General features: G+C 34.8%; 18 protein-coding genes, 4 long non-coding RNA genes, 1 other non-coding gene and 3 pseudogenes across 27 annotated transcripts; 12 read left to right on the forward strand and 14 right to left on the reverse strand.

Annotated features, from left to right (window-relative positions):
• Positions 1–61,685: 61,685 nt before the first annotated feature.
• Positions 61,686–62,814, reverse strand: LOC110640221 (dehydration-responsive element-binding protein 1E). Of its 2 annotated transcripts, XM_021791450.2 has the most exons (2): positions 62,276–62,814; positions 61,686–62,185 (listed from the first exon to the last, which is right to left on the reverse strand). In XM_021791450.2, exons 1-2 carry the CDS (start codon positions 62,589–62,591, stop codon positions 61,830–61,832), a joined length of 672 nt encoding a protein of 223 aa, XP_021647142.1. In that variant the 5' UTR covers positions 62,592–62,814; the 3' UTR covers positions 61,686–61,829. The 2 variants fall into 2 exon arrangements, with proteins under 2 accessions (XP_021647142.1, XP_021647141.1); XM_021791449.2 differs by having other exon boundaries at positions 61,686–62,813.
• A 7,696-nt stretch (positions 62,815–70,510) lies between these two features.
• LOC110640219 (ethylene-responsive transcription factor ERF027) lies at positions 70,511–71,847 on the reverse strand. Its single transcript, XM_021791448.2, has one exon. The coding sequence runs from the start codon at positions 71,843–71,845 to the stop codon at positions 71,033–71,035; it is 813 nt and encodes a 270-aa protein (XP_021647140.1). The 5' UTR covers positions 71,846–71,847; the 3' UTR covers positions 70,511–71,032.
• A 2,982-nt stretch (positions 71,848–74,829) lies between these two features.
• Positions 74,830–76,348, reverse strand: LOC131174803 (uncharacterized). The gene is made up of 2 exons (XM_058138776.1): positions 75,783–76,348; positions 74,830–75,191 (listed from the first exon to the last, which is right to left on the reverse strand). Exons 1-2 carry the CDS (start codon positions 75,967–75,969, stop codon positions 74,923–74,925), a joined length of 456 nt encoding a protein of 151 aa, XP_057994759.1. The 5' UTR covers positions 75,970–76,348; the 3' UTR covers positions 74,830–74,922.
• Positions 76,349–85,422: 9,074 nt separating this feature from the next.
• LOC131174781 (uncharacterized) lies at positions 85,423–85,962 on the reverse strand. The gene is made up of 2 exons (XR_009145002.1): positions 85,789–85,962; positions 85,423–85,666 (listed from the first exon to the last, which is right to left on the reverse strand). It is a non-coding gene; the product is annotated as an uncharacterized LOC131174781 (long non-coding RNA).
• Positions 85,963–92,827: 6,865 nt separating this feature from the next.
• On the forward strand, positions 92,828–92,934 carry LOC131175136 (small nucleolar RNA R71). Its single transcript, XR_009145297.1, has one exon. It is a non-coding gene; the product is annotated as a small nucleolar RNA R71 (small nucleolar RNA).
• A 1,934-nt stretch (positions 92,935–94,868) lies between these two features.
• LOC131174537 (uncharacterized) lies at positions 94,869–95,267 on the reverse strand. Its single transcript, XR_009144896.1, has 2 exons — positions 95,236–95,267; positions 94,869–95,113 (listed from the first exon to the last, which is right to left on the reverse strand). It is a non-coding gene; the product is annotated as an uncharacterized LOC131174537 (long non-coding RNA).
• Positions 95,268–97,878: 2,611 nt separating this feature from the next.
• Positions 97,879–99,779, forward strand: LOC110641185 (protein DETOXIFICATION 49). The gene has a single exon (XM_021792819.2). It carries the CDS (start codon positions 98,011–98,013, stop codon positions 99,601–99,603), a length of 1,593 nt encoding a protein of 530 aa, XP_021648511.2. The 5' UTR covers positions 97,879–98,010; the 3' UTR covers positions 99,604–99,779.
• A 6,337-nt stretch (positions 99,780–106,116) lies between these two features.
• LOC110641191 (uncharacterized) lies at positions 106,117–108,431 on the forward strand. The gene is made up of 2 exons (XR_002492251.2): positions 106,117–106,323; positions 107,840–108,431. It is a non-coding gene; the product is annotated as an uncharacterized LOC110641191 (long non-coding RNA).
• Positions 108,130–110,605, reverse strand: LOC110641188 (BAG family molecular chaperone regulator 1). 2 transcript variants are annotated; one of them, XR_002492250.2, is made up of 5 exons: positions 109,868–110,605; positions 109,522–109,778; positions 109,295–109,441; positions 108,595–108,902; positions 108,130–108,431 (listed from the first exon to the last, which is right to left on the reverse strand). XR_002492250.2 is itself a non-coding variant. In XM_021792823.2 (4 exons), the coding sequence occupies exons 1-4, from the start codon at positions 110,106–110,108 to the stop codon at positions 108,651–108,653; spliced, it is 897 nt and encodes a 298-aa protein (XP_021648515.2). In that variant the 5' UTR covers positions 110,109–110,605; the 3' UTR covers positions 108,130–108,650. The 2 variants fall into 2 exon arrangements, 1 of the variants encoding a protein (XP_021648515.2); XM_021792823.2 differs by having other exon boundaries at positions 108,130–108,902.
• Positions 110,606–112,022: 1,417 nt separating this feature from the next.
• LOC110641189 (lysophospholipid acyltransferase 1) lies at positions 112,023–116,108 on the reverse strand. The gene is made up of 8 exons (XM_058137791.1): positions 115,629–116,108; positions 115,110–115,165; positions 114,731–114,951; positions 114,247–114,655; positions 113,592–113,677; positions 112,684–112,747; positions 112,439–112,557; positions 112,023–112,339 (listed from the first exon to the last, which is right to left on the reverse strand). Exons 1-8 carry the CDS (start codon positions 115,928–115,930, stop codon positions 112,199–112,201), a joined length of 1,398 nt encoding a protein of 465 aa, XP_057993774.1. The 5' UTR covers positions 115,931–116,108; the 3' UTR covers positions 112,023–112,198.
• A 15,227-nt stretch (positions 116,109–131,335) lies between these two features.
• LOC110641218 (uncharacterized) lies at positions 131,336–136,744 on the forward strand (annotated as a pseudogene).
• Positions 136,745–138,767: 2,023 nt separating this feature from the next.
• On the forward strand, positions 138,768–144,363 carry LOC110641197 (probable transcriptional regulator SLK3; annotated as a pseudogene).
• Positions 144,364–144,971: 608 nt separating this feature from the next.
• LOC110641219 (F-box protein PP2-A12) lies at positions 144,972–147,130 on the reverse strand. Its single transcript, XM_021792860.2, has 3 exons — positions 146,620–147,130; positions 146,058–146,176; positions 144,972–145,662 (listed from the first exon to the last, which is right to left on the reverse strand). The coding sequence occupies exons 1-3, from the start codon at positions 146,965–146,967 to the stop codon at positions 145,242–145,244; spliced, it is 888 nt and encodes a 295-aa protein (XP_021648552.2). The 5' UTR covers positions 146,968–147,130; the 3' UTR covers positions 144,972–145,241.
• Positions 147,131–154,300: 7,170 nt separating this feature from the next.
• Positions 154,301–161,947, forward strand: LOC110641198 (probable (S)-N-methylcoclaurine 3'-hydroxylase isozyme 2; annotated as a pseudogene).
• A 1,036-nt stretch (positions 161,948–162,983) lies between these two features.
• Positions 162,984–168,844, forward strand: LOC110641192 (uncharacterized). The gene is made up of 2 exons (XR_009144995.1): positions 162,984–164,817; positions 168,561–168,844. It is a non-coding gene; the product is annotated as an uncharacterized LOC110641192 (long non-coding RNA).
• A 928-nt stretch (positions 168,845–169,772) lies between these two features.
• LOC110641202 (uncharacterized) lies at positions 169,773–171,727 on the forward strand. The gene has a single exon (XM_058138483.1). The coding sequence runs from the start codon at positions 169,829–169,831 to the stop codon at positions 171,725–171,727; it is 1,899 nt and encodes a 632-aa protein (XP_057994466.1). The 5' UTR covers positions 169,773–169,828.
• An 11,718-nt stretch (positions 171,728–183,445) lies between these two features.
• Positions 183,446–184,733, reverse strand: LOC110641193 (uncharacterized). Its single transcript, XM_021792826.2, has 2 exons — positions 184,548–184,733; positions 183,446–184,437 (listed from the first exon to the last, which is right to left on the reverse strand). The coding sequence occupies exons 1-2, from the start codon at positions 184,612–184,614 to the stop codon at positions 183,944–183,946; spliced, it is 561 nt and encodes a 186-aa protein (XP_021648518.1). The 5' UTR covers positions 184,615–184,733; the 3' UTR covers positions 183,446–183,943.
• Positions 184,734–185,991: 1,258 nt separating this feature from the next.
• Positions 185,992–187,910, forward strand: LOC110641217 ((S)-N-methylcoclaurine 3'-hydroxylase isozyme 1). The gene is made up of 2 exons (XM_021792859.2): positions 185,992–186,973; positions 187,101–187,910. The coding sequence occupies exons 1-2, from the start codon at positions 186,098–186,100 to the stop codon at positions 187,710–187,712; spliced, it is 1,488 nt and encodes a 495-aa protein (XP_021648551.2). The 5' UTR covers positions 185,992–186,097; the 3' UTR covers positions 187,713–187,910.
• A 463-nt stretch (positions 187,911–188,373) lies between these two features.
• LOC110641220 (scarecrow-like protein 28) lies at positions 188,374–192,086 on the reverse strand. Its single transcript, XM_021792862.2, has one exon. The coding sequence runs from the start codon at positions 190,793–190,795 to the stop codon at positions 188,795–188,797; it is 2,001 nt and encodes a 666-aa protein (XP_021648554.1). The 5' UTR covers positions 190,796–192,086; the 3' UTR covers positions 188,374–188,794.
• A 1,405-nt stretch (positions 192,087–193,491) lies between these two features.
• LOC110641212 (plant UBX domain-containing protein 8) lies at positions 193,492–198,698 on the reverse strand. 2 transcript variants are annotated; one of them, XM_021792852.2, is made up of 10 exons: positions 198,196–198,698; positions 196,954–197,015; positions 196,277–196,832; positions 195,661–195,776; positions 195,256–195,466; positions 194,934–195,134; positions 194,672–194,836; positions 194,233–194,376; positions 194,087–194,143; positions 193,492–193,872 (listed from the first exon to the last, which is right to left on the reverse strand). In XM_021792852.2, exons 1-10 carry the CDS (start codon positions 198,277–198,279, stop codon positions 193,765–193,767), a joined length of 1,704 nt encoding a protein of 567 aa, XP_021648544.2. In that variant the 5' UTR covers positions 198,280–198,698; the 3' UTR covers positions 193,492–193,764. The 2 variants fall into 2 exon arrangements, with proteins under 2 accessions (XP_021648544.2, XP_021648545.2); XM_021792853.2 differs by lacking the exon at positions 196,954–197,015.
• A 495-nt stretch (positions 198,699–199,193) lies between these two features.
• On the forward strand, positions 199,194–208,389 carry LOC110641208 (uncharacterized). Its single transcript, XM_058137873.1, is given in 15 exon segments — positions 199,194–199,426; positions 199,550–199,597; positions 199,718–199,778; positions 200,039–200,071; positions 200,756–200,798; positions 200,800–200,923; positions 201,302–201,378; positions 201,519–201,784; positions 202,553–202,609; positions 202,719–202,887; positions 206,571–206,628; positions 206,712–206,797; positions 206,881–206,937; positions 207,710–207,787; positions 207,917–208,389. Coding segments are annotated over 15 exon segments (1,422 nt in total). The 5' UTR covers positions 199,194–199,257; the 3' UTR covers positions 208,013–208,389.
• Positions 208,390–212,380: 3,991 nt separating this feature from the next.
• LOC110641207 (cytochrome P450 87A3) lies at positions 212,381–215,422 on the forward strand. Its single transcript, XM_021792839.2, has 9 exons — positions 212,381–212,970; positions 213,085–213,406; positions 213,496–213,645; positions 213,814–214,065; positions 214,160–214,249; positions 214,337–214,415; positions 214,506–214,612; positions 214,760–214,887; positions 214,958–215,422. Exons 1-9 carry the CDS (start codon positions 212,777–212,779, stop codon positions 215,064–215,066), a joined length of 1,431 nt encoding a protein of 476 aa, XP_021648531.2. The 5' UTR covers positions 212,381–212,776; the 3' UTR covers positions 215,067–215,422.
• On the reverse strand, positions 215,367–225,983 carry LOC110641206 (protein HAPLESS 2). Of its 2 annotated transcripts, none has more exons than XM_058137920.1 (18): positions 225,372–225,983; positions 225,062–225,148; positions 224,653–224,741; positions 223,959–223,998; positions 223,628–223,685; positions 223,472–223,532; positions 222,668–222,746; positions 222,082–222,216; positions 221,585–221,779; positions 221,367–221,447; positions 221,172–221,272; positions 220,661–220,778; positions 220,421–220,453; positions 220,149–220,242; positions 219,963–220,051; positions 217,693–217,805; positions 216,188–216,288; positions 215,367–216,104 (listed from the first exon to the last, which is right to left on the reverse strand). In XM_058137920.1, exons 1-18 carry the CDS (start codon positions 225,552–225,554, stop codon positions 215,725–215,727), a joined length of 2,037 nt encoding a protein of 678 aa, XP_057993903.1. In that variant the 5' UTR covers positions 225,555–225,983; the 3' UTR covers positions 215,367–215,724. The 2 variants fall into 2 exon arrangements, with proteins under 2 accessions (XP_057993903.1, XP_021648529.2); XM_021792837.2 differs by having other exon boundaries at positions 225,005–225,148; positions 225,372–225,980.
• A 2,853-nt stretch (positions 225,984–228,836) lies between these two features.
• On the forward strand, positions 228,837–232,902 carry LOC110641194 (protein IQ-DOMAIN 22). The gene is made up of 4 exons (XM_021792828.2): positions 228,837–229,433; positions 231,068–231,268; positions 231,837–231,914; positions 231,994–232,902. The coding sequence occupies exons 1-4, from the start codon at positions 228,984–228,986 to the stop codon at positions 232,726–232,728; spliced, it is 1,464 nt and encodes a 487-aa protein (XP_021648520.1). The 5' UTR covers positions 228,837–228,983; the 3' UTR covers positions 232,729–232,902.
• A 978-nt stretch (positions 232,903–233,880) lies between these two features.
• LOC110641195 (RHOMBOID-like protein 2) lies at positions 233,881–237,422 on the reverse strand. The gene is made up of 5 exons (XM_021792829.2): positions 236,968–237,422; positions 235,677–235,840; positions 235,149–235,312; positions 234,440–234,690; positions 233,881–234,220 (listed from the first exon to the last, which is right to left on the reverse strand). The coding sequence occupies exons 1-5, from the start codon at positions 237,234–237,236 to the stop codon at positions 234,109–234,111; spliced, it is 960 nt and encodes a 319-aa protein (XP_021648521.1). The 5' UTR covers positions 237,237–237,422; the 3' UTR covers positions 233,881–234,108.
• A 4,367-nt stretch (positions 237,423–241,789) lies between these two features.
• LOC110641196 (60S ribosomal protein L24) lies at positions 241,790–243,631 on the reverse strand. The gene is made up of 5 exons (XM_021792830.2): positions 243,487–243,631; positions 242,743–242,818; positions 242,515–242,616; positions 242,263–242,411; positions 241,790–242,143 (listed from the first exon to the last, which is right to left on the reverse strand). The coding sequence occupies exons 1-5, from the start codon at positions 243,495–243,497 to the stop codon at positions 241,987–241,989; spliced, it is 495 nt and encodes a 164-aa protein (XP_021648522.1). The 5' UTR covers positions 243,498–243,631; the 3' UTR covers positions 241,790–241,986.
• Between the last annotated feature and the right edge of the window lie 14,881 nt (positions 243,632–258,512).

The raw sequence follows: 258,512 nt of genomic DNA on the forward strand, positions 1-258,512 counted from the left end.
AGATAAAAGAAAGGTGTAAATGAAAATTAGAATAATTGGCTCAAATGTAACAAAGAAATATTACGAATATTAGTAAAAGTGTTGACTAGAATGGTCAGAGGACCAAATCAAAATAATATTGAAGTATAGCAAATTTATTAGGGATGATAAGAGGTGCTAAATCATGACTCGACAGTCAAGTTAAGGAAGAAGATAAGATTGAGGAATAAAATAATTAAAGTTAAGTTGTGGAATGGAAAAAGAAACAAATAGAACAGTAAAAAATGAGTTAAACAAAAGCAAACAAGATGGTGTAAAACGGCACATAGACCTAGATTCGAAATAAAGTTGCCAAGATAATAGTTATGAATCTATGGCCAATAACTAGATAAGTAATTCGAATACGAACACAATGGTCATTTAATAAGGAAACATGAATCAAAATATTAAATAGAACAATAGTAAGAGAAGATTAGTGTTATACACACAAATTAAATGTTGTATTAGATTATTAGAAGTCTTACATAGACTCAAAGAAAAAAAAATTATAAGAGAGAAAAACTAAGTTCTCACTTCATAGGATTATATGAAGTCCTAGAAAGAGTGAATCCATTAGCACCCAGATTTGCTTACCTCTAAAATTGAAATGAATTCAAACTTAACTTATGACAAGAAGCTTATAAGAAACTTGGCACACGAGGTGAGCAATCGATGAGTAAATATTATAGGTTAAAATGCTACGGACCATCATTCAGATTATGAGGCTACATGGAAATGTGAGAGAGACATGAGAAAACGACACATACGGATGATTAAGGACTGACAGTGGGAAAAATTTCGAGGTCAAAATTTCTTTTAAGGTCAAAATTTCTTTTAAAGTTGAAATTTCTTTTAAGGGGGGAGAGAATTGTAACACCCCTATATGCATAGCCCTGTGCAAATCATTATTTTGGCGACCGATATCGGTTTGGGCAATTAAGAGGATTAGAATCATGTTTAAGTCACCTAGAAAAACCCTGAATAAAAATTAATAATGATTACCAAAAGGTTAAATACAGATCAAAAAAATAGAACATAAAAAGTTAAATGAGCCAGGGGTCACAGCGATGGGTGACCGCACCGAGAAGTGATTGCGAAGTCAGTTATAACCCTGTTTTCATATAGGGTATTGTGACACCGCAGGCCTAAGAAAAATTGCGAAGCTAGGGAAAATGTGAAAATCATAGAAAAATGTGGAAAACCAGATCAAATAGTTAAATCAAGGGTCCGGAAATAATATTGAATTATTAGTAAATCGGATCAGACCGGCGAGGGGTAAATTGGTTAATTCACCCCTAGAGGTGACTTATGACCTAACTGTCCAGTAAAATATGAGAAATGAAAATTTTGAAATATGAAATTAAATTAAAGAAGTATGGAAAAACTAAGGAAAAAGAAAAAGAAAAGAAAATTGAATTAATGACATCATCCAAATGACCTCACCCATGACATCATAAATAAAATTTATTTAATTAGAAATTGACTAAGTCAAAAGTGAAGATAAAAATAAAGAAAATTTAAAAGAAATTCTTGTCTTCTCTTTTCACTTGGATGGCTCACCTTCTTCTTCCTCTCTCTCTCTCTCTTTTCTTTTCCTTTCCACCATTGATGAACACTTGAGCTCTTACCAACCTTAATTTTACACCATAAAATCCTTGAATCCCAACACAAAAATTTGATTATAGACTTTGATTAAGAACTTGAGAGCAAAAAGGAGAGGAAAGGTTGAAGTTTTAGAAAGCTTGGAATTGGCTCAATTAAGGTTAGTGTAATTTTTAACTTTTATCTTCTTCTAAACATGAATTTAAGTTGAGTTAAAGTGAAAATTGATAAAAAAATGAAGAAGACATACATGATTAAGTGTCGCAAGGTGTTTTGCGGTAGCCTGGACAAACACTCACTGAAGTGAGAAAGAGTGAGGAGTCGCCACTTTAATTTTGAGGGAAATTAAAGGAAACTATTTGCACAAAAAAAAAAGATAAATTAAAAGCAACCACTTCAAAAACAGAGATTTTAGGTTCGGGGTCCATATACGGGTGGGGAAGGTGTTAGGCACCCTGCCTCGTCCCTCTATGAGGGTAAACAGATTTAATATTATGCTCTTTACAAATTAAAATCGGAAGTTAGGGGGGTTAGAATGATGATGTTAATCCCTTTGATAAAAGGGAATATTTGATTTTTCACTATTTCAGGTTGCCCAGATACATAAGTACATGAGATGACCCTTAGTGAGTTGGTGTTGCGTAGCGGTTTTGGTTTAGAGGGGGTATTTTGCATGTTGTGTTATTTTAGTTTGGATTTGAGAGAATCCGGGTAAAAGCCTCTTCCGATCTCTAGGGGTAGTCTATTTAGAGTTTGAGTGAGGGATCTCGGATAAGAACTCTCCTCCGATCTCCCCATATTTATTAAAATTTTGATTGAGAATCGAATAAGAACTCTCCTCCGATCTATTTATTGAAATCTTGGTTGAGAATCGGATAAGAACTCTCCTCTGATCTCTTTGAATTTTATTAAAATTTTTGATTGAGAATCGGATAAGAACTCTCCTCCGATCTATTTATTGAAATCTTGGTTGAGAATCGGATAAGAACTCTCCTCCGATCTCTTTGAATTTTATTAAAAATTTTTTATTGAGAATCGGATAAGAACTCTCCTCCGATCTATTTATTGAAATCTTGGTTGAGAATCGGATAAGAACTCTCCTCTGATCTATTTATTGAAATCTTGGTTGAGAATCGGATAAGAACTCTCCTCCGATCTCTTTGAATTTTATTAAAATTTTTCATTGAGAATCGAATAAGAACTCTCATCCGATCTCTTTAAATATTTATGAAAATTTTTTATTGAGAATCGGATAAGAACTCTCCTCCGATCTCTTTAAATATTTATGAAAATTTTTGATTGAGAATCGGATAAGAACTCTCCTCCGATCTCTTTTAATATGCAATTTTAGAGTTTTTTATTAAAGGATCTCGGATAAGAACTTTCCTCCGATCTCCTGTTTTTCGTTTAAATGAGGATCGGGTAAGAACTCTCCCCCGACCTCTTGAGATTTAATTGCGATCGTATGTCATAAAGACCTTAGACTAAGGGTTCTGGCATCCAAAGGCGCTGAAAGCCCGAATAAGGCTTCCCTTAACCCATTGGTACCTTACAACTAGGTAGGGGATACTGACTGAATTTTTACCGATCTCCTATGTGATTGCCTTACCGGTACCTTTTGACAGGCAATGTTCGATCTCTTTCGTTTACTAGTCTGGGATCCGATCTTACCTCGATTCCCCACTATACACAGTTATCTTCTGAGCTAGTCTAGTGATTCAACTTCATAATTTTCCTCTAATTTATTATCCAAATGAGAAACTCTCGTGTTAAGATACAGCTACCAACATTTTATCAAACTAACTATACGTCACTCGGGACCAGAATACCTACATTTGAAGATAATAAAGGCTAAAAAAAAATAAATAACATGAACTGATGAACAAAAAGTAAACTCAAGAGAATAACCACCTTCGTGGGGTTCTTTAACATAACATAAACTTGACAAAAATTATGAGCATGAAAACAAAGGAAATAAAAAAATGAGCACTTGATAAGGCAACGGTCTAGACACTCACCTATAGGGAGTTGAATCTATTGAACTAACTATGGAGTCACAAATATAGTAGAGCTGCGTACTAATAGTCTGGGGACTAATGCTTGCCTTGAAATGAAGAGTATCGAGTTAAAATGCAGTCGAGCCGAAATGACAATAACTGGGTTTGAATGAGATCGAGCTTGGAAAATAAAAGTGGATATAAAGACGATGAAGACAAAGCTAAAACTAAGAGAGGGTATTGCAGAAAAATGAACAAACTGAAAATAAAGAGTTTCAGTGTCCAACACTCCTTCAAAGAAAATACTTTAGAAAATTGGTTTCTGAAGTTTTTCTATTTTGAAAGCTTAAAAATAGCAGAGTAGCAAAACTGAATCAATTTTCAGAGCCTTTCCACTATAATCACCACCCTTTTTTTGTTCCCTCTCAACAGTATTGCATGTAGGTATTTATAGGGAACGGGTGCTCCCAATGAAGGGTCAGGATTTCCTCTGAGGGAAATGGAAGGTTTAGATTTTAAAGGACATGATCTGATGTCTGAGAATTGAAGAGAATCAAAATGGACGGCTGAGATCCTATTCAGAATATTTGTCCTTTCTCTTTTCTAATCCAACGGTTCAAAATCTTCATGTCAAGGGAGATCTGACGGTCGGGAATAAAAGACATCGGTCTTGTCGTCTTTTCTTTGATCTAAGGGCTCCGGGCTTGTCCTTACAAGTAAGACCAACGATAGATATCGAGATGTACAGGACTGTCATGACATGTCCTGGCACCTGTCAGTAATGTGGGCGATTCTGCAAATGAGGTGTGCGGTGAAGATTTGATCTCGCCTGTAACGCTTTAACTACCTCGGCTCTGATTATGACGACAGTTATTAAAAGTTGTCTCATCCTATCCTTGCTTTCCGATCTCCCATCCCTTCCGATCTTTCCATCATGACCTTTTTCTGATCTCTCATGTCGGGCCCCTCTCCCGATCTCTCCCATTCCAGCACCTTCTTCTCTATCCGGGCTGATTCAGTCAAAGCATTTATTACTTCAGTTACCGAGGCATCCGCTTCGATTTCCACTAGTAATAAATGCTCAGACCCTCCCTATATATATGCCTTCAACGAGAGATTTCTCCCATATTTCATTCCTTCCTATTTCAATTTCTCTCTTCCTCTGTTCTAGTTTTCCGGTAACATTATGGCCACGGTGACTGCTTTTGATCTTTTTCTGACTACTTTCTTTGCTCCTCGACTGAAAATTTACGACCTTGGTGATCGAAAAATCATGACAACCATATTTGGTGACAGTGAGAGAACCGGACTAATTTACCGATCAAGATAAAAAATATCGATCACACCGATCTCGGGTCGATCTACCGATATAATTGTTGAGCCGATTTCGGGCGAGAAGACTGCTAATTTCTCGCTTAACATTGGTGGCTGCCCCTTGAAGTTCATTTGGCTCCTCACTATATCGGGCATCCCGATTGCAGCTCGGTTCTGGTCGATGACTTTGACGATGACTCCTCATCCTTATAGAGTCAAAGTCACTCCATCTGAGCTATACATCTATCTACCGCCTATGTCTGGCTTTCTGATCAGACACATCTTTTGATTCAGCCACGAGAGTAGGCTTTGACATAGGTTCCTGCTAGGTAGGATGTACTGCCGATCTCTAGAGATCGCCCAAATGATGTAATCTAACCTTTAAAGGTCCTTTATGATGTAATCCGATCTCTTGAGATCGCCCAAATGATGTAATCTGACCTTTTGGAAATGAAATAAAATTTTATTCTAACAATTATCATTTAATTACTGCATTGTTTATTTTCCGATCTCTAATGTGCATATCCGATCTGATTCCTAACTGAATAGCCCTTAACCGATCTGTAATTCTGAACATCTACCTCGATCTTTAACTAGCCGATCTCCCCTTATTTATTTATGGAGTTTCTGGAATGTTCTTGCGACGTGTCAGAAAAGCTGGTGAATTCTTCTAACCGATGCGTCGCTTGGGACACTGTGAGCATTGAATGCTCAGACGAGTATAAATAGGGGAAGGGTCAGCCAGTTGCTCCCTTATGCCATTTTCAGCACCTCGCGAGTGATTCCAAAATTCTCTCGTTTCTTCAAGTTCTTCCGACACCGATCACACTCCGGTAAGGGTTTTGATCTTTCTCTTAATTAAATTTTTCTCTTTTCTTTGAAAATGAGCGGTGCCAAGGATCAGAGAGCGGTGAGCCCCCCTTTCGTTCATGTCTTGTGGTCGTCAGATGAGGTTGAATTGGTTGGACCAAGCGGGCGATCTGAACCTCCTACGACCTCCGTTTCAGCCCGTGGTCAAGCGGTACCCTCAAGACGAACGCATTCCTTAGGGAGAGAAAATCTTCCCGTGGATGAGCTACCGTCAATCCTTTAAGAAACCGATCTGCAGTCGATTAGCCAAGAATACAACCTTCGGACCGATTCATACGAGCTTATCAGATGTCATGGCGATCTCCGAGCTGATCACTTCTTCGAAGAAAATGATATGATCATGATATACGAAGAGCAATTAAAAGCCGGGCTGCGGTTTCCTCTTGATGACTTCTTCAAGGAAGTTCTAAAATTCCACCAAGTATGTATAGCCCAAGTACATCCGAACTCATGGCAGATCCTGGTAGCCTTCAGAGGCCTCTGCCGAGCTAAGGGACTCAGTCCTACAGTGAAGGTGTTCGCTGAGCTACATAGGTTAACTCGTCAAAAGGACGATGAGTACTGGTTCTTTCAGGCGAAACCGCATTGTGGGCTCTTTACCGATCTGCCCTCTTCACTGAAGAATTAGAATAATCATTTCTTTATTCTGAGGAACAAGTTTCCAAATGGTTTTGAGGGTTTCCCACGTAGTTGGCTGCATCTGGGCCCATCACTTCCAAAGCACATTGCCCTGAGTAGGGAAGAAAATGCAATGGTAATGGAGCTAAAAGATCAGGCGGCCACTCAGAAGTTTTCCTGTTTAGATGCGGTGATGTCCGAACTGCACCATTGGATGATGCGGCTGGTTACTGGTGAAGAACGCGGGCTTCAGCTCTCTGACCTCGGCCTCGGTACTTTCTATATCTCTGATCTCTGGGCCTTAGCGAACTCACTGACTTTTCTTTGTGCAGGTATGGCGGGCAGCGAGGCTTCCAAAGAGAGCCGAAAGCGTTAGAGGGAGGTCTCCAAGAAAGTGCGGGAGATGAAGCGTGCCGAGGCCTCACAGATGCCAAGGCACGATCCAGGAGAGATGCAGGGAGCCTCGTGCCGACCTTCGGGACCGCCGATCCCAGAAATAGAAGTGGTTCGGTCTCCTCCTCGACAAGAAGAGCCACCACCACCTCCACCAGTTGCTTCGAGTGCGGAAGGGGGTCCTTCCCAACCTACTTCGAGGACCCTTTCCCGCGGCGCTCTGGTCCTGATTCACTCCCTGGAGAAGAACCAATCTGTACGGGAGAATCTGGGCTTGGCAAAGGTTCTGGGAGATTTCATCTACCTCCAAGAGGATCGGCACCGACTGACCCAGGGCAACATCGACGATCTCCTGTCCCAGACGATGAGCTTGAGCGTGGAGAGCTTAGTGAACTAGCATATCATCAGGGAAAAGGCTCATCATTTGAGGCAGGAGATCCAGAAGGTGGGTCAGGAAGCGGCTTTCGCCCGAGCCCAACTTTCATCCGCCCGGGAATATATAGCTGAAATTGAGGGGCGGATGAAATTCTATGAGGATAAATTGGCCGAGCAGGCTCATGCTCTTGAAGAAGCTCGGGCGCTCCGAGCTGCTGATGTCGCTTGCCTCACTGAAGAGCTTAGAGCGAAAGAAGAAGAGGCAGTGATGAGGGAGGCCGGTGCTTACGTGAACGCCCACGGGGACCTTTTGGCCGAGCTCAAGAAGCGTTATCCTGAGGAGGACTTTTCCTGGATGGTGGACCTGGCTCTCCAAGACGAAGAGGATAGCGAGGAGGAGGCTGAGGGTGATATAGAGGGTGTGCAAAATGTAAGAGGGGTTCTAGATCTGGTCAGTCTAGTTCAGCAGACATGGGTAGTGAGAGGCCCAAGGAGTCTCAGGGACAAACTCAGGGTTGAGGTAAGAAGCAAAGATCCCGATTTGCCCCAAGGAGAGGAGGAGGACAGTCTAGTGCATTAGTGGGTATTTCTCTGGGTTCAGCTACACGAGGATCAGCCCCACCACCAGCTTGTACACATTGTGGCAGACCCCACAGAGGAGATTGCAGATTGTTAATTGGTGGATATTTCAGATGTGGATCTACGGATCACTTCCTGAAGGATTGTCCACAGAGGAATGCTAGTGTACCCACTGCTCCACCCTAGATAGAGAGGTCTGCCCCAGCAGCACAGAGGGGTAGAAGACCTGCAAGGCCTGATACAACTGGTACATCACAGAGGCCTACTGCCGAGATAGTTCAGAGGCAAGAGACTAGAGTAGCACCTCGTGTCTATGCTATGAGAGCTCGAGATGAGCCTGAGCCAGCTGATGTCATAAGGGGTACTTTCTCACTTTATGATCTATTTGTAAGTGCATTAATTGATCCTGGCTTTACACATTCTTATGTGTGCATTGCCCCATCTATTGGTAGAGGGGTGCAAGTAGAGGAGTTAGAAGAGGACATACAAGTTACAAACCCTTTAGGCTATAGTGTCATGGTGAAAAAGGTCTATAAGGGTTGTCCTCTGAGGATACAGAGTTATGAGTTTCCAGCTGACTTGATTGAGCTACCATTCCATGAGTTTGATGTGATATTGGGAATGGATTGGTTATCAGGTCATTAGGCGATGGTAGATTATCGGCTAAAGAGGATGTCAGTACAGACAAAAGATGAGGATGAGATTACAGTTGTGGGTGAAGGAACGGGTTGTCTTTCTACTATCATATTAGCCACAGCAGCCAGAAGAATGATAAGAAAGGGGTGTGAGGCTTTCTTAGCACATGTGGTTGACACCAGGAAGACTAGCCCAAGCATACAGGAGATCCCCACAGTATGTGAATTTCCATATTTGTTTCTGGAATAGTTGCCGGGTTTGCCACCTAATAAAGAAGTAGAGTTTGCTATAGAGGTTATGCCGGGTACTACACCAATCTCCATTGCTCTATATAGGATGGCACCTACAGAACTGAGAGAGTTGAGGGTTCAGTTACAGGAGCTACTATACAAAGGCTTCATACTCCCTAGTGTGTTACCCTGGGGAGCACCGATGCTATTTGTGAAGAAGAAGGACAGTACACTATGGCTTTGTATAGACTACCGGTAGCTGAATAAGGTGACTATGAAAAATAAATACTCTTTACATATGGTAGATGATTTGTTTGATCAGTTGAGGGGAGCTAGAGTATTCTCCAAGATAGATCTCAGATCAGGCTATCATCAGTTGAGAGTGAAGGAGACAAATGTTCCTAAAATTGCTTTCAGGACTCGGTATGGACACTATGAGTTTCTAGTGATGCCATTTAGGCTGACAAATGCACCAGCAGCTTTTATGGACCTAATGAACCGCATCTTTCATCCTACTTAGATCAGTTTGTTATGGTCTTTATAGATGATATCTTGGGGCATTCTAAGAACCAGGAGGAGCATAATGAACACCTGAGAGTAGTACTATAGACATTGCGGGAAAAACAGTTGTATGCCAAGTTGTCCAAGTGTGACTTCTGGTTGGATGAGATATCCTTCCTTGGACACATTGTGTCAGCGGATGGGATCAGGGTAGATCCAAAGAAGATTGAAGCAATAGTTGAATGTAAGCCTCCCAGAAATGTAACAGAAGTCAGAAGCTTTTTGGGGTTAGTTGGATACTACAGGAGATTTGTAAAGGGATTTTCCCTTATAGCAGCTCCACTGACTAAGTTACTACATAAGAATGCAAAGTTTGATTGGAATGATAAATGTCAAACTAGTTTAGAGAGGCTAAAGGCTATGCTTACAGAAGCTCCAGTGTTAACACAGCCAGAGTCAGAGAAAGACCATGTGATCTACAGTGATGCCTCTCACAATGGGCTTGGGTGTGTTCTAATGCAGGAAGGGAAAGTAGTTGCTTATGCTTCCAGACAGCTAAGGCCACATGAAAAGAACTACCCAACTCATGATTTGGAATTAGTTGCAATTATATTTGCATTAAAGATATGGAGGCACTACCTATATGGTGAGAAGTGCTATATCTACACAGATCACAAGAGTCTAAAGTATTTGCCAACCCAGAAGGAACTCAATCTGAGACAGAGGAGATGGATTGAATTCCGTAAAGATTATGACTGTGTGATAGACTATCATCTAGGAAAGGCCAATGTAGTGGCTGGTGCACTGAGCAGAAAGTCCATGATGGCTTTAAGATACTGAATGCTCGGTTATCTTTAGCATAGGATGGGGAAATTTTGGCTGAGTTGCTTGTAAAGCCAAGCTTGTTACAACAAATATAAGAAGCACAGCTAAGGGATGAAAAGTTGCTAACTTTTATGGGTAGAACTCAAGAGGGGAAGGAGACTGACTATGAGTTAAAAGGAGATGGTGCCTATATTATAAAGGCAGGATATGTGTACCAGGAGATAAGGAACTGAAGAAGAATATCTTGAAAGAGGCGCACAGTAGCTTTCATGCTATACACCCAGGAAGTACCAAGATGTACCAAGACCTGAAAACACATTATTGGTGGCCTGGAATGAAGAAAGAGATTGGTGATTTTGTGACCAGATGTTTGACATGCCAGTAAGTTAAGGCTGAGCATCAGGTTCCATCAGGGTTATTGCAACCTATATCCATACCATAGTGGAAATGGGACCGCATCACCATGGATTTTGTCACTGGGTTACCATTGACACAGAGGAAGCATGATATTATATGGGTGATTGTGGATATATTGACCAAGTCAGCTCACTTCCTACCAGTTAGAGCCGACTACTCACTGGAGAGGTTAGCAGAGATTTACATAGATGAGATAGTCTAGCTACATGGAGTGCCAACATCGATCATAGCTGATCGAGACCCAAGATTTACTTCGAGGTTTTGGAAGAGGCTACAAAAATCTTTAGGCACTCAACTGCACTTTAGTACGGGTTTTCATCCACAGACGGATGGACAGTCAGAAAGGGTGATTCAGGTAACCCTTAGAACTTAATGAATTGTTGTGATTGTTAAAGGAATGATAACAATGACCTGACACTAATGACTTGAATGATATGATATGATAGGTATTGGAGGATATGTTAAGAAGCTGCATCATTGATTTTGAAGGAAGTTGGGAGAAGTATCTTCCTTTTGTAGAGTTTGCTTACAACAATAGCTACCAAGCTAGCATAAAAATGGCTCCATATGAAGCATTGTATAGGAGGAGATGCAAGACTCCCATATGTTGGATAGAAATGGGGGAAGAGAAAGTAGTGGGCCTAGATTTGGTGAGGCAGACTGAGGAAAAAGTGAAACTCATCAAAGACAATTTGAAAGCTGCCTCAGACAGACAAAAGTCATATGCCGACCTGAGGAGAAAGGATATAGAGTATGAGGTTGGCGATAAGGTGTTTCTCAAGGTATCACCTTGGAAGAAAGTGCAAAGATTTGGTAAAAAGGGTAAGTTAAGCCCTAGGTTTATTGGTTCATACGATGTCATTGAACATGTAGTTCCAGTAGCCTACCGGCTAGCTTTACCACCTGAGCCGGACAAGATTCACAATGTATTCCATGTGTTGATGCTCAGGAGATACAGATCAGATTCTTCACATGTCATTTCAGTAGAGGAGATAATTGTGCAACCTGATTTGACATATGAAGAAGAACCAGTCAGAATCTTGGCACGAGAAGTGAAAGAACTCAGAAACAAGAGGATCCCCCTAGTGAAAGTCTTGTGGAAACACCACAACACAGAAGAAGTGACATGGGAGAGCGAGAAGACGGTGAGGCAGCAGTTCCCTCAGCTCTTCACATCAGGTAAATTTCGAGGATGAAATTTCTATTTAGAGGGGAAGAATTGCAATGCCCTCACCGTAGGTAGTTTGTACATTTTACTGTTCCGATGACTAATGTCTGTTCGGATAGTTAGAATGTCTGGAACTACACTTAAACTATAGTGAGGAGACATAAACTGATGGAATAAATGTTAAGAAAATATAGAAAAATTTAGAGAAAATAAAATAAAATTTAGAGAATTTATTAATTGGTACAAAAATATAATAATAACCCGATGAGCACCCTGAAGAGTATTTTGGTCATTTCACTCCTAGAGGTGAATTTTAACCAAAATATCAAATTAAAATTTGAGAGAATTAAAATAATTAAAATAAATTAAAATTATAAATTTATGAATTTGAATTAGGAAAAAGAAGAAGAGAAAAGAAAAAGAAAAAAAAGAGAAAAAGGCTTATGAAATTTTAAAAATTAAAGTACAACATATATATATATATATATATATATATATATATATATATATATATATATATATATATATATATATAAGACATAAAAGACAAATCCCACCAACCATCATCTTCTCCACTTCTTCTCTCTCTCACTCTTGGCCGGCACTCTTGGTTCCTCCCTCCACCATTTTTGCTCAAGCTTTGAGCTTGATTCTTCCCTCACTCACTTACCAAAACCTTTAGCCCTCTTTACTAAAAATCATCTCCACCCCATAAGGAAGCTATTGGTAGCCATTAGAAGAAGGGAACTTGAAGTTTGCAGGTTGGGTCACAAAGGTAAGTGCAAGATACCACTCCCTCTCTTCTTTAAATCTTGTAAGAATGATGAGATGAGTGAGTATCACGTGAAAATGAAAAAAAAATGATAAGAAAATGAAATGCCCTAATTTTGGTAGCCATGGAATCCTTGGGGTTTGATGCTTTTAAATGATGAAAATAGGTTCCTTGAGGATTGTTTGATAAGTTGATATGATTAGGAGTTGAATGTGTTGTGTTTGTGCAAATTGGATATTTGAAATTAGGGTTTGTGTACATGGATTGGGGATTTTGTGAAATTATTGGAAATTGACTTGGTTGAGTTGAGATTGTTGCTTATAGAAGTACTATGCATTCCAATTGAAGTAAGAAAGATGGAGGAAATTAAAATTTGGGAGTGCTTATTTTTTGCAGGTTTGGGACTCAATGAGTCCAGCATGAGTTTTGAACCATAACTGAAATTATGTGGCTCCAATTGGTATGAGGCCAATTGAAGGTAAAACTAGACCCAAAATATCCCATTTTTCATGAAGAAACCATGCCTAAATTCTGTCCAAAACTTGACCTAAACACTGCCCAAATCCGGATGACCCTGCACAAAACCCTGAAAATGACTAAATGAACAGTACATATTCATTTGGTCATAACTCCCTCTATACTGGTCCAAATGACCTGAACTTGATACCATTAGAGAGCTTAGATATATGGGTACAATTTTCATGAAGACCACTAAACCCAGAAATGCCAAAAACCAAATCAAATTGCTGGCCCAAGTTGGGTTACAAAACTGCTCAAAATTAGGTTGTCCAGAAACTGCTGGACATAAACTTACCCGACCAGTTTTGGCAAAATGGCCATAACTTGGTCTACAAGAACTCAAATGTAATGAAACAAGTGGTATAATGTCCATAAGACACAGACATACAAAATTAGTATTTTGACCAAAACCCAGAAATCAAGAGAACTAGGTCAAAAAGTTAACAAGTCACTGCATCAAAACCTGGAATCTGACCAAACTTCACTTGACCCCAGAGCAGTCTTTTAGTCATAACTCCCACTAGAAAAATCCAATTTGGATGAGCCATACCTTTCCAGAGACCTAAGAGATAGGGCTACAACTTTTTTTTAGAAACCTTCCTCAAATTATGAATTTAAGAACCTCAAAAACTGACTTGCATTCACTGACCTGAACTGAACTCCTGTTGGTACAGAGTACATGAGTCCAGGTTAGTTAATTGGCCATAAATAATTCCAAAAAACTTGAAAAATTATGATTAAAATTTATAAGTGACCACAAGACATAGGGCAAGAATTTCTATGAAGATCACCATGCCTTAAGGTGACTGCATCATGTTCCATTAATTAGGTAAACTTTAAGTCCAAAAGCTGTCTAGTTAAGGAACTAGAATTTGGAAATGAGTCAGTTATGGTTATCCGACCATAACTTGAGTTCTAAAAATCAAATTGACATGATTATAAAGGGAAAATAAAGATAAGACATAGAGGAACAACCTCCATGAGGGAAGTGTGGCCAAACAGTGGCTACAAACTTATTATATGGATAGGCAAAAGTAAGACACAAAAACTGAAACCAAAGAAGGGTCCATGAGATAAATTATCTTATGGTAGGGAATTTAATCCTAACAAGCCATTAAACACTAAACCACATAAAAGGTGTCACACCTTACCCCTCTGTAAGGCATAACATGATCTCGTAGTATAACTAATGAATTACTGACTCCGTTTATCGATAACTCATTAAATACAATACAAGGGATTTTAAAATAATTTTCTTACTTTTTGAAAGTAGTGAGCATTTCTAGCAGGCATTAAAAACATTTAATTGAAGTTTAAAAGTTATGTAAAATTTTTGTCTATTTTTATTTTTCCACAAATTTTGAAAAAATTTCTGCAAAGCGCCGGCTGTAATTGAGAAAAACAAAAAATTTTCACCTGTAGAAAACACTTCCAATTTATGCACTTCACTAAAACCAACCACCATCATAGCTCAGTTCATCACAATTTTTCTCAAACTCCACAATTCAAGTCAATTTTCAACTCAAATCATTTTCAAAAATAATATTGAATAATTTTATTTACATTTCATTAAAGAAAAAGTGATATACATTCATCAGTCAAATTTTACATCAGAAAATCCAAAATAATATTATTACAAATTTTGTACAATGGCTCAAGACCAATTTATAAAATGTACATACAGTCACATACATCAAAATAAATATGTACAATAAGGGTATAATGCTATACCCGACAAAATCTCAAAGGCAGTACTGTAGTCCTTAGCAGCTCACTCGGCTACTCTACTAGTCTCTCTACCTGCGACAGCAATAAAAATACTGAGTATAATGACTCAGTGGTGCACAACATACTAAAAATACTCCTTTATGCATAATTAAATCACAAATATTCAATTATAATGATGAAGTAAGTAAATAGATGCAAAACACAATTTTAAATTTTAATCAATGCATTTTCGTTTCAGAAGTCACAAAACAAACTTTATAAAAATACACAGTCATATCATGCCATCAATATATTGTTCATCTCAATAGCCAGAGACTTATGAGGCATACCAAGGCTAGCTAACTCAAACTATAGGTACCCATTCAAATTTCTTCCTCTACTGACACACACTTCAACACTTCAGCCAGAGAGGCAATTCAAAACTATTTTCTCCCACTAGTCATGCTAGTGAGGCATTCAAATATATGGTCATGACACTGTGGTTTCAAAACTATCTTAACAATTTTCTAAACATTTATTTGCAATTCATCACATACCACTAAATTTTCCAACAATTTAGGTCAAAAGCATATTGTTCCATTAAATCAAAATTTTCCAATACAAATAAGTCACAATTTATTCATTCAAATAATTTGCCAAAAAAATTTACAGAAAAATTCTATGTTGTGCACAAACCTTGTGCAAGTCGCCTCTAAGCCTTGACTTGATGTTTTCTTCCCTTTCTCCGTATTCTTTTTAACTGAAACACATAATTTATAGTGTTTCAGTATCACAACTTATAATAAATTCAACAATAAATTTACAACTATTTATTTCTAGTCCTAATATGCTTAAATTAACGTTCTTTAAAATTTGTATTTTGGGGTTACTATTCATGTCAAAATATTAACTTTCTTATACTTAATAGGTATGGGAATTTCAATTATACCCACATACCACATTTTGGGTGTCTAATTTGTTGGTTTTGGTTGCCCCTTCCCTTTCTCCTTCAGCCAAAATTCATACTTCGATAATTTGGCGTATAGCTACTTCTCCCTTAAAGTCTGTAATACAATCCGCAGATGTCTATCATGCTCCTTTGCACTCTTCGAATAAACCAATATATCATCAATGAATACCACCACAAACTGATCGAGGTATGGTCTAAAGATAGTGTTCATCAGATCCTTAAATGCAGCTGGAGTTAACCCAACTGGCATGACCAGGAACTCATAATGGCTATATCGAGTTCTAAAGGCAGTTTTAGGGATACCCTGCTCTTGCACCTTTAACTGATAATAACCCGATATCAGGTCAATTTTGGAGAACACAGCTGCACCCCTTAACTGATCAAACAGGTCGTCAATGAGGGGCAATGGGTATCTATTCTTTATTGTCACCTTATTCAACTACTGGTAGTCAATACATAAGCAGAGAGTGCCATCTTTCTTCTTAACAAACAACACTGGCGCTCCTCAAGGTGACACACTAGGGCGAATGAAGCCCTTGTCAAGTAGTTCTTGCAACTGCACCTTCAACTCTTTCAATTCTGCTGTTGCCATTCTATATGGTGTTATGGAGATTGGGTCCACACCAGGCATGACATCAATCTCAAACTGCACCTCTCTTTTAAGAGGTAATCCTAGCAACTCATCAGGGAATACATCTGAAAAGTCACATACTGTAGGGATGTCTCTCAATACTAGACTTTCCACTTGGGTGTCTATCACATGTGCCAAGTATGCTTCACACCCTTTTTTGATCATCTTTTTGGCTAGTGCGGCCAAAATGATGTTTGATGGCAATAACTGTCATTCCCCATGTATTACCACATCACCGTACAGAGGGAGACCAAAAGTGACTGTCTTCAGTCTACAGTCAATCATGGCATGATGCCTGGCTAACCAATCCATGCCCAAGATGATATCATAATCTCTGAAGGGCATTTCAATCAAATCTGACAGAAAAATATGTTCTTGGATCACCAAAGGACAATTTCTATACATTCTGTTGACTCTGACCTCTTGTCCTAACGGACTTGTTACTAGCACCTCAAAATCCATTTTGACACATAGAATAGCAAGGGAACTAACAATGCTAGCACTAACATATGAGTGGGTAGAACCTGAGTGAAACAATACAAATACTTCTTGATCAGAGATAGAGAATGTACCGGCCACAATGTCAAAAGTTTTAGCTTTTTCCCTCTGTCTCATTGTATAGACTCTGGCTGGAGCACCACTTTGTTCTGACTGGTTTACTGTACCCTGACTATCTAAAGTGCTACCCCGACCTTTGCCTTTACCTCTGCTAACTGGTTATGAACTTCTGGTAGCAGAACTCTGAATAGATCCTTCTGTAGTAGTAGGAGGTGGCCCAAATCTATAGGCACTGATACAGTCTTTAGCTAGATGCCCTGTACCCCCGCAGTTAAAACAGGTTTTCGAAGCCCAATAACATATCCCACCATTGGTCTTACCACATGTCTCACGAGGGCGGGGAGGGTGAGAACTCCTAGTCGTCTGCTGACTAGACCAAGGGGGTCGCTGCTCAAAAAATCTACCCCTACCAGACCATCCACCTTTGCTTGATCCCCCAAATTTCTTTCTTTTTCCAGTATTGCCACTAGAACTTTGATCCGCTAACTTTCCACTTTTCTCTTTTTCTGATTTCTCTGTCTTCTCTGCTTTCTCTTTCACTGGTGCCCCTTTTGACTCAATTCTTTCTAACTCAAGTGCTTGAGAGATGAGCTCAGAGAAGTTATTATGTCTGAATCTAACCACTTGCATCCTCAGTGTAGACTTCAAACTGATCTCAAACCTCTTACATCTTTCTCTGCTAGTAGACAGTAGACTTCCTGCATAGTGGCTCAAGCGGGAGAACTCCCTTTCATATTCTACCACTGTTCTGCTTTCTTGTTTCAGACTTAAAAATTCTTGTAGCTTCTGGTCCACATAAGCATCTGAGACATAGTTTTGTCTGAACTCTCTAAGGAAGTCATCCTAGGTTAGCACTGGAGGTTCCAACAAGCTATGGGGGATGGTTTTTCACCAATCATATGCATCCCCTACAGCAGTGACACTGAATACTCGAATTTCAATTCATCCGTGCAGTGCAGTTTCTTAAACACTCTATTCATGCTCTCCAACCGCTGTTCTGCCTCTAAAGGGTCCACTGTACCCTTAAACTTTGTAACCCCATACTTAAGTAGCTTGTCATACTGCCTGGCTGGAGGTGGAGGTTGCACTACAAGTGTCTGAAGTGGAGCTTGAGCAGGTATACTTTCATCCATCTGTTGGAACATCGCAGCCATCTGCTGGGCAAATTTAGCAAGAAACTACAGCATTGGAGGAGCCATAGTGGCTGACCCACTCACATTCTGAAGAGCTGGGGCTTCCCCTTGTGGCTCAACCTCTACTGATTGTTCTACAGAACGATCCCCTTCTTCCATAGTCTATCAGAGGGTATTCTATCTCCTGAACAAATAACACAAGGAGATTTCCCTACGTTAGTTCATATTTATAATGTAATACACTGTATGTATCAAATAAGGACATTAAGTAGTTGTACTTATCAAAGAAGCTATACAAATTCACAAGTCAAAACATACTTTAAAATTTGCTTTGATACTACTAAAACATGTCACACCTTACCCCTCTGTAAGGCATAACATGATCCCGTAGTATACCTAATGAATTACCGACTCCGTCTACCTATAACTCATTAAATACACTATAAGGGATTTTAAAACAATTTTCTTACTTTTTGAAAGTGGTGAGCATTTCTAGCATGCATTAAAAACATTTAATTGAAGTTTAAAAGTTATGTAAAATTTTTGTCCATTTTCATTTTTTCGTAAATTTTAGAAAAATTTCGACAGAGTATCGGCTGTAATTGAGAAAAATAAAAAATTTTCACCTATAGAAAATGTCACGACCCAACCTATGGGCCGGACCGGCACTAGGACCTGGGCCAGCCTAAAGCCCCCGAGGCCCGTAGTAAGCCTTAACTATTCATTAACCCAACTCTAAGGCCCATTTGGGCCCAATATCAAGAAAACAAACGGACAGAGTCCGGCCATAAAATGGACTTTCCAACGGGGAGTTTTCGACTCACCCGACCTGTAAACACAATAAACAATCCATTGGGGAGCTCAGCTCACCCTCCACATACTCATCAACATAATAATAAATGGGAGCTCAGCTCCCTCATCCAATCCATCAAAACAGACTTAAAATATTAAGTTTACAGGTCCAACATGAATATAATATTACAGACCAATTTCAAATAATTACTGCTAACACATGCGGAAATTCTAAGAGTAAATAAAATTACACAATTATCGATAAACAACCTGCGAAGTATAAAGGCAGGTTAACCCAGAATAAAATATCCTCCTGCGGCCTGTAAAAATTTTTGAACAGGAGTGAGCGTTCGACTCAGAGAGTAAAATATCAATCTTAACTATAATCTCTATAACTATCTGAACTAATGCACCCTGTAGAGTGAAATGCAACATAAACAACATTTTCACATCATAGCATCAAAAAGGTAATTTGGAGCACTCACACACCCTGTAGTATCAATCATAACATATGGGGTGATCCCTATCTGACTCTCTTAAATCCAACACAGTGCCGTGAATTACTCAAGCTCGGACTTCCACTTAATAACCAAATCGAGGGTCCCAGCGAATTACTCAAGCCGTGACTACCCCTCGAAGGATCGGGTCCCAGCGAATTACTCAAGCCGTGACTGCCCCGTCCTATCCATAGTCCACACCACATCACACGCACACTGCTCCAAATTACCACAACAACATTCATGGCACATTAACAGTTATGAATGCAACATAATTCGTGCCTAGAGTTTAACTACATAAATATATGCATATAAGTGATGCATGGGCATGCTGAACATATAATAATATCGAAATTACAATTAAAATTAATATTTTACTCACAGACTTGTGATAGTCACCGAGGCGGGCGGAGGAAGAAGGTGTCGGCTCACGACAATTTTATTATAATCATTTAATAAATTTGACTCAATACAAACAAAGAAAAAGACCAATACGTCTAAGTCGTGCGAAAATCGTGAGTCTCCCTATACCTAGGACCTACCCAACTTTGCAAAGGGCTTAAAACACACTTCTATACTCACAATCCATATATCCACAACTCAATCACATCACACACAGCCCCTCCTGGGCCCATCAAATCAATCATCCATCACAATATGTAAAATTTCAATTTAGTCCTTATAATTGACCATTTTTGCAAAAGCGCCCAAATAAGCTCTAAAAATTCTAAAACTTTGCCCGCGGTCCTTAGCAATATTACTAAGCTATTGCAAAAGAATCATAATTTTCTAAGCTACCACGAATATTTTACGGATTTTTAATCCTATTTAAGCACTAGAAAATTACGTAAAAACAAGGTTCGGGTTTACCTTTGCGATTCCGACTTGAGCAGCTTGGGACGTCGACAATGGGGCTAGCCAAAACCTCGGTCCAATTCGAAGACTTTTCCTAGCAGTGCATCGGGCGAATTTCACGAACCGTCAGCTGTCGAATTTCCAATTGAGGATACCTACACGAAGCCCAATAATAATATATAAAATCGAGGGTGTTACATTCTTCCCCTTACAGAAAATTCGTCCTCGAATTTTTACACAAGCGAGAATAAAGCACATGATTATACATTGAGCAGAGATAGGGGTACTTGCTACGCATGTCCCGTTCGACTCAGTGCACTCTTTCCGATCGACTCCTCCACAAAACCTTAACCATAGGGATCTGTTTTGATCTCACTGTCTCACTTGGTAGTCCACTATGGCTACTGTGCTCCTCAAATGTCAAATTCTCTTTTAGCTCTATCACATCATTTGCGATTACATAAGAAGGATCGGGAATGTATTTCTGAGCATGGAGATGTGAAATACAGGATGAGCGTGAGAAAGGTTGGGTGGTAGCTCCAGCCGTGAGCAAAGCTCCAACTCTATCGGTAACCTCAAAAGGTCCAATATCGAGGTGCCAACTTGCCCTTCTTTCCAAATCACATGACTCCCTTCAATGGAGAAACATTCAGAATACATAGTCGCCATTGCAAACTCCACATCCCTCGTGCAGGGTGCATAACTCTTACGCCTCTTGAAAATTTGTTTTGATCGTTCCACGATTAAAGTAACTATCTCTGAAGTGGATTGAAATAGGTCTACATCATGCACCTTCTCTTCCCACATTTTCATCCAACACAGAGGAGACATACACTTTCTTCCATATAGTGCCTCAAAGGGTGGCATCCCTATCTTTGGAGTGATAAGCGTTGTTGTAGGCAAACTCCACCAAAGCTAGTGCTCATCCCATTGACCTCCAAAATCCAAAACACTCATGCGAAGCATGTCTTCCGATGTTTGGATTGTCCTTCAGTTGTCCGTGCATGCGAGGGTGAAAAGCCGTACTGAAGTTCAACTGTGTGCCAAGTGCCTCCTGCAACTTTCTCCAAAACCGAGAAGTGAACTGGGGCCCTCTGTCAGATATTATGGAAGCCGAAACTCCATGATATCTGACTATTTCTCGAATGTAGAGCCGGGCGTACTGTGCCACAGAATATGTAGTCTTCACAGGCAAGAAGTGAGCTGATTTGGTTAGGCGGTCTATAATTACCCATATCGAATCATATTCTCGAGTGGTACGAGGCAACCATCCACAAAATCCATAGAAATCATTTCCCACTTCCATTGCAGGATAGGGAGCTCTTGCAACTTCCCTGACGGTCTCTGGTGTTCAAACTTCACCTTCTGACAAGTCAAGCACTTGGACACAAAGTCTGCTATGCCTCACTTCATGCCATTCCACCAATAGCTATCTCTCACATCATGGTACATCTTGGTGGAACACAGGTGGACATCATGCAGTGTATAGTGTGCCTCTCGCATGATTTCATTTCTGAGATTGTCCACATTGGGCACACATATCCTAGAACCTTGCACTAGGGCGCCATCATTGGCAAATCCAAACTCACCACCTTCACCTTGCTATACTCTTTCTATGATCTTCATTAATTATTGGTCTCTGCGTTGGGAAACTCTAACTCTATCTCGCAAGTCTGGCCTCACTGAAAAATGAGCCAACAAAACCCCCTCATCTAAAAGATCTAGGATTAAACCTTGATCCATCAACTCATGTACTTCCTGAATCAACGGTCTCTTCTCTCACAAATATGCGCCAAACCGCGTAAGATTTTCTCGCTAAAGCATCTGCACTACATTGGCCTTCCTGTGGTGGTACCGATGGTGCAATCATAGTCTTCCAGAAGCTCCATCCATCTCCTATGTCTCAAGTTTAAATCCCTCTGTTGGAAGATGTACTTCAAACTCTTATAGTCGGTGTATATCTCGCACACTTCACCATACAGGTAGTGTCTCCAGATTTTTAGTGCAAAGACTACAGCCGCCATTTCCAAATCATGGGTGGAATAGTTCTGCTCATGCCTCTTCAGCTGCCTTGAAGCATAAGCCACTACTTTTCCATTCCGCATCAAAACACACCTTAGGCCAACTCACAGGCCACAAGACACGGTGTATCCTTCACCGCTCATAGGTAGTGTTAACACAAAGTGGTTAGACACTCCTTATCCTCATTATTATAACCGACTCTATCGAGCTCTCTTCCCGTCCTTTGCATCTTATCCACTTCCCTTTTCCTATTTTTGGTATTGTTGGTATCTTTTCAACTCTTTGTACTTATTCCTTAATTTTAGTCCTATCTCATCCTTACACCTTTTCCTTCAAGATGTCTATCCCATCATCAACTTTAACTTTCTTTTTATTTCTTAGTCTTATCTTGATTACTAGTTCCATTACTTCGGGAATTCTAACCTTACGATTTTCTCCTACCAGCACATTCTTCACCTTTTGTAACACTTATAATTAACCATAGAAAATTCATTTTTGTAACCCCTTTCCCAACTTAACTATCAGAACATTATCATTCCCTACCAGCCTTAGTAGGAAATTGCTCATCCTGGATGGATAGGAGCTTCAGAAACTATAAGTTCCATCTGAACTAACACGGCTGTGGGAAATGTGTGTCATGCCTTAATTCTAAATAAGATACTTCACGTGTTTATTCTCCTTAATATAATCACATATACTGCCCACAACTTTCCAAACTTCAACCTCAAATTACCCATTAGCAATAATTTCATCTATTGAAACTCATCCACAATTAGTATTTCCTCCAGCTCATAGTTTAAAACAGTTGCAAGCCTTAGTAGCTAACTCAATTTAACTCATGTCATTACTCTGTTCGTCCTTTCATACTTAATACTCGGTATGCACTTCTGTCATTCTCATATCAGAAATTATGTATGAATTTGTGCCTACCAAACTCTCAATAACTAGGTCTCCTTGACTCATTTACATTCCTTATATAACCTTCTAAAACCAAAAGCACAAGCTAAACTTGAAAAGAAAGAAAAATATCCTCTTATATTCAACTACGCCAATTGTCCATATAATAACGTTTAACCTATGTTTCTTGGTATTTCTCTTCAAATTTCATCATCTCTTAGCACAATTGTGCTCTACCTATAAGATATCATCTGCATGAACACTTTACCGTACCATTGTCCTTCCTGACATAATATTTTATAATTTATTAACTTTACTTATACTCACCAATGATTCATATCTATCATCGTTTATATTGTGCCATTAACTTTTGTTGATTCCTGAAAGATTTCTCTCACTAATAAATTCTTCCAACACCAATTCCACCCTTATCTATGGTCATTAATTTGATCCTTGAACTTTCTAGTGATTTATAACCACCCAGACTTGTCACTTTTCGTTCTACTCCTACTGTTGTTCTGTCGTTATTGCTTCACTGCAAAGTGATTCGGTTGATCACACTAAAAATGTTTGCCTAACATTCATAACGAACCTCTAACTACCTTCTCACTATCTCAAAAGTCTAACCTAAAGCTTATGTGTCATTATCTATAATTCTTTCCACTCATCATACCTATTTGATCCCTTAGATTGACCTTTATTCAACTTACTACTTACTAACTTCGTTTTCTCTACCTAATTAGGTAGTCCGCAATACCATCGCACACCTTCTAGCATTTACTCATTATTATGTTATTCCATACCTCCATCACTATTCTCACTAATGTGGTCCCATTTTGGGTTTTCCATCCTTGTCATTCACCTTGCCAAGAATAACACTTAGCCTACCCTATATCTTAACTTTGTTCCTTTTATTATGCGCTCTTCAGATTGTCCTTCCGTTTATCTCCTTTGTCTTACCCAAAATAGAACTTAACTATTCTATCCCTGGTTCCATTCTTCTTCCTAACATGACAGCTGGACCTGCAAACTATATCTTTCAGAGTTTCTACCACGTTATCACATGTCTATGCTACTCAGATTTGGTCCTTTGACCACTCTAGCTAGTACTTCCACTAGCATTTAGATTATATTGCATCTGCAATCAATTGTCCAAACTTTCATTCTGCACTTTCTCTATCCATTGGCCTTCTATAATTTATCTTTGCTAATTTATTACTCTTGACACTATTATAATTAGATTATACTATTGTTTTGAACGATATGAAGTTAGAAAGGAACTCAGGAAATTACAGTCATACTTTTTTTTGTATGATTTATATTCTTAGCTTACATAATACCCTTACTACCTCGAGAACTGATTCTGCAGTAATTTTATTTATTTGTTATTATTATTATTATTTTCCATGTTTACTCAACTAGCCAAAACTTAAGATTCCGGGTACCCAAACCCGTCATCCAATTCAAAGGATTTACATCCATCATGATCTGATTATATATGATTCCTATAATGGAACTTGTATCATCTGCAGATACCTGACCAACTACTCTCTACCACACTCTACGGTCCCATCCGCACTATTTGGTTGGTCACTATTATTAGTAATAACTTTCGATCCCTTCTGAAAAGATAGGACTACACCCTAACTTGCTGCATCAAAGGTACTACATTTACCACCTTGCCCAAACCATGTCAAATTAATGACTCTCCTATCATATCATATCTCTGTGAATCATCAATTCATAGTTTCGACCTTCCCTAGGTAGTAGGGTTGCACTTTACACCTTGCTAATACACACAAGGTATTCTATTCTCACTAAGTTCTAAGCAAAACGTCTATCGTTCTGCAAAAACCATCCAAAATTCCATACCAAAGACTAGATGGTCTCACTCTATAGGTATCAACTTTACTTTGCAACTAGTCCAAACCTGCAGTCCGATGGCAACTCTTCTCAGAACTCTAGCTCATGCTAGGTAATCGAGTCACTAACTCTAGTTACCACCCAACCGTGACCTTTCGATATTCTAGCTCTAGACTCTTAACCAGAGTTCCCAACTCCTCTGCGGATATAGAACTGCATTGCGGCATAATTGTACCAAAACAGAAGCCACCCGCAAACACCCTCATTATGGAGCACCACGGGGATGCACGCAGCTCTATACAATAATCTCATGTCGGTACTGTAATCTGCAGCTTACAGAGCAGACATCGAGAACATTGTATAGTTACTACGATACGTCCGGACCGACTAGGCCTCTTAATTTCTTATCTCTCTCGAATCTTCTATTATCATAAACTTATTCTGACGGGGTCATCCACTGATGATCGCGATGGTATCCTCATCCTTATCTAGGGCAACTATACTTTCAAGACTCACGTTTATGTACTCGTGCCTTGCACGAAATGGGCACACCATTTAAACCCATACAGACAGAAACATAGCATTTCTTGGAGTACGTATCCTCATGATGGACCTCACATGTCTACTAACTCTATTTCACATTTCTGTGTACTCCACGAAAATCAAGACACTAACTGAGGTAATCTTATACTTCCCGAGGTATAACGTAGAATCTAGAAACAAAGAATTACAGGAAAAGACGAAACAGAATCCTATACTCCGCATGTGACTCCTAGTAGACTCTTCCCAACACTTAGATAATTTTTCCCTATGAATCTGGAGCCTAAGCTCTGATACCACATTTGTCACGACCCAACCTATGGGCCGGACCGGCACTAGGACCTGGGCCAGCCTAAAGCCCCCGAGGCCCGTAGTAAGCCTTAACTATTCATTAACCCAACTCTAAGGCCCATTTGGGCCCAATATCAAGAAAACAAACGGACAGAGTCCGGCCATAAAATGGACTTTCCAACGGGGAGTTTTCGACTCACCCGACCTGTAAACACAATAAACAATCCATTGGGGAGCTCAGCTCACCCTCCACATACTCATCAACATAATAATAAATGGGAGCTCCCTCATCCAATCCATCAAACAGACTTAAAATATTAAGTTTACAGGTCCAACATGAATATAATATTACAGACCAATTTCAAATAATTACTGCTAACACATGCGAAAATTCTAAGAGTAAATAAAATTACACAATTATCGATAAACAACCTGCGAAGTATAAAGGCAGGTTAACCCAGAATAAAATATCCTCCTGCGGCCTGTAAAAATTTTTGAACAGGAGTGAGCGTTCGACTCAGAGAGTAAAATATCAATCTTAACTATAATCTCTATAACTATCTGAACTAATGCACCCTGTAGAGTGAAATGCAACATAAACAACATTTTCACATCATAGCATCAAAAAGGTAATTTGGAGCACTCACACACCCTGTAGTATCAATCATAACATATGGGAGCTGATCCCCTATACAGCTCTCTTAAATCCAACTCAGTGCCAATTACTCAAGATCGGAATTCCACTTAATAACCAAAACGAGGGTCCAAGCGAATAACTCAAGCCGTTACTACCCCTCGAAGGAACGGTCCCACAATTACTCAAGCCGTGACTACCCCGTCCTATCCATAGTCCACACCACATCACACGCACGCCAACGCACGCACACTGCTCCAAATTACCACAACAACATTCATGGCACATTAACAGTTATGAATGCAACATAATTCGTGCCTAGAGTTTAACTATATAAATATATGCATATAAGTGATGCATGGGCATGCTGAACATATAATAATATCGAAATTACAATTAAAATTAATATTTTACTCACAGACTTGACGATGGTCACTGAGGCGGGCGGAGGAAGAAGGTCGTCGGCTCACCTGACAATTTTATTATAATCATTTAATAAATTTGACTCAATACAAACAAAGAAAAAGACCAATACGTCCTAAGTCGTGCCGAAAATCCGGCAGAGTCTCCCCTATACCTAGGACCTACCCAACCTGCAAAAGGGCTTAAAACACACTTCTATACTCACAATCCATATATCCACAACTCAATCACATCACACAGCCCCTCCTGGGCCCATCAAATCAATCATCCATCACAATATGTAAAATTTCAATTTAGTCCTTATAATTGACCATTTTTGCAAAAACTGCCCAAATAAGCTCTAAAAATTCTAAAACTTTGCCCCGCGGTCCTTAGCAATATTACTAAGCTATTGCAAAAAGAATCATAATTTTCTAAGCTACCACGAATATTTTACGGATTTTTAATCCTATTTAAGCACTAGAAAATTACGTAAAAACAAGGTTCGGGTTTACCTTTGCCGATTCCGACTTCGGGAACGCGCTTGGGACGTCTGACAATGGGGGCTAGCCAAAACCTCGGTCCAATTCGAAGACTTTTCCGGTAACGGGTCTGTCGGGCCGGAATTTCACAGACCCGGTCAACTGTCGAATTTCCGCGAATTGAGGATACCTACACGAAGCCCAATAATAATATATAAAATCAGGGGTGTTACAGAAAACACTTCCAATTTATGTGCTTCACTAAAATCAACCACCATCATAGCTCAATTCATCACAATTTTTCCCAAACTCCACAATTCAAGTCAATTTTCAACTCAAATATTTTCAAAAACAATATTGAATAATTTCATTTACATTTCATTAAAGAAAAAGTTATATACATTCATCAGTCAAATTTTACATCAGAAAATCCAAAATAATATTATTACAAGTTTTGTACAATGGCTCAAGATCAATTTATAAAATGTACACACAGTCACATACATCAAAATAAATATGTACAATAAGGGTATAATGTTATACCCGACAAAATCTCAAAGGCAGTACTGTAGTCCTCAGTAGCTCACTCAGCTGCTCTACTAGTCTCTCTACCTGTGACAATAATAAAAAGCCATCACAAAGTACAATGACTTAGTGGTGCACAACATACTAAAAATACTCCTTTATGTATAATTAAATCACAAATATCCAATTATAATGATGAAGTCAGTAAATAGATGCAAAACACAATTTTAAATTTTAATCAAAGCATTTTCATTTCAGAAGTCACAAAACAAACTTTATAAAAACACACAGTCATATCATGTCACCAATATAGTGTTCATCTCAATAGCCAAAGGCTTAAGAGGTATACCAAGGCTAGCTATCTCAAACTATGGGTACCCATTCAAATTTCTTCCTCTACTGGCACAAACCTCAACACTTCAGCCAGAGAGGGAATTCAAAACTATTTCCTCCCACTAGTCATGCTAATGAGGTATTCAAATATATGGTCATGACACTGTGGTTTCAAAACTATCTTAACAATTTTCTAAACATTTATTTGCAATTCATCACATACCACTAAATTTTCTAACAATTTAGGTCAAAAGCATATTGTTCCATTAAATCAAAATTTTCCAATAAAAATAAGTCGCAATTTACTCATTCAAACAATTTGCCAAAGAAAATTTACAAAAAAATTATATGTTGTGCATAAACCTAGTGCGAGTCTTCTCTAGGCCTTGACTCGATGTTTTCTTTCCTTTCTCCATATTCTTTTTAACTGAAACACACTATTTGCAGTGTTTTAGTATCACAACTTATAATAAATTCAACAATTAATTTACATCTACTTATTTCTAGTCCTAATATACTTAAATTAATGTTCTTTAAAATTTATATTTTGGGGTTACTATTCATTTCAAAATGTTGACTTTCTTATACTTAATAGGTATGGGAATTTCAATTATACCCACATACCACATACCACATTTTGGATGCCTAATTTGTTGGTTTTGGTTGTCCCTTAAATTTCGAGGTCTCCTAAGTGCATTTTTAAATTTTCAGTTTTTGTGCCTTGTTTTACACTGTTCTATTAGTCAAGTTGCTGTAGGAATTTAGCTAAGTGTTCTCCATCAAAGTTGTTCCTTATTGTCTTATCTTTAATTCTCTTTTTGAATCACTCCATTTGGAGTTTTGTAGCCCAAGATATAGTCATTTGAATCAGACTGGCCGGATTGGTATTACCCAGAATTTCTGGGCACCTAATTGGTTTTGGTAGTTTTAGACCTCTAAATTTTGGTGGCAAGATGACTTGGTTATGGGCAGAATTTGGATTGGTGTTCTTCATGAAAGTTGTAGTGCTATGTCATACCTTTCTAATTCCACAAAAATCAGGTCATTTGGACCTGTCTAGCCCAAGTTCTGGCCAAATGAATAAATATTGTTCATTTGGTCATTTTGGTACAGTGGTAGTGCACAACACTCAGGTTTGGCCTAATTGTTTACTATGTTAATGTCATTTTCTAGGCATGGCTTCTTAATAAAAATTGTGTCATTATGTGTCTATTTTCATTCCTAATTGGCCTCACACCAATTGGGTTGGCAGAATTTCAGTTTTGGTCCCTCAAATGGACCTAGGTCAAGCTGCTAGAATGGGAACCCTAACCAATTCGAATTGCAATTTGTTTCTACCAATTCAAACACATCACAAATGGTCCCAATTGACCATTTTTAACCTCAATTAGGGTCAATTGCATCAATTGACCATTTCCTCCAATTTTTCTCCAAATTTCTAAAGCTCAAGAACCCTAAATTTTTACTTGTGTAATTTAATGCAATTAAATTGTATATTCTTGATCTACCTATATAATTCACCTCAATTAATCCTTCAATTCCATCAAATTCAAGAATTTTCAATCCTCCTTAATGCTGGCCAAAATTCCCAATTGGTCCTCCATGATTGTTTTGTTTGCATTTAAGTTAAATTCTAAGTTAATTGAACTAAAAACATAGAAATTCAACAAAAGAATTCAAGTTTGATCACTAACCTCAAACTTTGACTTCCAATTCTCCAATTCCTCCCTTTCCTTCCTTACTTGTCTTGCTCAATCTTCTTCTCAAGTCACCAAAGTAAGGTTTAAGTAGCTAATTTGGGGAAATTGATAGAAATTTGGGGGTTTAAAAGCTTTGACTTAAGCTTTAATGGAGGTAAAAGAAAAATTTGAGAGAGAGGAAGAGGAGGTAATGGCAAGGCTTGGGAAAAATGAAGAAGATGACATTTTTTTTTTTTGTGTATTTAAATTGCTTTTTGACTTGGTCAATTATTTGAGGAAATTAATTTTAATTGTGACATTATATGTGATGTCATTTGTGTGATGTAATAAAGCCATTTTTTAATCTTTTTCTTTTCCCTAAATTTTCCAATAGTTCTTTAATTTAATTATCTATTCCGAAATTTTCATTTCTCCGATTTTATTGGACAGTTAGGTCAGGAGTCACCTCTAGGGGGTGAATTGACCAATTTGCCCTTCATCAGTTTGACCCGGTTTGCAAGTAATTTAATATTTCTTTTGGATCCCTGACCTAATTACTTGACCTACTTATTAGTTCTTTTCTGTGGTTTTCTCTTTTCCACTAGATTCGCAATAGTCCTTAGGACAGTAGCGTCATATTTTCCGATTCAAAAGTAGGGTTAGGATTGACCTCGCAGTCATTTTCCGGTAAGGTCACCCATCGCTGTAACCCCCAGCTCATTTAACCTTTTATGCTTTGTTTTTCTTATTTCTACTTGACTTTCTGGTAATTACTATTTATTTTCATTCAAGGCTTTTCTAAGTGTCTTAGATGTGGTTCTAATCCCCTTAATTATTCAGACCGACACCGATCACCGGAACAGTATAATATACCAGGCTATGCATATAAGGGTATTATAAAAGGGGTATGTGGGACCTATTTTTCCACTATAAAGTGACATGAACATTACAAATAAATAAGTAACAATGTTAATTACCCATATTATACCTAGACTTATTTATTTAATTTGGATCAATTGGTATACTAATTAGGGACTACAGATAGCAGTACTGCCCATAAGAATAATCATTAACAGACAAAATCTGTCTGACATGATTATTCTACAGGCTTTATGCCTGCCCGTTGGTCATTGTGCCTAATATTATATCAGGCTTAAATGCCTACCCGCAGGCTTCATGCTTGACATGACCGATGTGTACTGGATAGACATATGGCTGTCTAACTAGTATACTCCCGTGTATCCAGTTTTTATAATTTGTTATAGGTTTCTTGGGCACTAATAATGATTAATTAAGACTGAATACACAATAAGTAAATAGAAAAAATCTCAATAATTTTAATTGTTTCCAAAGTGAAATGAAAATGCAAAAAACCTAGAAAATTATAAATTGCCATATAAAATTATTATTTCAATTGTTTAGTTAATGTTATTATAAATTATGCACCACTATGCGTTATGCTTAGTGCGTTAGTTTTCCATCGCGTAGGTATTAGAGACCAGTCCAAGCAGTCACAGCAGTAGCACTAGTAGTGCCCTGACAGAGCTCTGACCAGATCTGCCACCGTCCAGAGTCACCTCAGTCTTTTGTGTTTTATTGGTAGGGCTCATGTATGTCTAAATTTTTCTCTTTTTTTCATTGTACATAAACACATGATGTATTTCATTTTGGATTGTAATTAAACTTTGAGATTGTAATGTAAACTTATAAATTATTGTCTATGAATTTCTATATGAATGCAATAGATGATACCTTTTGGAGATCTCATAAATAATTGTGAATGATATGATATAATAGAATATGATATGGAAATGTGTGAAATGAAAATGAACATGTTAACAAATGATTAGTGGAACCCGCCAGATGTTAACAAAACAGAGGAGGCTCTGTCCGGGTCTCCATAAAAACAAGTTATACAAAAAAAAAAAATTCCACATAAGGAATAGCTGTTTTAAATGATATTCAAATTTACAATGGATATGATAAGACAAGATAGGGTGCTCCAGCACCGAATGTGATATTTCTTGCTCGGCTATACAGTAGACGGATAAGGGGCGTCACAAGTAGATAGTTTGGAAATAATCAATAGCAATAGCCTGTAACACCCTCCCGGTAGCAACTCCGTACATTCTACTGTTTCGGTGACCAGTGTCGGTCCGGACAGCTAGAACGTCTGAAAAAATATTTAAACTAAAGTGAGGATCCAAAATTAACTCAAATATTAATAAGAAAAATTTAGGAAAAATTTTAGAAATAAAATATAACCAAGTTAAATGAGCCGGTGCCCTAACGATGGGTAACCTAGTGAGAAGTTGCGGTTCTCGCAACTAGGAGCCCTAGACCCAGGGAAAATAATTTTTGGGACTCCAGAGAAGGATCATTGAGGTTCTTATGGCATTAGAATGCCAAGGAAATGCTTAGAAAAAAATTTTCAATCGGTACAAACAATTTTGGCCCGGTAAGCCAAATGGAGGGCATTTTGGTCATTTCGTCTTCAGAGATGATTTTTGACCAACTTGTCCATTTATGCAAGTGAATTATATGACATAAAATATGAACAAATATTAATGAAAATTTATTTAAAAATGAATAAGTAATGAAAGAAAAGAAAATGGAAATAATGGGATTTATTACCTCATGCTAATGTAAGCATGAGGTAATTAAAAATGCTATGGCCAATCAAAATTAAGCAAGATAATTAAAATTCAATAAAAAGGGATAATTGAGGCAGAATTCTAGAAACCCAAACAGCCCTCTCTCTTCTTCTTCAAGCCGCCCCACACCCCTTTCCTCATTCCACCATTAACAACCTTCCAACCTCCATTTTTCTTAGCTTTCTCCCACTAAAAAACCCTAATTACCAACACAAAAATTCATTCTATCATCTTGGTGATTCTTGTGGGAGCAAAAAGAAAAGGAAACCAAGACTTTGAGCAAGTGGGAAATTCACTCCATTAGAGGTTAGTGACATAAACCTTGAATTTCACTTAAATTTCATGTTTAAGAACTATAAATGGGTGTAAATGACAAAGAAATTTGATGAAACACCATTGGTATGCTAACCCTAAATTTTGGCAGCCATGGTTAGGGTAATATGGTGATGATTTTTGGAGAGCTAACATGCTAGTATGGCTGCCCTTAATGTGTATCTTATAAGTGAATTGATAAATGCAATGATAATGCATGATTTTGAAATGTTGAGTTAGGGTTTGGGTTGAAGAATGAGACTTTGATCTTGTGATGATGGGAGTAGGTTTTAATGGTCAATTAGTGACCATTTGGTTTGGTTTGAATAAAAAATGAAGTGAATTGGGTTGTGGGATTTGAGGTTGGAGTGGCTGCCTTGTGTGACCTGCAGGTTTGGATGTGAGTCCATCCTGTTTGGACAGCCATAACTTGAATTGTAGAGGTTCATTTGGTGTTTAGCCAATTGGACATGAAACTAGACACAAAATGGCACAACTTTGGTGAAGAAACCATGCCCATAAGACCAAAATAAGTGGACCAAAACCTTACTCCAATCTGGGTGACCTGCAATCTACCTAGGCAAAATGACCAAATGAACAGTATTTGGTCATTTGGCCATAACTCAATGTAGCAAGGTCCAATTGACCTGAAATTTTACCAGAAACAAGTTGAGATATATATCAACAACTTTCATGAAGAAACCTGACCCAAATTATGACCATAACCTAGTCAAATTGCCAACCAAACTTGAGTTACCAAATCTGGCAGAAACAATTTTACCCAGAATTTTGGAATCTGTCCAATCCGGCCAGTTATGGTTTTTAGGCCATAACTTAAGCTAAAAAACTCCAAATGGAGTAATTCAAAAAAGGAAATTAAACTAGACAAAATAAGGAACAACTTTTATGTTGATCATTTTTCCAAATTCCCACTGCAAAGGTGACTAATAGAACAGTAAACCCAAAGCTTGAAAACTGAAAATTCTGTCCAATTCACTTTAAGCTTAGAGATGGTATTGGCAACCAATACCAAAAAGTTTAAAATGCAAAATGTGGTATGTTAATGATATTTAAACTAATTTACCTATTGTCAATGCAAAAGTCAACATTTTGATTGACTAATGAAATGAATAGTAGTGTCGACACCATATTTTGGCCGATCCCCAGAATCAATAAACATTGAAACCGATCCCTAGCACTAAATTTTCCTTTGCCAGCCAACTACATTTCCGACCTCTCTTTGCCATATTACCGATCTCTCTTCTCAGAGAATTGAATCAATGCTAAGCCCTCGTATCATCTAAAGTCTTGCCAAGTCACTCACCGATCTCCCAAGCTAATTGTCAAATTTCCTGACCGGTCGATTACATTCCCGATCTCTCCTGTCAAACAAAATTGAATCAATACTAGATCTTTATGTCACTGGTCTTATTGCCGATCTCTCATTTTAAGTTTAGGAATAATTAAGATTCCAATCCGATGTAATGATGATCTTGATTTTAAGTGGGTTCACCAAATTTCCAATTTTAATCAAGTCCCGATTAACGTTGATTCCCTATCGATCTCGTGCTCATTATGTTTTCCGATCTCTCACACTTAGGTTAATAATCATCTTTAGTTATTTCAACATACTCAGACAATCAAGTGTTTAATAATTTAGAAATTTTCCGATCATAACCATTCATCGAACAAAAAAGGGCATTCCACTTCATTTCATTTCAAAAAATTTGTACAAGTCATTCGGCTGGGGGATCACCCCCAGCCTGATCTACATTTTGCTCATTTTCTCTCTCACCCTCGGCCTCCTCTTCGCTTTCCTCCTCGCCTTCGGGAGCCAGGTCGGCCATCCAAGAGAAGTCCTCCCCTGGGTAACGCTTCTGGAGCTCGGCCAAGAGATCCTTGTGAGCGTTCACATAGGCACCGGCTATTCCTGTCACCATCTCTTCATCTTTTGCCTTAAGCTCCTCAGCAAGATGAGCGACCTGAGCAGCTTCGTTGGCCCGGAGTGCCTGGACTTCTCTAAGAGCATGATCCCTTTCAGCCAGAACATGAGTCTGTTCGGCCATCTTATCCTCATAGTACTTCATCCGCCCCTCAATTTGAGATATGTAATCCCGAGCGGATGAGAGATGGGATCGGAGGGATGCCACCTCTTGATTCTTCTTCTCGACCTCCTTACCCAGCCGGTGCGCCTTTTCCCGGACTATGTGCTGGTTCACCAAGCACTCTACATTCAGACTCATGGATCGGGTTAGGATGTCGTCAAGATTGTCCGGAGACAGTCTGTCCCGATCCTCCCGAAGGCAGATGGAAGACCGCAAAACTTTGGCAAAATCGGGGTTCTCCCGAACGGTCCGGTTGTTCTCTAGGGAAGCAATCAGTACTTGGGCGCCACGAGAAGGGGGCCTCGTAGGAGGTCGAGAACGACCCCCTTCTGTGCTTGAAGCAACTGGAGGAGGTGGAGGCGACTCTTCCTGTTGAGGAGGAGATCGGACAGCTTCAGTGATCGGCGGCCCCAAAGGTCGGGGCGGGCCTCCTTGCGTCTCCCCTGGTTCATGGTGGGGAGTTTGAAGTAGGGCCGAACGCTTCATCTCCTTTATTTTCTGGGAAATCTCTCTCTCCTTCTTCCGCTTCCTGGAACCTTCACCACCCGCCATACCTACACAAAAAAGAGGTCAGTGAGATCGCTAAGGTTCAAAGATTTGAGAAATAGAAAATACCGATGCCAAGATCAGAGAGCTGAAGCCCGCGCTTTTCACCCGTGATCAACTCCATCGTCCAATGATGCAGCTCGGCAGTCACCGCATCTAAACAGGAGTACTTTTGAGTGGCAGCTTGATTCTTCAGCTCCATCACTATTAGGCTTTCCTCCTTATTCAGGGTAATACGCTTCGGAATCAAGGGCCCCTGGTGCCACCAGCTACGGGGGAAGTCCTCGAAGCAGGTCGGATTTTTGCTCCTCAGAATGAAGAAGCGGTTCTTCCAATTCTTAAGGGAGGAGGGCAGATCGGTGAAGAGCCCACAATGAGGCTTCGCCTGAAAGAACCAGTGCTCGCCGTCCTTTTCGTGAGTCGGCTGTCTTGATTCGGCGAACACCTTAGCCGTAGGTCTGATTCCCTTAGCTCGGCACAGGCCTCGGAAGGCTACCAAGATCCGCCACGAGTTAGGATGAATTTGGGTGATGCACACTCGGTGGAATTTTAGGACCTCCTTGAAGAAGTCGTCCAGAGGGAACCGAAGACCGGCCTTTAACTGTTCCTCGTATACCATCACCATGTCATTCTCTTCAAAGGAGTGATCGGCTCGGTGATCGCCGTGACACCGGATAAGTTCATATGAATCGGGCTCTATGTTGTACTCCTGGCTAAACGACTGCAGATCGGATTCTTGCAAGATCGACGGCAGCTCGTCCATAGGAAGATTCTCCCTCCCCGAAGGAGGTGCATGCCTTGATGGTGCGATCCGCCCCCGAGCTGGAACGGAGACCCTAAGAGGTTCTGGTTGTGCGCTCGGCCCGACCACCTCTTCTTCATCAGACGACCATGAAACATGGACGGAAGGTGGGCTTGCCGCTCTCTGACCTTCGGCGCCGCTCATTTTTAAGGAAAACAAAGAACTTAAAGCTAAAAGAAGGATTAAAACCCTTACCGGAGCTTGAACGGAGTCGGAAGAACTTGAAAAATCGAGAGAGTTTTGGAATTGCTTGCGAGAGACAGAAAATGGCATAAAGTAAGAAACTGGCTAACCCCTATCCCTATTTATACTCGTTCGAGCATTTAATGCTCACGATGTCCCAGGCAATGCATCGGTTAACGGGATTCGCCAGCTGTTCTGACACGTCTCTCAAATTCCATAAAGAGATCGGCTAATTAGAGATCGGCATATTAAGATAAATGTTTCGAATTGCGGATCAGTTAAGGGTTGTTCAGTTGGGAACCAGATCGGATAAACACATCAGAGATCGGAAAATAATCAATGCAATAATAACAAGATGAGAATTGACTTTTATTTCCAAGAGATCGGATTACATCATTTGGGCGATCTCTAGGGATCGGAATAATAGAGATCGGAAGATGGGAGATTAGCATGAGAGATCGGAATAGGAGCGTAGGAAGGATCGGAAGGCAAAAAGAATAAGACAAATCCCAAATAACCGTCGTCAGAATCAGAGCCGAGGTAGTTAAAGCGTGGCAGACGAGATCTCCACCGCACGCCTAAGAATCGCCCACAATGTTGCAGTGCGGGGTATGTCATGTGATCCTGTACATCCCAATCTCCACCGTTGATTTCACTTGTAAGGACGAACCCGGAGCCCTTGGATCAAGAGAGGAGACGACAAGACCAGCGCCTTTCGCTCTTAGCCCTCAGATCGCTTCGGACAAGAGGATTTGAGACCGTCAGATTGAAAGAAGAAAAGGACAAATATTCTGAAGAATAATCTCAGCCGTTCATTCTGGTTCTCTTTAATTCTCAAGCATCCAATCATGTCCTTCAAAATCTTGACCCTCCATCTCCCTCAAAATAAATCCTGACCCTTCATGGGGAGCACCCGATTCCTATAAATACCTGCATGAAAAACTGTTCAGGGGACGGGCAAAAAAAGAGAGGTAGTTATTATAGCGGAAGAACTCTGAAACTTCATTCAGTTTGTTACTCTGCTACTTAGAAGTGTTGATTAGAAAGACTTTTGAAACTAGTTTTCTAAAGTGTTTTCTTGAAAAGGATTCTGAATACTGGAACTCTACATTTTCAGTTTGTTCATTATCTGGTCACACTCTCACTTTCAGCCCTTTATCATCTCTGTTTTCATTCCCATTGTCCAAGCTCAACTTCATTCCACTCGGTTTTTATCTTAATCTGATTGCATTTTAGCTAAGCATCCTTCAGTTCACGACGAACATCAGCCCTCAGGCTAATCAATCCGCTGTCTTATCACTATTTGTCACCCCGTAGTTATTTCAATAGATTTGGCTCCTTACAGGTAAGAGCTCATATTGCTGTTTTATTAACTGTTTACGTTTACTTTTCGCACTTTCTTTGTTCTTCTTACGTATGCAATTTTCTCCAAGTTCATTTTGTGCAAAAGAACCCCAAAGAATGCTACTCTCGAGTTATCTCTTTAGTGATCAGTCCATCATTTTATTAATCTTCGTCATTTCTGAATGCAAGCTTTCTAGCTCCTAGTAGCGTGTAAGTGGTTGGGTAAAACGTAGGTAACTGCAACTTAAGGGCCTCTTTTAAAAGAGAGAGCCTGAATAACACGTCAGGAAAATAGCCAAACTATTAGGCTGACGTAAACGTCAATTCGGCAAGATGCCATAAAGTGGAATAAAACCAAAGTAAACGAAACAGAATAGATCGGACATTATTAGGTATTGGTAAGATGACTACATGGAAGGTCGGTAAATCAAGTCTAGTATCCCCCATTTAGTCACAAGGTATCAAGAAGCCTTATCCCCAGCATCTTTGAATGCCAGAATCCTTAGCTCTAGGCTCTTATGACATGTAGCTGAAATTAAAATTCGGGAGATTGGAAAAGTCCCTTTCAGGCTCCTTTTAATCTAAAGAGATCGGAGGAGAGTTCTTATCCGGTCTCAACTCAAAATTTTAATAAATATTAAATAGAGATCGAAGGAGAGTTCTTATCCGGTCTCAGCTCAAAATTTTAATAAATATTAAATAGAGATCGGAGGAGAGTTCTTATCCGGTCTCAGCTCAAAATTTTAAATAGAGATCGGAGGAGAGTTCTTATCCGGTCTCAAATCAAAATTTTAAAATAAATACTTAACAGAGATCGGAGGAGAGTTCTTATCTGGTCTCAACTCAAAATTTAAAATAAACACTTAATAGAGATCGGAAGAGAGTTCTTATCCGGTCTCAACTCAAAATTTAAAATAAATACTTAACAGAGATCGGAGGAGAGTTCTTATCCGGTCTCAACTCAAAATTTAAAATAAACACTTAATAGAGATCGGAAGAGAGTTCTTATCCGGTCTCAACTCAAAATTTAAAATAAATACTTAATAGAGATCGGAAGAGAGTTCTTATCCGGTCTCAACTCAAAATTTTAATAAATATTAAATAGAGATCGGAGGAGAGTTCTTATCCGGTCTCAACTCAGAATTTTAATAAATATTAAAGAGTTCGGAGTAGAGTTCTTATTCTTAAATTAAATAAAATATTCCTTTCAAATAAAATTAACATACAACAGTAACTCACTAAGGTTGTCTCATTTACTTATGTATCTGGGTGATCCAAATTTAGTGAAAAATCAAACGTTCCTTTAGTCAAAAGGATTAACATGTCTATTCAAGCCCTCCTAACTAATGCAAAATTAAATCTACTTACCCTTATTAAGGGACGAGGTGGGGTGCCTAACACCTTCCCCACCCGTTTACGGACCCCGAACCTAGAATCTCTGTCTTGAAGTGGTTTCATTTTAATCTATTTTCACAAATGGTTTTCTTTAATTCCCCTCAAAATTAAAGTGGCGACTCCTCACTCTTACCCACTTCGGTGAGGGTTCGTTCAGGCGACCGCAAAACCCCTTGCGACAGCTTGGCGACTCCACTGGGGACTTCATATCTGAATTTAACCCCGGCCTAGAGGTCTAAAAAGTAGATTTAATTTTCCAATCAAATTATAGTTAGGTGGGCTCACCCGGCGATAGTTTACATGTTAATTTTTGTTTATTCCTACTAACTGTTCCTCTTGTTTTGCTTGTTTTGCTTGTTTTGTCCCCCTACAGTGCTCTTCGTTTCAAAAAAAAGGAAAAAGGAAAAATGGAAAGAATAAAATCCCCCTGAATTGAGAAGAGGTAAAGGTGTCCCTTCACACACTGAACACTCACACGATGTCCTCACACACTTCGGCCCTATACCCGGGCTTTCTTACCCTTTTAGGAAAGTAGGAGGGGGTCATGTAGCGGTACCCGTGGGTTTTACCCCGTTAGTATTCGTGAAGGCTTCTGCTCAGATTGAAACTCGTTCTATCCACTGTGATACTCATGGAATTTTCCCGATAATATCATGGTTATAGAATGGGGCTCTCTTTATTCTGATGAGGGGCAATTTGGGAACCTGTGGCTTTTAAAAAATTAGACCTTGAGCTAAAACTATCACAATAGCTGAAAGCCGTAGTAAGCTACCTTATAAGATAGAACTATCCGGTTAGGTAGCACTCATCCGGTATCAGGAGTCTCCCTATGCTAGGACAAAAAGGGGCATACTTACTCTTACCCCGTTCTGCTTTATTTTCCTACTTTGATAGGAAATCTTGAATTCTACTGAAACACCTACACATTTTCCTACTTTGATAAATGTGTATGTGTCACCCTGCCAACAGTATAATTCAAAATTACCCAAATTTATCTTGCTAACGAGTTTTTCCACAGGCATCATCAAACCAAGAGTCTGTGAAAAGGATAAGGCATCATTTTTATCATGGCATCCTCGAGTCAGTCGGCAGAAGAAGTTCAGAATGCTAAACTTTGGTCCGAATCAACTCATACTCCAATACCCTCGCAAAATAATGTTTCCAAGGCACATACTAGTTCACTACCCTCATGGGATCTGAATAAAATTGAAGTCATAATGAACAGCCTCGAGGGTCTGTCTAATGGATGGAGGTCGTTTCCCGATCATGTCAAGCCACGATTTGAAAGGAAATACGGGAAAATTGCAACCCTAATGCGAGTCAAGGTCCAAATCCCGGCATTAAGGCCATGCTGTCAGTTTGGAATCCTAAGTATGGGGTATTCTCTTTCAATGACATTGATACAGTTCCCACTATGGAAGAATATCAGGCATTACTAGAGATTCCTTACTCAACACAGAATCGGATCTACCTACACCTTGAGCATAGGCAGACCTGGAAACGATTAACACATTTGTTGGGTATTCCTTCGGAGGAGGCAAAGTCAAAAGAAACGGTCAAAGGAAACACGCATGGATGGTATTGGACCTATCTCGAAAAGCGGTTAAATCAATTCCTCCAAGAGAAACAGTGGGATCAAGCTTGATGCTTTTCGCATTGGGAATCTATGGCCTGATTTTGTTCCCGGGACCATTAGGAATCATAACCTGCAGCACGGTGGAAGTATTCTGGGCGGTAGAAAGGCAGGAGATCAATCCGATACCGACAATTCTTGCGGAGACCTTATTAACCCTTACCTACTGCAGACAACAGGGTAAAGGGTCCATCAAGTGTTGTTCTCAATTGTTATATCTCTGGATTATCAGTCACATATGCCTTGTGGAGACAAAGGGATTGACTTGGTACCTTGACCAGCCTCCCATCGAGAAGATGACCCGGTTAATAATCAGTTCGAAGAATGAACAGCAGTGGCGGGAACAGATTTTGAGTTTCAATAGCCATGATTATTGTTGGAGGAAGCTGTGGGCGTCAGGCCAATCCGTTTTGATCAGCACGGGAGGTAATCAGTCAATGTCCCTGATCGGAGTAACCGGATACACAAGTTACACTCCGGCCTTGGCGATGAGGCAGTTTGGCTCAACACAGTCCAGAATCGACATTGAAGAATATCACCAAGGTCATTTCTACCATGAGCTCAAGGAAGAGGAAGGGTTGAAAATGGCTCGCAAGTCTTGGGAGAACATCACTCTGGTGGAGAGATCGCCTAAAGGCCCAAGCGCCTCAGGCGATTATCTTAAATGGAGAGCTGACAGGGACTAAGAATACTCAACTACAGAATTCGAAGACAGCGATCCACGCCGAGATGTCCTATTAGAAGAAGCTGATGATCACCTGGTTAACTCGCTACAAAAGGCAAATACCGAGAACTCGCAACTGCAAGAACAAATAAGACAGTTGGAGGACAAACAGCAGATTCTCAAGAGGAAAGTAAGAAGGCTCAGGGAAGAGGCAAGGGCCAAAAAGATGGGTTTTGAAGAGCAAGAGATACGATGGGAAAAGGAAAAAAGCTCTCTCCACGCTGTAATGAAAGAAGTAGAAACACAGAATAATAAGCTTCAGGAAAAAACGAAATACCAAGAGATACTCATTGAAGAGTATAAACAGGAAAAAAAAAGAAGAAGCTCGAATTAAAAGAACAGACACTACTCATCAACGATATCTTGAAGGAATGTGCTAAGGAAAGGAAAGAGAAAGAAAGACAAGCTGCTCTATATCAAGAGCTGAAAGAGAATGTTGACCAGCTGGAGAGAACAATAGCACAGGGAAAGCAAGAACTCTCACCTGAATCTGAGTATGCTCTGAAAGCATTCGATCCTGCCAAACAAGAAGAAAGGTTATATGAGTATCTCAGAAAATGTCATCTCATTATAAAAAACCTCCCAGAGCCTAGGCCGATGTAAAGAACACGGTGTACAAATTATTCAGTTAATGAAATGATTTTTGGACCATTGTTTAGCAAATTTGTGAATGAATAATATGACTCCCGTAGGAACTCCCTCGCTAGGGTTATATGAAAAATTGAATGCGCTATATGGACAGGTATCATAAACGCGCATTCAATCTAGTCTTTCACAGTCAGACTATTGAACGATGCCATGATAAAAGTGATGCAGTTATCCTTCAACAGATTTCATTTCTGGCCCTCAAATGCCACCGTATCCTTCGTCCACATCAGGACCCTATTTAATTTTGATCAAAATTCACTAAAAATTTCTTTTTTTGACTCCCTACAGAAAAACAACATTGCTTCGAACAAGGCAAGTCTGACCAAGCACGCGATTCGACCCCAGCGAGTGTACTTAACAAGATCTCGAACAAGAAAACTAATGGAAGACCAGGAACAAGTACAGAACCTACAGGGGCAAGTGTCTGAACTAAAAGACCAGGTTTCAGAACTTATGAAGCTGATGAGGGAGATGTCCCAAAATAAGCCAGCTTCAGACCTTAACCTACCATTACCTCCCCCACCTCCTACAACGGTTGATTCTCACTACGCTTCAACCTCTTTCACTTTCCAGCCATCAATCCCGGATCCGACGGTCACTGTCAATCCGGTTCCACTAAATAATGAACCTCCTTTCTCTTATTATCCAGCCATCCCGAATGCCGAACCATCCCTTTCGGTCCCGAACCCTCCAATTCACTCTGCCCCTCATTTCCCAGTTGGGGGAGTACCTCACACAATAGGAGGAGAAAGTAAGATGAGAGAAAATGAGAAGCTGTCCACTCTGGAAGAGAGATTGAGAGCTATAGAGGGCTTGAATATGTATGGCTCAGTTGATGTGGCATCACTAAGATTAGTACCGGATGTGGTGGTGCCGCCCAAATTCAAGGTCCCCGATTTTGACAAGTATACTGGGAATTCGGACCCTCGAATTCATTTGGCCACCTATATTGCCAAGATGTCCTCTATGACAGATGATGACAGACTGTTAATTCACTTCTTTCACGAGAGCCTCTGGAGCGACCACGAGGTGGTGCTGCGTTGATTAGACAGGAAGCATCGCGCTCTGGAAGGATTTAGCCGAGGCCTTTTTGAAGCAGTATAAATTTAGCTGTGATGTGGCCCCCATAAGGAGGGATCTTCAAAATCTGGTGCAGAAAGACCGAGAAAGCTTCAAGGAGTATGCTCAGAGATGGAGAGAAAAGGCGGCAGAAGTACATCCCCCGGTGACCGATAATGAGCTATGCTCTCTATTTATCGAGACTTTGAAGGCTCCCTACTTCAACTTGATGATTGGAAACACTTCCAACAGCTTCTCTGACATCATCCAGGCGGGTGAGAGAATTGAGGCCAACTTAAGAATGGGACGGTTGCAGGAGTTGGCTGAGAACCCTGCGAAAAAGACTGCCAGCTTTGGCAAGAAGAAGGAGGGTGATGTGCATTCCGTCACCCGTCAAAACAATTATTCCCCATTCCCTCAAAACAATTATCGGCCATATCCTCCCCCTCATGGCCAAACAGTCACCAACATTCTACCTCCTTTCCCTAATTATCCACACCCACGCCCACAATACCCTTCACCTACAAATTACCAACTAAGACCATCTCTTCCTCCTGCTTAACCAAGACCACCACAAAACAACCCAAGACCCCCAAGAAACCCTGATCCACCTCTTCCCCTCCCACTCAGTGAAATATATCGATACCTCGTCGGTATAAACCAAATCGTACCAGTTCCCCTAGACCCGATCCAGCCGCCATACCCTAGGTGGTATGATGCCACTGCCCGTTGTGAGTACCATGGAGGGGCACAAGGGCATTCAACTGACAACTGCGGTGCACTCAGGGGGAGAGTGCATGCTTTAATCCGAAACGGGTGGCTGAAAATTGAGGGAAATGGTTCCCTCCCCAATGTTACCTCAAACCCACTGCCTAACCATAATGCGGGCAGTGGTGTAAATATGATAGAGCCTGATGGAGAGAGGTTGGCACCAGAGGTAGATGAGCTCATCCCTCATTTTGAGGGGATTTTTTCCATGGCAGTAAGAGAAGGCTACCTTTGCCCCCAGATATCAGGGTCGGGAAGAGATACGGGATGTCCTTACCATGGAGGGGCAGCTGACCATGAGCTGCGAGATTGTGAGGGATTCAAACAAGAGGTCCAAAACTTGTTATCCCTCAAAGTTCTGAGATGCCAGACAAAGTCAAAGATGGAAGGGGGAGTGAACACCACTAGATTCAGCCAAACTGCTTCTATCTCCAAACCCAGAATCACCTTCTCACCCCCAGTAGCCTCACCGCCAGTAACAGTTATCCGAACTCCGCCCCAGTTCCCTGTCACCAATACTCATGCTGTCCCTTGGAACTATAATTTCCAAGTTTTCACTCAGGGAGCGTCAAGCAGTACATCCGCTCCTAATCTTACCTCACCTCCGGCACCACCAAAACCATGTTTTGCTCCTCACGAGCATTTCAGAATGACTTATGCTGGACCTACCAACAACATTACTCCCCAAACCAGTCCTCAGGCCGTTATCGCCACAAAGCCCTCTCCACCTGAGCAAGAAATCGAGTTTATAACTCGAAGTGGGAGGTGTTACGGGAATGAAGAAAGAGAAAAAAGGAAAGGGAAAGTAAAAATGGGAGAGTCATCAAGAAATACAGAAGAGGAGGTTGAGAAAGCAGGGGAAACAGACCCTGCTAAACATAAAGAAGAGGAAGAACTACTGCTCCAAATAATGAAAAAAAGTGAGTATGATGTAGTGGAGCAGTTGAGGAAGACACCTGCCCGAATTTCACTGTTATCACTGATCCTGAGCTCAGAAGTCCACCGACAAGCCTTGCAGAGAATCCTGGATCAGGCCTTTGTAAACCCCGACATCACAGCGGGGCAGTTTGAGAAGATAGTAGAACAAATCCAGGCATCCAGCTTTGTAGCCTTTTCTGAAGAGGAAATAGACCCTGCAGGCTTAAGGCACAATAAAGCTCTGCATGTAACTATGAAATGTAAAGGTTGTATAGTGGCCAAGGTCCTCATCGATAACGGATCAGCCCTCAATGTACTGCCTAGCGCTACCTTAGCCAGGCTGCCGGTTGACTAATCTGATATACGTCAGAGTGCTATGGTGGTGAGAGCCTTCGACGGTACAAGGAGAGAAGTGCTGGGAGACATTGATTTGCCAATCCAAGTCGATGCATGTACTTTCAACGTCACGTTTCAGGTGATGAACATTGAGCCGGCCTACACTATGTTGTTGGGGAGGCCGTGGATCCATTCTTCGAATGCTGTTCCTTCAACTTTGCACCAGAAAATAAAATACATTAAGGACGGCAAAATCGTCACTGTAAGGGGTGAAGAAGCCATATTGGTCACCAAACTGCAATCACTTCCTTATGTGGAAGCGGCTGAGGAGTCGTTGGAAAGCTCTTTCCAGGCCCTCGAATTACAAGATACCGAGAAGGAGGGGGCTATGGCTATGGTGGCCAAAGTAATGTCAAGAAATGGGTATCAAGAGGGAAAAGGCCTAGGCACTGCCTTGCAAGGGATCGTGGAGCCAATACCAGCTATCCAGAAAATAGGCCGTTGCGGATTGGGTTATGAGGAAGATGCTCTCATGGATGGGCGATTTTGGATGAGAAACAGACTTCGAGATCAGAGATTCGACCAGAAAATCGGGAGAATGAAAGTAGTCCCGAAAATTACGGATGTATTCACTAAACCAGTCATTGACAATCCGGCAGATGTGGAAGAATCACCTGATGACCCATCCATCGATGTCATTCACCTAGATTCCTTCTTTGAAGCTCTGGTCTCGCCAGTGACTGAGGGGCAAGAACTAGACAACTGGACGGCAGAGGACATCCCTGTACTTAATTTCGAGTAAAGTACCTTTGGTTATCTACACTTGATCATTTTGTCCATGGTGACAAGTGTAATACTGTAAATGGACCTTTTTCTTATGGCATAAATGTTAATGAATTAATAGCGCATTTTAAATCGAATTCTTTCCTTTTGAATTTCATCCTTATAATATGTTCCATTTTTATTCATTCAGGACCATTCATCAATTAACACCTAATAATCCAATAGACTCAGAAATTCCTCTGGTTAATTTTGAAATCCCCATAACTGCCATTACTTCAAGTGATTCTGAGGAAGACCTTACAGAAGAAAGCAATGAAAAGGATGAACCCTCCCTAGTGCCTTGTGGAGACAAAACGCACACCATAAATTTAGGCACAGAAGAAATAAAAAGGGAACTTAAGGTAGTGGAGAGTGAAGAATTGGAAGATATGATCAGTCTGCTTAAAGAATTCCTCGACGTATTTTCCTGGAGCTATGATGATATGGTGGGTTTGGATCCTCAGATAGTGACACACAAAATTCCCCTGATTCCGGGGACAGTTCCGGTAAAGCAGAAGTTAAGAAGAATGAACCCCGACACACTGCTCAAAGTTCGGGATGAAGTCAAGAAAGCGATGTAACTGGGTTCTGAAGTGGTCAAATACCCCCAATGGGTGGCTAACGTCGTCCCGGTAATGAAGAAGGACGGGAGAGTTAGGGTGTGCGTTGACTACAGGGATCTTAATAAAGCAAGCTTGAAAGACGATTTCCCTCTCCCCCACATTGAGGTGTTAGTAGACAATGCTGTGGGATTAGGCAGGTGTTCATGTATTGATGGGGCATCAGGGTACAATCAGATCCCGATGGACGAGGAAGACAAGGATAAGACTGCTTTCATCACTCAATGGGGAGTGTTTTGCTATCGGGTCATGCCTTTCGGGTTGAAGAATGCTGGTGCTACCTACCAGCGCGCAATGGTCACATTATTCCACGATATGATGCATAAAGAGGTGGAAGTGTATGTGGATGATATGATCATTAAATCCAGAGGAAAAGAAAGCCACGTACAGGTGATGAGGAGGGTATTCGAAAGGCTTAGGAAATACCAGTTGAAACTGAACCCTGCCAAATGCATATTCGGAGCTAGATCGGGAAAGTTGTTGGGATTCATAGTAAGCGAGAGGGGAATAGAGGTTGATCCAGACAAGGTTCGAGCTATTCAAGAAATGCCATCCCCAAAAACAGAAAGGGAGGTGCGCAGTTTCCTGGGAAAGTTGAACTACATTTCGAGATTTATTTCTAATCTCACTGCCAAAGCTGAGCCTATTTTCAGACTACTCCGAAAGAATAATTCCACCCAATGGGATTCAGTTTGCCAGGAGGCTTTTGAGAAAATTAAGCAATACTTGACCAGCCCACCAGTATTGGTTCCACCCGTGGCAGGGAGGCCTCTTATCCTGTATATGGCGGTCCAACAGAACTCGATGGGGTGCGTTTTGGGACAACATGATGATACCGGCCGAAAGGAGAGGGCTATTTATTACTTGAGCAAGAAGTTCAATGATTGTGAGTCAAGGTACTCTTTCTTAGAAAAGACTTGCTGCGCATTAGCTTGGACAGCAAATAGACTCAAACACTACATGCTGAATCACAAGACATGGCTCATCTCCAGGATGGATCCTATCAAATATGTATTCGAAAGCCCATTCGTGCCAGGAAGGATAGCTAAATGGCAGGTCATACTCTCCCAATATGACATAGTCTATGTGACCCGGAAGGCAGTGAAAGGTAGCGTGATCGCTGACCTCCTAGCAGAAAATCCTATCCAGGATTATGAAGCTCTGGATTTTGAGTTCCCTGATGAGCATATTAATGAAGTAGACTGCGAAGAAGAGGGGCCAGCCGATGTATGGGAAATGTATTTCGACGGAGCTGTCAATTTGTCCGGTAATGGAATTGGAGCTGTACTGATATCCCCAGATGGAAAGCACTTCCTGATAGCCATTAAGTTGAGATTTGACTGCACCAACAACGTCGCAGAATATGAAGCTTGTGTGAGGGGTCTACAGGCTGCAATCAAAATGAAAATCAGGAAGTTGGAAGTATATGGAGACTCAGCCCTGATTATATACCAAGTCAAGGGAGAATGGCAAACCAAGGATTCCAAGCTAATCCCATATCAGAAGTACTTACTGAAGCTGATTAAGAAATTCGAAGAGATCTCTTTCACTCATCTTAGTAGAGACAAGAATCAATTTGCTGATGCCTTAGCTACTCTAGCTGTTATGGCCCAAATGGAAGAAGGGCAGACGACTCAAGCATTGAGGATTAAAGCAAGGGATGAGCCAGCTTACTGCTTCATGATTGAAGAAGAGCCCGATGGTAAGCCTTGGTATCATGACATCCTGGCCTATTGCAGAACCAGAGAATTCCCTTTGGGAGCAAGCAAAAACGAAAAGAGGATGCTTCGGAGATTAGCATTGGGATACTTCCCCAGTGGTGAAACCCTATATAAGAGAGGGTCCAACGGTGAACTATTGAGATGTGTGGATGCAAAAGAAGCGAAGAAGATCCTTTTTGAGACTCATGAGGGAAATTGTGCAACCCATGCCAATGGGCACATGATGGCTAAGCAAATCATGCGACGGGGGTATTTTTGGATCACAATGGAAAAAGATTGCATCGAGTATTTCCGAAAATGCCATAAGTGTCAAATCTATGCCGATCCGATAAATGTGCCACCTCACAAGTTGTTCAACCTCGTCTCACCATGGCCTTTCGCAATGTGGGGCATCGATGTGATTGGTCCCATCAATCCCAAGGCATCTAATGGGCACAGATTCATCCTTGTGGCCATCGACTATTTCTCCAAGTGAGTCGAGGCGACATCCTGTGCGCACATCACACAGAATACGTTTCTCAGATTTCTCAGAAGCAATATTATCTGCCGGCATGGCCTCCCTAATGAAATCGTCACCGATAACGCTAAGAATCTGAATGGTCCGAGGATTCAGAAATTGTGTGATCAATACAAAATCCGACACCTCAATTCCTCCCCATACCGTCCCCAGATGAATGGAGCGGTGGAAGCTGTAAACAAAAACCTCAAGAGGATAATCCGGAAAATGACGGTCACGTATAGGGATTGGAAGAACCTCAACCGGGGCAACTCCATACTCACTGGTTTTCGGGATGGAAGCGGTATCACCTATTGAAGTTGAAATCCCTTCCCTAAGAATTCTGAAGGAATCAGGGATTGATGAGTCAGAATGGATCCAGTCAAGGTTGGATCAGTTAAACTTGCTAGATGAGAAAAGGTTAGCGGCAGCATGTCATGGGCAGTTATACCAGATGAGGATGGATAGAGCATTTGATAAAAGCATTCACCCACGCGAATTCCAACCCGGGGACCTAGTTCTGAACAAAGTGCTGCCAAATCAAAACGATCCCCGGGGCAAATGGTCACCAACCTACGAGGGACCCTATGTGGTTAAAAAGGCATTTTCTGGAGGAGCCTTGATCTTGACCCACATGGACGGTGAAGAGTTTCCGAAACCTATGAATGCTGACACCGTCAGGAAATACTATGCCTAAAAAAAAAAAAAAAAGAAATTCTGAAAGGGCGCTCCTAGCAAAATGTGTGAAAGAAGGCGAAAACCCCGAAGGGGCGCTTTCTATAAAACGAGTGAAGGATGAAAACCCGAAGGGGCATCCTGAAAAAGTGAGTCATCCAAAAAAAAAAAAAAATCTAGGGGTGAAAACCCGAAAGGGCATCCCGAGAACAAAAAGGGAGAAATAAGGAACCGGGGGGGGGGGGGGGTGCATGAAACCAGGATGAAGAGGAAACTGTCACGGCATGAGGCTTCAGAGAACTTGAAATGATGGCATTTAAGGGATTTCAAAATCAGCCACAGGGAATATGTGAGATCTATCCTTGTACCCTTCTTCTTTGAAACTTCTTCTTTGTTTATATTAAACCATAATAAAATCACACTTCATTCCCCATGTTTCTATCTTTCCCTTATATTTATCTTTCTGCAATCTCGTTATTTAATGCGCTATTTAAATCAGTTAAAATTTTTGCCATAAGATTAAGATTTGACAATTGATAACCTCACGTACTTTACTATGAGATTTGCAGGGAATGACCTAAAAAAAAAAAACTAGAGGTGAAAACCCGGAAGGGCACTTCTAGTCATATAGACGAAGGGGAAGTAAAAACCCGCGAGGGTGCTTTTCGGGAGAAAATCTGAAAAACAGAAATGGGGCATTTGAAGAAACGAGGCCATAGGTCAAGTCTTGCAACTCGTCCTCCATTCGTCATTGGTCTTCGGGATTCTGTTAAGTACACTTCATTGGGGAAGAACTTCTTGTGTCCGGATTAAGCTTGCTTTGTAAGTGCAATTTAAATTTCCTATCATCAACCTCTGGTTCCTTGATATAAGTTGATTTTAATTTCCTGCAATTTACATTTCCTGTTATCAACCTCTGGTTCCTTGATCTAAGTTGATTTTAATTTCCTGCAATTTAAATTTCCTGCCATCAACCTCTGGTTCCTTGATCTAAGTTGATTTTAATTTCCAGCAATTTAAATTTCCTGTTATCAACCTCTAGTTCCTTGATCTAAGTTGATTTCATGCAATTTAAATTTCCTGTTATCAACCTCTGGTTCCTTGATCTAAGTTGATTTTAATTTCCTGCAATTTAAATTTCTTGTTATCAACCTCTGGTTCCTTGATCTAAGTTGATTTTAATTTCCTGCAATTTACATTTCCTGTTATCAACCTCTGGTTCCTTGATCTAAGTTGATTTTAATTTCCTGCAATTTACATTTCCTGTTATCAACCTCTGGTTCCTTGATCTAAGTTGATTTTAATTTCCTGCAATTTACATTTCCTGTTATCAACCTCTGGTTCCTTGATCTAAGTTGATTTTAATTTCCTGTTATCAACCTCTGGTTCCTTGATCTAAGTTGATTTTAATTTCCTGCAATTTAAATTTCCTGCTATCAACCTCTGGTTCCTTGATCTAAGTTGATTTTAATTTCCCGCAATTTACATTTCCTGTTATCAACCTCTGGTTCCTTGATCTAAGTTGATTTTAATTTCCTGCAATTTAAATTTCCTGCTATCAACCTCTGGTTCCTTGATCTAAGTTGATTTTAATTTCCTGCAATTTAAATTTCCTGCTATCAACCTCTGGTTCCTTGATCTAAGTTGATTTTAATTTCCTGCAATTTACATTTCCTGTTATCAACCTCTGGTTCCTTGATCTAAGTTGATTTTAAATTTCCTGCTATCAACCTCTGGTTCCTTGATCTAAGTTGATTTTAAATTTCCTGTTATCAACCTCTGGTTCCTTGATCTAAGTTAATTTTAATTTCCCGCAATTTAAATTTCCTGTTATCAACCTCAGGTTCCTTGATCTAAGTTGATTTTAATTTCCCGCTATCAACCTCTGGTTCCTTGATCTAAGTTGATTTTAATTTCCTGCAATTTAAATTTCCTGTTATCAACCTCTGGTTCCTTGATCTAAGTTGATTTTAATTTCCTGCAATTTAAATTTCCTGCTATCAACCTCTGGTTCCTTGATCTAAGTTGATTTTAATTTCCCGCAATTTAAATTTCCTGCTATCAACCTCTGGTTCCTTGATCTAAGTTGATTTTAAATTTCCTGTTATCAACCTCTGGTTCCTTGATCTAAGTTGATTTTAATTTCCTGCAATTTACTTTTCAGTTATCAACCTCTGGTCCCTTGATCCAAGTTTATTTTAATTTAACTTCTGATGCTGATCCCTAGGTCACTGACTTAGGTATGCTTTAGTTTCGGACACCTAATCGTCCAAAATACGGGTCTAAATCTTTACATAATTCCTACACGGGAAATTTTTCCCTTAATAGAAATTATGTAAAGAGGGGCAGCTGTCGACACCATATTTTGGCCGATCCCCAGAATCAATAAACATTGAAACCGATCCCTAGCACTAAATTTTCCTTTGCCAGCTAACTACATTTCCGACCTCTCTTTGCCATATTACCGATCTCTCTTCACAGAGAATTGAATCAATGCTAAGCCCTCGTATCATCTAAAGTCTTGCCAAGTCACTCACCGATCTCCCAAGCTAATTGTCAAATTTCCTGACCGGTCGATTACATTCCCGATCTCTCCTGTCAAACAAAATTGAATCAATACTAGATCTTTATGTCACTGGTCTTATTGCCGATCTCTCATTTTAAGTTTAGGAATAATTAAGATTCCAATCCGATGTAATGATGATCTTGATTTTAAGTGGGTTCACCAAATTTCCAATTTTAATCAAGTCCCGATTAACGTTGATTCCCTATCGATCTCGTGCTCATTATGTTTTCCGATCTCTCACACTTAGGTTAATAATCATCTTCAGTTATTTCAACATACTCAGACAATCAAGTGTTTAATAATTTAGAAATTTTCCGATCATAACCATTCATCGAACAAAAAGGGCATTCCACTTCATTTCATTTCAAAAAATTTGTACAAGTCATTCGGCTGGGGGATCACCCCCAGCCTGATCTACATTTTGCTCATTTTCTCTCTCACCCTCGGCCTCCTCTTCGCTTTCCTCCTCGCCTTCGGGAGCCAGGTCGGCCATCCAAGAGAAGTCCTCCTCTGGGTAACGCTTCTGGAGCTCGGCCAAGAGATCCTTGTGAGCGTTCACATAGGCACCGGCTATTCCTGTCACCATCTCTTCATCTTTTGCCTTAAGCTCCTCAGCAAGATGAGCGACCTGAGCAGCTTCGTTGGCCCGGAGTGCCTGGACTTCTCTAAGAGCATGATCCCTTTCAGCCAGAACATGAGTCTGTTCGGCCATCTTATCCTCATAGTACTTCATCCGCCCCTCAATTTGAGATATGTAATCCCGAGCGAATGAGAGTTGGGATCGGAGGGATGCCACCTCTTGACTCTTCTTCTCGACCTCCTTACCCAGGCGGTGCGCCTTTTCCCGGACTATGTGCTGGTTCACCAAGCACTCTACATTCAGACTCATGGATCGGGTTAGGATGTCGTCAAGATTGTCCGGAGACAGTCTGTCCCGATCCTCCCGAAGGCAGATGGAAGACCCCAAAACTTTGGCAAAATAAGGGTTCTCCCGAACGGTCCGGTTGTTCTCTAGAGAAGCAATCAGTACTTGGGCGCCACGAGAAGGGGGCCTCGTAGGAGGTTGAGAACGACCCCCTTCTGTGCTTGGAGCAACTGGAGGAGGTGGAGGCGGCTCTTCCTGTTGAGGAGGAGATCGGACAGCTTCAGTGATCGGCGGCCCCGAAGGTCGGGGCGGGCCTCCTTGCGTCTCCCCAGGTTCATGGCCGGGTGTTTGAAGTAGGGCCGAACGCTTCATCTCCTTTATTTTCCGGGAAATCTCTCTCTCCTTCTTCCGCTTCCTGGAACCTTCACCACCCGCCATACCTACACAAAAAAGAGGTCAGTGAGATCGCTAAGGTCCAAAGATCTGAGAAATAGAAAATACCGATGCCAAGATCAGAGAGCTGAAGCCCGCGCTTTTCGCCCGTGATCAACTCCATCGTCCAATGATGCAGCTCGACAGTCACCGCATCTAAACAGGAGTACTTTTGAGTGGCAGCTTGATTCTTCAGCTCCATCACTATTAGGCTTTCCTCCTTGTTTAGGGTAATACGCTTCGGAATCAAGGGCCCCTGGTGCCACCAGCTACGGGGGAAGTCCTCGAAGCAGGTCGGATTTTTGCTCCTCAGAATGAAGAAGCGGTTCTTCCAATTCTTAAGGGAGGAGGGCAGATCGGTGAAGAGCCCGCAATGAGGCTTCACCTGAAAGAACCAATGCTCGTCGTCCTTTCTGAGTCGGCTGTCGATTCGGCGAACACCTTAGCCGTAGGTCTGATTCCCTTAGCTCGGCACAGGCCTCGGAATGCTACCAAGATCCGCCACGAGTTAGGATGAATTTGGGCGATGCACACTCGGTGGAATTTTAGGACCTCCTTGAAGAAGTCGTCCAGAGGGAATCGAAGACCGGCCTTTAACTGTTCCTCGTATACCATCACCATGTCATTCTCTTCAAAGGAGTGATCGGCTCAGTGATCGCCGTGACACCGGATAAGTTCATATGAATCGGGCTCTATGTTGTACTCCTGGCTAAGCATCGCAGATCGGATTCTTGCAAGATCGACGGCAGCTCGTCCATAGGAAGATTCTCCCTCCCCGAAGGAGGTGCATGCCTTGATGGTGCGATCCGCCCCCGAGCTGGAACGGAGACCCTAAGAGGTTCTGGTTGTGCGCTCGGCCCGACCACCTCTTCTTCATCAGATGACCATGAAACATGGACGGAAGGTGGGCTTGCCGCTCTCTGACCTTTGGCGCCGCTCATTTTTAAGGAAAACAAAGAACTTAAAGCTAAAAGAAGGATTAAAACCCTTACCGGAGCTTGAACGGAGTCGGAAGAACTTGAAAAATCGGGAGAGTTTTGGAATTGCTTGCGAGAGACAGAAAATGGCATAAAGTAAGAAACTAGCTAACCCCTACCCCTATTTATACTCGTTCGAGCATTTAATGCTCACGATGTCCCAGGCAATGCATCGGTTAATGGGATTCGCCAGCTGTTCTGACACGTCTCTCAAATTCCATAAAGAGATCGGCTAATTAGAGATCGGCATATTAAGATAAATGTTTCGAATTGCGGATCAGTTAAGGGTTGTTCAGTTGGGAACCAGATCGGATAAACACATCAGAGATCGGAAAATAATCAATGCAATAATAATAAGATGAGAATTGACTTTTATTTCCAAGAGATCGGATTACATCATTTGGGCGATCTCTAGGGATCGGAATAATAGAGATCGGAAGATGGGAGATTAGCATGAGAGATCGGAATAGGAGCGTGGGAAGGATCGGAAGGCAAAAAGAATAAGACAAATCCCAAATAACCGTCGTCAGAATCAGAGCCGAGGTAGTTAAAGCGTGGCAGACGAGATCTCCACCGCACGCCTAAGAATCGCCACTTAATCTTGTAGTGCCGTGGTATGTCATGACAGTCCTGTACATCCCAATCTCCACCGTTGATTTCACTTGTAAGGACGAACCCGGAGCCCTTGGATCAAGAGAGGAGACGACAAGACCAGCGCCTTTCGCTCTTAGCCCTCAGATCGCTCCGGACAAGAGGATTTGAGACCGTCAGATTGAAAGAAGAAAAGGACAAATATTCTGAAGAATAATCTCAGCCGTTCATTCTGGTTCTCTTTAATTCTCAAGCATCCGATCATGTCCTTCAAAATCTTGACCCTCCATCTCCCTCAAAATAAATCCTGACCCTTCATGGGGAGCACCCGATTCCTATAAATACCTGCATGAAAAACTGTTCAAGGGACGGGCAAAAAAAGAGAGGTAGTTATTATAGCGGAAGAACTCTGAAACTTCATTCAGTTTGTTACTCTGCTACTTAGAAGTGTTGATTAGAAAGACTTTTGAAACTAGTTTCCTAAAGTGTTTTCTTGAAAAAGATTCTGAATACTGGAACTCTACATTTTCAGTTTGTTCATTATCTGGTCACACTCTCACTTTCAGCCCTTTATCATCTCTGTTTTCATTCCCATTGTCCAAGCTCAACTTCATTCCACTCGGTTTTTATCTTAATCTGATTGCATTTTAGCTAAGCATCCTTCGGTTCACGACGAACATCAGCCTTCAGGCTAATCAATCCGCTGTCTTATCACTATTTGTCATCCCGTAGTTATTTCAATAGATTTGGCTCCTTACAGGTAAGAGCTCATATTACTGTTTTATTAACTGTTTACGTTTACTTTTCGCACTTTCTTTGTTCTTCTTACGTATGCAATTTTCTCCAAGTTCATTTTGTGCAAAAGAACCCCAAAGAATGCTACTCTCGAGTTATCTCTTTAGTGATCAGTCCATCATTTAATTAATCTTCGTCATTTCTGAATGCAAGCTTTCTAGCTCCTAGTAGCGTGTAAGTGGTTGGGTAAAACGTAGGTAACTGCAACTTAAGGGCCTCTTTTAAAAGAGAGAGCCTGAATAACACGTCAGGAAAATAGCCAAACTATTAGGCTGACGTAAACGGCAATTCGGCAAGATGCCATAAAGTGGAATAAAACCAAAGTAAACGAAACAGAATAGATCGGACATTAATAGGTATTGGTAAGATGACTACATGGAAGGTCGGTAAATCAAGTCTAGTATCCCCCATTTAGTCACAAGGTATCAAGAAGCCTTATCCCCAGCATCTTTGAATGCCAGAATCCTTAGCTCTAGGCTCTTATGACATGTAGCTGAAATTAAAATTCGGGAGATTGGAAAAGTCCCTTTCAGGCTCCTTTTAATCTAAAAGAGATCGGAGGAGAGTTCTTATCCGGTCTCAACTCAAAATTTTAATAAATATTAAATAGAGATCGGAGGAGAGTTCTTATCCGGTCTCAGCTCAAAATTTTAATAAATATTAAATAGAGATCGGAGGAGAGTTCTTATCCAGTCTCAGCTCAAAATTTTAAATAGAGATCGGAGGAGAGTTCTTATCCGGTCTCAAATCAAAATTTTAAAATAAATACTTAACAGAGATCGGATGAGAGTTATTATCCGGTCTCAACTCAAAATTTAAAATAAACACTTAATAGAGATCGGAAAAGAGTTCTTATCCGGTCTCAACTCAAAATTTAAAATAAATACTTAACAGAGATCGGAGGAGAGTTCTTATCCGGTCTCAACTCAAAATTTAAAATAAACACTTAATAGAGATCGGAAGAGAGTTCTTATCCGGTCTCAACTCAAAATTTAAAATAAATACTTAATAGAGATCGGAAGAGAGTTCTTATCCGGTCTCAACTCAAAATTTTAATAAATATTAAATAGAGATCGGAGGAGAGTTCTTATCCGGTCTCAACTCAGAATTTTAATAAATATTAAAGAGTTCGGAGTAGAGTTCTTATTCTTAAATTAAATAAAATATTCCTTTCAAATAAAATTAACATACAACAGTAACTCACTAAGGTTGTCTCATTTACTTATGTATCTGGGTGATCCAAATTTAGTGAAAAATCAAACGTTCCTTTAGTCAAAAGGATTAACATGTCTATTCAAGCCCTCCTAACTAATGCAAAATTAAATCTACTTACCCTTATTAAGGGACGAGGTGGGGTGCCTAACACCTTCCCCACCCGTTTACGGACCTCGAACCTAGAATCTCTGTCTTGAAGTGGTTTCATTTCAATCTATTTTCACAAATGGTTTTCTTTAATTCCCCTCAAAATTAAAGTGGCGACTCCTCACTCTTACCCACTTCGGTGAGGGTTCGTTCAGGCGACCGCAAAACCCCTTGCGACAAGTAATTATAAAAATTTCAATTTCAAAGAATTACACAAATTAAAAGTGTTAAATGCCCTAGTAGGCCTAACATGATTGGTTTGGATAGGTTGGCATGCCAATAGGATTCTGTTAGCAGTACTGCATATGGCTTCATGCCATCCTGTTTTTCATGGCTTTCCATGCCATTCCGGGACATAATAGTCTTTGGCTATGATATTAAGTTGTTATACTCGGGTTTAATCCCCGATAATTATTACAACTTATTAGCTGTTCTGTTGCACACCGGGAGACACAATGTGATCGATGGTGTGATGGTCCGAGGTACTTAGTACCCAGTACCAGTATACCCATTTATCCAGTCCAGTCAACTAGTATAGGTTACTCGAGCAGTGTTAATAAATCTTACCAAACTTTAATCGAATAATATTGCAATAAATATTTGAAATTTAGTCCACCCAAAAATGTAAATATACATTTTGCACACATGTTTTATTTTATTTTATTTTATTTTATTTTAGTTTATTTTATATTGTCACCACTAAGCAGAATTGCTTAGCGCGTCGCTTTTGCCACACGCATGTACTGGAGATATAGCTGGGGAGTCCAGCAGGCCTCATACAGGGTGAGCCTTCATATCTGCACTCAGAGTTCAGAGTCACCTCACATTGCAGTGCATTTGGTAGGACATTAGGCCACTTTGATATTCTGATATTTTGATATTTTGTATTTTGTAACCTTCTGTAATGTATATTATAAATTCATGTAATTAAGCTTTTGATGTAAGTATCTATGAAATATGTTCAGTAATAAATTGAGTCTTTTTCATTGAGTTGACTGTGGTTTGAATTTAATTGAATTTTGAGATACTGAAGTGAATTGAAAAATTGTTGAGAATATACTGGAGGTTGATTGAGAATAAGGTGATGATATTATTGGAAGTGTTTTTAACAGGTTCAGAAGAACTATTTTTCCAATTTATAGCCGGCACTCTACCGGATTTTCTATAAAATTTGCGGAGTAATTTAGATTTATCAAAAATTATAAATAAATGAATTAAAAGGGGATTAATTGAAATTGAAACATGAATTGGTGTTCCGACACTCTGAGTGGCATAACTTGCTCGGCTACACTGTAGACGGCTAAGGGGTGTCACATAGCCTATATGTCCTCTAACCTGTGCTTTCAGTTCCCAATATTGTCTTGTAAACCAGAGATGGTGTTCTTCCTTCTCCTCTGAATAACTATTGAATGGAAAAAAACTGAATTTCGATCCCCAACTTTAAGCCAGTGCTGTCTAGCCTTTTGAGCTCAATATAATTCCTCATTCTTGATCTCTTTAACCAGTTGATACTCAATTTGTCTCTCCCTCTCCCCATTCCAGTCTGACATATTCCGTTTTGCCTCCTCTAATTGTCCTTTCAACTCGTTAATTTTGTGAGCAGAATTGTGATTGACCTTCCTACTTCATTCAATTAGAGTGAACCTGCATTGTCTCAATTTCTATTGAGTGTTTCGCATGCTATCTGTGTTCACCCTATTCCTCCATGATGCAGAAATTAAGTCCTCCACTTCCTGTAATTTTGTCCTTCTAGCATCAAAGTAAAAGTTCCTTTTTCGTTTGCTAATTTTTGGTGTTGGAATTAACAAAATTAGTCGATGGTCTGACCCTCAATCATCCAAATGCAAGACATTGGATAGAGGAAAAGAAGCCAACCAACTAAGACTCGATCAATTCTTTCCTGCACATTTTGTTGCCCATCTCTCCTATTATTCTAAGTCATCATTAGCCCAATGAAGCCTAAATTCACAACTTTCATATTTTGGACAAAGCGGTGAAACAATTCCTTTTTAGTTCAAGAATTTTTCTCTCCACCTTTTTTCTCATTCATGTACAGGAAGGCATTAAAATCCCCCATCAAACTAAAGTGAGCTGTAAGTTGAGTCTTATAATTAACTAAAAAATCAAATTGAGCCTGCATAGTATCAATATCACAATAGATATAAAGCAATAAAAGATCCCATTTCATTTGCAATTTAACATCATAAATTCATACATGGATGAAGAAGGCATCAGATAAAATGAGTTCCACATCACAATGATCCTCCCAAGCTAAACATAGCCCACCCGAAGTACCTCTAGTATCCACAAAAAAGAAATTACACATCCCACACTTCCTTAACTGTTTCTTGATAAAAGATTCTTTATTCTTGGTTTCCATTAAGAACACCAAGGTGGGGGAATGGAATTTATAAATTCCTTTTAGATTATGGATTGTCAGGGGTTCCCCACACCCTTACAATTCCAACTCAAAACACTCATTTATCTGGTTGGGCCCATTTATGGCTGGCAACCTCCACCAATTCATCATCAGCTTCATTCATACATGCCTTCTTTGATTCTGGTTGAGCTCCCTCATTATTCCTGCTTTGTTTATCTAGCAAAATTGATGCTCCATCGTGAACTTTTTATGCTGGTTCCTGTGTAGTAATAGAGATATCCTCAATTGTTACTACGAAGTGTTGAGCGCAAGCAAGACGCTTTCATTTTGCCTTAGAATTAGCTTTGACTATTGTTTTGGTTGTAAAAGCATCATTGTCAAGGTTTAGGATGGTATGGGCATCATTTCCATCTAGAATATGTTCCAAGTCTGTTGAAGATGTGGCCTTAAACAAGTGCACTGCAAGATGGACCATTGTATCGAATGGAACCCATTCCTCAAACTCAATTCCTCGCTGTGGAATAGAAATTGTAGGCTTTGCAGTAATTGGGTCAGGGATTGGGTTTCCTTGTTGTTGGGTTGGGTTTGTGATATTAGGCAGAGAGGGTAAGGATGTTGGGCTTGTCGTAAAAGTTTGAGATGATAAATGGGATGGCCTTCCTGTATTTTCATTTCTTGGTCTAGGCAAAGAAATTGTATTTTTTAAAAGTCCCAAGGTAGGAGGATTCTCGTTATCTTCTAGTTGGGAGGAGTGAGAATTAGGGTTAAGATTTTTCAAATCAATGAGTGCTCCTTGTTGGAATCGGTGAGTGAGAAAGGGAAATTTCTAAAAAAGATCTTTTATATTAATATTTTCCATATCTTTAGGGAAAGATATTCATTGAGCTTCTATGGCAATTCATTTTCAGGAAATAAATATGCTATTGTGGGTTTAGAAGTTGAGGGTTTGTGGAAATGGAAATTTTCATATTCATGCTGAAAATGGAAATTTTCGGCATTTGGTGGTTCCTTCTCTGTTACTCTCCCATCATCACTTCGCCGAACATGGGAAGAAGGAATTATGGATTTTTCCAGTGGATTGTGAGGTTTTGCGGTTTGGTTGGTGCTTGTTTTACATATTGGTGTTTCAACCTGGATGTAAAGGGGACAATCAGGTCTTATGGCTGGTGGCTCAAGCAGGAGACAAGAGTTTTTGGTCGTATTGGCTTGCTGTCGTTGAATTTCATGTGGTAGGCCTTGCCTGTGGCCAAAGGAGTTACCAGGGGTGGATGATGTCCCTCTACTGCTCCAACGCACTTGTTGTGGAGCTGACAACGTTTCTTGGCTCAGTTTCTTCTTCGAATTGTGAAACAGAGGCACTTTTAGCCAAGGCCCAAACATTGATTTTGTTGTTCCCGATTGTTCTTGCTCTGCACCAACTTCTATGTTCTTATTCTGCACCAGCTTCTATGTTCTTGTTTTGCACCAGCTTTCATGTTCTTGCAGTCCCTTCCAATATGACCAATCAGTCTGCAGCTGTAGCATACATCAGGCAATTTCTCATATTTCAGCTGTATCGAATCTATTGTATCATCCATTTTGCTGTTATAAAACCCTGGTTTGATGGGCAGGTTTAGCGGTATTTCTGCTCTGATTCTCAAAAGCATACTGTAACCTATTGCTCTATCTCGAGTTAAATCCACTTCAAGATATTTGCAAAACAAATCATTTTCGCATTTTATGGGTTCATTTGATTGGGAGACAGCCCATGGGCTTGAATCCAAATCGGGGTAGTGTTGAAGCTGAGTTAATTAAAAGGAACATCAGGAGGCCAGTCCTGTATAGCTAACAATTGATTATGCACACACCAAGGCCTATTACGAAGAACTTGCTGGGCAACCACCTCATGGTGAGAAAAATGTTGGGTTTTTTAGGACTGATTTGAAAGTACTGCTTTCAGGGTAGACACACTGAATGTTCTTTACGAGCAGAGTTTGGCCACCAACATTCTTTTGTGCAGGTTTGTATTGATTGGTCAGAGGATGTGAGTTGCAGAACTCTGTCATTGCAGTTAAGGTTGATGGCTTTGTCAATAAGATCAAAAATATTTGCTTCATAGTCAGACATGATGGAGGTTGTTAGTAGGAGTAATAGTGAGCCGAATGAGTAAATGGGAGAGGGAAGGGAACAAAAGTTAAGTCAGTGATGGTGGGGGTATTGGTGGTTAAATAGGCCCTACAATCTTTAGGAACTAGCTTCAGAGAAAAAGGGTGGGAACCCCAGCGCGGATATGCGTGAAAGTCGATTGAATAAAAAAAAAAAAATCAAATGATTCTATTTAATACTCACAATCAAATGATTCTGTTTAATACTCACCATCAACATGGAAAAGTTTTCCTACATACACTAATGTTTACACGTGGGCCAATTATAATTAGTGAAAAAAAAAAAGAGCAAATCGAGGCTAACTAACATATCAAATTGAAAAACTCCATAAAGAAACATCAATGTCAGCAGGTTCCGAGTCATCCCAGTTCAAGCTATCATCCCCCACGTAATGCAGTGGCGAAAGTAGAAGCCCTTTTGCCATATCTTCAAGCAACCCCGGCATGTCAAATACAGCTTCTTCATCTACACACGTGACGCTGTCGTGCTTCTGAACGGTACTTGAAACTTCACCGGCATCCTCCACTCCAGGATTTGGTGGTGAATTTTGCATTGTTACTTCACCACCAAATTCTTGAAGCCGAAACATCTCTGCAGCTTGATATGCAGCCTTCCTAATATCCTTGGCCTCCTTGGAAACGGGCATCGGCAACCTCCAAGCTGAGTCTGCAAAGTTAAGGCAAGCAGATTTTCCTCTAAGCGCCAATGCTGCAACGTCATGAGCTCTGGCAGCCATTTCAGGAGTAGGATACGTACCTAGCCATATACGCGACTTTTTATTTAGCTCCCGTAGCTCACAAACCCACCTGTCTTTTTTCCTCTTCCTGACACCTCTGAAAATGGGGTGGCGAGTCTCCTTGAATATTATGCGCCCAGCTCGCTTCTTGGGATAGCTTGTTGCTAGCATCACATCCTCGTCTGAGTGAGCAGGGCGGCTGGGGGCGGAGCTACTGGCGTCTGATAGCGAAGAGGGTTCATTTTTATCCGCAGAAAAAGAGGTTGATCGAAGTGGATAGGGATCATAGAATTGGGTAAACAAGTTTAGTTTCTGTTGACTTGAAGGTGATTGCATTTGAGATTGAGGAGTGGGTCAAGGATTAGTTTTACTAAAGGGAAGTTGGTTGAGTTCGTCTTTTTATAAACAAGATATGGATTTTGGGAGCCAAGTGGACATGGAGACGGAGGAAAGTACAGAAAATGGTTTCAGACTGGGTGAGGACGACTACCGTTCACACTGACACCAGGAAAGCATCCAAGCAAAGAGGCAGCGGGAGGGAGAGTTTGGCATTTTGAGTTGATTGTTTTTCACTTTGAATAGCCACTTGGTGTCCAGCTTTGCTATACGTGGTAGTTATGTGTTTACCACGTGTGATTTGGGGGGTTTCTCAGTGTCCTAGCCTGGTCTCTTGAAGACCAGCAAACACGTCTGTCACTTCATAGGCTGATCTGTCGGCCCCTGACTGGACTTCCTGCTTGCCTTCCAGATTCTTATCTTTCTCTTTCCGGCACCATTCACAATCAGCCCACGCCTGATTTAATATACTTTTAAAAGGATTAATTATTAAAATAATACAACTTAAAAAACTATTTATAAATATAATATGAATGTGAAATTATTTATAAAATAATATTTACTTATAAAAAGTTATTTGAAATAGTAATTTTAAGTGATGCCTTGTTGTATCAAAATGTCACATTGACATTTTCTATAGTAATGTCACATTATTTTAGAAAATATAAAAATTATTTAAAAAAATATTAAGTAATATCACATCATATTAAATAGTATAAAAATTACTCAATAAAATACTATTTAAAATGATATTTTCTTAAATATTTATTCAAGTATATTTAAAATTTAAAAATGTGTGAAATTTAAAAAATTTATTATTTGCCTATTATATTATCTACTTTACAATCTAATTTAATTTTTTATAAATTTATTATTGGCAACGGTCTCTCTACCTATTAATAAAAATGTCAATATCATAAATGAAAATAATATTTTTTATTTTATTATTAACATAAATTGAATTTTTTAATTATTTTAGAAAAAAAATTTAATTAGAATTTATTTTGTTAAGTTTATTAATTTAATAATTATTTATCATATTAAATAAACATGAAAATTGCTATTTCTTAAAATGAAAATTAAAAAATAAAAGGAAAAATTCCAAATAAATTTATTTTATGTAAATTTAGTGATCTTAAATTATATTTTAGTAATAAAAATACTAGTTATATTTAAAAAATACTGGGAAATATTTTTGTAAGAAATCCACTACGTAAAAATTATATAAAAAAAATACTAGGTATATATATATATATATATATATATTAAAAGTCTAAATTTTAACATAACTAAATTTTAGAAAATATTTAGAATTATTCCTTTCATTTTTTAATTTTTATTTTAAGAAATAAAAAATATTTTCAAATTTAATTACGACAATTTTAAATTAATAAATATAACACAACAAAGTTTTAATTAAAAAATTTTCTTAAATAATTAAAAAATCAATTTATATTAATAATAAAATAAAAATTATTATTTTCATTTATATTACTGACATTTTTATTAATAGCAAGAGAAGTGATTGCTATAGTAAATTTATTAAAAAAAATTAAATTAAATTATAAAGTAGATAATATAGAATTCTAAGTAAATTGGGATAAATATTTTAGAAAAATATCATTTTAAATAGTATTTTTTGAATAATTTATATATTATTTAATGTGATGTGATATCGTTTCAGAAAATATTATTTTCAATAGCGTTTTCTTAATTAATTTTTATATTTTAATGTGATATAACACTGCTTCATAAAATTCTATTTTAAATAGTCTTTTTTTTATATTTTAACGTGATGTGATATCATTTAAAATTTTTTTTTAAATAGTATTTTTTTAAGTAAATATTATTTTGATAAATAGTTTTAGAATCAAACTATATTTATAAATTTTTTTTCTAAATTACATTATGTTAAAAATTAATCCCCTTTAAAACCACTCAAAATTTAATTTAAAACCAATCATATATATTCTTTTAGATTTTTTATAATAAAACTTATTTAACTTTTTAAAAATATAGTATTTTTTTTCTCTAACTTCAATATTAAAATGGAAATATAGTATTTATAATTATCTTTCTATTGCATAGAAAAATATTTTAATAATTAAATATTATGAAGGTTTATTTTGCACGTGATAAACATGAATCACGCTAGAATGGAATCGGAAAGGAATTGCGGCCTTGAATGTGGGCTGGGCTGTAATTGTAACATATTTATGCTCAAAGCCCCAGTTTCTGAGTAATGAAAGCCAGGCTCTAGAAGGCCCCAATCAAGTATGTTGTTTTGGCCCTCCATCCCATGAGATTAAAACTTTATTTTCTTTTTCTCCCACCATATTAAATACACATATATATAAGAAATAATAAAAAATTATAATTGAGTTGCAATAAAAATATGAAAATCTATTTTGCATTAACCTATATAATTAAGCATACTTTCTAGATTGGAAGGGAAAGTGCATCTAAATTCATACTTCATCCAAATTAAAAGCCAATAACTATTTAGTCCATAATATTATGTTAAAATATCACTAATTAAGGGTTATTCTAGGAGCTTATTGTAGAGCTTTTGCATCATTCACCTACAAGTTAATGGGATTCGAATTTGAGTTCGAGATGGGTGTATTAAGAATTGAATCTTCAACTCCAGAGTCCCTTTTTCATGGGCGATCATTAAATCATTGATTTAATATATTACACTCGTTTTCACTTTTGTTAGTAGAGAAATTAAGAGATTAATTATTACTATAATAGTAAAATTCGAAGCAAATTTTAAATCCAACTTTTATATATTGAGAATACATAGGGTGATGCGGTCCATTAGTAATCTCTATCAGCCAGACTGTAATAGATGAAGTAGCTGGAAATATACAAATACGAATACTGATCAATAGCCGCCCAGCCGCAAACTATGACCATTTGACAAAGCCATTTGCAGTGCCGCAATCTGCATAGTATCATCCATACATCTCCCTTGGTATCATTATTTTTTATTATTTTGGATTTTTTTTTTTAAATGCGAGATAGGACAATAATGTGTTTAATATGATTATGATTGATGCCAAAATTAAAATAACACTCCTATATCGAAGAAAAAGAAAAAAAAAACTCATGCAATACCTAATTCCAACAACTACTTGGGATTTATAATTAACCAATCTTTATGTTATTTCTGGCATGCCATCATACATGTAGATGATTTTCCATCATTAAATATAGATGATTTTCCAGAAATAGATTTTATTTCTATCAAAGTTTTCAATATATTGTTAAAGAAAATATGCCTTTAGAGGTAACTTGGAAATTTTAGATATGTCATTGTATGTTCATAGAGCTGAGTAGCCCTAATTAACTGAGTCATTGCATATTTCAAAATGCAAAATTACATGGGGAAATTAGCATTTAGCAATGATGAAAACAGAAATTCACATTTCATGCCTTAGTTCTAGTCTTGGGGACCAAGAAAGTGGAATAATTAAAGTTAAAAGTTTAACTCCAATGAAATGATAGTATGTAAATAATAATAACAATAGAAGAAAAGAACACATGAGGATAATCATCAAATAAGGGAGGGAGAAGAAATAATAATAATAATAATAATAATAATAATAATAATAATAATAATAATAATAATAATAATAATAATAATAATAAATCATCGAAATGGAGGAACCTGCAAGTTCTCAAGAAATTTTTACAAAAAAGAAAATGCTAAATCCTTTAAAAGGAAAAGATAAATTCAAATTTATCAACAAAATTTGATTAAAAATAAATATAAATTTATTTCATAATAATATAAATATGAAGATTATTAAACGAAATATGAAAAAAATATATATATATAAAGAGAAGGGATAACCACGTAAAAAATATTCACCAAGGTAATGTCAAAAAGAAAGAACTTACAAGTAAAAGAAGGAGAGAGAGGAGGGAGAAACCAATTAAAATTTAAGTTAGGAATTAACTCCAATGTGTGATGATACACAAATAAAGAATCATCATGTAACTAACAAACCAAAAGAATATAATCAATGGGGAGACACATCTTTGGGGGACCAATTGCTGCTGAGTTCAAGAAACCCCCCCTATTAATTGTTTCGGGAGGGGGCGCTGTCAGAAGAAGACTGGGAGAACAAGACCGAGAACAGGATGATCAATCGAAGAAAGCTTTTCTTCAAACAAGCAATACCGATGAAAAGAAGAAATGGCAATATATATATATATATATGATTTGTGTGAACCACATTGGATGCTTGTCGTACCCGCCTCTTCAAAGATGATTTGAGAAACCCACATTCACCCAGCCGTACGGATCAACAAAGGACAACGATAAATCCCAATTATGTATTATTTTTTATCTTCAGAGAGCCTTTTTTTTTTTTTTTTTAACCTTCTCAAAATATATAGTGCTGGTGGTTGTGTGTGTTTCCACATTACCCGAAGAGGGAAAGTGGATTGATTAATGTTAAAATAATATCTCTTTTCCTATAGTAACCATCCCTTCATCAGTCATCTTTTGAATATATATATATATAAAAGATGCCAAAAGATATGGTTTCTGCCTATAAGTTGTGTATGTAGTTCCTTTATACCATGCAGTCTTTGTTTAACTTACAGTTTACAATACTTTTCAGAAGGGAAAAGGGCAAAAAAGAAGCAATAGTTCAGTCCAAGAAAGTACTATTGATAATTAATTTCATATTATAAACATATATATGTAAAATATTATAAGACTCCCAATAGACAAATAATTAATTAAATAATTAATGCACCGGATATTCATAATTTCCAAATTTACTCATAATTATTTTTCACTGTACCTCATGAAATAACTTTATCATCATTTCTTTGTTTGTTTTCTTCTTTTTTTTTTTGAATTAATTTTTAATCTTTCTTTAAAAAGTTTTCATGTTTTAGTAGCGTAAGCTATTTCTTTTCCTAAGTAATGGACCTGCACATGGCTATAATTATCATGAATTTTTCTTTTATTTTTTACTTAAAATTACTGTCCATGTTTATATGCTTAAACTTGATATATTGAATATTTATTCAAATAAAATCAATACTTTAAAATTTAATTATTTGTGAGCTTTATTTTAATTGTTATATATTAATTATAAATAATATGCAGATGTGAAAAACTGAAAATTACAAGAGAAAAATATATTTGAAATAATAAACTTTTATTAATAAAAATCTGTATGATATATTCCATAGAATTTTTTTTTTAAAAAAAAATTTAATCAGCATTGTCAAAGGGGGAAAAATAAAGGAACTGTTCACCGGTAATGTCACCCATTTATTTTCTTTAACTGATTTTCTTTTTATTTTTGTTGTGATACCAAAATAAAAATAAAAATAAAACATTTTCTTTATGATCTTATAGTTGCTTACAAAAAAATATATATCTTATAGGATAATATATTTTCCTTATTATCAATGTTTTTGCTTAGGTCCTATTTGATAATATTAATTATTTTAATAGCTATTATTTATCTTACTAGCTATTAATTATTAGATATTAATTATTAGTGTTTAATTGTTTATATAGAAATTTAAAGCAAAAGTGTTTAGTAAAAATAGTAGTATTATTTTGTTGACTTAATTAAAACATTAATATAAAAATAATGTAAATAAGAAAGGTAATATTTTAATTATAGTCAAAATATCAAACGATATTTTAAAAGCTATTATCGAATAAGGTTTTAATAATAATAGACACTAAAAAACATTAACCATGTATTATCAACATTAATAATATATTTTAATAAAAAATAATAAATATCTAAATTCCATAAGAAGTCTAATCTAATTAGGAAACTCAAATTATAAATTTAAAAGTTATGGAAATTCTAAATAAAAATTAGGAATTTAATAATTATAAGGAAATTAATACAAATATATAAAAGATTTTTAATTAATTAGATAATATATAAGAGTACATATAATTTCTTCAATAATTTTTATATATATTATAAATAAGTTATAAAAATTATTATAGGTTAAACATGATTGATATTAAGCTGCCTTTTTTAAGTAGTCGACTAAAACGTATTAAAAATATCTATCTTTTGCTTTCCATCCAACGACTAAATGGATGCAACTTGATAATTGCTGTTACATTGCATTAGATGGGTCTATATTAATATAGGCACATTTTTGGTTTGTGGGTATGAGAGAAGGAGAGAGAAAGACGCACCAACAACCAAGGAAAGTGAAGGAAGGAAAGGATTGTCGGCCATGGAAATATTTTGAGCAGAAAGCCATAGTCAAACATTTTGCTCATTGGCTGCCTTCCATTTAATTAATTATTTTATGTATCTCTCACAACGTACCCTTTTCTCTTTTCGATTTCCTTCATGAATATATATTTTGAAAAAGCTAACCAACAAGACTTATCTACTGCTAGCTTTACTTTTCTCAACTTGTGAAGCCACCCCTTTGTATTTGCTTGGCCGACTCTAAACACGCTTTTAATTCATCCTTTTTCTAATTAATTTATTCATTATAATTAGGTTCGAATCTTCACTTCTCCAATTATTTTAATATATATATATTTGAAATTAATCAATAATTTAAATAAATTAAACATAAACAAAATCAAGAATGAAAAAAAAAAGATAATATTGTTAAAGAAAAGGAGAACTGTTGATTGATCAATGAGACACCTTTAACTATTATGGTTTGAGAATTATATGTAGATTAGTTAGATGCAGAGAATGGGTGCATATTCTAAGATTTTGAAGGGATCTTCTTTGCACGATCATTCATAGAGGAGTCAACATTTCACAGTTGCTCCCAAAATGGATTGAGGGGTATATTTGAAGAGGGTCCACCAGATATGAGTAGAGATGTTTGTCCCCTTCAATTGCAGGGAAAGTCCATGTGGGCCCTCATGTTAGAGCACTCAAAATCTCTTCTCATGTGTTAATTAAAGTTGGATTGGTTTGAATTCCAATTCCTGTAATTAATAAATGTGTCCAAAATTCTAAGTTTTTATTCCATGATTTTAATCATTAATCATGATAAAATTTATATTTAAAAATTATTAATGAAATCGATATTTATAACATAATTTTGTAATTACTGTACTATTAATATTTGATTAATATAATTCTATATTTATATTGGTCAATTGTAAAATTTATAATTTATTTTATTATTTTTCAAATAAAATATATAAAGAAAGTTATAATTTAATTGATAAAAATCCCATTAGATAAGTTATTTTTAGAATTTCTTTAATGGCAGAATGTTTTCTACTTTGATTAACAAAATAATATTTATTTTATTTTATTTTGCTTACTCGAAATCCATTCTTTTGACACTAATGATTTGTTATGTTTCTTTCTTTCTTTGTTTCAAAGGGAAATTACTTTGTTTCAATCTTTCATCAAATAGATGTTGACACTCTCTTGATACAAGAGGACCCACAGTTTTGACTGACAATATTAATATTGAAACTCCAAAAGCATGTAAATTTTATGTATTCCCTTGTGACACACATCATTAAACTTAACAAAAACACCTTCCTTATATCCACTTTTGCTTAATTTTATTTAGTAGAAGATGTTTGAAACTTCTTACAACTTTTTATTTATTAATTTTTAAAAAATGTTATCTTTTTTTCACCGGATGAATGATACTAGATCCAGTTACTATGAATTCAAAATATAATTACGTTGAACTCATATATTTAATAGATAAATTCTACTATACATCTTGTGTCATAGGGGTCTAGACAAGAAAAAACTCTACAATATTTGTTTATGAAATATTTATAAATAAATTTTCATATTCAGTATCTTATGAATTAGTAATTATAGATTTTGTTTTAAAATTGTAATCATATTAGTTTACAATATTTTCAAATTGACACAAACTTTTGAGTTTGCCTATCACTAAACAAAAAATTGCTGTTCTTCAAGAGCTTCAATTGAGGACACATGGCAGAAAGCGTAATCGATGGCTTGCATGTGGTCCATTCTCATTTCTCATAATACAGAAAACAAGGAAAATGGAAAAAGAGTAAACAAGAAATGGGGAGAAAATTATCGCATCATCTCAAAGAAAAACAGGCTAAAATATAATACTACAGAAGCAAGACTATATTGTACATGCCATAGATCACCACAATTAACAGGAAATGCAAGCCCTAAAGTCTCTCTCTATGAACAATCAGATTTAAAAACTCTGCGTGTTGGGAATCACTGTTCAATAAATCTTTTTTGATCGTGTCTTGCACTTCCCCTTGAACTCTTCTTTTATTTTCGCAGTTTTGTACTCGATCAATGACAGGCCCATGGTGCAAGGAAAAAGGTCAATAAATACAGCCATGTCCTTCTCTATGTTGTTATATCCATCAGAATCATGTTATTTATCGATATCCATTCATGGAATTTAAAGATTAAGGAGATAGCATTATATAAATCTAATATATATTAAAAATAGCTCCACAGACTCTCTCCATCGGAAGTTCCCGGAGAATCATCGGAAGAGGTTATTCTTGGCGGCGAAAGCAGCATTCCTTCAGCCATGTCTACCAGCAAATTTGGCATACCAAACAGTGCTTCCTCATCAACAAATTGTTCACCTGCTGTGAAATTGGCATTAAGGGTATCATCATCTCTAGGCAGCTGGGCTAATGCTTGATTCATTTCAGCCTTTTTAAATGCAGCAGCAGCAGCTGCTGCATTACGTATATCAGTGGAAGATGATGAAGCAGGAACAGGATAGGACCCAACAGAACCAGGGAAATTTAAAACAGCATCTCCACCTTTTAGGGCTAAAGCCGCAACATCGTAGGCAGCAGCTGCCATCTCTGGGGTTGGGTAGGTGCCAAGCCAAATACGAGTGGTTTTGCGAGGCTCCCGGATTTCAGACACCCATTTGCCGCTCCGGCTGCGTATTCCCCGATATACGGGGTGCCTTTTGGATGCAGCAGAAGTGGTGGCCATGGCCACGGTGTTAGGGTTGGAGGGTTGAGGTTTTGGGGAAGGGGTTTCACATGGGGTTGTAGGGATAGAGTGTGACAGTAAAGGGTCAAGTGGTTGCGGTGTAGGGAGAGAACTAGGGTCAAAAGGTGATGGTAATGGTGGCTGAGCTGAGTTTATTTGGGGCACATAGAAGGGCATGTTTGGGTCAGCCATATATAATAGGGGGAGAGGTACTGAGTAGGGTTGTGAAAGAAAAAGACCCAAGACTAAAAGAAGATGTTGAGAAAGATTAAGGTAGGTAAGGACACAAGGCAACATATATACAAGTGTGATTTTGTGTCTGAAAAAGATGAATGCGTGGGGATTTCGCGGGGAAGTCGACTCAAAATCCTTGCTATAATTAGTTGTTATTATTAGGGTTTTGGAGTTTCCCATTAACGTTTTGTTTTGACTGGAAACTGGAAAATGATACCTCTTTTTCCTTTTGATACATTACATATAGTGGACGCACACGTTGATGGAGGCTCAATCTCGCTAGCTAGCACTTAGCTGGTATCTATCTACCCCTATTTCCCTCGTGCTTCTGTACTGCCAAATTAGCCGATCTTTCTCAGCGCTTCACTTTTTACATTTTATTTTATTTTTTCTTTTTTGTTATTTGTAATATATTGGTATATATTTGAGTTTAAATTTTACCCAATTAAAGAGATAAATCAATTAATGAAATATGCCATATATGAAAATTTATCATCTGACCATATAGCAAACTAATCTAATATTCTTATTATTACTTGCCATTTTAGAGTCTACTCTTAATTTCTAACGAAAGTTGACAAATATCTGTGTAAGCAACCCATTTTGAAATTTGTAAAGGGTTTTACATTCAAACTTCTGCCATTCCAGTGATCAACTTTCAAAATATATAAAGAAAAACTCTTGGGTGTGAAAAGGGGGAATTATCATCATTTTATAATTCATTTAAATTTTGATTAAAAAAAAATCAATTGTCCTTGTTTGGAATTTAATAAAAGCCAATACCAGTTGAAAATTTTATAAGTTAGAAAAAAATTTAATTTAATTAGGATGACTCTGTACTTGCAATTTAATGAATTCATGATGTGGTGGTGATCATTCAAATCTCTGCTTTCCCGTCCCTTGACCTATAAGCAATTTCAAGGACTTGGAGAGATTTGGGTCAATTCATAGCTCTCCCCACCTCCCCTTTTTGTAGCTACTATACTCTTGAACCTGAATATAACCATTGCAAATAAGAGACCTCACTTCATTTTTCATGATGAAATAATTGACGTGACAAGTGAGACATGTCTTAGTAGGTCATGCTCAAACTTTCGTACCATCCCTTGTTTAGCTGTGGACATGAAAATAAAAATGGAATAAAGTAGTGATGTTTCACAAATTAAAGACATGCATTTTTCATCATCAGATCATTCTGATATCATTGGGGAATGGATTTATGGATGTCCTTATGTTGATTGTCCATTGGGCATGGGCATATGATTTTATAAATATAGTGATTGAAATTCAATGAAATCCTTTTTCTTTTTTTTTTTAATAAAGAGATCGAAGGAGTGGAGCCTGAACTTAGGTCTGATAAGTAATTAATATATCTTTAGCTATTAAATTAAGAAAGTATTTGACTTAACTTATAAAAATTAGCTTATAAACACCTAATACTTATTAGTTAATTTGAGCCTATAAACATTTAAAATTTTAAACAGTTACATATTTGATTAAATTGATTATAAGTAACTGATAAATAATTAATGTGTTTAGTTAAAAATAGTTATAAGTACATTTATTATTAAAATGACTAAAAAAAGATATTAAATTAGATTTAAGATTAAATTTTAAAAATGAAATAAGGATAGTATAGTAAAATACTTGATCAAAAAAGTTTATAAGCAACAAAATAAGAAGTTGAATTCTTAACCTATTTTTTTATTTTGATTATAAGCTCAACTCACAAGTTTAAAATTTATTATAAATAAATAAATTAATTAACCTATTTTTAAAACTTATAAACTAATTTAATTAACTTATAAGTTAAAATAAACACTCTTTAAAATAGATTAGGTAAATGAAACTTTCTTTCTTTCTAATTAATTTTCGTTTTCCTTTGTATTATCTCATATGGGATATATTTATTGTTAGACATTAACTTTTCATAAGAGATAGTGGCATATAATCTCACATGTTCTTGTGTGGCAAAGAAGAATAATATGTTTATTATATCGTAGATTCTTTTGGGTTCCATGCTAATGTTTTCATTTTTCTAAAATAAAAAGTGCAAGAATGCCAAGAGCAATAGCAAGCAAAAGCAAAGATATGCTTCTCTAGTAGAGTCTTGTTAATGTTTTTATTCTAGTAAATTTATTGTGGACTATAAAAGTGTATAAATTATAAAAAAATAAAATAAATATATAAAATATTAATATTTACGTGATTTATCTTTTATATTTACTATTTAACAACTTTATATATCATAAAATGTGTCTTCAATTACATGGACTAGAGCCTCTTATCATTGAATAAAAATTTTTTACTATTTAATTTCAAAGGACAAAGCAACTCCTCAATAATTGACAAAATACCTCTTTATATATAATGAACAATAACCTCAATTATTGAGTTAAAATCTAAATAATTTTTCTATTGTTCTCTTATTTATAATATTAATTTTCTTAATTAACTAAAAATTCTAATCAATTTAAAAATAATATTAAAATAAAAATTTTACTTTATATAACACTCTAATTAGAAAAAAGGTCTCTATCCAAATCCCCCTCAAAAATCTAATAAAACCTGAAACCTCTTGTTTTGTTAGGTTAAGGGATATAAAACCCTTGGACTATATTAGGCCGACAAAGACAGGTGGAAGGCCATGAACCAGCCATTAAGGAAAAAATCCCTTTCTCTGAGTCACATGTTTCATCTGTTTAATCTGGAGTTGAGCCCATTATATTCACTGAGAATCCTGAAACCGACTGCCCGATTGGCCTTTTGGGACATTTCATGCCATACGTGATCTTTCACTTTCATGTTTCGATTTGAGGTTTTTCTGAACTTTTCTATGTATCTAACACTTTTTTCCCAACACCATCATTTCACTGTGTTTCGTTGCCAGGACTGCTTGCTTGTGAGAAGTTTATTTAGATTCAAGGTTGAATCCTTCTCTGGATTAATTTAATTTTAAAATATAGTTATTTATATTCTATGAATAAACAATTCAATTTAGTTTTTTTAATAAAATCTGCAGACATTTTCTTTTAGAAAAAAATCCGACAGTTTATAAATTTTTTAATAAATAAAAATTTAACATTCATAGCCAAAATTTAGATAAATAAATAAATAAATCTTTGAGATATCTGAGAAGATCAAGAAACCAAAGAATCCACTAATACCATATGTAGTAGCACGCAGGAGGTAGTCAGGTAGATACTCGAGTGATGGGCACAGAGATGCAGCTGGAGACATATCCGAGAAGACTGCTGGGGGCCAAAAGGCTTATCTTTGTTCTCCTTCCATTGTTTCAAGAACCCAATCAAGAAGCTTGCTCCTTCCTTATTATTGGCTTCTGTGCATGTGTGATCAACCATCAAACAATTGCTCCTGCTGTTATAGAAAGAAAGAAGCTGCGCTTGTCCTGCACAAGAAAATGTCGAATGTTTCCCCAAATTAAAAATCCCATTACATTATAAGACTTCATGGTCATTCCTCGTTGCTCTCTCCCTCTCCCCGAAAGTGACCCACTTTGGTTCAAGAACAAATTAAAATTATGACGAAATAAACTCTTATTATCTAAAAATGAATTTTTTTCATAAATATTAAATTAAATTGAATCCAGAACATTGTAATTTAAATAGAAAATTAATTTTAGCCTGGATTATGGAACATTCCTAATATATATGGTTATGATACATTAGAAATTTCCAAAGGAAAAGAATTCATTAGAATTTAATTTCATAAATTCCCGCATTCAAATAGGTATCTAATTTGACCAATAAGACTGCTGGTGCTTGTAGAGAACAAAATGATAAATAATTCTTAGTTTATGCATTCAAACATCATCTCAGACTTGGTTAATGTCATGATAAGAATAGAACACTCGCTATAATTTACTATAAAGTTTAATTTACAAGTTAACATAATTAAACCAATTGATTTACATAAATTTGAACTTAAAATTTTAGATGAAAATTTAAAAAAAAAAAAAAGAAAAGAAAAGAGAGAGTACTTGATGAGAACCCAAGAGCCAGTTTGTTGCTAGTTTTAGTCTGAGGTAGGCGCAGCAGCTGAGCTGTCCAGGAGGGAAGCTCTGCAAAGAGGACAAGCGGCCCAAGAGTGAAGCCACGTATCAACACATTCGCCATTGAAATAATGGAGGCACTGAGGCAATACCTTAAGTTTATCACCATTTTCATATGCAGCAAGACATAGACTGCACTCAGTTTCCACTACAGCACCACCAGTCTGCAATCGTGGATGAATCATAGAATATGGTTGGTAATGCTTGGATGCTGGTGGGTTGGAGGCCTTGAGGCTGAGGAGGAGATGTGCTTGTGGATAGTGTATTGGAGGGCAAGTGGCGGTGTAGGAACCGGTGGTAGATCCATTCGGTGAAGAAGAAGAAGAGGGCGAGGAGGAAGCCTGCAGCGATGACGATAATTATATAAAGGTTAAGGCTGCTATTGATTGTAAAATTCTTTTCATTTAAGCCGCGGGATTCCCATTGGAAATTTTGTGGTTTTGTTGACATTTAGGTATGAAAGGAGCTGAGTTTATAGTGGTTGAGATGAGAGAGGGTTCTTTTTTCTTATTACTATTTGCGTCCAAGAAAGACACAAAGCAAGCTTATTATGAACCAGTATATTCTCTACAGATGCTTCAAAAATTTCTACATTGTAACGCTGAATGAGGAAAAAATTATGCAGAGCTTGCGTTTTTATATGCACGTCAAGCGAAGCAAGCAAATTACTGTTTAAGGTGCAAAGATTGTGCAAAGCTAAAACTGTAAAACTGTAGCGTTGTGACTGAATGCATGAACCAGAATTCACAATAGCTGCACTCTCAAAATTAGACATCAGCTATGCTGCAATTCACCGAACTGCAGTTAATAAGCTACTCATCGCACACAATGGAATTATAAGCAAAACAGTCCCAGAGGGATTTTTTCCAAGCCTCTTGTGATTGCCCTCCACACCTTATAGAGACTGGGGTAATCAGAATCATCTCTTTGACAGCACATTCGAATTAAAGATGTTGACATCTATGACAATTAATTGAGTTGTGCATCATGCTGCCCTGTCCAAGCACACACACACATTCATGTAGGTTGCAATCCAAAACAGAACTTTTCTACCCACAAGTAAGACCTCCTTTTTTTCTATCTTTATACATAATATTGCCCAGCAAATATTACCTTTAGCACAGAATTACATCTTGATGTTTTGTTTCCCTTGTCAAAGGGATTGCCTGACTGAAGCAACATAAGAACACAAGAAATAAGTCCAAACTTCATTTTTTTTTTCCTTATCCGTGTCAGAGCAACTGGGACTTGGACAAAAGAATGAACAAAGGGAAAAAATTTTGTAACAAAAAAAAAAAAAGGGAGAGATATGAGTTGGGGCAATGAAATGTTTATTGGAGAAAAAGTTTCCTGGATACATGAGTGGGTTTCACAACTGCAATAAAGCCCTCATGGGTTGATACTCTGATAATCTTTCCTTGTTAGAGATCTTCTACTTGATAGGCTGAGAGATGTGTACTGAATGTCTGCATCAATGAACGAAAAAGTTTCCATCAACCAACATTTCTACATATCTAGAATAGCAATTAGCAAAGATATTTTATTCACAACAACAGCACCTTGCAGAAAAGCGCCTTGATGATGACACTGTCTACCAAGCAAGCAAGACAAATTTGCAATAACACCACAAGATTTTTTTTCAACAGACTAGCAATACAAACAGAGAGTATAAACCTCAAACATGCATTATTCAACAAGAAAAATAGATAATGGGTTAGAGATTTCCAAAATAGCCGATTCACAATGAAAAGCACTCTTCTAAATTAGAAAAAAAAAAGGTTGGGGTTGGGGTTGTGGGGGGGGGGGGGGGGGGGGGGTGTGTGGGGGTGGGGGGTGGTGGGGTTGGTGGGGAAGAAGGGAAAGTCAAGATGCTACAAAGTTTGGCCTCTATGTCCTCAGCACAAGTTGATGGTTCACTGTTTCTTGCATCTTGGCTGTACAAATAAGCATTGTGAACTTATTTCTCTTCAAGCTTTCTTATTAACAGCCTTAATGGCTGTTTTAAAATCATTATTTGTAGATTTCTTTGGAAACCTCCAATACCGTCCATCCCCAGGTGAGGCAACAACAACTTCAATTGAACTTTCCCTAGTTCTAGAAATTTTCATTGTGATTCATAATCAACAATTAGACAAATTCCTTGAAAACTTTAGGCCAAGGTTCACTACAATATATATCCATAATTAAATATAGAAGCCACATAAAATAAGATAGGTGTAGCCTAGGTAATAGAAGAACTTACAAATTAATTACAAGCTGCGAATCAAACCAGCATGGAGAATCTGAGAGAAATAGGGCCAATACGTATCCTCTTCATAGCATTTGCAATCTTTGACGAATCTCGATTGAACAGTGGCATTACGAGACAGACTCTTCAAGCATTGGCGGTAACCGTATGATTAGCACTGGAATCGTGATTCGAGTAGAGAGTCTCTCTTCCTCCGCCACTATTCGCTTCACTAAGAAATTTACATTGCTGCTTGTAGTCAACCCAAATGGTTAAAATCGTTGACAGGAAAGGGAACGTAGACGTGAAGAAAATTTTGTAAAGGGAACGAAGACATAAACATCAAACCACAGGTTTGGTTGCAGAAAGAGAGGAGTGAAGAGTGAAAGCCATCACTCGGATTCTGTTCTCTGAAAACTATGCAAGTTTTAGGATAATATTATTTATATACCTTTGAAAAATGTAATTTCAAAAATTTATTTTCTCAATTTAATTTTATTATAATTAAATACATTACGTTTAATTTTTAATTAATTTATTTAAAAAATATATATTTTCCAACACAGTTATAATAATAATATTAAATAAACTCTTTATATATAAATAATAAAATTCATAAATATTTATAATAAAAAAATTTGAATAAAAAAATCCACTTATCAACTAAATCATATTAATTGGAGAGGATATTGGATAATTTTTTTAAATTATTTTTTCTTTAATTTTTCTACTTGAAAAGCTCTAAAACTTATTTGTGAACTTTTATCTACTATTAAAGTTGAATAGAAACTCATAAAGAAATCTTTAGGATGAAGTCCGTGCAGCTGCTGCTTTAATTTTCATTTATTTATTTATTATTATTGTTATTATTTTTTAAATAAAACAATAATGTCTTAGTAAAAATACCTTTATAACATGTTATCCAATGTTTTAAGAGAGTCTCCAAATTCTTATATCCTATGTTATATTCTGATTATATATTTTTATTAAATTTTTTTATTTAACATTCTTAAATCATATATGGAGTCTACGAGTGAATATTCCAGTCCAACTTCTTTGTCAAAATTTTCCTATTATTAATTTAAAATTAATAAAATATATAATTATAAAAAATAATTAATATTAATAATTATTATTTAAAAATATAATTTTTTTAATTACAATATTTGTATAACTATTGAAATTTTGACCCTTTAACATTTAATCCTACGCTCGCCATTCTAAATGAAATTCCAATCTTTATTAAAAAAACAAAAAAAAAAGGAGGTGCGATTAGGTGATTAAATAAAGAGATTCTGAGTTAAAATTATGGACTCAAATTGACTCCATATGGGTCTGCTCTTAAGTAAATTGTGCAGATCAAAGCCCAATCAAAGTTTGATACCAATGCCAGAAAATTCCTAGTTTCCTTGTCACTAATCTACTCATTCTTGGCGATGCAATTTAGACTTGTCAACAAAAAATTTCCCTGTCATGGCCCATAACCAGTCCAAATTGATTGCTCAGCTGGCATCCTGCATCCTTTTTTTTTTTTAAACAATTTTGGTACTTACAATTTATTTTATACAATCCAAAAAAAAAAAAAAGACCAAGAGAAATGAGAGCATGAAACTCCACACTTGATGATGATTTTCTTTCCATTCTCTCCATCTGAAAATCTATATATCTTCCTCTATATATATCACTTTCCCTTGCTACTTCTATTACTCTTTATATTTTCGCAAAAGCCTATCAATCAATAATAACAATTAAGCAATAACTTTTGTGTTTATATTTTGCTACTTAAGTTTTTTTTTTTTTTTTTTAAATTCAAAAATAATAATAATGAAAATATTGAATTTTGTAGAACACTTTGTCACTGTATGGCCGAATTGACTGAAACTGGATGCATTCCTTTATCAGGTAGATTCAGTTAACTTCATTCTTTAGGCAGTCGTCTTTCTTTCCATTAATCCCCAAGTCGGTGATGTTATTAAAATTCCACTGATTAAGCTGTTAACAATTTGCAATTGAAATTTCAAAAACCGGCTGAAATGAATATTATAGATAATCAATAACACAGACACTTGTCCTTATTTTCTGTGGTCAAGCCGATATATTTCATTAAATTGTAGACTATTATAAGTTGACTAGACTAAGTAATTACAATGTGCTGGAATATTCAGGTACTGTTTCAACACTAATTCTTGCTTCAAAAGTGGGGGAAGAAATTTCCATTCACGTCCTTTTCTCAATCATCCTCATCATGATATCAAGAATTTATGGTTGTTTTTACTATTAATTGTATTTAAGTGTTCACATTCTATTGGCTTCCTATCTTATTTACGTTTAAATATCAACTTAATAATGCTGATCAACTACTTAACAATGAAAATTTATTCTCCTAGATTTTTCTTCTGCACGTTTTCATGATGGCCTACTTCTGTTTTGGTTGTTTTTAAAATATAAAAAAAAAATAAATAAATTTCGCATATATATGAGAAAAATATATATATAATTATACTTTAAAAAGCAATTAATAATTTTTCATACATATTATGAACATAATCTAATAACAGAACTAATTAAAATAAAAAAAAGGTAAAATTACAATTTACTGTTATGTGATTTAGCGCTAGAGTCTTGAGGTTAAGTTTAGGATAAAAAAGTATTTTAAGTTTTAGCTATGTTAATGAAGAGAAAAAATTATCTACGTGCAATAAAAAGAGTTAAGGTAAATAATAATTTAATCCCTAAAGTTTAATAAAATCTATATATATTAGTTATTGTATTTTTAAAACTCATCTATTTTGTCATGAATATTTAAATAAACCTACATATTAGTCACTCCATCCAATTTTTCTCTAATTTATCACTAATTATATAAAAAATACCAAAATAATATTATAAATATATAATTTTATAATAAAATTGTCCCCATTTTATAATATGTATTTTTAATTATAATATCATTATTTTATTTTATCAATATTTTAAGTATATTATATATTTGAACTATAAGGATTAATATATATATATATATATATATATATATATAGGTTTCATTAAATCTTATGAGATAAATTGTAATTTACTTTAATGACCTTAGGCAATTTTTCCTTTTTCTAATAGAGAGCAATCTTAAGGTATCTTTTTGCCAAAAAGTTAACTTTATAATCTTACTTGAAAAATGTACAAAATCACAAGGTATTTTTTTTATAATTTTCGTGCGAAAACACTTTTATTATTACCAAATAAGAATACGTGACTTTGCGATGGTAAGTTTGCGGTGTTGTGGTTCTTGCAGTAGAAAAAGTGAAAAATTATAAAAGATTACATCATACACGATCTTAGTAAGAAACACTAAAAATATCATAAAAGAGAAAATTACATAAATTCAGATGATAATACTTTAATTTGAGGGAACCGTGTAGTAACAATTAATATACTCGATTAATAGAATTATTTTTTATTCAATGAATATGATCAATTACTGATTAAACAAAAACTATTAACTAGTAGTTTTCTAGCAATTAAGTGTGTTTGACTAGTACAAAAAAAATTCTCTCTACTTTTAAATATTTTTAAAATATAAAAAAATTATACCCATATACGTCTGAAAGCATTCAATCATTTTTTCTTTTAAAAAAAAAAGCGTTTCGTAATTAATGGGTTTAATTTAATATGATAAATTTAAATAATATATAATTGAGTTAGAGGTGTATTCATAATAATAATATATATGATGATTTCGAATTTAAATTTTTGTATTTGTTCATCTAAATAAAATTATTTATAAATTTTTATGCATATTTTTCAGACAGAATGTTATTCCATATTAGTTTGCGATAAGGTATTTAAGTTATACATAAGGTTTGCAAAAATTTTCTCCTCTTGAACTAGTTTTGGCTTCCGATCCACTAAACAGTATTATCTACTTTGGCCCATTAGAGCTTAGTGCTTTGTCATTTGAACTCCTTGTTTGATCCAGATTAAAAGGCTTGTCACTTATATGGACCTTTACTTTTCTCTCTCTTTTCGATGTGGGACCGGTTCAATCCTGTACCCCATTTGGACAAAGTCACTAGCGAGCCCCTTGCTTAAGCCGAGATCCTTCCCCTTTCCATACGAGATGTTACAGGCCCACCAGCTTTTGTCCCCGAACCACACCGTACTGCGAAAGGTCGACTCTGATACCATATATAACGCCTCTTCCGGCCTACTGGATAGTGTTGTCCGCTTTGACTCACTGGACCTCATGGTTTTGTCTCTTAGACCCCTTATTTGAGACCCAAAAGCGCGTTACAGGTTAGAAGGCTTGTCACTTATATGGACCTTCACTTTCCCCTCCCTTTCTTATGTGAGCCTCGGTTCATTCCTGTCCTCCATTTAGACAAGGTCACTATTGAGCCCCTTGCTCAAGCCAAGGTTCTTCCCCTCTCCGCACGGGATGTTATAATTTTGCTTATATGTTGGACCACCCGTAAATATTTTTGCTAACAAAAATAATGTGTTTGAGCTATATATAAGGTTTGAGCAAACCTACTCCTTTAAATTAGCTTAAAGCTATCTAGAGTAGTTAAACAAAACTAGAGAAAACCTATACGAAATTGATGCTTGAGTTCCTTAAAATTGTGCAACGCGTTTACAAGTCACATAGAGCGTAAATGCATTGAACCCACTGTTAATGTTTTGGAATGATCGAAGCTGGTAGCTAATTAGCTCTAGTTTTAATTATTTAATTTCTACTTGTTTTCTCCCTCACGTTGTTGAATTTCTGATAGGGATAGAGTTGACGGACAAGACGATGGAGAAGACAACAAGGATTAGTCACACATGCACCGAGAGAGATTCGCCATTGGCATGCCTCAGCTATAGCTAGCTGGCCACCGTCCAATTGATGTATATATGGTGCTGGGACCATAGTGAAGGAGAGAATATATTAGTATTATATTTATTTAATTATATATAAATGAAAAGCTAATTAATATGGGTTATTTCTTTTTTATGTAATTATATATTAAAAAGGATAAGGTTATTTTCTTTTAAAATTTTCCATCATGGAGCCGACCCAGCACCAAGACAAAAAAATTTTTGGTGTGGGAGGTTAATTAAAACCCTAGCCCCATTATCAACAGCATTTCTAATTTATTAATCTCTTGGGATTTGATAACATTTTAAATACTTTTAGACCTAAACCAACCCATGTTGTTAGCATTTTAAATTTAATTAGTTCATGTTTTGGATTTATCTTTTCTTACTTACAATTACCTGCCCTCCTAAACAGCTACCATAAGGCTACCAATTAGGATTTTTATATAAATTTTGACATTATTATGCAGAAAATTATTATTTACTTTCTATGGATGTGTATCATCACTTGTATTGATATAAGTCTTATTGTTTATAATTTATTATAAAAAAATTCAAATTTTTATAAATGTTGGATATATTATTTTTTAATACACTCAAATATTTTAAAATTTATTCTGTTACCTATCTTAATCATAGTTAGTCATCCACCATGGTAAAAAATAGAATCTATTGAAAGATGTGAAAGGGGGTAAAGTTTTAGATAGGAGTTTGCCATTTATTAAGTTGGTGAAAGTTTTTAATTTTATATATAATATAAAAGAGTTATTAAAGAAGGAGATTAGGTTCATTGTATAAATATAAATTAATATTACACATGTATATAGATTTTTTTTTATTAGTACTTAAAGGATTTATAAATCAAATTTCTTTTAGAACTCCCAAATACCAATGGCATGGAGAATTGTGATTTTGACTTAATGGCATATGTTATTACAATTTAGGTTAAATATTCATTTTTTATATGTAAAATCCCTTATATTAATTATTACAACTATTTTTTTAAATAAAACAAAGTTCATTAAATAATTTTTTTATGTAATAAATTTAACTTTTGATTATAAAACAAATGGTAAAATATATATAGACACAACTATTGTAACGATCGGGCTCCAACTACTAGAGGAATTGTCCGCTTTGGCCATAAGCCTCACGGTTTTGTTCCATAGGTAGAATGGAGAACTTCCCAGGAAGTCACCCATCCTAAGATTTCTCTCAAGCGAGCACGCTTAACCCTGGAGTTCTTCCAACTCTTCAGGCCATTCCACTAAAAGGAACCTCTTGATACGGTGTCCGCAAGTGCACGGGTCACAGTAGTATAGTTTTAAAAATTGATATCGATTCCACAGGGAATTGTGCTTAAATTGGAAATAAAAGTATAAGCAAATTAGAATGACAAAAATTAAAAGATATTAAAAATAAAATCTAAAAATTAAAATTAAGACAAAAATTAAAGATGTAAAATGAAATTTGGAATTAAAATTGGTATTTGAGGAATTAAAACTAGATCAATCAATTAACTAAAATTAATTAAACTAGATTACCCAAAAAAATTAATTTGAAATATCTATTTATGAAATTGAGAGAAATTAAATCTAAATTCAATAAAAATAAAAATAAAGTGATTATAGAAATTGGATTTAAATTGGATTTAAATTTAAATTGCTATTTATGAGGTTTGGAGGATTTATATCTAATTTCAATGAAAAATAAATTGATTCTAGAGATTGGATTTTCAATATTGTTTGCATGTGGTTTTTCCCTAATTTAGCCAAACACATGAGAATTGCAATTTTGAGGGAAATCAATTCTTAAATTTTTGAAACCTTTTTCAAGCATCTCAAAATTGGTTTTCATTAAATCAAACCCTGTTTTCACGGTATTTCAAATCTAACAAAAACCCAATTAATGCTCTAATTGATTTTTGGAAAGTTCCCCTTAATCTTCTTAGCTTATTTCTAACACCAAGAAAATAAAGTTTATTGCAAGATTATCCATCCCCAATATTCACTTTTCAGTCCATCTATTAAGGATTAAAACTTAACTTAATGAGGGCCCATTCATCAAGCAAGGAAATAAGCACACAAGCAATAAATCAAAATATAACAATCTTCATTTAAATGGCTAAATCAGTTCAAAACCACAAAACAAATCAATATTTACAAACCCATCTCTAGAATCTCAATCAACTACTCACAAATCATTGTTTAAAGACAAACCCAAATGAAGAAATGAAGAAATAATGGAAATGTAAGCTAAAAGGGTAGAAAAACCAGAAATTTGCAGCAGGATCTCTGCAGAAAAGTGCGTAAACTTGATCCTTCTTTCTTTGGAAGAAGATCTGAAGATGCTCCTCCCTTTCCCTCTTTCTATCTTTCTAAAAATGCCTCCCTTGCTCTCTTTCTATCTTTCTAAAAATGCCTCCCTTGCTCTCTATGCTCTCTATATCCCAAGAAAGTGATAAAATGGGTCTTTATATAGGCTAAGGGATTGTTCTAGAATGGGTAAAAGGGGGAAGGATCTAGAAAAAGTGAGGTAAAAAGGCTGGAGTAACGGAAATGCCACGTCAAAAAATTTTCCAGTAAAAACGACATAAGCCGAGTCAGTTGTGTCGCGGGTTGTGTCGCTCTCGGCCATTTTTTTTTCTCAACTTCAAAATTTTTTTGCAATTCGATTTTAATCTCCTCCAAATGGCTACTCTGATCAAAATACATCAAATTTCTCCAGATTTAACCTACAAAACAAATAAATTCTAAAAATTAAACTAAGAAATGTGAAAATTGTAAAATTGACTAAATATATACTAATATCTAAAATAATAGCTATGAATAAGGGTAAATTATGTGCAAAAATTACTCCTAAATGATGATATAAAATGCATGCATCAAATTCCCCCATACTCAAACTCTTGCTTGTCCTCAAGCAAAATTTCATTAAAACTCATTTGGAAGGGAATAGAATCAGTCTTTGAAAACACAAAATTCACTAATCCAAACCACCAACTTACCTCTAGCCACCAACATTCCAAATTCCCACCAAAGAAAAGCACAAAGAATGAAGCAAGCACTCTCAACTATTACAGAATAGCTAAGAATTAACCAATCAACCCAAGCAACAAATACCAACCAACTACAAGAGTCAATTGTGCCAAAACAAACCTAAATGAAATAGATAGCCAATGTGTCTCAAATAGATGGTGAGTAATGTATGGAAGATTATATTGCCAAACCCATATGCAAGCATAAAAGATCTAACTCTACTAATGTAACAAGCATTTTTCAAAGAATCATTAGGTCTTTTTAAGGGTTGTAATGGGGTCTAATAGGGTAAAATTGTGGTTAACAAAGAAAGGGAATAAGGTAAACAAAATATGAGAATAATATTAATCATGAAACTCAAAGTGCATCCAATATTTTTTTTTTTTTTTTTTATATCAAGAGGAAAGAAATTCACAATGAATCTCAAGTGCTATCACAATGATTATACAAAGGGACTATTTTTTTATGCTTATTTTATTTTATTTTATTTTGATTTTGTATGTGTCCCTATTTCATGTCACACCCAAAATTACCTTTGGGATATTTTGGTGACCTTTTCAACTTTTGACAATTACTCTAGCACTTTTCAAGATGTTTCAATCCTCCGAGATTTTTTTTTTTTTTTATTATTATTATTTTATTATTATTATTATTATTTTTATATCATTATCATTTTTTTATGCACTTAATTGCTAAAATACTATTCTCATAGATAGGTGGTAGTGTTTAGGTTTAATGGCTAGGTAAATGATTTGGGTTCCAAAGAAATTAGGAGATTAAGGTTCAAGGGGGTTTGCAAGGGTTAAAATGAAATTGAGGTAGGTTAAGGCTAAATGTGAGGTTTAAAATATGAAGGAATGCCTAAATCATATTCTTATCAAATGCAAGTTAAAAATTTCGCTTTGAAAGATCTAAGATGCTTGTTCTAGGAATGGTGAGACGACAATGACCATTTTCTTCCTTAAAGGCTTATCCAGACACTCAAAACTCAAAATAACTAACTAGCACTGCATACCTAAATTGATATATTAATTTTCAGCTATTAAGTAAGAGAAAGAATAATGCTTAAGACTTTGTACCCAGCTGGAACTTTCATTCCACTAACCATCTAAAGGCAAAATTTGGATTGCTTGAATAAGTGGCTTATGGAATTCAAAGACTGGTTTAAAAATTCAAAAATTTTAAATGAGTGAATGATATGCATGAGTGTAAATGTATAGTCAACCTAATTGCAACTAAGTATGCGTAACTAAGTATATGAGGCTATATGCAAGTGTATATACGTAGTAATGAATGTGTCACTATATGCAAATGAAAAAGGAAAAATAATTTTTGCAAAAAATTTACCCTCTCCCCCATACTCAGAATGAACATTGTCCTCAATGTTAGAAGAGTGCATGGAATGGGATAATGTGCAGAAAATGGGTAGATCATATGTGCATAAAGAATTATTACCCTGTTGCATAAGCGATAGCACAACTTGTGTTTAAAGTGACACAATTTGAGATGAGAATTGTTACCTCATTGAAGTGCAACAATTTAATTAGATAAAATTTGGACAATTTCTTGCACTCATTGCAAAAGAAGCGATTGCAATGGAATCCATTAATTAAATCGATTAATCTCAAAAATTTGGAATAGGGAAGTTAAGCTCAAAAATATAGCCATCAAGTGTAAATCCGAAGTAGCACATAAAAGCAAGTGAGCAATGTACTAAAAATATAAAAGAAAAATGTATTTTATGAGGAACTAAAAAAAACTGAATAAGTAAATGGTTCAAGTAAAATAAAAACAACACAAGCAAAATAAGTTCAAAATATGAAGTAATTAAGCAATGAAATTAAAGACATGAAATGTTTTTTTTTTTTTTTTTTTTTTTTTTTATATGCTCATTTGCTTGCAATGCATTGTATCCCATCTGCACAAGGAAATTAGAACAATGTTAAACTCTGAATAAGGAGTATATAAAAAAAAAAACTTAAAACAAATGAAAGAAAAATTGGGAGTTATGCACAAAAATGCTAAGTTTAGGTCTTTAGCTTGACCATACTTACTCAAAATTTCATGGAGAATGAGAAAGATAGCAAGTTGCTATTTTCTCAATTGGCTCACCGGCTAAATAATGCCTCAACCTTTGTCCATTTACCTTGAAATTACCAGATTTTTCACCAAAAATTTCCACAGCACCATGAGGTAAAACTTTCACAATTTTGAATGGACCTGACCACCTTGATTTTAATTTTCCTGGAAAAAATTTTAACCTTGAATTGAATAAGAGAACCAAATCTCCTTCTTTTAAGTCCTTTTTCTTGATATGCTTATCATGCCATTTTTTAGTTCTTTCTTTATAGATCCTAGCATTTTCATAAGCATCAAGTCTCAATTCTTCTAATTCATCAAGTTGCAAAAGTCTTTTATGTCCAAAGACTTGCAAATCAAAATTGATTGCTCTAATGGCCCAATAAGCTTTGTGTTCTAATTCTACGGGCAAATGGCATGATTTCCCAAAAACTAACCTATAAGGTGTAGTTCCTATGGGGTTTTAAATGCTGTTCTATATGCCCAAAGAGTGTCATCTAATTTAAGGGACCAATCTTTTCTGGACTTATTGTGATTTTCTTCAAGATTTGCTTGATTTCTCTATTTGTGATTTCTACTTGGCCATTTGTTTGAGGGTGATATGGTGTGGCAATCCTATGCTTTACCCCATATTTTCTCATTAATTTTTCAAATTGGTGGTTGCAAAAATGGCTACCACCATCACCGATTATGGCACGTGGGGCACCAAACACAGTCAAAACAAATTTTTTCGAAATTTTACCACAACTTTTGCATCATTGGTAGGTGTAGCTATAGCTTCTACCCATTTAGATACATAGTCCACCCCTACCAAGATATATTTATTCCCATATGAAGATGGAAATGGCCCCATGAAATCAATTCCCCACACATCAAATAATTCAACTTCTAATATGGACTGTTGGGGCATCTCATCTCTCTTGGAAATGTTGCCTACCCTTTGGCACCTATCACACTTGCTTACAAAGTCTCTCACATGTTTAAACATTTTATGCCAATAGAAACCTGATGTCAAGACTTTTCAACAGTTTTGAGACACTAAAATGACCACCATATTCGGAGGAATGACAATGGTAAATAACATCATGCATTTCTTCCTCTGGTATACATCTTCTAATTATTCCATCATTGCATCTCCTAAACAAAAGCGGTTCTTCCCAAGAATAAAATTTAACATCATGCAAGAATCTTTTCTTTTGCTGCCAAGATAAATCAGTGGCAAGACACCACAAGACAAGAAATTCACAATATCGAGAAACCATGGAAGTGCGAATTCAACACATACAAGCTCATTCATGAAAAATTCATCAATTGGCACAATTTCATCATCTTTATTTTCGCTTTTATCCTAGAAAGGTGATCAGCCACCACATTCTCAACACCCTTTTTATCTCTTATTTCCAAATCAAATTCTTGAAGTAATAAAATCCATCTAATCAACCTAGATTTAGCTTCTTTATTGCTCATTAAGTACTTTATTGCTTTTTGATCTGTGAAAACAATTAGAATTTAGTTGACGCAATAAGAACGAAATTTCTTGTGTGCAAAGACGACCGCACGGAACTCCTTTTCAGTTGTGGCTTAATTGACTTGGTCTTCATCAAGGGTTTGGCTTGCAAAGTAAATGGCATAAGGTTTTCTATCTTTTATTGGCCAAGGACGGCTCAACAAAGAAACTCACTTGCATCACACATAATTTGAATGGCAAAGTCCAATCGGGGTTGCATGATAGGAGTCATTGTTAATGCCGTCTTTAACCTGCAAAAGCAACCATACTATCTTGATTTAAATAAAATTTAACATCATGTTTCAAAACATTTGTTAAGTGTTTAGCAAGTTTAGAAAAATCCTGAATAAATCGTAGGTAAAACCCAAAGATGTCCAAGGAAACTCCACTCCTTTGTGATGGTTGGAGGGCATTTTTCAATAATTTCTATTTTGGCTCTATCCACTTCAATTCCCTTTTTGAGATTAAATGCCCTAAAACGATTCCCTCTTGGACCATAAAGTGGCATTTCTCCCAATTCAACACCAAATCATTATCGGACATCTCTGCAAGATTTTAGACAAATTAGTCAAGCATGAATCAAAATTAGTTCCATATCTTTGAAAAGTCATCCATGAAGACCTCCATAATTTCTTCAATAAAATCAGAAAAAATAGCCATCATGCACCTTTGAAATGTGCCAGGCGCATTACACAATCCGAATGGCATCTTTCGATATGCAAAGGTGCCATAGGGACATGTAAAGGTAGTTTTTCTTGGTCATCGGGATGTATTGGAATTTGAAAGAAACCAGAATATCCATCTAAGTAACAAAAGAATGAATGCTTGGCTAATCTCTCTAACATTTGATCCATAAAAGGAAGAGGAAAATGGTCTTTTCTTGTGACATTGTTCAACTTCCTATAGTCTATGCACATTCTCCAACTGTACTTGATTCTAGTGGGTATCAATTCATTATTTTCATTTTTAACAACTGTCACCCCACCTTTCTTTGGTACAACATGCACAGGACTAACCCACTCCTTTATCGTAAATAGGGTAAATAATTCCAGACTAGTAATTTTAGGATTTCCTTTTTCACAACATCCTTCATTGTAGGATTCAATCTTCTTTGATGTTCAATGGAAGGTTTACTATTTGGCTCAAGGAAAATCCTATGCATACAAACGTTGGACTAATTCCTTTATATCATCAATTGCATAACCCAAAACTCTTCTATATTCTCTCAATACTCTCAACAATTTGTCATTCTCAATATTAGTCAAACATGCATTAATTATAACAGATATGTTTCATTGGGTCCAAGAAAAGCATACCTGAGGTTGGAAGGAAGAGGTTTAAGATCTACCTTTGGGGCATCCTCTACCTTTAATGATGGTGGTTTGATCTCCAAATTTTGCACTCCTTCAAGTTGAAAAATTGTGGCTTCAGGATGTGGTGGAGAGCTTTCCAAGTATTGCGCAAAAATAGCCATGTTATCATCATCAATGCTCCCACCATGGACTAAGCAATTTTCAAGTGGGTCTTGTGGATAGCTTTTTCTGAAATGCTCTTGAACAATCTCATCAATAATGTCTACCCGCAAACAAGACTCAACTTCTTCATGTTTTCTTTTCATGGCTGGATTGATGTTGAATATCATTTGATCATCTCCCACTCTAAGTGTCAATTGCTCACCCTTTACATCAATTAATGCACCAGCTGTTGCCAAAAAGGGTCTTCCCAATAAGATAGGAACTTTTGTGTCTTCTTCCATATCCAAAATGACAAAGTCCACCGGAATGTAAAATTTTCCAACCTTGATAGGCACATTTTCAAGAATGCCTTCCGGATACTTAATTGAACGGTCAGCCAATGAGAGATACATGTTTGTGGGCTTCAACTCTCCCATATTCAATTTTTCATATATTGAAAGAGGCATTAGGCTGACACTAGCTCCAAGGTCACATAAGGCATTTGCCACACGATTATCACCAATATGACAAGGAATGGAAAACACACCGGATCTTTGAGTTTGGGAGGTAACTTACGGATTATAGCACTGCATTGCTCTCCCAAATTGATGGTGTCATAATCTTCTAGCCTTCTCTTGTTGGAAAGAATCTCCTTCAAAAACTTGGCATAACTCGGCATTTGGGATAGTGCCTCAGTGAATGGCACATTGATATACAATTTTTTTAGCACTTCAAGGAACTTGCCAAATTGCTTGTCTAGTTTGTGCTTGATGAATCTTTGAGGGTAGGGAAGGGTGGGTTTGTAAGGTTCAGGTGGGATGTATGGTTTCTCTCCCTCATCTTGCTCACTTTTGCTTTCTTCTTCTTTTTCATTTTTCTTGCTCTCAACTGAATTTTCTTCTTTTGTGCTTTCTTTTTCTTCTCTCTTGTTTTCACTCTCTTGACCTACTTTCTTACCACTTCTCAAGGTCACCAACTTACATTGTTCATGAGGGTTTTGTGGTTGGCTAGGTAGTTTCCCATAGGAATTGCTTCCTGATGAGCTTGCTTGTTGCGCCAATTGAGTCTCCAACATGCGGTTGTGGACTTGTAATTGATCCATGGTTTGTCTCATGTGTTGCATTTCTTCCTCCAATTTGCTATTCATCTTGCTTTGTTCAGCAAAAAATTTCTCCATCATGTTCTCCAAGGATGGCTTCGGTTCATGGGATGGAAGGGATTGTTGTGCTCTTGCTTGATATCCAGGTGGTGGCTGCCTTGTGGGCTGAAATTGAGGCTGAAATTGAGGCTTGTTCTGCTGCATAAACTGCTGGTTATGAGCATAATTTGAGCTTTGGCCTTGTTGAGCAAAAGTTGCTTGTGGTCTCCATGTTGAGTTGTTCATATTAGAATAAGAATTTCCCATAGGTTTTTGTTGATAACCTCCTGCATAAGCAGCTTGCTCTTGCAAATAATCATCACCATAAGAAGAATAATTAACTCCACAACTTTGAGTTCCATTTGTGAAGGCAACTTGTTGCATAGTTGTAGGAGTTGAGGTTGTTGCCTTTGTGCAAAAATCACTAAGAAGCTGAGTCAACTGATCAAATTTTGCATTCATGTAGTTAACTGAGCCAAGTTCATAGATCCCAGCTTTCTTTGGCTCAAGTGCTCTAGGATTTCCCCATAAATGGGTATTATGAGCAATCTTCTCTAATAGATCATAGCATTCTTCACTTGTCATTCTCATGAAATCTCCTCCTGCTTGTGAATCAATTGTGTTTCTTATGGCTGGAGTAACTCTGGTGTAGAAATTCTGAACAATCATCCATTTGGGTATTTCATGATGAGGACATTGCCTTTCAAGCTCCTTAAATCTCATCCAAGATTCATACAAAGTTTCATCATCTCTTGGTTTAAAAGCTACCATCAAATTCCTCAAATGAGTAGTTTTCCCTGTGGGAAAAATTGAGATAGAAAAGCTTGAGATAAATTGCTCCCAAGTAGCTATAATAGCTTGTGGGAGTGAGTCATACCACTCCAATGCTGAATCCCGAAGAGAAAATGGAAATAATGTGAGCCGAATAACTTCATCAGAAACTCCAGGTTGTCTTTGTGTACCACATATCATCAAAAATTTCTTCAAATGAGAATGAGGATTTTCAAGTGGGCTACCTCCAAATTGTGAATTCAACCATTTGAATAAGACCGATTTTAATTCAAATTGATTAGCTCCAATAATAGGTGCATTATCTCTCACATCAGTACATCTAGGAAAAGCATAGTCTAACATGGATCTTCTTTGAGGATCATTTTGATTAACCACAGACATTTTGCCGTTTTGCTCATTTGCTCCATTGTTTCCACCAATAGCTCTATTTTGATTCTCCATATTTTCTATTGTCTCCTCTTGCTCAAATATTTGTTGTTCTTCTTTTCGCTTCTTTTCTTCTCTTGTACTCCTTTTTGTTGGCTCGAGAATTTTTCAATTTCAGGTTGAACAACAATTCAAGATCACTTGTGCTTTTCGATCGTCTCATAAACAAGAAAAGTACCTGAAAAACACAAGGAACAATAGTGAAAATAAAAGAAAATAAAAATTCTAATTAGCTTAAAACAATTAAAATCCAACTTAAAAACAAACAATTCCCCGGCAACGGCGCCAAAAACTTGATACGGTGTCCGCAAGTGCACGGGTCACAGTAGTATAGTTTTAAAAATTGATATCGATCCCACAGGGAATTGTGCTTAAATTGGAAATAAAAGTATAAGCAAATTAGAATGACAAAAATTAAAAGATATTAAAAATAAAATCTAAAAATTAAAATTAAGACAAAAATTAAAGATGTAAAATGAAATTTGGAATTAAAATTGGTATTTGAGGAATTAAAACTAGATCAATCAATTAACTAAAATTAATTAAACTAGATTACCCAAAAAATTAATTTGAAATATCTATTTATGAAATTGAGAGAAATTAAATCTAAATTCAATAAAAATAAAAATAAAGTGATTATAGAAATTGGATTTAAATTGGATTTAAATTTAAATTGCTATTTATGAGGTTTGGAGGATTTATATCTAATTTCAATGAAAAATAAATTGATTCTAGAGATTGGATTTTCAATATTGTTTGCATGTGATTTTTCCCTAATTTAGCCAAACACATGAGAATTGCAATTTTGAGGGAAATCAATTCTTAAATTTTTGAAACCTTTTTCAAGCATCTCAAAATTGGTTTTCATTAAATCAAACCCTGTTTTCACGGTATTTCAAATCTAACAAAAACCCAATTAATGCTCTAATTGATTTTTGGAAAGTTCCCCTTAATCTTCTTAGCTTATTTCTAACACCAAGAAAATAAAGTTTATTGCAAGATTATCCATCCCCAATATTCACTTTTCAGTCCATCTATTAAGGATTAAAACTTAACTTAATGAGGGCCCATTCATCAAGCAAGGAAATAAGCACACAAGCAATAAATCAAAATATAACAATCTTCATTTAAATGGCTAAATCAGTTCAAAACCACAAAACAAATCAATATTTACAAACCCATCTCTAGAATCTCAATCAACTACTCACAAATCATTGTTTAAAGACAAACCCAAATGAAGAAATGAAGAAATAATGGAAATGTAAGCTAAAAGGGTAGAAAAACCCGAGAAATTTGCAGTGGGATCTCTGCAGAAAAGTGCGAAACTTGATCCTTCTTCTTTGGAAGAAGATGCAGAAGATGCTCCTCCCTTTCCCTCTTTCTATCTTTCTAAAAATGCCTCCCTTGCTCTCTTTCTATCTTTCTAAAAATGCCTCCCTTGCTCTCTATGCTCTCTATATCCCAAGAAAGTGATAAAATGGGTCTTTATATAGGCTAAGGGATTGTTCTAGAATGGGTAAAAGGGGGAAGGATCTAGAAAAAGTGAGGTAAAAAGGCTGGAGTAACGGAAATGCCACGTCAAAAAATTTTCCAGTAAAAACGACATAAGCCGAGTCAGTTGTGTCGCGGGTTGTGTCGCTCTCGGCCATTTTTTTTCTCAACTTCAAAATTTTTTTTTGCAATTCGATTTTAATCTCCTCCAAATGGCTACTCTGATCAAAATACATCAAATTTCTCCAGATTTAACCTACAAAACAAATAAATTCCAAAAATTAAACTAAGAAATGTGAAAATTGTAAAATTGACTAAATATATACTAATATCTAAAATAATAGCTATGAATAAGGGTAAATTATGTGCAAAAATTACTCCTAAATGATGATATAAAATGCATGCATCACCTCTAATGATTAGTTCCCCTATTTTATAAATCATTACTTTTTGAATCCAAGACCATCTCCGTGCTTTGCCAATGTGGGATTTGCCTAAGGGACCATTTGAGCGCCTCTAGTGATTAGTTCCCTCATTTTATATATTATTACTTTTTGAACCCAAGACCATCTCCGTGTTTTGCCGATGTGGAATTTGCCTAGTCCCTTAAGTAAATTCCACATCGGCAAAGCATGGAGATGGTCTTGGGTTGAAAAAATAATGATATATAAAATGAGGGAACTAATCACTAGAGGCGCCTTTTGGTGGAATGGCCTGGAGAGTTGGAAGAACTTCAGGATTAAGCGTACTCGCTTGAGAGAAATCTTAGGATGGGTGACCTCATGGGAAGTTCTCCATTCCACCTATGGGACAAAACCGTGAGGCTTATGGCCAAAGCGGACAATTCCTCTAGTGGTTGGAGCACAACCGTTACAATTGGTATCAGAGCCGCTCGCGTGTCTTCTTGGGCGATGGTGGGGCAAACCTCAGCGAAGACGCTGAGTCCCGAAAGGGGGAGAGAAAGGTCCCTTAGGCAAATCCTACATCGATAAAGCACGGAGATGATCTTGGGTTCAAAAAGTAATGATTTATAAAATGGGGGAACTAAACATTAGAGGCGCCTTTTGGTAGAATGGCTTGGAGAGTTGGAAGAACTCTAGGGTTAAGCGTGCTCGCTTGAGAGAAATCTTAGGATGGGTGACCTCCTGGGAAGTTCTCCATTCGACCTATGGGACAAAACTGTGAGGCTTATGGACAAAGCAGATAATTCCTCTAGTGGTTAGAGCCCGACCGTTACAACTATCTCTCTCTATATATAGGATAAGTACAAAGAAGTAAAAAAATGCTATCCTATTCTATTTTATTTCTCTTTTTTGGATTTTTTTGTTATTTTTTTTCATGAATTCTTAAATTTATTTTTGTTTAGAACATATTTAATTTTTTTTCTTTAGATTTATGTCTGTTAAGAATAAATTTGAGATTTTCTTCAGTATTTAGATCTTGTTTTGATCATTACTGAAATTTTATTTTCTATTTTTTTTACAGTATTTGAATAACCTATTTGGTAATTAAAAACACAACATGGATCATTTATTTATTTTAATTGGAGATTTTAAATCTTCAAATATAAATAATGATATTCTATCAATGGAGTATGATAATACAGCCTGTGAAAGTTCGGAATGTAACAAGTTTCAAAAAAATAATATTATAAAAAAAAAATTTATCATCTAAAATTAAAAAAAAAATCAATTACTATTTGAAAGATTATTCTACTCTACATGAATTATCTTTAAATAGAAAATTTTAGTCATTTATATTTATATTTTTTTCTTATAAGAAAATAATGTTGTACTTATTTTATAATTCTTATTAATAATTTATTAAATTTTTATATATAAACAAGTTGAAAAAATAAATAAAAAGTTTGGTAAAATATATTAAAATTATATAATATTTCAGAAGTACATAAAAATAGTTTTCTTTTTTTTGAGAAAAATGTAAATTCACTTTATATTATAGAAAATATATGAGAAATATTGAATAGAAGCTCCAATTCAAGAATGGTCAACTCTCATAATCCGTCCAAACATTTGTTTTTGTTTCCGTTGAGGAAACCCTCTTCTTTAATACTCACAATAAATTACAATTTAAGCAGTTACTATTTACCATTAATTTTCGACAACTTGTAACTTCAAATGGGTCCATGCTTTGTTTAGAAGCACAAGTGAAGTGAGCAAGGAAAGGAAAGAAAAATAAAGAGAAAATAATAATAATTTTATTATAATTATAATAATTTTATATAAAAAAATAATTACACTAAATAAATTCTCTTTAAACAGAGACATCTGCCATTTTATGTCTCCCTGTTGTTAGGATTAAGATAAAAATAAAAAAATTAAGATGTTATAATCAAATAATATAGAAAAATATGAATAAAATTAAATAAAAGTACAGATTAAAATAAAATTAAAAATATTGAAAGGTCAAATAATATATTTTTTTAATTTTTAAGAGGATTATTAAAATTTATGGATAAATTTATAATTTTGTAAATTTTATTGTCTATTTAACATTGTATTTGAATGATTAAAATTAATTTTTTTTAAAAAAAAATATTATTTTAGATATTATTAAAAAAAAATAATGTGAATGAAAAGTTATTTTATTATTTTAATATTTTTATAATTAAAATTTATTAAATTTAATTTTAAATTATTTTTATTATTTTTTAATTAATATATTTAAAAATATAAATTATTAACAGTAATTACAACAGTAATGCTGCGTAAGTTTTTAGAGGGGCTACAAAGATCACGAGTATCTCTTAATAATTTATATTCTTTAATTAGATAAGAGATAATGTAAAATGAGATTTTTAAAGTAAATGTTTTTTTAAAGTAAAGTTTTTAATTATTTAAAAAAGTTTTAAAGTATTTGAAGTTTAAAATAAAAGTCTTGTCAACCCATTCATTTAATAATAAAAAATAAAAAATAAAAATTTTTAAAAATATCTAAAAATTTTGTTTTTAAAAACTAAGATTCTTTTAAATATAATTCCAAAGTTTTAAAACTTTAAAAAAACCTTCGTTACTGTATAACAGATTGCCATCCATTTAAACCTCACTCACCCCGTTCTTTCAAACCCCAAAAACCCACATCTCCCTCCTCTTCTCTCTCGCTCCCTCCCTCTCTCTGAAGATTTTCATAACTATGTGCCAGAAATCTTCGCCTCCTGATTCTTGCAAAAGCCATTTAGAACCATCAACCAAAATAGACATACCTGACGTGCTAGCTCCTTTGGTCCCCGAGAATCCAACATGTCACCAACAGAAGCAAAATCCAGAAAAGACCCTTCTTTCTCCAGCAATTAATGAAGCAAAATGCATAGCCAATATTGCTCTTCCCATGATATTAACTGGTCTTCTACTCTATTCTCGCTCCATGATCTCCATGCTCTTTCTTGGCCGCCTGGGGGAGCTTGCCTTAGCCGGTGGTTCTCTGGCGATTGGTTTTGCAAACATCACCGGTTATTCTATTCTCTCTGGCCTTGCAATGGGAATGGAACCAATCTGCGGCCAAGCTTTTGGTGCCAAAAGATACAAACTTCTTGGCCTCACCATGCAGAGAACAATTCTTTTGCTTATCTTGATTTCATTTCCTATAGCCTTTTCATGGTTCAACATGAAAAAGATTCTTCTCTTTTGTGGCCAAGAAGATGATATAGCCACAGAAGCACAAACATACATTCTTTATTCTCTCCCTGACCTAATCTTGCAATCCCTTTTACACCCTTTGCGTATCTACCTTAGAACTCAATCAATTACTCTGCCTCTAACATACTGTGCAGCTATATCCATTCTTTGCCATATACCCATTAACTATTTTCTCGTGTCTGTACTCAATCTCGGAATCAAAGGTGTTGCACTAAGTGGGATTTGGACCAACTTTAATCTCGTAACTTCACTGATCATCTACGTTATCCTCTCTGGCATGCACAAGAAAACATGGGGTGGGATTTCATTGGAGTGCTTAAGAGGGTGGAAATCTTTATTGAATTTGGCAATTCCAAGTTGCATCTCGGTTTGCCTTGAATGGTGGTGGTATGAGATTATGATTTTGCTATGCGGGCTGTTATTGAATCCAAGAGCAACAGTTGCTTCGATGGGAATATTGATTCAAACCACGGCTTTGATATACATTTTCCCATCTTCTTTAAGCTTTGGCGTGTCAACCAGAGTTGGCAATGAATTGGGTGCCAATAATCCCCAAAATGCGAAGCGTGCTGCTATAACTGGTCTGTCTTCAAGCTTCGCCTTGGGATTTTCCGCATTGTTTTTCGCGGTAATGGTGAGGAAGGTTTGGGCCAACATGTTCACAGAAGATGCAGAGATTATTGCATTGACCTCAATGGTTTTGCCTATAATCGGGCTTTGTGAGCTTGGAAATTGCCCGCAAACGACAGGTTGCGGTGTTCTGAGGGGAACAGCCAGGCCTAAAATGGGCGCAAATATTAACTTGGGATGTTTTTATCTTGTGGGTATGCCCGTTGCTATTTGGTTAAGTTTCTATGCTGGCTTTGATTTTAAAGGACTTTGGCTTGGTCTCTTGGCCGCCCAAGGCTCATGCGTGGTGACCATGATGTTCGTTTTGTCTCGCACCGATTGGGAACGGCAAGCCCTCAGGGCTAAGGAGCTCACAAGAAATGTCAACAGTGCTGATGACATTGAAGAAGAGGATGGGACATTAAAGGATGAACATGATAAAAGCCAATCATCCAGCCATGACAATGATTCATTAGCTTGATTCATCACCAATTCTAACCATCCATATTTTTTTTATAGATTAATTCAATCACACGCTTGTATCAAATTCATATTTTCATTCAAATCCACAAATCACATATAGAGAGAGTTGTTAATTTTTTTAAAATCTGTAAAGGAATTGAATTAATTGAATTTTAGGGATATCCTTTTGTTTCATTTGTTTAATTTCTCTTATAATATATTTATAATATTAAAAATTATTCAATTACTTTTGAATTTTTGATAAATTAAATTTAATTTTAATATTATTTTTAATTAATATATTGAACACAACAATATTAAATATATCTAACATATGTGACCAATTACAGAAGACTCCACAAAGAGTCGACAAGGATATTCGAACGAGCTTCACGAGCATAACGCTTGCGCGTGGGATACAGAACTAGGCATTTGACTGGTCAGTTTTTGCAACTGCCGACTCCGTAAATGACCATCTTTCTCCGAGTCACCATTTGGATCGGATCACGGGCGACCCATTCATTTTTTTTATTTTTTTATTTTTTACAATTTGTATATATACAAATGCTTACTTGTTGGACTGGTCATCGAATGAAACCTTGTTGATAATTTCCCAACTTGTTCGTTTCAATTTTCTCTTCATTTTCGTGTAATTAAATACAAACCCACTCTACTTTTATATTAAAAATATTTAATTAAATAATAAAAAAATCATAATTCCAATTATGAGTCTCTAATCATTTTAATTATATCGCTAATATATAATTAAATTTTTTTAAAAAAATAATAATAATTTTCAAAAAGTGATATTTTAATTTGAAAAAAAATGAATGGTTTGACAAATCTCAGTACACTTAACCTAGCCAGATGGCTGTCCGCCCGTGTTTCCAAAGAGAAAACATCAATTGGGTTGACTAGTTGGAGATTAATGTTGCAAAAATGGCTGCTTAATTAATTCTTTATTAATTGTCAAAATCGCATCATAAACCAACTTCTGGAGAGACTTGTAGTTACCCACATCAAATCCTAGCTTTTACATATCTTAATTTCTCATGAAAATTCTTTATCTTTCTAGAATTAGAGTAAACTAGCTAGAGACCTTTTTTATATACAAAAATTATATAAACCTTGATTTTTCTATTTATAAAAATTAAAGTCTACTATTTAATTTTAATTAATATTGATCCTGAATAATTATTTTAAAGACATATATCATATTTAATCGGCGGTCGTCCTATATATATATGTTGATTAAGTAGTAATTAATTATGTGAATGGACAAGGCAGCAATCTCTGCCGGCTCACCCACTCCTCTTCTTTTAATTATCTTGCATAATAATTGTATAAATAAGACTACCTTGATGAAGTTAATTACAATTTAGAGCAATTTGAATAGCACGGGATGACTACAGAATATCATATATTAATAATTAATAAATATTATTTTCATCTACTTTTATTTACTTATTTATTAAGATTTTTCACTGTAATTAAAAAAAATAATTAAATTATTTTAAATTATAATAATATTCTTTATATTTTGACTAAACTATCTTTTATTTTAACTAATTAAGAGAGAAAGATGAAAGTAATAAGATGAGTTATAAAAAAATAATACTATTATAAAAAATTTAAATTTATATAAAAATAAATTTAATAATCATTAGGTTAAATATTTGTATCTAGATTTATATATTTATTATATATAATTTGATTAATTTTACATAAATTTTAATATAAATATTTAATTTAATAATTATTAAATTCATTCTCATGCGAAATCAAATTTATATTAAATACACTCATAAAAGAATTATAAAAATATTAATAAAAATAAAAATAAAATTAAAAAAATTAATTTAAAAAAAAATAACTTTTAAAAAGTCATAGATAAAGGTAGAAAAAAATAATAATAAATAATAAATAGGATTAAAAAGCAGACCAATGCATAATTACTATTAAATCCTCATTGGATACTGAAATGTTAGCGCCTGAAAAAACACAAGGAATTAGCTAGGAATAGAATGGGACAGCTGGCTGCTTTTTTCCATTATAAATTTAGACCACTTCAAAGCCATCACTCATCAATTTATTCTATTTACTCTTCTGGAAAAATAAATTAATATATAAAATAGTAATTAATCTTCTTTTCTAATTAAAAAAAATAAATTATACATATATACACATTAAATAATTTAAATATTAATATTTTTAGGATATAGTCGTGATGGCCATTAATATATTAATAAAATAGAGAAATTCAACCAAAATTATTTTAAATATGTTTTCTCCCCTCCACGAACTCTTTTCAACTACCAAAATTATTATTTATTAATTTTTTTTTAAGACGCACGTAGTGCAATAAAAATTGAACTTGAATTCTTTATTAATCAAATTCAAATCTTTATATCATAAGACGTTTACATAGAGGTCGGAGGCCCATGCAGCTTTGTATGAAGGCATACGTAGATACTGCCAAAACTATATACACGTGTATAAAAAGAACAGAATTCAACTCATCATTTTGTCAAATATATTTTTAATATATAAACATAAAGACATAAGCTCTAGATTATTAAATTTATTTTTATATAAATTTAAGCTTTTTACAATCCCACTTTATTTATAAATTAAAATTATATCGGTTAAATTCATTAATTACTTGGTTAGATGGAAAACCAATGATTTCATTTTTTAATTACAAAAATAAAATCAATGTATTAAACTCATAAAAAAGTCAATAAATTATTAAAAAAACTTAAAATTAAGATATTTTTATTAATTAATGTTCAACATTAAATATTAATCCGCCAAATTAAATATAAACATATCATTGAAAATAAGCTAAAGAAAAAAAAATTATTTTTCACATTAATAGATATAGATGTATCTAAATTTCTCCATCTTCCAAATAATAATTCATTTTTCTAAGTCTATCTTTGATTTGGTCGGTTAACCGGAGATTTTTTCAAACAAAAATTCTGATTTCAAACTCAAAATTGAAAGCACACCAAATAAGCTAGGCCCTATTTATTTATATTTTTTTATTGTGATAAAATATATAGTGTTATAAAATAATTTATGGATAACATATAATAATAAAAAATAGACTTATAAATCGATTAAACCTACTTATAAGTAAAAAGTCGTAAATAAATTAGAATTTTATTTTGCTTAATAAGTTAAAAAAAATTATATAAAATAAGTAATAAGTAAGGATATAACACTTATAAATTAAATACCTTACTTATGACCTACCTACTTATTTTAATATTATTCTTTAATTAATTAAAAGACTTTATTATTATAATAATTTTTTAAAATATTAATATTATTATCACTTAAACCATTATAATACTTAATTATATACATTTTTTAGTAATTTTAATAAATTAAATTACTTTTAAATTCATTTTAATTAAATATTTAGACTACTTAAAAATTATTTTTAATTAATTTTATAAAAAAATTAATTACTTATTTAATTTTACTCATAATAATTAAAAAATATACTTTAAATTAAAAATTAAAAGTAATCAAATCAAATACCCTCTATCTTTTTCATCAACTGCAGGCTATGTATATAGTTGAGTACGAAATTGCAATTTTTATCTTTAATTGTTCTGAGAAACACAAATTGCAACTCAATCTTGCTTAATTATGTCTCTCTTTTTTTCCATGAAAATGGAAGATATTAAAATTGCCCATTTGTAAAAATTGAAAATTGCATTATTAAATTGTTCTACTTGGCAATATAAATTTTGACTAGTGTTAATTAACAGCTAATCAATCAGAAGTAATGGTCAAATTTATAATACAAGGCTGGTTAAAACGACTATTACATTTATAGATAAGCTGTTGCAAAAACGGCTGTTCAGTTGTCAAAAAGCGCCAACTCCCAGGATGCTTGGAGGCTGGAGGAATAAATGTCGGCTGCATGGGGTTCTCTTGCCATCTGTTTTCACTAATCACTCGTAGTGAAGGAATACGTAAATCGATTCGTTGAGATATATATAACGTACGTTTTGATTTCTTTTTAAAATAAAAAGTTTGCATCATTGTGTCGCGCTAATGATGTTGTCTGGTAAACTAAAAATGTCAGAAATATTTTAGAAATATTAAAAATATTAATAAAATATTAAAAATTAATTAATATGTGTTTTTTCTTTTTATATTGATATTGACACACATGATTTTTCATTATTTTATGTTCAATTATGTTGTCCACAGATATCAATTTTAAATTACAATAAAAATAAATTAAAAGAAGTCCTTCATATGATTTTGCTTATAAATAATGCCTTAATTGCTTGTATTGTCCATCTTGATACATTTTTCTGATTTAATTCTTCTTTTTTTTTTTAAGCATGCTTGAATCAGCGCATTGACAGCCTTATTCTTTAATACAATACTTAAATTAAAGTTAAAAGTGATTTTTTTTTTTTGGGGAGGTGGGTGGGTGGGTTAGTAGATAAGTATTAATTAACCTTTGATTACACGAAAGGAGATTCGAATAATCCTTTATGTTCCTAAATCTTGACCACTTCATTCATGATCTATGACTTTACTATTTGCCATATATATCTAGACTTTAAGACATGAAAACGGGGCAGAATTCATCCTCAAACCATACCCTCTAGTTTTAGATTAACATTGATCATCTCTTCTATTATTAGGGGGCATTTGATATAAGATTAATAAAAGGTAATTATTACTCTTATAATTTTTATGTCTTATTAATACTATTTGAATACTTAAAAATATTAAGTTAACTTTTTATTTCGTTAATATTTATCCTATAAAAATAGATTTAATTTTGTTTTTTATATGTCTCAAATTATATGTTATTTTTCTTTTTAAAATAATAATTTATTTATTAACTTATTAATATATCATTATTTAATTTGCATTAAAAAATAAAATTTATTAGTTTCAAGAATAATTTAGTAACATGAAAATTTTAATTTTTAATAGAACAATATGAGTAGAGGGTATGTTAAAAAAATAAATAAATAAAATTTATTGTTTTAACTATATTAACTACATTTTCTTAATCTATGTAAAAATAGAAACAAGTCCATCTTTATGAGAATGAGGGAATATAATTTTATTTTATTTTTTTAAGAAAAAAGTTTAAATCCACTTTTCCTACATATATGGCAATTCTATAATTCATCATCAAACCATACCCTCTACAAGTTTAGGCCATATGCATGAATTGTGTAAGAAATTTGTATTGGACTATGAAACAGCATAAGATATAACGTGCACATATAAACAATGAAATTAAAAGAATAATGATGAAGTGAACACATTTCATAGGATAAGCCGAAATTTTTTAATTTTATGATTTCAAGTAATTAGTCATAATTAAATCATTTTAACCAACTTATTGACCATTCTAATTATAATTAAATCAACACAAGAAAGCTGCTCAAATGCTCCTCCAAAGACTTTGTAGTTCGCAAACCACGTTGAGTAATTAGATAATAGATAGCAATAAGAAATTTGCTGAACTAATTAAAAGTTTTCAAATATTAATTTTTTATATTACGAAGATAAATATTTAATTTGGGCTCATATAGATAAGATGTTAATTACTTTTATAGCCCACAAACAATAGCAAAATTAATGCATAAGTTTATAATTAATCAATTTATTAATTTACTTATAAAGAAAATATTTTTTAAAAAAAATTACAGCAGAATTTTATTGCTTCCCCCAAAAAACAAAAGTGATCACAAAGTGAATCCTGAGATATCAAAATTAACTCATGGTTTATATACAAAGAGGAAAGTTAAGAACAGAGCGGAGGGTGGGTCTCCTTGTCTTGGGACCTTTGACAATCAAGTTATCAACTAAATATAAAAAATTAAAAATTTGTTATAAAACAAAAATAAATATAAAGCAATTCAGATAGAAAAGAAGGTATACTTTGAGTTCCTCGATATGCTGAGAGAGTTTCCTCTTACAGTAGAATTTACCTCCCCCTCTTTAGGTTGTGTGGAGGGGTGTTTATACTTACTCAGAGGTGTGGTTATGAAGATAAGTGGCGTCTAATTATTAAAATTATTTTAAAATTAAAATTCTATATATCTTAATTATAAAAACTTTAAAATAATTAAATTCTCTTTTACTTTTTTTTTTCTTTTTTTTTTATTTAGTGTAAAACAAATCAACTCTCGGCAAAGAGCCAAGGCCCAAGACCCCGCGGCGTACACAACACAACATTACCGACGGTACCGGCTTATTTTGATAATTGGGCCAAAATTAGCCCAGAAAGTTATGGGAAAAAATATCATAAAGTTTAACCTATAACCCATTTGTAAAATCTTTGATGATTATGCTCAACGTAAGATCAATGCAAAAACTAATAAAAATAAATCTAAAATTCAGAGAAAATATATGGAATTAATCTGGTTGGTCCTGGAATTAGCTCAATCTATCTTCTTAATCTAAGCAGCCAATAGAAAGAGGAAGATCTATTCTAGTATGGAAACATCATCAAAATTGTTTTGCATTTTCACTAACTACAAAACCCACCATTGAATTCCATTGTCTTGTATGGCATAAACTTGAGAGAGTGGGTATTGCCTTCCTGGCTGATTGGTCCCAGATGATGTGATTTGCTTCCTTGGAGCTATGCAAATGTCTTTAGCATAAAGTGAGCCCATGAATCCTTAGAGCTCCATATTTCATTGGCATCACCATTTCTACAGAGAGCAGGACACTTTTAACGGTACTATCTCGGGCTTTTTTTTTAAGAGTTTCAGAATGTTACTTTCCCAGGAGAAAACAAAACTGTTAGTGGGTCTGATTTCTTGTACATAGTACTCAACATTCCATATATCTAACTTTCTTGATTATCATTTATCACTAGTCTTTTATGCAAGGGTTTTGGAAGATTGGAAAAAGATAGACAAAAGAAAGTATGGCTCAAAATTTTCTGTTTGGAGAATTTTGTCATGCTACTTAAAGGCAAGAGGAAAATGTTAAAAAAGTTGATGAAATTGATTAGGTTTAGGTTTTAGATAATCAATTCTTGCCATGCCTCCCTATTTCATGCATCTCTGTTTGCCTATTTACAATTTTTTAAGACCCTGTTCCACTAACCTTATTATTAATCTCATTTTCTCTCCAATGAATTAGACCTGATAGGAAAATTCCTACCCACACCAGGGTGTTTATACAATTTTAACTAATATGATATTTGTACATTGATTGGCTATAGGAAGTCTTACCAATAGCCAAATCACACCATATATCAACATCAAAATTTAACATGGTTCGAAAGTGTTTCTAGAAAAAGGAAACTAGCCACTTTCTTGGATTAGCAGTGAACATTCTCATTTCTAGTGCAGTCTAATTGGTTGATTTTCTGTATAAATGAAAACAAATCAATCTCATGGGAAAAGTAAATCTTTGCTTCCATCAAGACATATGACAAAGCTATCAAATAGATTTTGGGAATAAGGAAAAATGAAAGAAAGAAAAAGAAGGAATGGATAAGCATGGTCCCATGCTTGTTTCTTTACTCCAAAGCTAATGAACAACAGTTGTGTCTGACACATATATGGGTTTGAGAACCTTCAGCTGCTAAGTGCTAACACTTTTTAGACATCACATGCAAAAATCCCAATCAGAGAGAGAGAGAGAAAATTATTAAAAATATTTTTTTCTAATTAATCAAAATGATATATAGAAAAAAAAAATCACGTTGATCTAGTTAGTAATACTCTATCAATGTTCTAATTAGATTGAGAGTTTAAATTTTACAATTGTATTTCTTAAAGAGATTTACAAACTTCACTGTAATTTCTGTTAGTAGCTTGTCCTTCTTCTAGACTGAGGAGTCTCTCACTTGGACATTTGACTGCGAAAATAAATAAATAAAGGGATTTAACTGAGAAACAGAATATGCCAAATCCTCTTAGACTTCCCAAACACTACACGTTAGGGCATACTAATAACAACTGGATGGCATTATATATAAGGATAATTATAGTTTAAACTCATTGATTAAAGTTTTCATAATCATATAATTGCATGACATTGATTTTTTGACTAACATATAATCAAGAATTACCCCTTCAAGTTCCTGGTAAAATTAAAATCAAGATATTCTCTACTACACTACACAATTTATATTTTTTAGCAAGGATTTACCATTGGATTACAAGCTCAATTTCTGCAATCACATGATCTTTGTTTAGCAGGCCATATTAAACTTATGTTTTTTTTTTTTTTATTAGCAGACCAATTTCCAGAGCATGGTGGCTTATCAAATGATTAACCACTATTCCAACAACGCATCCTGCCTCCAAAGTCAAACCTACCTTTCTATCATTTTGGCATTATGATTATTATTATTATTATTATTCTCCTTGTCTTTTTTATTATTTTTTAATGTCCTGAGGAGGAAGAAGGAATCTTTATGATCAAAATCGGGAATAATTTACTACTACACTGTATTACTACTGCATATATAATAATGATAATGTAATTACAGGCAATAAAAGATCAGAAAGTAGAATTGATTGGGGAATGGTACCAACAGAGGAAAATTATTTATTTCATAATCAAATGCCAATGAATTATAGCATATGAAGTATGAACTCAAGATGAGTTGGTCTGTGGTCCCATGCAATACACAGAGTCAACAGTGATAGGATAGCTGCTGCAACAAATTCTTCAATACATGCCCACAATCCCCAAATTATAACTGCTACTTAATATATCTGTAAAATACTGAGGTACACATTGAAATAATTAAAAAAAAAAAAAAAAACCTCCCCCATTACTGCCCACCATCTGCTGTTATTATATACAATTTGCAAATAGCCATTTCTGCCATCAAAAGAAAAAGAAAAAAATTAAGATGCACATTTGCAGGACTGAACATGAACCAAAAGAAAAGAAAAACCCTTATAAATCTAACAAATAAAAGAATGAGTCAAGGAACCAGAGTGACAGATAGCATCATCAAACTAAGAATTTTAGAATGACTTACTGAAAGAACTAGCAGATCCAATCTATAGAATTGAAAATAAGCATTGGCTCCACTTCTTAATCAAAAGTTTCCCAATTTGTTGTGATCACAAACGACTCAGAATGCCTCAATAATTGCTGCTGTATTGGCAACTCCACAGTCGTATTCTTCTGCCTTGGCCTGACAGGTTGCTTCTGCATTGGTGTTGGCATCTTCCCACTTGAATTCTCTTGTTGTTGCATTGCGATTTTGTCCTCATTGCTATTATCTTTGGAGTTTTGCAACTTCAACATATCCAGAGTTTCAATGTACTTTTGAACTTTCCTTTCCTTCAAGATTGAACAGGACAAGAAAAAGAAAGGTTAATGACTGAACTTTTAACATTATCATGAAATTTAAATGACATTTTTACTCTAATTATACGTCCATGTGAGTATGACTTTCTCATACAAAAACTAATAAATGACTCTTTTTTTTCGATGTAACTTTATTGGAGGAGGTGACCAACAAATTGGCATCTTAAGGGTTCATATTTGATTAGTTACTCAAAATTGGTATAAATCTTAAGGACTGATAAAATTGGTATAGATTTAGAATTGAAGAAAATGATTTAAAGAATTTTTTGTCATTACGCCAAAAAGAAGATAAGGAATGGGATTGAAACTGAGCCGATGTGACACTAATGCTTAAACAAATTGACTAATTGAAAGTTCCATAGTACCTGCATTCCTTTTTGCAGCTTCAAGTCTCCCTCAGCAGCAATTCCATCCAATGCTACTAATATATTCATCAATATTTCTGTCAAATTATCTGCATCTATCTCTGCAACTTTCTCACCTCCAGATGCTGTTGCTTCCAAGGCTTTCACCTATCAAATTTAGATGGAAAGAAATAAGAAACTCCAGTTTCAGTTCTCACTAGAGGCAACTATGAACATTTTCAAGTTACCTTTGTTTGGAGCTCGTCAACTTCCAAGCTGATTTGCTGCAGGGACTTTGAAGCCTTCTCTATCTTGGCAGATTTAAGCATCTCAAGGCACCGCCTTTCCCTGCTTGTAATGTCTTCAATTAACACAATTTTTGATCCATCTTTCACACCTGCATTGTCTAAATATGCTTTGGAATCTCTCTCCTTCTTTTTGTATATCAGCTTCTGATCCTGTGGGTGCACTCCAGTTTGTTCTGCTAGGATCTTCTTCAATTCCCCTGCAACCCAAAATTCCAACTCTTGTCAATATATCTCATTCTCAAATCTCCATCCAAACAATGAATTGGAGTTTTAAGGATTTTATTACCAAAGCTTGCTTGAGAACTAACACAGATTTGGTGACTCAAAGAACCATATTTGACCCTGACTTTAATACTAGAAATTGGAACAGAATTCTGATTGGGATCAGAATTCCTCTTTTGCACTAGCATTCCTCCAGGCCTAATCTCCAAGTCTTCAACATTCACATTGGCTCTGCCATTAAGAGCTCTCTTATTCGCTGGCATAAACACCCCTTTCATCTTTGACTTCATTGGATCCATCTTCATATATTCTTGATCTTGTAAGACCCAAAAATTATTAGAACAAGAGGAAATGCCAGCGGACGCAGAGTTTTTTTTTTTTTTTTTCTTTTCCAATTCTTGGAGGAAACCCAGAAGAGAAGAAAGAACCTTAGATCTCTCAAAAGTTCAGTGGTATAAAGAGACCCAGTAAAGAACCATTGATAGCGAGTAATATTTGAATTTTGGTAGAACAAAAACAAGAAAGCATTTTAGTGGAAGCCTCGTTCATGGAGCCATGGAAGCAAACAGGCAGTATCTTTTTTAGGGAAAAAAATGGCGACCGTGACAAAAATGATCAAGAACAAGACCAAATCTTTTTGAACGAAAGAGCAGTACTAAACAAGAAAACGTGTAAGAGAGAGAAAGAGAGAAAGAGAGGGGTCTTCTCAAGAAGGCAATGAGGAAATAAGGGGAAAGGGAAATGAAAAAGAAAGTAAAGAAAATGAATGGCCAGCGAAGGAAGTGTGAGAAGGGAAGAATCTATCTCATATGTAAATTAGTTACGTGAAGGAGAGATGGAGGTAGACAATTGTCTTAATCAGCTGATTGCAATAAAATAATAATAATAATAATAATTAGAAAAATAAAAAATAGGAAAAACAGTAAATCATTTTTTTTTCTAGTAATTTAATGGTCAAACATGCAGAAGGTCAAGAAAGATTACTAAACATGGATAATTTACGATAAGAACCATGGGTTAATATTTGAATGTAGGGATTAAATCATAATACGATACTGTTTCAACCCCTAAACGACAATAGAAAATCATTAGTTTTCTACGCAGTGTTTGGTCTGCTGCCTTAATTTAATTCTTTTAGGGCCAGTAAAAATCCAATCAGCTTCACAGTTGTAATATGATATTTAAGTCAAAGTCCAAAAATAAAAAAGAAAAAATATATATATTTTTAAAAAAAGAGGACCAATGCTTTTCTCAAACTGGAGAGCAACAATCTAAAGAAAGTCCGGAAAAATCTGCAGCCAGTTGGCATCTGTCTGTTTGCCTACTTGTTTTTTGTTTTGGTAGGTGTAAAGTTGGGATAGAAAAAGGACACAATTCCACACAAGCTCTTTAACAAATTTGTGAAAAAATGCTAACTATTATATTCCATGTCCACAAATATTCCACGAATGATGTAAGATTGTGAAAGACTAACCCCTCATAAGCACGCTTAGATTATAGGGCAAGTAACGAGAATAGTTCACATCAACGCAAAATTATAATGATTTTGCATATTAATTTTTATGTTTCATGTTCATACACACTCCGCAAACGTGGGATCCCAAACAACAGCTTAATTGTTTGGTTAGAGCTTGAGCAACACTGCTTTCTCATTGTTACATGCTAAAGAGTAATCCAACAGAATAGTCCAGTTGAAACCATCTCCTATATTCCCTATGTAATTGCTTTTCACGTTTATTAGTTTTTGTGTAATTGTAAAATGCAATTAGCATCCACATAGAAGAAGTGCATGCGAGCTTCAGTAATAGGGGTCCATTTACTTTTGGAACTCTTATCATTACCTTACATCCTGTGGCCATCTCAAGCCTTTTGTCAATTCAGGTACTAATCCAAAGGGAGTCGATGCGGAGATCATTTGCTAAGACCAACAGATTCAAAAGCAAGACTTGAAATATTTCTAACACGCAAGGAAGTCATACAAACATTACCTATTTAATGGTCATACTACAACAGCTATATGTACGTGTGACCTGTCGTAATCAACTTATTTCTGGCCAGGTTTGTGTTTTGATAGAAAATAATTGCTGAAATTTCCCCACAATCTATTCCACCATGAGGCCTGGAATTTCTGCAAGGCAATCTTCCGGCCGAGATTAGTGTTTCTAATTGGGGTGTGTGCGTGCTCTGCCCAACCTATGATTGCAAACAATCTCAAAGGATTGCTAATTGAAAGGGTAAAACTTGAAATTTAAGTTGAAATTTGGCAGTCGTAACAATTTCCAAGAGAAGGAAAAAAACCAAGAAATGTTACAAATGAACAGCTGATGTAGATATCTGCGGTTCTCCTGATCCCATTTCAAGAACTGGAACGAAAAGAGAGGTAGCAATTTCTACCTCACTGGTCCTTCTGAGCTTTGGACCTGGCAGGCCTTGCTGGTTTAATTATGTAGCCAAGAAGGATCATTGTTATGGGCAGAATGGTGCCAATGAAATACACACTGCCATATGCAGCAATTGTTTCATTCAAGCTTAATACCTGCGTTGCACAACAAGAGGAACATTAGAGAGCTAAAGAAAATGATATATCAATCTACTTTCTAAACAGTTCGATTAAGTGAGAAGAGGCAGAGCTAACCATGAAACCAACAGAGGAGTAATTAAGAACCAAAACTGTGTAAGCAAAATTCACGAACACTAGCATCTTCTTGATTAGAGCCATTTTCGGAGGTATAGCTTGTTGCCATCTGTATATGACTGCTCAGAGTTGGGGGGAGGGGAGATGTTAGCCAGCTCTCCCAATTTTATTTGGAGTTAAATCGCCTAAACAGTAAGAAATAAAGTAAAATTTAAGGAAGGGGACGGGGAACATCTGGTCAATACCTCTTGAACCAGAAATCATCAATGCTGACTGGACAAAGAATATGATGTATCCAGGATACAATCCCTGTGATTTGTTGAAAAAAGTTAAGAGACAGGAAAATTCAAATGACTTGAAGAGAATAATATAAATGCAGCAAGTCTTCATATCATGGAAATGTCAACTTGACAGGAAACCTATATGGTAAGGCAAAGCAGCAAGACTTCATGAAATGGATAGGTATTGCTGGGAAGATAATTAGAGATTACCAGGAAACTTGAGTAGGTGAATGAGTAAAGTAAAATACTGTTTTAGAAGCCGAAATATTGAACACTAGGATAGATAATATTGCTAACCAGAGGTCAGAGCTCCATTCAAATGTTGAAAATATAACGTAAAAAAGAGCATTTCAATCCCCTATAGATAAAAAAGATGACTTGGAATTGATAACACTAAATAATCATTCTCTCTCTCTCTCTCTTTTTTTTTTTTATTACAACAGCAATTGACATGCAAAAATTGCAAAGAACATTAGTCAGGACTCAGAAAAGTTGAATTACAGGCCAATAACTATGGCATCTCCAGCGGTTACAGTTGAAGTATCATAATTCTCAATAAATAGCTAGCTAAAAAAAAAAAAATAAAGTTAAGATCAATGTTAATGGTGTAAAACTTCAGGAAAGAATGGGAGGTGGGGGGAGGGGGTTCAACATGAAACCTAGAAATCATACATGCCTATTACTGAAATAATTTGCCAGGATAACATTCATGCACGGTTATTAGTGAACCACTGTATAAACATATTTCCCAAGTAAGCTTGACAGAAGACTACATGCTTTGGCAATTGTATTATAGAATCTAAACCAAGATATGAAATAAACAAGAGATGATAGAAGCAAATACAGAACAAAATAAATGATTGAGTACTCACATGCCAAACAGCACTGGTGGTCTGAGTGGCCAACAACTGAAAGAAACCTGGCTTTTTACCCTTCTGGATAAGTCTTTCATAAACGTCTACAACAATGCAAATATTAGATAAAAGTTAGTGCATTACATTCCCACTCGTTGCTTCAAGATTGCACTGCATAATCATACACAAATAAGATGCTCATAGGAAAATGAAGTAACCATGGTTCATCATCTTAGAGAGCTACAAGTAGTCAAGACTAACGTCATTCCTTTACAGAAATTGCTTTCACTCACTAACTATGCAATAACGTAAATGTCTCTAGGTTTCATCATCCCAATGATTAACAACCAATCAAAGCAAATGACCCAATGAAAACATGAAATAATAATAATAATAATAATAATAATAATAATAATAATAATAATAATAATAAATAAATAAATAAATAAATAAGAAAGATCAATGCCAAATGTATTTTACATGTGACAGATTGTAATTCAGATTCACAATTTCACATGTCCAATTATATAGCTTAGTTGGATTTTCTCACCATAGGAAAAGGTTAAATAAAGTTATGGCTGCATGCTTTTAACATATATGTCTATCCTACTAATAAAAATGAGCTGATAGGAAGAAAGAACAGCTTGAGATTTGAAAAAGCTGATAGACTTGCAATGGCGAAGCCATGTGCTGACTTGTATGTTCCACACAAGTGGCAGCTCAACTGAACTCTTTGCAAACTCAACACCTAGAATATCAACATTTTTAGCACGATCCCATCGTGTCTTTGGGGAAGAAGTATCTGTCCAACCACTAAAACCCAGGCCAGAGATAATAATAGAGGCCTCAGAAATTGACCAGATGAAATAGTATTTCCAACGTGCTGTGAAGCCGGACATATACTGGTAACTCAACCGTTTCCAGAAGCCCCATTCTTGGTACACAGGATCAGTGAACTGGGACAAGGGAAAGTGGGGCACCAAGTATAGATACAGGGCCATGCAAAAAGCAGCTTGAATAAGAGCTCGAATTGTTGCACCATATGGTGATGGAGAGGGTCCTCCCTCTGTATGAGCCCATATCTGCAAAGTTAAAATAACATAGTTGAGAACATTTGAGTCTACCCATAGCAGCAGAAGCAAACACAATAAACCTACCCCCTTCCTTTCAGTCCACTCAAGATAGTCCTTCACTTCATAAACAGGACCAGCAAAGTGGCTACCACAGCAGAGGCAGTAACCAAAGTACTCAATCAATGAGGGCAATTTAATCAGCCGGTTTTTCTTCTGAGACTCCTGTAGTTCCTTCTCATCTAACAATCCATCATTGTAATTTATTGCGCACGATATGACTTTCAGCGTTAACACCATTAAGGCCCCTAAATATTAAAGAAACAACTTGAATGATGCAATAGAGAATGGTTTTCACAAATTATAGAGATTCCTACTGTAATCATTCTATTCTAATAGTGTTATCACTCTTTCAACTTGTTAGGAGGAACACAGGGAAATTACAAAGGCTATAAATTGTGCTTACCAGTGGCATCAATTCCTCCTTCCTTCCACGCATCTCCACTCATGTAATAAACATGGCTACAATCACATTTCAAGAATAATGATTTATTTTGTTATATTTAATTAACATGTCCAAATAGTGTTTAGAATATAATTAGCAAGATCAGTAAAAAAATAAATAAAATTGAAAATTATAATCCATAGTCGAACTAACAATTTATCCTCCCCAAGGATATGAACTCAAAAATCCTAATCAACAGGAAACTTAAATTTCAGTTTTTCTTTTTCTTTGATTTTCGATTCTACTTGCATTTACCCCCCAGAAACCTTAAAATAAAACTTTTGCCAAAAAAAAAAAAATCTAATAAACAAACGAGCAAGCTTCTTGGAGCAATTTAACATATAGACTTAATCAAGCGACAATCACCACATTAAACCAATGAAAAAACTTTAAACTTTAGTAAATCAACTCCTTTAATTCAAAACATAAAACATAACCAATTGGTTCAATAAAAAAAGATGAATCGAATTAAAAACATACCACCCAATGAGGTAACCAAATCCCAGAATGAACGTAAGGATTCCACAGTAGGGGCGAAACAGAAGCATGGAAGCGTAACCCAACAACATGGGCACCAAAAAATGAAGATTTGAATAAAACCCGAATGAGAGATACGAAAGAAAAGCCCCAGACAAGGCCGCGAATAGGTGCTTTCCGAGTTTACCAGGGACGAGTCGATGGATGAAACTCACTGGAATCGTCACCACGAAGCAGAGCAGGAACCGCAGCACAGGGATAGATACCCCGATCACCGCGGACATGGATTCCATGTCTAAACCCATATTCAATTCGTGTGCTGCGGTGCGTCCACTTTGGATCGTACAGGCGAGTGAACTTGACTGGGTGCTTCTCTGGACTCACCCAGTTAACAACCAGTTTAAGCAGGCTGCTCTCCTGGGAAGGCAGAAAACAAACCAAAAGGGAGTTAAAAGTTTCTGAGATTTGTGCTTTTCCCAACTATCTTCGCCTTGTGAAATTACTGAATTACCCTTAAAAACTGTTTGACCTTACCCGGGAGGTGATTCTGTGTATTGATGCTTATGCAGGCTTTTGCCGCGTGCACTACAAGGTTGGACCCTCTTCCCAAATCGTGCTCTAAAAAGGTCAAAATGAAGGACGGAAAGATAGAATATATGTGGTTTTGATCACAGATGATAAACTGCAGAGATTTTATATGTGGGAGGCGATTGTTGGAAGATCACGCCCTATTAAGTGAGGCGGTTATTACACATTGCTGCCCTGCCTTGAAATGATCGAAGCAAACATTACCGCGTTGTCAGAATCGGATCTCGGACGGTGTAATTTGAGGAAATTGAGCGCAATCGATAATTTACGGTATTTTCAAAGCAATGCTCTTCTACAGTTCGAACGAAGGAAAACCTTAATTTAAATTCAGTCAATATTGGTCCTTTGAATTTCGTATTGATTGTAAATGATATGTGTAAGTGATTATATGATTTAATATATCTTAATAATTTTGTTAATGATAAATTTATAATTAATTATAATTTTTTTTAAAATAGTAATAAGTAAATATGTTAATTAATATATTATTTTTAAAATTAAAAATTATTTAACATATATTAATAAAAAAATAAATAAAATAAAATAAAAGAGACATATGCCATGTGATAATTTTTTTTGTATTATTATTAAAATTCTTATATTTTAAATATAAAACATGTTTTGTGTTTAAATTTATAAATAATTTTTTAGAGAATAATTATTTAAATATATTAATATAAATTTTTTAAAAAATAATTCATCCTTTTTTCCAATTTAATAGAAAAATTAATAAAAATGATTTTTGGATATATATATAATATAATGATTAGAGTTTTAAATGTGTGGAATTGTAAACTTAAACATTTTAAGATTCTAAAAAGATTAAAAAAATAGATAATTATTATTATTTTATATGACATAAGATTTTAGTATTTTAGTGTTGAAATTTAAAAATATTTATGTTAAAGTTTATATTTAATATAAGAAAGGAGACTTTTTATTTCTTTTAAAAGGTTTTACTTTAAAAATTAATATAAAATATATTTTTTAAATAAAATATTTTTAAAACATTATAAACTATACTAAAATTCTAATTTATACTTTAAATAAAATTAATATTTTGAATAAAATTCAAATAAATAAATAACCTAGTAATAAATAAAAAATTTTAAATTTAAGGACCAATATAATTTTAAATATATATGGCCACATTAATTTATTTTCATAATGTTGGGGGTTAATTTAATTTAAAAATGTATAATTATATTAAAATTTTTTTTTATATTATTTTTTCTTAATAAACCTAGGGTATCATAGCCCCTTTGCTTCCTCCCTCCATCTTTACATCTTAGAGTAGATTGATAAATTATTTTTCTATCCAATGCTTCAATAAACTTTTTTCTAAGGCAAACTCTTAAAAACTCATCTATAAGCTTATTAAACTATTTGACAAAAAATAACTTATTAATATACTTCATAATGTAATAAATATCCATTAAAATATTATAAATTAAGTATGCATGATTACTAATGAGAATTACTTGTACTAAAAAATGTTCATACATTTAATGGAAGCTTTAATGAAGTCTTGTCAACCTAAGCAGTCCTTATTCATGTTATACACATACATATATATCATAGAACATCATATTAATATTTGTTGACACCATATTTTGGCCGATCACCGAAGTCAATGAACTTTGAAAATTGACTCCAACTGACATTCTTCAGTTACAAGTGACTCGATCGGGAAATAAACCGATCCTGCATCTAGTCAAATGCTTTCCGATCTCTCGACAAAGGAGATCACACCAATATCAAGTCTCTATGCCGTCTAATCTCATTTCCGATCTCTCGTCAAAGGTGATCAAACCAATATCAGGTCTCCGTGCCATCCAGTCTTATTTCCGATCTCTCATTCACAAATATTGTGGAAAAATCATTTAATAAAGTTAAGGTTTTAGTCCGACTCAATGGTGTTTCTGATCTTAAGTATTCAAATCAAGTTTCCAATTTTAATGATCTAAAGTTCTATCCGGTGTTTAGTCTCAGCTTAGGCCGATCTCATGGTTACAGTGTTCTTCCGACCTCTTATACTTAGATTAATAATCGCTTTTAAGTTTGATGTCCTAATACGTTCAAACAATCAAGCACTCATACAATTTGGATACTTTCCGATCTCATCAAGAAATTGAACAAAAGGGATTTCATTTCATCTCAAAATAAAGGTTACAAGTCATTCGGCTGGGGGTGACAGCCTGTTCTACATTGACATTTCGCTCAGTCTCCCTCTCTCTCTCGGTTTCCTCCTCGCTCTCCTCTTCGTCTCTAGGAGCAAGATCCACCATTCAGGAAAAGTCTTCCCCAGGATAACGCCTCTCGAGCTCGGCTAGAAGATCGCTGTGTGCATTCACATAAGCACCAGCTTCCCTCGTTACAGTCTCTTCTTCCTTCGCTTTGAGCTCCTCAGTAAGGTGGGTGACGTCGGCAGTTCGGAGTGACCGAGCTTTCCCAAGTTCACGAGCCTGCTCGGCCAGCTTATCCTTGTAGGATTTCATCTGACCTTCGATTTCAGCAATGTAGTCTTGGGCGGATAAAAGTTGAGCTCGGGCGGAAGCCATGTCCTGGACCACTTTCAGAATCTCCTGCCTCAGAAGATGAGCCTTTTCCCTGATTATGTGCTGATTCACCAGGCTCTCTACGCTCAAACTCATTGTCTGAGCCAGGAGATCGTCAATGCTACTCGAGGTCAGCCTGTTCTGGCCCTCCTGGAGGCATATGGTAGCATCCACAACTTTGGCCAAGCCTGAATTCTCCCGAATGGATCGGTTCTTCTCCAGAGAATGAATGAGGACTTGGGCATCGCGAGAAAGGGTCCTCACAGTAGGTTAGGAAGACCCCCCTTCAGCACTCGAAGGAACAGGTGGAGGTGGTGGCTCTTTTTATCAAGGGGGAGAAGGAGCTACCTCTACTTCTGGGATCGGTTGTACCGAAGGTCGGGACGAGTCTCCCGGCAATTCTCCCGAATCCCGCCTTAGCGTTTGTGACGCCGCGGCGATCTTCATTTCTCGTACCTTCCGGGAGACTTCTCTTTTCTGCTTGCGGCTCTCCTTTGCGCCTTTGCCTCCAGCCATTTCTGCACAGAAAAATAGTTAGTGAGATTACCTAAATCAGGAGACTAAAGATTCAGGTTCTACCGGTCTCGGGTCCGAGGTTAGAGAGCTATAGTTCATAGTCTTCATTGGCGATCATCCGCATTAGCCACCATCTCAGTTCGGCCATAACAGCGTATAAGCACGAATACTTGTGAGTGGCCGCCTGATCCTTTAATTCCATTACCATGGCACCCTCGTCCCTACTCAGGGCGATCTTCTTTGGAATTGATGGGCCTAGATACTGCCAGCTACATGGGAAACCTTCAAAATCGTTCGGAATCTTGCTCCTCAACATAAAGAAGTGATTCTTCCAATTCTTCAGTGAAGAGGGGAGATCGGTAAAAAGCCCACAATGCGGTTTGGCTTGGAAGAACCAATACTCGTCGTCCTTTTGATGAGTAAGTCTATGCAGCTCGACAAAAACCTTCGCTGTAGGCTCGAGCTTCTTGGCTTGGCATAAGCCTCTAAAAGCCACCAGAATTCGCCATGAGTTCAGATGTACTTGGGCTGTACATATGTGGTGGAGCTTCAGAACGTCCTTGTAGAAGTTGTCAAGAGGAAACCGGAGCCCGGCTTTTAATTGCTCTTTATATATCATGATCGCATCATTTTCTTCAAAGAAGTGATCAGCTCAGATATCGTCATGGCATCTGATAAGCTCGTACGAGTCGGTCCAAAGGTTGTACTCTTGACTAATCAATTGCAGATCGGTTTCTTAGAGGACTGACGGTAACTCATCTACGGGAAGATTTTCTCTCCCAGAGAAAGGTGTTCGTCTTGATTGTACCGCTTGATCGTGGGCTGAAGCAGAGGTCATAGGAGGCTCAGGTCGCCCACTCGGCCTGACCACCTCAACTTCGTCCGACGTCCAAGAAATATGGACGGAAGGGGGGGCTCGCAGCTCTCTGACCCTCGGCACCGCTTATTTTCAAAGAAATAAAAGAAGTTTAACTAAGAGAAGGATTAAAACCCTTACCGGAATGTGATCGGTGCCGGAAAAACTTGAAGAAACAAGAGAAATTTTGAAGTTGCTAGCAAAGTACTGAAAGTGACATAAGAGAGCAACTGACTAACCCTCCCCCTATTTATATTTGTTTAAGCATTTAATGCTCATGAAGTCCCAAGCGGTGCTTCGGTTAGCGGAATCGACCCGCTTTCTTGACACGTCGCGAGAAGGTTCCAGAAACATAATAAATAAAATAAAATGAGATCAGTTAGCTAAGGCTGTCAGATTAGGGCAAATGTTCAGAGTCACAGATTGGCTAAGGATGATTTAGTTAGGGACCAGATCGGATATGCACATCAGAGATCGGAAATTAACCAATGCAATAATTAAATAATGACCTTCAAATAAAATTTCATTTCATTTTCAAAAGGTCAGATTATATCATTTGGGTGATCCCAAGAGATTGGATTACACCATTGAGAGAACCTTCAAAGATCAAATTTCATCGTTTGGGTGATCTCAAATCGAAGAGTTCGGGGAGAGGGGCCCGATATGAGAGATCCGAAAAGGGTCATAATAGAGAGATCGGAAGAAATGAGAGATCGGAAAGCACGAAGAGGATGAGATGACTTCTAATAACTCTCTACATAATCAGAGCCGAGGTAGTTAAAGCGTTGCAGGCATGATCAAATCTTCACCACATGCCTCATTTGTAGAATCGCCCACCTTTCTGACAGATGACAGTTATGACAGTTCTGTACATCACAATACCCACCATTGATTATACTTGCAAGGACGAACTCAGAGCCCTTGGATCAAAAACAGACGATAGGTCCAGCGCCTTTTATTCCCAGCCCTCGGATCCATCTTGTAAGGCAGGATCCTGAGCCATTGGATTAGGAAGAGAAAGGATGGATATTCTGGATAGGATCCCAGTCGTCCGTTTTGATTCTCTTTAATTTTCAGACATCAGATTATGTCCTTTTAAATCCAAAGCTTCCGTCTCCCCAAGGGGAGATCCTGACCCTTCATTAGTAGTACCCGTTCCCTATAAATACCTGCATGCAATACTGTAGAAGCAACGGACAAATAAAGGGTGGTGGTGATTATAGTGGAAAGGCTCTGAAATTTAATTCAGTCTTGCTGCATTACCATTCTAAGCTTGCATGAAAATTGAGAAACTTCAGAAACTAGTTTTCTCCAGTATCTCCATTGATAGAGAGTTTTCGAACCCTAAAATCCTTCATTTTCAGTTTGTTCATCACTTTACTACACCATTTTCGTTCAGTTACGTCTTCATCACCCCAACATTAACACATTATTCTTTTAGCTTGATCTCATTCTGACCCAGTTTCCGTCGCTTCGGTTCAACAGCTTTTTAACCTGGCTTTTGCAAGCTCGAAGTAAGTATTGGTCCTTGTATCACCAGCTTTCAACTCAACAATATTTGTGATATTCAGAGTCAGTTTGATAGCCTCGACCTCACACAGATAAGTATCCAGACTGTTACCTTGTAGAACGCTCGTGTTTTACTCTCTCTGTTTTTATTCTCAAAATTTTCATTAAGCTCAGTTATACTAAAAATCCCCACGTAGATCCTTCAGGCCAATAGTTATTCTCTTGAGTTTACTTTTTCTATTCATCAGTTCACGTTATTTATTTGTTCTTAGTTTTTACTTCCTTCGAACATAGGCGTTCTGGTTACGGGTAACTTGTAGGCAATTTAGTAAAATGTTGGTAGCAGTATCTTAATGTGAAAGTCTCTTTAAATAAATAAAATAACTAAAGAATGAAAAGGGAATCTGAGGAAAAGTTATGAGGTCGGGCTACTAAACAAGTCTAGAAAATAACATAATAGAGCGGGAACCGAAATAAGGTTGGACCCCAGATTAATAACCGAGAGAGATCGGATGTAGCCAGCCAAAGAGTTCGGACAAGGTAGTCATATACGAGATCGGTGAAAAGTTCGGTCTTATGTCACGAACACTTTAAGAGGTCGGGAGAGAGTTCTTACCTGATCCTCATTCAAACAAAACACGGAGATCAGAGGAGAGTTCTTATCCGAGATCCTTCATTAAAATTTTAAGCCGAACACTTTAAGAGGTCGGGGGAGAGTTCTTACCTGATCCTCATTTAAACAAAACACGGAGATCGAAGGAGAGTTCTTATCCGAGATCCTTCATTAAAACTTTAAGCCGAATACTTTAAGAGGTCGGGGGAGAGTTCTTACCTGATCCTCATTCAAACAAAACACGGAGATCAGAGGAGAGTTCTTATCCGAGATCCTCCATTTAAAATTTTGAACCAAAGAGGTCGGGGGAGAGTTCTTACCTGATCCTCATTCAAACAAAACACGGAGATCGGAGGAGAGTTCTTATCCGAGATCCTTCATCAAATTTTAAACCAAACACCCTAAGAGATAGGGGAAGAGTTCTTACCTGATTCTCGCCTAAATTAAAACAGGGAGATTGGAGGAGAGTTCTTATATGAAATCTCCCACTCAAAACTCTTAATAAAATATATCTAGAGATCGGGAGAAGTTCCCTGCCCGAGCTCTCTTAACAAAATTCAAACTAAATGATATGACCCCAATACGCAAGATAATTTCACTCAAACACTTATTCACTAAAGGGCCATCTCACGAACTTGTGTTCTTGGGTAACCCAAGATAAGTGAAAAATCAAATATTCCTTATTTTTGCACAAAGGATTAACATCATCACTATCCCAACCCCCTAATTACCCTTTTAATTTACGAAAGTGCATAACACTAAATCTGTTTACCCTCATTGAGGGACGAGGCGGGGTGCCTAACACCTTTCCCACCCGTATATGGACCCCGAACCTAAAATCTATGTTTTCGAAGTGGTTACTTTTAATTTATTTTCGCGAATGATTTTCTTTAATTTCCCTCAAAATTAAAGTGGCGACTCCTCACTTTTCCCACTTCAGTGAAGAGCTTTCGTCCAGGCGACCGCAAAATATCTTACGACAATATTTAACTCAAATAAAGAGATTTTTAAAAATAATTTAGTATTTTTATGTTATAGTATGTTAACATAATATAATTATATTAAAATATTCATAATAATATATAAATTATTAATTCACATTTTTTAGTGTTTGGACACTCAAAAAATAGTCAACAAATAATAATTTTCTGATTAAAAAAATGAAATCATTTTAAAGAAAATGATTTTATATTTTTTAAAAAATAAATTATTTTTTAAATTTTGATAATCTTATTAAAATATTAAAATACTTATATATGTATAAAATATATTATACCATTAGTATAATATTGTATATGATAATGAAAAATATTTTTTTATGAAAAATAATTTTTATAAAAAATAATTTTTATATAAATTATATTTCACAAAATAAATAGAGTCTCAAATTTATTTATTTTTATCATTGAAACAATTATTAATATAATTTAAAGTTAAATAATATTAAAACTTCATTTAAAGTTAAATTTAATATAAAATAATTTAATATTTTTATTACTTTTTTAAAGTTTTTAAAATATTTTTTTAACTTTCTAAATTTTAATTTATGGAATTAAGTAATTCATGTATCATGTGCTATATAATGATAAAATTACCATAAATATAATTTATTTTTATAAAACTATAATTTAAAGAAAATTGCAATGTTATGATGTGTTCTCGCTTGATGGGGCTTATGAACCCACAAATAATGCTTTTACGTTTTTCACTAGTAAATGATAAGAAAAACTAACACTATGCTTGGAAAATTTTTTAGAATAGAAGTAAAATAAAGGCTAAAAAATAAAGAATATATATTTTATATTTATTTATTTATTTATTATTTTTACTTAGATGAATAAAAAATAAAAAAAATTATTTCCTCTTGTTTGAAAATAAAAAAATAAAAAAAAATAAAATTATGATAAATATATAATTTTATTCTACATACTTGAAAAACTTAAATTAAAAGTGTAATGTGTGGTACACTTTTCTATCAACTCTTCTCATTTTCCATCTGATTTAGAGAGCAAATAATATATCAAAATAAATATTATTTTATCAATAATAAGAAATTGGGTTTGCAACCTTTACGCAATGGTGGATATCAATTGTTGAGAAATTTTGTGGCGTTTCTTTTGTGTCAAACTCATTAGCAATCACCTGTTGGATTATTTAGAAAGATTGGAACAAGGCTACTTTTGAGCATTGTCAATTAAATCCTTAAGAATCATCTCTTCGTATTCATGCTAACCTCTCTTAATTGGATTAAGCCCTATCTCTCAAGATCCCTTCAATCCCTGGAATCTTTCCTCCTTCTTCTATAGTTTCTTGGATTCCCTCACCCCAAGGAGTTTTGAAATTCAACTTTGATGTTGCTTGGAAGGATAATTGTTAGGTTGCTTCTATTGTAGTAATGGTTACAAATTTCAACAGTGAGATCATTGATGGTGTAGCAAAGAAACTTATTCAGGCTAGCCCTTTAGTCTGATAATATAATACCCCTAATTTTTAAATAATTATTTTATATATAAATATAAATATTTTAGTGTAACCCCTGGTGTTAGACTAAAATACATGTCTAAGGTGTAAGAAGAGTCTCGTTAGGGGTTCACATGTGGAGTATAGAATCCTATTTTGTGTTCTTCTGTAACTCCTTATTTCTAACTTCTGTGTTATACCTTGGGTAATATAAGAGTATTTCAGTTAGTGTCTTAGTATTTGTGAAGTACGTAGAGATGTAAAATAGAATTAGCAGGCATGTTGAGATCTGCCATGAGGATACGTACTCCAAGAAATGCTATGTTTCTGTCAATACGGGTTTAAGTGGCGTGCCTCTTTGGTATAAGACATGAGGACATAAAGGTGATTTTTAGTAATATAGCTACCCAAAGTGAGAGTGAGAGTACCACTACTGGCAGTCATTGGTGGATAGCCTAGTCATAGTAAGTTCAGGCTATCAGTGGATTCAAGAGATATAAGAGATCAAATGATCTAGTATGTCGGGACGCACCGTAGTAACTAGACAATATTCTCGATATTTGTGTTGTAAGCTATAGATTACAGTACCGACATAGGATTATTGTGTAGAGCTATGTGCTTCCTTGTGGTGCACCATGATTAGGGTGTTTGTAAACAACCTCTGTTTTTGTACGGTTATGTCAAGACAAAGTTTTATTTCTGTAGAGGAGTTAAGAAAACTCTTAGTTAGGGTTTAAGACCCTAGAGATTGAACACCAAAGGTCGCAGTTGGGTGATAACTAGAGTCAGTGACTCAGTTATCCTACTTTGAGCGCAGAGTTAGAGCATAAGTGGCACAAGACTAGAGGTTTTAGAATGATTACAATGTAATGGTGACACCTACTTGGTGGGATCATCTGGTCTCTGGTATGAGATCGTTGGCAGTGTTGGCATTATAGTGGATGTATTGCCTAAAGTTTAATGAAGATAGCACCTCTTTCGCGTGACATTAAAGCATAAGTACGACTCTACTCTCTAAAGGAGATTAACGGTTATGAATAATATTTGTAGCCTGCGAAATGACATTCTAGGAATGTTGACAATATAAAAAGAGAGCAGACAGCTTTATATAGTTGTGGTAATGGGGTTGAGGTAGTACCTCTCTTGTAGTCAGTTATACTGTAGAGTATGGTAATATTTTTTTGAGGAGAGACAAAAGAGTACTACTAATATAATGATCTATAGAATGATGTCCTAAATGGGATTGGGGAGTGTGGCAGAGAACAGTTGGCCAGGGTATATTGGATAGGGTATAAATTTCATTATAGGAACCATAGGTGATTAGATTTTGATGGATGAAAATCATGTGAATTGAATGACAGGTTATGATGTTCAGTATCTTAAGTTTTGACTAATTGAGTGGTCGAAGGACCAATTCTGAGTATTGTAAAGGTGAAGATGACCTAGTAGAGATACTAAAGGTATAGTTACCTAGCATAACTGTCAGGTCAAGAAGAATGAAGCTAAGGAATAAAGTAATCAAGGGTTCATTTTGGATTAGGATAAAAGAGATGAATTAAAGAGCAAACCAAGTAGCCAAGAATAGGACAAGACTAGGGAGATCAAAGAGAGGTATGAAGCACATCAAGTGCTATCATGAGCAAGGTAAATAGGATGAACTGAAAGGCAATATTAGAAAACCTAGAACGAGGGTACATGAGTGAGGACAGCTGTCAAGATATAGAATACAAAAGTGTAGAACTTAGAGTAGGTCATGGTTCAGGAGTGTCAAGAGCTAAAACATGGGGTTCAGAGTTGCAAGATATGGATCAAACTCTGTTTATTCTTGTTTCCAAGATATGGATCAAACTAAAGTTATTTTATTTTATTATTATTTGATATTTTTCTTTTATATTTTGGGTATGTAGGAGATTCGAATATTCAATCTGTCAGTTGAAACTATCTTTCTTTTATTGAATATAACTATTGTCTTGGAGGTTTCAGGTGACTGGTAATTATAGTACATGGCACCGTTTTAGTCCCTTTTAAAATTTCTCAGCATTAAATTTGTTATTAAATGAAATTTTAAATCAATATTTTAACAATTATTTTACATGTGACTTTCTAGAGTTTTATTTTTATTGAATTTTATTCCGATTTTGATTAAATAATTAATTTTATCAATTATCTCTGCATTAGAGCCATTAGTATTCCGGGAACAGGCCCTTAATGTCTTTATATTGATTGATATCTGACTATAAATTTATCGATGTGTTGTACTAAATTTATTTGAGATTGATTTGATCTTATTGACTCTAAAAAATTATTGAAATAAACTATTGGAATCACACTATCAGTTATTATTTGCTATTTGAATTTTTTTTTTGTTGATTTTGATTGATTTGTATAAATTGATTTTCTATTTTGAATTGGTACATGTGTCAAGTATCTGTTTTTGTTATCTGGTCCCATCATATGGACTATCATAGTATTAGGTTGCATTGTTGAGTCATGCATCATTGCAATTTATGGTTTGCATTAGTATCATATGCATTGATATCTGTAAAAGAGGAGGAAGGTATCTAATATCTGGTAGTGCGCTTACCATCTGGCCTTTGATAATGTGGGGTATCATCACCCTGGTGTATTGTATAAAAAAAAATTTATTGAATAAATTTCTTTTATATATATGTTTTATGAAATTATTTTATTAATGATTTTGATAGCATGAGCATAATTTTATTGAATAGAAAATTTATTATGAAATTAATCAAGCGTCTGCCTGTTCTTATTCCGTTATGTGCTATAATTATCATTCACTGAGCATTAGCTCAAACCACATTTTCTCTGTCTGTTATCTGTTTCAAATCAGTAGAATTCTGCAGCTGATCCAAATATTCAATCCATTTTCTAGAGAGGGACAATCTTTGATTTGTTCTCATGGTATGCCCAAATTTATGTTTTCTCGAGCTAATAATTAGTTTAGTTTATTGAACAGTTTAAGTTTTTATTTTAAATCTGTAGAGACTCCGTAGTTTACTTATGGATCTCTATGATGTTTATTCAATATTTTGTTTATTTGGATTTTATCTATTTTTTAGGATTAGTGAGTGATAATATATTTATTCAAGATACTTTGATAAGGCTTGCATGATTTAAGAATACTTAAATTATGCGCTGATCACGACACAAAATTTTGAGTCGTGAAAATTGAGTACTGAAGATGTCAGAAAAAGACTGAAGAGTGGTTTGAGGTACGAGTTTTGCTATGAAATGATGAAAATAGCTAGGACACTACAACAGACAAAAGAGCTATGCAGATCCTAAGTAAAAAGGATTTAGAGTTTGCAATTGGCGATTATGTATTCCTTAAGGTCTCTCCGATGAAGGGAGTTATGAGATTTAGGAAGAAGGCCAAGCTCTCATCCCGATACATAGGGCCAGCTTGCATCTCGATACACAGAGTCTTTTAAGATTACTGATAGAGTTGGAGCAGAGGCTTATCGATTGGAGTTACCACCAAGCTTTTCTCACGTCCACCCAGTATTCCACATTTCCATGCTTAGGAAGTACATACTTGATCCTTCCCATGTGTTACAACCCGATACAATGGAGTTGAAGGAAAACCTAACCTTCGAGGAGCAGCCAGTATCTATAGTGGACTTTCAGATGAGGTAGCTAAGGTCAAAATAGATCCCTATGGTTAAAGTTTTGTGGAGGAGCCAATCGGTAGAAGAGTGTACTTGGGAGTCAGAGCAGGACATGCGTAACAAGTACTCGTACTTGTCCATTGTGTAATCTTGTAATTCTTTATTATGCCTTGTGTAAAATTCAAAGACAAATTTTCTGCAAGGGGAGGAGAATGTAACACACCTAATTTTTAAATAATTATTTTATATGTAAATATAAATATTTTAGTCTAATCCCTGGTGTTGTAGGCTTTGAGTAGGTATGTTCATTTCATGACAATTAGATCGTCGCCCGGATCTACAATTCGGGCTGAGTAGATAAACTGTGAGAATCACTTCGGAACTGAATCAAAGTTATAGGCTGCCCCACCATTTTCAGACGTCCCGGATGCGTTCTAAGTGTCAAAATTAACATAGGTAAACCCGAACTCTGAGTTTCTTCAATTTTATAGTGCTAGGTTTAGATTAAAAATTCATAAAATATTCGTAGGTAGTTAGAAAATTATAATTCCTTTTGTATTAGCTTAGTAATATTGCTAAGGACCACAGGGCAAATTTTAGAATTTTTAGAGCTCCTTTGGGTGATTTTGGCAAAAGGGTTAGTTGTAGGGACTAAATGGTAATTTTTCAAATTATGTTTGTTGACTGATTGGATAAGCCCAGGAGGGGTCATGTGATGTGATTGAGTTGTGATTGTGAGACTTGTGGATATATAAGTATATTTTGAGTCATTTTATAGATTGGGTAGGTCTTCGGTATAGGGAGAAATCTGTTGGATTTTCGACACAACTTAAAGTGTCTTTGGTTCTTTTAAGCTTGTATTGAGTCAATTATATTAAACAATTGTAATGTAATTATCAGGTGAGCCGGGACAGCCTTTCCCCTCCGCCCAACCACCACAATGACCTCGGTTCACGTCTGTGAGTAAAATATTAATTTTAATTATAATTTCAATATTATTATATGTTCAGGTATGCCCATGCATCACTTATAAATACATATCTATGTAGTAAACATTAGACATTTTTTATATTGCATTCTTAACTGATAAAATACTATGGATGTCGTTTTATGGTAATTTGGAGTAGTGTGCGTATGTTGGTGTGCGTGTGGTATTGGATATGGATCGAACGAGTAGACACAACTGGAGCTTGACTCGCTGGGACCCGATCCTTTTATGAATAAGTCAAGGTAGGCACGGCTCGAGATAATCTCGCTGGCCCTCGCATTTGGTCTATTAAGTAAAAGTCTGGCTTGAGATGTACTCGCTGGCAAAGGTTGGATTAAGAGAGCTGTATAGGGGATTAGCTCCCATATACGTACTGTTTTAATATTATATGGGTGTGTAAGTGCTCCAAATTACCCTTTTTATTATTTACGATGTGATTTGTATGAAAACTATGAAAGTGTTGCATTCCACTCTTTAGGATGCATTAGTTTTAGATAGCTATAGAAATTGTACTTAAAATCGATATTTTACTTTCTGAGTCGAACGCTCACTTCTATTCACCTATTTTTTCAGGATACATGAGGTCATTTATTGAGTGTAACTTGCTCTCTTTTTCACAGGTCTACTATCGGTATTTAATTGTATTTGTTCTTTTATTCTGTTGTAGAACTCTGCATGTATTATTATTATTAATGATGTATTCATTTTGATCTGTTATGTATGAATTAACTAGAATTGTAAGCATGATATATGAGTATGCATGGATCACTATTGGGTTGAATGAGGGAGCTGAGCTCTCATTTGAATTAGTATTGTTATGAGTATGTGGAGGGTAAGCTGAGCTCCCCAAATTATTATATATATTGTGTTTACGGGTCTGATGAGTCAAAAACTCCCCGTTGGATGGTCCATGTTATGGCTGGACTCTGTCTAGTTGATTTCTTGAAATTGGGCTCAATATGGGCCTTAGGATTGGATTAAGGAATAACTATGCTTACTATGGGCCTCGGGGGCTTTAGGCTGGCTCAGGTCCTAGTGCCGATTTGGGCCATAGGTTGGGTCGTGATAGATAAGCTCAGGATCTTTTAGAAGTAGTTTTGATGGCAAAGAACATGAGTGCTATCTCAATCATCTTTGAATCAGATTCAGGGTTACTTATTTCAGCTCTATTTGATCCTCTGTTCTCAAATTAGCATATTCAAGCTTTAGTTATGGCAATCAAAAGTATTATCTCTTATTTTAGAGAAGTACAGTTCTCATTGATTAAAAGGTAAACTAACAAAAAAGCGGATTGTGTTGTAAAACTTTTGTTTAAGAATTCATTGCCTTGTAATTAGGATTTGTAATTTGCCGTAAGAACTTTGCTCTATTCTATTCTGTCTATTGATGCCCTTGTGGCTAGTTAATGCAAAGGATTTGCTTTAAAAAAAAAAAAGAACATAAAGATTATTTTACATTCTCTTTTTATTTTCTTTTCTCAAGAAAAGTGTCACTCTCATATTGTATTTAGGGACATGGGCATAAGATCTGTTACAGTAAATGTTAACTAATTAATTATTAATTTGATTAGAAAATATTTAGAGTTATAAAATTGTTTTAATATATGAACTTGAATGGTTTTTATGATTATTTTATTTTAAATATAGTAAAATTTAATATTTAATTTTTTTAAAAAGTCACTTTATTAAAATAATAATATATATTTTTAAAATATACAATATATAATATTTGTATAGATTGATATAATAAAATATTAAAATTTGATATATTTACTTTTAATAATAAAAATATAGTAATAATATTGATTTAAAAAATAATATTTTATTATAATGTCTATAAGAATAATATATGTTTAAATTTTTTAAAATTTTGAGAAGGCTTTTCAGTTGCGCTTAATTGGACCTAAACCCCTCTGTTTGCAAGCTTTGAACTCATTCTTGTATCACCGAGCCTTGTTTTCCAGGTTGATCATTGAATCTCGTTGTTTTTCATTGGGTTAATTTGTTTTTTTTTTTTTGATGGTATAAGACTCGATTTCGTGTATGAGAACATGTTACTATTGAGTGAATACAATAAATTTATGTTAAAAAAGAAGAGTGAATACCATAAATAAGTATTTTAATTGCTTTCAATCAAGGTCGAAATGCAGAAATCCAATAAAGAGATTGCCGTTTCAAGTAATAACCAGGTTGTGGAAAGCGAAGAAGAGATTGAATCATCGTTTTCTTCTTCAGAGGAAGATGTGGGTGCTTTACAAATGTCCTAAAGGTCGTTACTTTTTTCAATTAATTTAGTTTCCTTTATTTATTTTTTTTTCTTTGATGAGCAGGGGAGCGAGATAGAGAGAGAAATTGCAGATGCTAAGTTTGAGGAGCTGCAAAAGGCAAGGTCTGATGGGTCATGTTCCGTTTATCAAAAGCCCAAGCAAGATATAAAGTCTGGTAGAGCTAACAAAAATATGTACTTTTACAAGTTCGTGATCAAAATCCGTCTGTTTGTACGCCTTCTAATTTTGATTCGATATTGATTTGCTTGGCTTGTCATTGGTGATGTTGCAGTTGGTCATTGTGGTGTCCATGTTTATGTGTGTGTGTGTGTATGTAGGCCAATGGAGGTTAGTTGCAAGAAGCCTGTGAGTCTGTTTCGAGAGGTTGTTCAAGCTCCTAAAGAGGTATTCTTGTTCTTTTCCTTTCTCAGTATTATTATAGGGAGGTTATAGGAAGTCTGAACAGAACGAAAGGATGGGTCAAGGAATGAATGCATTTGTAGGGGGTGGAAGTTGTATCCAAGATAAACTGAAAGAGGCTCAATAAAGATGGTATGGGCATGTCCACACTAAAGCAGTAAATGCACTTTCAGAAAAGGTCGAACATCGAAACTTGTTAAGAGGGAAGATGGAAGAAGATAATAGGTTAGAATGATGCTGTTTGATTTAACGGATGGATAACAACTAGATTGGGAATGAAGCTAATTTGAATTGTTTATTTAGAAGCAGATAAGCATAGCAATACAATTGCACTTTTGGTGCTTATTTATATTCATAGTTTCAAACTTTATTATTGAACTTTGTGTTTTGGATTATTATTCTCCCTAGTATGATTATCGTTTGTTTTCATTATGGTAGTTTCAGCTCATTTACATGATACTGCATGATTGAAGTTTGGGTTGTTTCCCTTTGAAAATGTGAAGTTTCAAATTTTGTAGCAGAAATGATGGAATCAGTTTAGTAGCAGCTTGCTTTTATTGTTTAGTTAATTACGCTGGACATTTGATGTGCATAGATGGTTATTTTTATCGACAGGTGGTATGTGATCCCTGCTTTGTCTTTGTGTGGTAGACTTGATATTGATGGGTAAGCCATATTTGTCAGTATCTGTTATTCAAGAAGCACAATTTTTTTGGTTTTATGGTTTGCTAAGCTTCAATTACTGCTTTGCCTATTAAATGAGAAAGAAGAAAAGATAAAAACAAATGGTGAGTGGGTGGATGAATGTTGAATGAGAGGATACTTAAAGTTCGGAAAGGTGTTTCTTCAATTGATTTGTATAGGTCTACAATTAAGTCTATGCTTCTCATGTAAAAATACATTATTTGATGTTTGCTTTATATTGTCAACAGTGTATGTTTGTCTTCTTTGAGATTGATAATGAAGCGATTTTGGGGTTGGTTGCTTCCATTAATTCACTAATCCCTATGCCTTTCCTTTCCAATTATCTGTTGAGAAAAAAGATCTTACCATGTTAATGTTATTGATTTGTACATCCCTTTTGCTTTTGTAGCTGTTCTTAATTGTTAGGAATGTTATACATGTGCTAGTATCAATAGGGAATTGAGTTGTAATTTTGGGATATCAATCAAATAATTCAAGAATTCTCTAAATTATCTTTCTATCTTCCACTTTCTCTCCCTCAGTCTCTCTGTTTCCCTCCTTCTCCTCCTTCCTCTTTCTTCTATTTTCTTCCTCCTCTCTGTTTCTTCCCCTTTCTTCTATTTTCTTCCCCCATTTCCTCTATTTTGGCCTAGTCACAACAACTGGTATTAGAGCTCAATGATTCTGAGGACCTGACTGTTATTTCTTTAGCAAAACTGGTGAAGAAGAAACATGTGATGGAAAATTCCAAGCTTCTAAGTCCTGAACGAATGCAATCTTGGGAGCAGAAAATTCATGACTTGAGCTAAGAAATGCATGCAACCTTCGAGATGGACCTAGAATGTAAGTGAGAATTGAATAAAAAAATGGATCAAATCTTGGAATTACTAGCTCAAGAGTTGGGTCTTGCCATTGCCACTGAGAAAGAAGGGTGCACAAGTCTAGGTTGTTCCAATCTTGAAGAAGAAGATTGCAATTCTCAGGGCGGTGATGAATGATGATATAGTCGTCGTCTACAAAGAAGGTTCTGGGAAAATTGTTTGCTTCAATCTTGAAGAAGAAGACAAGGATTGTGATGGCAAAGAAGATCAAGTTCTTGCCCTCAAATTGAATTCTTCTTTTAGGGGGTTCACAAAAGGAATGAAATCTTCAATTCAGGATGGTGATAATATAATTGCTGCAATTCAATCTTCTGAAATTCTTGAGGATGACCATGGAGTGTTGATGGATAAATTTGATTTTATTCCAAGGAACTTTATATCAGAATTTTTTTCTTGTTGCTGTGGTTGTTCTTGAGGAAAAAATGAAGCAGTGGAGGGAAGAAATTGGGTGTGGAGGCATCAGTCTTATAGCGGTTGTGATATGGAATTGCAATTAATAATCATGTGATCCTTAAAGAAGAGAGGTTTGAAATGTGGAGAAGACAAAGGAAGAAGATGAATCTTTATCAGAAGAGGACCTCTATCATGAAGGTGTTTCTTGAAATTACTATGCAAAGATTCAGCAATTATGGAAGCAAGAAAAAAGAGGACAGCGATGGACAGTGCACAATTGATTGAGGAGCTGTTTCTTTTCATCCTTGGGGACAAGGATGATCTTCATGGGGAGGGTAATTGCTAGGATTGCTATAAATGTGCTAGTATAAATAGAGAATTGAATTGTGATTTTGGGATGCCAATCAAATAATTCAAGAATTCTCCAAAGTCTCTCTCTATCCTTCTCTCTTTCTCTCCTTCTTCTTCTCCTCCTCCTTCCCCTTTCTTCTATTTTCTTCCCCTTTTCCTCTATTTTCTGTTTGGTTGTGGCCTATTCACAACATAAATTTATTGGAATTCATGGACTATTATCCATAACACTTCATCACGCTATAGTTTTTTCAAGCTTCTATTTAATTGAATTTTGTAACTAGGAATGTTCTTCCCTTAGGCCTTAGCCATGGAGTACATTAACCAAAGGATACTAATTCTGTTTGTCTGGGAATCAGTTAAATATTAGATGGTTCTCAGCTAGTTGATTCTTGTTCTTCAGCATTCTGATTGTTTTTGTATATTGTAGTCGTGTTGTCATTAAAGCTGACAACTCTTGAATTTATTGCTAACTGATATGTTTCTAATTTAATTGGGGTATCAAGAAAAATTGTGTTATTTGTACAATTCCCTCTCTCTCATGGATGTGTAAATAATAGTCACTAATGGATTTTGTAGGTTTAGGAAAAGGTACAATTTTCTATTTGAGAACAACCTTCCTACTGAAAGAGAGGTAACTTTCATAAACTCATTGAGGGCAAATACATTCTTAGTTTCTTGTATTTGTGTTTTTTTTTTTCCTCATACAAATTTACATTTTGGATGTAAAGGAATTAAAGAAGCAACTGAAGAAATCTAATGACCCGAAAGTTATTGATCAATTGAAGAACCGTATATCTTGGATTGTAAGTACTTATGTTTGGTTAAAATTGGATGAAATGTTACTCCAAAACTGATCATATGCCTGACTTGATTACTTATTTGTTTAACCTTGTTTTATCTCTTCCAATCATGTCTTAACAGGATAAACAATTAAAGTTTGAGTCAACAAAACAAACTGATGCTTCAATGCTGGCTGAGCACAAGAAGAAAGAGAGAGAAGCAGCAAAGCAAGGCAAACAGCCATTTTATTTGTAGAAATGTAACGCACTCTTTATCTCTGTGTGCGCGCGCGCGCGCGCGCTATTGTCTCTCTTTTTTGCTATCAGAAAGCAACTTCCAGACGACTTTCCTGAAGTTGCTGATCTCTTAGACTTGTTTTGGCTGTAAAAAGGAAATTGAACCTTGAGCATGCATGTATGCTCTTATCACGTTGATAATGGTGGTTTGCCATTATGAATCAAGGAGCTGAGGCCACTGCATTTGAATTACTTTTGCCATCCATTGAAAGGTAAAGCATGTTTAGTGAAAAAAGCATGGCAAAGTAGTGCTTTGAATATTTTGAATAGAACTGCACTTTAACAATGTTGATACTTGATAGCATGGCTAGTGTTGATGGATCTTCATGTTGTTCTGTGCGGGGACAATAATTACGGCAAGAATGGAAAGTGAGATTTCTACTGAAATAATTGTAGTTAGAAGAATAAATATAAACCCTAGAAGTTGTTGGTCAGGGTCTTTGGCTTTGTATTGCTGCTGGTCGTGATATGCGGACAACTTGAAGTTATTGTCAGAAGCAGTAATCCTTCTTGATAGTTCAAGCCTAATTCAAGTCAAATCATCTGTCTGTTTGTCCCCTTATTTTATTATCATTTTTAGTCTATCCAAGTATTTGCTTAAATGAACGAATAGACAGGTCATTCAGATAGATAGTACATGAATGCTGACTAGCTTGTTCTTTGCAGCTGAAATACGGAAGCAAAGGCTAATCAAGAAATTCTCCAAACTTAAGGTATGTGTTACATGCGAAAAGGATAATAGAGCAATTTGAAAATGTTACCTCTGAAAGTCCATTTAATCAACTACACGGTTTCGCTAACAATTGCATCTTATAAAATGATTTAGGAATCTGGCTGGCTTGAATCTTTCATTGAGGAAAGGAGGAGGAAGGATGCTTCAAAGGACCACAGATACATTCCATACCGCAGGTCCAGTAAAACTGGGGAACAAAGCTGGTGTTTGGTGGTCAACGGAAAGCATAGTTGTTATTCCTTATTCTTTGCCATGGTGGTTTGGATATGCAATCTATGTGCGTTTGGTTGGTTTAAAGAAACCAGAGTACATGACGCATCTGGGTGTCATGGTGCCTTTACTTTTGAGAATTCTGATATGGAAAAAAAAAGAACAAAAAAATATATTTTTGTAGCAGTGGTTTCTGTTAGGCTTAATGTTGATATGACAGGAATTGATTCCACTGATTCTATTTGAGTTAATTACTTGAGAAAGTCCACAGGGAAGATTTGCAATTGAACAAGGAAAAAGAAACTATATTTTTGTAGTTATATTACTTGAAGAACTGAACATGATGGATTTATTCCATCTTAATTGAGTTGTTAATTACTTGATACCTTGTTGCTTTATGTCTAATTGCAAAAGGAATTATACCTGATAAGGATTATCCTGACAATTATTTCTAGCCACAACCATTTATTTCAGTATTTGTAATTGTTCCCTTGCTTTCTGTTCCAGCTTTGTGTTCATGTTCAAATATTAAAGCTATAAAAATTAATTACAAAACTTATTCAAAGTTTAAGCCTTTTTAGTTATCTCTAAATTTTTAGTGTGGTGCTAAATATGTTGGAATTTGCTAAAATGACAGAGGAAAATAAACACAGAGGAAAAAAGGACAAAGCTTATATTTTTTTAATAGCTTTTATTATTTACAAATATTAATTCGGATTTGGTTGAGCACAAGTCCTCTCTCACGAGAAAATGAGGCCTATATTCCATAATTTATGGATATTTTTTTTTGAATTGGGAAAAATTAAAAATTTTTGGGTATACTGAAGCATCTCATAATTTTTCGGATTTAGAAATTCATCCTCAATTCTGACAGAGAGGTGTATTTGGCGTGCCCTTGTTAACACGTGTCACTCCACACACCGACGCACCGGTCATCTGTCTTCGGCAATCGGCACCAGCCGGTCACCACTCTCTCTCACTTGGTTGGTGCCACTTGCCAGTGTTGCATTGCTTCTTCCCGCTCCGTGCATATCTTGCCCCAAAAATGCGAAAAAGAGACTCCTCGCCATGGCGGTCGTGTGCAACCATTAGTAGCAGAGACCCTATTCTAATAACACCTTCAAAATCAAAATTCAGGTTTAATTTTAAAGTTTCGTACTTTGTGCCGTTTTCATTCCCCCTCTCTTTGGTCCTTTTTTTTTCCTGGGTACTACTTTGATCTTTGAAGTATTTTCTAGGAGACGTTTAAACAAAAGACCCACCAACATTTCTTTTTTTCGTTTTGCTTTTGTTGTTTTTTAAGAAAATGACCGTTTGGTTGCTTAGAAAATGTGGGAAAAGGGGATGTTTTAAAAAAGAAAAAAAGACTAAAGCTTTGAAATTTGGAATATTTCATTTAGTAGAGGCAGTGATAAATTTAAACAATTGTCCTTAAATAAATTTATATAATTATAAAATTTTTAAAATTTTTAAATTATAAAATTTATCTCTTTTAATTAATATTTTTTTATGTAACGTTTTATTAATATTTTTTATATAAAATATAAAATTATTTTATTTATATATAAAAAATTATTCTATTTATAAAAAATAAGATAATTCAATTTATATATAATTTAAGAAAAAAATATTAATTAAATTATATATTAAAATTATATAAAAATAATATTATTATTAGATAACAATTATCAAAATTTATGGATAGAAGCAGTATTCTAACTACTGAGAGTAGCGTGCATGGCTATTTTTATAAATGTAAAATTTTGTCTAGCTTTTGGAAGCCCAAAAGAGAAGGAGAAGAGGGGAAAGATTAAAGGGAGAGGCAGTTTCCTTAGAAATGAGTTTGTTTCTTTTGCATTTGTGAGCAAAATTTATTTTCTTCCGCTATAAACTACTCTGACCCTAGTGGAGATTTCTTTGTCGAGTTTCATTGTTGGAGTTTTCGTCTACTTTTGTGTATGATTATGCATATTACTGCTCTGCTTCTGATTTTTCCTCCTTCCACTCTTCTTTTCCCTTATATTCATTGTTGTGTTATAAACGTGTGATGTAGTGCTGTATTCAATTCCGCAATGGTAAATATGATATTGGATGAATTGCATGCTTGAAAATTGTATTTGTCCCATTTAATTCAAATGCTATCGTTAGATTATTATTCAGTCTAATATTTTGATATTATTATATGGATGTTTGCTTACACTTCATTGTGATTTATCTGTTATCAATTTATCATTCTTTGTTTCTGTTTCAACTTTGATCACGGAGGGTTGCAAACTTGCAATGTTTATTTATGTAGTTTTCTTTTCTTTTCTGGGATTAAAGTAATAGGTATTTTTTTTAATAGATAACTGGAGCCATGATATATTTTGTGAACTTAATAATGCTTAAAGTTAGAATTCTAATGTAAAATGGTTCAATTCCTCTTAGGTAGAATTCATTCAGATTTGAGCAACTTAGTTCTCTCTCTTTTCGAGTGCTTTTACACATTCATATTTTCGTTGTGTAAGCATGAAGAGCAACTGTCTGTGTGCTTCTTGGATATTGTCTGTGGGCTATTTTTGTTTTTGAGTGGTTATCAGTAAATTCCATTGAGACTTTATTTTTTTAACTTGGAAGCTTCAAGGGAGATGGCTTTTGAGGCCTTCATTGATTCCGAATGTCCTTTTGCATTCTGCTCCATGACATCAACTCAGGCGACTGGAGACTTGGCGCGGTCAAATTCTGATAATGTACAACATAAAGACGAGCAGTTCAATGCTGTCTAGGTTCTCTCTTTGGTGCCTCCTTGGAAAATATTCTAGGTATTGCAGCTAAGATTCCACACTCAAATGTGGATGTGGCCTCTGCCAGCACTAGTCCAACTGCTTTAAATGGTTTTACCAATTTGAGATTGAGAATTAGGGATAGTTCTTCACTTACTGGGGACAACTCAGCGGTTCCAAAATGTCCTGATATGCATAGAAGAGCCAATGCGGACATAGATCACATTAATTTACCAGCATTACCCCTGTTTTCTTCGCATAATTCAAGCATTCCAGGATCCTCCACTAATTGTGATTTATCCATAGCACAACTAGACTCCCATTCAGGCAGAAACCATTCACAATCGTGGAAGAAGAAACGCCAGCAAAGATGTCTCAATACCAAATCTCAGTCAGGATTGCTAAAGAGACAGAATTCACTCCTTAATACTGACAAACAGGTACTTTCTACTTCAAATGAGATGAATCAGATTAGACATTAAACATGATGCTGTTATACACCAGCATAACATTCAGCAACAACTGCCTAGTGGAGACTATGGGCAATTGCAAAGTCATTCTCCAGCACTAGTTGCATTGGTTCAGCAGCATACATTAGAAAATCAAAAGCAGCAAAAATTTTTACAGTCAGTTCCCGAGTTACGAGGAGTTGACTTGAAGAAGCAGAGGCAACAACAAATGAGGGAATACCTCCAACAGTTGGCAGATCAGCAAGTACATTGTATGCACCCTTTCAATGGTAATGTATGTTCACGCCAGCTGACACAGTACATGTATCATTTGCAGCATCGACAACCTGTGAGTCTCTATTTGATTGAAAATGTATTTATTCTCAATGTTATATCCCATTCAACTATGATTAGTACTTTTAGATGTCAAAGTTTCATGCATCAGGTCTCTTCATGTATGCATTATATCTATTTTAATGGCAAGCTTCCTCTAAATTCTGTAGTGAAGTGATACATCTTGAAGATGATCTAACTCTTTTTTCTTCTTACTATTTGGTCTTGTAGGACAATAGTATTGCTTACTGGAGGGAGTTTGTGGCAGACTATTATGATTCTTGTGCCAAGAAAAGGTGGTGTTTTTCTCTGTGTGATAGTGCTACACTTCATGCCAACAGTGTCTCCCCTCAGGCAGCCATGGTCAGTTTTATGCTGCCAATTTATTTCTCTCACCACAGTAGAATTGGTCTTTAAGATATATGTTTATCTTCTTCATGCATCAGTTAAATTTTAATCGTGCACTTAACAAACTGATGAGCATACACATATTCTCTTTTCATACATTGCCTATATGAGCTGATTCTGTATCATTGCATCTTTTGCTTCTTATTCCATTTGTTCTCCTTTCAATTTTCTTAGCTTGAATTTTTTCCCTTCTCATCTTTCAGGGCACATGGCAGTGTGAGTCATGCAGCACTAAATCTGGAAGGGGGTTTGGTAAGCAAATTAGCCACCCATGTGCGTTTCTTATTCAGCTGAAATGTGGCCATTATCTTTAAACTCCTTGTTATTTTTAACTTCCTTTTCTCACTTGGTGGCATTGAAGTTCTTTCTATCCTTTTCTTCTTGGCAGAGGCAACTTTCGAAATGCTTCCTAGGCTTAAAAAAATACAGTTTGAAAGTGGTATTATTGATAAACTTTTATTTCTTGAACGGCCACGTGAGTGCAGACTCTTTTCTGGGTTAATGATGTTGGAATTTGGTGAGGCAGTTCATGAAACTGTTTTTCACCAATTTCGTGTTGTTCGTGAGGGCAAACTCCGTATTATCATCACTCGTGGTTTGAAGGTGAGCTGTAGATTTTGCATATGGCATACTATATATAACGTGTTGGCATTCAAAATTTCACACATCTGGCATGTATTTCAGATACAATCTTGGGAATTTTGCTCAACTGACCATGAAGAACTGCTGCCTCGAAGTTTAATTGCATCGCAGGTACTTTGGGTGATCTAGTATCTGAAACAGTATGTGGACGCATTCTGGTCCTTACATATAGTTATTTGATTTGGTATCATACTTATTTTCATGATATATGTCGTTTTGTTTGCAGGTTAATGAGTTTGTTCATGCTGCACAAAACTGTCAGACAACCATTGATGGCAATGGATCAGATATCACCACAAGATCTAGAAGAAAATTGCAATATGTGAGAATTAATGGGCTCTATTTACAGTAATTGTATGAGTTGGTCCATCAAGCAGTCATATATGCAATTGCAAAGTGTTAAATAATTTATCTGTACTAGTTTGTGTGCCACACATGTTCATCTGTTATAGGCAATACAATAGAAGATAATATGATAACTGAAAAAATGCCGAGTGGACTGGTTTACAATTGGTGATTTGGTTCGCCTCAATTATGTTCTGATGTTTTAGTTAAATTTGAAACTAATTTCCAGCATCTATGTAGTATCTATTATCTACTAAATGAAGCTGGCTCTTGATGATCTATTTCATAGGTTATTGTCAGCTTGATGCAAGCTTGAAAACAATTTGGATCTCCAGCTGGTCGGAGAGTTGGGGTTCTCAAAGAGATACATCCGGTTCTTGCAGGTGTATGGAAACATTTGGCTTGTTTTGAACTGTGAACTGTTATCTGAATACCAGAGAGATCTTATGTATTAGTCGTTATGATCTAACAGATAGCGGATGTTTTCAATAGTATGGAAGACCTAATGACTTTCAGCTGGGAGACTAAGATTGGACCAATTGGTAAGAATGTTACTGTTGATTAGTTTTCATGCATGCATGTCATTCTCTCATGGTTATAACTGATCAAGGTACGTAATGTTGGCAGGTTTAAAAATGATTTATTGCTGCTGCTATACTACACACACTTCCACTAACATCCTTAAAATAGATCGCAATATGACTGTTAAAAGCCTCAATGTAAAGCAATGAAAAAGCCCAAGGGGGCATTTTAATAGTTCATACTCAGCTCAGAGGTCATGGGTCCAAATGTCATTGGGATTAGGGGCAGGGAAGGGGGTTTGTGGGAGGGAGTTTGTGTAACCTAGGGCTTAATAGACCTACTGATGAATCCAAAAAGGTAAAAACAGAGGGGAAAAAGATGCAAAACGAGGAGGAGCTTTCATCTCGGGGAAAGGAAAGATGCCTGACTATCTGTTGATATATTACTTGATCTGTGTGGTGCAAACGCTTGGATTTGTACAACAATGTTATTTTCATCTTAAACAGGTGAAAAAACCTTGAGATTTGCTGCTTTAAACATCAAAATGGTCTGTTTCTCTTCTGAACTCTTTAATTGTTAAAGTAGTCACCAATTCACTCTGGAAATTTATCTCTGATGTCAATGCTTGCTTGTAGAGAGCTTGAAGAGTTATTCCCAAAAACTTTCTGATGTGAACCTTCAAGTAATTGGTAACTTGAAAACCCACATTCAAGAATTAAATGAACAATATGGAAAGCACCAAATCAAGATGTATGAATTTGAATCTTTGAACCAGCACAATCAGATTGTTGTGTAATTCAAAGAAAATATCAGAAATGGGATTCTTGACCTAATTCATATGGAGAATGAATAAACCAAGAATATTATGCACATTAAACCTTGCAAGATAGAATCTCAGCAAGTTAATGAGCTTCACAAGAACAAAGGCAACAGCCAATTTACTCACTAAAGGAGCAGAAACAATCTCTCATTAATATTCAAAGTGTGTCCTCCACTCTCTCATTACACTTGTATTTATAGCCTCTTGGCTTCAAAACTAAAGACAAAAATATCCCTACTTTAGTAACAGCTGTAAGGAGCTTTAAGTCCAAACAAAAATTAATCTATCAAAAGACTAAAAACTCCTTACAAAAAGTAAATTTAATGCAGCAGCAAATAAGGGCATTTAAGTCCAAAAGAGAAGTGGTTATAACAGATGGAATATTCCTTGAAAAAGGTGCCAGCAGATACATGTACATGGGTTGGATCTGGTGCATGCATGTCCACAGGTTATTCCATGTAATCTAATGCTCCACGTGACACCTGGTCACTTCTAAGCATAAGTTTCACCAAATTTAATCCTTTATATTTTTCTTCATGCCATTCCAGCTTATAATCCTTGCTCCTTATGATTTCACAAATTAAATTCTGAAGTGATTTAGCTCTAGCTCTAGTAATTGGACCTTGGATGAAATCCTTTGTTGTGGATGTAGCTTGATTCTCATCACTTTCTGCCACCAAATTCCAGAAAGATGAATTTCAAGATAAGGAGAAGCTTGAGATTTCACAAGGTATGCCTACTGGCACTGTGTTCTTATCTTCTTCTAGTGCTCTTAGCAGCAATGAAAATTATAACTCAAACATGAGCAAGGATGGGCTTTTGACTACCTCTGAAAAGGCAGCATTGGCACATCTTGGTGATTACTGCAAATTGCTGAGACAGACATCAATTAACTCAAATGTCAGCAAATCAGGGGAATCTTCTTATTTATACAAGAGAGTGAACCACAGCCAACCATTTCAAGTTCCCAACTCTATGAAAGCAACCAGAACATACAAGACCATATGATTCAAAGATTGCTCCAGATGGTTAGTAACAGCAGAGCAGTGAATTGGGCTGACAAGGAATCTGTTGATCATATCATCAATGATGTACTTGCTGGCTTGCCAACAAATGCCAATGACACAGGTTCCTTTGGGAATGTGGTGACTTTTGAGAACAGCACATCAATTGAAACAATTTCAGAAAATGCTTTTAAGTGGCACTGTGACAAGGAACAGTGGCGTTAAGGCTGCCTCTTTTCAAGAATCCTAGTTTTAACAAGATGGATCCACCTTTGCAAAAAAGGTATAGATTGCCTGAGGTTCAGAATACGTTTCACGGCTTATATGAAAACTAGTTTTCCAACGGAATTCATGGTCGAACTGCAGGTCATAATTGGAAGGCTGACCTGACCATGACATTTTGATTTGGGAATTTGCTTTTGGGGATTAATGCTTAATTGAGCTGAATATTTTTGGACAGTATCCTAACATAAGGGAAAAGAGCTGTACAGAAGATATCAAGGAGCCATTTTGACAAATATTTTCATTTTGTCATTTTGATCATATTGTCATGATTTTGGTACTATTAACACGATTGAAGGATTTCAAAGCTGTAATATATTGCTATTGCTCTTGCTTTCTAGGGAAAGAGCATATAGTGCAAAACAAATGTAAAGCAATATGCCTGCAGACATAGTACCACTTGACATGTTAAATGTACAATTCAACATCTCGGATTATCATCTCTAGGCTTCAGTTCTCCACATAAATTGATTTTAGATTATTGTGTTAACTACCAGGGTATTTCTGTTTCTCAATCAGATAAAATTACAGTTAAGACTTCGAAAGTATCACAATTGGAAATGACAAGCTGCAAAACCATAATTTCTAAGTTGTCTTGTGCATTGGAGCGAGTGAAAAACTTTCAGTACAAGAACACCATACGCATCGTTGATGAACTTGCTGGATTTATGGCAGTTTAGTACGAGTCATTACAGAATACAAAGTTAGATTCGCAATGCATTTTTCCTCCTTTCTTGGGCTTAGATACACTCTAACTTAGATTTAATTTATTATAAATAATAAGATATATAGTAAAATTTATTTATTAAAAAAATAAAATTTAAATATTTATATTTTAAAATGTCTTAAATAAAGAATTCTTGCCGGCTGTCAGGCCACAGAAAGTGAGAACCGTGCATGCAGCATCATGCAGAACAAAACTGACAGTTGGACACAGCAATTGGAATGCTTTCTCGCCACAAATCGGTGGACCATAGACGGAGAGAGGCAGAGCGCCATTTATTTGATTTGGTATTTTTCTATCATTTCATCAGTATTCTATTCATTTAATCACATTCAAAGATTCTAATAAAATCAACTGCTAGCTCTACAGTAATTTTTACAAAACATAATAGTTCTATGAATTGTAAGCAGCTCTGGCAAGAGAAAAGAAGAAAACACTTCTCAAGAAGCAAAAAATGGCAATATTCACACTGCCTAAATACAAGAGATACAAGGCCTGGAAATGAAACTACTAACTCAGACTCTGTTCTCTCCCGAAGATCCTCTACCTCACTACAACGTAGAATATCCTATGTATAAGGTTACATGCAGATCAAAAATGCTTTAACCTTTCTTTAATTTTAGATGGGTATACTACCACGGAGTCCAAACAAAGACCACCTTTGGGGTGTGTGCAATCGATCTGGATCATAGAGAATTTAAGATTCATAGATGGATTGGAACTGTCGACGACAAAGTCCCCAACATGGTAGAGATTCCATTTCCCAGGATCACGTAAAAAACACTGGGAAGAGGCATACTGACCATCAGAAGTCCATAGCTGAAATCTCACAGGTTTTATGTCCCAACCATGGACGTGCTCCGTGTTGCAGATTCGGCGACCAAATCTCTTGGCAGCCCTGCCTAATTGCAGCCTGAAGAATATGCTATAGGTCCCTGCTGGAAGTGGGAACTCAAACTGCCCATCAACCTCAAACCACCATATTTGCTGAAGATATGCAACAGTGTCGAATCTGCAGGCAAAGAAAGGCACTCAAGATCAATTCCAATACTAATTTAACTTTCTGCATCAATGAATCCACTTCAGAGTTTGTAGAGAAACAAATTGCAGTTTGAATTACGATAAGATCAAGTTTGCAAAATCAAGAACCAACTACAACAAAGTTCACAGATTCTGAATTCCTGCAAACACCATTTACTGAAAATAAAAATTCATAGAATCTACATGAACATGGAAAAAAGGAAAGAAAGAGGACAAAGGACCTAATTCGAAGGATTTCGACAAGAAAATGCCCCGATCAGCTTGAACTTGATCAGCCAATCTAACAAATAAATAATGAAAAATCTAGCTATCTTCCAAATTCATTTTCCAAAAATATGTACAAGAGATTGTTTCTGTAAAACTCACCTAGATTCTTCGGTTGGAATATTATTCCAATATCTTCTATCATCGATCCCAGTTATTGCTAACCCCTTGGAAGAAATGGATAAGCAAACACCACCAGTAGTCTTATCTAGCCATGCTTTCTGCACAATAATCAAAATCTTTACTGACCAGAATTTGACTCTTGTTTCTCTACTAGGCCATCATTTTCTAAGTTATTGGGAACTTCAAACTTCAGCCAAAAGGTAAGAGCTTTCCACTCTTTATCTAAGACATAACTTTAAATTTGTTTTCTTTCTGAGAATTTTCTCATTAAACAAACAGAAAGTTAGAGAAGTGTCAACAGAAATAAAAGAAAAACTGGGCGATTAAAATTATTAAAAAAAAAAACCCTTAACTGAACCAAAATATTAAGGCCCGGTTCAACTTGGTGGCTTTTTTTTTTTTTTTAATTTCCTCTTTTTCATTTTTAAAGTACTTGTTCTTCAAAAAGAAAAAAATTGACCAAAGACCCATAAACTCCATTATCCTTCACCTTCTAACCATCCAAACAAAACAACAGGCAAAAATACCAAGGAACGCATACCTTGGTACCACCGTCAAAAGTGTTAGCTCTACACAACCTGGCGTAAATCTCTCTCCTACTAATCTTTCTAGGCAGATCATCACCAAAAACTCTCTGAATAAGACGAACATAATTCATAGGTAATTTAGATTCCCATAAAAAATCAGCCCAAGAAGCTCCACGAAATGCTCTGTTCAACCTTGCTAATTTGCATATCTCTGGTGGGTCTAAATAAGCAAGAATCAGAGCAACACAACCTTCTGGTAAGTCCCCAAGAGTAGGTTTTGGCGTTGGTGATTGAGACGATAAAGAACCATAAAGAGATAAAGCGTTCGGGTCTGTGAATACTGAAGAAAGATTAGCCCCCATGAACACAAGCAGAATAAGAAACAAAGAGGCTAACTAGAAAGTTCTACAAGATTTAATGGAGAAAGAAGAAAGAAGTGGCAAATAGGAAAGCAGAGGGTATTTGTAGAGAGACGCGTACACCTTTTGGAAGAGAAAAGATTGTTTTGTCTGTTTCAATATTGGTTTTGGTTGTGCCTTTTCTTGAATTTTTTGGAGAAAGAAAAAACAGAGTTGTTTGATTTTGACTGCAGAACAGAGAAGTTAATGATGTATAAAATTAAGATTAAATTAACAAATACTTAATAATTTATCCTTAATAAATCACTATTGTTTTACACCCCAGACAAGAGGTGATCACGGTTCGATTTTAAATTAAAATTGAATCAAAATTGATTTGGTCAAAATAAGATTAAAATTGGTTAAAATTGAAATTAGTTTTGAATTGGATCGAAATCGTCTTTATGTGATTTGATTCAAATTCATATTTTTTAAGAATCATGAATCGGTGATTTCGAATCTAATTGAATGACGATTTCGAATCGAATTAAACCAGTGATTTAAATATAAAAAAATTCAATAAATATATTACGTCACTCTTAATTCATTTATATATATCATTAATTCTCTACACAATTATTCTCTACACTTTCTTCAATTCTTAATATTTTTTTAATTTTTCTCAAATTCTCTAAATAATTATTTTATACACTCATTTTAATTTTCAATACTCTCTTAATTTTCTTACTTTATTATTTTATATACTTATTAAAATTTTTAATATTATCTTAATTACTTTGTTATTACTTTAAATCCTCAATAAATTTTCAATACCCTCTATTTTAATTTTTTTTTCTCTTTTATAATTTTTAATTATCAATTATTATATAATTTAAAAAAAAAAGCAAGTAATAGAACTAGAAATTTTTATTCCACTAAATCCTAAAGGGATATATAGGTAAAATTAAGTTCATACACCTTTTATTAATTTTTTTTAAAAAAATTAATTTCATCTCTAGTTTTTTAATTAGGGTCAAGTTTTTATTTATTAATTTTTTTTAAAAAAATAAATTATTTTCTTTTTTTTTCTTATTTTATTTTAATTGAAAGATTTTTAAGAAAAATTAAAATATTTTTACAAATATAACTTAAATTTTGAATTAATAAAATTTTTTTCTAATTTTTTTTTATCTAAGCTACCCTTAAACCATCCCTAAACCGCGTCCAAACTGTTCTCAAAACTATTTTGAACCGTTATTTTTCGAACTGCCATTCAAATCGTTTTAAACCGAAACTCAAACCGAAATCAGTGATTCAGAAAATTGTCTTTTAAATTATCTTCTGATGGTTTGATTCAAATTCATGATTTTATTAAATCTAAACCGATGATTCAGAAATCATAATCAACGGTTACTGAACCGTGATCACCCTTGCCTCAGTCTGTGAATTGCTAGGTTGGGATGAAATTTAAATCAAAAAAATTAAAACAAAAACAAAAACAATTATTTAAAAAATAACTAATCACAGTTACCATTGCGTATAAACTAATTTCTTATTTTTCTTTTTACAATAATCTCGGATATTCAATCAAAGAATGACGTAAAGGACGGAAAGAAAATGAAATAGGAAAATGACCAGCTGGGAAAGGACCCATCCTTAAAAAATCTTTGGTGGACGATAATTGACATCAAGAAATTCAATTTTCAAAAAAAAAAAATCAATAAATTCCATGGCTTGGCTAGTTGGCTTGACAACCTCCAGTTTGGACCGACTCCAGCATTTTCACTCTGCCCTGGATTCAATTTTAAATTAAATTAAATCATTCAATTTTAAAGAATAAAAAAACCTATGTCAAAAATCTAATTAAATATTTTAAATTAAATACTTAAAAAACGAGTACCAATCAAAATAGGTACAATCTGCAAAAGTGTACGGTCATGTCAATAATTTTTTAAATATTTTAGTTAAAAATATTTTTAAAATAATATTAAATCTAACAAATTATAATAATTAATTAATTTTTTATAATATTTAATTAATGTTTACTCAGCTAACATGTCAACCACATATCGTGTTTATGCCAACATTGAGACATGTGTCAAATACAATAAGCAATAATGAATAATAGATGAGGTTAAATGTGAGTTTATCAAAAATTAATTGTTTAATTATGATTTTGCAAGTTGCAAATTAAAGTAGTATTAGTTTATTTTGCAAGGAGAAAGGACCACAACAAAGGTTAATCCAAAGGGTCTTTCAACTTGATCATAATCTCAATCATCATTAGATTAACAAATAGGTTAGTTTCATATATCATCATTTAAATAATTAAATTGAGAAAATGCATATTCAATATATAATTATATATTATTTATATTTAAAAGAGAATTTCTCATATTTATTTCTATAATTTTCTATTCAATTGATCGATTCTTCATGGACACATGTTACTTCCAATCTTCAATGAGCAGTCAATATTTAAAAATCTTCAGGATTTGACATTTCAAAAGAAATACAAAGGACAAGATCAATTTCATACCATGAGATGTTTAGCTCATCTATTGAATAATTAATAGATATTTCTATTTAATAGATATTTTTAATAATTAATAAATATTTAAATAAATATAATAGAGTATTTAATTAGTTTAAAAAAATAAAATTAATGAATAATTAATATGGTACTTATTAACTGTAGTTTATATTACTTTTATTTTTATAATTATTTCTCATCAATTAATCGATAACTGATTTAATTTAATTTTTTATTTTAATCATATTATTATTTTTTATTTGATAAAAAAATTAATATTATTAATATTTTATATTTATAATTTTAATATTTTAATTACCTCATTTTAAATTTATTAAAATATTTTTTTATTAATAATATAAAAATATTTATTTATATTTAAAAACTTAAAATTAATTATAAATTTTTTCTTTATCAATAATAATAATAATTACTTTATTATTTTATCTATATTTTTTATGTTATTTAATTATCTTTTAAAAAAATTTAATTATTTTCTTATTTCAATAATAAAATAAATAATATAATATAATAGATTAATAATTATATATTTATTTTAATAATATAATAAATAATATAATATATTTAATTTAATAATAAAATAAATAATCTAATATAATATAATAAATTTATAATTTTATATTTTTTTAATAATAAAATAAATTATATAATATATACTCTTATTAGTCATCCCACACATTAACAGAACAACTAAATATAATTTTATCAAATACTTATCATAAATCAGCTATCAACTAACAGTAACACCTATTAGGTTATTAGCTGTATTTAACAATTAAATCAAATAAAATCAAAAAGGTTCTAGTCTTTCTACATTTATATTTCAAAGATTAATAGCTCAATAATGCTTGAAAGTTTTTAACAAGTAATAATTTTAATTATAGTATATTAATAACTGGAAAAAAAACCCTGAAATTCAAGGGGTAAAGAATTAATTTATATATGGTTTTGTTAAGTTGTAGAATTTGCATGGCAGCCCATGTATAATTAAATGAGAGAATCAGTGGAAGTGTGTGGTTCAAATCTTCCAAGCACATGCAACGTAATCATGTAAACAGCCTAGAGAAAACCATAGGCTAATGCAAATTTTATACTGCGCCCAATTTGCTTTCGGCTAATAATTAAGACGATAAAAAATGTCGACAACAGACCATGTACGTGGCCAGAGGTGGTTGGCAAGGCATCAAATCACAGCACTATGACTATTTTAATGTATAGCTTCATTGCAGAGGAAGTTGGTGACGATGGATTAGACTTATCGCTGGAGAAATAAAAGAATTCAAGAGAGAAATTACTCAACTTTCTTGACCATGCTTGATTCAGGAACCATCAGTTGCCCAAGAAATTCAAGTTGCATATCAAATTATGGTTATTTATAGCATAGCAAATCACCATCTTTTAACAATCAAGAGTCTAATCCTTGTTTTGAATTTATGCTAGACATTGCTTGAACACTCTGTAATCCCTCTCCAGGTTTTATTTGCTTTGAATTCTTGAATTAACTGGGCATATTGACATATGTCTGAATTAAGTAGAATTCTGCAGATTTCAGCTACGTAATTTTTGTGCCCCAATTAATAGTACCCTTCAAATATCTAATTAAGAAAATAGCAGGGGAATCTATTTTCTGTCTGACGAAGTGGGAGGTTTTAGTACTCTTTGTTCGGAAACATGGAAAATAAGGAGAGAAAATACAAGAAGAAAGTTATTTTTCATGTTTAGAAGGTGAAAGGAAAAGGACAGGGAAAAAAAAAGTGCTCGGAAAAATCTTTGCTTATTTTTCTCTTGTATGAAAAAAAAAAAAAAAAATAAATAAAAAAAATATATATATATATATATTCTCCCTATTTCTTCTTCCACTCAGCAACAATAAAATTTAAACCTTCGTTTTTTTTATTCTTTATTATTTGCACACTAAAAAAATAATATTAGAAAATATTTTTTTAATCACAAAAAAAATTAAATTATTTTTAAAAAAATTTCATCCTTACCAAAAAAATATAAAAACACTCATATAAATATATATCATTGATTTAACATTATAATTAAAAATATTTTAATAAAAAATATTTTTTAAAAATAATTATTAAAAAATATTTTTCATATATAAATTATTTTTCACAAAAAAAAATGAAGTCTAAGTTATTAATCCAATAATATACTATAAGATTTTACATATGCATCTAATCAAACTAAATGGAAAATATCTTAAGCACAATGTGAACAACGGTTAGGTTTTATAGGACCCATGAACAGGAGACCCCCATGAACAGCATTTGATATACCAAATCAAGGAAGTCACTGTCAAGAAATATTGGGAAATTAAAGGCAGAGATGACCATCCCACTGAAACTTTATCCATATTGAACGCAAATATACCACAAAGTGCATTCATTACCTGAACTAAACAATCGCGAGTACTTTCTTCTCAGATAATAAAAAATGTAATCTAAGTAAAATGAAAGGTGTGGCTAGGTAGATTTCCATTTCTTGTTCTTGATAGCAATATTAATAAGAAGAAAAACCCCCCTTGGCTAAAGCAAGCGCCTCCAAAACTCTCATGAGAATGACAACCATGATGGCCATCTCTAGGGAAGTTGATAATGCAAAACGATCAATCTTGAATATTGATGCAGACGTTAGCGGCAAAAATGAAGGAATAGATAGATAGGCCATGGATAACAGCTAGCAATTTGTCCTTTCCATGCAAAGCATATTGCAGACCAGGTAAAGCGGATCATTGGCTGCGAGACCATCAGACCACGATCTGTATTGGGTTTTTTACACTCGGCAATTGAAGGCCCGTGAGCATTGAGGCCTTGACGCTTAGGCAATGCCCAAAAACCCAATCCAGCCAGCCTAGTCCATTCACTATTTCACATCACCCAACTTAACTATTAACGAGCTGGGTTTGAGCCCAAAAGCTGAACCTCCTATTCAATACCAACTTCACCATCTGATTCCATTTATAATAAATGATCAAATAGATTCGTAATTGTTCCAACAAATATTAGAGTTTGGACTACTAATTATATCTCAAATTAGTAATTACAGATGATCAATAAATTTCCTTAGAGTTGGTGCTAATTTAGCTTTAGGCATTAAATATTAGTGATTCTTCTGGCACTCCTGCTACTGCTTTAAGTAAAAGAGATGGAATTTGAACTTGCGGATAGAAATTTAAAGGCATTTTTAATAATGTATATTAATTAATCAGTGATTGAGGGAAATCTCTTCCATCTGCTCTTGTATCTACTAATGGGAAATGATCAAGAGATTAACTTAATTCACAATAAATTTACATTGGTGGGATATTAATATTATTTTGTACATAAAAATTAAATTATTTTATTATAATATTTTTTAAACTATCTTCAAGATACAATGTAGAGGTTTAGAATTTAAATTTCAAATTGTTTCTGTTATATTTATTGTAGTTATAGGTTTTAATATAAATTATTAATTTTAATATAAATATATTATAGGTTTCAATATATATCTAATTATTTTTTATGCACATTAAAATAAACTTATTTCTCTCTATTCTATTAAAAAAATATCTGCTCATGTAAAATAAATTTAGAAAAAAGTTAATGTAAATTAGAAAATGATTTTAAAATAAAAATAATATATTTTTATTTAAATGTGTTAATTAATATTAAAATATATTACTTTATTTAATAATAGAAATATCAAAATATTTTTAATTATATTTTTAATGTAAAAATAATTTAGTCTAATTAGAAGTTTTATTTTAATTAATAACAATTTGTCTCCATATTTATATATTTTTTTTATATATAACAATATAATATAATATATGAAAATATTATGCATATATATAAGTTATTAAAATAATAATGGCATAAATAGAATTTTACAAATGATATAGGCTTATTTATAAATAGTATAATATTTAATGATTAATTTGTAAAATATATGGATAATTTTATAATTAATAAAAAATTTTAAAGATTTTAAAGTAATTAATTTATATTTTAATGATCTAAATTTAAAATTTTTTATTTTAATGAGACTCAAATTTAAAAAATACAGAGAATAAATGATTAATAAAATAAAATTTTAATGATTAAATTATTAAAAAAATAAATTTTAAGAATTAAATTATTTTCAGAATAAAAATAAATATAAAAATATTTTAATAATTTTTCTCAAAATTATACGCAACTTAATGGAATTCTTTCTAGATTAAGTTTTAAGTTTTGTTAAATTTCAGACATTAAATTATTTAATTTTAAAAATATAAAAATTAAATTATAAATTTTTATCAAATTTTAATTAATCCCTGAGAGTAGCATATGGATTGCATGGCCATCCACGAAAAGGTTGCTCTATCTACCATAATAATTGTCCCTTTTATTAAAATAATTTTCATCCGTTTTATCTTTGTGTTAAAAAACATTAAATATATAATGCCCACCAATAAAAATTGGTAACTCAACAAATACATTAAAACAACTATAAAAATTGAAGTAGGCTTGTGAAGCTTCTGTTGTCTCTTGAAGGGAAAAAAATATATATATATATCAATAATACAAAGTTTATTTAATAAATAAAAATGGCAGTATATCTTGCAATAAGAAAGTTAAAAAAAAAAAAATCGATTTAGATATACATGAAAAGTAATTGATAAAATAGATTTATCTTATCAGTTGTCTTTCCAATATTCGTAGGACCTGTTAATCAATAATAGTAAAGCATTCTCAATGTAATTCTTGTCGAATAATTATTCTTATAAGCAAAGTTGATAGGATCAACTTGCTATTACAATGCAGTCTTAAATCATCACCTATAAATTAGTTGCTAATAAACCCACAACACCAATTCTATATGCTATATATTGCAAATTAAAAATCTCTCTGGTTCTTAAAATCATGGCTCCGACTGATTCAGCAGAAGGAAGCAATCTTTTGTTTCCGATAATCCTTCTCCTGCCTCTTTTGCTTCTCATCCTCAAGTACTTCATCCCCACCACTTCCTCCAGGTCCATTTTCATGGCCAATCTTCTTCAGCTGGGAAATAAGCCTCACATCACTCTAACGCAGTTAGCTAAAACCTAAGGTCCTCTCTTCTCAAAGAGACTTGGACCCCGACTTGTCGTGGTAGGATCATCACTGGAAGCTGCCATTGAAATTCTCAGGACTCATGATCGTGTTTTATCAGGGTGATCCGCTCCTCACGCGTCTCCTCCCAAGAGCATGAATCTTAACGATTTATCATTTGGGTGGATAGTTGAGTGCAATGACCAATGGAAATATTTACGCACGATGTGCAGAACAGAGCTTTTCTTGGGTAAAGCTTTGGAGTCTCAAGCAGATGCTAGAAAGTAAATGGTTTGTGGATGTGGTTAGGTTTATCATTAAAATGGAAGGGAAGGTGGTGAAAATTAGACAGGTAGCTTTTGCAGCTAATTTGAATATACTTGGCAATGTTATATTATCAAGAGATATTGTAAACTTCGAGCATGAAAGTGCGTAAGGGGAAATTTGTAAGCCATTATGGGAAATGATGGAGGTGGGTACAACCCTCAATGTGTCCGTCCTCTTCCCAATATTAGCTGGACTTGACCTACAAGGCATTCAAAGAAAGAGGAGAATGGTCTAAGAGTCTCTGCAAGTTATGAGAAGATATCATCATTGAAAGGACAGAGAGGAACACAAGTGATGCTCCAATCCAAAGAGATTTCCTTGATGTTTTGATCAACAATGATGTCAGAAATTTTATTTAGGGAACCATTTTAAATAAATACATATGTTTCATTGTAAAAATAAAAATAATAAAAAATTAATTAACAAGCTTTTCAAAGAATAATAAAAATACATATGTTTCTTCTTATAAAGATTAAAATCACAATCTTTCTAAAAAATTGATAAAAATTTCTATTTTTGATATTGATAAATTTGTTATCAGTTTAAAATTTTTTAGCATTAATCATTTCTTTCAATTACCTCAACTTTAATATAAGAAAAAAAAATTATAGAGAATTTTGCATAAAACTAAATATCCATATCTCAAAATTTTTTACCAGCACATTAAATTTTATTATTAAAGAAAATTCACCAAACTCAATAGAATATTACAATGATTAAATAAGAAAGAGAGAAAAAATATACTAAAATTGATCTTTCGTTATTAATTTACCAAGAAATCTAAGTACTAAATTGAAATTTCTAACTTTGTTGTTCTAGAATATATTTGGTAGAATAATAGTTTTAAAAATCTACGACATTGTAAATTCTCATTGATTTTTAGTGCAGATTTTTTAAAAGTTTTTAAGCTAAAACTCTAAACACATCATTTATCTAAAGAGAAATAAGTTGAATTTTCTTCTATGGGGGAAACTATTAAACTTATTAATAATTAGTGAAATTCACACTTACGTACTCAGATTTTAAGAATTAAAATAAATTTATCTCATTCTTAAAAAATATAAAATTTAATCTTTTTATTACATTTTAATTCCTCACTTATGTTAAATAACTTTTATTGCCTATTTTTTTAGATAAAATAACATTTTAGTATCTTATTTTTTATTTTTTTAGAAATTAAAAATTAATTTTACATGAAAATTCAAGGACTAAAATGTTATTTAAAGCAAAATCATAAAGATTAATTATATAATATTTTAATTATATAATTAGATTGTTATAAAATTAAAAATTGAGTACTACATTTCTTAAAAAATATATATATATAAATGTTAATTTTATTAAAAATAAGGGAGCTTAAGGTAATTTAGCTTTTATTTTTGTTTAAAAAACTATTATACCCTTAATATTTTTCAAAATCTCAGAGGCCTAAGGCCTCGTTGGCCACTTAGTGACTCCGTCCCTGATTCAAGCAATGCTCAAATCAATATGCTGATCCGGGTTTGAAATTTATAAATTAGTATCCCGTCAACTAGCAAGTTCATAGAAATTTTATGCACTAGATAATTAAAATTTTATCTTTTTCTAAAAAATGTAAATACTTTTCTTTATTATATCTAATTCAATCTGTTAATTATGCATATTAATTGACATTTTCATTTAATCATTGAAATTTATGTTTGTTCACATAAAACACAAGCAGGATATCATAAGGGCTGGAACAGATTCAAGTAGTTCAACAATTGAGTGGATGATGGTAGAGCTAATAAAGAATCCAAAATACCTGAAGAAGGTTCAAGAAGAAATCGAAAGAGAAACAAATCAGGACACCATAAAGGAATCCCATCTGCCTCACTTAACATTTCTTCAGGCATGTTTCAAGGAAACACTAAGGCTGCATCCTCCAGCACCGCTTCTCATTTCTCATCGCGCGGTTGAAACATGTCAAGTAATGAACTACATGATTCCAAAGAATGCAGAAATGTTGGTAAATTTCTGGGCAATTGGAAGAGACCCCAACATCTGGGAGGACCTTTTAGTCTTCAAGGCAGAGTGGTTTCTGAACTCGAGCTTGGATTACAAAGGGAATGATTTTGAATATACACCTTTCAGTTCTGGAAGGAGAATCTATCGTGGCTTACTAATGGCTGCAAAGCATGTTCCTTTAGTTGTTGGTTCCATGGTCCAATCCTTTGACTGGTCTTTACCAAATGGTGAGAATGCACAAATGAACTATACGATTCCAAAAAATGCACTACTCTAGGTAAACTTCTGGCCAATTGGAAGAGATCCCAAAACAGGTAGGATCATGTGGTCTTCATGCAGAGCCGTTCTGAACTCAAGATTGTATTTCAAAGGGAGGGGTTTTGAATATAACCTTTCAGCTCTGGAAGGAGGTTTTGCCCTGGCTTACCAATGGGCTTGTTAGAAGAAAGAATACAAGTAATGAAGAAAAGGATTGTGTATTTGTCTGTGTCTTATTTACAGAGATATTACATCTATTTATACATGAGAATATGAGTTAATTTAGACAAGAATAATAATTGCTGTAATTATGCTACACAAATCTCCTATAATCATGCTAATTGCTGTAATTATGCTAATACCCCCCCCTCAAACTCAAGGTGGTAGCACAGGTGCCAACTTGAGTTTGCTTAAGAGATCCTGAAAGTGAACGGGAGGATGCGTTTTGGTGAATATATCAGCGGTTTGGCTGACGGAGGAGACAGGAATCAAATATATGGTGCCATGAGTAACATGATGACGTAAAAAATGACAATCAATTTCGATGTGTTTGGTATGCTCATGAAATACATCATTATGAGAAATCTGTATGGCACTTCTATTATCGCAATGAAGCATTGTAGCAGAAGAATGAGTGACACCCAAATCAGTTAATAACCACCGTAATCAAAGTAATTCAGATGTAGCATCAACAAGAGCACGATATTCAGATTCTGTGCTAGAATGTGCAACAACAGTTTGCTTTTTGCTACGCTAAGAGATAAGAGAATTACCCAAAAAGAAACAATAACCAGTTGTAAAGCGACGATCTGTCAGATCATCAGCCCAATCAGTATCAGAGTAGCCAGATAATACTAGGGAGGACGTAGCAGAAAAGTGTAAACCATGAAAAAGAGTGCCTTTGATATAACGAAGGATTCGAAGTACTGCAGAGAAATGAGTTGAGCGAGGAGCAGACATAAATCAAGCTAACGGATGAACAAAGATATGAAATATCAGGTCGAGTAACTGTGAGATAAACAAGACTCTCGACAAGCTGTCGATATAAAGTAGGATCATCAAGAAGAGTGCCATCAAGAGGTGTAAGTTTGCAATTGAGCTCCAATGGGGTTGATACTATTTTGCTATCAGTGATGCCTGCTCGAGAAAGTAAGTCGGATGCATACTTGGCTTGAGATAGATAATAGCCATCAGAATTTTGAGAAACTTCAAGACCCAAAAAATAGCTGAGAGAACCCAGGTCTTTCATTTTAAAATACTGATTGAGATAATGTTGTAACTCTGAAATACCAAATGATTCATCTCTTATTATTATCATATCATCAACACAAAGCAACAGAAGAACAATACTACTGTCAGTTCGACGAGTGAATAATGTATAATCATGTGGACTAGAGAGAAAACCAAGTTGAGCAAGAGTGGAATTAAATTTGGCAAACCAGGCCTTGGGAGCTTGTTTTAATCCATATAAGGCTCACCGAAGTTTGCAAACGTTATGAGGAGAATGATAACCAGGAGGAGGATGCATATAAACCTCTTCTGTTAAATCACCATGAAGAAAAACATTCTTGGCATCCATCTAGAAAAGTTTCAATTTACGAACTGCAGCAATAGCTAAGAGACTGTGAATAGATGTTAATCGGGCCACTGGAGCAAAAGTTTCTTCATAGTCGATACCATACTCTTGAGTGTACCCTTTGGCTACTAAGCGAGCTTTGTAGCGTTCAATAGTTCCATCAGAACGGGTCTTGATTTTGTAAATCCATTTGCAACCAATAGAGGTATTGTTTGGTGGAATATCAACTAAATCCCAAGTATAAGTTTTCTCTAAAGCCTGAAGTTCGTCAGTCATAGCTTGCTGCCAAAGAGGGTCAGTACTTGCCTCACGATAAGAACGAGGCTCATGAAGGGTTGCAATAGTAGAGTAACAGTGAAAATCAGAAAGATAATGAGGAGTTTATCTTACACGGGTAGAACGACGAAAAGTAGTGCTAGGAGGAGATGCAGGCGCAGGTACTGGATCAACAACTGGTGCAGATTCAACAGGGGCAGGTGTAGTTGGGCTAATATTGAGCACATCACAATCATCTGGATCAGGACTTGGAAACAGCTCTTTGGAGGAGTCAGTGAAAAATAGAGAGTCAGTATTGACAGAGTGATGAAATTTGAAAAGAGAAGAGAACATAGTATTGTCCCAAAGGTAACATGACGAGAGATGCGTAACTTATTAGAAACAGGATCCCAACAACGATACCCTTTGTGTTCAATGCCATAACCAAGAAAACAACATAGACGAGCACAGAGTTCTAATTTAGTATGTTCATGAGGTTGTAAAAGGACAAAAGAAACACATCCAAAAGGTTTAAGGATGGAATAGTCAGGAGGTTGTCCAAACAACTTTTCAAAAGGAGATAAATTATGAAGAACCAAGGTAGGAAGACAGTTAATAATATAAACAGCATGAAGAGCTGCTTCTCTCCAAAATTTTTCTGGACATGAGGCAGAAAGAGCTGCTTCGGCTCGCCCATTCTGTTGAGACGTGTGAGAACAAGAACGTTGAATAATGGTGCCTTGTTGACTAAGAAACTGAAGTAAAAAAGAATCCCAATATTCCATGGCATTGTCTGTTCGGAGAATTTTAATGTCACAAGAGAACTAAGTTTTAATCATTTTTGCAAATGTGATGTAAATTTGTGATAACTCAGATCGATGTTTCAAAAAATATATCCAAGTAAACCGAGAATAATCATCAATAAATATCACAAAATAACGAAAACCATTTATTGAAGAAATAGGAGAAGGATCCCAAATGTCAGAATGAATTAAACCAAAAGGAGTGTCTGAAGTAGTATTATTATGAGAAAAAGATAATGCAGGTTGTTTTGCAAGCTGACAGTTTAAACAATTAAATGACTCAAACTTAGTAGATCCTAATAATCCACGAGAAATTAAAGGTTGAATTTTACTGGCAGAAGCATGACCAAGACGAAGATGCCATTAGTGAATGGAGGAATTAGGGATTGTAGCTACAGACACAAATCTTTGAGGAAGATGTAAAGATGCAAGCTCAAATAATCGACCCACTCTACGACCCTCCCCAAGAATCTGTCCCGTTTGTGGATCCTGTACCTGGACACCATGGGGAGAAAAAATAATATTTAGTCCTTTTTCACACAACTGACCAATAAAAATAAGATTGAGTGTCAAATTAGGGATATAATAGGTGTCAGGGAGATGAAGATTTGAGGTAGACACATGATCAGTATGTGTAATGTTCATTTTAGTACCATTTACAGTATGGATTGGTGGTAAGGAAGATACAGGTTTTGCAGAAGACAAGAATTTAAGATTAGTGGTTATATGATTACAACATGCAGAGTAAAAAAGCCAATAAGAATTACCTAGAGTGGCAGACATGGCAGCAGGAGAATTAGAAGAGATAACCTATTTGAATAGTGCCTCAAGATCAATCATGGTGATTGCAGTAGAATCCTCAGTAGCAGCAACAGCAGTGATAGAGGAAGATCCAGGCTTTGAGACATTCTTGAATTTAGAATACCCTCCTTTTGGTCTTGGAGGGCGTGTGGGACAATGTTCAAGAATATGACCATAACCATGACAATATCTGCATTCTATAGTAGGACAATATGCAAAAACATGATCAATTTGATTAAAATTCTTACAAAGTTGATTGCTAGATTTCTGATGTGAGGATCGAGTAGTTGTAAGAGCAGTTTCAAATTGAGGAGTTTTATCCAAACTGAGATAAGTCTCTTCAAAAATAATCTCTTGAATAACAGTATCCAATGATGGGAGTGGATTTCGATGTAGCAGGGACACTCGAACGGCCTCATATTCTGATCAAAGAGCCATTAGAACTCGAATGATATGAAGATGATCTTCACTGATTTTGGCCTGAGATATTTGATTTCAAATGGGTTGGACCTGGGCAAGAAAATCATTCACAGATTGACCTGCTTCTTGTTTCAGATTATGAAGAGTAGTCCACAACTGATAATAGTGGGCAAGTCCAGTGGTCTGATATCGATTAGCAAAAAAATCCCAGATTTCTTTTGCAGAGCTATAATTAGCAAATTGGATGTGGATGGACGAGACAGAGGTATTGCGAAACTAGGTGATGATCTGATGATTTTTACTATCCCAATCCTCAAGACGATCAGCAAATTTTGTATCAGTTTCATCGTTCTCTCTTGCCTACGTAGTGATATCTCTGGTAACAATACGCCAAAGTTTGCGACCTATCAAAAAACTTTTCATTCCTTGAACCCAAAGATTATAGTTGGAATCAGTCAGAACTGTTGCAATAGGTTTTGAAATATCAGATTTCTCCATTGATAACAAGATGAGGAGAACAAAAAAATAGTATAATAATAGGAATGAAAGAATGAACCTGAACAGGTTGTAGAGAAAGAAGAGAGACCACAGAAACTAGAAATAAAAGCTTTACGGCTCTGATACCATGTTAGAAGAAAAAATACAAGTAATGAAGGAAATGATTGTGTATTTGTCTGTATCTTATTTACAGAGATATTACATCTATTTATACATGAGAATATGAGCTAATTTAGATAAGAATAATAATTGCTGTAATTATGCTATAAAAATCTCATATAATCATGCTAATTGCTATAATTATGCTACATAAATATTATATAATCATGTTAATTACTATAATTATGCTAACAGTGCTACAAAGCATGTTTCACCAATTGTTGCTTCATTAATCCATTTCTTCGACTGGTCTCTACCAAATGGTGAGAATCCATCCAGCCGACGTCGAAATTCAAATGAATGAGTTTATGGTTAAATTTTGATGAAGTAACAACCTCTATTTCTCATTTCTAAAGCTAAAAGGCGACCCATACATATGAAATGGTTCCAGGACTCCCAAAGCATGCCTCAGTCTCAGGGTTGGTGATTTCAATGTTACTGTTTCTTCGGTCCATCCCTGTGTTATTTATTTAAAATGGTGACTTGAATAACTATTAACGGCAATCTATAACACCCACCCCGCTTGTTTCACAAAATGGAATTGCTATTCCATGATTATATATATATATATATATATATATATATATATATATATATATATATGTTTTTTTATCATTTTATTTATTTTTGAACTTGCCAATATGATTGGAATTCCCAGAAAATGCCATATGGGCTTGTCACTTTGCAGTAGAAAAAAGTTTTGGGCCTTGAAATAAAAAGCGCCAGGAGTTTTATCTGGGCCAACTCAATTCAAGACATCTTGCTAACACGTTCAAACATAAGGTTGCAATTTGTCAGATGTTCTGTTGAAGGGAAGATTAAGAAAAACAACTCATTATAAAAATGCAGACTTTAAACAAAATAGAACGTTGAATCCTACAAATCTTTTAACTACCCTATCCATTACTAGGAATCAGATTTTAACGACATTAATGTAATTTCATGGCTAGAACTAAAAATTGTGGCAGAAAACAAAAGTGGCATATGCAGAATTATCAGCATTCAATCATTAGTTCCCGTCGATAAGTCGGATATGAATTCTGAACCTTCAACCAGCCAATGTTGCACTTTTCATGAAATGGCTTAATGTTTAATTTTATGGAAAAGTTTAATTTGATACAATTTTTATTTTTTATTTAAATTTAATTTAATTTAAAAATAAGAAAATTAAAAAAATTAAACTTTTAATTTTAATTTAAATCATAAATCATAAAATTATCCTAAAAGTAAGAAATTTAAACTTCTTAATTTTTATTTAAATTAATAAATTAAGAAATTTACTATATATATATTTTAATTTTAAAGTAAATTAATCTTAAATAAAAAAATACCAGATTAAGCTTTCCAGACCTTTTGCCTTCCATGAAATATATGAGCTCTGTCATTTTTGTGAGTGCAACCCAGCTACCAGAAAATCCTTCCGAATAAATCACATAATCGCCCGATAATTTATCACCATCATCGCTCTTCTGCTCAAAAAACCTCTGCTTCTTCAACTTGTTTAGTGCGGAACTTGATACACCTCTGGGAACCATCTTACCAGAGAATCAAGAGGTTAATTAATTTATTCTTCTAGAAGCCTTTTTCTGTTAGTCAGTTCAGCTAGTAGTTTTAGCAAGCGCTTAGTAAGCCGATTTGTTAGTTTAGCTTATTAACTAATTCTGTTTCTTCCCGCCTTCATTCTTTTGTATATAAACAAGCTCATTAGTTCATATCAATTCAAGATTCAGTTTTATCCATTCATTTCATTTTGTAATAAACCACTTGTTGGTGCTCTTCGTCTATTAACATCGTCAGATTAATGGGATCTTCATCAATCAAGTCTTCATGCGTAAGCCCCATGTCGGCCACCACAAGAAACCCAAGTAAGGTTGCTTATTGGTTATGAAAACAATGAAGCAAGAAATGAGATAAGCCAAGAAATCGCGTAGTAGGTCATCAAGATTGAAGAAAGAGAAAAGGTCATCAAGATGGCTTTTGCAGGGTGGCTGATCAAATAGGTGATGATAAGAATGAATCTGGAAGAGGAAAGAGGAGGTTGGAGCAGTTGGGTTGGCTTGAATCTCGATCAGGTCTCCTTCAAGGTTTCTGAGCAATTCTCTGTAATTGAAGTGGAAGCGAAGCTCGAGAAAGTAAATGGGTGGCTGCATGGGATGTGGAAACATACTTGTAGAATTTAGGTTGACGTCAATTCTTCTGGCAGGCATCTTGAAAGCTCATTGTCACTGAAACCCACCGAGTATTGGGAGAACAGATGATCGATGCATTTTCTTGCTTATGGGGGTTTATAGATAGGTGTGGTTAGGGTCTGAAATTGAACTTTTTCATTGTTTTCCTGCCCTTACCAGGAAAAGAAGGATATGGTATCTCTCGTGTCCTTGCTGCTAGGATGTCCGTTGGTTTCATAATCCATCTGGTATATGGAGTTTCCGACATGTCTTAGTAAGGATCACTTGTGGTCTAATCGGACGGACGCCAATAGTGGCCCAATATATAAGCAGAAAATTTAATATAAACTTCATTATACCCTCGCCTTATTGCTCGGTGTCCTCCAGGAGACGGTTCTTGCTTTGACATCCCAACAGCTGCGACAAATTGGGGTTTCGGGCCGTAAAGCCAGTTAGTTATATTCATGATCTTGCAAGAAAGTATCACAATGGGATCTTGTCCGATTCCGCAATTGTAAATATGGATGATAAGTCCCTTAGACTATGCTTACTGCAGTTAACGGCATTGGCCCTTGGTCGGTGCACATGTGTGATTTTTTGGCTGCATAGACCGGAGGTGTTGCCCATTAACGATCTTGGGGTGCGCAAAGTGGTGATGTTGCTGTACAATTTGGAAGCGTTGCCCCTTCCGTCGCAGATGGATGAATTGTGCGACAAATGGAGGCCTTGCAGGTCAGTGGCGTCTTGGTATCTTTGGAGATATGTGGAGGCAAACGGTCGCCTTCAAGTGCAAGTGCTGCGATTTAGAGACCCAGCACGCGTTTTCAAGTGATTTGGAACGCAAATGTCTTGCGTTTTAGAGCGTGCGATCTGGATCGTGGATTCCAGGGGGTTAGGAGAATCTGGCAACTGGTGCTAGTATGAAACAGCAACTGCAGGAGGAACAGCGGCACCAGCTGCAACCTCAACTTTTCGACCAATTAATAGCATTATCAACCTCGGGGATGTATGATGTGACTTATCCGCAAGTATACGGGTCGTCTCAAGTAATAAAGTGATGAATCAAGTATCATTTCCACGAGGATTTGCTGTTTGATTACTAAACTATGAATGAAGCGATTATTTGGGCTAATGATTAATGAATAAATGGTAAATGTAAATGAGGAAGGTAAATTGATTAATCCAATTGAAATGGGTAAAGAGTAAATAAATAAATTCTAATTCTAGTTCGCAATTAAACTAAAATTAACAATGGGTAATTTAAGCAAAAGTCTAATTATGGTAAAAGTGATTCCAGAGTTGGGGGTTTATGCATAAATTAGTTGGGATTTGTCTTGGGCATTCCAATTTTTAGGGAAAAATAGAGTTTGAAGGAAATTGATAAATCCTTTTGATATCTTTTTCAAACAAATCAAAGTGTATTCTAAAATAACCAAACCTACTTTCGTATGTATTTGATTACTTGAAAACCCATTAAGTTTTGTAACCAATAATTAATTCCTCTTAAAGTCCTAATTTATTTCTAAATCTAGGTGATTTTAAGTTCCAATCCATGATTACCCATCAATGACTTTCACCTTTCGTTCCTTCAATCAAAGATTAACACAATACCCAATGGGTACCAACATTAGGCAAGTAAATCAAGCACACAAGGAAGGAATCAAAACTCATATTCATATAAAATAAGGAAATACCCAGTCCAAATCCACAAATTAATCTAAAACATATTTCCCAACTCTGAAATCTAAAGAAATTACTCACTCATGATGGTATTTACAAGAAATATTGATGGAAAAGTAAAGGAAAACATGATAAGAGGATTGAAATAGAAAAACCCAGGTGGAAGAATCAAGGTCTCTGATTTCTGGAGCTCCAAACTCGTGCAGCAGCTCCTCTTCCTAGAGAGAATGGCGTCTTTTTTCCCTCTTTCTATATAATTTTCTTTCCTTCTTGTTTTTCCTCCCCTTCCTCTTGTGGCAAAAATAAGGAAATGATCAATTTATATGGTCCCTAAAAGTTGCCCTAAAAGTAAATAAAAGACAAGGAGTTGATAAGAAATGAGGTGTAAAATTATCCAAGTCAAGAAGACTATTCACGTTAGGCGATGCTTAGGGTTCGCTTAACCCTAGCGCCTTTTAGCAGATTTCAGCTTCTGGTCGCACTGTCTGCTTAAGGTTAAGCAGACCTTCAGCAAATCTCGGCAGACTTAGAGTAAAATGGATTTTTACCCTAAGCATGATCTTAAGCAAAGCCTCAAGCAAATTTCGGCTGGTTTGCTTTTTCAAGGTTTGATTTCTTTAACTTTCCTCCATGCTTAAAGAAATCCAAATTTCTTCAAATCACTTCCTATTGCACTCATTGATCTTCGATTTGCCACAAAATCCTATCAAAAACAACAAAATTACAAAAATCACATATAAAGTATTTAAATTTAACAAATAAGCTAAAATAAAGCTAAAAACATAAAATATACTAAAATATAAGGGCAAAATGGATGCAAAACTACCCTAAAATGCCTATATGAAATGAGTGTAACAATGTATAATCTTCAATCTTCTCCCTTTCGTTCCTAGTTTGTTCCACGCCATTTATTTTCTTTTCTCTTTGGCCTTCATTGTTTTATACTCTCGCTTTTCATCCTAAGTTGTTCATTTTCATTTGGTTTAAGTACCGTACAGTTTTCTACTTTAAACTTTCTCGTGCTTTTTCTGATTTATGGTTGCTTGTTTTTAGTATAGTTTCACTATAATTAGCCAGGGTGGTTAAACCTTGCGAGATTTTCTGTGCTTGTAGAGCGTGATTTTAGTTTTGAAGTTTTGTTAATTGCTGAGGTGGGCGTAGTGATTGTATTGTTCAAAGTTATCTTAGTGAAACCTAGGAATAAGGGAATTGTGCCCACAAGGACATTGGTTTTGAAGTGCAACCATTGTTCTTTAGGAAAAGTTAACAGTCTGTATCCCACAAATAACTTCTGTGCTCCATCATGAAATTATTTATGTAGGAAGCTCTCTTCTTGTTTCCAGAGTTTATCAACGCATTATTCACATTTGTGCTTCCCATTTCAAAACAGCATAGCTTCTTGTTCCACGTGAAAACAATAGCTGAAGCCTTTATGATGCGAAATGCACACGGTGCTTGATATTAATTATGAGAAGGAAGCCAGCTCTCATGTTGGGAAAGAGCAGAAGAACATGATAAACAAATAAGGCTACTCTTTGCTTTTGAAGAAAAGAAGATAAAGATTTAGGATATGGATATGTGGGACTCATGTCTCAGTGTTTACACTTTACATAGAAACAAAAGGAGAACTTTTAGCCCTTAAAAGGGTTCATTATCCATTTAGAGAAGCCATATTATTTGGGTATGCATAGTTAACATGTATTGAACTGTGGCATTGAGCATATGATATTTGTCAATGGCCATAAGGCCATGCTACATATACAGGAAGGAAAGAAACGCTTTCAAGACTGAGACTTTACTTTTCCTAGGAGCATTTCAGATTACCATTTTACCATGAGAATTCTCTGTTTTCGAACTTTTAGATCTTCCACTTTAGTCTCCAATGCATTGAAAAAACTTATCTAGATAGTATGCCTTTGTCAAGTGATGGATAGCCTATTCTATATGCCTAGTTATTTGTTGAGTTTAAAGCAAGTGGGGATGCATGTGTAGGACATCTTTTTTTGATGTGGAAATCGTCCTTTTGGAAGTGATTCTTTGAGCTGAGTAGTTAGGCATAGTTATAATGGTAGTTGCATGGTTTTAATTGATTAACAATTAGGACTTTGGTGTGAGAAATAAGAACTTTGAAATAGTGATGACTGAGAGGTATAATAACACAGAAATAGGAGGAAGGTAATTATTTATGTAGGCTAAAGAAGAAAAAGGATCGACTGTTAGAAATAAAAGATAGAATAGGCATAGTAGCTGGCCATAGTTTCTCAAAACACTCTCCGAAGACCGTATTATTCTCCTAATTGCATTATATACATCCTTTATGCTTTAACCTGCAACAGGATGTTGGCAATCCTTAATAGGCAAGTGTACTAGCACCTAGATTTTGGAATCAAGATTCTCGGTCAAGACTTTGATTTCTTTCTCAATAGGTCAATCCATTTCAAGTTGTGTATTGCTTACTTTTCAGTCTAGTATGTTCTCCTTATAAATTTTAACTATTGCTAAAATTATGTTCTTTCGTGATGTAACTTTTGTGGTATTTTATTTCCTATTCTATTCTTTTGTTTTATTTTCTGTGATTTTCAAAAAAATAAATCAGTATTTGATATAGTTCTTTGAAGTTATTTCTTTTGCTATGTGCTTCCATGATTAAATTGAGTACAGGCCTTGTTCATTCTCCCCCCTCCACCCTCCCCATCCAAAAAAAGGGGGAAGAACTTCTCAACGCATTTTTAGTAAATTGATTAAATGAGGATTGAAATTTTTACCACATGTTGGGCCCACTCTGCACTGGTAATAAGCTGCTAATTGTATGTGAATGACATCTTGAGCTACCTTATGTCCTCTTTTCCTCTTAGCATATAAGGAGCATGGCATTGATATGACTTCAATTTGCTTAGTAGTACCCCATGATGAACACAATCTCAAATGAGGTTATGATACATAAGATATGCATTATGATATAGAAAGAATCTAAATTGCGCAGAACTTTTTTGGAGTAACTTATACATGTCTGCATAATGTTTTTATAACATTTTTCCCCATTTCCTGCCATAGTGTCATTTGATCCAGGGCCTCTGCTTGGGGACAATGTTTGGGACTTGGGACAGTTAGTTGATAATCTCTATCAAGCAATCATTTCAGAAGTGCTTACAGAGCAGTGCAAAGAAGTTACTGGTTACTCATGGTAGGCTTGGACATTCGAAAAGTTAAAGAGAGGTGTATTTTATCTAGTAAACATGCTTCAAAATAAGACTACAATTGTTGATGTTCTGTTGTCTTTGTCAAGAGACTGTTTTGTTATCAAACTCTTACAGGAGAATATAGAGTTAAAAGAGTATCACCGTTTGCCTTTATTGTGGTTTGGGTTTTTGAGTTCTGCATTACAATTTGAAACTTTATCAGGCTTCTACTGTGATAAGCAATAGAATTAGCTGCTGTAATCAGTGGATAAATGAAAATGAACAGTGGGGGGACTATGTTCTGCACTGGGGGACACCATCACACAGATCAGTTTGCATGGGTGAATGTCATGCTCTAACAAGTAATAATAAAACCTTTGAGGGACAGATTGAAGAAAGTAAAAATTGGGAAGAGATAAAAGAATAGAAAGAAGCCGTCTTTGGCTGTGTGGGAGCAATAACTTAAACGTGGGGATGCTCAGCTGCTATTCCCAGTTGCTTCACTGTCCTTAGCAGAAGTGCTGGGATGCTTTTGATCCAAACAAGCCGCCTGGCTCAAAATTTTTTAAATCATTCAATGCTTGAACCAGCTTCAGTTATACTGGACTAGCAGAAGAAGAGAGCTTTTCAAATAATTAAGGGGCCTTAGGGGTTATTGCCCCGCCGAATCGGATCAACGTAGATACCTCGCTATACAGTAATCTGAAGCAATCTCCATACAACATATCTGGGATCTCTCTTGTGATTTAGTTAATTAAATTTAATATTTGTTGGTACCATGAAATTCTTGTTTTCAACCAATCATTCGGGGTCATTTTTAACATATCAAATGAGTTGCTTTATAGCATATAGGAAAAAGCGAAGAGCCTAAGAAAATCTTGGACGGCTGAAGAAATTGATGGAAATTTGTTATCACATCGCCGCATGGAATATTACAAAACATAGTATATCAAACAGAAGCGAAAGGGGCATTATTTTTCCCCTTTTTTTTTTCTACCAATGAGCTCAGCTTTGGATTAGAGTCGGATATTCTACTCGAATATCTCTTTATTCTCGTATCTTCTTCTTGTTTTCTACAATATTGTCTATTAACCTTTCTTATATCCTTATTATAAAATGACCTAAAAATGTTGTTACTAATCAAAGGACACCCACAACATGAACTGCGAGAATTATGATCCTTCTTTCCCTGACCAGCCAATAGTCGACCTCTATCTCCCAGTTTGGGCTAGCCTACCGGCCTTCTTGTCTAAGCCAGCCTTCATCTGGGCTGAAGATGGAAATGGTGGTGTAACCAAGGGTTCAGTTCTTACTTATGCCCAACTCGATGAATCAGTTCAGTTAATTTCCGCCAACTTAATTAAGCTATTGCTAAGAGGTGATGCTGTTATCATTTTATGCCCACCTGGTCTTGAACTCGTTGAGGTCATCTTTGGGTGTCAAAGAGCTGGCCTTTTGAGCGTACCTATCTTTCCACCTCACTCTGCTTTCACCAATGAAAACTATCACCACCTTATTAGAGTCCTCTCCCAAACAAAGCCCAAAGTTGCCATAGCTAACCAGGATTATATTGCAAATGTTCAACGATACATCTCCTCATCCTCCAGTAATCAGAAGCTTAGTGAGTTGCTGCAAAAGCTTAGTTGGATTTCTACTTGTGATCTCAAAGATAAGAAGGCAAGTTCAAGTATGGGGTCTTCTTCGTATAATGGTTGTGGCCCAAATGAAGTCTACCTGATTCAATACACTTCAGGTGCTACTGGGATTCCAAAACCAGTACTGGTGACCGCCGGATCAGCAGCTCACAACGTAAGAGTAGCGAGGAAAGCTTACGACCTCCATCCAAACAGTGTTATAGTCTCTTGGTTGCCTCAGTACCATGATTGTGGCCTTCAGTTTTTATTGCTTACCGTTATATCTGGGGCTACATGTGTGCTAACTTCACCTGGAGCATTTGTTACCAGGCCTAGGCTATGGCTGGAGCTGATCTCAGAGTTCGAAGCTACCTGCACTCCAGTTCCATCCTTCACATTGCCACTTGTTGTCAAGCGCGGAGGGGTTCAAAAGGGAACTCGACCCATAAATCTATGGAGTTTGAAAAACTTAATCATCATTAATGAACCGATTTACAAGGCATCAGTTGAAGAGTTTATTTATGTGTTTAAGCATTTTGGGTTTGACCCATCATGCATTTCTCCATCTTACGGTTTGGCAGAGAACTGCACCTTTGTTTCAACAGCCTGGAGAAGCAATAGCAACTTTGATAGTCTTCCATCTCACAACAAGCTCTTACCGAGTGCGAGACTCACTTCTCAACATGAACAAGATGAAGAGGACATGGACATTATAGTCGTAAACGAAGACACGCATGAACCAGTTGCGGATGGCTTCGAAGGTGAGATTTGGGTCTCATCGCCAAGCAATTGTTCTGGTTACCTTGGATACCCATCTTTAACTCGCGAGATATTCCAAGCGAGACTCAGGAATACGGTGAGCAGATGTTTTGTCCGCACGGGCGACAGAGGAATCGTCGAAGGAGAAGCAAGGTTTCTATACGTGACAGGTCGATGTTCAGATGTTATCAGGCTCCCAAATGGCAAAGATAAACACCCTCACTACATAGAAACAACAGCTTATAATGGTTATAAAGAATTTCTAAGAGGAGGTTGCCTCGCTGCATTCGAGATATCAAACACAGTAGCTCTCGTTGCAGAGACACAAAGAAGTGAAAAAGACGTTAACGTTTTGAGGCAAATATGTGAAGGAATAAGGAAAGCTGTTTTGGAGGAAGAGAGAGTTGAAATTGGGATGGTTGTTCTCGTAAAGAGTGGAAGCGTTCCAAAGACAACTTCAGGGAAAATTCAAAGATGGGCAACTAAACAAAAGCTTGTCGCAGGCAAAATGGATATAGTTATGGAGGTGCTATTTCAAAATAATGATAATAATAATGTTAGCTTTTTCTCTTCGTCTGAGCCATTAGTCAAAGCAAATAAGAGTATAGATGAAGAAGGAAGAAGATCCGCGATAACTCGTCCCTCTCTGCATTCTCTTTTGTGAAAGCAAATTCTTGTACTTAGTTTTTGTATTGTTGTCCCTCCTGCAAAACGACTTTAATACGATCTCGTTGATACTCGACTCGCTGCAATCTTTATTAGAATAATCGGTATTGTTATAATGTATAAATTTTGTTTATTACCTAATATTAACCGATTAAAATTAAAATTTGAAGAGTTTGACAATTTCATCATAATTAATTTTTTTTTTTCATATTTTATCCATAACATAAATTTTATAATAAAACAACATATTTTAATTTGATATATATTATTTTTTCATATCATAATTATGTTTATTTTAAATAGGTGTGCCTGTATAACAGATACCTTAAACCAACTTTTAAAGCTTAATTGGCTCCTTAAGCAAGTCAATAAATTCATTTAATAATTATAATTTTTGGTATATTTTTCACATTATAATGTGATTCAATATAATTAGAATCAGAAATCGTACTAATATAAGAAATTTCAAAATAATTATCAATATATATATATTTTTTGAAAAATAAATATAATCTTTATTATGTGTGTAATATGAGAGCAAAACAAAAACATGCACATATACACACATATTTCAATGATTAAAATGTCTTCAATTATTGATGTAATAACACATATGAATAATGTCAAATTTGGATTTTAAATTATTAATACAAGTCGTCTTTAGAACTTGTTAGGTCTCGATTTAAAGTTTCAGTTAGACCCAAATGTAAATAAAATAAATAATTAAAGATCTCAAAGTAGTTACACTGATAGTTAATTAGTGAATGAAATCCATGAGTAACTAAAAACCTTGAAAAAGAAATCAAATGCAAGAACAGTTAATGAAGATGAACAGTTACAGGAAGAAAATAAGCAAGTACTAGTGCAAAAGACATGGAAATAGAGGGACAAATGTGGCCATCGATTGCATCAGAGAAAGGTAAGACATTGCTTGGGGGCAAGCGTGGTGTTGCGGAAATCCCTACATAAGCCCTTGGGCCATGCTTTTAGATTACAAGACAACCCTACCCTCCTCCCTTCACTGTGTGGACCGATCCACATATATTCAATTAATTTTCTTTACTCTTCACCATACCCTATTATTTTTGCAGTATATCGTTTTTTTAGTAAATTAAATTATAGATTTATCTCTATTATTTAAAAATATAATAATTTAATCTTTAAAATTATATTCTGTTAATAGAAAGAAACCCTCCATCTAATTTAAACTAAAATTGGCATTAATCAAAATACAATATCATAATGTCAAACAAAAATTAAAATTTTAATTTAAAAATGTCCATAAAGGAGCCATGCCGTAGCCATCTGTTGATTGTCACCTACCCCATGGCCCATCCACCATCGTTTGATGCAATTCATCGCCTCATGAGCCACCCTCCTATATAAACTCTTGAGCACTCCAATACTACTCACAACCGGTCACTGTCAGTCGTTCATGAGAATCGAAGTCGTTTGTGTGTAAAAACTTGAGTTTTCTCATTTTAGTTCATTCTTCTGCCTTGATTTTTTTTTTTTTTTTGACAATAACACAATAGCTCTCAATTCTTTCATCCATCTAGTTAACATTTAATTTCTTTGTTGGATTTCGCTGTGTGGTTTGATTTTTGCAATATAATCTTGTTCTTGCATTCTTTGTGATTTTTGTGATATCACTTGTTATTTGCATTTTTGTGAACATCGTGATTTTCTTAAAAGAAGGGAGAAATAAAGAAGATAGTAATAAATACAAAGAGAGAATAAGAGAGAGTAGATAGGGAAGAGAGAGAGAGGGGGAGGAGACAATGAACGAGGAGGAGGAGAGATTAGAGAGAGTGGAGCGGAAGGAGGGAGAGTTGGGATGGTTCTAACATTGATGTTTGGAGAGATTTTTGGGTAAATAGAGAAAATAATTTTACCTAGATACTCCTCTTATAGATGATTTGGAAGACTTTAAGGTGTTAGTTTGATTAATGATGATGGGTCTAGTTGGAATATGGATTTCTTAGCTAAACTGTTTCTTCCAAGTGATGCTGTTGATATTAAGAAATTTGAGAGAAAAGGAAAACGAATTTTATTTTTCTTCAACTACTCAATTACATAATGATCCTACATACATATATATACAATATGAGTTAGCTACTGTAACTGAATCTGTACTACCATAACTGATTTCGTACACGTGACTTATCAATTTAAAACTCTGACTTTGGCACCATCTTTGACTTTGCCTCTTTTATTGTCATTGCTTCTTTGATCAGCTAATAGATATTGCCCGAATTCCTCTTAGTATGTCTAGGCGGGAGGACATTAGAATATGGCAATTCATCAAATTGGGCATGACATTTTTAATTTAATTCATCTCTCCTTTTTATTCTTGGTGATTGGAAAAGTTGTGGACACTTCAAGTTCTACCTAAAATTAAAAATTGTATTCGGAAAGCCTTAAAGGGGTATCCTTCCCACAAAGACAAACTTTGCGAAACGAAGGAGTTGATATTGTTTCCAGTTGTGCAGTTTGTGGCAATGAGGAGAATGACTTGCAAGTATTTCTTCATTGTCCTCTTGCGCATGAGTGTTGGATATGGCTTGGTTTGTCCCTAGGGGTTCAACCATACTTTGCTTTTGGTAATTCACTTGGTTATCTTTTTAGCGTGTAGGATGGGGAAGCAATGGGGAGTGTCTGCGCAATTCTTTGGAATATGTGGTACCATTAGAATTTATTTGTTTTGTAAGGAAAGGAAATTATTGCTCAGGAGATAGTCTTTTCGGCGTTTAAGTATCTTAGGGAGTGGCAGCAAGCTCACACCCAACATTTGGAGGTCTAGCAAGTTGTTCGGACATAGTTATTAAATTCCTATCGAATTAACCAGTTGAATATTTAAATCAGTTCGAATTTGTAATTGAACTAAACAAGGAAGTAACTCGGCATAATCCGATGGACTCGAAGGTTGAACCGGTGTGCCCCGGCCAATTTAATTATTCAAGAAAATCTTTCTTTTTTTTATTTTTTTTTTAATTTTTGATATAAAAAATTAAACTGAAAACATCATAAAAGTCTTCAAAATCAAAATCAATTGAGCTACCTTAGTAGCTATGTCACGACTCAACCTTTATGCTGGACCGGCACTAGGACCTGGGCAAGCCTAAAGCCCCGTGGCCCGTAGTAAACCTAACTGTTCCTTAACCCAATCTTAATGCCCATATTAAGCCTAATTTCAAGAAATCAACCGGATAAAATCTGGCCATAACATAGACCATCAACGGAGAGTTTTTTACTCATCCGATCTGTAAGCACAATATATATAACAATTTGGAGAGCTCAACTCACTCTCCCCATACTCATAACAATACTATTTCAAATGGGAGCTTAGCTCCCTCATTCAATCCAATAATCATCTATGCATACTCATATATCATGCTTACAATTCCAATTAATACATACATAACAGATCCAAATGAATACATCACTAATAATAATAATACATGCGGAGTTTAGAACAAAATAAAAGGACAAAATACAATTAAATGCCGATAATAGACTTGCGAAGAAGTGTAACACCCCTATTTGTATAACCTGATACATTTTACTGTTCCGGTGACCGGTGTCGGTCCGGACAGTTAAGGGGATTAGAACCTCGTTTAAGACACCTAAATAAGCCCTGAATGCAAATAATTATTAATTGCCAATTAGTTAAGTATAAATAAGAAAAACAGAACACAAGAAGTTAAATGAGCCGGGAGTCACAGTGAGCGAGGTCAGTCTAAACTCAAATTTTGAACCGTAAAATGTAACGCTGCGATCCTTAGGACTATTGCGAACACAGTGGAAAAGAGAAAATCACATAAAAGAATTGTTAAGCAAGTTAAATAATTAGGTCAGGGATCCGAAAGAAATATCAAATAATTTGCAAACCGGATTGAACCAGCGAGGGGCAATTTGGTCAATTCACCCCTAAAGCTGATTCCTTACCTAACTGTCAAATAAAATCGGAGAAAAGAAAATTTCGGGATCAAGAATTAAATTAAAGAACTAATGGAAAAATAAATGAAAAAGAAATGAAAAATCCAAAAATCAAAAAGTTTATGACATCATGCATGACATAAGCATGATGTAATAAACCTAATATTTAAAATTTGAATTTTTGGGGATAATTATGTATTAATAAGTTAAAAATTCAAAAGAAAAAAAAAAGAATTGTCTTTTTCTTCTAAAAAAAAAAAACCCTCTCTCTCTCTCTCTTGCTTTCTCCCTCAACCACCATTAACAACCAAAGCCTCAAGCTTCCAAATACTTGATTTCCACCATAAATCTTAGTAAAAAGCCTAGAAACCTTCTAAGTGCCATTGGTAGAGAAGATTTGAAGTGGAAGAAAGAGGAAAGAAGTGGAGTTTAAGAAGTTAGAAAAGCTCTAATTGAGGTAAGTGATTGAATTTGAAAATTTTAGTTTAATTATTGTGTATGTAGCTCACTTAACTTAGAAATTGTGTAAAATCAAACAAAAACGATTGTTGAGGGACCAAACATGAAATTCATCCAGCTAGGGGTTAGGATTTGATATGAATGAGTTTGATAGTTTTGAATGGTTATTTGAAGTGAATTAAGTGTATAAATCATGAATATACACTTTAAATTTGCATTGGAGTTGAAATGTATGTAACTAGGGTTTGGAGATCGTGAAAAATTGAAGAAAAATTTGAGAATTGGCTAAATGATGTTATTAACCTTATTTGAGTTGAGAAATGGTCAATTGTGACCATTTGTGATATGTATGAATTGTTGGAACCAAGTTTCAATTAGGATTGGTGAAGGTCAATCTGTAAGTAGCTTGACCTAGGTCCATTTCAAGAACCAAAACTGAAAATTTACTAATCCAATTGGTGTGAGGCCAATTGAGAATGAAACTAGACACAAAATGGCACATTTTACATTTAGGAATCATGCACAGAAAGTGACCATAACTTAGTGAATAATTTGGCCAAATTCGGATTGGGCAAACTGCCCTGTACAAAAATGACTAAATGAACAGTAGTTACGTAAAAGACCATAACTTGGTCTAGGAAGGTCCAAATGACCTGAATTTTATACCGAAAGAAAGCTGAGACAGAGTCCTACAACTTTTATGGAGAAAACAAACCCAAAATTTGACCATAAGCTATCCAAAAACTTACCTGCAATCAACACACAAAAATGGCCAATATCCAGAAATTGCCCAGAATTCTGGGTAACACCAAATCCGGCCAGCCATGTTCAAATGGCCATAACTAGGGCTACAAAACTCCAAATGGAGTTATTCAAAAAGGGAAATAAAGTTAAGACAATAAGGAACAACTTCTATGAAGAAAACTTAGCCAAATTACTACAACAACATGACCAATGGAATAGTGCAAAACATGACACTAAAATTGAAAATTTGAAATTTGTGCCTAAAAGACTTAAGATTTGAGAAAACAACCAAAACCAACAAATTAAGTAACCAAAATGTAGTATGTGGGTGAAATTAGAATTCCCATACCTATTAAGCATTCGAAAGTCAACAAATTGACTTGAATAGTATCGTGAATAGTAATTCCGAAATACAAATTTTAAAGAACGTCAAGTTAAGCATATTAAAGTTAAATATAAATAGATTTGAAATTATTTTTGGACTTATGATAATTTATGGTACTGAAACACTGTAAAATTGTGTGTTTCAGTTGAAAAGAATACCGGAAAAGAACCCGAAGCATCGAGTCAAGGCCAAGAGGCGACTCGCTTAAGGTTTGTGCACAACATTAATATTCTTTAAAATTCATTTGCAAAGTGCAAGAAATGAATTACTTATATTGCAAAATGTGTATTATACTTTTGACTTAAATTATTGAAAGTTTACTTGTATGTGTTTGAAATGGCCATAAATATTTAGTAAATTATTAAAATAGTTTTGAAACCACAGTGTCATGACCATATATTTGAATACCTCACTAGCATGACTAGTGGGAAGAAATAGTTTCGAATTTTGATTCCCTTTCTGGCTGAAGTGTTGAGGTGTATGCCAGTAAAAGAAGAAATTGAATGGGTACTCATAGTTTGAGCTAGCTAGCCTTGTGATTTCTCATAAGCCTTCGGCTATTGAGATGAATATGTTTCGAATGGCATGATATAACTGTGTGTTTTTATGAAATTGATTTGAGAATTCCTAAATGAAATTGTTAGACTAAAAGTTTATAAATCATGTTTTGCATATGTCTTTCATTTTCAGCAATGTGTTTGAATAAGTGTAATTTAAATTATGCATAAATATTATTTTAGTATGTTGTGCACCACTGAATCATAGTACTCAGCGATGGCTGTTATTGCTGTCGCAAATATAGAGACTAGAGGAGCAGCAGAATGAGCTGCTGAGGATATTGAAGCTACACCCCTGAAGTTCTATCGGTTATATTTTATACTCTGATTGTAATATTTATTTTGATGTATGTACATGTATAAACTGGTCATGAGCAGTTGTATAGAGTTTGTAATAATAATATTTTAGATTTGTTAATGTAAAGTTTGGTTGATGAATGTAAATTGTTTTTACCTTAATGAAAAATTAATAGAATTATTGAGTGTTATTTTTTATGACAATTGAATTGAGAAATGATATTGAATTGTGTTGAGGTAGTAGTGAGTTTGATGAAAAAGAATTATTGGAAGTGTTTTTACAGGTATTTGAAAAACTGTTTTATTAAAATACAGATGTTACTCTGCCAAAATTTTTCTAAAATTTGCGAACAAATAAAAATGGATAAAAATTTTAACTAGTTTTAAACTCTAATTAAATGTTTTTAATACCTATTAAAAAATGCTCACCACTTCTAAAAAGTAAGAAAATTATTTTTAAAATTCCTTGTACGGTACTTAATGAGTTATCGATAAGTGAAATTCAGTAGTTCATTAGGTATTTTACGGGATCATGTTATGCCTTATAGAGGGATAAGGTGTGACAAGAAGAGAGCAGGTTAAACTCAATAAAGAGCCTCCTGTATCCTGAAAAAATAGGTGAACATGAATGAGTGTTCGACTCAGAGAGTAAAAAATTGATTTTAAGTACAATTTCTATAGCTATCTAAAGTTAATGCGTCCTAAGGAGTGAAATGCAACACTTTCATAGTTTTCATACAAATCACATCATATACAACAAAAAGGTAATTTGGAGCACTCACACACCCATATAATATTCTAATAGTACATATATGGGAGCTAATCCCCTATACAACTCTCTTAATCCAACCTCTGCCAACGAGATCTCAAGCCAGACTTTCTTTGAATAGTCCAAATGTAGGGGCCAACGAGATCATCTCGAGTCGTGCCTACCCCGACTTATCCATAAAAGGATCGGGTCCCAGCGAGTCAAGCTCCAGTCGTGTCTACTTGTCCTGTCCATATCCAATATCACACACTATACGCATGCCAACACACGCACACTGCTCTAAATTACCATAAAACAACATCCATAGCATTTCATCAATTGAAGATGTAATATAAAACGTGTCTAGTATTTAACTACATAAATATATATTTATAAGTAATGCATGGGCATGCCTAAACATATAATAATATTAAAATTATAATTCAAATCAATATTTTACTCACAGAATTAAACCGAGGTACATTACAATTATTTAATATAATTAACTCAATACAAGCTTAAAAAGAACCAAAAGACACTCTAAGTTATATCGAAAATCCGACAGAGTTCCCCCTATACTTATGATCTACCCATCCTGCAAAAGAGCTTAAAATACATTTCTATATCCACAAGTCACACAATCATATCTCAATCACATCACATGGCCCCTCTTGGGCCCATCCAATAGTCAACCATCACAATTTTAAAAATTTATAATTTAGTCCCTACAACTAATACTTTTTGCAAAAACTATCCAAATGAGTTCTAAAAAATTTAAAATTTTGCTCCGTGGTCATTAGCAATATTACTAAGCCAATACAAAAGGAATTATAATTTTCTAACTACTCATGAATATTTTATGAATTTTTAATAGGGTTTGGGCTTACCTACGCTAATTCTGATATTGTAAACATATTCAGGACATCTGAAAAAAGTGGGATAGCCTATAATCTTGACCCTGTTCTGAAGTACCTTCGGCCGTCTGTCTGTCTGACCAAAAAATACAGACCCGACCTACAGTCAAATTTTCGCAAATCGAATGTATCTACGTGAAGCCCATAACATGAGGGTTAGTATATAGTTTTTATGGAATTTATTAAGCTCATTTAATTTTTAGAAAAACACTGCGAAGTTTAGTGGGACCCACCGAAAAATGGTGTCGAAAAATTTTGAAATGGATATTGCCACGAAACTCTCATAGAGGGGAGCACTCTAGTACTCTTAGATTTTTCTGAGGTTCACGGTTTGCTAGAAATCTAGCCCAAAAATCAAAATGGGCTAAAACTTTCCTGACCAAAAATTGGACAAACCGCTTGATGGATTTTTGTGTTCTTGGTGTCTATAGAAAACTCTTAAGGTGTAAATAGATTTTGAGATAAGACCTGGTCCAATTGGTGGCTGGATCGGCCGGAATCGGCCTTGAAAGTTGAAACGATGCACTCGCGTGGGGGGTGCTTTGGCGAGATTTTCCAGACAGCTGGGGCCTTGGCCGGCGGCGGGGAGGCATCTTGGAGATGCGCCTGCGACCAGAGAAGGCTAGGGTGGTGGCTGGCCTGCGAGGGGAGGAGGGAGGAGAGAGAAAAAGGAGAGGAAAGGGAGGAGGTTGAGCTGGCGAGGGAGAGGGGAGAAGAAAAAGAAGAAAGCCAGTCCGATTCAGAATATCCAAAATTGAATTTTTATTTTACTTTGAGACAAAAAATGAGATCTAAAAATTCTGAAAAAATTTCAGAAAACTCAAAAAAATTTATAAAGTCTAAATATATTTTTAGTTTTGCTACATGGTCTTTAAATTAATTTGTAAAAATTAACAAAGTTTATTGATAAATCAAATTTGATTTCTAAAATTCGAAAAATTTTAAATAATTTTTTAAAATTTTAATAAAGTAAAAAATAAATATTTATCCATAAAATAAATAATTTAAAAATTAGGGGTGTTACAAGCTATATGTTTTATATTTTAATATATTTTTTTTAATATATACTTAATATTTTATAAATCTTAAAAAGAAAATTATACATTTATAAAAAATTTTATGCATTATATTACTTAATTACTCTTATATAAAATTTAAAAGTACTATTAAAATTTATTAAATATAACTTAATAAATGTTAAAGTTTTGTTTTAAATAATTAAAATTTAATTAATTATATTATTTATATTAATAAAAATTATATTTAATTAATTTTTAATAACTTACTAATTAAATTATTAATCCACAAATTAAATTACTGACTCATCTACTGATTCTTATGCTAGGTCAATTTCTGAACCAAGTTTATTAACACTGGTATAGCGGGTGAATTGCTCCAATTGGTGTAAGTTGTCTTTGGGTCACTTCAAGTGCAACTTGGACGCCATCATCTTAAGAAAAGTTGTCAAGACGTCATTTAGTGCTCTCATACGGGACTCCAGTGGATCCTTTGTTTAGGGTATTTCAGGTTTTCATGTTTCGGCCTGTCCTCCAAATATGGTTGAAGAGCTCGGCCTTGGAGATGTTCTTATTTGGCTAGGCAATAATAACTTGAAAGCTGTGGATATTAAAATGGATTCAAAAGTAGTTATTGATGCTGTTATTTTTTGGAAGAAGATTTTTTTTTTTTTTAAATTTGGGTATATTGTTTACAACTGTAAATATCTTTTATTATAAATGTCTAATTGAACTAATATGAAAACATAAATCATTTTAGAGTTTATTTCATTCACAATTATTAAATTATAACCATCAAAATAATACGTTAGCATATATAATGCATAGCTCAAGGTACGCAATAATGGCCTAAAATATTTGTCTTTTTTTTTTAATCTTGATTACAGGATTTACACAATCAGAATAACTCTCTCGACTAATGAGCAGTGAATGATTTTTAATTAAAAATTAAATTAAATTGATTTAATTCAATTTTATAATTTTTAATTCAATTTTGATTTGATAACTGTGCTGCCGTTTTAGCTTTTGATATATGTATAAAGCCTTCCCTTGCTTGGCTCAATCCCTCCGGTGACACTATAGTCTTATTTGACATTAAGTTTAAGGGAACTTGAAATTATTTTTTTTAATAAAAATATTATTTTAAATACTGTTAAAAAAAATAATTTAAAAAAATATATTTTATTATTTCAATAATTTCATTACTGAAATTGATTTATTTTAATTTTTAATTATTTTTTAATATTTTTTAATTAATATATTTAAAAAAGTAATTTTATCAGATAAACCACCGTTTCCCTTTTTTATGGGAGACCTCCGTCTCGCTATCGATGCTGCCGTTTCTCTCTCGCTCTCTTCTTGGTCCTAGCTTCGCAGTCTTCTTTGCGTTGTTTCTTTTTTCTGGATCTGTAATGTGGGTTCCTTTTTGTGGATCTGTAAATAAGCTGGGTTATTTTTTCTGGAACTGTAAAAAGGCTATTCTTTTTCTTGATCTGTAAACAAATTCTCTTTTCTGTTAGTTTCTTTTTCTGGATTCAATGGTGGTGTTAATTTTGCTATTGCATTTTAATTTTGTTGATGCCTGATGGGAATTGACTTTTTTTTGCCTTGGTTATGTTAGTCTGGATTTTGGAGACTGTCATTTGGCTTCAGTAAACCAATGAAAAAAACCAACCCAAATGAATATTTTCGGTTCAGATGCATTCGAATTTTCTTTTATCTCAGTTCGGTTTGGTCTATAAAACCGACAGATTGCACACCCCAGTTTTTGCTTTTGCGTCTCTAAAGGATTGTATTTTATATATGAAAGCTCAAAATAGTCCAACTGGAATACTGGATTAATTTGGGATTGAATTGCACTGAAGTTGCAAGACAGGCCAACCTGATTCTTTGAATTGGAGATTACAGTGTCATGCTATAAATCTATACCTGCGTCGTTTCGCCCAAACCTACTCCCTATAGATCAGTACTTGGCCAATTTCAGGAGTTCAATTTACATCCCAAATGCAATATAACTAGTTGGTACATACCCCTCATTGGGTCGCTCATATATATTTATCCAACTTAGCATTCCTTCCTCTTGCGTTAAAATACAGAGTTCCCTAAACCACTTATCCATTGCTAAAACCAAATTAATTATGGCTTCAATTGGGAAACAAGCCCCATGTAGCTCTATCCCATTTTGCTCAGATCTTTGGGCTACTAAGACTTGGAACTCAACTTCATGCCCGAGTTTTCTACCAATAAGGAGTGATCCATTCTTAAATCCTATTCAAGTCTGAAATCCAGTACCAAGTCTGAAATCCTATTTAAGGAGTGACCCAGATTTCAAATCCAGTAATTTACTGCTATGAATTTTGTTCTGAGTAGTGCCTTCTACTAACTTCAATTCTGGCGACTTTTCTAAACCATAAGGATTATGCAAGTCCATACTGAATTAATAAATCTCATACAAAATCAAACATAGCATTAGGAAGAGAATACTAAACACAAATCAAATAAATCATTTCATACATGAGTTTTCAATTCTCAAGTACATAAGCTCTAATAACTTTCCAACAAATAAAATGACCAATGTAATGACAGTAATAATCAATTCATAAAGAATCAAAGAATAATAAACATAAAATTGAAATCTGGACTGCAAAGCACTGAAATAAGTATGAAACTACTGTACTTCATACAACTGGTTCTCGCACTATCTTATCTGCAACAAAATAATGAAAGCATAATGCTTTTGCTAACTACAGAATAATTAGTGTTTCCGAGTGCAAAGCATAGAGTGAAATTTGATGGTAAGTATGAAGGAAAAAAAATATCCTATAACCCTTGTAAACTACCCATTACTAGGAATCAGATTTTGATGAAGTTAATGTAATTTCATGGCTACAATTGACAACTGTGGCAGAAAATATAATTGGCATCTATAAATTGTAGAATCAGCAGCATTCAGTCCTCAAGTTCCAGTCGACAAGTCGGGCATGAATTCTGAATCTTCAACCATCGAGTGATGTACCGTTCATGAAATACATGAGTGCACGTCATCTCTGTGAGTGCGACCCGGTTACCAAATAATCCCTCCAAACAAATCACACAAACGCCCGATAATTCATCACCATCACCGCTGCCCTGCTTTTCAAAAGAGCTCTGCTTCTTCAACTGTTTAGTGCGGAACTCGATGCACCTCTGGGAACCACTTCTTGGTGCTTTTCGTCCATTAATATCGTCAGATCAATGGGATCTTCATCAATCAAGTCTTGATGAGTAATCCCCACATCGGTCACCACATGAAACCCCAAGAAAGGTTGCTTATTGGCTATGAAAACGAGGAAGCTTGCAATGCGATAAGCCAAGAAATCGTGTAGTGGGTCATCAAGATTGAAGAAAGAGAAAAGGCCATCAAGATGGCTTTTGTAGGGTGGCTGATCAAATAGGTGATCATAAGAACGAATCTGGAAGAGGAAAGAGGAGGTTGGAGCAGTTGGGTAGGCTTGAATCTCGATCAGGTCGCCTTCAAGGTTTCTGAGCAATTCTCTGTAATTGAAATGGAAGCGAAGCTCGAGAAAGTAAATCGGTGGCTGCATGGGATTTAGCAACATGCTTGTAGAATTTAGGTTGACATCAATTCTTCTGGTGAAACTCACAGTCACTGAAACCCACCGAGTATTGAGAGAATAAATTATCAATGCATGCTTATGGGGTTTATATATAGGCGTGATTAGGATCTGAATTAACTTTTTCATGGTTTCCTACCCTTACCAGGAAAGGACGGATATGGCATCTCGTTTCCTTGCCGCAGTGGATATCTGTTGGTTTCATAATCCATCTGGGATTCGGAGTAGCAAAGATCACTTGTAGTCTGATCGGACGGAGGAGGAAGAGGCCAAGATTGGCTTAATATATAAGCAGAAAATTTAATATAATAAGAAGAAAACAATAAATCTAAGCAGCAATTAAAAAAAAAATACAAATTTGCATAATTATATTGGGAAGGAAACAGTTGAATAAAAAAAGACATTGCAATATTTTGAAAAGTAACCAATATGAAAACATAAATCATTTTAGAGTTTATTTCATATGGAATTATTAAATTTATTATTAATTTCAATAGAATCCTTAAATTCAAATTATATCAATAAATAAAGTCACTATTATTGGGAAAAAAAAACCAAATTAGAGTAATTTTTTTGTATTTTTTTTAAATACTGATGAAATAAAAAGATTCTATATTGATACACCTTTAAAGAGTGAGGAGATTAATAATTCAAATCTAAACGATATTATTATTATTATTATTATTTTCAGTATATAATACATGAATTGAAAAATCTTGTAATGAAAATTCTATGGAAGCTTTGTGAAGGGTATGATGTTTTAGTTATTTCTTGATAGATATTAAGATTGAATTACGTATACATGGATTGGTAATGTTGCAACAGAGTAGTACTGTCTGCTACGACATAGCTAAAGCAGTCCTTTCGATTTTTGTCGTAAAAAGAATGCAACACCCTCCTCCATCATTATCTTACCAAATACCAATCACTTTTCCTGCTAAACCTTTACATTCCATTCTCTTTTGGTGATAAAGATGCCATAATATAATCACGAAAATGACCAACCCAATTCAACATTTCCTTGATAATAGCCAATATTCCATATTAATCTTTTCTATGTATTCTCAAGTCACTTTCATATCTCCAAGAAAAAGAAATCTTGCTTGTTTAAAACTGATGGAAAAAAGGCTTTATTTTCAAGTTAACTAATGAAATTGACAATAAATTTGCACGTTTAGTTGCTCACCAAAGAACCATCAAAATAATACATTAGCATAGATAATGCATAGCTCAAGGTAGGCAATAATGGCCTAAATATTTGTCCTTTTTTCTTTTTAAATCTTCATCAAGTATTTACACAATCAGAATATCTTTTTCTCTACTAATGAAATCTAAAACCTTCTTTTCACACAAACTTTTTTGCGTTTGTAAAGGATTGTATTTATATATGAAAGCTCTAATAGTCCAACTGGATTGAATTTCATTGAAGTTGTAAGACAGGCCAACCTGATTCATTGAATTGGAGATTACAGTGTCATGCTATATGTCCATACCTGCGTCGTTTAGCCTAAACCTACTCCTATAGATCAGCACTTGTTGGCCAATTTCAGAAGTTCAATTTACATCCCAAATGCAATATATAACTAGTTGGTACATACCACTCATTGGGTGGCCAATAAGAAACCTCTATATATTTATCCAACTTAGCATTCCTTCCTCTTGAACCACTTATCCATTGCTAAAACCAAATCAATTATGGCTACCGAAGGAAGCAACCTTTTCTTTCCCGTAATCCTTCTTCTGCCTCTTTTATGTCTAATCCTCAAGCACTTGAAACCATCAACTCCACCAATACCTCCGGGTCCATTCTCATGGCCAATCTTAGGCAACATTCTCCAATTGGGAAACAGGCCCCATGTAGTTCTAACCCAATTTGCTCAGATATATGGGCCACTCTTCTCACTAAGACTTGGGACCCAACTTGTAGTTGTAGGATCCTCACAGGCAGCTGCCATGGAAATTCTCAAGACCCATGATAGAATTTTATCAGGAAGATATGTTCCTCACATGGCACCAACTAAGAGTCCGGAACTTAACAAGCTATCACTTGGATGGATCGCCGAATGCAATGATAGGTGGAAGTATTTACGTACCATATGCAAAACTAAGCTTTTCTCATCCAAAGCATTAGAGTCACAAGCTTGTAAAAGAGAAGAAAAGGTCATGGATATGGTTGGTTTTATCAAGAAAATGGAAAGGAAGAAGGTGAAAATTAGAGATGTGGCCATGGCCACTGTTTTTAACACGTTGAGTAGAATATTGGTATCAAGAGATCTTATGAGCTTGGATCAAGAAAATGCAGATGGAGAAATGAATTCACTTCTAGAAAGAATACTAGAGTTGGCTTCTACTCCAAATATATCCGATTTCTATCCAATATTGGCTATATTTGATTTGCAAGGTTTGCAAAAGAAAATTATGGGATTGCATGAGAGGTATTTTAGCATTTGTGAAGCCATAGTCGAAGAAAGAAGGCAAGGCAAACGAGGAGATGCTTCAAGAAAAAGAGACTTTCTTGACACTCTCATCGACAATGGTTCCAGAAATGATCAAATCAATGTGCTGCTTGTGGTTTGCTCTCTCTCTCTCTCTCTCTCTCTCTCTCTCTCCCCACCTACATTCAAGTTGTACATCTGATCCCACCAGCTGATTCTATAGGTATTTTCAACATAGTAACATTTGGTTGTGAAATTTTCAGGAGCTCTTATCTGCTGGCACTGACACTAGTAGCACAACGATTGAGTGGACAATGGCAGAACTGATAAAGAACCCAAAATGCATGAAGAAGGTGCTAGAGGAAATCGCAATGAAAGTAACCCAAGATATAGTATTAAAAGAATCCCATATACCACAGCTAACATATCTTCAAGCTTGTGTTAAAGAAACCCTGAGATTGCACCCTACAGGGCCATTTCTTCTTCCTCACCGTGCCATTGATACATGCCAAGTGATGAATCATACTATTCCAAAGAACACACAAGTGCTAGTAAATATTTGGGCAATCGGACGAGACCCCAAGTATTGGGAAGATCCTTTAGTTTTTAAGCCAGAGAGATTTATTAACTCGAACTTGGATTTTAAAGGTAATGACTTTGAGTTTATACCGTTTGGCTCAGGAAGGAGGATCTGCCCCGGTCTACCCATGGCTATAAAGCAGGTTCCATTGATAGTTGCTTCCTTGATCCATTTCTTTGATTGGTCTCTCCCGGATGGAAAGGATACCACTGACTTAGACATGACTGAGAAATATGGTTTAACATTGAGGATGCAACAACCCCTACTTCTCATTCCTAAAGTTAAAAGAGTTTAGGAAAGAGAAAGGGAGAGATGAGCCCACACAATCTCCTTAGCTTGGGTGCTATTTTCCTCATTGTTTTGTAATCTTTATTTTAATGTGTCTGTCAATTTTATGCCACACCTCCCACCTTAATCCCCACTTGAAGCAGAATAATATAATTGAGAAAACACAAGGGTATGCAATCACATCACTCAGCCATCATTATTATTATTATTATTGTTTTTATCATAATCACAAGTTGCATAATTTCTCTTGCAAATTTTATAAGCTTTTTCAATATGCATTCGTGGCTATATTCCAATACCAAGTCTGAAATCCAGTAATTCACTGCTATAAATTTTCTTCTTAGTGCCTTGCACTTCAATTCTGGCAACTTCTCTAAACCAAAAAGGAGATTATGCAAGTACGAGTTACTCTGGGTAATCCATTTTAACTCTGTTTTTTCTCTGGACCAGACCTGTTGTTAAATAACTCCAAAATGAGACCTATGACACAGTTATGAGATTTCCACCTCTTACTTGCATGAGATTGTTATGAAAGCCCTTTAAGATATTCAAGTGTGAAAAAAATTAGCTCATTGAGGTCTCCGAACGCGCATGGGAAAGCAAGTCCATACTAAATTAGTAAATCTCATATAAAATCAAACATTGCAAAAGTAAGAGAAAATCATTACTAAACACAAATCAAATAAATCATTTCATACACGAGTTTTCAATTCTCAAGTACATAAGCTCTAATAACTTTCCAACAAATAAAATGAACAATGTAATGGCAGTGGTACAAAGAATTTCATCAATCAATACATAATAATACATAAAGAATCAAAGAATAATAAACATAAAACTGCCCCAAATTCTATGGACTGAAACCTAGAAATCTGGTCTGCAAAGAACTGAAATAAGTATGAAACTGCTGTACTTCATACAAATGGTTCTCGCACTATCTTATCTGCAACAAAAGAATGAAAGTATAATGCTTTTGCTACCTACAAAGAATTTAGTGTCCCTTTCTGTGTGCAAGAATGGAATAAAATTTGATGGTATGTATGAAGAAAAAGAAACCTCCAGCAATCAACTTGGCTGAGAAAAAGAGAATCAACTTGGCTGAGAAAAAGAGGATGAGCTTCCCACAACATCTAGAGGCGCCCACGCAGAGATTGTATAGAGAGGCTGATCCAACCAACTTAGAGTAAGTGCTGCTCTATCCTGTCTTTGTTTAACCCTATAATCCTCACAAGAGTACATCTTCAACAACATTTGGCTTTGCAGCACTTCCCTCTCACTAACTCCCATGCACCGGAGTCCGCCTTGCTCCATCAACTTTATCCACTTCTCAAAACTCTCATGCCTTTCAAGCCTATCACTTCCTTCACAAGCAACTATATTCCTAATTTCCCGAGCAAACATCTCCTCTATTTTGATCCTAACTGGGCTGTCTAATGGAACGCTAGAATTAATAGAGTCAAATATTGCAGAGTAGTACTTCAAAGAATTGCACACTCTTGCTTCCAAATTAGGGGCGTTGTGTTCTGCTTCTTGCTCTGCCATAAGGATTATTGAGGGGTTTGTGCTTCTAATAAGTCCCAAGAAATCCCTTAATGCTCCTCCATTTCCATCATAAAGTGTCTTGTGCATTTGGAAAATACAATTTATAACAACACACTCCCCCTCCTTCACATGGAGCATCCACAGCCTCACGTCTTCTAACCTATCCACAACTGGATGGAACTCAAAATGCAGGTTTAATGCTTCGGCAAATCCAGCAAGCCTATCACCCGTCTCATTCAGTTCTTGCTTGGACTCGCCTATGCCTGTGATTCTAACATGGCTAGGAGGATTAGTCCTAGACGCCAGGCTTTGAAGCAAACTAGGCCATTGAAGCCCTTGCTTTATGTCGAAGTCTATAATGTGAACTCTGTCTTTCCCCTCAAAAGCTCTCAGCAATATCTCATTTGCTGTGAAATGAATAAACTTGGGAATTGGGCTCACCTGATTCAAAAGCCTCAATGCTGTTCCAGAATCATCATCAACTCGATCAAACTCTCGGGGAGTGGTGAAGTGAAATACATGAGGCCAAAGCCTTGTAACTCTAAGAGCTAAAGCCTCAGTATAGTAAGCACTAAGGCGGCTAAAAGCTGTTCCTTTTGGAGAAGCAAGATCCCCCAATTTAGCTATACAATGGTTGATCAATGCCATATTTTTGGACCCAATTGCTTCAACACATGCTGTAAGGAAGCTAACCAGCTCAAATGCTTGATACTCCTGGTGATTCTCCTCTGCGGCTTCCGCCGTGGTGCCTTCTTGTGGATGAGGATTCCTAGAGCCATTACCTACTTCATGCTCCACAACTTTCTCGCTTAGCCTAAGGCCCAAAACATGACTCTCTGATGATGGACTTGAGCCCGAGGCTTCTTTTGCCGGCCTTTGGCTACTCTCTCCCTCTTTCTCGCCTAGGTCAGTGATCTCAGTTACAACAGAGCCCAACCATGGATTTTTGGACAATGGACAAGGTGGCGAAATCACCTCGCCAGGCACAAAACAGACCCTTTCCTCATCTCCTGAGCATGTCAAAGAGAAAGGAGCTTGTGGAGGGTTTAGGGCTCTAGGTACTTCAAAACCTGATTGAAACCAAAAGTTGCCGCTTCCCAACTGGCCTAAAGTCAAAGTATCTCCACCTTCATGAACATCACCGGATTTTCCATTATCATTGCTACCCCTTTTTCTCTTAGCCCTGTTAGTACAAGAGTCATCAAGTGAACCCTGCTCTGCAAGCCTCTTCAAGCTCTTACCCTTCTCCCAAAATTCATCTTTCTCTGATTGAGTGCTTGTTGCTAATGGTGGGAGCCTGATATTCCGCTTGAGAGAGCAACTGCTGGTCTTGGACTCAAGTGATTTATCAACAGATAGACCAACACCGACAGGCCTAATGGGCTGTGGCCGCGACGATTCTGTACGAGAGAAAGTACATGGCAAGTCCAATCTCTGTGTGCTCATTGAAGGTAACTGGAAATGGCAAGCTTGAAACTGTGCAGGTGACTCACTCCTTAATCTATGCCTAGGTGACAGCAATGTGGAACTAGAACACCCAGCCAACATCCTCTACAACCTTACAAATTTTCCACTGTCTGATTTTTTTGTGTGATTCACCCACCCTATTCTCTTCTATTTTTGTCCCTCTCTCTCTTTGATTCTATGACAAATTTTGAACTATGAAACAAATGGTTTATTGAGTTTATAGATTCTGCGTTCAGATAAAAACTTTGGATGTGTATATTTAAAAACAGAGATCAAGAGAGACAGACTAATGTGAGTGTGTGAATTTCTTTTAAGCAAGCAATTAAAAAGAATAGAAATCCGATGAATAAAAACAAACAAAAAAAAAAAATCAAAACGAAAAGGTTTCTGTCAATATAAGTGTTTCTATATAACAATGTAAGTATGCAATCAATAAACAACAAAAAGAATATGAAAAAAAAAATCCCTCAGCCCCAAAGAATGAAAGAATTTTAAGATTAATGAATCAAACACTTACGAGAAAACAATCATCGGATTCCAAAACCTTCAAAACAAACTCATTGGAAAAAGCTTTGAACTCTATCAACAACGCAATTCATTTGTGGAATAGGAATGCAAAAACATACTTGCTCAATTTGGTTTCTGAAATCAACAGAAATCTTTGGTTCCACATTAACATTTGAAGTTTGCAGCAACTCCATGATGGCTGAAACGAAACCAAAAGCAAAAGCCAGAAGCCCCAGGATGCATGAACAAGTGATTAAAGGAGAGACACAGTTCTCATCCCTGGCTACCCAAAGAAACCAAAAACCAGTAAAGGATTGTGTTTTTATATACCAAGGTTCTTGCTTCTCTCTCTTTCTCTCTCCCGCTAGCTATCCCTCTCTCCCACTCTACTCCTTCCTACAACTACTATACTGCTACTTCTGGTATAACTTCCATTGCCGTCTCGATATCATTGCTTTTCTAAATTCTGTAGACCTGTTCGGTTTTACCCAGCACTCGAAAAAAAAAAATGATGACTGAAAAAGGTCGTTCGAGAAGACTGGGGAAACTGAGTGTGTGGGCCGTGGGATTGGGATCAGACGGTGGAGAAAGCAAAGTCCAAGTGACCGTTGAGGATGTCGGTGAAATATGACCGTTGGGGAGTTGGTGTCCGGACGGGTGTGCATGTACATGGGGTATTTTTATCCTTTTACTTCTCTTTAGTGAATCACATGATGTGCACATGCCTGCCGCCCGATGAAACCAGAAACCCGTTCACTTGACCGTTGGATTTTAATAATACAGCGTTACCTCTTTTCTTTTGGTTTTATCAGTTAACTTCCTTAACCTCCAGCTAAATAATGAAAATTTTTAAGACACGTGGCGCACAACTAGCCGCATTATGACCTAATTATGCACTAACTAATCAACTGAACTTTGACTAGATAGTTCAACTATGACTGGCTGGGCCCTCTCGCCTCTGCGTGTTCTATTGTTGTTCAACCACGTCACACAAGAAAAGGCGAAATTATATTATAAAAATTCTTATACACACACATGTGTGTGTATATATATATATATATATATATATATATAATCAATAGAAAATTAATAAATTATTATTTTAAAGAGGTTCCACCGTGATTTTGTGTATACTCACTCAAAGAGTAGGTAAGATTTACTTATGATTGGCATTCCTATATTGAATGACATTAATAAAAATTGTGGGTCTTGTAAATATGAAAGTGAATTTAATGAAAAATCCTACCTAGCAGTTTGAACCATATATTTGGCTTTTAGACTTGTTTTTCCACGTCTTCTTTCTACATAGAATGACACTCACTGTAAAATCTCTCGAAAGAAAGGGCTCTATGGCGATTATGGTAGAACTATATCCGTCTCTTTCCGTTTGTCCCTCGTTCCCGCATGTTGTATTACTCGAATACAAATAACACATTCCCACTCAGGGCAAGGGAAAATGGCAGATAACAAAATATCAAGTCTTTATGTAATAGATAAATGAACAAGCTTCCAGCAAATTTAATGAAAAAAAAAAAAAGTTCTTTTACTGTTAAAATTTTTTTACCTGGTTAACAGACGGCCATTACCGAAAGAAATAGTTTCAAAACAGCACATGCACAAACTTGTAACGAAAGGTGAAACAATCATGGTATACCATACTTGTCAAAGTGGAAAAACCATTTAAAGAGGATTATAAGTTGCCAAAGTGGTAAGAAAGTGGATATTGCCTTACTTGCACGGCAGTTGAACTGGATACCAATAGGCAGAATTCCTTACTAGGAACGGTAAAATTGGGAATAATTTATCCCCGCGTAACTGGAACGTACAGATTCCAATCTGAATTCCTTACTTAAGAGACAGAATGACAAGTCTCAATCCTAGCACCATCATATCATTCCACTACGCAGACAGGGTAGTATCATGCCCAACCAAACCCAAAGTACCCGTCTAGTTCTAGCCAGCATGATACATTCCCCTAAAATGTTGTTGCACTGGTTCAGTTTTTGACTTGCATCTTAGTTAGAGCTACTGAACAACTAAAAGGTTCAGGTCGTCCATTTTTCAAATAATGATACCTGGTGTCATAGTGATTTCTATCCCAGGTCTCAACATATTCCTATCATAAGATTAAGAGGAATAGTGCATAACCCATATCCACCGACTCCCAGGCTCTAAAATCACTTACATTCATAAGCAATCAAAGCCACAAACACAGCCACAATTCCACACTTTAAAAACACAGCCCTTCAATCCATATCAAGAACTGAAGGTTTATCCAATACCTTAATATCATAAATTACTAAATATGTACAACTGCATTACTCATGAACGATTAAACACCTGATGAAACAAATTCCAACCATAATTGTAATGCCCTTTCAGTAGGACTGGATGTTTTTCATCTACCCCAATTTCATGCAATTTGTCCAAACAGTACCAACCCAAATAACCCCCTCCCCTCAATTTGACGTATCACTTCATATTTTAGTAAATTAAATCTGCAAATGCGTAATTTTCTACAATTTATAAAATGTTTGTCATTTCTAGATCAACTCCAGAAACAAGGCCTCTTGTTTGCTGGTCAGGCCAAGTTCATTCAGTGTCAGTGCACTTTCTCCATCACTGAAAGCACGCCTTGGGTATGGTCTTACCTGTTCAAGTAACAACAAAAAGGCAGAATGTTTTAGCTCTATTTTCTATTATCTCATGCATTTTTTCATTAATTCATGTACACAAACAAAATTTTATCACTAACAACAAATCAAAGATAAATCCAGAGATTTAAACAGTTCCTTTTTTTTTTTAATGAAAGATTCACAACAGTTACAAATACAGGATCGTAGAAAAGCATAGATGAACAATTACCAGTCTGTAAGTGCCAGGCTTGACCACTCTGCCAATATCTATGAAGTCAAAAAGAGACTGCAAAACAAACCACAATTGGCTTTGAGAAACAAAGTGCAAGCATGGGTACAAGTACTGAACCAAGTTGCATTCTTTACAGAACTTACCCGTAAGTTATCAGATTTGAGAAATCGGCGACCACGCCGCATACCATCAGGCATCCGCACCAAAAGTGTCACAGCATTCTCATCATTGGATGCTGGTTCCTGAGGCAGAGAAGCTTCTTTTGCTGCCAACTGTCTTTCAAATTCCTGATACGGTAGGAAGAATCACACAACCAGCTATAAAAAACTACTATACATTAACCCATAAATGCTATTCCCCTGCACTCTAGCCAGATGCGTCCAGGATTACAATGGCTATAGAACAGCCATAGGCAAACCAAAAACATGAAATAAAGGGAAATAATAAGACGAGGATTAATTAGCATCAAAAACTTCTTTTGCAGCAAAACAATGACATACTACAAATTCAAAATAAGTAAAATTTAGGTCATCATCTCCATGTAATCCAGGTTTAAAATGAGATAAAATATATAAATATTACCTGCTCTTCCTCCAATTTCCTGCGAGATTCTTCCTCTTTTTGCTTTTCTTCTTCAAGAGCAGCTTTTCTAGCAGCGTCTTCTTGCAAACGACGAGCTTCAGCTTCCTCCATGGCCTTCATCTCCTTTTCTCTGTCAGCCGCCAGTGATGCAAGATACTCATCATCCTGCATTAACCAGAGAGGTTATTATGTCATCACACCATCACTGATGGTTGATACGAACTTGAATCTTTATTTTCTGGTTAGGACCCCAAAATTAAACCTGCTGTTCACGGATCAACCGCTGAGCTTGCAAGGATGGTGATGGAGGACGAGGCATTGGCCGTGAATAAGGGCCTTCACTCTGCATGAACTGATGAGGTTCATATCCATAGCGATATCCAGTCCCTTCAGGAATTCCACCAAACATTGCAGCCTCAAGCATTACGGCTTCATCATGCTCCTCAGAAGAGATGCCTCCCCACTTCAATTTGGTAAAGAATAAAGCTAAAAATATTAGTTTGCTTATAGAACATCCAACCAAGTATTTTGATTTTTGGAACTCCAATTGAGTAATTTTAAAGGGAATTTAAATACAAAGAAACCTCATCAGAATGGAAGGCATTTCCATTGTGCTGGGAATGATTGCTTATATTATTCTGTCCAGGACTAGATGGTGGACTAGCCTCAATAACTCCAACTTCTCTTGCAGATTCAATAGAGCCAGAAGATGTACGTCTTGATCTATGCGTAACAAGAGGCTGCTCATCCACATCTTCAGATTCCTCACGAATAGATAACCTTCCTGTCCTCGACCTAAATTGCATTAAAAGAAATTTGTCAAATTTATCACTCCCAATAGTAAGGAACTTATCCTTGAAACATAGTTCTATCATACATCATTAGGATCATCCTGGCACAAGAATGCCACAACACATGGTCACAGCAACAGATTCACATCGTACATCTTTCAGCAGTAACCAGAAAGATAAATATATACACATATATACCTTCCATTTGAGGTCACTACTGTCCCCAACTCTACCTCATCTGGCTTTGAAGCTCCCATTTCGGATGCTCCAATTTTTCCCCTCTGCTCTCGCAATGCTTTCTCTTGCTCGGCAGCCTGCACTCATTTCATGTTAAATGGGACCAAGAGATGCCCACATGTAAAACACATCATAAAAGACCAGCAAACCTTCATTTTTGGTGGGATGGGCATAAAGATTATTTTATTAAGGAATGCAATACACTCTCCAGCAAGTAAAATGGTGCTTAGTGCACAATGCTTCCCACATTGCAGCCTCTAAGGAGATCTAATGTGCACAATCTTCTCCTTGCACTGCAAGGAGGTTGTTTCTAAACCTATAACCTCCACTTCACAATAGAGCAACCTGCACCAGGCCTCCCCTTTTAAGCCTCAAAAAAAAAAAAAAAAGAAAGGGAATAAAATACCTCCAAGGACAATAACACTTCCGTGGATCATTCAATAGGTGTATCATGTTTAAGATCATAAAATCATAAGGCACACACTTCCATAGAATACAAAGAGGAAGACAACCCAAAATACTACATGTTATATTCTCATGAATTGTGCATACCAAAATATTTGTTTGGTTAGCTCACCTTAGCCTCCTGTTTTGAAGCCTCTATAGCAGCCTGAATCATTTCTTCTTCAATGTCATTGTTGTAGTCAGGCAACTTATTGAGTTCAGGGGCACTCGGTCGACTATGATTCTCAAGACTACTACCACTAGAAATATCACGTCTTCGCTCTGTAAGTTGTGCAGCCCTTCCGGTTTGATCAGCTGGAATATTATTATCATCTTCATCATCAACTATGACAGTCCCACGAATATCTGGGCCTGGTGCATGTCCAGTTCCAGTTAAATCCTCAATGATAGGGGCATGACCAGAATGGCTAGATGCATCACTAACGTCCTTGACCTCTATAGGTATCTCTCTCCTCTCTCTTAGGTGTGAAACAAATGGTGCACGGTTCATAAAGTCAGAACCACCATCAAATAGACTTGTATTAAAGTTTGGATCAAGAAGTGAAAATGGGTTCATTGTACTAGCCTCAGATATAAGTGACACAGGATTTCTCCCAGGTGGAACTTCAACTGGATCATCAATATCCATGAGATCATCTTGAGGAGCAACAACAGGGGTTTCATGCGCACTGGACATGCAAAAGACAAATGCAAACATCACTTTTTGAATCTTGTTAGAAGAAATGGTATCTAATATTGAAAAGGAAAAGGACAAAAAGAAATGGCATATAAGCTGGTAAAACCACTAACGTGCTTCTATCTCCTTCACTGAAATGTGCATTGACAGCTGCATTGAGATCACCATTATACTCCTATTGCAGGCAAGAAAATTTTATTAAAAAGGACAGGAAGTAACTCATTTAAGCAATTGAAAGTAGAAGCTTGATCCAAAATACTAACCAACTAAAAATCATAATCCTTGGATCTTAAACCGCATACACAAAACAAGTCCAAAAACTAGTATTCACTTTTGTAAGCAACCACAAGAGATTGAACTATGATAACGAGAATAAAATAACATAGACACAGGTTAGTACTTGCAGATAGATAAGGCAATAAATAGTTGCAAAATAAGGCACAGTACACATGGACTAAAGGGGTGAATTTAAGATGGAACTCTGTAACATCAGCAATATATTCACCATAACCTTTTTTAACTACCTATGTGTAAACATAATTTCTAGAATAATCAATACACTGTTTGGTTAACAGTTTCAGCTATTCTAGAACTCAAAGCATTCCACCAATTTAGAAGGACAACGAGATACAATTGGGAACCAATACAATGAACCAATTTTAGAACAAACCTAGTCACCAACCAGGAAAGACAGAGAGAGAGAGAGACTACATTTAGCAAGAACCAAAATCTATAAAGGAAAACCCATTTCTGTGCCAATGAGAAGGATGATGCTTAATTATACAAAAAAAAAAAGTAATAAATAGTAAGCAAACTACACCTCTAGAAAACACCCAAGTCATACAAAACCCCTAAACTAGGTGCAATCCTCTAATTATACCCCAGTAACGTTCTTTACGTCCACTCAATTAAGCACATCTTCATTTCATCCACGGATTGTGGGCAACTCCTTGAAAATAAGGATCATCTAAATTTCTACAAGCCATTACAAATTTCAACCAACAACCTGCATCAGCTCCATCAAAAAGTTCCAACCATAATTGGAATTAATAGTAACAATAATAATCGGAAATCAGGTAAGACTAACAATCAAATTAGAACCAATAAAAAATGTCAACCATACATTTAGTTGCTCAAGCTAGATTCCCTCGGACAATCAGCAAACAACAATCAATAATGCTAATGCAATACAAAACCCTAATTAAACACCGAATTACACAATCCAGTATCAATCAATGCACAAACAAATACTAACATTACCAAAACGAATTCGCTAGAATAATCAAAATCCCTCGATAAAAGGAAAAAGAAAATTAACAAAGGCGATCATCATAATTTAAGAGAAATAATAATACCTCAAGCTTTTGAGCGGCGACAGCTTCTGTGGCGCCTGTGATGCTCATAAATGTGTCAATTGCTTCTTGATTAGGCCTAGCCATTTGTAAAGAGAATTGATAGAGCTAATGGTAATAATGATAACAATAATAGTAATCAATTGTAGCTATTGAAAAGCTGCTGCAAGGACTCGGGAGTTTTGAGAGAGTTTCTTTAATGGGAAGAAAATAGATAGATATTTTGGGGTGGACTGGAATCTGATTAGAAGCTTTATACAGGGTATTGTGGGAAAAGGCAGTACGTTTTATTTGGTAAGGGATTAGTCATACGTATTTGGCGAAGACGCTGAGTTTCTCCAATATTCCACTCTTCCATGGCCTGTTATCCTTGGATTGGAGAAGATGTTGGGCTCACAACCAAGCAAACCTGACTTGCTGGGTAAGGTAAGGCTCCGTTTGGGTTTAAGTGGCTGTAATGACAATAATAATCTTATTAAACAAACTCTAAGCAAATATTTTTTTTATAATTAATAGGCTATATAATGAATGTAGTTATTTTTTTTTATCATAAAAATAAATAATATTATAATAATTTGTATTCAAAATTTTCTCATTTTTTTCATTTTAAAAATGTAAAAAATTGAGACTGCAGAATTTTTATTTATTTAAATAAACTTAATTTAAAAGGATTAATTTATTCTGATGGCATGCAATAATAATGATTTCAGGAATGACATAATTTATTTGATTTATTGCATTTAACACTTTATTAATATGTAAAATGAAATATTTATTTTATAATTATGTAATAGTTATTATTTACTTACGTGTACAAATTTAAAATAACAAAAAAAAAATCTGAAAATGGAGTTATTAATACTGTTACAATTGTTTGGGCCTCCTGCCCAGCCTAAAACAGGGCATCAGAAAATTGGGCTACATCGGCCCAACAGTACGAAGGAATTCAAGTGAAGCAATTGAAATGGCGTCGTTTTTGACAGTACCTACGCTTATCAAATCCCGTGTCGCGTCGTGTCTGGTCTATGGTGTCTGTTTCCATTCCAGAGCTTCGGCAGCCCAAAAATGCAGACGAGGGAGGAAAGCAAGCACCAGAGAAAGATAAAGAGGGGAGGATTTTGGAGATGGGTGATAGCCTCAGTATTCTTCAGGCTTATTCTCATTTATTTCCCTCATAATCTCTTTTTGTCCTTTCGACCAGAAGTCTCCACTCCTGTCACCAGCCTCCGTCGCTGTACCCCTCTCTCTCTCTCTCTCTCATACATTTCTCTCTTCTTACCTGTGTGAAGCTTTCAAGATGAATTTTAATCTATAATGATTATTATTTTCTTCTGATTTTCTTTGTTTGTTGCTGCAGTGGCTGAGGGTTACTGGTTGAAGCAAGCCTCTATGTCTCCGTATGCAGGTTTGAGTTTAATTTGAGTTACACTTTCGCTTCAGTTATTTGAATTTGTGTTTTTCTTTTTCATGGCTGATGGTTTATTTATTGATCTAAGAAGTGAGTCATAAGCTTTTTGGCTTGTAGGATCTATGTATCACGGTTCTCCATTGTTACCCTCGGTACTTGGGTCACTCACTGTTAAAAGGTACTGCTTGGCATTGTGATCTTTAATTCAGTAACTTGATGATCTATTAATTTTTTTTTTTTTGTTAATCTTATTTCTAGTTTGTTAATCTTATTTCTAGTTTGTTAATCTTATTTCTAGTTTCTTTAAGTTTGATACATAATGTATTATGTTGGCTAGATTTTTTTTCAGGAAAAAAAAAAAAAAAAAAACTGATATCAATCGATGCCTGGAAAAGCTGTTTGTAACTTTGGTTCATTGTGTTTTATTTGATGGTGCAGAATTGAAGGGCACCCGGATCATGTGTTTTGCAGGTAAGGTGATTTTTGAGTTTCATAGCTATTGGAAATTGTTTATTGTTTAAAGTAGCAGTGGTTGAAAAGTGCTATCTTAACAGTTTGAGATATCTATGTGGTTAAGTAAGTCTCTTGCGACAACAAATCAGCCACAAGCTCTGTTCACATTTCATAATGTTAAATGAAGCTTTGAGCTGATTGTTTGGAAGGGCAGTATGTGTGTTTAATCTGCGTATTATACTTGATTCTAGCAGCTTATGCATATGTTCATAGCTCATAGCTGTCTTCCTTATCTAACTTTTACCAATCATTTAGTCAGGCAGTTGATATCAACACATCCTTGGATACAGTTTGCTTTTTGTCATTGCAGATATTGTGAGCAATAGGAGATATTCCAACCAGTTAGCAATAGGAATTACATGCAAAATTGATAGAAAGGGACCTTAAAAGAGTAATCATATATAAAACTAAAATATAAGAAGTTCAAAAGCAATGAAAGAAACAGGTTAAGAGACCTTGATATTGTAGCATGCTTAAGAGGATCGTCACCTCATTATACATTTCTGTATTATGTAGATTGAGGGCTTTTGACATCTTTTTCCTTTGATGAGAAAGTTAATTTTGGATGCCCATTTTTTATGCATTATTTGTGGAATTATATTTAGAAGCAAATCGTCTCTTCCTCTCTCCTCTAATTCACAGGCTTATGAAGTGCAATATTGATGTTGCCTCCAGATATACTTGCTTCAGGAGATTTTGCTGCTCTTGTGTACTTTTGGAATCCATTCACAATAGTTGCGTGTGTGGGTTTATCAACATCCCCAATGGAAAATTTGTTCATCATACTGACAATTTATGGGGCCTGTACACGTGAGTAGCCAACATTCTTTGCCTAGTGTTTGAGAAATTTATTGTATTTTCGATAATTACAGTGATCTTTGCTCCAACTTTTGGTGAAAAATTTCAACTTCAGGTTATTTCATATTTATATTTCACACTGATTATAGTCTCTTAAGCACTTTCTTTCCATCCTAATTAACCTAAATTACCTCGGTGAATTGCCTCCAACGTTTTGTGATGATTTATGAGTGTTTGCAATAAGCATGATATCATATCAGGCATTCTACGTTTTTGCACCCCTTGCCACTTGGGATTAGTTTCAGTTGATTGTGGATGGATGAGGGTCTTTCCCCTTTTGTAACTTGCATTTTATTCTTTATTGAATATTGTTCTTTTAATGCATCACAGGAGTAGTTCCTCTAGCAGCTCTTGGATGGGCTATGGCAAGTCATTTGTCTCTTTATCCAGCAATTCTAATTATTCCGGTAATGCCACTTGTCTACTTATTTTGTTTGTCTTCATATTGAATTTCTTGCCTCAAAATGTATGAAAAATGTTTCTCTGTAGTTGTTTGTTGCTGTCAATCACTATTTAGATAATTAGTTATCATTCAATTTTGTCCCAGGTGATTCTTTTATTGGGATATGGTCTAGATGCTCCTCCTCGGAAGTTGTTCCTGCAGAAGGGATTTTATAAAATTGGAGACAACAGCTCAAGCAATATACATTGTGAACAAGAGAAAATGATCAACCAATCAAAGCCACGCATTATTTTTTCATGGAGACCAGTCATGCTTTTCTTTTTCTGGACAACTCTGTGGTCACTCTATTTGTTGGTTCTATGTGGCATGTCTGTCAAGCAGTATAGTAGCCTGTGGGAGATGTTTCAAAGGTATCAATTGAATATTCTATGCTTCTGTTTTTCTGACACTCACCATGTATAACAACTTTCAATGATGCTTCTGATGCTATTTTTTTGTCATATTATTTAATCATTATTAGGATTATGACATATGAGCTGTCAGGAGGTCATTTGTAGAAAACCTTGTGAAAATAGTAGGTTGATTATGGTAGAAGCTGGTAACTGTATTCATTTCTCTAAAAAGCTAAGCATTTAATGTGGTCGAGGAAGATTGCTAAGAAATTTGTTCTATTTCCATATTTTATTCACATGAAAAAGCTATCAATATTAAGATTATCCATGGAAGAGTGTACAATTGTGCACAAGGGTTATGCACACAAAGTACATGTTTCTTAAACGAATTCTATGTCCTGAAAAATTGAACCCTATGGATTGGTGGATGTTTGGTAGCGTATTAGGATACTGAGATCATATTCTTCTTTAGGTTTAGAAAGTCATTTGCTATGGGAATTTCTTGCTATGATACCGTCATCCTCTCTAAAACAAATTTTGTATTTTTAGAATTAATTTGTAAAAATTATCTTCGTCTTTCTCTCTCTCCATTTCTTTTCCTTCTACTTTCCTTTAATTTGGTACTAGCAGCTTGACTCAAAATTTGTTAAGAATGTTTTATGTGGTTAATATTTTATGTCAAAAACCATCAGGTGGTTTGTGCAAACTTCAAATCTCCAATGTAGTTTATACTATAATCACGTGAACTCTCTTGATGGTTCTTGTATATCTGACTCCATTTTGCAGAACGTATGGTTTCATTCTTATTGTGGAAGATATGTCACCAGATATAGCTGTTCTATGGTGAGCTCAAATATATCATTGTTATTTGTAGAATGAAGACATGAAGTAATTTGAACCTATGGGTTTTGCACTTAGACAGCCATCTGTTTGACTTTGTTTTCTTTTGCAGGTATTTCTTTGCTGAAGTTTTTGATTTCTTCAGAAATTTCTTTTTGATAGTTTTTCATATGAATATTTTATTTATGATATTGCCATTAGCCATAAGGCCAAGCCACTGGCCCTGCTTCTTCGCTTTTGTCTACATTGCTATCTCATCAATGCTTAAATCGTATCCATCAGTAAGTTCTTTGTTGTTGCATGGATATTCCATCTTTTTTTTTGTCTTAAAACTGTCCTTTTATTGGGAGCAAAGTGCGTCTTTTCATCACATACTATGGATCATTTGCATTAGATGATTTTCGTATGCATTTCTGTATGATATTAAGAGATTGGCATAATATAGATTCCCAACTACTTGCCTAAAATTTTTTATGTTTTAGGTCTGTTTAATCTTGATGTTTGGCAGATATTGCCTATTGATTTTGATTGTAGCATACTATGTCTTCTTCCTTCTGGGGGATACTATGAGTAGGGGTGGCCACGGTTCGGTTTTGAATCGGAACCGGTTCGGTCAAAACCAGAACCGGCTTTGAACCGGACCGAAACCGTCCTTCTGCGGTTTGGTTCAGGTTCATATTATCTGCGAACCGGACCGAAACCGTCCTTCTGCGGTTTGGTTCAGGTTCATATTATCTGCGGTTCTGAACCGGATTGAACCGACGATTTCAAACCAGATTAAAATGGTGATTTAAATATAAAAAAATTCAATAAATATGTTACCTCACTCCTAATTCATTTATATATATCATTAATTCTCTATACAATTATTCTCTGCATTTTCTTCAATTCTTAATATTTTTTCAATTTTTCTCAAATTTTCTAAATAATTATTTTCTACACTCATTTTAATTTCCAATACTCTCTCAATTTTCCTACTTTATTATTTTATATACTTATTGAAATTTTTAATATTATCTCAATTACTTTATTATTACTTTAAATCCTCAATAAAATTTTCAATACCCTCTATTTTAATTTTTTCTCTCTTTTATACTTTTTAATTATCAATTATTATATAATTTTTAAAAAAATGCAAGTAATAGAACTAGAAATTTTTATTCCTCTAAATTCTAAAGGGATATTTAGACAAAATTAAGTTCAAACACTTTTTGCTAATTTTTTTAAAAAAAATTAATTTTATCTCTAGTTTTTTAATCAGGTTCTAGTCTTTATTTATTAAATTTTTCTTAAAGATAAATTATTTTCTTTCTTTTTTTTTCTTATTTTATTTTGATTGAAAGATTTCTAAGAAAAATTAAAATATTTTTACAAATATAACTTAAATTTTTAATAAATAAAATTTTTCTTTAATTTTTTTTGTCTAAGCTACCCTTAAACCATCTCTAAACCACTTCCAAACTGTCTTGAACCGTTCTTTTTCGAATCGCCCCTCAAACCGTTTTAAACAGGGCTCAAACCGGAACCGACGATTTAGAAACCGTCTTCTAAACCGTCCCCTGGCAGTTTGGTTCAGGTTCATGATTTCATTGAATCTAAATCGGCGGTTCCTGAACCGTGGCCACCCCTAACTATGAGGTTGATTTAGGATCTGTTTACTTTTTCTGCCATAGTTACTGTTGATGGAGGAGAGAAAGGAAATGTTAAGATCTCAATCAAGTTAGGTGCATTAAGGATAAAGAAGGAAAAGTGTTGGTGAAAGATGAGGACATTAAAGAAAGATGGAGAAATTATTTTAATGATCTCTTTAATAATAGTGAAAATGGTAATAGCGTGAATATAGATTATAGAACAATAGAAAAGAATGTGAATTATACTAGAAGGATTAAATCTTCAGAAGTAAAGGAAGCACTTAAGAGAATGAAAGTGGGTAAAGCCTGTGGACCCGATGAAATACCAATTGAAATGTGGAAGTATTTGGGAGATATGGGAGTGGCATGGTTAACTAAATTATTTAATAAGATTCTAAACTCAAAGAAAATGCCTGATGAATGGAGGAAGAGTATTTTAGTACCTATTTTTAAAAATAAGGGAGACATACAGAGTTGCTCAAACTATAGGGGAATTAAACTCATGAGCCATACTATGAAGTTGTGGGAGAGAGTTGTGGAGCATCGACTACGTCATGATACTTCTATCTCTCTCAATCAATTTGATTTTATGCCCGGTCGTTCAACTATGGAAGCGATCTTTCTCATTAGAAGCTTGATAGAGAAATATAGAAATGTGAAGAAAGATCTACACATGGTTTTTATTGATTTGGAGAAGGCTTATGATAGTGTTCCAAGAGAGGTCTTATTGAATGTGTTAGAACAAAAGAGGGTATCTATTAAGTACATACAAGTATTGAAAGATATGTATGAAGGAGCAACTACTATTGTGCACACAGTGGGAGGGGACACGAGATTTTCCGATCTCAATTGGATTACACCAAGGATCAGCCATAAGCCCTTACCTTTTTACATTAGTTTTAGATGAACTGACGAAACATATACAAGAGAGTATTCCTTGGTGCATGATGTTTGCGGATGATATTGTTCTGATAAATGAGACACGAGAAGAAGTCAATAGAAAGCTAGAACTTTGGAGAATTACTCTAGAGTCAAAGGGTATTAAGTTAAGTAGAACGAAGACAGAATACATGCATTGCAAGTTCAGTGAAGGCCAAATTGGTGATAGGGAAGAAGTTAGTTTGAATTGAGTGGTACTGTCCCAAAGTAATCACTTTAAATATCCAGGCTCAGTCCTTCAAGTAGATGGGGGATGTGAGGAGGATGTTAGTCATAGGATAAAAGCCGGATGGTTGAAGTGGAGACGTACCACGGGAGTTTTATGTGATTGTAAGATTCCCAATAAATTGAAAGGAAAATTTTACCGTACAGCCATACGACCGGCTATGTTATATGGTAGTGAGTGTTGGGCACTGAAAGAGTCGTATGCATCTAAGATAAGAGTTGCAGAGATGAGAATGTTAAGGTGGATGAGTGGCCATACTAGACTAGATAAAGTCCATAATGAGAGTATTAGAGAAAAGGTAGGAGTGGTGCCAATTGAAGATAAGTTGAGAGAAGGTAGATTGAGGTGGTTTGGTCATGTGAAGCGTAGACATACGAAGGCTCCAGTTAGACAAGTAGAGCACATTAGGTTAGAGGATAGAAAGAAAAAAATGGGTAGACCTAAATTGACTTGGAGGAGAGTAGTACAACGTGACCTAGAAGCATTACATATTTCTGAGAATTTAACCCAAAATCGTTCAGAGTGGAGAAAGCGAATCCATATAGCCGATCTCAAATTTTTGGGATAAAGGCTTAGTTGAGTCAAGTTGAGTTGAGTTGAGTTACTGTTGATAAAAGCACCATCTTGAATATGTTGATTAAAGTATTTAAAACATCTATATTTGGTCAAAATACTTTATATCAAATATATCAACATATCAAAATTTTGTTGTTTTTGGTGGGGAGCTTGACAGCTAAATAGTCACTTTTATCATGGTGCCCTTTTGCAAATTACATTTCCAGGAATTTTGCTTTGGATTTCCTTTTACATACATGACTCTATTCTATTGTCATACGTATTTCATGGTTTTGGCTTTTCGAATACCCAAACTGTGGACTTTAATGAGGTCTAATTGACATAATTCTTTGCGCTTGCATCACGTGCTGTGTATCTTTTTTTTTTTATATATATTTTTCTTTGGACTATTAACTTGATTATAAGCTTCCAGAAAGCGCAAATCTCAGTGGCTAAAATTTTCTATTCATGTGGAGTGATTATGTTCTAATAATCACCCCATTGACCATGACAACAAATGAATTTTCTTGGGATTTCTACTTTGTTCTGCGATCCTTATGAATTTATATTTTTGAACTTAATCGGTACTGTATTTTGGTTCAATTTTGACTAGGTTGGAGATTCAGCTCTATACTTAGGTTTACTGGTTTTGTTTCTTGATGAATTAGCAGGTAAGTGGGTATGTTCTTTACTGTTGTTGATGAATTTGGACTTGATCTGGCATTTTATGCTGTTTACATGGTATACCTTGCAGATATGCAGTTCTCTTTCTTCATCTTTTGTGGATATGTTGGGGTTTCCCTTCTTAGCCCTGTGATGCACAACCTATGGATTTGGAGGGTATGCCTCCCTACAAAACAAATCATATCAGCCAAACTAGTAACTTAATTTCTATATCATGGCTTATTTATTCAAATTTGCAGGGCACTGGCAATGCAAACTTCTACTTTGCAACTGCAATCGCTTATGCTTGCTTGCAGGTATTTTTTATACTGTTTGTGACATGGTCATTGTCATTTGAGGGTATTTGATGATTCTTTATAAAGGTTATAGTGACTAAAAAAGTAATGGTCATTGTTATTTGAGGGTATTTGATGATTCTTTATAAAGTTTATATTGACTATAAAGGTAACTTTCACTTGGTTCATAAGTATCGTTGAACATGGATTCATGATGGAGATAATCATTTTTGTGATTCTTACACCCTCAAGTTTGATTTTGTTGGCATGGTGCCCACCAGTGTTTTACTGAGTTCCACCAATTGTTCTACCAAATTTCTGAATCTTAATTGAACTTCAGCAAACCAAATTATCCAATGATATAAGTTAATAATTGATTTATTTCTTAAAAATGCCCGAGAAAATTTCATAAGTAAATATCTTTAAGAGTCATTTGATTTTTCTATTGTAAGTTATGCATGGTAACCTCAAGTTTGTTCTCTGATCTAAACTATTAAAAATAGTTATGCTTCTAGTTAAAAAATTGTGGCAATGTCAATCTAACAAGATAGCATCTAGATATTTGCTAAATCCAAGTTTCAAAGATTCGCTTAGCTCAGCTCAAAAGTTTTTATAGTGGTAACCTTTAAGAGTCGGTTGATTTTTCTATTGTAAGTTATGCATGGTAACCTCAAGTTTGTTCTCTGATCTAAACTATTAAAAATAGTTATGCTTCTAGTTAAAAATTTGTGGCAATGTCAATCTAACAAGATAGCATCTAGATATTTGCTAAATCCAATTTTCTTGGTTTTAGATATATACAAAGATTCGCTTAGCTCAGCTCAAAAGTTTTTATAATGGAACAAAGATTTGCTTAGGACTTGAAATCTTGGTGAGGCATGTGAATGATTTTGATTCACTAGTCAGTTGATGCATCTTTAGAATGTTCTTACTTCTTTAATCCACATACTAATCTTTGTTTTCTTCTCCTTTCATTATTTTTTAAATATTATTTTTGCAGATTATTTTGGTGGTTGAGAGTGTTAGTGCCATGCTTAACCATGACAGGAAGCTAAGAAAGCTATCTGTCGCAAATCTTCTAGATGGGAAATCTTAATCACTTACTGAAACCTGGATACTTTTCTTCTGATGTGGCATGTCTTGGCCCTTGAATGTTCAAACCCCAAGAAAACTTTGCTGGTAAGGAGATTTTCTTTTGTTTCATCCTGTTGCACATATTCTGGAGAGGCTTGGTTTTGGATGAGAAGATAAACACGCTGCATTGAACAACATATATTGGAAGTCATTTTATTTTTTTAATGAGTTTTCTAATTACAGCCTGTTGTAGTTTCTGTTGTACACCGAGACAGGATTTGTTGTATGCATCTGTAATATGCTGAACTCTGTTGAAATACATTGTAATTTGTCAAGTTTTGGCCGAGTAATTATTTAGTGAAAAGGGACATCCTCCTCTAATGGCCTTGTGGCATCCAACTCCTAGTGCCTATTATAAGAGAGCATCCTAGTCACTGCTTATGTCATTCCAGCCTTTGATCTTGATTGGTCAGTCTCACATGCTAACTGTTTGATATCGGTTGGTGGGTCATGCGGGACCCAACCCCACTAATTTAACCAAATAATTCACTTTTTGAATTAATTTCTCTCAATCATGCTTTGAAACTAACTAGCAGTATCGCATGGGAGCGTAATGATATGATATCCTCTGTTTTTTAAACCCACCAACTCTTGCCTTATTACGAGTCAATTAATACACTAATCCTGATTAAGTCACACCTAATCACCTTATAGGTGGTTGTTTGTTCAAGTACTTGATTAATCATGCCTAATCACCAAATGAGGAGAGTCAACTTGAATCTCAGTTGTAGAATTAACAAAATTTTGTGCATGAGAAAATTCTCTGTAAATCTCATAGTGAAAATCAACATGTAAATGGCAGTCGATGAGAATGGTAATTTCTCGTAAATGCATGATTCCATAGTAATCAGACTAATTTATACGAATAATTTGCTTACAGGCATGTCTTTTTTGACCCTTCAACCTGCTTTGGAATTTGAATGGAATGAAGCTGGCGCAGCCCACTCTAACCCTACTTGCAGAAGGGTCATGTCATGTCATGTGCCCTTCAAAGTGCAATTGAAACAAGAAGAATAATTTACCTGCATGGGATTGATTGAGTTGCAAGCAAGGTTTTGTAATTACCAAAGCTACCAAGGTCTTTTTTTCTAGATCATCATAAATTTATAATATAGCCATAGCCCTAGGTCATGGATGACCACATATATATCTTGCTTAAAAAGCTCAATGTTATTTTATTATAATATCCGCTAGTGATTTTTAAATTAAATATTAATATTAATATTTTTATATTTATTATTTAATTATATATTTCCTCTTTATTTTTATCTACTATATTAAAATTTTTCTTTTATTTAAAGTTATTTATCATATTTAAAATGATACTACTGGTTAAGCACCAAATGAGGAAAAAATTGAATGTTTTTGTCATTACCAATGTTGGTGTCTCCATGTCAGCAGACCATTTTGGGCTCAATTGTTGATACACACGCAGCTAACAATGGCGTTCTCACCCTCCAAAAAATCACAAATATTATTACCATATAAAAACAAATACTTATGGGTATATAACAGATTAAGGGCCCATTCATTTATACATCATTTATTTAATTTTTTTTTAATTATTTAAAACTCGAGAGAAGGGAGAGATAACTTTGTTTACAATTTATTTTTAAAAAAAAATGAAATAGAAAACTTAAAGCTAAAGGTCAACGGTCAACCGATATAACTTTAGAAAACAGGACAAAATCTTTTTGCAATATTTAACGGGAAACGTTAATCAGGCTTTCTTCGACTAATTGACCCATTAAACAGCCAGGCTTAGAATGAAACATCACAATTACCAAGTACAATTATGGCTCTTTTCGGTACTTAATGAGCTAATTAGATTATTAGGATATTCCTTTGAAATGGGAGTGTCTTGGTGGTGATGCAATTCTTGATGACTTCTCCTTTTTATTTATGATTATTTTATGTGTTTATTATTAGATTAAACATTATTAATTTCTTTAATTTCCTGATAATGACACTTAAAGTTACAAATACAAAGAGCACAAAGAAATGAATATAAAAACCAACATCTTTTGTTTATATATAATACGTAGTAGATCCAGCTATAGGATCCTTGTAGGGTATTTCAAATCATCAATCAAGAATATTTAATCTGTGATTCAGGCAAATTCTATCTTGAATTGCAATTTACTTAAAGATTTTGTTTATGAAAAGCCTGTAATTATATTACATTCTCCACATATGTGAAATAAAATAGCAGAATATGATATCTCAAATTCGTGTTTCAATTAGACTTAAATAAAATTTGAAAAAAAAAAAAAGATTTTGTCGTTTGGCTCTTACAACTGTTTATTTTAAGTGGTTTGGAAAAGTTGTCGGAGTTCTTTTTCTTACTTGAACTGTAATTTAATAAAAGCTAGCATTCCCTATGCGCACGTCACAGACAAGAAGAACAACTTTCTCCTTAATCCTCTCTTCCTCGTGAAACTCAACACCTGCGGTAATAACTATTATCATCATCAATCTCTGTATTAACCTTTTTTTTAAAAAAAAATTAATTAAATTTCTACTGCTAATTAACATGAAGATGCACATTCTTCTCAAATTCCTTGTGGCTCTGTATACATGCTTAATGCTCTTACACTTCGAGAAAATGCATTCAATAGTCTAAAGTCTAAAGTACAATATGCCGGCAGGCAATGCCCTGGTGATCTAGATCAGCAGTAAACACACAGCTAGCTAGATCATGGTGGAGACACTCAGCCGACCTCCAACACTTGTCAAGCATACAAATATGCAACAACTAATCAACCAATTAACTCCTGTTGGATGATTTTTTTAAAGTCAAATATGGTATTCTTGCACTGTTATCATTAGAAAAGGGTATCAAATGGATGTATGTAGATCTCCCTGATGGGGACCCTTCACTAGTGAATTTCCATCGTCAGATTTGTGATGACTTTGGACAATGAAGACAGGTAGGACCCTCTAGACTCTTATCTCCCACCAAGGAGAGAGAGAGAGAGAGAGAGAGAGAGAAATAGTTAAGAAATTCCCATATTATTAGAAAAATGTTACTTTAGGAGAATAGAGAACAGAAACTTGACTTCCTAGAAACACATATTATATACTGTATTATTATAATTAATTCCAAAAGCCAGAGTTTAACTGAGCTGTCAGTGTTATGCACCCCATCAAGGAGACCCTGTCCAAGCTCATGCCTAGCAGTTAAACAAGGTGTCTTTCACTATGAGCTTTTTCTGCATTCAACAGATCCTAAGCTTACAAAAAAATCACAGAAAAAAAAAAAAAAGGTTCTGGACCTGTCTAGATAGCAAAGTGCAAGAATTTTTCATACTAATCAGAATGGGGTGTAACCAAAGCTGTTCAGTGTCACTATCTCTCTCTATATTAGATGAAATTTGAATAAAAGAGGCTTTTAAACAGTGCACTTCAGAAACTACATGCAAGCTCAGAATGGCATCAACTTTACAGCTTTATTGCAGAGTGTACATGTTATATCTGCACACAGAATGTGAAAGGAATCTTATAAAAAGAAAAGTTCTATAAGCCTTGTCTAAATTTCATTCTCTTAGGTCCTTGCCTTTGAAGTTTCGTACAACATTATTGTGACACAATGATAAAATTTTAATAACCCAATTGCACATAATGGAGGCTCATAACATTTCACAGTAACCTACCTACAATGTAGTAGTGGTTGCATGGAGTCCGTGGCTCAATGGGGGATTAGTGGGGCGGTGCTCTATGTGTCCATATTGGCTAACCTGATCATCTAGCATAGCTTACCTACTTTCAAAAATTATTTCAGGAGATGAGAACAAAAACATGCACAGTGGTTGCATGAATATCTGGAACTCTCCATGGGGAAATCACTAGTGATGTATGCATTAAGACCAAGAGTTGCATTAACATTAAGAATGGTATAATTTCATGATTACAGCTAAAGAAGATCTAAGATCTATCCAACTCCTACAAACAGAAGTTAAAAGAAAAAGAATAATAAAAAAAATAAAAAATAAAAAATAAAACAACATGTGAGGGATCATTCCTAACATAAACACAAAACATAGATATGGAGTATTTAGCGTAGATATTGGGAAGATTAGAACAAGTTCATGAAAATATTAGATTTTCGTATTTAATGACGTATTGAAAGATTGGTTTCAGACACATTGTTAGGTTGGATAGATCCTCTGAAACTCTATACTCACAAGCATGTCCATAAAAAAGGAACCTCGTGCTTCTTCAGTTTTGTTTTACATGAACTCCTAAACTTGATTAAAAAATATATATATTTATTTATATATAACTGCAGAGTGCTAGGGAAGAGAGAAAGGAAACATCTGGTAACCTTCATAGGGTTATAAGCCTAAGCATATCAATAAAAACCGTTGACATGTAGGATCGCATATAAGTGATCTAGAAGAATAATTTTAAGCTATTCTATTCTATGTTCAACTACTATTTTGAGCAACTTAACAAAAACTACAGGAGCAGCAATAATACTATATTCTTGGCTAGTTCTAACTTCTGACCACCATCCTATATATGGTCTTCTAATGGATTCTGATCAGATACATGCCAGCACTTACTTCTTCCTGTCTATTCCTCCCACGTTTCCCACCTCAAACTCTTCTCATTTCTGGTAACCTAACCTGTTCCCATTTCCATTTTCTGCTTATAACATATCAGCATATTCTAATTAATCCTTCAAGATCGATCTTCTCTGCATTCACATTTATATTGGAGCAAGATGTGGGCTTTGTGTTTTGGAGCTTTGGTTATTATAAGTTTCACATATTGGGTTTACCGCTGGAGAAATCCCAGATGCAATGGGAAACTCCCCCCTGGTTCAATGGGATTGCCACTCCTTGGCGAGACGATTCAGTTCTTTGCTCCCAACCCTTCTTCTGATATTCCTCCCTTTGTCAAAGAGAGGATGAAAAGGTAAAAATCTTGCAATCTCGTCAACTTGTTCAACAACTATTGGCATCATCATTAACATCCTCCCTCACCTTCTTCTTCTTGATTATCATCTAAAGTTTCTCCTGTTACTTTCAGATACGGGCCAATATTCCGGACTAATTTGGTTGGAAGGCCAGTTGTAGTATCAACAGACCCAGATCTCAATTACTTCATCTTTCAACAAGAAGGACAGCTGTTTCAGAGCTGGTATCCAGATACTTTCACGGAAATCTTTGGACGACAAAATGTGGGTTCATTACATGGGTTCATGTACAAGTACCTCAAGAATATGGTGCTAAATCTCTTTGGTCCTGAAAGCCTCAAGAAAATGCTCCCTGAAATTCAACAGGCAGCATCTAGCAGATTAGAACTATGGTCCCGTCAGGACACCGTAGAATTGAAAGAAGCTACCGCTAGTGTAATCTCAGACTGAACATTCTTCTTCTCATCAAAAATTTTGTTACATTATTTCTTAGCCTGAGTCTCATAGTAATTTGACATTTACAGATGATATTTGATCTGACTGCAAAGAAGCTGATAAGTTATGATCAAGAGAATTCCTCGGAGAACCTCAGGGATAACTTCGTTGCATTCATGCAAGGCTTAATCTCCTTCCCTTTGGAAGTGCCTGGAACGGCATATCACAAATGTTTACAGGTAAACCCAAGTTGGTCAATAGCAGTCATGTAAAAACCATCTTTTTCTTTTTCAATCTTGAACATCGCTTGCACCTAGCTGCACTGATTCAATTCCACAAATGGAAGCTACACACTTCTCTAAAGGCATTGTCCAATTTTTGGACTTGATTTTTCTATTTGTTCTCAGGGTAGGAGAAAGGCAATGAAAATGTTAAAAAACCTGCTACATGAAAGAAGAGCAAATCCGAGAAAGCACCAAAGTGATTTTTTTGACTTCGTACTTGAAGAACTTAAGAAAGAGGGATCGATCCTCACAGAGGAAATTGCTCTGGATTTGATGTTTGTGCTATTATTTGCTAGCTTTGAAACAACTTCCTTGGCTATAACTATGGCCATCAAATTTCTCTCAGACCATCCACTGGTGCTGAAGCAATTAACGGTCTGTAAGAATATTTTAATATGATGATAAAGATCAATGAATATCTTCACAGCCTATTTCGTTCCCAAACCTCACAGATTTTTCAACTTTCCAGGAAGAGCACGAAGCAATTTTGAAAAATCGGGAAAATGCCGACTCTGGCATTTCTTGGAAAGAATACAAATCAATGACATTTACCTTTCAGGTGGGTCAAGTGTTATGCAACCAGTTCAATATCATATCGGTAGCTTTTTTTTTTTTCTCATTACAAACTGACAATATCAATTTGCAGTTCATCAATGAAACTGTTAGACTGGCAAACATTGTTCCAGTAATCTTCAGAAAAGTGCTCAGAGAAATCCAGTTTAAGGGTATGTAGTAACAATTGAAGAAACCAGGTTTCAAAAATAGTAAATCAAATGTCACAAGTAAATTCAATATAACATGAATTGGTATTGCAGGATATACCATTCCGGCTGGTTGGGCAGTAATGGTCTGTCCCCCTGCGGTACACTTGAACCACAAAAAATATGAAGACCCACTTGCTTTCAATCCATGGAGATGGGAGGTGATTATAGTTAAAAATCTTCTTTTGTTTAATCACCTGCAAATATTTCACTGCTAAAATGAATTGATCTGAAATGGTAATTTAATGTACGCGTTTAACCTCTGTAATTGTTCTCTCAAATTGTGCTAAAACAATGGTGGCATACAGGGTCCGGAAATAAATGGGGCATCAAAACATTTTATGGCTTTTGGTGGCGGCATGAGATTTTGTGTAGGAACAGATTTTACCAAGGTGCAGATGGCTGTATTTCTCCATTGCTTGGTCACAAAGTACAGGTAATAGCATACTGCAAAGTGGGGTGTCTGTGTGGGTTTGTGCATCCCTTTTAACAACTTCAACTTTCAGGTGGCAGGCAATCAAAGGAGGAAATATCGTCCGGACTCCTGGTTTACAATTTCCAAATGGTTATCACGTTAAGATCATGGAGAAACAGACAAGATTCATTTCTACATGATCATAGCATAAAGTGAGGGAGCAATTCATACATATGGCTGGAGGGAGAAGAACTAAGATTACTGCTTGGCGTCTTACCACCGATGTTCGCTATCCGCAAGCTGCAAAAGGGAGAAATGATTAATGCAACATTTGAAAAGTCAGAAACGAAGATAGCATTTAAGCAGAGACCAAGTTACAGTTTTGATCAGAATCTCACACGCAGCTTTTGGACTTTCATTGCCAACTTATCTCATCATGTAAATGCAGTAGAAAGTTTTTTTTTTATATAAAAAAAATAAATAAAAAAGAATCAGAGGCATACGCACATCCAATATACACATTTATCACAATGAAAATTTAAACGTAACAATTAGTGTAATGTTTCAGTTGCATCCTTCCTGTTTACATCAAAGAATTGTCAAACAGTCTCTCTCTCTTAGAGAGAAGAAAACGGGGATAAACTTCTACAGTAAACATGAACCATCTAAAGAATTGTCAAACAGCCTCTTTCTCCAAGAGAGAAGAAAACAGGGATAAACTTCTACAGTAAACATGACCCGTCTAAAGCAACTGATAATACCATGATACCCTATAGTCCTGTTCTCTCTGCTCAGACAGCAGCTTAATCTCGGAATCATACAACAGGCTATCTTTGTAATTGGTAATAGCATCTTGATTCACCATGACTGCTCATCTAAATGATCCTTGTATGGTCTTTTTCCTTTAAAGTCTTGCTGCTTGATTCTTGATTTCCTACAACTCCTGCGCTTACTGTTGTCCTTATGAACATGGTGAAGATAATGATCGATATCCCTTCTTGAATGGTTATGCCCATGCTCTTGACGAGTGCTTCTTCGCTTATGTTGAGCATCATGCTTGTGGTGCCTTGCTCTAAACTCATGGTATTTATTCACATGAATGTGATGATGGTGAATATCAGTATCATGCCTTGGCATATGTCTACTTCTCTGCTTATCCACCCAAACATGATCTTCCCACCAGTCATAAAGAGGATCAAATAGTCCTTTCTGATGTAAAAGCCACAGTAGCACTAGCACTGCCAACCAAAGTGCACAGTATTTTGTAATTGTCATCACCATATCCAATCACATTTTGAACTAAAAAAGAAAAAGCCTTTACCTATTGGGAAAATAGCCAAAAGTAGACCAAACATCACCATCCAACTCAAACATATATATTGTATGTGGCAACTGAAATCAAAGAAACTAATGCATTTCCTTCTGCATACCAAAAGAACCACATATATAATTATCAAGCAGTAGCAATATCTAATAAACAAGAAATAAACCTGATTTCATAAACATGTAAAGATAAAACCATTTTATTAATTAAAAATTGCACTTATTATACAGAGCATGAAAGTTCGGAAATGGATTCAGACAAAGGCACAGAAACCTAGTAGCTTTATCTTGATTGAAACCTGTACTAATGTATCACTACCACATTTGTTACCATATCCCATGTTGCTGGCAGATTTACAAGAGCAATATCTTGAATATGATGCAGGAAAAACGACATGACAATCATCCTAACAAGTGCTCAACTTGATAGTTTCTCAAAATGGATGTGGCTCAAGATTTTATAAGAATATGTTATCATTCACTATGTATCGATGACATTTAAAATTTTATTTTACCATTGGTCTCTCTCTCTCCCCCCTTCAATCCCTCTTTTCCATCTTTATCTTTGCACCATACCATGAATTTAGAATGCTTTGGTACCAATATTGAAATTTTACCATGATATTAGCAATCTACATTGTAGACTTGAATAGGACAGAAAACAGAATGATACACTCTCTCCACAGTGCCTGCAAGGTGCCCTACCTGTCAGCCCATAACATTATTGATCCAAGAAATCAATTCAACCTGATCCTACACATTTTTACACTATAAAGAGCATTCATTTCCCGTTATCCAGGGAATTATAAGAAGCCTATCTAAGGCCATATCCTCTTTAAAAAAAAAAAAACATGTAATTGAAGAAAATTAGCCTATTCCACAAAGCGTAATCTAAAATAAGTTGAAATTTTCAACATTTGAATTGATATGTAATTTTTAAATTGCAGCATGCTTATATTTAATGACCTAACACAAATGTAAAGGCCCGTAGATGTCCATCTCATTTCATGCAATGTGTTTCCCCAAGACACAAGCTCGTTTACACATTAAACAAGTTTAAAATCTCTAATATTTTTCTTTGATATAAAAATCAGTAAATTGGTCCTGTTTGACTGGCAGGTTTCGTCTGAGAAACAAAGGCAGGTAATAAATTCTCAAAGACCACTGGGTCAAGAGTTTAGCATGTAAAAAAAAGTTTTGTTTCGTTCTGATATAAGCCGAATCATTTGGAAGAACAATCCTTTAATATGTTTTACCACAAGCATCCAAGGGAACAACATGAATGCATATGATAAATTTAAGATATATACGTGCAAATAGAGTTGAAAACAATGAAAAGAATTGAGATACGCGAGTATGACAGAAGTTGAGTCAAGACATGCCCTTATGACTAGGGAACAAAAAGGTGCCTAACACATCCACATTTCAGAAAGGAACAACAATAAATCAGGTTCAGAAAAATCCATCACCCCTATCAATATCAACTACAACTACAAGAAGTACCTGCAAGTTTTTCCAGTGATGAAATCCACCAAAGCTTCCCACAATTTCATCCCAATGCTTTCAATAGATTCAAAGAAACCATTTACACCAGTCTTTGGCTGAAGGGGAGTAATCTACAATATATTTATGATTCAAGTGTTTATTCAATGATTATTTCAGAAAAAAAAAAGTTTTTTATTCAATGATAATGATCAGCTGCCATAATTATAAGCAAATGCAAAGAGCATCAAGTTATCTAGAAGGACAAAAATCATATACCATACTAGATTAGCATACAATAGTATTTGCACGATACAACAATTTATAAATGCAAAATAGTTATGTAAGATGCACTAACTACTACCAATTTCTATGCATTTTAAAGAAAAAATTGCACATACCTGTTCACTTTACATATATTTCACAATCTGAAGAAATTAAAAACAGACCTTGCCAGCCTCTAAATATGTGAATTTGGATCCTTGATAATTCTCTACAAATGCCAATGCACACATAATAGGGATGTAGGGCTTAATTTTCTTCTCTTGGAACAAATAGCCTCAGCATTTTTTATATAAGAACTTCCAACAGTGTATGTCAAATAGAAGAAGGAATATATGTACACCAGATGGTAAGATGCCCATCTGATGCCTTCAGCAGCATAATATAAAACATAATTCAAGTAGTTACGTAGTTTATGCCCCTATCTGATAAATATTAAATATCTTTCCCTCTTAAAACCATTTTCTTCTTTCACTGTCGTTCTTTAGGAGGAAGCTATGTTACTTGGACTTGAGTACGGTTGTCAGAAATGGATACGCATCCAAGTGTCAGAGTTGTAAACTATTGTGACAAAGTAGTTAAATAGAGAAATCATACAATAGTTTCATGTTAATTTTTATTATAAAATTTTCAAATTATAATTAGTACAATTGAATATTCTTCAATTTTCATTGGTACTAATTCAATGGCAGCAATAAAACTTTTGTGTCAAAATAACAATTTAAAATCCCTAAAAATCTTAATTAGGTATAATAGCAATAGTATAGGACAAGAACAGGATGACAGCATGAATTTTCAAGTACAGAAAGTATAAAAAAGAAAAGAAACCCAGTTGGGTGGGGAAAGAGAAGAGCAGAAAGAATAAAGAAGAAAAATAAAAAGTAAAATAACTGCATCGACTGGGAAGCAGAGCAGTAAGCCAGGTCAGATCTTCTTCTTTCAATCTGTTTCGTCTGGGTCTGCTTCGTAGCCACTCTCTTCATCTTGTCTCTGCATGCCCAACGTGATGGATATGTGTCGGACACATATCCCGCGTTGTGCGGACACGGGCCGACATGTGTATGGCAAGGTAATTGAAGAGTTGTATCAGAGGGAGGAAGGTAGATATAACACTCATACTCATTGACGATAAAATGTCAGATGGTTAGAGCATATCTAGACCAGAACTGTAGGAGGGGAGTGAAAGAAGATTGTTTTGACTGTAGAGTTAAATATGGACAGATTTAATGAAGAAAAGAAAGAGCATTTGATAAAATAATATATGGAGGAAGAAAAGAAAACTGAATCTGAATTCTTTGTCCTACACATGAAAAAATACAGCTTACATCTCCTTATATAGGAGTATTTTGATGTTGATTTGGTACCACTTATTATAATTAAGCACAAACAAACCTCATCCTTACACGCATAATAATACAAATAATTGAAGACACGCATGATGAATGCTAATAATGCTCACTGGAAGTGATAAACTCGATAACCTTTATGAAGAAAAATCTCATCATCTCAACAACCAGTAAGTGCACCAGTATACAGGATTGAGCATGTCTAAGTTGTAGGGGTGAAGAAGAAGAGCGGTAGCTATTTTTACATTTTCTATGATCCGTTCTCTTTAGCAGGAAGGTAGAGGTGGCACTTTGTGAAGACAAACTGAGATGGTTTGGGCAAATCTAACATAGACCAGTAGGTGCATTGGTGTAGAAGGTTAAGCATATCGATGACTTGGTTCAAAGAGATGATGTTCAAAGAGATGATGAATGGTTAAGTAGAGCATTATAACTTTCTAAAAATGTAGCTCTCAATCAAGTCTAATGGAGTAAAAAAAATCCATATAAAGAAAACCAACTAGATTAAATTGAAGCTTAGTTTAGTTATTATGATCAGTTTCCTATCCTTTTACCAATTCACAAAAAATAAATAAATAAATAATAATAATAATAATTCACATAAAACTTCCCATCTCAAGAGGATGAGGATGCAAGATAAACAACTTGGTAACTACCCCAAACCTGTGGTCCATTGTCAAGGATGGTAGCTGTAGTAGAAAATTGGCACTCAGCTCTATCAACTTCATGAAAATTAGAGTCCTTCAGTATAGCTGCACTAAAACACAATGATTGAGACTTCATAGTCTCTGCCACCTTAATTATCATAAGAACAAAAAAGCTGTAGTAAAGTCCCTCTACTAACTTTACCTGCACACACATATTTTGCAGCTTGATCAGTGGTTGGGTAGAGTTTAAATGACCGAGTTGCAAGTTCATTTGGTTTCATAATGAAGAATTGTTCCTGCAACCATTGAAAATTCAAACAGTATTCCTTACAAGCACTTAATCATGTCACAGTAAAAAGAAGCACATACACAATAATGCAAAAAAAAGTGTCTCTGTGCTCAAGCTTCCTGCATTGCAGACTTTGGATAGGTTCAGAAACAATAGTAAATATATTTGGAACAAGAAAACAGTACCTCCATAAGGGAGACACCTCTTGAGCAGTCAAACTGCAAGATGAAGAAATTTATCCATTACATTTCATTACAAGTTGAAGTGGCAACCAAATAACATAATGAAAATTGTAATCATGATTTTTCCATAACTTTGATTACATTATGCCACCCATGTCTTAGATTCCTTATGCCTCAAAATGTGGCATATTTTAAGCAATATAGCATCATAACAGAATATAACAAGGTAAAGTTTAAGAACACCGTTAAGCTGTATGATGCTTCCACTTTCCCAGTATTCTCTGTTGTGATTGTAGCAACCCCAAATTGAGTAAGGGCTTCAAATGTGGGGATAGTAACATTTAAGATTTTCCCAGGGCTCCTATAAAAGAATGGAAGCTTTCACAATCTATTTACAATAAATAAAGCCTAAAAAATATAGATTTGTACGCAACCACAGAGACAAGCATATGTATTGCCAACACCAAACAAAAGTTTGAAATCACAATAAATGCATGATGAGAGTTCCAGAAATTCACTCCCCAATCTTTTCTAGCAGCCTTCAACAAAGGTCACTCATGTGATACAGTGTTTAGATGGATGAAGTGCATCAGGAAAAATTAAAAAACAACAGCCCATTCTTTCACAAATAAGATTAAGTGTCAAAATTTGCATAGATGGAAGCTTATTATCAATTGTTCAAAGACCATGCCTTTGCAAAACATTATAACAAGATCAGTCACTTGTAGTAGCAGTAATAATTAGGTATGAATACCTTTGGTAGACATATTCTATGTCATCAGCACTAAGTTCTATCAGAAGATTTGTATTAAGAACTTCAGTGATGCCTATGGAGAATGAATGAGTCCCTGCATGCTGCATTCAAAAAAAAAAAACATATATATATATTTAATAAAACTCAGAAAATGGGCAATTATCGAAGTCAAACATATAATTACTGAAACATAACTGGATGCTGGTTTATCCTTTCAAACCTTCCTTCCACACCATATAGTGGTATTTGCTTCCTATTAATTCGGTTCTGATCAGCCTGCATGCATAAGACTTGTCTTCTCAGTTCAACTCAACACTGTAAGAAAGCTGCATAAATAAAGGAAACTAGGAATAGAAGAGGTTACTATGAAGAAAACAGACTACAGAGACTACCGCTCAATTCAGAATACTTACATCTCGGTAATTCCATAACTGATTATGCAAACAACTCCAAAATGGTGAAGAACAGAAGTTTGGTTGTCCATTGAAAGCCTCATAACCAACTCCAATTTTGTTGCATTCAAAGCCATCTAAGGTAAACCTGACTCTCTCAAGCAGCATCCACATTGAAAAGTTCCTTCCAAGATCATGTGGTTGACCAGGCTCATCCTTCCAAGATATAAAGATAACTCTCACCATTATCATATTACTGGATATGCAACTATATCAAGAAGCACATGGCAAAACAGTGGAACAAGCACTCTTTTTTATATAGGAGGATATGACAAAGTTTCTAAGTTTCTAACCATACCATTACCATTGTGCTACAGCAAACCTGGTATCAAACTATAACTTTCCAAGAGAAACATAATGAAAGAGAAATGGCATGCACAATGAATTTGGTCTCAAATTTCAGCTTCTTCCCCTTAAGGAAGTGCAAAATTTTAATTATATCAGTGAAGGAAGCATACCTGCCTTGGAATGACAAGGTAGAAATCTTCAAAAGAAGGAAGACTAGAGTATCCAACAAAATCTCCAATAAGACTAGCCCTTAGAAAATTATCCTTAGATGTCACAGTTCTATTTTCAGGGCCCACTATCACTTCCTGCAAGCAAAAAGAAAAGGTAGGAAGATCTTTGATTAGTGAATCTATCTTCCAGTACAATAGCCACATGCAATAACTTAAAGAAAGCAATAAGAACTTATTATCAGAAACTGGTGGAAGGGGTTAGGGATAGACAGAGAAAAGGATGAGCTTTTGGGAAAACATAATAAATAAAGAAGGAGCAGCATTTTCTCTACTATCAGATACACAGCCCAGCCAGAAAAGGCTTTCTTTCAGTGTCAAGTTACAACCCCTAAATTACACGTAAATCAGATCAGGAATGGATATAATTATGTCCATGGCAATTGATCGGAAGGGAAAAAAGCACAAATCTGTTCCCATGAGAAACCTTAGGACAGCATTGAAGCCTAAATTGGGCGCTGCAATAAATTGAAACGTAAATCCTAGGCATTAAACAAATGAAAGTAAAAGATCTACAGAAATAACATACCGAAACTTTAGATCCTGACTTCACCTCAATTTGAACACTAAATCCAATTGATCTCTGTCCAATACCAAAAACATGGAACCTAAGTGAATAATAAATGTTAGTTTTGGCATGGTCCAAGAGTGGCAAAAATTAAACTCAAATCAACTCAGACTTAATCACAGACTAGTTGCCATTACTATATGAATCACTTTCCTCCACTCCATCCAGTTTAAGACTACATCTTCATAAAGATCTAAACTTCTAAAGTCACTATATCTGTTTTCACTACTTCCCCCACATTAACCTAGGTTCATCCCTTGCTTTGTTTTTCTCCTGCAACTTCAATATACTAAACCTTCTGTACCAAGGCATTTGCTGGTCTGTCGTGTGAACTTTATCACATCTCATCATATGGAGGAAAAAGTTTCTTTGGAAGTTAAAGAAAATTAAAGCTTTTTATTTATCCAAAATTATATAATTGTCAAAAGTCAAAATGAAAGCATTCAGAGGCAGAAGTTAACCAGGAAGCATATAACCATAAACATTACTTGTAAGCAGTAACCTAATATGTTAAAAATTCATGGCAATGCAGGATCATCCCAAAGCTTCCTGGAACCTCCATCGATGATCATAGAGCTAGATCATTCCAAACTCTCTACAATTCAGATACAGGCTTCTCTCATCAAGTATGTTATCTATCCACTAAATGCCCATGAAAATTAAAAATAAAAATCAACTAATAAAAACACATCATCACAAGTCATTTTAGGGATTTTTTAGTAAAGCAGAACCAAAAGAAAAACCAGTATAGCATAAAGGCCATACCAATCACCTGGAAATCTGACACAGTGCGCAGTATTGGCCTTGCCTTTCATCAATTTGTCAACTAAGAGAAACAAAGTTAATAATCAATCAAAACAAACTGTAATCTTCATCTCACATTGTAAATTTGAGATGCTGGACATTGTTAAAATCACTTACAAAAGTTTCCACATGATGAAGGTACTCGCCGTTGGGGCCCACAAGGACAACAGGTTGGCTAAAAAAAAAAGATGCAAGAATAATAGAAGACATAAATTAACAATAACAACAACAACAACAACAATAATAAAAGAAACATAAAGAACTATACACAATAGCACAAGAAGTATAAAATATCATCAATATTGTAAATAGAGTTTTATGCACAGACTATTTATTTTATTTTAAGTAAAATTTTATATATAAACTGTCCTACAAGTGGGTACCAACACTACACATACATAAATCGAAACAAGGATGCAAATGAAATTCAAGAAGTTGAAAATACCACCTCAGAATGCTCAATAATGTGACCATTCTTATCTCGCAACCTACAAAGGAGTTACAATGAGACAATTTAATTGAGTTCAGACATCATATACTTACAGAAGAATGAAATCTAAATCTGAACTTCTAATACTCCTTAAAAAAAAAACCTTTCAAATCAACAAATTATATAATAAAGAAGAAAAAATAAATAAATATATAGAGGATAGCCTGCACCAACTATTCTCATATCAAATCCCCTGACAGCCTCATTCTAAAACATAAAGCTCATCTTGGATGAAGAATAATTGGGGAAGTTTACAGCCCAGATAAGCGTTTCCAGTAATTTTTTACTGTCACCAACGAAACATTTACCCAATAGCAAATTAAAAAAAAAAATGTCGTGCACATATTGCATCAATCATCACTAACATAAGAGAAACTGGTATTTGAGAAGAAGACATATATTGCATCAATCATCACTAACATAAGAGAAACTGGTATTTGAGAAGAAGACGATGAAAAAAAAAAAAAAACACTGTTTACATTGCATATTTGGCAATGCCACTGATTGATACGTAAAGCATGTTTCAATTACCAAGATCTAAAACTCAAACCAAATGCCATATAATCTAATACCAAACTAGCAATTACTTACTAATTATGAATCACGAACAGAATGTGAAACTTTAAAACAATAGCAATTAGAAAGTGCTTGCCTCTCGCATATCTTCACGATATCTCCGCCAGCATCCGGCTCACATTTACGTGTCTTAACATAGTATTCTTCCGGTTTATAAGCAACGTCCTGAATGTCGGTTCATAAACAATATGATAGGTCAATCTAGTGTGCACTCAACACAAACGGAAGAGATATAGACCTCAGTCAATCAAATTGTCATGCGCAGTCAGAAATTTATGTCCTAAAATGCAAATTTTGTGTTTCCGCATCAAATTATTATCCTCTGACTGCAATCTTCACACCAGTAAAATATCACTTTTTACACCTTTACATGCTTGCGTCGAAAAGATTAAAAATTTCAATCATGAGTAACCAAGATAGTATCGTACACGTATATATAGTAGCTCATACAGGACATATGCAGCAGATTTATTGACGGTTATCACCGGTGGTATTCGCAGTGTTTGCATGTTGCTGGTCGAATTCTCCTCCACCTCCACTATCTCCGCCACAATCGACGCCTCTCCCCCACTCTACAACGGAAAAAATCAATAAGTTGATTTTTCTTTTTTTCCAAAAAAAAAAAAAGAAAAAAGAGCGAGATAGAGAGAACAAGCAACCGACAAGACTAAGCACTTCATAAAACAAGGAAAAAAAAATAAATTCCTTAATTTTTCATTGAGTGGGCAATTAATCATCATTACATTTATATTCAGGCAAAAAATAAGATGGAAAATAAGTGAAGTAGAAACTTACAGAACCGCTGGGAACGGCCAAGTTGAGGACGATTTTGGTAGTGCAATTGAGAGTATCGGAATCGGAGCCCTTCTCGCACCTTTCAAGCCTCGATTTCGATAGAATCTCTACTCCTATAACAGTTCCTATGCTAAAGTAACCCACCAAGCAACACAAAATTAACACTATCGTTTGCCCCTCCATTTTTGTTTTTCCTGGCGAGTTCTTTTTTTCTAATGAAGGCCAAGTTTTTTTTTTTCTTCATTTTTGAGCATCGTAAGAGATGGGAATAAAGAGAACAATTTCGGCGAGGTTTATTTCAGTTTTCAAACAAAAACATTAAAAAAAAAAAAAACCGCCATTAACGGTTACCTAGAGATCAATGAAAAAATTATCTCCGTCTCTACGTTGACATCAATGAACTCTCCGAGGAGACAAAATTCAAATTGAAACCGAAGCAGTAACGTCGACATTATTTCACCATAATAATAGTTTTAAAATATCTTTTTACAAAAAATCCACAAGGATTGGATTACGCAATGAGAAGCATGATTTGCATCAAATTATCTTGTAATTTCTACTTGACATTTTGAAATTTCATGTTAAATTTTAAATTTGGCATTCATAATTGAGAGAGCATGGAGAGTTTTTTTTTTTTTTCTCTCCTACCAGATTCAGAATGCATATGTGAATGACAATAACAAAAAAATATGATCTTTATTAGAAACATTTTCTGCTAAAATTCAAATTCAGATTCAGAGGTTTCGTCAACATTATTTGTTCGATTGATCTAATTTGCATCATCCATCTAATGTAATGAAGAGACTTGGACACCCAAATGTATTGCTATTCATGGGAGCAGTATATTAACCAAAACGACTTGCAATTGTCACGGATTTCTTGTGCAGGAAATGATGTCACAGTCATCTGATGATTAAATATTAGTAAAGAACGCCAAGAATTGCCGATATTTGATGTCATTTTCAATTGTATGGCAACTGATCTTGTTACTTGATGCTACTTGCTCTCAAATATATATTGCTTGTATGCATTTTTGGGTGAATTGTCAATGTGCCCTTGATTACTAGCCTATGCTTACTGCTTAGTTTGGGATATGGGCTTGGCGACTGTGCTTGTGATTTTTCTATTGCATTGCCTATACAATTGATTAATAAAAGTTACTTTAGACATACTTTCGTTGGATTGAAAGGCCTATATATGGCTATGCCATTATCTTTTTATCTTTAAAACTTTGGTATTAAACAATGGTTATGCTTTTGATATTTTAAAGAGCCTATATATATAGACAGCTTTGCTTTTTTACAATTTGGACATAGGAGGCATTAGCAAATCTCTAAACCCGTGAACAAGTTTATTGGAGATAATAATTAATTTCTACAATAAGAATGCACTATTTTCCTTATTCAATACTAAATCCCATTCTTGTTTAGTTGATCATATTACTTGGTTCTTTTGTTAGGAGAAGCTGTAGGGTGTTGTACAGATTGAGCATTCTTGATCTTGTGTTCTACTACTACCGTCCTCAGCAAATGGAGTTTTCTTCAGCTACCCATTCCTTGGAAGTAATATGATAATATAGTCGTGCACATTGACTTGTGTGTATGCATAATCATCCCCAATTCCCTACGCATCTAACCAAACTTTGACACAGCATTCACAACCTGCAGATTATTTTGACCATTGTGTCAAAACTTCCACTCCCGTGACCCAATAAAGCATTCTTTTTTTTTTCCTCATTTTATACATTGTTTAATTTGACCAGGTCTATTCCATTGACTCTCCTCAACCTCCATCTAATGCCACGTTTCATATTCATAATGTGGTATGGTGATGATGAAGACAAAAGGATGTATTGCATGTTTCATGTTCGTTGGCAAATTTATTTAAGTGGAGTAGACTACTACTACTACTACTAGGCTGATCTGGTTAATAATATTCTCTTGAAAAAGAATTGGTGATGTCCAGCCTTTTGTTGTTTCTCCACCTTTCGATTTTTGTCATTTCTTGAATCTTCAGTAGTTAAAAGTAAATAATAAAAAAAAAAATGGCCAGCAGGGAATGAGTTGACACAACGTGGCAGGTCATAGAATGAGGTAGAACTGGAAGATTTTCTGCGAGAACCCTAGATGGTATAGATACGTTATCAGAAAGTGGGTTTCCAATCTTTTTCAGGGTTAACTGGGATTCTCTTGTTTCCATGTGCCCGTGAACCAAAAATACAATCATTTCATACCCATTTGGTTTCAGGAATCGTAGAAACTCAAACTCGAACTCAACCCGCTGGACTAAACCATTTTGGTGGTACCGGAAGGATCGTTATCAGGTAGATCTTTTCCCCCCTGATCATCTGATCAATCAATGTGATGGCTGAAAAAAAAAAAAAAAAATCAATGTGGTGGCCCACTCTTTTTATTAACTCATTACAGGTACAAGGAGAAAAAGAAGCGCACATATCATGGTAAACAGTGGAAGGGTATTACTGTAATTATGATAATACTCTGTGAGAAGCTTTGGAAAACCAATCCGGACTGATAAAAAAATTGTTGAATATAATAATATTATATGCAACAAACCAACGATTATTATAATTATTAATTATAATGAAATTTATATAAATTTCACACAATCAATCACTGCGGATTTTGGATCAAAATTAGGTTGTCATAGAAGAATGGTCAAGCAATGTTCCTCTACAAAACAAGGACCACCAAAACAGAGCATGTTCATCCTTCCACATTAGTGGACTTTACAATGAAAAATCATTTGACATGATCAACCAAGTGGGTACTTTAACCCTATAGTTGTTTGATACAGCGCTGCCGGCAGTTGAAGCCAATAGAGCTACCAGAAACAATCAGAGTGTTTTTCCATTGCGCAGTGCTTATCATCTCCCGAAACCCAAATGGTAGGGCATTTATCATCCCTCTCTTCTTCTCCATTGAAATTCATAAACAACGCCCTCAGAACAATCTGCGCACAATCATCAATCACGAAGTGCTTTAGAGGTAAGGTAGCAGTCTCAGGCAAATGGCTCAATAGTTCTCTTGCAGACTCACCGTCGCCTCCTAGAATCTTAACTTTTTTGCCGTTTTGTAAATTATTTATTTAAAATTTAATAAAATCTAATTGATGTGTTAATTTAATAATAAAAGTAAATTTTATTAAAAATAAAGAAATAATTTATTTTTAAAAAATTACATGAAAGTTTATTATATTAACAAAACATGTTAAAAGAACAATTAAGTGTTAAATAACTGTAAATAATCGAGGTCACAAATGGCAATTCACAGCACAAGTCCTCCAAAATGAGGATCAACGACTGAAAACACGCGCTACATAGCGATTGGGTAATGTCCCAATCCACCCACCACTCCATTAAATTTTCACCTTCACAATCTGTCAATCTCGGCGTCGACCGTATAGTTTCCTTATTTGTATGCTGAATCGGAACGCTCTCTTCTCTCTCTTACTGTTCCCACTACGCGCCTCACTTTGCGCTGTCACTGTTCTCTCTCTCTCTCTCTCTCTCTCTCTCTCTTCCCTCTATACAAATGCATACGATCTCTAACATTTCCAAACGACTGCCATTTAGCTATTGCTAATCAAAACCAAATGGGTAAAGCCTCCAAGTGGTTCCGGGCAATTCTCGGCCTTAAAAAAACCGACCACCCGCCTCAATCACAACAGCAGCATCAAACCATGGGTCGCTTGAAGGAGAAACGAAGATGGAACTTTGTGAAATCATACCGTGAGAAAGACCACCCGCAGCAGCAGCAGCACATAAAACGTGGAGTTTCGGATGATCAGGAGACTTCCGTAATGGTTCAGTGTTCGTCGGAGTACGAGGAGGATCCTAACAAGCACGCGATCGCAGTAGCCGCTGCCACGGCGGCAGTTGCTGAGGCCGCTGTGGCAGCGGCTCATGCGGCAGCCGAGGTTGTAAGGTTGACGAGTAGCGGAAGGTGCGCTAACAACCCAGCAGTGACGTCCGTTAACAGGAGCCATGCCTGGCGCGAGGATCTGGCTGCCGTTAAGATACAATCTGCTTTCCGAGGATACTTGGTTAGTTCGTTATCTGCAACCGTTGGATATATTCTGCATTCCTGTATATATATATTTTTTAATTAGCCGTAGGATTTGGTGTAATTTACGGGATTAGCACTTTGGTAGATAAGAGTTTCAAACTTCGATATGGTTAAAGCAATGGCACGTGGCCCATCCTCCTTCTCCTTCTTGACGTGTGGTTTGTGATTTCCAGCTTCATTTGGTTCCTGCAAGATTCGAGTTTATTTATATTCTTGAATCTAAGAATGTTATTAGGCAATCACCTAGCAAATGGTGTCGGATTTTCCGTTCCCCCCCCTTTCCATGTGCAAACGCTATTCTCTTTTCCCGTTTGCTTCGTCTGAGTTGTTCAGCGTGTCGTTTTGCCGAAAACGTCCATCGTTACCATAGCTCTCATTCATTGAAATGGTATTTGCTTTTTCCTATTATAAATCCCATATTAAATTCACTGCCATGCACAGAAGGTGCGCATTGTGCACGACCCCTTGTGGACCCAAAAGAAAAGGCTTTCCATTTTTTTTCTCTCTCGCTTCACTCTCTGTTCGTGTTGGCCATTTCAGCTTATAATGGACGAAATTTTTTGCCATATACTTGGTGCTGGAACTTAGAAGTTTGCTGGCCAAACTGTCACTTGGTTGCCATTTTTAGGGCTATTTAGGTAATTTTGTTAGTAGCAGGTCATCTAATTTTGGAGTTGATTAGTGGGGCCAATGTTGGTGATTTCGTTGATTAATCATCATTTACTAGCTTATTTCATGCAGAAATTATATGCACCTACCACTGATGCACTGGTGTTTATTTTGTAGCCAATGCCCAATTCTTTCATTTATTAAATATATCTGCACGATGATGACATATTAACTAGATGTCACCTACTCATGACTGAGAATACCTATACATTGGAGGGTTTCATATTGCTTCTGCTAAAAAAAAGAATGTCATATTACTTAATCTTGCTTAAAGTTTAGATTTTTTGTGATTAGGTTTTTTTTTTAATTTCTATTTTTCAGCTTTTTAGCTTCTTGGGTCTGTAAATGAAGTTGTGTCCAAAACAAGAAAAAGTGGTGTATGTTTCCTTAAGTGCTGATGGATGACTTTTTGAGATAAAGTGATAGAGTTGGTTGGGTTTGGGCCCTTTAATATTGGAATTATTGCACACGTTATAGTCAGAGGCTCGTGCATTGCTCTCTTTCTTCTTTACTAGGGCGGCGAGTGAGATGTCCCTGTCTGTCTTCTTGATGTATTTTTTAGTCTAGATAGAAAGAGAAATTCTTTCTGTGTCTTTTGAATTTTCTTGTTGGTTGGCGCCATAACTTCAAAATTTCCATCAAATTCAAGTTCCACCAGCAGCAGAAGTATCATTCTAACTATTGTTAGACTTAGATTCGGTTTATGTCTTAGGCTAGTGGCATTTCAATGATTTGAGAACCAATCTATCAGTGCAGGATTTAAGTGTTTGAATTTGACAATTCAGTTCAGTTCTAAAAAAAATTTCTGATTAAAAAAAAAATAGATTCAGCTTTATATAATTTAAACCTGTTAAATTGAATGCATATTTGCATTAGTGCTATCTTTGTCAATCTCGATAATGATTTTGGTTAATATTTTTTCTTTTCATGGATTCTTTACAGGCAAGAAGGGCATTGCGAGCTCTAAAAGCATTAGTCAGGCTTCAGGCGCTGGTAAGAGGTAACATTGAGAGGAAGCGAACAACACAATGGCTTCATCGTATGCAAGCATTATTGAGAACCCAGGCACGAGCACAAACAGGACGGATACAGCTCTCTGAATCATTACATTCAAGTAGCAAGTCTTCTTACTTTCACCACCCTGTAAGTAGCATTCAGTTTTCCCTCCAATATTTGAATTGTTTTTGCTGGAACATTTTTCCAATTGAATTAAATGACTTTACGGAATGAGGGCTCCTTTTTGTTAGTGCTACAGATGACTTTTTTATTGTGGCAGTTGACAGCTTGAGTAAATGGCATTAGTTTATGGGTTTTGAACCAAGTTAGTTTATTACAGAAGTAGCCCTAGCAGATCAATGTGCCAATGTTATTCATTAAATCAGAACTTGTATAGCTCTATTGCAAATTAACATATATGTTCTATGAGGGGGATAATTGGTTGGTTAGTTGTAACACTGTCTTCCTGAATCATTGGTTGTCCAAGGCAGAAGTTTATTCCTTTATTGGCCGGTAAATGTTCCATGGAATCTGCAAATTGGTGTTTTGTAACATTCAATAGTTGAATGTGGAAACTTAATGATTTGTGTTTGAATTTTGAATTGAGGGTGGCATTTACTTTGGAATTATTTTCTTGATGATACTTGGATCCATGTTTGACCAACTTCAATTAAAACATGTTGGGGATCATGGTTAAACTTTAAACTATTTGCAGGGTCCACCTACCCCTGAAAAGTTTGAACATGTAATACGAGGTAGGAGTGGAAAATATGAACAGTCATCAATTCTTAAGGTACCCACTTTTCCCTGACTGGCTATCTAGAGAAGTATTTAAATGATCCTTCCCTGATACACTCCTTTCAAATATGTAGAGGACGGGATCAAAATCTAATGGCAGGGCAATTAGTGATGAAGACAAAGCACACTTATCCTTTCATTGGTCAGAACGTGGCATGGATGAAAGATCACTGGAACAAATAGTGCCTTTATCTGGCACTATAGACGATGAGAAGAGTGACAAGATCCTTGAAATAGATACCGGAAAACCCGACTTCACCCCTAAACGAAGAAACCTTTCCCATTCCTCTCATCTTCCCTTGGCTTCAGTTCAATGTAGTTATAGTTTCACAACTTCAAAAGACTCCATGACTCATCAAACTGTTCCAAGTCCATCATCAGGTGAAATCCAGTCTTTTAGTCCTCTGAAATTTACTCATGAGGATGAGGAGGCCTTTTGCACTGCTGAAAATAGCCCTCAGTTCTACTCTGCATCATCAAGAGGGGGTAGCAGCAGAAGAAGTCCCTTCACTCCCAGTAAGAGTGATGGCTCAGCAAGCTTTCTAAGTGGGTACTCAGGCTACTACCCAAATTACATGTCTTACACCGAATCATCAAGGGCTAAAGTGAGATCTCTCAGTGCACCAAAGCAAAGGCCCCTGTACGAGAGATCAAGTTCAACAAAGAGGTACTCAATTCATGGCTTTGGCGAGCCAAGGTCGAGCAGTGCACAGAGGGCTTCTGCCTTGCGTGCAAGCTTTACTAGCAAAGCTTATCCAGGATCTGGTCGGTTGGACAGACTAGGAATGCCTGTTGGCCAGAGATACTGATAAGTGATTCCAAGGGTTCTAGTTTCTGGAGTAGTTTTTTGCCAACTGATGTGACTTGGTTAATACTTGATTTGTAGTTTGTCTAAGATGTGTTTAAACTTTTAACGTTTCTAGTGACTGAAATCTGACCAAACACTGGAAAATCCAATGGAAAATCTTATATTTAAGCGTGTATGATGTTTGCAACGAAGACAACTTAATCCTTAGTACTCCCAAATCAGACGTGCATCATGTAATCTTGATGAAAGTTTATCTCTATCCCAAAAGAAGTTACTACTTCCAATGGAAGGGTTTGGTAAATCAGAGGGCCTGTCAGAACAAATTAGTTGTACCCATTACATTTCGTCCTGAAGGATTTGTAAGATACTTTGAAGCTGCGTTTCTAGCCTAGGAATGGGAAAGGAAGATGATGTCGGTGGTTGTGGTGGTGTTGTCTGTCCCAACTTCCAACTCAGAGACGGTAATTGGACCATTCTGGTTACGACCCTACGACTTACCAGTACATGCCTTATATTGAAATGGAAAAATTTGAGTATCCCAAGGCCATGGGTTAGGCAGGGTTCTGATTCAGCTTATGTAACCCTTTTCAACCACTGGTAAGGGGTTCTCATCTCAATTATTTGTACTTGGCCCCCTGTACACTCTATCATATACGATGGATCGTGAACATAAATGCAAAGTTCACTCTTCAGGAAGATTACCCTAGTTATTTTGGTTCTAGAATTTATGATTTCAGTATTGGCAGAGTAGGGTACCTAGCTGGTTACCGAACTTATTTGCAGGCTAAATTATCACGGTTTTTGTTAATTTGATTCCTAATATTACTGAACAGAACTACTGAATAATATATGCATAATAGAGTCAAGTGAAATTACCCAGTACGCCTTGCATATATTCTCAAGCATTTAGCACATGTTCAGCAGATCATAATCAATTCGATAAAATATACAGATAATCCCATTCTGTTGCAAAATTGATTTATTGGATTAAAGACTTGATCGTCTCCACAAGTCCTTTGAGGGTAGATGCCAAATCCTGCTGCAAAAAGCCTGTGTACTTTTTCTAAAGATATGTAGCATTGAGCTTGTTTATTAGTCCACGAGGGAGAAGAGCAATGCGTTCACCAAACATAAAGGAACATCAAGATATGTATAGTGCGAAACCAACATTATATAGCACAACATAATTTTAAGTCCAAATATTATCCCAGTACCATGATCTATTTTCATGTACAAGTGTGAAAGCATCCCAAACAAATGAAAAAATGACAATAAATAAAAATCAAAAAAAGGGTTAGAGAAGAAAAAGAAAAAGAATCCAATAACAAGGTTCCTACAAATTATCTAAGAAACGAGAAACAGACAAGGTGAAAAACTTCCATCAATTGTCACATTTCCACTTTGAGGTAGGCACACAACTTAGATAATGGCACCAGCTGCAGTGATCATTTCCATTCACTCCTCTAAACAGCATCACCAATCCTACAGTAAATCTGCAACATAACAGGAAACAGGAATTTAGTTTATCCCACCATACCACTTCACATGTGGTTCATCTCCACAAGCATGTAAAATTAGAATACATGCAATAACTTCACGTCTTTTAAGAAAGTCAGTGAACCAATTGCAAAAGATTTCAATGTAGGTATCAGATTCATCTAGAACAGTCATGTTCATGCTATGAGAATTAGGGATTTCAAAATAGAACTTACCCAACAATAAGTAATACCATGGCAACCAGCAACAACACATACTGATAAGCCATGTGCCTAGATTTTACACGAGCATCAGCTGGAAGATGCCGGCTTTCATGCCAGCCAAACTGTGGACGAAGTAGTATAATGAATCCAAGGAAAAAGCCAGTCAAGAAACCTCCAATGTGTGCAAAGTTGTCAACATGCGGAAGAATTCCTAGAGCCAAGTTAATGCCGATGATAACCACAAGAGTAAATAGAGCTGCAATCTACAAGAGGCAAGAAAAAGAGAGATTATACATCATTTTTAATGCCTCACCAATTATTTTATCATTCATTGGCTCACAGCTATAACAAAATCTTTATGCTAATGTAAGTGACTACTTCTGAAACCTAGCTCCAGCTTCCAACAACTGAAGCCCAACTGAACTACACTACTTATCAATTTCAGAAAATAGTCTTGACCTGGGGGTCTTAGTTTACCGGTATTAAGTACCATATGAAACAATTAATCAGAGATGAAAACCTAAAGCATAGAGCATGACAAAGTTATGGGCCATATGCATATTTAAGAAGGAAAAATAAATATCATCACGCACTGTTTATCTTGTTTGCTTGTCTCCCAGTTCAAGCATCTATGACATCTTATCAAAAAATAGTAAAACATAATGTGTGTATACAAAAGTTTTAAATGTATGCAAGGGAAACCAAATATTAGAAAGCAGACCTTGTTAGTATAGATAGTCCAGTTAGTAAGAAGCTCTGATAACATTGCTCCCAGAAGGCCAAACAAAGCACCAGAGGCACCGACAGAAATATTTTGCTGAATAAAGAGTGAAGACAATATACTTCCCCCCAATCCGGATAATAGATAGACTATCCCAACTCGCACTGCAAGATTATAGTCCCGAACACAAGTTAGAATAGATGCATTTCATAACAACAAGATTTGAATGCACAAACACATCCGCCAAATAATGTCATTCTAGGCTTCAACTGTTAACTTCTTAAAAATAACCCAGCACATCATTTGTGCCACACCTGTAATTTGCATGTAAAACCAATGAAAATGCACAAAAATCATAACAGAAATATTTTCTTTGGAAAGACATTCAGCAAAATTAAAACCCACCGGCCAAATCTCCTCCTTTTTTCCCAGACATTTTTTTAAAATAAAAGGAAGTATAATTTTAATGTGTAAATTTCCCTTTGTTCTTGATGCAAAAATTAGAACATAAAAGGAAAGAACATGTACCAAATCCAAATTGCTGTTCAAGGCGAATCCCAATAAAGATCAAGCTGAGCATATTTGCTAGCAGATGTATAACTCCAGCATGCAACCACATACAAGTGATAAGTCTCCATCCTTGATGCTCATGCACCACCTTGTTCCACTCCAGGGCTCCCATTTTTTCCAGTCTGCACAACACAAATAGTATTAACCTTAAAACTTTTGCTTGCTATTGTAGAATCAATTAATAGAAGCAAATTTCTAGATATTATATAAATAAACTGTTCACCACCAGTGAATTGCAGCGCCAAGAGCAGAACAATATAATTTTAGTATTATCTCTGAAAGTGAATTTTTATTGATATAAATGTAGAGTGATATAAAAGAAAAAGACCAACATAACATGATTGTAGGATTATTTGCAATGTTCTGCAGCAGTCATGTAACTAATCTATTATGAAACATAACAAGAAGGATCCATACCATACTGTGCTAGAAAGTAATATAAAACGCAATGATTTTGAAAGCAAACTCCAACAAGTCCACAAAATTGTATCACATTACTTAACTTTGAATTAGTCATGGTCCACACAGTTTCTTTCATATACTTTCACATCCTCAATCAACACATGACGATACTTTCCCAGTTAAAGGCTCTTGGGAAGACTACAACCTTGTATAATTTATAATAAGCCAACACATTCATTTTACCAATTCCAACATCTTAGAAGTAAACTTATATCCTTTCTATTTCTACCAGCAAGAAGTAAACTCGTGTTTACTGGAAAAAACCCCTATCAGCTAGGATCCTTGACTCGTGGCAACCAAAGAATACTAATAGTAAACATTAAACAGTCCCAGATATATTTTTGCTGACATAATTTCAGTGGTAATTTAAAAACCAATGAACCGACTCGTGGCCTATCCAGCTGAAGAATCAAATTACACAAACTCAAGAAAACACCAATCTTCAATTTTGGTAATTACACGATTCCCTATAACTAATTGAACAAAAGAGAAATCAAGCATTTTCAACATGAACTTCAACTAGAAAAACCACTATACCAAATATCATGACTCATACCAGCAAGCATCAAAATGGCGTCACAGAGAATGAATTTGTGAAGGGAAAAAGGAATCGCCAAATATAAAGAGAGAAACCCATTATCACAAGTCGATAGCAACTAAAACGGAAAAAGTAATACGAAGACAAAACTGAAGCAGAAGAATCCAAATCAAAGAACCAATCCACAACCCACATACAGCACCAATAAAATCCAGAACAAGAATAGAAGCAAAAGGAAAAGAAACTCACGTTGAAGAAGATGGACCAAAAAGAGGATTCTCTTTCAAAGGCTGAAACGATAGCCTGCCAAGGAACTTGGCAACGCAGCTACCATAAAAACCCAGATTGTTTTTGGGACAATTGTTGACATACATGGCCACAATGAATACAGCAATATTCGCAACAACAAACATAGGGATCAACCATGATGTCCATTGCTTATCCGATGTTTCCACATAGTAGAAGCTAGTGTTGTGTCCTCTGTTCTTTGTCCCTCTCTCCGGATCCCCACTCGCCATCCTTTACAAACACGAACTGAAAACTTGTGGAGCTTCAAGGATTAAAAGGAATTTTTATACGCGTGGGAGTTGGAAGAGGAGAGAGAAGTGGCTGGTAAGGAAACTAGAGATGGCGAGAAGGCAGGTTTCTCTGCTCCTTTAATATTTTAAAGTTGGGCTTCAACCGTTGCAGAGTTGCAATGAATTTAAGCAACGTAACCCTTGTGCGATCCATATCTATCTAATCTACCTGTCTGCGTCTATAGGGCGTTAGGCCTAAGCATGCCAACAGCTTGGATATTTTTGAGTATTTAATTTCATTAAATTTTATTAAAATAATTACTTTTACAAAACAATTTAAATTATATATAAATAAATTTAAAATTATTTAAATTAAAAGAAATATATAAATAATTAATTAAAAATAAACAATAATTTTTACATATTATATTTAATTAAATAAAATTTAAATATTTTATAAAATTATTAAATTTTTAAAATATAAATTATTACCCTTTTATTGTTAGTACCTTAAGGAGTTGTTATATGTTTACAAGAATGTCTTGCAATGTCATGAAGATTTCGAATGAGCCAAACCGAACAAGTTCATAACTAATAAAACTTCCTTGCTTTAGGAATTGACCAATGGGAACTTGTAATTCGAAATGCCTGCAACAATGGCATTTATGGTGACAAATGGAAAGGTACCAGAGATTATTAATAGCTTCCTTAATATATATATATATATATATATATATATATATATATATATATATATAAAGGGGCATTAGAGAAAAAAAAAAATAGCAGCATATATAATTATGAAAAATTTCAACGTAAATTAGGACGTTCTAACTTGTGAAGGTGAAATCAGTTTTCTTACCTTGCAGTTGGACAGCTACAAAGTCAACTTAACAACTACAAACACAACCACCATCTTTTCTATTCTATCGTCCTCTTCTTGGCAGATGAAAAAATAAAATTATATACTTAGACAATGAAATATCATCTACCTTTGGAAGAAAAAAAAAATTGTCAAGTCATCTTTGTTATATACATAATTATTATATTAAAACATATTGGTAATATAAATATTTGATTCTAAATGATTAATTAAATATTGGGTTATGATTTTCTTATTATATAAAAATATTTAAATTTTGTGAATCAATTTATTTAAAAATTTAAAGGTAAAGAATATAAATGTGAAAAGATTGAGAGTGTTATCCAAAATTAGAACATCCAAATTCAAATCTCTGTTAAACCTAATTGTTAAAAAAAAAAAATGGAAGACAGCAGAATTAAAGGGCAATGTGATCATTTAAAAACAGCAAAGAGAATCAAAAAAATTTATTTTAGTAAAAGATTAGAAATGCTTTTTAAAGTGGTGAGATTTTAGAGTTGAAATGTCGATCGAAATAAAAAATAAATTAGAAAAAGAAGGCGAAAAGCGAAGAGCCAGGCGAATGGAATAACGCGGTTGAGAGGGAACGGCAAAAATAACGTGAATTATGTGCGAACGTGGATAGAAAGCGTGTGTAAAGCGTAAACCGAGTCGGCCGCAATCCTTAGGTGTGTTGGCATTTGTTTATTAGGCTGCAAACAAACCCAATGCTTAGAAGCTACTCTCTCTCTCTCTCTCTCTCTCTCTCTCTCTCTCTATGCCATTTGGTTCAGTCACCACTCCCAAATATTTTTGGACAGCGATATGATGAGACAGATAGACCTTAAAACACGAACATGTTCATTTCCTGCTTTTGGATTCTCCATTGTCGTTTTTCTGTTATACGACAAAGGTTTTTGCATATCATATGAAGTTTGTTATCTCGCATGATCGAGCCATCAGGCCATTGTCCCTTCACATTTCATACCTGCATAGCAACCCCCTTAACATCTCTTACCGAATGGGCAAGATTCGGCCACGGCCAGTTTCGGCCCGTTAAATAGCTTGGCCAGTCCAGTTAGAGTGTTTTCTTTTTTATATAATTATCCTTTTTAAAAATTTTATATAATATTAATTAATTATTATTGTGACAATATTCTATGAGAATTTGGTAAATTTTATTATTTATTAAGAGTATAATTATCGAATCTTTTTATCTAAGATTCACTCTTCTCAAACTTTGAAAAAAAATCTTAAAATAAAATTATATTTAAATATATTTCTCATTTCATGTGATATAATTTATTTAATAATAGTTTATTCTCACCGCTGATCATATGTATTGATAAAAAAAAATATATATATATATATATATATATATATATATATATATATTAAAAATGTATAAAATTTTTATTATTCTAAAAGCAGTATAATTCATACTAATATTGGATAGACCATCGACGGCCATTTGACACTGCTGTGCGCGCTCTCTTCCTGTCTCCATTGCCCTGCCAAAAAACCCAACCAACTCAGCGCAGCCCTTCTCCGACTGTGCCTTTCTGTCTTAAAACTCTGCAAATATTTGAGTTCAAGCAATTCCAAGCCAAGCTCACCAAGCTTGGCCTAATTAGCAACCACCACTCTTGTGTTATTCCTCAATCTCTTCCTTTGCTGACATTTAATATGTCAATCAATCTTCAATCTCGATAAATAACCCTAATAAATTTGCATATAACGTGCTTATTAGACCATGCACAGAGTGAAAACCCCAGAAAGGAGCTTTCTTTGTTTTATAGCATGTTTTCTTTGTTTTCAAATCATGTTCTCAAGTCAAAGCTATGACAATCTCCCTTGTATCAAAAAAAAAAAAAAAAAAAAAAAAAAACCTAAAGCCATTCAGGAGGGTAAACAGGTCCATGGGCTAGTTTTCAAACATGGGTTGAGCGAAGATCTCTTTATACAAAACAGTTTCGATCAACTTCTACTCAGCTTGCGGTGTAATTGGTTCTTGCAAAGTGTGTTATAAAATAGACACTCATGACCCGGATGTTTACCGTGGAATTCTGTTATTGGGAGATTGATAGACTTGGGTTTTGTTGATGGTAGGTGGATGTTTGATAGAATGCCTACGAGAAGTTTGGTTACTTGGAATTGTTTGATTGATGAGTATATTAAGGTGGGGCAGCTTGAGGAGGCTAGAGAACTGTTTGTTAAAATGGAAGGGAGGGATCCGGTTACTTAGAATACTTGATTGGTGGGTATGTTGGCTCTAATCTAATTGAGGATGCTGAAGTTTTGTCGGCTAGATGCTATTGGAGATCAAGGATTTGATCACTGTTAACTTGATGATTGATGGGTATGCAAGAGACCTTAGATACCAAGAGACACTGCAGATACTTGAAGAGGTGAAGGAGGCAAAAGTAGAAATGAACAGGTTTACAATAGTTAGCATGCTTACTGCTTATTCCCATTTGGCAGCATTCGATCCAGGTAAATGAGTTCAAGCTTACATAAAGAGAAATGGGATTGATGCGGATGCTATCTTGGCAACAACTGTGGTTGACATATTAGCAAAATGTGGAAAAATGAAGAGACGTCTTTCTGTGTTTGGAAGCATGGAAGAGAGGGATGTCGATGAACGGAATTCAATACTTCACAATCCATGGTCATGGCCGAGAAGCATTAACAACGTTTTCAGATACATTGAGATCCAATATTTCCCCAGACGAAATAACATATCTTACTTTCTTGGTTTATTTATTTATAAGACAAAAGGATTCCATTTATCAAATTCAAATCATACAAATAATCCAGGGAGGACAAATCCCTTTCCTTAATACCAGACTTGGTACAAACTATCCTAACATAAGAGTTCATTGATCTTGCATGAAATTATATCTAAAAGAGAGCAAAAATATGGCAGATCTTCAAAGTGGCCAAACAACTCTTTAAATCTTTCATACACCTAGCCTGAAAATCCAGGAGCCGACAACACAAAAGGCAAGAACCACAAATTCTACTAGAAAAAAGGGCAGCACTATCAGGCTCCAACTAGAAGAAAATCAACCTCTACACAATTCCATGCGTTACACATTAATCCACAAAACAAAACTCCATTCTAGATGGAGAGAAACGAACCTCCGAAATGAGGTTGAAAACTAACTGATCTGAGAACAACACAAGGAAACACACAAAGAACACAAGATTTAGAAACTATTTCAAGAAAAAAACACACAAAAAAAAACCCTACACGAATAAAGGAAAAAAACAAAGAATGAAGACTGAAAACACTAAGAAATAAGGAAAAAGAAGAAGAAAAGGTAATAAAGAGGGAGGCGGGGGGTGCCGCCAACCAAAAATGATGGCTGGCAGTGCCCCATTTGAAGGCTTTGCAGCATTGTCGAGGTTTGAGAGAAAATGAGGGTTGCAGTGCCTTCTTGGTTTGTTGAGTGCATCATACACGTTTCAACTAATGCGTAAAGAATATGGCCTTAAACGTTTTGCCCAAATGAGTAAGCAAAGACAAGGTAAAACTGAAATCAACAATAATTGACCACCTATTTTTATTTTTTCCGCATCCTCGTGCATTTACTAAACCCCACAAAGGAGGGAAATAGTATCAATTCATGAAAGACTCAAAATAATTATTGAAACATAACAAATGACTGAGCTATTAGCCAACAGATAATGCTTTAGAAAACCTTTCAAGTAAATAGAACAATGCTCAAAAATAGTCAAGAAAACCCCTAAAAGAAGGTTGGCCAACAAGACCAATAAAGTATCCACACATGAGAGACTCAAGGTATCCATACATTAAATTATGGAAACAAAATTTCAACCTGTTTATGCTACTTCATAGATAAGAAATGAACAGATTTGACAAAATCATCGCTTTCCACCACCACCACCAAGCTTGGGGCCCTTTGGTGCAGCACCCTTAGGCACATTGCCCTTGGCCTGTGTTTTTTGAGTTTTGGCCATCAACTCAGCTTTCTTTGCCTTTTTTTCATCTTTTGTTTTCTTGATCCTCTCCTTGATTTCACTGAACATAAATGAGTAATTAACATGTACAGCACAAGTCGCTTCACATTCGATATCTTAGCAAACGAGCGAATATAAAATGTCATGCTTCACTCATTATAAAATATGGTGAGAGTATACCGTAAAGCAGCTTCACGAGCAGCATCTCGGACCTCTGGTTTCTCAGTCCTCCTCTTCTGTATGACCTCCAAGGTGGCACCAACTATAGACCTTGAATATGGCTTCTTGGTGGTCCTGCGCTTCTTCTTAACAGCCTCAGCAGCAATGTCCTATAAAGAAAATGATAACAATTTAACATAATGAGAGAGACTGTGTGTGTTTTATAGAGGGGCATGGGTGGTTGGCTAGAGTTCACAGCACAAATAAAAATACCTTCTTGTGTTGTTTCCTGTACATGGCTGTCCAGGTAAGCTTTGAAGGCTTTAGGCGGTTGTGGAAGTACCTCTTGCATTTTGAATTGGCAAAGAGGAAAACCTTCATCAATCATAAAAAATATACTATTTAGGAAATTCTTGTGAGATGGAAAACATAGGGAACCATTCTTCTGTTTCTAAATACACCTACAGACATGAGACAACAGTACTTCAGGAAGAAAATCACCTGAGAATCAGATCGAACAAATCTGATACCCTTACCAGGGTAAATCTTGGCACCGCTGAAGCGACAAAGCTCAGTCCTAATATGCCAAAACCCAGTATAAAATTACACATAAAAACTTTATAATATAAGTATAAAGTTTTTGACTATTTCACATTTATAAGTATAAAGTTTTTGACGATTTCACATTTTTTAGGATTTAACCCAAAATAGTTTAGAGTAGAGAAAGAGAATCATATAGTTGTCCCAAATAAATTTTTGGGATAATGGCTTAGCTGAGTTATGTATAAAACGAAACCTAACTATGCCAATGAAACAAAACCCAAGATAACACAGGTTAACAGTGCACAGATTTAAGTGCGCTAATGGGTAAACAAGAATAATTCAGCAACCAAACCGGTATAACACCTTACAATAAGGATAAATAATATCTGCACAAAGCTTCACATTGAGTCATTAACAGCACAACCCCGAAAATTTCTGTGCACATAACCCTACTTCAATTGATAGAAAAAGTGCAACACATTTCTGAAAAATGATAATTTCTTTTTGTATCTGCGATAGACAGGATTTTGGGGGCCTCTAGGAATCCAAGAAGGATTTGAAGTTCAAAGGAAAAAAAAATTAATTGGAGAGATGGACGCCAAAGGTTCAGGGTTTCAATCTCAGATCCACAAATTTAATGGTCACTATAATAGAAAGATAAATCAATCTAATTCAAAGAGACAGAGAAAGAGAGAAGCGTACTTGAGAACCATGGTGAGAGGCGAATGATGGCGTCTCGCTCTGCTGGTGCTGAAAACCCTAATCACCGATTCAATTCAACGCCAGCGACATTTTTATAGGTAGGCCATTTGCATTTGATTACAAATAAGCCCAAAGTGATGGCCTGAATAAACCCAGTGGGCTTCTGTATATTAAGCAACAAATATCGATTTTTTTTTCCCTAAAATGATTAATTAAAATCTCCAAAATTAAGAATTAATGCTCAAATAAATATGTAAAATAAAATTTATCTTTAATTTATAATCAATTGAATAAAATATATCAAACACTTATGTGAACTCATATTTATATTTTTAATTTTTAATTTTGTGTAAAAGAGTTTAACCTTTAAAATTTGTTAGAGTGATAGAAGGGTTAAATTGAATATAAAAAGTTAATAATAAATTACAGTATAGTACCTAAAGTTTTGTTTGATTAACAAAATAGCCTATTAACGAAACTTCTATAATATATATAAATGTATGAATGAGGGATGAACTTTTAAATGGACAAAAATACTATCACATATTTAATATAATTATGTAATTTAATTACTATAAAATATTAATTAATTAATATAAAATCTTAATTGAATAAAATTTAGAAATACTAATATAATAAGAAGTTTATTGTCAGAGCCTAAATTTTGGGCCAGACCAGCACCAAGACTTGAATCAGTATAAGGCCCCTAAAACCCGTAGTAAGTCTAACTATTCATAGCCCAACCATAAGTCAGTCACTGTAGTGTAAATTTCAAGAAAATAAATGGATAAAGTTCAGACATAAATTTGACTATTCAAATGGGAGTTTTTAGCTCATTTGACCTGTAATTACAATATATCAATATCTCAGGAGCTCAGCTCACCCTCGTAATCCTTAAAAAAACATATATAATCAAACAGAAGCGCAGCTCCCTAATCTAAGCAAATACTCATTCCATATATGCCAAAAAACTTTTAATTTAATTTTTATTTAATTAAATAAACTCATTAAATGCCAAAAAAAATAGTGCAAAGTTCGTGGGACCCATCGAAATTTCGATATCAAAAAAATTTGAAATTTATATTGTTGCAAAGCTCTTGGCAAGTGGAGCGTGCTAGTGGTCTCGAATTTCTCGTGGGTTTCCTGGTTTAGAAGAAATCTAGTCCAAAAATTGAATAGGTTAAAACTTTCCATGTTTGATTCGGACAAACCACTAGACAAAAATTTGTGTTCTTAATATATTTGAAAAGCTTTTGAAGAGTAGAGCACATTTTGAGACTGAACCCGGTTCGATTGATGGCTGGATCAACCAGAATCTCAAACAATGGCAAGCGCAAAGGTACTCTTTAGGGCACATTTTTCAGGTGATCTGGAGGGCGGCACCGGCTAGGGGAGGTTGCCGGAGGGGCGCCAACGTGTGGGGAGCAAGGGGAGGTGGTCGGTCGGCGATGGGGAAGGGAGAGGAGAGAGAAAAATGGAAGAGAAGGTAGGGTAGTGGTGCGACGCGGGAGGGAAAGAAGAAAAAGAAAATGGGCCGGTTCGATTGAACTTGTCCAATCCAGTATGGTTTGATTCAGCCAGTTTGATTTAAGGTATCTGAAATTAATTTTTTACTCTGCTTTGGGACCCAAAATAAGGCAAAAAAATTTTGAAAGAATTATAAAAAATTCAAAAAAAAATTATGGAGTCCAAATATATTTTTAAATTTGTCACATGATTTTTAAATTAATTTTTAAAAATCGATAAAATTAATTATCTCAAGAAAGTCAAACCTGATTTTAAAAATATAAAAAAATTTAATTTAATTTTCATAATATTTAATAAAATAAAATAACATAATTTACACATAAAATAATTATTTAAAAATTCAGGATGTTACATTTATATACTAATATTACAAATATGGTATTTATATTTATAAAATATAATAAATTATTAGGAATACTAATCTAACAAAAGTCTATATCCTAATATTATAAATTTATTATTTATATTTTATAAAATATAATTAAATTGTTAATTAAAAACTAAACAAGATTAAAAATTCAATAAAAGTCAAATTAATTAGGATATCTTTCATAAAAAATTTTATTGAAAAGGGTATTTCATAAAAAAATTTATTAAAAAGGGTAAGACTAAAAATTGTTATTGAATTTAATATTTTATATTATATTGTACAAAATATATTATTTTAATTATAATGGTATATAAATTTTGATACTTGTTGTTTATACTCGCAATTATAAAATGATTTAATAATCTTCGGTTCTTAAAAAAAATCCTATTTTTTATTTATTTTTATTTTAATGTTATTTTAATATGTAAAAAAAAACATTACACATTAATTTCATATTGATTATCCTAAATTATCAACTTTCAATTTTAATTGAATAATTTTAAAATTTTCATCATTATGTTTTAAAAAAAAAGTTAAGCTTTTAATGGATTTTAATATAATTTATTTTTTGTAATATAAATTAAATATTATTAAATTTGATGATAATAGTTTTATAATTATCATAAAATTAAATAAATTCAATATATTTATATTTTAGCTAAAAATTTACAAAATTAGAAAATAATTACAAATTTAAGATAATAAAAATTTACTTTATATGAATAGATTTATTAATATGCCCACCAATTAAATGGTTTAAAAAAATTACACATCACTCATGCAAAATATTTATCTCAAACTATTTTATATTTTTAATGGAATTTTAATATAATTTTAATTTTACACTATAATTTAAATATTATTAAATTCTTTAGTATTTTTTATAATTACATAATAAAATTAAATAAATTGAACATATTTATAGCTTAGAAAAAAATATTAAATTTTAAAAAATAATTATAAATTAAAATAATAAAAACGTACTATATTTAAAGAGATGCATGAAACAGTGTCAAAACTTAGGTTTTTTTAACTTTTTTCTTTTGAAATTTCTCATTTATTGAAAGTTTAAAAAAAGTCTTACACATTATACAAAATATTTATTTAGAGTTTTCTTTTTTTTATTATTTAATTTATATTAATATTCATATATATAGAAAATGATATAGACAATAAAATTTTCAACAAATATTTGCTTAATTGATTTTAAATATGTTTGTTATTAGGTTTCCTGTTATATAATATGAGTAGTTGCAAAATTTAAGACTATTCCATAATTATGATGATTTTTTATAATTATTCTTAATGAATTTTTTAAAATAAAAAGCGTGACTTTAATTATTTGAGGTTTATTTCTTTTTAGAAATCATAAATGTTTGCAACATAATTGTAAGTATTATAATTAATAATAAATTAAATGTAAATTATTTAAGAAGCAAGTATGATAAGTTGAACTAATTTTTTCACTAAAAATTTTTAAATAATTAATTATGAATATTTTTACAAATATTTTATTTTTTGTAATTTTTTTTAGAATTATCACTTAATACATTAAACTAAAGTCTAATTTATTTACAAAATAATTTAAATAATTGCGAGTTATAAATTATTTGATATATGTGTAATGTGTGCGCGCGCTCTTAGATTTGATCAATATAGAGCCTCAAATGAATTCATCTCAACAAAATTTTAGTATAAATTATAATTTAATATGTAATTTGATAAAATTATAATTAAATAGCTTTATTTTTAATTTATCAAAATTATTCAGTCGATTTTAAATTTATCTATAATATAATATTATTGTTAAAAGGTAAATTTTTAATTAATGAAAGTGAGAAAATAGTTAAAAAAAAATGAATAATTTGTCTTGTAAATTTTTAAATTAATTATTTTTTTTATAACGGACATTGCATGTTATTTGTATTTATTATACATACTCATAATTTAAGTTTTTTATATACAATTTTTTTCTATGCAATATTATATTTTCATAATTTAATTATTTTTAATATCTAATTAAATTTAATTTTTGTGTCATAATATTAAATTACCATTATGATATTTTATTTCTAATTAATGTTAGTTCAAAAAATTAAAACAAAATAAAATTAGTAACAAATATTAATTTAATAAATTTAAATAATATAAATAAAATACTATAAACATGGTAAATAAATATAAAATCTTACCAAAATCAGTCTCTGTAATTTCGATTAAGTATCTACTAAATGAATGAAATTATATAAATAAGATTAGAAAATTACACAAGAATAATTACGGAGATAACAACAAAATAAGAAAAGAAATACTTGAAAAATTAGCCTCTTGAAATATCTGAATGATTTTGGTAACCTTTAACAGTAATATCCATTTTACTTTATTTTTTAAAATTATTTTTGATAAAAGTTATGATAGTTGATTTAGAAATCTAATGCAACCAAATTTTATAACTGATAATTTTTAATTTTTAATTTTTTTTATTTAAAATACTTTTTAAATAATAAAAAATACAATTATAAATAATTTTAAAAATTAAAGGTATTTTTGATAATTCTATTATTCCCCTTCTCACTTTTGAATATATTGCAAATATTATAGATAATAATTAATTTTTTCCAATATCTCATTAATTAATTTGTTTACTAAATTAATAGGTTTCTTAGGTAAATAAAATTAATATATATATATATATATATATATATAATAAGTTAATTAGATATTTACAATATAAAATTTATAATTTTAACGATCCATAATTGTTGCTTCCTATAAATTTATATTATAAAAAGTTAATAAAATAATTGAAAAAAATATGTAAATATTGATAATAAAATAATTCAATATAATAAAATTTTTATTAAAAAAATTAGAGAGAGTGGAAATAAGTTAGTATGTAGTCTATATTTAACAAATCTCAATAAATTATTAACATATAACTAATCAATTTTTATGTAAATGAATTTTTTGATTTTTTTAATTGTATGTTTTGATTAATAAAAATAATATTATAACGGTCATAAAATATATTTTAATTTTCATGATTTTTATTAAATAATTACTCAATCCGACTAAAAAATATAACTTATAAACGATAGTTTAAAAATAATATTGTGAAAATCCAATGTTTTATTTATTTATTTTAATTAGCTAATAATATTTTAATATATTTATAAAAAAATAAATATTTTATTTGATGACCTACTTATTTATTTATATATATATTATTTTTTTGAAATTAAATATATATTTGTAATTTGAACAACCCAGTTCAATAACAACTCTTATCCTATTTTCTACCTAATAAAACTCTTGAAATATATATACCCTAATAATCTCTTTCTGCTAAATTGTACTCTCAAAAATCTGTTTATTACCTTATTTTTCTACCAAATACTCTCAAACAGATTTTTTCGTATATATTTACGATTTATAATCTGATGTGCGCAGAGAATTCCTAAATTCTTACTTCTCTATTCACCACCTTGGATTCTGCTTTCAAGGTAAAAATTATCTTTATTTGTTCAATAATGGGTGAATTTGATTTTTATTTTCTTTCCTTGAATTGTTATAACTACTTTAGAAATTTATTTTTTTCTTTGACTATTGGTATTGAATTGGATTGATTATGATTACTGATAAATAATAACTTTGAATTTAGATTATTAAAATATATATATAGGATTCTTTGACGTCAACTTCACTCGATCTGGGAGTTGTTTGACACACACACATATATATACACACGATTGTTTGACATCAGGGACTTCACGCGAACATGAATCAGGGACTTCACGCGAGCAACTTTCATGTTTTCCCATCCATCAATATATATATATATATATATTAAAGTTATTATTATTATAATATTTTATTATTAGTTTATATTTTTCTTTTATATTTTGGGTATGTAGGAGATTCGAATATTCAATCTGTCAGTTAAAATTGTCTCTCTTCTATTGAAAATAATTATTGTCTGGGAGTTTTCAAGTGAATGATAATTATAATACATGACACCGTTTTAATCCCTTTTAAAATTTTTTAGGTGCCATTGTCCAAATGAGGGATAGAAAGGAACCGAATCATATATTGAAATGGGAAAAACTAATCACTAGAAGCGTCTTTTGGTGAAATAGCCTGGAGAGTTAAAAGAACTCAAGGGTTAAGCATATTCGCTTAAGAGAAATCCTAGGATATGTGACCTCCTGGTAAGTTCTCCATTTAACCCATGGGACAAAACCGTGAGGCTCGATATGAGGTGGGCCAAAGCGGACAATTCCTCTAGTGGTTGAGCAGGGCGTTACAAATATATATCTAAAAATTTTCAATTATATTTTATAAAAATCTATATATTATTAATTGAACTAATACAAAAATAAATTTTAAAATATTTTAGTAACTCAAATAAGAAAAATTTAGATTATCACTTTGCTAAATATTAAAAATAATGTTATAAAGTTTTTTTTAATATTACAATATAAATTTTTGATAACAATAATTATTCTAACACCAATTCATAGTAATATTTAAAAAAATTATTGAAATTCATTAAAAAATTGAGTTATAATTACATTTATTTTGGTTTTATTATTTGTTCATATTTTATTTTGAAACATTTATTTATTTTTTCTTTTTTTTCCCCTTAAATTTGAAATAAAATGATCGCAAATATGTGAATTAAAAGTATAAATAACAAGAAAGAGAGAAAAAAAAATAAAAATTCAGATATTAATATTAGATATATTATTTATTTGTTATTTTTTATCAATATGAAGTTTGTTAAAATTAATAAAAATATTAAAATTATTAATATATTAATAAAGCTAAAAGGAGTAGCTAAATTTAATAATAAATGAAAAAAATAAATTATTTTTTCCAAGAGTTAATTGTTTTTAATTAAATTTATTATTAAAACTGAAAATATTTGGAAAGGTTTACGATTAAATTGATATAATTAAAAGTTTTGACTAAAATTGATAATTGACATAAAAGTTTTGATTTTTTTTGTCTTTTAATTTTATTTAATTATGTAAATATATAAGTATTTAGAGTTATATTAAAGAATAAAATTAATATATGATATATAATTACAACAATGTATTTTTAAATTATATAATTAAAATTTTGTCAATATATTTATCATATATACCTTTTTAATTTAAATACTTCAATTTCTTTGTAACACCCCATTTGCATAGCCTGGTAGATTTCACTGTTCCGGTGACTGGTGTCGGTCCGGACAGTTAAGGGGATTAGAATCACACTTAAGACAACTAGATAAGCCACAAACACAAATAATTAGTAATGTTCAATTAGTTAAGTATAAACAAGAAAAACAAAACATAAAAAGTTAAGCAGAGAGTCACAAATGGGTGACCTCCTGAACGCATTTGAAGTCAATTTAAACTCAAATTTCGAATCGAAAAATGTGACGCTGCGGTCCTTAGGACCTTTATGAACACAGTGGAAAAGAGAAAATCATGAAAAAGAATTGTTAAGCCAGTCAAATAATTAGGTCAGGGAACCGAAAGAAATATAAAATTAATTGCAAACCGGGTTGAACCGGCGAAGGGCAATTTGGTCAATTGACCCCGAGAGCTGACTCCTGACCTAACTGTCAAATAAAATGGGAGAAAAGAAAACTTCGGGATCGAGAATTAAATTAAAGAACTAATAGAAAAAAAAAAGAGAAAATGGAAAAGTTAAAAAAGTGTAGGAAGATGACATCATGCATGATATCATGCATGATGCCATAAGTCATATAATTAATAAATTAATTAAATAGATTTTTAAGTCTTCCATAAGGATAAAAAGAAAAGAAAAGAAAAGAAAAAAAAAAGTAAAAAGCCTCATCTTCCTCCCATTTACGTTTCTCTCTCCCTCACCATTGTAAACCTCCATTAAAGCTTGCTTCAAGCTTTGAAACCACCATTAAACCCCAAATCCTCCCATACTTGCTTCATAAAAACTTGATTTAATCACTTGAGAGGAAGATTGGTCATCAAAGAATTGAAGAAAATTGAGAGAAAGTGAAAGTTCAAAGACACCTAACAAGGTAAGTAATGCAAACTTCAAGTTTTTAGTTTAATTAGTGTATGTATAGCATCAAGAGCATAGAAATAAACTTAAAATAAAAAAAAATATGTGTGAGGGACTAAAGTGAAATTCGGCCAGCATGTGTATAGGGGTATATTTGCATGGTTTGATAGATTTAAATACATATGTGAGCTTGTTTGAGATGAAGAAACATGTATGTATGCATGGAATTAATCAAATGCAACAATTTAGTGTGGTTAGGGTTTGGAGGCCTAGGGTTTTGAGCCAAAATTTGGAGAAATGCATAAATGATGACTTTGACCTAATGTTAGATGAAAAATGATAAAAAATGACCAAAAGAGATGTGTGGAAATTGTGAGAATGGAAGTTAAATTCGTAGGGCAAATGGTCATATGACCAAGCCAACTTTGAAGGATCAAAAAGGAAATTTTACAAGTCCAATTGATATGCCACCAATTGGGGATGAAAATAGACATAAAATAGTACAATTTTCATTGAGGAACCATGGCCAAAAATTGACCAAAACTTAGTGAACCAATTGATCAAAGTGAAATGAGAGCAGGCTACCACTGCATAAACTAATTAAATGAATAGTAATTGTTCATTTGGTCATAACTCGAACTAGAAAGGTCAAAAAGACCTGAAATTTTATCAGTAATTAGATAAGAATAGATCTAAAACTTTCATGAAGAACACCACCCCAAATTATGCCATTAACCTAATCAAATGATTGAGCAAAGTTGAGTTCTTGAACTCGCAAATCGCAGATTTCCATTTGAACAGTAAAGTTCCAATGGCTATAACTCTCTCTAGAAAACTCCGATTCAGGCGATTCTTGAACCGATGGAAACCTAAGACATAGTAGAACATTTCGTATGAAGGAAATTAGACCAAATTATGGACTTAACTTGATCAAATTATTGAATGAAGTTGGATCAAAAATCTGCCAGAACCTAAATTGCAGCATGAACAGTGCACGTGAACAATAATTGTATTTTGGCTATAACTTGAGCTACAAAACTCCAATTGGGGTGATCCAAAAATTAGAATACACTTAAGACAATAAGGAACATTTTCTATGAAGGAAGTTTTGCCAAATTCCAACAATAAAAGGGCCAATGAAACAGTGCAACTTAGGACTCCAAAACCGAAAATTGGCAATTTTGCCTAAAAGACCTAAGCTTTGAGAAAATGACCAAAACCAACAAATTTAATGACCAAAATGTGGTATGTGGGTGAAGTTGGAGTTCCCATACCTATTAAGCCTTAGAAAGTCAACTATTTGACTTGAATAGTATTATGAATAGTAACCCGAAACACAAAAATTTCGAGAACGTCGAATTTAACACATTAGAACTAGGTAAATGTGAAGTTAAATTTATTTTGGATTTGTGTTAAGTTCTAGTACTGAAACATTGTAAAATTGTGTGTTTCAGTTGAAAAAAATATCGGGAAGGAACCCGAGGAACCGAGTCGAGGCTAAGGGACGACTTGCTTGAGGTTTGTGCACAACATCTCCATGCTTTAAAATTCATTGATAAAGTGAACGAAATATGTATTTTACTTGTGCTTTGGAATTGTTGAAAGTTTATTTGTGACATTATTTATGATGTTTTGATTTAAACTGTGAAAGTTATTGTTTATATTTGAAATGACAATATTTTGCAAATTGTTAAGATAAGTTTTGAAACCACAGTGTCATGACCATATATTTGAACACCTCACTAGCACGACTAGTGGGGGTAATTAGTTTCGAATTTTGATTCCTTCTCTGGAGAAGTGTTGAGGTGTGCCAGTAGAAGAGGATGTGAATGGATATCCATATATTTGAGCTAGCTAGCCTTGTGATGTGATTTCTCTTTAGCCTCTGGCTATTGAGATTCTATTTGTTTCGAATGGCATGATTTAACTGTGGGTTTTATGAAATGTGTTTTGATACTTCGAAATGAACGTGGTTTGCATTAAAATCTCATAATTCATGTTTTGTATTTAATGCTCATGTTTAGTCAAATTTTTGAATAAATATGATTTTATTTTTGCATAAAGATTATTTTAGTATGTTGTGCACCACTGAGTCCTAGTACTCAAGATAGCTTTATTGCCTTGCAGATACTGAGAGCGAGAGGAGCGGCATTGAGTCTTGAGATGTGAGGAGCTAACAGTTTAAAGTCTTCGGGTATAATTTATACCCTAACTGTAAATATTTCTTTTGATGTATGTATTGCATATAAATGTATGGACATGTAAATGGGTCTTGAGCAGCTTGTACAAAAATTTGTATGAAGTTTGTAATAAAGTTTAGTTTGTGTTTCTTTTGATATAAATTTGTAAGGATGTGTATAAATTGTTTTCTCTTTAATGAAATATGAGTGGAACTATTTTATTTAATTTGAATGAAATGTATTGCTAGTATTTTGAGGATTATTGAATTTTGAACTTGAGAAATTGATTGAAATGGGTTGAGTTTGATTGTGAAATTGAAGTAGTTGTTGAGAAAAATTTTAGAAGTGCTTTTTACAGGTATTTGAAGAACTGTTTTCTCAAAATACAGAGGGAACTCTGTCAAAATTTTTATAAAATTTGTGGAAAAATAAAATGGACTAAAAATATTAACTAGATTTACTTTTAATCATATGTTTTAAATTTCTATTAGAAAATGCTCACCACTTATCAAAAATAAGAAAATTGTTTTAAAATCCCTTGTAGGGTACTTAATGAGTTATCGATAGGTAAAGTTCTGTAGTTCATTAGGTATTCTACGGGATTATGTTATGCCTTACAGAGTGATAAGGTGTGATGTTCTTAATTTTTAATTTACATTATATAGAATTATATGTATAAATTAATAAATAATAAAAATTTATTTAATCATTAACCTAACTATTTTACTTACAGTGTTTATTATTTTCTAATAATTAATTAATAAATATAAAAAATATGAATGAAAAAATTTATGAAATGATCAAATTATTTTATAATTTTTTAATTTATAATAAATATTAATTAACATATTAAAATCTTAATCTTATTATAAATCTTATTTCAAAAAATACTTATATAGATAAAAATTATAACTAATAAACAATTTTATTAATAGTAAATAATAATATGTAATTTAAAAGCTTAATGTTAAAAAATATTTTTTTCAAGTTTTTATAATTATAGCTAGATTTTAGTATGATTTTAAAAGTTTTTTTTTAACCTACTATCAAAATTGATTTAAATCAGTTAATGTAATTTAGTTTTAATTGTTAATTTTTCTTCTGGTCTTAATTTTAACTGTCAATTTACTTCAATGTTCACTGTCACTAAAAATAATAAATATTTAAAGTCAAGTTGAATTTCTCAAAATTAAAAAATTGACTATAATATACTCTAAATATAAGGCATAATAAAAATAAATTTAAAAAATTTAAATATTAAAAGTATTGTGTCATGATAATTTCGTATTATGATAATAAATAATTAAATTTAATTAGCTATTAAAATTAAAATATTGTGTATATCATATAAAAAAAATGACAAACTTATATAAAAATAAAGCAGAGAACATAAAATCAGTAAATTAATAACTAGTCATGATTAAAAGAGGTTTAATTGAAAAAAAAAAACCTAAAGTTTGGTAATTTTTACAATTAAATTCTAGAATTTATATAATTGATAATTAAACTCTTACGTTTGATTAATTTTTAAATTGACCCGATTGTCAAAAAATCGTTAGTATATTTAATGAAATTCCACATTAATTACCATATCATCATTGAATAAACCATATCAAAACCCCAAATTTGAGTTAATTGCAAAAAAAAAAACATAAAATTTATAAATTTTTACAATTAAATAATAAAATTTATACAATTGCCAATTAAATATTCACGTTTTATTGATGTCTCAATTTACTTGACTATCAATAAATCATTAGTATATTTTAACAAATCATAAATTATAGGCTAAACATAGTTTCGTAGATATAATTTGTAACACCCCTAATTTTTAAATTTATTATTTTGTGAGTAAATATTAATATTTTATTTTATTTAAATTTTAGAAAATTATTTGAAATTTTTTGGATTTTAGAAATCGGATTCGATTTTTCAAAAATATAAAATTTTGATATTTTTAAAAAAATTAATTTAAAGATCACGTGACAAAACTAAAAATATATTTAGACTCTACATTTCTGATTTTTCTGAAATTTTTTCAAAATTTTTGGGTCTCGTTTTCGGTACTAAGGCAGAGTAAAAATTTAAAATTTTGTATCCTAAATCGGACATGTCAAATCGAATCGGACCGGCCCTCTTCCTCTTTTTCTTTTCTCTTCCGCGCGTTCCCGACAGCCTCTCTCTCTCTCTCTCTCTCTCTCTCTCTCTCTCTCTCTCTCATGTTTTCTCTCTCCTCCCTCCACCCCTCGCCGACCAGCCACCGCCCCAACCTTCCCCACACGCCGGCGCACCTCCAGGCGATGTCCCTGCCGCCGGCCGACGCTCCAGGCTGCCGGAAAAGTTGCGCGAAGTCCCCCATGCGCGTTCATCGTTTTGTCTTCCCGGGCCAATTTCAGCCAATCTGGCCATCGATCGGATCGGGTCTTGCGTCAAAACCTATCTACACCTCGAGAGCTTTCCATAGACACCAAAAATACCAAAATTCAACGAGCGGTTTGCCCAATTTTTGTCCGGAAAATTTTAGCCCATTTCGACTTTTGGGCTAAATTTCTCGCAAACCGTGAACTCTACGAGAAAACCAAGAGTACCGGAGTTCTCCACTCGTCGAGAGCTTCGCGGCAATACTAATTTCAAAATTTTTCGACACTGATTTTCGGTGAGTCCCGCGAAACTTCGTAGTATTTTTCTGAGCACTAAATGAGCTTAGAAAATTCCGTAAAAAATTATTACTAACCACCGTGTTGTGGGCTTCGTGTAGGTACCTTCAATTCATGGAAATTCAATAGTTGCCTGGGTCTGTAAATTTTGGGCCAAGCAGACAAGCTACGGAAAAAGTCTCAGAATTGGATCGAGATTTTGGCTATCCCACTGTTGTCAGATGTCCCGAATGCGTTTCCGAGGTCGGAATCGGTATAGGTAAACCCGAAGCTTACTTTTTCTTAATTATCTAGTGCTTGAATTGGATTAAAAATCCATAGAATATTCGTGGTAGCTTAGAAAATTAAAATTCCTTTTGCATTAGCTTAGTAATAATGCTAAGGACCTCGGGACAAAGTTTTAAAATTTTTAGAGTTCATTTGGGTAGTTTTTTCAAAAAGGGTTAATTATAAGGACTAAATTGTAATTGCTGACTTTTTGGATGGGCCCAGGAGAGGCTATGTGATATGATTGAGCTGTGGGTGTGTTGTTTGTGGATATAGAAGTGCGTTTTAAGCCATTTTGCAGGTTGGGTAGGTCCTAGGTATAGGGGAGACTCTGCCGGATTTTCGGCACGACTCAGGACATCTTTGGTCTTTTTCTAGTTTGTATTGAGTCAGATGTATTAAATAATTATAATAAAATTATCAGGTGAGCCGGGATGGCCTTCCTCCTCCGCCCAGCTGCCACAGTGACTTTGGTTAAGTCTGTGAGTAAAATATTAATTTTAATTGTAATTTCGATATTATTATATGTTCAAGCATGCCCATGCATTACTTATAAATATGTATCTATGTAGTTAAACACTAGGCACGTTTTATATTGCATTCATAATTGTTGAAGTGCCATGGATGTTGTTTGTGGTAATTTAGAGCTGTGTGTGTGTGGCGTGCGTGTGGTATGGTATTGGATATGGACAGGACGGGTAGACATGGCTTGAGAGACACTCGCTGAGACCCGGTCCTTCAGGATAGACACGACTTGAGAGACACTCGCTGGGACCCTGCATTTGGTTTATTAAGCGAAAGTCCTGCTTGAGAGACACTCGCTGACAGAGGTTGGATTAAGAGGGTTGTATTGGGGATCAACTCCCATATATGTATTGCTTGACAGTGTTGGGTGTGTGAGTGCTCCAAATTTACCTTTTTGCTGTTATGATATGAAAATTATGACGATATTTCATTTCACTCCACATGGTGCATTAGCTTTAGATAGTTATAGAGATTATGATTAAAATTGGTATTTTACTCTCTAAGTCAAACGCTCACTCCTATTCATCTATTTTTCCAGGCTACAGGAGGATTATTTATTGTGGCTAACCTGCTCTTCTTCTCCGCAGGTCCATTGATAGTATTTAATGTAATTTGTACAATTGAGTTAAATTTTAGATTTCGCATGTGCTAGAAGTATTTAGTGTTATTTTGGGCCTGTATTATAAAAGTTATGTTGGACCTGTAAAATTATTAACTGTATGTATGACTGGATTGGATGAGGGAGCTGAGCTCCCATTGGACTTTTGATATTATGAGCATGTGAAGGGTGAGCTGAGCTCCCCAATTTATTATATATTGTGTTTACAGGCCAGGCGAGTCAAAAACTCCCCGTTGAACGGTCCATTTTATGGTCGAACTCTGTCCGGTTGTGTAACACCCCTATTTGTATAGCCTGGTATATTTCACTGTTCCGGAGACCGATGTCGGTTCGGACAATTAATGGGATTTGGGCCACACTTAAGACAACTTGAGAAGCCATAGACACAAATAATTAGTAATGTTTAATTAGTTAACTATAAATAAGAAAAACAGAACATAAGAGGTTAAACGAGCCGAGAGTCACAGCGATGAGTGACCTTCTCGGGAACGACTGCGAAGTCATTTTAAACTCAAATTTCGAATCGTAAAATGTGATGCTGCGGTCCTTAGGACCATTATGAACACAGTGGAAAAGAGAAAATCACGAAAAGGAACTGTTAAGCCAGTTAAATAATTAGGTCAGGGAGCCGGAAGAAATATGGAATTATTTTCAAACCGGGATGAACCGGTGAGGGACAATTTGGTTAATTGACCCCGAGAGCTGACTTCTGACCTAACTGTCAAATAAAATCAGAGAAAAGAAAACTTCGGGATCGAGAATTAAATTAAAGAACTAATAGAAAAAAATAAATAGAAAAAAAAAGAAAAGAAGAAGATGGAAAAGTCAAAGGTGATGACATC

The sequence above is a fragment of the Hevea brasiliensis genome, chromosome 16 (assembly GCF_030052815.1).
Source record: "Hevea brasiliensis isolate MT/VB/25A 57/8 chromosome 16, ASM3005281v1, whole genome shotgun sequence".
NCBI lineage: Eukaryota > Viridiplantae > Streptophyta > Magnoliopsida > Malpighiales > Euphorbiaceae > Hevea > Hevea brasiliensis.

Bases quoted from the DNA above. Each gene is read 5' to 3' on its own strand.
- LOC110641194 (XM_021792828.2), top strand. From the start codon at position 228,984: ATGGGTAAAGCCTCCAAGTGGTTCCGGGCAATTCTCGGCCTTAAAAAA. The intron at 229,434-231,067 runs GTTAGTTCGTTA...GATTCTTTACAG, and splicing joins CTGCTTTCCGAGGATACTTG to GCAAGAAGGGCATTGCGAGC. The intron at 231,915-231,993 runs GTACCCACTTTT...TCAAATATGTAG, and splicing joins AACAGTCATCAATTCTTAAG to AGGACGGGATCAAAATCTAA.
- LOC110641193 (XM_021792826.2), bottom strand. From the start codon at position 184,614: ATGGATTATGAAACCAACAGATATCCACTGCGGCAAGGAAACGAGATG. The intron at 184,438-184,547 runs GTAAGGGTAGGA...GGTGGGTTTCAG, and splicing joins GCCATATCCGTCCTTTCCTG to TGACTGTGAGTTTCACCAGA.
- LOC110641185 (XM_021792819.2), top strand. From the start codon at position 98,011: ATGTGCCAGAAATCTTCGCCTCCTGATTCTTGCAAAAGCCATTTAGAA.
- LOC110641220 (XM_021792862.2), bottom strand. From the start codon at position 190,795: ATGTTGGCTGGGTGTTCTAGTTCCACATTGCTGTCACCTAGGCATAGA.
- LOC110641189 (XM_058137791.1), bottom strand. From the start codon at position 115,930: ATGGGTTTAGACATGGAATCCATGTCCGCGGTGATCGGGGTATCTATC. The intron at 113,678-114,246 runs GCAAGTCTATCA...GCATTGTTGTAG, and splicing joins CAGCACATGGCTTCGCCATT to ACGTTTATGAAAGACTTATC. The intron at 112,748-113,591 runs GTGAGTACTCAA...AACAAATCACAG, and splicing joins CCACCAGTGCTGTTTGGCAT to GGATTGTATCCTGGATACAT.
- LOC110640219 (XM_021791448.2), bottom strand. From the start codon at position 71,845: ATGTTGCCTTGTGTCCTTACCTACCTTAATCTTTCTCAACATCTTCTT.
- LOC110641217 (XM_021792859.2), top strand. From the start codon at position 186,098: ATGGCTACCGAAGGAAGCAACCTTTTCTTTCCCGTAATCCTTCTTCTG. The intron at 186,974-187,100 runs GTTTGCTCTCTC...TGAAATTTTCAG, and splicing joins AAATCAATGTGCTGCTTGTG to GAGCTCTTATCTGCTGGCAC.
- LOC110641206 (XM_021792837.2), bottom strand. From the start codon at position 225,554: ATGGAGGGGCAAACGATAGTGTTAATTTTGTGTTGCTTGGTGGGTTAC. The intron at 224,742-225,004 runs GTACGATACTAT...ACCGACATTCAG, and splicing joins ATGAGCTACTATATATACGT to GACGTTGCTTATAAACCGGA. The intron at 223,999-224,652 runs GCAAGCACTTTC...ACTCCTTTGTAG, and splicing joins ATCGTGAAGATATGCGAGAG to GTTGCGAGATAAGAATGGTC.
- LOC110641195 (XM_021792829.2), bottom strand. From the start codon at position 237,236: ATGGCGAGTGGGGATCCGGAGAGAGGGACAAAGAACAGAGGACACAAC. The intron at 235,313-235,676 runs GTACATGTTCTT...ATAATCTTGCAG, and splicing joins TGAACAGCAATTTGGATTTG to TGCGAGTTGGGATAGTCTAT. The intron at 234,691-235,148 runs GTCTGCTTTCTA...TGCCTCTTGTAG, and splicing joins GGACTATCTATACTAACAAG to ATTGCAGCTCTATTTACTCT.
- LOC110641219 (XM_021792860.2), bottom strand. From the start codon at position 146,967: ATGGGGGCTAATCTTTCTTCAGTATTCACAGACCCGAACGCTTTATCT. The intron at 146,177-146,619 runs GTATGCGTTCCT...ATTATTGTGCAG, and splicing joins CTTTTGACGGTGGTACCAAG to AAAGCATGGCTAGATAAGAC. The intron at 145,663-146,057 runs GTGAGTTTTACA...CTTTGCCTGCAG, and splicing joins ATTCCAACCGAAGAATCTAG to ATTCGACACTGTTGCATATC.
- LOC110641188 (XM_021792823.2), bottom strand. From the start codon at position 110,108: ATGAAGATGGATCCAATGAAGTCAAAGATGAAAGGGGTGTTTATGCCA. The intron at 109,779-109,867 runs GTAATAAAATCC...TTTGGGTTGCAG, and splicing joins TAGTTCTCAAGCAAGCTTTG to GGGAATTGAAGAAGATCCTA. The intron at 109,442-109,521 runs GTAACTTGAAAA...TAAATTTGATAG, and splicing joins TTGACGAGCTCCAAACAAAG to GTGAAAGCCTTGGAAGCAAC.
- LOC110641207 (XM_021792839.2), top strand. From the start codon at position 212,777: ATGTGGGCTTTGTGTTTTGGAGCTTTGGTTATTATAAGTTTCACATAT. The intron at 213,407-213,495 runs GTAATCTCAGAC...TGACATTTACAG, and splicing joins TGAAAGAAGCTACCGCTAGT to ATGATATTTGATCTGACTGC. The intron at 213,646-213,813 runs GTAAACCCAAGT...ATTTGTTCTCAG, and splicing joins CATATCACAAATGTTTACAG to GGTAGGAGAAAGGCAATGAA.
- LOC110640221 (XM_021791449.2), bottom strand. From the start codon at position 62,591: ATGCAATCACCTTCAAGTCAACAGAAACTAAACTTGTTTACCCAATTC.
- LOC131174803 (XM_058138776.1), bottom strand. From the start codon at position 75,969: ATGAAAATGGTGATAAACTTAAGGTATTGCCTCAGTGCCTCCATTATT. The intron at 75,192-75,782 runs GTACTCTCTCTT...TTTCTTGTGCAG, and splicing joins GGCTCTTGGGTTCTCATCAA to GACAAGCGCAGCTTCTTTCT.
- LOC110641202 (XM_058138483.1), top strand. From the start codon at position 169,829: ATGAACTGCGAGAATTATGATCCTTCTTTCCCTGACCAGCCAATAGTC.
- LOC110641196 (XM_021792830.2), bottom strand. The intron at 242,617-242,742 runs GTGATTTTCTTC...TGATTGATGAAG, and splicing joins TTGTTCGATCTGATTCTCAG to GTTTTCCTCTTTGCCAATTC. The intron at 242,412-242,514 runs GTATTTTTATTT...TTTTCTTTATAG, and splicing joins ACAGGAAACAACACAAGAAG to GACATTGCTGCTGAGGCTGT.
- LOC110641212 (XM_021792852.2), bottom strand. From the start codon at position 198,279: ATGGCTAGGCCTAATCAAGAAGCAATTGACACATTTATGAGCATCACA. The intron at 195,467-195,660 runs GTATATATGTGT...AATGCAATTTAG, and splicing joins GTAGTGACCTCAAATGGAAG to GTCGAGGACAGGAAGGTTAT. The intron at 194,144-194,232 runs GTAAGTTCTGTA...TTTGTTTTGCAG, and splicing joins TCAAATCTGATAACTTACGG to TCTCTTTTTGACTTCATAGA.